Raw genomic sequence first — 287,190 nt, 5'->3', positions numbered from 1 at the left:
CTCTTGTTACAGGGCACACTCTTTATGCGTGAGGCTCCCCTATGAAGGGGACACCCCTGTGTGGCATGACACTCCTTGCGCACATTAGCACTGCATGTGGGCCAGCTCACCACACGGCTCGGGAGGTCCTGGGTTTGAACCCTGGACCTCCCACGTGGTAGGCGGACACTCTATACTTAGAGCCAAATCCGCTTCCCATCAATCAATCTTGAGTAAATTTTGAGTGGCAAGTTTGGGCAGAATTTCACACTCACTGATTTCCATGCCTGAATTGTAAGGCATTGTCAATAGACAGTCTTCTAAAGAAAATATTTTATACACAAAACCACAAATATATTAACTCACCCATTGTGATTCTGCTTTCTCCCTAGTTAGGGTTACCAAGTCTAACTCCATCCCTTGGGTGGTAATGGCCACTAACCCCCAAATTTTTTTTTACATAGAACATTAATAAAGACCACATTTATAAAAATGTTTTTTTTTTGTTTGGTCTGCTGTGTCTCTTATTGTCTCTCCTCTGTGTCTCTTTCTGTTGCAGCTTCTTGCTATGCCAGCTCTCTGCTGGGGCCAGTGTGCCACATGGGCCAGCCCTCCTGCAGTGGCCAGCACTCTGCTTGGACCAGCTTCCTGCATGGGCCAGCACTCCACACAGGCCAGCTCACACTCACCAGGAATTGAGCCCTGGTCCTCCCATATGGTAGACTGGAGCCCAATAGCTTGAGCCACATCCACTTCCCGATGTAAAATTTAAAGTAATTCTTGGCCTCAGAATGATCTTCATCCCCACTCCATGGCAGCAGCCTCTAGATATGGCCATATTCTTGGCTTGGCTATCCCAGGGAGCTGCTCCACCTGCAAGAACTTGACCTCTGTCATTCCTTGCACTTAAAAAATTGAAGCACTATTAAGTTGGATAGACTATGCTGTGGAATTAAATAAATCCGAAATTGGGGGAGGCTAACGCAACAAAGTTTATTTCTCACTCCATGTTATAGTCTGATACTGCCATGCAGCTCTCCTCCACTGGTGAGTTAAGAAAACATATATTCTATGTACATGAATGGTTTCAAGATTTTTCACATTCAGCTTTACATAAACAAGTCTGCTGTTTCCTGCAGGGAAAGAGAATAGCAGAAGGAAGGGGAAGAGAATGGAAGTTGGTGTTCCTGGGTACTTATTTGGAACCATGGGTGGCAATCTTTCAAGAAGTTGGGAATGGTTTTCTCCTAAGAAGGTCAACTTTCTGAAGCTCCTTTTAAAAAACCAAGCCTGAGGAATATGTTTCTATTTATTGTATTTATCTCCATTTTAGAGCTGTGCTAATAATGATATTCCATTAAACATGAAGTGAATGTGGACTGCACCTTGTTGGATAATAAATTAAATAGTAATAAATACTTTTACATTTCCAAAGCACTCTCATACTTCAAATTTGATCCTCACAGCAACACTATGAAGTGAGTAGTGGGCATTTTCTGTCTTTGTTTTACAGATGAGGAAACTGAAATTCGGAGAGGTTAAGTGAGTTCCATAAAGCCAGCAGCTGTGGAAACAGTTATAATTTTGGGATTCGTGTTTTGCTCATTTGCATCCACCCCCCCATCTTTCCACCTGCATTGATTTCACTTTACATAGATTTACTGCTGGGGTAGAGGTAGACCGTGGGAAATGAATATTCTCTTGTTATCACACAAAGGCCACAGGATGAAAGTTAAGGAATATATTTTGCAACTTTTTCATCAGATTGAGGCCTTCCAGGTCTGGAATGAGGCGAGCAGGCCATGCACACTGCCTTTGGTCTTTAGATTCTGCTAGATTTGGATTTCCTACTCCAGATGTCCCCAAATACTTGCAAAATCATGCCATTTCTCTCAAAAAAGACTGCATCTCTAAGGAGTAGTTTCGTGGAACTGCTTTGTGGAAGACTTGTTAGAAGTAATGTTTCTTTTGCTTTGATCTAATTTCCTGTGCATGAGGTGCATGAGGCACTGCTGTGTGATGACACCTTCCCAGTGTTGCTGATTGATCACTGTTTTCATTTCTGTAGCTTTATCGATTTTAGTATCTGGTATCGTCTTCTAGACCTGCTTTTCTCTCTCTCTCTTTCTTTCTTTCTTTCCCTCCAGTAATTTCATTAGATTCCCTCATTTGTTTTTTTTTAAAGATTTATTTTATTTATTTATTTTTCCCCACCCCCTTGTTGTTTGCACTTACTTTGTAGGTTGTCTTCTTTGGTTCTTTAGGAGGCACTGGGAACAGAACTTCAAATTTGGGAGGGAGGCGCCTAATTGCTTGAGCCACCACAGTTCCCTGCTTTTTGTGTCTCTGATTATGTTTTTCTTCTTGTGTCTCTTGTTGTGTCATCTGGTTGCATCAGCTTGCTGCACCTGCCCATCACGCCAGCTCGCTGTCTTCTTTAGGAGGCACCGGGAACTGAACCAGGGACCTCTCACATGTGGTAGGTGGGAGCTCAGTTGCCTGAGCCACATCTGCTTCCCTGTTTTTTGTTTTTTATATTAACTTTGGCACTCTTTTTTCTTGTTGCAAAAAAAAAGAAAAATATTTGGCCATTTTTAAAAGGTGGTTTCAAATATGTAAATAATGTAATAATTATCTTTTTTGTGATATAATCCTTCTACCCAAGCACATGATCTGCCTTTCTATTCTCAGTCATTGTGTGGGTGTACTGTATGTTTCAAGCTTTTCTTCACTAATGTCTTACACATTTCGTCTTTTATTTCCTAAGTATTTTAATTTTGTTTGTTATTTTAAATGGATCCATTTTCCCCCAGTATAGTTTCTAAATGGTTGTTGTTTGTATATGTGAAGACTATTGATTTCTGCATACTAAGTTGTGTATCTACTCAGCCCATTGCCTTCTCATTTTAAATAGATTTTTAGTTGATTTAATTGTGTTTTCTGGGCCTAGAATTGTTTAATAGGAAAATAATGATAATTATATACCTGCCTTTCAAATTTTTATAACTTTCATGTTTTCCTCTTGTTTAATTGCATTTAGTACTTCCAGTACCATGGTAAATAACAGAGGTTTCAAGGCACCCTTGCCTTTTTCCTGTTTTTAATGGAAGTACTTTTCATGTTTTCCTATTAAGGTTGATCTTGGCTTTTGGGTTGTGCTGTGCATAAAGTGTTGAGGAAGCACTGATTTAGTCACACTTATTTTCTACTTCATTTTAGTTATGGGTTTTGATCAGATGGTGTATGTCAAAACATGAATTCATCTGACCACTTTGACCAGAAATTTGGACCTTTCCTATGTAATGGAGTGCAGATTATAAAAATCTAGAGCTGTTATATTTAATATGGTAGCCATGTGTGGTTACTGAATACTTGAAATGTGGCTAGTACAAATTCAGATATGCTATGCGTATATTAATAAAATACACATTGGACTTTGATGATTTAGGATAAACAAAAAGAATGTGAAATATTCATTAATACTTTTTATATTGATTACATGTTGAAATGGTAATATAGTGAATATAAAATAGGCTAAATAAAATATATTATTAAAATTGATTTCACCTTTTCCTTTTAAAAGTATGGCTACTACAAGTTTTAAGATGACATTTACGGCTTCATTGTGGCCTGCGTTACATTTCTGTTGGCCAGTGCTGGTCTAGAGAATCTGCCAACTATTCTTTATATTTTCAGGAAGAAAAGGTCACTGTGGAGCAGAACTGTTTTGTCCTTGGAAGGGTCTCTGTATTGGCCCTTTTAGTTTTGTCATGAATCAGGTACTTTTAGATATACTTTCAATTACACTTTTTTTTAAGGAAGTGTTGGGGTTTGAACCCAGGACCTCATACATGGGAAGCAGGCATTTAATCACTGTCCCAATGAGAGTTGGTTTTCTGTTTGTTTGTTTTTAGGAGGTACTGGGGATCGAATCTGGGACCTCATACATGGGAAGCAGGTGCGCAACCACTTGAGCGCCATCTGCTTCCCATTTTTATTAACTTTTTATTTTGAAATAATTTCAAACTTACAGTTGCAAAAATTGTACAAAACCAATATAGAAGGCTCCCTGTAGAATTCCCCCTACCCAGATACCCAGATTTACCGTTAACATTTGGCCACATTTATCATTCTGTCTATGTTTATGTCTGTCTACCTCTACCTATTATCTATCTATCTACCTATCTAATCTATCATCTATCTATTTAATCTTGTCTTTGTTTCCTAGCTGCTAAAACAATGGGTTAACTTAAACTATGGAATTTATATGTTCACAATTTTGAGGCTAGAAATTCAAAATTGAATCATCAGGAAAGCGATGCTTTCTCCCCAAAGATGGTGGCATTCCGGTGCTGACTGCTTTTTTGGCTTTAGTCCTTGGCTTTTTTGTCACTTGGCAATGCATGTGGTGGCATCTTCTTTCTCTTCCAGGTTCTGTTGACTTCCAGCTTCAGTGCAAATAGCAGAGAGAGTCCTCAGTCTCTATTATCTGGGCACAGGGAATATGTTTTGGGAAATAATGCTGAATGTGGGAGTAACTATTAAAGATAAAAAAAGACGTCAGTACTCAGTGCAGGGCCCTGCTTAGCCTGGGCGGGTGCCTGGGCCAGTCCGGGCACTCAGAGGCAGTGGGTAAGTTTCATGCTGCCTGAGAAGTCCCTGCTTGGTCCCAAGCCCTCCTGAGCCTGTGTTTTATTAAAGTACCCTGTTACATACACACGGTCATGGAGACATTGAAAACAGGTGGAGCGGAGACTTCAGTATCACCGAGAAACGTTCCCAGGAAGATTCAGGGTCTGCCTTCCTGCAAGCGGAAGAAATATAATTGCAAAATTGCCAAAGCAACTTTCAGGAAAATGAGCCTTTCTGCTCCTAATCCATGGAGGCAGCAGCTGCAGCAGCCACCCTCAAGGTGTGCGCGACTCTGGGCTGTGTGAGGGGTGGAGGAGTGATTCATTGGCTCTCAAAAAGCAGCAGCAGCAGTTCCAACTCTGGATAAAATGATAAATTAGGCAAAATAATTTTTTGTTTTGTTTTTGGGCCCTCTCTCCTTCCCTCTTCTTAGCCCTGCAGTACCTTTCCCTGTTAACTATCATTGCCTTTCTTGTTTACTTCTTCCTAGAGAATTTGTTCATCCATTCACTGGTCCAACAAACATTTACTGAGTACCTCCTATTGTGCATTAGAGCAGATATATAGTCCTTGCTCTCCAGAATGGTCTAATGAAGTGAGAATATTATGAACACCAAACCAATACCAAACCAAAACAAAACAAAACAAAAAACACAAGAGAGAAATCTTTGCCAAAGGTGAGTTATTTATCTTTGAGTGGTTAGAGATCACCAATATTTTGGATACTAGCTGAAGGTGGTAATTAATTTCCCCACAGAGGCATCCAATTTGTCAAATGATAAGAGCCAAGGATATCACTCAACTCTGGAGTATTTGCATGAGGAGACTCTGCAAACTCTGTACTGAGTTCCTATTGTCTCACTAGTGTCACATACTTTACCCCATTTAACAGATGTGCAAAGAGTGGTTCATAAGGGAAATGGACTTGGCCCAGTGGTTAGGGCATCTGCCTACCACATGGGAGGTCCGTGGCTCAAACCCTGGGCCTTCTTGACCCATGTGGAGCTGGCCCATGTGCAGTGCTGATGTGCACAAGGAGTGCTGTGCCACGCAGGGATGTCCCTGTGTAGGGGAGCCCCACACACAAGGAGTGTGCCCTGTAAGGAGAGCCGCCCAAGGGGAAAGAAAGTGCAGCCTGCCCAGGAATGGCGCCGCACACACGGAGAGCTGACACAACAAGATGACGCAACAAAAAGAAACACAGATTCCTGTGCTGCTGACAACAAAAGAAGCGGACAAAGAAGAAGACGCAGCAAATAGACACAGAGAACAGACAATGGGGGGGGGCGGAGGGAGGGGAGAGAAATAAATAAATAAATCTTTAAAAAAAAAGAGTGGTCCATAAGAGGAAGGGACTTGATTCGGGTCTGTAGAAGCTGAGGAGTTGATATTTGAGTTCAGGTCGGCCTGCCCTCTAAGTGCCATCACTTACTGCATTATTACATTGCTGAAAGAGGGAGAATTCTCTAACTGTGGAACTCTATGCCTTGGAACAAGGCGGGGGGCCACCATTTTTAGAGAGAGAGCCCTCCCAACATCCACCTTGTCATACAAGGCAGGCAAATTCATGTAGGCTGGCCCCGAGTGGTGACAGCTGACCTACCATGCCCTTCTCAGCTAAGAAAACAAGTCAAAGGAGCAGAAGGACAGCCACCTTGGGCATGCCTTCTGGTAAACCTCGTCATTGTTTGGGGCTTGCTGAAACAAAGTAATTGAGTACCTTTCTTTATGGTTTCCTGCCTATGTCCTCCCATCTCAGTGCTCAGCCCAGTCCCACATTTTCCAAAAGGTCTTCCAGATGCTCTTTTAAGATACGGCCAAGTCTTGCATTTACTTTGCATCACCTTTAGTGTCTGACGTCACGGTATTCAGGTAACAGGTCTCCAAAAGACTAATAAATTGGGCTTTGTTTTGACAAAAGGTAGGCTGCATTGAATATCAACATTTAAAATTTCTTAAAAAATCTTCTGGCAAACCCTGGACACTCCTTCTTCCAAAATGTGTCTTGGTTGCATTAGCAAGTCAAAAGATTGGTATTTCCTGACTAAGACTCATTTTCTCACGACCAGGACCTGGCTTTTCACCTCTACCCCAAATGTGCTGTTGGATCTCTGGCAGGAAACCGTGTTATGATAACAAAGTAATAAATGGTTCATGGGAAAACCTGCCTTCTTTCCTTAGCTACACGTCCCTCCATAGCCATGTGCTTTGAGATGCTTGACCGTTAAGGGAGTTTCCAGTTTTGTTTTGACTCATCTTTCCTTGATCTCTCTCCTACCTTGGCTTGCCTCCCTGAAAATGTCACATTTTCCACATAAGTAAAAATCAAACCAAACCAAACTACAACAGGATGGCATATCAAGAAACCAGTAAGTCTTAACGAGTCCACAGTTATCATTTAAAAGTCAAACACACATGTACACACAACCTTCACAGTGTTCTATTCATATCCTTCAATCTTTTGAAGCTCAAGACTAGCAAAATAAATTCCAACCACTTTTTCAGGCAGGCAGACACTAAGCATATATTTTCCAGCCCTGATGTGTTTTTTTTTAAGGTAAGAAACAATATATTTCTTTTGTTTTCTCAGGTTTATTAGGGTTCTTCTTTCTGTTTCCTCCAGGGTCTGGTGCAGAATTTGACTCTACTCTGGTTCCGGCTGTCTGCCCGTCTTCTATCCCATGTCCCCACTGTGGCCTGGCAGGGGTCTTTGGCTACAACAACATCCACCCCCGTGTATGGGCTATGAAGGTAGCAGGTTACAGAATGCAACTCAAGTCCCTATTTCCCCAAATATTCATCTGCTCTTCCTTCCTATCGATTCCAAAAGCTAAGCCATTTGATTTCTTTCCTGGCTAGTTAGCAGGTGGGGACAGAGCCATGTTCATTAGCACACATCATTTTCTCAGGTTGGGTACAGGGTAAGAAAGCCATACCATGGGGCTAAAGAGATAATAGACCATAGAAGCAGCAAAAACAAAACTTCAGGTGACAGTAGGCACCTGAAACGTGATCAGAGAAAAAGATGGAGCCCCACAGATGTTGGGGTGAGAGCGGGAACCTTACAAATTTGCCTGGGAGTGGCCTCTCCTATTTGTGATGTAAAAGAGAGTTTCCGGTTCTGTAAATGGGGATGAGAAAAAGTAGAACCGGGAAATAAAAAACAAGAAGCTATCGAGCAGTGTCAAAAACAATTTGATTAAGAGAGTTGTGAGAAGACAGGACCATCTGTGTTGACTCAGAACAATTATCCGCAAATGGATAGAGGCTGGCAGAGGCGTGGCCTGCCCACAGGCACAGAGCTGGTAAAAGACAGAGCTGGATGCCATTAACCCACTGAATGGCCGGGGAGAGAGTGTAAACCACAACAAACTATATCCATGCAGTGCAGCAGTGCTCCAAAAGGTACTCATCAAATGCAAGGAATGTCCCACACTGATGAAAGAAGTTGTCGATGAGGAGGGGGAGAGGGGGAGTGGGGCATATGGGAACCCCCTATATTTTTTAATGTATCATTTTGTGTGATCTATGTATCTTTTTTCTTTATTATTATTTTTTTAATGTTACATTCAAAAAATATAAGAGGTTCCCATATACCCCCCCATCCCTGTCATCCACTCCTCCCACATCAACAATCTCTTTCATCATCGTGGCACATTCATTGCATTTGGTGAATATATTTTGGAGCACTGCTGCACCACATGGATAGTGGTTTACATTATAGTTTACACTCTCCTCCATCCACCCAGTGGGCCACGGCAGGACATACAGTGTCCAGCATTTGTTCCTGCAATACCACCCAGGACAACTCCAAGTCCTGAAAATGCCCCCATATCACATCTCTTCTTCCCTCTCCCTGCCCTCAGCAGCTACCGTGGCCACTTTCTCCATATCAATGCTATAATTTCTTCCATTACTAATCACAATAGTTCCATAGTAGAATATCAGTAAGTTCACTCAAATCCATCCTCTATTCCTCCATCCTGTGGACCCTGGGATGGTGATGGCCTCTCCGCCTCTATATCAAGAGGGGACTTAGATCCCATATGGATGATGGATGCAGTTCTCCTGCATGCAATTGTAGGCACTCTTGGCTCCCTGGTGTGGTGGTTGACCTTCTTCACCTCCCTGTGGTTGGCGCTGGGGTTGGTGATCTCTGTATCTTAAAAAAAAAAAAAAGATTAACGACAACAAAAAAGACAGAGCTGAGTGTTGAACCCTTAGGGCTTTTAGGAATAGCCTAGGGCAGGTCTTTTCTGTCATCTGCAGTGGTCAAAATATCACAGTTAGGAGGAAAATAAAACGTATCAGAATACGTTTGGGACACTAATCCCCTGTGAAATCTAGGTGGCTTTCCTTTTGGAATTCTCTGTGTCTGGCTAATTCCTCCATTTAAAGCAAGGCTAAGGAAAAATTCGAAGAGTGGCAGATGCTGCACATGTATCCAGCTCTCATCTGGAGATCAGATCAGATGATTCCAAGGCGGGGTCGAATAGGACAGCTTCCTCTCTTTTCTCTCCTAGAGTGCCAGCCAGGCACCTGAAACAAAGGATCCCCTTTGGAATTTCAAAGGACGAACCCCCCTTTCAAAACTACAGGAAACCTTAAGGCCAACTTTTCTCTTTGGGGAATTTACTAACAGAGAACTTCCTGTAAATTTTTATATTGAGGACGAATCTCTTGCGAAATACAGTAACTTATTAACTAGAATTGTGTGTACAGGGAGTTAGGGCGTGTTGGGTTTTGAATGGAATTGCAGGTATCCTTCCATGTACCACGTGGGGCAGACCAGAGCATGCTCTGGTGACAGCCCACCTCCAAATCTCCGTGGCATAAAACAACAGAGTTATGTCTCCTTTATGCTACGTGTGCCAGCAGGTTAGCAAGGGCGTTTGGCCCAAAGCTGCCATTCAAACACTCAGGCTGATGGAGAAGCCGGTCACTGTGCCAGAGGGAAAAGGGACAGCCCTAGATGATCTTGATAATCGCATATTCCACTGTAGCGTGACACCGCTCACCATCCACTGGCCAGATCCAGGCAGGTGCCCACTCTTACTGGGAACAGGACGTATAATCTCACCAGGTACCTGGGAGGCAAAGAACTGAAAATATCTGGTAAGTAGCACCAAGGCTGCTCACAATCCATATACGAATCAATGAGCCTCTGGTAAATAAAATCCTGAAAATCAAATCCTTTCTCCTAATGATGATGATGATATAGTAATCTAAAGAACAAAATAGTCTCAGGTGCCTGTTGAGAGCTAAAGTATGGTTCAAGGTAAAGAGAAAAACAGAATTTTAGCGTAGTCGTTATAAGTTTGGTCATGGGTGTTGGGGGAAGGAAGTTTTTTTTGACTGAAAGCGGTAAATCAAGGTATTTATTTACTTAGCGAAAGTTGCCACTATCTATTGGAAAGCTTCCAGAAGAGGGATGCAACTTGATTTTGCCACCTGTGAAAATTCCAAAGGATTGGTTATGGCTTTTTACAACAGTGGATTCGCAACTTCTTTGATTTCTCACTTCTATTCAGAAAGCATGCCATTTATTAATTTCACTCCATTTATACATGTATTTATAAATTAGATGCATTACTACTATGGTAATTTACTATATACATTAGAAAACATTTACAAAACATAGAAATGAAAATGAATGAGATAGTCTGATATTTTCTTCCTACCTCACAAAGGATTGTCTTGTCCCCCCAACTTTGGGGACGATGGTCTCTGAGCACTTGAGCTGGATTTTGAGTCCAGGTCCCACTCTGTGCTTAGAATAGCAACAAGAGCCGAGGGAAGAGAGAAGGGAAGCATTTGTTTCAGTGTTGGCTGTCTCTGAGTTCAGTTAGGGTTTTCTCTCAAGGGTTGGCTATTCGTCAGCTGTCCATCCTTCCTAATGCCAGAAGACTTCTGCCCCAGGTCTCCATCTTCACATCACGGCCCCTGACAACGTTTCCATTGATTATTTCCAATTGATTCTTCCTGAGCTGAACTACGTAGATACTTGGACAGAGGAATTGGCAATGCACCCAAAAAGTTCACAAGTGCAAGCAATTAGACCAGGGCCAGCCTGTTGGATCCAAAAACTATAGATAGCATTATGGTGGGATTTCATATGGTGTGTTTCTTTATTAAGAAGGGTGCCTGACATTCTTCATAGTGCGTGTACTTAGACTCTTCTAGAATATTCTCTTTCAAAACTAATACATTTAGGGATCATAGCTTTTTTTTTTTTAGGAGGTACTGGGGATTGAACTGAGGACCTCATACATGGGAAGCAGGTGCTCAACCATTGAGCTACATCCACTCCCCAGTGAGGGTTGTTTTTTTTCATTTGTTTGTTTGTTTTGATTTTAGGAGGTACTGGGGATCGAACTTGGAACCTCATACATGGAAAGCAGGTGCTGTCCACTTGAGCTATATCTGCTCGCTGAGGATCACAAATTTGATGGATGGGAATTACTAACTTTACCAAGGCTATGTGTGTTAGATTAGAAAAAAAAATACTTTGCATTATGTAATAGTTGGTACCTTCCAGGAAAGGACTAGAGAATAGTCTGTGCTCATGGCAGGAACTACCCTTGCTTTATCAATTTTTAGCATAGAAAATGACTTTAAAGCATTGGGTTTGTAGGAATCTTGAAAGGTTAAGGAGCTAAAGGACGGCCTTCTAGCTCCTTCTCAGTAATGACAACACTTTCTGCCTTTTTTATACTTCCTGAGCTTCACTAGGAGAACCAGGTAGTTCAGACACCTGAGATCATGAAATAGACCATAAAATATAAAATAAACATACCATCTTTCCCAGGTATTGATAATGCAATGGGAATGTTTATGTTATTATTTATTTGTTTTTGTGAAAGAAAGCTTTAATATACTATACACATATTATCAACAGACCCATCAAACCCTGCAGCAGTCTCCAGGGATAGAGTAATTATCAAGATTAGAAATTTTCAGAAAATCAGAGGAATAGAGCTCTGTGTGGCTGTGAGTGGCTCTGTCAGAGTTTAAAGTAGTTGAAGGAAATATAGGTAGTGATATTTAGAAGACATCTCTAAGTGCTTTTTACAATTTTAGTGAATCTCCTGCAAGTACCTGTTTTTATGTTTAGATGGTATAAAGAGTGACACAAATGTTAGATGGCATAACTGCATGGCTGGCCCAGCATTAGTCCTCTGCAGTGCTGTAACAGATTTTGATTTCATTGCACCATTGTTGTTCTTAAGAACATCCTATCTTTTACAAGAGCTTTTGGGAAAACTCTCCAAGGGCCAACCTCTGCTGTCTTGACTTGACAAGACAAGCGGCTTGACTGCAGTGATGCATTCTTTCACTCGATGAGGTGGTGGAAAATATTGAAGCTTATCATGAATTTTGGTTTGAGGAAGCCACAAATCTGGCAACCGAACTTGATACTCAAATGAAACTCCCTGGCAAATTCCGCAGGGCTCAGTGAGCTAACCTGGAATCTCTACTAACCTCTGAGAGCTACTAGAAAGAAACCCTGAATGTTCCAACAATGGAGCATATTATTCAGGGACTTAAAGATACTTTCTCAGAACAGCACCTCCGGGCTCTTAAATGCTTCACTCTGGTGCCCTCTGCCATGGGATGGGTCAGATTTAATATGTTGGGGGAAGCAGATCTGGCTCAACAGATAGCGCGTCCGCCTACCACATGGGAGGTCCAGGGTTCAAGCCCAGCGCCTCCTGGCCTGTGTGGTGAGCTGGACTGCGTGCAGTGCTGATGCGTGCAAGGAGTGCCAGGCCGTGCAGGGGTGTCCCTCATGTAGGGGAGCCCCACACACAAGGAGTGCACCCCTTGAGGAGAGCCGCCCCGTGTGAAAAAAGCACAGCCTGCCTAGGAGTGTGCTGCACACATGGAGAGCTGACGCAGCAAGATGACACAACGGAAAGAGACACAGATTCCCGGTGCCGCCGGCAAGAATGCAAGCAGACACAGAAGAACACACAGCGAATGGTACAGAGAGCAGACAACTGGGGGGGTGGGGGGTGGGGAAGGGGAGAGAAATAAATAAAAAATAAATCTTTAGGAAAACAAACGTAATATGTCGGAGGAACACCTTGCTGACGTGGACAGAAGTGACTTACCCAATCCTGACCCACTCAGCCGAGTTTCATTGTTGGAGAATCAAGTGGAAACACAGAGGGAAAGTCATAGAGCCTCCTTTCACCATTTATGAAGCCCTCTATCTGCCTGACATCAAGTTTTTTACAATGTTTATGCATTGTTGAAGGTCTTAAGTATTCTTCCTTTAATGAAGGTTGAGAATGAACACTGAAAATGGAAAAAGCATCTCAAAGCATGCCTGAGGAACACTTTGATGGATCAAAGTTCAAGTAATTTAATTTGACTTTGCTTAATATAAACTTTGATATAAAACATGATCGAGATTTAATGGTGGACACATATATCAAACTCTATACAACTAAGTCAGAGCTTCCTACAAGTAATTCAGAAACCATTGAAAATATTTAATACCTAAGAGACTTTTAAAACAGGTGTTCTCTTTGGAGGAAAAACTGTAAGATGTTTGGAGGCTGCTTAATCACTGAATATCTTTACCTAGAGGCCTCCTTGAATACATTAGTCATCAATAATCTATTTAAAGGGCCCTTGTTTGAACTCTAATGCTTCAGAGATGCTTCTCTTCTTCCAGAAGACAGCACTGAAGGGCCATGTTTCATTGCTGTGTGATCTCTGTTAGTGACACTCTGGAATTGTTTAAGTTATTGTAGACAAAACATTTATCATCACCGTGGATCCAAATGTAAGGTTATCCCTTCAGTTATCAGTACTTGGAAGAAATAAATTTTGAGAAGATATGGAAGGAAAGAAGGAAAGGAAAACTTTTTTTTTTTAGGTACCAGGGATTGAACCCTGAACCTCATATGTGGGAAGCCGATGCTCAACCACTGAGCCACATCCGCTCCCCTGAGTTGGTTTTTTCTTTTGTTTGCATGTTGTTTGTTTTTAGAACGCACCGGGAACCGAACCTGGGACCTCCCATGTGGGAAGCAGACACTCAACTGCTTAAGCCACATCCGCTCCTGGATACATTTTATAAAAGGGTTACAATGAGGCTCATGACTGATTTTTTTAACCAGTAAGCATTTTAAGTGTATTGTTAAAACTTTGACAGTTAAGGGAATTACCAGAGAGTGAAATAAACTGAGTTTGTCAAGTAAGGATTTCAGAGTAGATTTTGTCATTATCAAATGAACCTAAAGGAGCAAGTTACAGTTAAAGTTCAAATGCCTTTTTCTACATCTGGTTGTTGCTGTTTACAATCCTTTGTTGAGGCTACACCTTTGTAAGCGTTTTAGCAGGTATGTGTTGAATACTTCTGTTTCATGATTTCGTGATCAAGACAGAATCAAGAAGCCATGGATACTGACAACTGATTTGTCTCTTTTCTTGTGTCTATTTCCATGACTGTATCTACTGCCTCATGTTTTTTTTTTTTAAGATTTATTTTATTTATTTCTCTCCCCTTCCCTCCTGTTGTCTGCTCTCTGTGTCCATTCACTGTGTGTTCTTCTGCGTCTGCTTGCATTATCCATTAGCACCAGGAAACTGCATCTCATTTGTTGCATCATCTTGCTGCATCAGCTCTCCGTGTGTGCAGTGCCACTCCTGGGCAGGCTGTGCTTTTTTCAAGCAGGGCAGCTCTCCTTACAGGGTGCAGTACTTGCATGTGGGGCTCCCCTATACGGGGGCGCCACTGCGTGGCACAGCACTCCTTATGCACATCAGCACTGCATGTGGGCCAGCTCACCACACGGGTCAGGAGGCCCTGGGTTTGAACCCTGGACCTCCCATGTGACAGACAGATGCTCTATCAGTTGAACGACGACGTCTGCTTCCCCTCATCTTGATTTATAAACAATACCTGAAAAGCCTACAAAAATAAGTGTTTTGTAGTTTATTTAGGAAACGTACAAAAATGCTGCTATTATTTTTAGTGAAGAAAATCAATATTGTACAGTTTAAGTCAACCTAAATAAAATGTGAATTTTGTTTAAAAAAGGATCTGTAAGTTTGCAGACATTAAATAATTTGTAGATTTTTTTCTTGGGTGCATGTGTGTGTGTATTCCAACAGCTCAACCTATGCAAACAGATAATATCCATGCGAGATGTGATGCATAAACACAATTGAGACTGTGGTTTCTAATTCTAACATGATTTTTTATCAGGCTCTTCAGAAAGACAACTTTTTTTTCTCATATAACACAATTTCTTCACTGGTGATTGGTATCCCTTCTTTCCAATAGGTGGTGCTATCTTCCACGGCAAACCTTCCAGGTAAGTCCCTTTCCCCAATCAACCACTGAGGTTCAACTCACCTGTCCCATGAGTCAATTGAGTATAGGGGTATCTTTTAAAAGTCCCGAAAATACACTTCTAATAATACGTGTATTTAATTCCTCAACATTTTTTCTTAATTAGGCTCTTCTCTTTATTGCTTAGGTTTTTTACTCTTACATGCCAGGCTTTTAATGGATGCATAACCTCTTTGTGGCTCCTTAATATACTTTGTTTGACTTGGCGTCCGCAGATGAAAGAAAGGTACTGATTAACACAGACAGACTGTGCTGACCTAAAATACCAACAGGATTTGGAATAACTCCTCTATGTACAGCTCTAAATATTTAAAAGCAGAAGACAGCTTTTTCTCAGAGGCAGTGGCCATCTGGTGACATCTCCAGGTCTTATAAGCGCTGCAACTTCTGAATACTGTGATTTTTGTGTTGTATTGGTCTACCGAAGTTGTTGGATACAACGCAACATATGAAACCAGATCTAACTTGCACGCCATCATTTGCATCTCATTGGCCAATTTTTTGTCGAATACTGCCACATTTAATGCAATGGCTTGAAAATTAAATTTAGATATAACAACTACATTGAATAAGGAATTGTTATGGTGTGTACTAATAAAGCAATTTTAATTCCATCTCTCTTAACTTTTTTACTATGAAAAATTTAAAGCATACATTAAAAGTAGAAGGAATAGTTTAATGAAATGCCATTACCTGTCAACCATCTTCAGGAAATTACAATATATGGCCTAATCTAATTCATCTTTACCTTTGACCTCTTACTCTGTTATTCTTTTTTTAAAAAATTCTCAAAAAAATATTTTTGTGGTATTTTTCAACATCTTTATTGAAGTGTATTTTTATTTTTATTTTTAATTTATTTCTCCCTCCCTCCCACTCCCCCCATTGGCTGCTCTCTGTGTCCATCTGCTGTGTGTTCTTCTGTGTCTGCTTTCTCTTTAGTGGCTCTGGGAACCGAGCCTGGAAACTTCTGGAGTGGGAGAGAGGCGATTACTCTCTTACACCACCTCAGCTCCCTGTTTTGTTTTGCTACTTCTTATTTTCTCTTCTCTGTGTCTCTTGTTGTGTTTTCTTGCTGTGCCGGCTCCCCGTGTCGGCTGGCACTCCTGCTGGGGGCAGCTTTCCTGCGCAGGATGGCATTCCCACACAGAGCAGCGCTCCTGCGTGGGGAGGCATTCCCGCGTGGCCCGGCACTCCACGTGGGCCAGCTCGCCGCGTGGGCCAGCTCGCCCTCACCAGGAGGCCCTGGGCATTGAACCCTGGGCCTCCCATATGGTAGACGGGAGCCCAATTGGTTGAGCCACATCCGTTTCCCAAGGTATATTTTTTAGGTGCCATAAAATTCACCTATTGTAAGTGTACAGTTCAATGATTTTAAGTTAATTTATGCAATTGCGAAACCATCGCCGCAATCTAGTTTTAGAGCATTTCCATTCAGTTCTCTTGTACCTTGTTTTAGTCAGTCCCCACTTCCATACTGGTCCAGGTACCGTCTGATCCGCAGATCTACAGATTTCCCTTTCTCACTAATGCAACCATAGAATAAAGAGTCTTCTGCATCTGGCTCTTCTTTATTTCTTTTTTTTTTTTTAGGTGCTGGGGACGGGGATTGAACCTGGGACCTCGTATGTGGGAAGCCGGCGCCCGTGAGCTAAACCAGCTCCACCAAGTTGGGTTTTTTTTTTTTTTGCTTGTATTTAGGAGGTACTGGGGATACCTCCACTTCCTTAGCACAGTGATTTTGAGTTTTATCCATGCTGTAGCATGTGTCAGTAGTTCATTCCATTTTATTGCTGAATGGTAGTTCATGGTATAAATTATCAATGTGTTTTCACTGAAAATAGTATTCATTTTCATTATCCATTCACCAATTGATCAATGTTAGGTTTGGTTCCAGCTTTTGCCCATTTTGTTAGGTACAATTTTGCTATATATGTCAGTGTCTTTGTGTCAACATATATTTTCATTTCTCTAAATAGTTGTGGAATTTCTTGGTTAAATGTTAAGTTGATGTTTATCTGTTTAAAAAAGACTGCCACACTTTTTTTCCCAAATGCCATCTCTTTGTATTCCCACCAGAAATGTGTAGGGTTCCTGTTTCTCCACATTCTTGCCAACATTTGACATTGTTGGTCTTTTTTATGGTAGCCATTCAAATGGGCATGTAGTCATATCTCATTGTCTTTCTTTTTTTGTTGTTGTTTTTTTTTTTTAGATTTTATTATTTATTTCTCTCCCCTACTCCCTCCCACCCCCCACTCCACTGTCTGCTCTCTGTGTCCATTCACTGTGTGTTCTTCTTTGTCTACTTGCGTTCTTGTCAGCAGCACTGAGAATCTATGTCTCTTTTTGTTGTGTCATCTGCTGTGCCAGCTCTCCTTGTGTGCGGCGCCACTCCTGGGCAGGCTACACTTTTTTGTGTGGGGCGGTTTTCCTTGCAGGGTGCACTCTTTGCATGTGGGCTCCCCTACATGGAGGACACCCCTGCGTGGCACGGCACTCCTTGCGCACATCAGCACTGCGCATGGGCCAGCCCACCACTCAGGAGGCCCTGGGTTTGAACCCTGGACCTCCTAAGTGGTAGGCAGACACTCTTATCAGTTGAGCCAAATCCTCTTCCCTCTCATTATCTTTCAAAAATCTCTTTAAAAAGTGACTGATGGGGTTAATTCTTCACAGGCTCCTGATGACTTCTGATTTCTCATCGTTTATACGAAGAATCTCAATTTAGTAATTAAAATGTTCAGTCCTGTGTATTAACTAAAACTTCAGGTAGAGCCTGAGGCTGGAGGGAAACCTGTAGATAGATAAGGGGTATGTTTGGATTTTCTGTTTCCTCTACTTGCTGTTCTAACTTTCCCCCCCTTATTTTGTCAACACAGAGCAGGGATAAGGAAAAACAGGGGAGCAGGAAAGGCTTTTCCTTTTAGGTCCTGTCATGAGGTGGCACAGCATTCTCTGGCCTGGCAGTGGTCAAAGTTGACTCTTCCACTATTTCATTATTTTGGACTCTTTCAAATTTCATTATTCCCTACCCTTATCTCCTTTCACACTCAGAGAATAAATTTTTAGTCCAGCTGGTTGCTTATTCCCACAGTAGCTAGAAATCTGATGACTGTTTCAACATTTCTTTCCTGAAGTCTTTTTTTAAAATGTATTTTAAATTTATTTTAAAAAGATACTTAGATTACATAAAATGTTAAATAAAAAATATAGGGGGTTCCCACATGCCCCACACCCCACACCCCCCACCCTTCCCCACAACAACAACTTTCACTGGTGCGGTACATTCATTGCAATTGATGAACACATTTTGGAGCATTGCCACTACGCATGGGTTATAGTTTACATTGTAGTTTACACTCTCTCCCACTCAATTCTGTAGGTTATGGCAGGATATATAATGACCTATATCTGCCACTTCAAAGCTGCTCAGGAAATTCCGAGTCCTGAAATTGCTCCTGTATTACACCTCTTTGTCCCTCCCCTTGACTTCAGCACCTCCAGGGGCCACTGCCTCCACATCCATGAGGTAATTTCCTCCATTGCTAGAATCACAATAAGTCTACAGTAGAATACCAGTATGTCCACTCTAGTCCATATTTTATTCCCCAATCCTGAGGATTCTGGGATGGTGATACACACTCCACCTCCAATCAAGTCGGGCAGATTTTCCCGAGGTCTTTTTACCCCTCTAGTTTGCCTGTCTTATCAGACCCTAAATAACCTGATACCAGGCCCTTCTTCTGGCCCATCCATCCACAGCCAGCCATGCCTCCTCTCACTCCAGCTTTCTCAGCTGAGAATCTGAGAACTGTCCACTGCCACCGCTCAACTGAGAGCGCCCCCTGGAACCCTCGTAGAAGGTTTAATGAGAGGAGCAGGTGTCTCTGACAACTCCACTCGGGGTCCGGCTCAACGCACCAGAATCTAAAGTCCTTCAATCTGCTCTCCTCGCACCCATTTATATCTGCAATGAGGTGAGGGGTTCAGGAGTCAGAAGCCTGGTTTTCTGCTAACGCATTTGAAAATTTGCGTCATGTTTGAGTCTTCGCCCTGGGATATGGAGTATATCTTTGAGATATGTCTGGACCATATTTGGAATATATATACACACGCACACACATATGCACAAACACAGTTCAGCACACACTCACCCATGGGAGTTACGTTCTGTTAGTTCACTGCCAACGTTCACTTAGCAAATACTGAACAATTGCTCCCGGGGGGAGATACAGGTTAAGTTCCTGTGCAAGCCATTGGTCACAGCATTTTTGTCACCAGGTCAAGGTGTGTTTCTGATTAAGCACACCTTATTTAATATACATTGTTGAATCATTAGCATTGAACGCATGGCCAAGAGCTCTGTAGAAGTTTGATATTGTTTATGAATTCCAGAAACAGATACTGGATTATGTTTGTGAACTGGTCTTTTCCTCTGGGCATATTAGATTACATTGGATTCAGAGATTTCACCTTTAGTTGATTAATAATGAATAAGGCTTTGATTGGGCCATGTCAGTAGGACGTCGCATCCCTGCCCCTTTGGTGGGTGGGACTCACAGAGAAACCACCGAGAAGGGAGTTTTGAGTTTTGAGTTGGAACCTGGGAAGTAAACACACAGAGGAGCAGACCAGCTGAGCCCCAGGGAGAGACAGACCGGTCACCTGGTAGTCTACAGCTGGTCTTGTGGAGAGAGCAGGGCAGCTGAGCTGGGAGAGAAACGAGCCCTGGGAGAGAGGAACCCAGGAAGCCTGAACCCCCACAGACGTCGGCAGCCATCTTGTTCCAACACATGGCAACAGACTTTGGTGAGGAAAGTAACTTATGCTTTATAGCCTGGTATCTGTAAGCAACTACCCCAAATAAATACCCTTTATAAATGCCAACAGATTTCTGGTATTTTTCATCAGCACCCCTTTTGCTGACTAATACAAGCTCTATAACCCGTGCGGGAACGAAGGTTCTCCAACACCCGTCTTTTCTCCAAAAGGTATAACAGCCTTCCAGCACTTAGGAACATTAGACAGCACTTCAGCACTACAGTGGGGGCCGTTTGAAACAGCGGAAGCACAAAAAATGTGAAAAATGTGGCCCTCTATACACTGCATAAAGGATCCTAGTTTATAGTATGAAAGCTGAAACAAGAAGGCAGAGCCTTGCCCTGCTTGCCCTCCACTTGGAACAAGAACTTTGGGCAACACAAATTTTTTGCCTCTCTGCACATCTGTGGATAACCACAAAGGTGCCTTGAGTGTTGATTTGGGGGTTATAAATAAATTTTAGTGGGTAAGTGAATTTTCAAATATGGAACCCATGAATAACTGTATATCCACCTACCAGGTACAAAAGAAACATTTCAATTTAATAAAGGGTGTTTGAATGAAGCAGAATAATTGTGTTCATACAACACTAGGAAGGTAGCACAGGAAAGCAATCCTGCAGATTTAGGTTTGATATCACATTTATTAACCTCTCAGGGTCTATTCTATTATTTGTAAAACCGAGGCAATAATATATATCTTTTTGGCTATTGTGAGGCATAAAAGAAATAGTGTATAAAAACTACTTAACTCCGTGCCTGGAATGTGGTACATGCTTCAATAACCATGACTTATGAAATACAATGATTAAAAGGGAAGAAATAAATTCTATTCATGGATGAAGTGATTGTTTACACAGCAGATCAAAAGGTCCTATAGTTAAACTATTAAAATTAATAAATGGATTTAATGAAGATTAGTATGCAAAAATCATTTTTTTCAGTGAAACAGCAAAAACGTTTAGAAAATGGAAATGAATAAAATGATTTATACTAGCATGAACAAATACCAAATGCACAGTGCTAAATGAAATGAATGATGTATAAGACCCTCTCACTAAAAAAGAAAAACTAGAAAATATTAGAGAATTGAGAGACGTTAAAGAAGACCTAACTATACTATATTAATAGATTGGAAGACAATATCGTAGAGAAACCAATTCTTCCAAATAGATTTATAGAGCAAAGAAAGTAAAAAATAAGAATCTCTCTAGGTTTAATTTTGCAAAAACCGAGTTGATTAAAAAAATTTATATGAAAATCAAAGGATGAAAAATACCCAGAACAAACTTAAAGAAGAGCAAAGCTGGCCACCTTACACTGCCGGATAGCATGACTATAAAGTTAGGGTAATTAAGGCAGTAGTGCATTGATACTATGTTGGGGGCCCCCAAGACCAGCCCCCCCTCAGCAATTTGCTAGGAGGACTCAAGGGCTCAGCACGCAGTCACCCTCATTATAAGATTGGTCACAGAGAAAGGAAACCAAGCAAAATCAGTACAGGGAAGAGGTGTGTAGAGCAAGTCTGGAGGAAACACAGCACAAGCTCCCAAGAGTCCTCTCCCGTGGAGTCACACAGGATGCCCTTAATTCCTTCAGCAACTTGTTGAGGCAATACAGGTGAGATGTTGTCTACCTGGGAAGCTGGTGATAGACTCAGTGCCCAGGGTGAGTCACAGAGACTTCTTCTGCCTGTCACACATTCCTGAATTCCAGACTTCACGAAGAAAGCAGGTGTTCAGCCTAAACCATGTTGTTTGTACCAACGGTAGGCACGGTGAATCACCCTCATCAGGAAATGGTGAGAACCCTCCTAAAATATCAGTTACCAGATGCCAGCCAAGGGCCAACGGGATAGCAGTCTTTCAAGGGATAGCCTTCTTGCACCTGCTACGCTAACTCTTTTCTGCACAGGTGCAAAGATGAATCATTAGCGCAATGGGATAGGAAAGGTTCCAGGAAAGAGACATACACAGCGCAATCCCCGATACATGACAAAGGTGTCATTGTGATATAGTGAGGACAAGATGGCCCTTTTATTAAGTTGTTTTGGATCATTTGGATATCCATAATGGAAAAAAGTAAACCTTACACAGTGTACAGATATCAATTGTTGATGGGTCATCTACCTGAGTGTGAGTGGTAATGAAACTTGTAGAAGATCTCACGGAGGATATCTTCATGACCCTGTGTGCACAAAAAGCACTAGCCATAAAGGAAAGGATTGGTTTACATTGGACACCATTACAATTAAGAACTTCGTTTTATTAGAAAGTATCACTAAGAGAGGAGAGGGAAAAGCCATGGAGTGGGAGAATGCATTATAAATATCATTATCTACAAGGACTTGAATGCAAAAAGATGTAAGGAAGGCCCATAAGTCAAAGGTAGAAGAAAGACAATGTAATTAAAAAAAATAAACAGAAGACTTGCTCACGCAGGCACTTCATGAAAGAGGATATCCACAGGGCCAATAAAGCCACGAAAAGGTGACGGTATGAGTTTCCTGTTGCTGCTATAATGAATCACCACAAACTTAGTCATGTGAAACAACACACTTTTCTTCTGTCACTGTTCTGGAGGTCAGAAGTCTGAAATGCATTTCACAGGGGGCTAGAGTCAAGGAATCAGCAGGGCTGAGCCCTTCAGGAGGCTCTGAGAGGAGACTCCATATCTTTATTTTTTTCCTGCTTCTAGAGGCCGTGTATTCCTTTGCTTGTGGCTGCTTCCTCCATCTCCAAGTACATCGCTCCAGTCTGCTTCTGTCATCAGGTCGCTTTCTCCTCTCTGTAGTAAAATCGCCCTCTGCTTCTCGTTTAATAGGACCCTTGTGGCTATGTTGGGCTCACCCAGATAATCGAGGGAAATCTCCATCTCAAGATCCGTAATTATATCTGCTGAGTTCCTTTTGCCATTGTATTAATTGGCCAAAGGGGTGCTGATGCAAAATATCAGAAATTGGCTCGTTTTTATAAAGGGTATTTATTTGGGGTAGGAGCTTAGAGATACCAGGCCATAAAACATAAGTTACTCCCCTCACAAAAGTCTATTTTCATATGTTGGAGCAAGATGGCTGCCAACATCTGCGAGGGTTCAGGCTTCCTGAGTTCCTCTTGGCTCAGTGCCTCTGTTATTCCACAAGGTCAGCTGTATGAGGCTCTTTAGACTTTGCCTCTCTCCCCAAGGTCAGCTGTAGACTATCAGGTGAACGGCTCTGTCTCTCTCGCTGGGGTTTCTGCCGTGTCTAAGGAACCATCTCTATTCCTCTGTGATCTTCTCCTGGCTCAGGTCCTCTCTTCCTGGGGCTTGCTTCTCCTTCCTCTGTGTCTTAACTTCCTGGGGCTCTAGTTTAAGGCTTCAGTATCAAACTCCAGTATCAAAACTCCAACATCAAAACCCCTCAACTCTGTCCTTTGCCATGCCTTTTTTCTGTGAGTCCCCACCCCTCACGACATGGCCCAATCAAAATCCTAATCATATCTCAATCATGCCCAGCTGCAGACCAGATTACAAACATAATCCAATATCTATTTTTGGAATTCATAACCATATCAAACTGCTACAGCCATATAAATTAACAATCACAGGGGTTAGAGTGAGGACATGGATATCTTTGAGGGGAAATTATTTGGCTTACAACAGTGATTGACCTCTGTGATCAACAGGAAAATTCAGATTAAAACCACAACGTGATGCTATCCACTAAAACGGCCAAGTGAAAAAAATTAATACCGAGGTAAGGCGAGGATGCTCGTTAGTGTGTAAATTGGTACACCAATTTTGGAAAACTTTTTGGCAGTAGTTAATAAAGCTGAACCCACACATACTCTGCAATCCCCCCCTTGGAATAGAAATGTGTACAAATACTTACCAAGAGACATAGACCAGAATATCTAAAGCAATGCTATTCTTAATAACCCCAAACTGAAAACTATCCAAATGTTCATCAGCCTTAAAGAATGGATAAATAAATGGCGGGATTTTCACATAGGAATAATAAGCAGCAATGAAAATGAAGGAAGTGCTGCTATGACTACATGTAGGAACACGGATGATTCTCCCAGATATGATACAGAGCAAAAGGGTCCAGGCACATAAAAGTACATACCATATGTCCAGCATTATAAAACTCAAAAATAGGTGAAATTAGTGTGTGGGTTAGAAGTCAGAAGAGCAGTCCCTCTGGGGTTAGAAATGAATGAGGGGGAAGCAGATTTAGCTCAAATGATAGAGCGTCTGCCTACCACATGGGAAGTCTGTGGTTCAAAGCCTGGGCCTCCTTGACCCGTGTGGAGCTGGCCCACGCGCAGTGCTGATGCGTGCCGGGAGTGCCATGCCACGCAGGGGTGTTCCCCGCGTAGGGGAGCCCCACATGCAAGGAGTGCACCCCGTAAGAAGAGCCACCCCATGTGAAAAAAGCACAGCCTGCCCAGGAGTGGCGCCCCACACACGGAGAGCTGACGCAGCAAGATGATGCAACAAAAAGAGACACAGATTCCCGGTGCCGCTGCCAAGAATGTAAGTGGTCACAAAAGAACACACAGCGAATGGACACAGAGCAGACAATGGCAGAGGGGAAGGGGACAGAAATAAATAATAAAATAAAAAAATCTTAAAAAGAAATGAATGAGAAGGGCACCTGGAAATTTTGGAAATGCTCAGTCATCTTCCATACCTTGATCTAGGGCTGGTTACATAAGTGGCTAAAAAAAAAAAATCCTGGAGCTTCTCACTTGTTCACTCATCATATATACACTCCCCCCCATCCCAAGATGGCTTCCTCCTGTTTGCTCATTGTTTGAGCTCATTGTCTGCTCATTGTTGTTCCGCCCTCCTTGTTGTCTGTCTGTTTTTTCTTCTTTAGGAGGCACTGGAAACCGAACCCAGGGCCTTCCATGTGGGAGGCAGGTGCTCAACTGCCCGAGCCACTTTCACTCCCCACACTTCTTTTTTCATGAGAGTGCTGCATTTCAGTAAAAAGTTTACTTGTGAAATGAAAAATCGGTAACTCAACATGCATGAAGCCTGTCTGAGAAATCTTTGAAAGGGAAGCAAGTCATTATCAAGCAAACTTCTCCCCTTCCCAGCCCACCCTGAAGCTTTTCACTTGAGTGAAAAACGTGTTTCCTTTTCGGGAGCCTCACACTCTCCGTTTGAAGTCTCAGTGCAGTTTCGAGTTCGCAGAGTAGCAGGGAAGTTGAGGGCATCCTTTCAGGAAACGGGCCTGGAATGTGTTTCCCAGGTGACAAAAACAGGCTGGGTGGGAATTTCAGCTTCAGCCTTTGCTCCGCTGCCAACTGCACTTTAGGCAGAAACTCCAGCGGATCGTCATCTCTGGTCTGGACAATGAGATGAAGATGAGTTCGGTTGTTCAGACACAAAAGGGATCGGTTACTGGTAAACCAGTTTCTCTTGGGCTTTTCAATAATGCAGATATTCCCAGCAGGAGCGTGAGTGAAGAGGCTCTCTGATTTCACGTTTCGTTTTCATCTTATTGTGCTGGTTTGTGGATTTATTTATAAGTTTGTTTTAAGAAATCCTGTAGGGAATGATAGAAAAGAAAGACAAAGTTCCTTTCCTCTGGAGTCACGGGATCTGAACGTACTGAGACCTTCTGGATGATTCCATCACTCACCTACCCAGGGTGCTGCGAGTACTGGGTTTCTGAATGCCATGTCTCTATGACAGAGCACGTCCACGGAGTTCCTTGGGAGGAATTACATTAGGGACACCAGGAGGATTACCCCTGCCCTTTCCTCATTCTTCCCTTGATGACTTATCTGATGGCGAGACTGGAAGACAGCCCTGAGCTCTTGGTACTTGGTTTCCTCTCTCCCTTGAAGCAGTGGGTGCTGAGGTGGGAAGCCTTCTCCCTTCCTGGGAAGAGCTTCCCACGTAGGTGCTGTCCCTGAAAGTGAGGCGGACTCGTGAGTATATAAACCGAGCTCACGGGGGTAAGCCCTGGGAGCCTGATAGTGGCTGCAGATCCAAGCCGCCTTCTCCCATTTGCTTTTTAAAAAAGGCATTTGTCAAAATCCAGCACCCTTTTTTTTTTTTAAAGATGTATTTAGGGAAGCAGACTTGGCCCAGTGGTTAGGGCATCCGCCTACCACATGGGAGGTCTGCGGTTCAAACCCCGGGCCTCCTTGACCCGTGTGGAGCTGGCCCATGTGCAGTGCTGGTGCGCACAAGGAGTGCCCTGCCACGCAGGGGTGTCCCCGCGTAGGGGAGCCCCACACGCAAGGAGTGCGCCCCAAAAGGAGAGCCGCCCAGCATGAAAGAAAGTGCAGCCTGACCAAGAATGGTGCCGCACATGTGGAGAGCTGACACAGCAAGATGACGCAACAAAAAGAAACACAGATTCCCATGCTGCTGAGAACAACAGAAGTGGAAAAAGAAGATGCATCAAATAGACACAGAGAACAGACAACCAGGGTGGGAGGGGGAAGGGGAGAGAAATAAATAAATAAATCTTTAAAAAAAAAAAGGCATTTGTCAAAATCCAGCACCCTTTTTTTTTTAAAAGATGTATTTAGGGAAGCAGACTTGGCCCAATGGATAGGGCGTCTACCTACCACATGGGAGGTCCGCGGTTCAAACCCCGGGCCTCCTTGACCCGTGTGGAGCTGGCCCATGTGCAGTGTTGATACGACCAAGGAGTGCTGTGCCACGCAGGGGTGTCCCACACGCAAGGAGTGCACCCTGTAAGGAGAGCTGCCCAGCACGAAAGAAAGTGCAGCCTGCCCAGGAATGGTGCCGCACACATGGAGAGCTGATGCAACAAGATGATGCAACAAAAGAGACACAGATTCCCGGTGCTGCTAATAAGGATAGAAGCGGTCACAGAAGAACACGCAATGAATGGACACGGACAGCAGACAACCGGAGGGGGGAGGGGGGAGAGATAATAAATCTTTAAAAAAAAAAAAGATGTATTTATTTATTTAATCCACCCCCCCTTGTGGCTTGCTCCTTTCTTAGCTGTCCCTTCTCTGTGTCCATTCACTGTGCGTTTTTTCTGTATCTGCTTGTCTCCCTTTGTTGCATCACCTTGCTGTGCCAGCTCTCCATGGTGCATGGGCTATCAGCTCTCTGTGGCGCATGGGCCAGCCTGCCTTCACAAGGAGGTCCTGGGACGCGAATTCAGGGCCTCCCATGCGGTAGACGGGAACCCAACTGATTGAGCCACAGCCGCTTCCCTCCCATCTGCTTCTAGCTGCAATAAGTCTTATATTTCGATCTGCCTGCTCTCTGACTCTGAGTCTCCTTCTCAGTCGGGCTCACTCCCTCGTGGACTGCAGCTGGCCACACAACGTCCAGACCCCGCAGTCTGCTGCCCTTCCTTTGAAACTCAGCCAAGCATGGGCATCTTGCCCTGCACGGGTGAGACAGATCGAGTGGTTTAAAAGAAAACCTGGTCTGGGCAGCATGGCTCCTGCAAAGAAGGGTGGCGAGAAGGAGAAGGGGCGTTCTGCCTTCAACAAAGTGGTGACCAGGGAGTAAGGCGTCAGCATTCACCAGCGCATCCAGGGGGCGGCCTTCAAGAAGCACCCCCGGGACACTCGGGGATCCGGGAATTTGCCGTGGAGGCGATGGGAAGATCACGTGGGCCGTGACACCAGACTCACCCAAGCTGTCTGGGCCAAAGGAAGAAGGAGTGTCCCATCCCATATCCGTGCACAGGGACCCAGAACATTCAATGAGGATGAAGATTCATCAGTCAGCCTCTCCACACAGGTAACCTATGGACTGTCACCACTTTCAAAGCCCTACAGTCAGTGTGGATGAAAACAGCCGACTATCAAATAAAGTGGTGAGATAATGACCTTCAAAAAAAAGAGAGGAAAAAAATGTTGCTGAATACTTGGCAGAACAACGAAACAAACAATATATACCAAGAAAACCAAGAATAATAGAGGACTTATACCCTGAAAGGTAGGTAAATGCTGGAATCAGAGATTCGTATGCCTGATATCCCTTTTCCCGACAGTGGATCATTAGCTGTTGTGCATTTCAAAAACTCTGCAAAGAGAATGACTTTATTATTTACTGATTATATAGGCCATACTACTGTAGAAAACTCAAGCAATATGGAGAAGTATAAATAACAAAGTTAAAAATCACTTAAATTCCACCCAGAGGGTACCCACTAAATGTGTTGGAAAATATTCTTCACAGAGGGGCACAAAGAAGCCTTCCAAAGTCCTGGAAATGTTATAGATTTTGATCTGGTTGGGTGTATATAAAGTAAAAATTTATCAAGCAGTGAAAAACTCATACACTTAAAATTTGTGTACTTTATTGTATGTATTGTATATATGAGTTTAAAAATCTTCCAGATATCATTTGTTATATATCTTTCTCTCTCCAACGCAACAGAAACAAAATCATATTATCTATTCTGTTTTGATAAGTCCTTTCTTTCATGAAGCCATATGTTTAGAACTTTTTATCTATATATCTTTGCCTTAGGGCAGACTTGGTGGTGAGTTTTGGAATTTTACATAAATTAGTTTAAGAAAATAGAGGTTTTAGAGAAAGAAGATAATAGACATTTTCACAACAGCCTAGAGCAGTTGCTTTTCTTATTTTTCCACTTCTTGTTTATCTTTGAGCCAATCTTCTGAACCTTCTCCAATTTACCTCTATTAATTTGGGGAATTTCATCAACACCTCAGAAGGTACAACACGGTGTCCATTCCTCACTGAAAGGGCCATTTGATGAGGTCTGGATAAATCCATGGAACCCATTGTGTGTGTCGCTTATGCAGCAGAAGGTGGCTATAGCTGAGAGGGCCGAGCAGGAAATTAAATCTAAGGGAAGCTAACCTGCATCTTGCCAACAAAACAAAGCCGTTGGTTTAATATGTGGCAAGTGGCAGAAATACCTTTTGTTACTGTCCTAGAAGCTCATTCCGTGCACATTTCTTGCCTGAGCATCTCCAGTGAATAACACTGTGTTGAGAGCTGGGATGCAACAAGGAGTATGACATTTATGCCAGGCCTCAAGGAATAGAGTCCAGCGTAGAGTGGAATGCAAAGGACCCCCTTTGGAAACATGATCTCGAGATGGGTATTTCCTGATTCTCTGAATGCCCAAGGGTGAGGGCTGCGCTAGGGAGACCGTGTGGGAGCCAAAAATGCAGCAGGAGTGGAGAGTTAGAAAGAGCACAGAAGATAATGAAGTCCAGCTTCAAAGGCGGCAATTTGAGACCAGGCCACAAAAGCAAGCGAATCTGGAGTATCAGGCAATGGGGAATGGAAGTCATGAAAGAAAGTAAAGGACGGTAAAGAGGGGGCAGGGAACAAGCAAAAGGTAATTTTTGATATTAAGGGCGAGTAGGTTCAACAAATGGCCTGGGGAGTATGAGAGAGAACAGGCAAGGTGAAAAAAAAATGTATAGTAAACATGACTAAATCTCTGGAATCAACAAAAACCTGTGGCCAGGTCCAGCCTTATCTCCGCAGGAGACAAAGTTAAATTGGACTTGATTTTGTTTTAAGCACCGGATTTACTGCAAAGAAGGTGGAAGTTTTTATTGCCTGGGAATGGACACATAAGTTTAGCCATCTCTGTGAGAGGAACATATTATGCTCTGGTATTTTCCCAGGTTCCCAGCCCTGCCAACTCAAGTTACATATTGAACAGAAATAATAACATCAACAAACTTTTGCTTTCATGAATAGGATATTATAATCGCTATTGAAGATGGATTAAAAACACGGCAACGTAGAACACAACACAATAGCATCCAAACACTTAACGGCAGTTGGTGGGTTGTCTGGTTTGTCAATTATGGTAGAATAGGTCTCTTATGGTCCAGCTGGAAAAATGTGAAAACCAAACAAAAATTATGGCCCAGGATAGAACACTTTAGCGCTGATGGTCAAGAATGAGAAAGGGCATTTGAAGAAGTAAAACACGAGTTAATTACTTCTTGGTAAAGGTTCACGTATAAATATAATGGCTAATGGAATGTCCCTTCCTAACCTCTGACCCAGCTTCTGAGCCAAATGCTTCAGCATAAAAGAAATGCTAATCAGCTGGGCTGAGTTTGATCCCAGTGGAAATTTCGTTTCTATTGTTTCTTAGAATAAGTGGATTTATCTTGGCTTCCATTGTTTAAGGAAACGTTTTGATTCCTGTGTTGTTGTGTTTTTTTTTCCCTAGGAAAAAAAAAACCTCAGGGAAGATTTCCAGAGTAGGAAGCAAGCTGTGTGTGTGCGTGTGTCTGTGGCAGACTTGGACAGTGATTAGGAATTTTCAATTCAGAACTGATGTGGGAAGATGGAAGAAATCTTAGGCTGAAAGAAGCTTAATAAAACCCAGAAGTTAGAACCCCCAGCCTGCTGAACCAGGGTCAGTGACACTGAAGTTTTAACTTTGTCGCTTTCAGTTAAAATGAAATACACGCACTTTCATTAAATTTCTCTCTCACAATAGCTTAGCAGAGAGCAAAGGAGAAAGGCCTTAGTATGGAAGTCATTTTGATAGTATTAAGTATGGAAGCTTCCTAAAATTTGTTCTGCCCTCAGATTGCTACCACCACACATCGAGCAGCTGGCTCTATCTAGCTGTACACCCAAAAGGGTGGCATCTTGCCCATCGGATAGAGCTTGACAAAACCACAGGATAAATAAACCACATACCTCGTTCCCACCCCGGGAATGTGCTGGTGGCATCCTCAGAGGCCCCTGTCTGTTGTTGAGGTGTTTGAAAGTCCAGTGGTCATGGCTTACCTTGGGAAGAACTTAATCTGCAAATGCAATAAAATGATAAAAATTAAACAAGCAGAGTAAAATAAAATTAAATTAAAAAAAATAAAGAAATCAAGCCATAATTAACTCCCACAAATCAAATTCCTGGCACAGACCCTGTGTTCCACCAACTCTTGTCTTCAAAGCCAGCTCAGATGTCACTTTTCCCATGAGCCTCTCTGGTTTGCCTCTAGCTCCTCTGTTGCATTTACAGTGAGGGCCACCCAGTTCCATATGAAAAGGTTTTCTATTAACAACATATCATTTCTGCTAGCTCTCTCTCTCTAACTGGATTGCAGCTTCATAAAGGGCAGAAATCCTTCCTGTCTGCCTCTTACAGTGCTTGGCCAGAATATAGAAGCAGTAAGGTCTTATTGGAGCCACAGCTTTCAAAAAGTTACATTTGGTTTCGTTTTCCCCCAGCCACCCAGCTCCCCTTTTTAGGAACAACTAAAATTGCTAGGTGCTTGTGACTCCTTCCAGAGTATGCTCCGCCTTGTCAAGGGTTTACATATGGTTTCCCCATCTTGACTTAAAACCTATTCTGCATCTTACTATTACACACCTGAAAATATATTTTGATTTTTGTTGCATGTTAGAGCATAAGGAAGTCCTCATCTTAAAACACAAAACCAGCTATTTAGCCATCTGTTCCCGTGTACGAAGTGCCCTTGATTGACTTTTTATGTTACTCACGTTTTGCTGCTTCATGTGATACTGTAAGGAAGAGTCTTAAAATACAGCCTTTCACAGATGTGTAAGTATAGATGTCGGATGTGAGTGTGTGTGTATATAATTGCTAAAAAGGTACTCATATTTAAATTGAAGTAGTTATTACAAAGTTTTCTCCAAAGAGGCACAATTATACTCCAAACAGCACTACCAATTCACTGCATTATTAATATTTTATTTTACAAACATGACCCTTGGGAAAAAAAGGGTCTCAGTAAAGCTTGGATTAAAATTTCCTTTCCTTTAAGTGAGACTGAACACCTTTTAAAAAAATTTTTATCTTTGTGGGAACTTTTAATATTTCTCTCTCATTAATTAATGATTCAGGCAGGTAGCAAATATGAATTATTTGATCAATTCAATACCAGACTTGGTCTAATGATATTCTCTGTGTAGGACATTGTGCACAGCAATTGGAGGATACACAAGTTATATAAAATTTTGAAATTTTGGGGTTATTCTAGTTACCTGCTGTCAATTTCTAAATTAATTGCATTATGGTTAGAGAAAGAAATTAGTATGGTATGCAACTAATTCTTTGAAATTCACTCATATTTTCTTATGGTTTAATTTTTTTTGAATTAATTCTTTTTTATTTTTAAAGCTTTAGATTACTTAAAAATATAAGGGATTCCCATAGGCCTCACTCCCTCCCCCTCCCACACTTTCCCACATCAAAATCCCTCATTAGTGTTGTACATTTGTTACAATGGATGAACACATATTGCAGCATTGCACTAACTATGGACTACAGTTTACATTATAGTCTACATTCTGTCCTGCCCAATTTTGTAGGTTATATATATATATATAATGGACTATATCTGTCACTGCAATGTAATGCAGGATAAATCCAATGTCCCGAAAATGTCCCCATATTACACCAATTCTTCCCTCTCCCTCCCCTCAGAACCTCTGGTGGCCACTGCCTTTATATTAATGACAAGAGTTCTTCCATTGTTAGAATAAACAATGAACACCTTTTTATAGAAAAGAAACTGCTTGTATTTCCCTTTCTGTGATCTCTCTGTTAATGCCTTATACCTATTTTTCTACTAGTTTGTTCTTATTCCTATAGATTTCTAGGTTACCTTTATATAGTAGGGAAATTTGTCTGTAACATGTATTGCAAATATTTTCAAATCTGGTATTACTTATAATGCTTTTTACTGCTAAAGTTTTTAATTTTTATGTAGTCGAATTTAGCAGTTCATTCATTCTTGGGCTAGATTTTGAGTCACATTTAGAAAGACTTCTCCACCATGAAGTTTTTAAAAAATTCTCTAACATTTTAGGCTGTGATTTAGTTCCTGTGTCATTGTGCCTAGGTGACGGTATCCAGTTTGGTCAAGCAAGCATTGGCCTGATTGTGTCTAGGAGGCTATTTCATGGCTTTAAATCGTTGGTCAATTGATTGCATCTATGGCTTATTATATCTACAGTCAACAAGGAGCTTGCCTTCAGCAACAAGAGAAGCCTCATCCAATCCGTTGAAGGCCTTAAATGAAGAACTGATGACTCTCTCATTCAGAAAGAAGAATTTCTATCTCTACGTCAGTTAACCAGCTTCTCCTCGGGAATTCATTGAAATCTCCATTGGGGTTTCCAACTTGCAGCCTGCCCTATGGAATCTGGACCTCCCAGTCCCCAAGGTCGTCTGAACCAAATCCTGTAATAAATCTCATTATATTTACATTTACATGTAAATCTCCTGGAGGTTCTGTTTCCGTGGAAAACTGGCTGATACAGGGGCCTTCTTTCTTTTCCTTTCCTCCCTTCCTTCCTCCCTCCCTTCCTCCTTCCCGACATCCCTTCTTTCTTTCCTTTCTTCCTTTACTTGTAAATCTTTGATCTACATGGAATTTATTTTGGTGCAATATGTGAGAGCCTTCCATTTAAGTTTGTAACAGTATTAAACATTTGTTTTATCACTGACATGCCCACTGTCAGGAAATTACTATGTAAGTGATGTATACTGAAACAGCAATGGCTCTTAGAAAAAAAAAGAAACTTGAATCTAATAACAGAAATAATTTTGTGTGTCCCAGAAAGTGAAGAAACATTTAAAGCCCTACCAACAAGATTAACTTCATAAATGTTGTTTTACATAATACAGGGTCTCCTTTTTGTCGTCAAGACAAATCTTTATTCTACATAATCTGAAGCAGAACTTACTGGCACCTCTCAAAAGTAAACAATTTTTGCAAAAGGCTTGGTGTTGCGCATATTGGGTAAAGAAACTCTTACTGATGTATTCTAGCATGCTTTCCCATGTGAACGAGGTCATTTTATGAGTTCAGACCATACAGAACATTTTGTGACTTTTAACTCCACCAGCATGGGAAAATTGCAAAGATTCCACACAGGAAAGATAAGAAAGTTCAGGGCCTTAGATAGAAGGAAAACTGTTAGTTTTCTCTTTCACTTCGATAACTTTTGCTGAATTTCACTAAGGAATCCTAATGCAAGGAATCTGAAGTAAAAATAAATAATTCAACTGAACGGGACATTTTAGATTTATGTCCATTTAGAAGTGGCTTTGATATTTACTGTGTTCCTTAATAAACGCCTGAAGTGAAGGGCATATTGTGAATAAGCTTAAATTTTCTTAAAAAGGAGTTTCATTGAAAGTTCTGTTTAACTGTGGAAAGTTATCTTAGAGATCACCTCTATCGAATCTTCTCATTTTGTTATTTAAGAAATTAAGGATTGATAAGATCAGGTGACATGTTGACAGACTTAATATTATTAGCAGGTATGTTTTTCATTTCTCTCCGCCCCTCCCCCAGTTGTCTGCTATCTGTGTCCCTTTGCTGTGTCTTCTTCTGCATCTGCTTGCATTATTCGTTGGCACTGGGAAACCGTGTTCCTTTTTTGTTGCGTCATCTTGCTGTGTCAGCGCTACATGCGTGCAGCGCCACTCCTGGGAGGGCTGCGCTTTTTTCACACAGGGCAGCTCTCCTTACGGGGTGTACTCCTTGTGTGTGGGGCACCCCTGTGTAGGGCAGGGGGCACCCCTGCATGGCACGGCACTCCTTGCACGTGGCAGCACTGCGCGAGGGCCAGCTTACCACATGGGTCAGGAGGCCCTGGGGATCGAACCCTGGACCCTCCATATGGTAGACAGATGCTCTATGAATTGAACCATGTCTACTCCCTGCAGATATGTTTAAAAGAAAGTATTTATAAACACAGAAACACAGAAAGTAAGGAGAGAAAATGAAAATTATTTAACCCATTATTCTTCCTAATGGAAGTTAAATTTGTTATGTTAGAAAGAAAATATTTGAAATACATTTCAGAAAGAGATTTAGAGTTAACCTTGAAAAGTTTAACTAAGACAGTCTTTCAGAATGAGAGTGAAGTTAAGACATTCCCAGATAAACAAAAGCTGAGAGAGTTCATCATCACTAGCTGCCCTCTAAGCAAGGCTAAAGGGAGTTCTAAAGACTGAAAGGAAAAGATACCAGAGTGGGTTGAAATTGCATTAAGAAATAATATCTCTGATAAAGGTAACTATATGGGTGATTATAGATGCAGTGTTTTTATATTATAATTTTTTGTATTCTTCTTTTTACTGCTTACGGTTTCTAAAATGCAAATGAGTAGAAAGTAAGGATAAGTCTATAGCTTTGGACATACAAAATAAAGATATAATTTATAATAAGTACAACAAAATGTGGGAGGGATGGGGGGATAAGAGCAGTATTTCTGTATGCTATAGAAGTTAAATTGATATCAAATCACATGTAATTGTTAGAGATTTAGGATGTTAAATTTAAGCCCCATGATAACCATAAAAAAATCCAAAAATATATATATAGAAGGAAATGAGAAGGGACTCAAAATATTACATTTCAAAAAATCAAATAAACACAAAAGTAGACATTATCAGAAGAATTGAGGAATAAATAAGATATACAATTTACAAAAAAAAAAAAAAACAAACAGAAAAATGGCAGAAGAAAGCTGTGGCAGTTTGAGGCATTTGTGGACCCCAGAAAATCATGTCATTAGGGTTAGGGAACTTTTGATTAAATTACTTCAGTTAAAGGCCTTTGATTAGATTGTATGACCTAGGGTGGGTCTTAATCCTCTTACTGGGATCCTTTATAAACAGAGGAATAAAAAGTCCCAGATACAGAAAAAAACCTGCAGGCACAGAGGGGAATCCAGAAGCTGAGAGAGGTGGTCTCAGGAGCCAGAAGCTGAAAACAACAGAATACAGAAGCTGAGATGACCCATATTAGCCAGAAGCTGAAAGCAATCAGGCCCAGAAGAGAGGGAAGGGATGAGCAGATGCTGCCATGTGTCTGATACCCCACAGGTATAGCTCAGGAAGAAAGCATCTTCTGATGATGCCTTGATTTGGACACTCTCATGGGCTCAGAACTGTAAGCTTTTAATCTAATAAATCCCTATTATAAAAGCTAACCCATTTCTAGTATATTGCTTCCCGCATTTTTAGAAAACTAAAACAACAGTCCTGTGTTATTAGTAGTTACTTAAAATGTAAATGGAGTAAACTCTTCAGTAAGAAGGCAGAGATTAGCAGAATGGATTAAAAAAAAAAAAAAAAAAGCATGACCCACTATGGGCTGTTTATAAAAGACCTGAAATTCAAAGACATGGTAGGTTGAGAGAGAAAGAATGGAAAAATATTCCAGCAAATTCCATGTGGGAAAAATTCTGTAACCAAATGACAGTTGGGGTTACTATGCTAATATAAGATAAAACAGATGTGAGGTTAAAAACTATTATGAGGGACAAAGAAGGTCATTATATACTTAAGGAGGTCAATTCAACAAGAAGACACACATACATATACATATACATATACATACATATACACACACACATAAGAGCAGAGTCCCGAAATACAGGAAACAAATCAATATTGTCAGATACGAAGAGTGAAATAAAAGATTCTACATTAACAGTAGGAGACTTTACTATGCCACTTTCAATAGTGGATAGAAAATCTAGAGAAAAGGTCAAAAAGAAAATAGTAGTTAACGTTGGGGTTTAAGATATAGTTAGGGGATTTGAATCTCTGGACTGACAATGTGATAGCCAGGTCCTGAGCCTCAACAGACTCCAGCACCTACAATCTGATTTATTGGACTTACCACACTCAGCTAAGATGGAGTTGAAGAAGGACAATCACCACACCGTGGAGCCTAGAGCGATTACAACTGAAAATGGGAGGATGGCAGCCAGCATCCATGTGGAATCTGAGCCTCCTCTTGACATAGAGGTGCAATGGACACAACCAATCCAATGTCCACATAGAAGAGGTGGCATTGGATTGGGAAAAGTGGACATGGTGGACGATGGGTATGGGGAAGGGCAGGAAGAGATGAGAGGTGGGGGCGTATTTGGGACGTGGAGCTGCCCTGGATGGCGCCTCGGGGGTGATCACCGGACATCGTGGATCCTCACAGGGCCCACTGGATGGAATGGAGGAGAGTATGGGCCATGATGTGGACCATTGTCTATGAGGTGCAGAGGTGCCCAAAGATGTACTTACCAAATCCAATGGATGTGTCATGATGATGGGAACGAGTGTTGTTGGGGGGGGAGAGGGGGGGTGGGGGGGTGGGGTTGAATGGGACCTCACATATATATTTTTAATGTAATATTATTACAAAGTCAATAAAAAAAAAAAAAAAAAGAAAATAGTAAACTTGAGTGAAACTCTGAACCACCTCAATCTAACAGATAGAGTATTTCTCACAACAACAGCAGAATACATACTTTTCTCTGGTGCACATGGGTTATTCTCTAGTATAGATCATATGTTAGGTCACAAAACAGGCATCAACAAATTAAAAAATATTTAAATCATACACTGTTTCCTCTCTAATCGCAATGGAATGAACCTAGAAATATATAGCAGAGGGAGAAATGGAAAATACACAAATATGTGGAAATTAAACATCATACTCTTAAAAAACATGTTTTTAGTTTTGAATGTGTATATTAAAAAAGAATAAAGATCTCAAATCAGAGACGTAGCCTTATAATTGGAGGAGCTAGAAAAAGAAAGGTAAACTAAACCCACAATGAGCAGAAAGAAGGAATTAAAAATTAGAGCAGAGATAAGTGAAAGAGAGACTAATAAAACAATAGAGGGATTCAACAAAATCAAAAGTTGTTCCTTTGGAAAGACCAATAAAAATCAATAAATCTTTAGTTAGATTGACAAAGGAAAAAAAAAGAGGGATTCCAAATAATTAAATTGGAAACAAAAGGAGAACATAAGTACTGACTCCATAGAAATAAAAGGATTACAAGAGGATACTCTGAACACCTGTATGCCAACAAATTAGAAAACCTAGATGAAATGGACAAATTCCTAGACATACACAAATGACCTACACCAACTAAAGAAGATATGCAAGATCTCAATAATACAGTAACAAGTAAGGAGATTGAATCAGTACTCAAAAACCTCCTACCAAAGAAAAGGTCGGGCTTCACTGGTGAGTTTTAGCAAAAATTAGAAGGAGAATTAATTCCAGTTCTGTTCAAACTCTTCCAAAAAAAATTGGAGAGGAAACTTCCTAACTCATTCCATGAGGTCAGCATCATCCTAATGCCAACGCCAGATAAAGATATCATAAGAAAAGCAAAGCAAAATGACAAACCATACTTCTTATGAATATAGATACAAAAGTCCTCAACAAAATGTGAGCAAACCAAATCCAATAGCACATTAAAAGGATTATAGCATGTGATCAAGTGGGTTCATCCCAGGTTTGCAAATATGGTTCAGTAAAAGAAAATCAACTAACGTAACACACCATGAACAGAACCAAGGGAAAACAAACACTCACATGGTCTTCTCAATTGTTGGAGAAATGACCTTTGACAAAACCCAGCATCCCTTCTTGATGAAAAATCTCAGAAAACTAGGAATGAAAGGAAATTTCCCCAACACGATAAAGGGCATATGTGAAAAACCCACAGCTAATCGTCTACTCGATTCTACTTTTAGAGGAAAACTTTCCCTTTAAGACCAGGAACAAGCCAAGTGTCCCCACTGCTACCACTGTTATTCAACATTCTACTGGAAGTTCTAGCCAGAGAATTTAAGCAAATGAAAGAAATAAAAGCCATCCAATTTGCAAAGGAACAGATAAAACTCTTCCTATTTGTAGATGACATGATCTTATGTACAGAAAATCCTGGAAAGTCTATAACAAAGATAAATAAAGAATCCAGGAAAGTGGCAGGGTACAAGATCAACAAGCAAAAATCAGTTGTGTTTCTATACATTATTTATCAACACTCTGAAGAGGAAATAAGTCCATGTACAACAGCAACTTGAAAAATCAAATATTTGGTAGTAAATTTAATGAGGTATGTAAAGTCTTCTACATGGAAAACTTCAAAACCTTGCCAAAATAATTCCAAGGAGATAAATGGAAGGACATTCTGTGTTCATTTATTGGAGGGCTCAATATTGTTAAGATGTCGATTCTACCCAAAGTAATGTAAAGATTCAATGCACTCCCAATAAAAATTCCAACAACCGTTTTTGCAGAAATGGAAAAGCCACTCCTAAAATTTGTTAGGAAAGGCAACTGACCTTGCAAAGTCAAAACCATCACGAAAAAGAAACCTGAAGTTGGAGGACTCATTTCCCAAATTTAAAACTTGTTCCAATGCTACAATAATTTTAAAAAAGCATATTCAAACTTAATCCCTATTTCCATGGGTGTGAACTTGTCTGTAAATAGTACCTTTGATGATGGTAATGTGAGTTCCAATGCAGACTCATTTGTGAATAGGATCTTCAAAGAGTCTATTGAGGTCATCAACTCAGACCAGCAGAATATCTCAGTTTACATATAATGCCAGGAGTTAAAAATGCCTTTTGACCTGAATAAAAGGGGGAAATGGAAAGGACAAATGAGTTTATATGGCTATGAGTCTCCAAAAAGAGCCAGGAGGTTATCAGAGGGGTCGCCCTTATGCACACCTCAGCAGAGTCCCAGAGACAGATAAAGTAGATACAACCTCAGGTATTGGTTCTTCTGAGGGTTACAGAGACCCACAGGTTCTATGGTCATGGCAGATGGAGTTCAGAGTCACGTCAGTTGGCCCTGCTTTGGAGTTTGTGTCTCTGTGTGATGGAGCTGGATTCAGATGTGATCTTTGTTCACAAACCTCTCCTGTTACTTTTACTGGATCTATAGGTGGCGCTGGGGTTTAGTGTATACCCAGGGGACCTGAATCTCTGGACTGACCATGTGATAGCCAGGCCCTGAACCTCAACAGACTTGCAACTCCTACACTCTGGTCTATTGGACTTACCCCACTCAGCTAGCATGGAGGTGAAGAAGGTCAACCACCACACCAGGGAGCTGAGAGTGCCTACAACTGAAAGCAGGAGAATTGCATCCAGCATCCATATGGAATCTAAGCCCCCTCTTGATATAGATGTGGAGTGGACACAACCATTCCAAGGTCCACAGGATGGAGGAATAGAGTATGGATTAGAGTGGACTTACTGACATTCTATTCATGAACTACTGTGATTAGTAATAGAAGAAAATGTGGCATTGGTGTGGAGAAAGTAGCCATGGTGGCTGCTGAGGGTAGGGAGTGGGAGGAAGAGATGTGATGTGGGGGCGTTTTCAGGACTTGGAGTTGTCATGGGTGGTGCTGTGGGGACAGTTACCAGACATCATATGTCCTCCCATGGCCCACTGGGTGGACTGTGGGAGAGTGTGGGCTATGGTGTGGACCATTGACCATGAGGTGCAGCAGTGCTCAGAGATGTATTCACCAAGTGCAATGAATGTCTCATGATGATGGAGGAGGTTGTTGTTAAGGTGAGGAGGGTGGGGAGTATTTGGGGACCTCATATTTTTTTAATGTAACATTAAAAAAATAAATAAAGACAAAAGAAAAACGAAAAAAAAAGAGTCTATTGAGGTGTGGCCAGACCAAGTCAGAGTGGGCCTTACTCTATGTGATTAGAAGCCTTATAAAGAGGAAAGATTGTTGCTATTCTGGAGGTGCTGAAGGCAGGGAGAGGGAAAAGGGTCATTTTCGGGACTTGGAGTTGTCCTTAATGATAGAGCAGGGACAGATGCAGGACAGAATATATCCTGCCATAACGCACTGAGTGGACTGGGGGAGTGTAAACTACAACGTAAACTATAATCCGGGCTGTGCAGCAGTGCTCCAAAATGTGTTCATCAAGTGCAATGAATGTGCCACACTAAGGAAAGAAGTTGCTGATGTGGGAAAAGTGTGTGTGGGGGGCGGAGTGGGATATGTGGGGACCTCCTATATTTTTAAAAGTTAACATTTTGTGTGATCTACATATCTTTTAAAAATAAATAAAAAATATATTTAAAAGAAAAGGTATGAGCTATAGTTAGTGGTACTACATTTTTTCCAGGGATTTATGGACTTTTTAATCATTTTTTCCTTTGGCAGATGCATGTGTATTTTGGGGGATGGATACACACACAAATGTACATAATATATCTCTTCTCATTTTGTAAGTATATGTTTACTCTTCCTTAGTGGAGAGGGCAGTATGTAAATATACTTACGAACTGACACCATTTAAAAAAATTTATACAGTTATATTTACATAGTTGTATAAGGAATTATACATTGATTAGTTTATACGTTATTACTAGACAGAAGCATTCTCAATATATACATGTATATTTTAAATATTTTTGTGGTGTGTTGGTGAAGGGGTTTTGTATGGGAATTCCACACATTCATGATTGTTTTATAAATTCACAATTTATATAATAAAAATATATTAAAATAGTAGTAATATTTTAACAACGAACTTTCATAGTTTCTAACAAATGTTTCATAACAATGCAAGGTAATGGTGGTAGGAAAATGTATGGAAGCCTTGTATGATGATATGCATGTTTGTTTTATAAATTCATAATTTTTACTATATACTTATTGTCCATAAATGTTCATGTATGAATGATATGCTTCAATAAATATTTTTGAAGTTGAGAAAACTAAACAAAAACAACGTGGTGCTGGCATAAGGGCAGACATATTGACCAATGTAATCAAATTGAGATTTCAGAGATAAGCCCTCATATCTATGACCAAATGATTTTTAACAAAAGTGCCAAGTCCACTCAATGGAGAAAGAATAGTCTCTTCAACAAATGTTTCTGGGAAAACTGGATACCCATATGCAAAAGAATGAAGATGGACCCCTACTTTACATCATAAACAAAAATTAACTCAAAATAGATCAAAGACCTAAATATAAGAGACAGAACAAAAAACTCCTGGAAGAAAACATAGAGAAGTACCTTGCGTTAGGCAATGATTTCTTAGGCTTCACACCAAAAGCATGAGCCATAAGAGAAAAAATATTTAAATGAGACTTCATCAGAATAAAAACTCTCCTTTTTTCATCATGAACAAAGAATGATAACCTACAAAATGGAGGAATCGTTTGGAAACCACATATCCAACAAGAGTTTAATATTCAGAATATATAATGAAACCCTACAACTCAACAATGAACAGATAAACAATCCATTTAAATAATGGGCAAAAGATGTGAATAGACATGTCTTTAAAGAAGGTTACAAATGGTCAATAAACACATGAAAAGATATGCAACATCATTAGCCATTAGGGAAATGAAAATCAAAACCACAAATGAAATACCATTTCATACCCAGGGGAAGGCTACTATTAAAAAAAAATGGAAAAGAACAAATGCTGGAGAGGATGTGGAAAAACAGGAACACATTTGTTGGTGGCAAGGTAATTTGGTGCAGCTGTGTAAAAGAGTTTGGTGGCTCCTCAGGAAGTTAGGTATAGAATTACCGTATGACCCAGTGATCCCACTTCTAGGTATATACCCAAAATAATTGAAAACAGGGATTTGAACAGATATATACACTGTGTTCATAGTGGCATATTCTCAAAAGATGGAAGCATCCCTAGTATTCATCATCAGATGAATGTGGAAAACACATGCGATGGACTATTACTCAGCCAAAATACGAATGAAGTTACAATACATGTTACAACATTGATGACCTTGAAGACATCATGTTGAGTTAAATAAGTCAGACAAAAAAAGGATAATTATGGTATGACCTCACTGATATGAAACAATTAGAATAGAGTCAGAAACTAGAACACAGGTTACCACGGTCTGGGCTGGAGTAGGGCATGGGGATTTAATGCTTAACTGCTATTGTTTCTGTTTGGCATGATGGAAAAGTTTTGGTAATGGGTGGTGGTGATGGCAGCACAATATTGTGAATGTAATTAGTATCACTGAGTTACATTTTTGAATGTGATTAAAAGGGTAAATTTTAGTTTGGATATATGTTATTGGAATAAAAGTTAAAAACAAACAAACAAACATGGGCCTGTATAAAACAGTGAGCCCTAATGTAAACTATGGAATATAGTTAAAAGTATAATGATAATAATATGGTTTCATCATTTGTAAGCAAGGTACCACACTAATGCAAGTTGTTAATAATAGGGGATAACTGTGTGCCTGAGGTGGGGTATAGGGAACTCTCTATTTCCTGCATGCTTTTTCTGTAAACCTACAACTTCTCTAATAAAAGAATCAGAAAAAACACAAATGAAAATTATGTCACTGATTTCCTGTCTTGAGTTTTCTTAATCATTTGTTTATTAAATGGAGAGCCATGGCACTTTAGGAAATTGACACTTTAGTAGATTGTGTACGAAACATGACAAAGCGCTATTAGCGTAGAGTTCCTGTCTGGGTTGTTTTCCAAGCTTTGTTACTCTCTTTCCTAAAGTAGTTGAGCCAGCTCCTGAGGCATATGCCCGTTGGAACTCAGATTTGTGTTTAATCAAGCCAGAATATCTCCTAGTAAGGAAAATACTGGAAATTATTTTCTTTATCTTTATCAAGGGTAACATCAGAGTTTACTTCAAAATTTTGTTTTTATACTTTGAAGGCCATAATAATTGTTGCAGATATCCATTCTATAGGAGTTTTATGCCCCTCCCACACACTTGCATTCCTATTTCTGCTGTCAATATCAGTCACACAATTCCAAGAAGTAATTTGGGAATACAACAATTTCTCTTTTTTTGTATTTGTGAAAAACAATAAAAGAGAAAATCTAGAAATTATTTCTTGGTGTTGGTCAATGTGATTTTGGCGACTGGCTGTCTAGTCACCAGCTAGTGGTACTCTTGGAGTATTTAAATCAAAATAGCCTGTCGGTTCAGAGTAGAGAGCTAAGGGAAGGGACAAAGTGAGGGGTGTTCTGGTCACAACTAGATATCTATATTGTTTAGAAATAAAAGGTGGCCTCAGCTTGGATGGCATTTAATCTTTGAGAAGAAATGAAAAAGTGCCATTTATTCAGTCATTCATTCGACAAATATTTCTTAAGTACCTTTTATATATGCCAGAAAACCAAAGAGACAAAAAGCCCCAATCTCATGGAGCTTAAATTCCTGTAGGGTGGTGAAGAGAGACCATGCAATAAAATAAATGAGCAAGTCAGTTCTACAGCATGTTAGAAGGTGAGAGGCGCAGGAAGAAAAGTAAAGCGGATGGGGGATTGAGAGTTGGGGGTGAGAGGGGGGAGCCTCAATTTAAAATTGAGCAGTCAGGGAAAGCCAAGCCAGAGAAAGAACATTCTGGGCCAAAGGATGTAAGTGCATAACCCCTGAAATGGGAGCTACTAGCACTGTGCAGGAGCAGCAGGAAATGAGGGTGGCTGCCGCAGTGGGTGAGGGAGGAGAGAAGGAGAGGGAAAAAAGGTCCAGATGATGAGGGCTTCTTGGGAGACCAGAAGCCACCTTGAGGGTGTGGGCAGACGATCCCCCTGCTGTTGTGCTGAGAATAACCTGTAGGGGGCGAAGTGGAGAGACTAGTCTACAGACAGGGTGGCCAGACAAGGAGTTTCTGGTTAAAGGCTGATCATTTCTCATTCTTTTTTTTTTTTTTTAATATTTATTTATTTCTCTCTGTTGTCTGCTCTCTGTGTCCATTCACTGTGTGTTCCACTGTGTCTGCTTGGCTTCTCTTTAGGCAGCACCAGGAACCGATCCTGGGACCTTCTGGAGTAGGAGAGAGGAGCTCAAACTCTTGCGCCTCCTTAGCTCCTTGGTCTGCTGTGTCTCTTACTGTCCCTCTTCTGCATCTCTTTGTGTCTCTTACTGTCTCTCTTCTGCATTTCTTTGTTGAGGCATCTTCCTGCATAAGCTTTCTGCACGGGCCAGGGCTCGCCTTCAGCAGGAGGCCCCAAGAACCGAACCCTGGACCTCCTGTATGGTAGACGGAAGCCCAATCTCTTGAACCACATCTGCTTCCCTCTCATTCCGTTTTGAAGTGAGGTCACAATTTGTCTCACAGTGTGGAGGCTGGAGAGGGTGCAGTGCCCCTCGAGCCCTTTTTTTTTTGTTAAGATTTATTTTATTTATTTCTCTCCCCCCCACCCCAGTTGTCTACTCTCTGTGTCCATTTGCTGTGTGATCTTCTTTTTGTCTGCTTCTGTTCTTGTCAGTGGCACGGGAATCTGTGTTTCTTTTTGTTGCGTCATCTTGCTATGTCAGTTTTCTGTTAGTGCAGTGCCACTCCTGGGCAGACTGGAATTTCTTTCGTGCTGGGCAGCTCTCCTTCGGGGCACACTCCTTGTGCGTGGGGCTCCTCTATGCGGGGGACACCCCTGTATGGCAGGGCACTCCTTGCACACATCAGCACTGCACATGGGCCAGCTCCACACGGGTCAAGGAGGCCCAGGGTTTGAACCTTGGACCTCCCATGTGGTAGATGGATGCCCTAACCACTGGGCCAAGTCCGCTTCCCTTTTTTTTTTTTCTAGTGAGCATTTTTTATTGTGTTTTTTTTGCAGATACATAGATCACAAAAAATGTTACTCGAGCCCTTTCTTTATACCTGTACACTTTCTGTCCTATAGCATATGGTGAAAAATGTTTGCTGCATTTATTTGCCAAACGCCTTACAGCCTTGGTGTTAGCCTCTGGCTGTACAACAACTAAGAAACCAACATGGTCCCTGTTCTCAAATGCTCAGTTTATAGTAGAGGGCACAGATGAATAAAAGAGCCGGGTAGGAAATGGCAAGCCCAGAGTAGCCTGGAGAAGCCAGGTTCAGGAAGGTGTGATGTCTACTCTCTTCAGAGAGGCTGTCAACTCCTGGAAATCAAATACTTCTTATACTCTTTATGTTTTTTTTTTTAGTATTTGGACCAGTGCTAGGCACACAACAGATATGCAACAGGAGTTTCTAGGGTGGAAATTAAAAAAAAAATACTTGTCTGATATCCCTCGGGATATTATCTGTTAAAATACTATAAAGGAATAAAGTAAAGCAAAGTAAAGAAAATAACAGAATAATTGAAAAATTTTGGCCAGGACCAGTAAGTCAATGGACAGACAGAGTCATAATGTCTTAAGTCTGGAGGTTGCCTTAGAGCTTGCTTGTCCAAGATCCTCTTTTTATAGAGGATGGACTGGGCTCGGAAAATCTAAAAAACTTACAGTGCTAAAGTTAATTGGAAGCAGGAAGACGACAGAGAACTGTCCAGAGCCTTCTCCTCGAGCAAGTCTAGATAAAGAAATGTGGTTGGGACTGCCTTGAGTTTGTTTTTTTTTAAGATTGATTTTATTTATTTATCTTCCTACCACCCCCCCAACCTTTGTTTGTGCTTGCTGTCTGCTCTCTGTTTGTCTTTTTAGGAGGCTCTGGGAACTGAACTCAGGGCCTCCCATGTGGGAGAGAAGAACCCCATCACTTCAGCTGCCTCTGCTCCCTGCTTGCTGGGTCTCTCATTGTGTTTCCTCACCATATCTCTTCATTGTGTCACCTCACTGTGTCATCTTGTTGCATCAGCTTGTCTCCTTCAGTAGGTATGGGGAACCACACCCAGGACGATCCATGTGGTAGGCGGTGCCCAACTGCTTGAGCCACATCCACTTCTCCTGCCTTGAGCTCTTTTTTTAATTGTCTTTTTTTAAAAAGATAGGTAGATCACAAAAAGTGTTACACTAAAAAATATAAGAGATGGTGATGTCTACTCCACCTCTAAATCAAGATGGGGCATAGATCTCACCTGGCTGATGGATGTGATTCTCCTGCTTGCAGTTGTAGGCATTCTTAATTCCCTGGTGTGGTGGTTAACAATCTTCACCTCCCTGTTAGCTGACCTGGGTAAGTCCAACAAACTGGAGAGTAGGAGTTGCAGCTCTGCTGAGGCTCAGGGCACAACTGGCACATGGCCAGTCCAGAGATTCAAGTCTCCTGAGTATACACCACTCCCAGCACCAACCACAGGTTCAGTAAAAGTGACAGAAGAGGCATGTGTAGAAAGGTCATAGCTGAGTCCAATTCCATCACACTCAGGAGCACAAAATCCAAAGTAGGGCCCATTGACAAGGCACTGAACTCCAGAGCCATCTGCCATGACCATAGAACCTGTGTGTTTCCATATACAGTCATTTGATATTCAACAAGGCCACCAAGTCCGCTCAACTGGGAGAGAATGACTTCTTCAGCAAATGTTGCTTGGAGAACTGGATATCCATAGACAATGAAAGAGGATTACCATCTCATACCTTATACTACGAGTGTTGGAGAGATGTGGAGATGTGTATTTCTTCTTTGGAGAACTGTCTGTTCAAATCTCTTGCTCATTTAAAAAAATGGGTTGTTTGTCTTTTTATTTTCGAGATATAGGATTTCTTTACATAAGCAGGATATTAGTCTCCTATCAAATATATGGTTACCAAATATTTTCTCCCATTGGGTAGGCTATCTTTTCACTTTCTTGACAAGCTCCTTTGAGGTGCAAAAGGCTTTAATTTTGTGGAGGTCCCATTTATCTATTTGGTTTTTTCCTGCTCATGCTTTGAGTGTGAAGTTCATGAAGTCATTTCCTATTCCAAGGTCCTGTAGATGCTTTCCTACTTTGTTTTCCAAGGCCTTCATGGTCTTTGTTCTTATATTTAGGTTTTAATTCTTCTTGAGTTGGTTTTGTATAAGATATGAGATGGTAATCCTCTTTCATTCTTTTGTCTGTGGATATCCAGTTCTCCAAGCACCATTTGCTGAAGAAGTCATTCTCTCCCAGTTGAGCAGACTTGGTGGCCTTGTTGAATATCAAATGACTGTATATGTGGGGATCTATATCAGAACTCTCAATTTGGTCCATTGGTCAGTATGTCTATCCTTTTACCAATACAATGCCCTTTTGACCACTGTAGCTTTGTAGTATGTTTTAAAGTCAGGTAGTGTGATTCCTCCAATTTCATTTTTCTTTTTCAATATGTCTTTGGTTATTTGTGACCTCTTTTCTTTCCAAATAAATTTCATAGTTTTTCTAGTTCATTTAAAAATGCCGTGTTGATTTTTATTGGGATTGCCTTAAATCTGTAGATCAGTTTGCGTAGGATGAATATCTGAAAGATATTTAGTCTTTCTATCCATGAACAGGGAATATTCTTCCATTTATTTAAGTCTTCTTTAATTTCCTTTAACAGTGTAGTGTAGTTTTCTGTGTATAAGTCTTTTACATCTTTAGTTAAATTTATTCCTAGTTATTTGATTTTTTTATTAACTATTGTAAATGGTATTTGTTTCTTGATTTCCTCCTGAGCTTGCTCATTATTGGTGTACAGAAATGCTACTGATTTTTGCACATTGATCTTATAATCTGTGACTTTACTGAACTCATTTATGAGTTCTAGAATCTTTGTTGTAGATTTCTCAGGGCTTTCTATGGATAGGATCATGTCTGCAAAGAGGGAAATTTTGACTTCTTCCTTTCCAATTTGGATGACTTTTACATCTGGTTCTTGCCTCAGTGCTCAAGGAAGTACTTCTAAGACAATGTTCAATAGGAGGGGTGATAGTGGACATCCTTGTCATGTTCCTGATCTTGATGGGAAAGATTTTAGGATTTCACTATTGTAAATGATCTTACCTGTGGGTTTTTCATATATACTCTTTATCAAGTTCAGAAAGTATCCTTCTATTCCTATCTTTTGCAGCATTTTTATCAAGAAATGGTGCTCTATTTTATCAAATGCTTTTTCTGCATCTATAGATATGATCATGTGAATTTTTTCCTTTGACCTGTTTATGTGGTGTATTACATTGATTGATTTTTTTATGTTGAACCATCCTTGCATCCCAGGGATGAAACCCACTTGGTCGTGGTGTATAATTCATTTAATGTGTTGTTAAATACAATTAGCGAGTATTTTTTTGAGGATTTTCACATCAAGATTCATTAGAGAGATTGGTCTGTAATTTTCCTTTCTTGTGGTGTCTTTGTTTGGCTTTGGTAGTAGAGTAATGTTGGCATGATAGAATGAGTTAGGCAATGTTCCTTCTATTTTGATTTTTTGAAAGAGTTCAGGCAAGAATGGAGTTAGTTCTGTCTGGAATGTTTGGTAGATTTCACCTGTGAAGCCATGTGGCCCAGGGCTCTTCTTAGTTGGGAGATTTTTAATGACTGAATCTATCTCTTCTTGTGATTGGTTTGTTGAGATCGTCAATCTCTTCTTTTGTCAATATAAGCTGCTTATGTATTTCTAGAAATTTGTCCATTTCCTCCAAATTGTCCTTTTTGTTTGCATATAGTTTTTCAAAGTATCCTCTTATGATAGTCTTTATTTCTGTGGGGTCAGTGGTGATATCCCCTTTGTCATTTCTTATTTTGTGCATTTGCATCTTCTCTCTTTTTTTCTTTGTTAGTCTAGCTAAGGGTTTGTCAATTTTATTGATCTTCTTGAAGAACCAGCTCATTCTTTTATTTTTTTCTAGTGCTTTCTTATTTTTTATTTCATTTAGTTCTGCTCTGAGCTCCTTCCTTCCTTCCTTCCTTCCTTCCTTCCTTCCTTCCTTCCTTCCTTCCTTCCTTCCTTCCTTCCTTCCTTCCTTCCTTCCTTCCTTCCTTCCTTCCTTCCTTCCTTCCTTCCTTCCTTCCTTCCTTCCTTCCTTCCTTCCTTCCTTCCTTCCTTCTTCCTTTGGGGTTAGTTCATTGTTTTTTACTAGTCCTTCCAAGTGTGCAGTTAGGTCTGATTTTAGCTCTTTCTCCTTTTTTGATGTATGAATTATGGCTATGAATTTCCCTCTCAGTACAGCTTTTGCTGCACCCCATAAGTTTTGATATGTTGTGTTGTCATTTTCATTGGTTTCAAGGTAGTTTTTAAATTTCTTTTGCAATTTCCTCCTTGACCCGTTATTTGTCTTACAGTGTGTTGCTTAACTTCCATATCTTGGTGTCTAATCTGGGTCTGTGGCCCTTGCACATTTCCAACTTCATTCCACTGTGGTCAGAGAACTCATTTTGTATGATTTCAAACTATCTGAAATCATTGAGACTTTCTCTGTGGCCTAGCTTATGGTCTATCTTAGAGAATGACCCATGTGCACTTGAGAAGAATGTATATCCTGCTGTATTTGGATGTAGTGTTCTGTATATGTCTATTAGTTTCAGTTCCTCTAATATATTGTTCAGAGTCTTTGTTTCTTTATTGATTCTCTGTTGAGATGTTCTGTCCAATGATGATAGTGGGGTATTAAAAACCCCACTATAACTGTAGAGGCATCTATTCCTTCACTTAGTTTTTCCAGTGTTTGCCTCGCATATTTGGAGATGCCCTGGTTAGGAGCATAAATGTTTATGATTATTCTTTCTTCTTGAAAGATTACCCCTTTTACTAATATGTAGTGTCCATCTTTGTCTCTCACAACAGTTTTGCATTTAACGTCTATTTTGTCCAATATTAATATAGCTACTCCTGCCCTTTCTTCGTTATTGTATGCTTGTAAGATTGTTTTCCAGCCATTCACTTTCAGCCTTCTTGAGGTTAAGACAGCATATAGATAAGAGGTTGTAGACAGCATATAGATAGGTCATATTTTCTTATCTATTCTTCCAATCTGTCTCTTGACAGGTGCATTCAATCCATTGACATTCAGTGTTATTGCTTTCAAGGAATTACTTACATTAGCCATATTTTCTTTGGATTTGTGTATGTCATATGTTTTTTTTTCTCTTTTTGTCTTTTTAGTTGTTCTTCACTCTCCTCCAACTCTGTCTCTCCTGTTTTTTTCTTTCCTCCTGCAGAACTCCCTTTAGTATTTCTTGAAGGGAAGGTTTCTTGTTGGCATACTCTCTTAGTTTTTGTTTATCTGTGAATATTTTGAACTCTCCATCATATTTGAATGCCAGCTTTGCTGGATAGAGTATTCTTGGTTGGAAATTTTTTCCTTTTAGTATCTTGACTATGTCATACCACTGTCTTCTTGCCTCCATAGTTTCAGATGAGAAATCAGCACTGAATCTTATTGAGCTTCCTTTGTATGTGATGGTTCTCTTTTCTCTTGCTGCTTTCAGTATTTTCTCTTTGTCTTGAGCATTGGATAATTTGACAAGTATATGTCTTGGGGTAGACCTGTTGGGATTTATGCTGTTTGGAGTGTGTTGTGCTTCTTCCAGGACATGTACATCCATCTCCCTCAATAGGTTTGGGAAGTTTTCAGCCATTATTTCCTCCAACACCACTTCTGTCCCCTTTCCCTTCTCTTCTCCTTCTGTGATGCCTATAATGTGTATGTTTGTGCATTTCGTGTTGTCATTCAGGTCCCTAAATCCCTGCTGGATTTTTTTCTATCTTTTTATCAATCAATTCTACTATCTGTTTGATTTCAGATATACTGTCTTCCACATCACTAATTCTTTCCTCTGCCTCTTCAAATCTGCTGTTATTTGCTGAGAGTGTAGTTTTGATTTCTTGGATTTTGCCATTCATCACCATCATATCTGTTATTTTTCGTGTATGTTTACAATTTCTTCTGTATGCACTTCAAGTGTTTTATTAATATCCTTAATCTTTTTCTTCACTTCATTAAATTGGTCCAAGATATTTGTTTAGAGAGCTTTGATTAGTTGTTCAATGTTCTGCTCCTCTTCTTGGTTTTTAATTTGTTCATTGGATTTGGCCATGTTTTCCTGATTATTGGTATGGTTTGCAATTTTTTGTTGCTGTCTGGTCATCATTTTATCTTGATGGATTTGTTCAGTTGATTAGCTTCTCCATCTAGTAGCAGGGTTTATTTAGGTGCCATTTTCGTGTGTGTGTTAAGTCTTCTCTTTGATGCTTTGTTCTTCTAATTCTATATCCTAGTTATTTTCTAAGTTCCCTTGAAGGAAAATATTTGGGCCAGAGAAAGCAAAAGAGGTAAGAAAAGAGAAAGTATAATAGTAGTATTGATAGCAAATGTTAGCAGAAGAACCATATGAGACCTAAGAGAATGAATTTAAACTCATTTAAGCTGTGTAGAGTTTTGCAATAAAAAAGTGAAGTACCTACAGTGAGATGGGAAATTGAACATGGAGAAGAATATAGTATGAATTAAAAGGTCAGTGTGGTCAGGAGAGAGAGAAAGAGAAAAGAAAGGACAATAACATAAAGAGTGAATAGAAGAAAGAAAACAGAATAGAGGTGTTAGAAATAAAAGGTCAGAAAAATTGGGGGCTAAACAAAGAGAGGTGGAATATAAGAGCAACAACAGAAGATGGAAGATAGAAAGATATAAAGGAAAGAGGATAACATGGTAGCCAAAATCAGTACACACCAAAAAAGAGGAAATCGAGGCTGAGGAAACACAGGAAATGAGAAACAGTGTCTGCAGCACCTAATAGAAAAAAAGAGAGAGAGAAAAAAGGGTGGTGGGCAGATAAAGAGGAAGGAAAGACAAGAAAACCACCAAACAAAAAGACCAGACAAGGCCTCAAGTAAGGAATCTTCTTTGCAATTGGATAAATTGCTTAGGAATCTGTCCTTCCGCTTTCTCCTTTCCCCACTTCCCTCTCTCCCAGGGCAGCAGGAAGCCTGGTGTGAGAGCTCCCCTCTGAGATTCAAATGGGACCCTGGTGAACCAACTCACCACAGAAAATCATGACTCTTAGCCTCTTTGAGAGAGAGCACCCACACCTTGCCAGGAACCCTAAATATGCTATTGGAAGCCTGCAAGCATGTCCTACTGCCCCCCCGCCCTTAGATGTGTTGCACAGGACTAGTTAATTGCCTGACTCCACCTTCTCCCAAACCAATTTTCCCTATCCCAGGACTTTTAGGTACATTGGGCTTTCTCAGATTCACCTCTCCTCTCTTCCTAGCCTCTCCCCAAGCCAACTGGCATGCTCCTCCAAGCTCGAAAAAGGGGGTAGCAGACAACTGAACCCGCAATCCTCAGGTCCCTCTGCACCCCCCACCACAACCCTCCCACTCCTGGAATTTGTCCCAGACTGGAGGGCTAGGGGAATGCTGGGGTTTGGGGAGCTCAGGGAATGCGGGTTCAGGGAACATGGACTCAGGGAATGTGGGTTCGGGGAACGAGGGGTTCAGGAGTGCCGCCATGTGACCAGCAGTCTTCAGTGAATGCTGCAGCTGCGGGCCGTAGGGAAAGGGTTTAACCTTCCCACTGCTTCTGGCTTAAGTGCCAGAAACCTGCGATTTTACCTCGAGCAAGCACTCCTTTTGTCGCGCTCTCTCTAGATGGATATCCAGAAACCTCCTGCTTTGTGGGTTCCCAAAGCAGCTGCCTTGGGCTGGGTTCTGTCCCCACTCAGCCGGCTTTTTAGAGGAGAGATGACGAGGGTGCCCTCCCTCGGACACCATCGCCTCCCTTGAGTTCTGAAAGCTTGATTTGAGAGAAAGGCCCAGAACCTTCCATGGCTTCCCCACCCACACCATTGGTTCTGTGTCCCCAGGAGATGGCGAACCTTCCTTGGGAAGTCTGCATCCCTGTCCCAGGCCTTGCTTGCTCAGACTCTCAGGGTGATGAACACAGAACAAAGTTTTTCAAATATTTAAGCATGGACTTAATAAATGTCAAGCTATGCACTAAGAACATGTCCGTTGGATCTGTGATACTGCTTATAAAAACTTAGGTGGATCCCAAATAAGTTATCATCAAAATGATCAGGATTGAATCAGGCGGTGAGAAAACTCAAGCCTGGGAGCATGGGAAAGTGGATAGAATAATAAATACGTTGCTTGGGATTATTTTCACTGTAGTTCAAGTTCAGCACAGCTTTTGGAGTCGGATGGAACGGAGGATGATTCCTGGCTAGCTCATGAGTACTTTTGACCTCTACGAGCCTTTTCCTAGCTCATCTGTAGAAGAGGAATCAACATAGAAAGGGCTGGGCCAGTTCCCATGCTTGATTCTTTCCCAGACTCATTTGGAGCTTGGTTTTTTCAGGTGTGCTACTTGGTTTTAAGTTCTCTTTACTGCATAGTACACATCTTAGAGAATTCCAGAAGGAAAGTATGAAATTCAGTCAACACTGTCTGCGGTAGATTGAATTAGGTACCCCGATTTAGACGCGCTCTTCGTCTTAATCCACATTCTGTGCGTGTGAACCCTCTGTAAATAAGACATCTTCAAGGTGTCATGTTAGCCAACGTGTGGCCCAACTGTGGCCTTCGTCCAGATCACTGAAGGCCTTTAGAAACAGCAGAAATTCAGCTTTATTGAGGGACACTGCGGCAGGAACCCGACGCTGGAATAGTTTGTGACCATCAATTGTGCACCTGTCTATTTTACTTTGGTCTCATTTATATGAGCTTTTTCCAGATAAAAAGAGTTTTAGCTTCTCAACAACACAGACCCTACCTTGCCTTTTGTTTGTATCCAGTTCTCGAGCCTGGTACTGGGCCCAGGGCCACCACTGAGTCACCCTCTCCTGGCAGAGGTTGGCACGAAGGAGGCCAGGGAATATTAAATTCATGCTGAATGAATGAATGAACAAATGAAACAATAGATATAATGCAACCCAGAGCCCTGACATTTTGGAACTGTGCTATCAACCCTGTAACAGTCTACCTCAAAGCTTCTGGCAAAGTGAGATAGAAATGCTTGCTTTATTTGTTGTTTTTGATTGGATATTCTATAACTGTAGCCAATACATCCTGATATTAAGCTTAATTTTTTACCTAGACTCTACCCTTTGTTTCTTGTAATCTTTCAACTGACAAAGAATTACTTCTTGCCATTTTTTAAAAAGATTTATTTATTTAATTTCTCTCTCCTTCCCTGCCCCCTCCCCATTCCCCCTCCACTTTCTGTTTATATGAATTTGCTTATTCTAGATATTTTATGTAAATGCAATCATGTAATATTTGTCCTTTTGTGTCCATCTGTCACTTAGCATGTTAAGGTTCATCCATGTTGACACATATACCAGAACTTCCTTTTTACAGTTGAATAATATTCCATTGTACATATACAACACGTTTTGTTTATCCATTCGTCAGCTGAGGGACACTTAGGTTGCTACCACTTTTTGGCAGTTATGACTAATCTGCTATGAACACTAGTGTGCAAATAGCTGTCCAAGTACCTGCTTTCAGTTATTTGGGTGTATACCTAGAGGCAGAATTGCCTAGCCGTATGGTAATTCCATGCTTAGGGAACTTTTTATAGCTAAGAATTTTACAATAATCTGTCATTAAGGGATAATAGTAAAGTTATTTGGATTATACATGTTCAGAAGATGACAAATGAAAGAAATTTTTTTCTATTTAATTCTGAACTGCTTCAATGGCCTGTTTTTACAGAGGTATTTTATAAAACAGCTTGTGTCAACATAGAACAAGGAATTTGAAAGTGTACAAGAAATCCTTGGAAAGAGTTCTACCAGACAGCCTTTTCTGACCACCAACTCAAAATGCTGACCACAAGCCAGAGAATTTCTCCATGCTTTCCCTCTTCAAGGAGTGTTAAATTGCAATGCAGCTAGGATTAAAAAAAAGTCAGATTTTAGTAATATCCAGTCTTAGATGCCATCAGCAAGATGACATTTCCTGGAAAGAAATATGTTATTATACTATTATGATTTGCTTGATACGATCAACAAAGAAAAAAGTAAATTACCCAAATGGGACTTCTGGCCGGGAAATGAATTCTCATTAGAAGAAGTATTAGTGGGCTGAGCACATTTGAGTAAACATTGTAGATGAACTTGCCGTTAGAAAGGAGGTGCTCTTTATGAAGTCCACAAGAATGTGTAAGGCCAAGGAATTCTGGTTTCACCCACTTACAGGGAAGAAAAAACAAGATGACATTTGCCAAACCTCTTAGCAGCCTTAGCCAGGATTTATATTTAAGGATATTTTTTTCTTTTTCACAATATTTAAGGAAAATTTAAAAGTCAAAATAGCATAGTTTACATGATGTCATGTGCTTTATCACTCCCATCTGAGCGAAAAGCTAGCATTTCAGAAAAATACCAAGAAGGGTTTGGAGGAGACATTTTAAAATTCATTGCCAGGAGGTCACCAAGCTTTAGAGATAATCGATAATTTAGGACAGGCTTTGGATGTGCTATTGACTCTGATTTCAACAAAAATGCGATACAAAACCTTAAGCTATGACATGGATGGGTTAGTTATGAAAGAGGCCATGGATAGTTTAACAATGCATATTCATTTCTATATTTTGGAAAGTTGTCTCTTAAAAATACATAAAAATTTTTAAAAACTAGGAGAATTAGGTAAATGATGTTCTGATGCAGGCTCCTGAAAGATCACTGCTGATTCCTGAATTAATAAATGCCAATATTATTTTCTAAGAACCAGTGATCTAATTCAAGTTATATTTGATCCAAATCATAAATATAAGACATCAAGCAGTCAATTTAGAATGACATACTAGGGTCTGAGCAATATTATTCTTAAATAACTGTGAAAGTACTGACACATAACTGTTATCTTTTTCTAAAAAGAAGTAACTTTTTTTTTTTTTTTTGAGGTACTGGGGCTGGGGATTGAACCTGGCACCTCATATATGGGAAGCTGGTGCTCAACCACCGAGCCACATTGGCTCCCCTGAGTTGGCTTCCCCATCTGTTTTGCTCCTTGTTTGTTTTCAGGAGGCACTGGAAATTGAACCCAGGACCTCCATGTGGAAGGCGGGTGCTCAACCACTTGAGCCACATCTGCTCTTCACAAGCTATTTTTTAACGGATAGAAATAAGGCATCCTTTTTCTACCCTAGTTCTAAAAATAATGTTAAATTATCCTGAGGCTCCCCTTCCATGTTTTATGCTAAGACGGGAATCAGGCTTAAACCATGCTCCATTCATCAGCAAAAAAGCAATAGGTTCACTCAGGAGCTTGCTCGAAGGATTACACTATGAGCAAAAATGCCTCCAAATCCAAGCCAAGGACATGGCTCCAAGAGTCCCATTTTTATTTTTATTTTTTAAAAGATTTATTTATTTATTTATTTCTCTCCCCTTCCCCCCCACCCCTGCCCTGGTTGTCTCTTCTCTGTGTCTATTTGCTGCGTCTTCTTCTTTATCCGCTTCTGTTGTTGTCAGCGGCACGGGAATCTGTGTTTCTTTTTGTCGCATCATCTTGCTGTGTCAGCTCTCCGTGTGGGCGGCACCATTCCTGGGCAGGCTGCATTTTCTTTCGCGCTGGGCGGCTCTCCTTACGGGCGCACTCCTTGCGCGTGGGGCTCCCCTACGCGGGGGACACCCCTGCGTGACAGGGCACTCCTTGCACGCATCAGCACTGCGCATGGGCCAGCTCCACATGGGTCAAGGAGGCCAGGGGTTTGAACTGCAGAGAGTCCCATTTTTATAGAGAGAATATGCTCTGGAGGAAGGAGAATAGGTTGCCAGGAAACTTAAAGCCAACTTTTCCGTTGCTTTCAAATTTATTAGTGAGTTAAAACAGTGGTATTCCCAGAGGGCAGGATTCCCTACCCTTCAGTGTCAAGTTGTTTTTAGGGCAGTTGAAGACATTCTGGGTCTTAGTTTGTGAGGGCTGCCGTACCAAAGTACCCCAAGGTGGGTGGGTGGAAACAACTGAAACATGTCCTCCCCCGGCACTGGAGGTTAGGAGCGTGAAGTGAAGGACAATCCTTCCTTGCGTCTTCTAGAGTCTGGGTTTTGCCCACCGTCCTTGGCTCGTGCATCCGTCCTCACGTGGGCCTCTCCGTGGTGTCCCTCCATGTCTCCCCTCCCCTTCTTGTAAGGACACTCGCGTTGCCTGAAGGTCCATCTAGTCAAGTTTGTCCTCGTTCTAGCTAACCACACCTCCCAAGATCCTGCTCCCAAATGGAATCACGCTCAGGGACCGGGCTTAAGGCTGGAATTGATCTTTTTTGGAGGGGACACAATTCAGCACACGACACTTAGTAATTTGGAACATTCACAGACGTAAACCTCTCTCTCTTCTTTAAAAAGATATACTTTAAAAATTTATTTCTCCTCCTTCCCTTTCCCCCCATTGTCTGCTCTCTGTGTCCATTCGCTGTGTGTTCTTCTGTGTCCACTTGCACTCTTATCAGCGGCACCGGGAATCTGTGTCTCTTTTTGCTGCATCATCTTGCTGCGTCAGCTCTCTGTGGGTGCGGCGCCACTCCTGGGCAGGCCACGCTTTTTTCACATGGAGTGGCTCTCCTTGTGGGGCACTCTCTTTGCATGTGGTGCTCCCCTACGTGGGGGACACCCCTGCGTGGCATGGCACTCCTTGTGCACTTCAGCGCTACGCGTGGGCCAGCTCATCACATGGGTCAGGAGGCCCTGGATTTTAACCCTGGACCTCTCATATGGTAGGCGGATGCCCTATCCATTGAGCCAAATCCAATTCCCAGTTCATATTCTCTTCATCTCCCTGCACAGGAGGGTGTCTAGGTGGATGCTTGCCATGGGAATGAAAGACCCACACACCAAAATCCATATGCAGGGTGGGCTCCATCTGCTTTATGTCCCTTGCTTTTATTTTATGTAATTTTGGATTCGGCCAAGGGCATGGGTTAAAGTTACATTTCTCAAGGATGTTTTGTCTTGGAACAAGAAACCTGGCCCCTGAGCTCACATCCTACCTAGCAGCAGAAATACAAGAGGAAGCTGTTTTCAAACTTCAAGTGAAAAGAAGACAGTTTGTGCACAGATAAGCAAGGACAGAGCTAATTTTTTTTTAAAGTTATGTATCCCTCACATATTTTATTTATTTATTTATTCATTCCCCCCCCACCCTTGTGGCTTGTTCCATTCTTTGCTGTCTCTTCTCCGTGTCTATTCGCTGTGCGTTCTTCTGTGTCTGCTTGTCTCCCTTTGCTGCGTCATCTTGCTGCGTCATCTCTCCGCGGCGTGGGGGCCAGCCTGCCTTCACAAGGAGGCCCCGGGATGCAAACCCCTGACAGAGCTATTTTTGCTCTGAAGCAAGAACAGATGAACTTTTCTAAATCATTTACCCTTGCTCCTGCTGAGGTGGTGGAACTAATCCCCACAGATGCTAAATCTGAATCTCTCTCCCAGCCCTTTGGGGAAATAGTCTGTGCCTAGTCCAATTGTGGGGTTGGACTATACAAGCAATGGGTGGACTGGAATATACAAGCAAATACAAGAGGTCTTGGGGCCTCCTGACCCATCTGTGCTCGTTAATGCTACTTGCGGGCTGTCTTCTGGTGCTGGTCCTGTTAGGAGAAGACCACCTGGTTACAGTAACCACAGCTGTGGTCCCAACCTGAAGCTACCCAGGAGCCCACGAGTCAACGCGAAATGTGGCCTTTGGGAGGCTTCCCTTTGCATGGCTGTTTCATTTTTGACCCAAAGGGTGGACTCATTACACAGATGGAAAAACGAGCTCTGAACGTCAGAATTCACTTGACTATTTGTTTCAACACCTGCCTCGGGAAACATTTATGCTCACTCGAAATTTTCCACATTCTTCTCCATTTCTTTCACCTCAAATAACACACAGTCTTCCCCCGGGGACGATCCCCTTCTCACTGTGCTAAATTTGAAGCCCAGTTGTGACCTTTGCAATTGCATCTTGAGTAAGACTCCATTTTTTGGAGTTGAGCATCCAGAATTTAGAAAAATTCTCTGAGCCTGGGCAGCTAGCTATCTCTCATTAACTTAAAATATATTAGCTGTAGTTCATGATTTAACTTAGGGTTCATTATGTCGTGCGGTTCCATGGTTTTTTAAAATAAATTTTTATTCTAGTAACAAGGTAAATTTCTCCTTTTGACTTTTGTCACCGTAAGTCATTGATTCCAAGGCACGGTGTTTTTCATGCCAGCATCTCTGAAGTAGGAATACATGTCTCAAACCATGAGAGCTTATATTCCAGAAAACACAATACTTTGTGAGATCAGTGGTAACGCCACCTCTTTGGAGGCTCCTGAAATTAAATTGGGACCTGCAACTCTGGTTCTCTAAAGTGACTCTGAACAGCAATTTGTGGCTAATATAGCTGAGTGCCCTATGGACCAGGGCAGGTTTTTTGATTCTCTTCCAGTCACATAACTTGATTAGGACTGTGTTGGGTCTGAATCAAGAAAGGCTTGGGTGTGGGGTGCTTTGTTTTGAAAGCTAGTGTCTCCTTCCTTGTCCTATAAAATAATTACAGCTAGTACTTAGTTCTGACCATGCACCAGGCACTGTTGCAAGCACTTGATATAAACCTCTAAGCAATTGCCCAACTCCACGAGGAAGGTTCTATTATTACCTCCACTTAACAGATGATGAAATTGAGGCCCAGAGAGGTTAAGTTACTTGCCTTAAAATCAAGTGTTGGGGAAAGCAGATGTGGCTCAACGGATAGGGCGTCCGCCTACCACATGGGAGGTTCAGGGTTCAAACCCCAGGCCTCCTGACCCGTGTGGCGAGCTGGCCCATGCGCAGTGCTGATGTGTGCAAGGAGTGCCATGTAGGGGTGTCCCCCACACAGGGGAATACCACGTACAAGGAGAGCTCCCCACAAGGAGAGCCACCCTGCACAAAAAAAGCACAGCCTGCCCTGGAGTGGCGCCGCACACACGGAGAGCTGGCTCAGCAAGATGACGCAACAAAAAAGAGACACAGATTCCTGGTGACACTGACAAGAATCTAAGCAGACACAGAAGAACACACAGCGAATGGACACAGAGAGCAGACAACCGGGGCGAGGGGGGTGGGTAAGGGAAGAGAAAAAAAAAATCAAGTGTTGGAGCAGGGACTGGACCCCAAAGCAGTCTGGCTCCTGGGCTGGGGCTCACAGGCATCATTGCCCAGATCGAGGAGTGAAACTCTAGCTCACATCACGCAGAGAGAGACTACTGCTAACAGTATTATGTATTATTGTCATGTTACAGGACTCCATTTGTGTCCTGAGGTTGGCGCTTCGGGGCTGTAAGAAAAACTCGGCAGATTCCAGTGTCCAGCTGAGAAAAGTCCCCGGGGAGACACGCTGTTCTCAGCAATGGACACTCGGCCAGAAGGTGGCACGCCAGGGTTTGGGGCCACCTTGGTGTTAACTCCCTCCTGCTCCAGGGTTACTGTAAACTGTGACACTTTTGTAATCCCCTGAACCCTCCAACCCTGTTATTCAGTTTTCCTCGGGCTTGGCTGAAATAGATTTTGGCTGTGTTGAAAGGTCAAGTCCAACCTCAAAAGGGCGATGATTTTTTACCACTAGAATTTTTCAAGACTGGGCTGCAGTCGGCGAAGGTAATTCCAGAAGAAGCTCTCCTGAGTTGTTTAAACAATGGCAACCACATTGGAAAAAGTGAATCGCCTTCTGGCCTGACTGCTCTAAGTGTAGACTTGCTCTTCAGATGTTCAAGTCATGGGTATTTATTTTTAAATGTAACTCGTTTTATGGTTAGAGCTCCCAGAGTACTGAAAATAGGATTAACCCCTTGCTACCTTGCAGAAATGATTAAACGATGTTCCTAACATTTGCTTGACTTCATGGAAAGGGGTGGAATTTATCTTCCTTTGATTGTTAGCCTTATGCCTCTCAATCCACTGCCATTAAGGGAGTCACTTATTGGAAGGTCATCAGAGAGGTCACGCTTACACACGCCTCTGCAGTGACCCAGAGACAGCCAAAGTAGATACAAGCCCGGGTACTGGTTCTCCTGAGGGCTACAGAGACCCACAATTTCTATGGTCATGGCAGATGGCTCTGGAGTTCAGGGCCATGTCAGTTGGCTCTACTTTGGAGTTTATGTTCCTGAGTGAGATGGAGTTGGACTCAGATGTGACCTTTCTGCACATGCCTCTTCTGTTACTTTTACCAGACCTGTGGTTGGCGCTGGGGTTGGTGTATGCTCAGGAGACCTGAATCTCTGAACTGTCAATGTGACAGCCAGGCCCTGAGCCTCAGCAGGACTTGCAACTCCTACCCTCTGGTTTATGGGACTTATCCCGACCAGCTAACAGGGAGGTGAAGAAAGTCAACCACCACACCAGGGAGCCAAGAATGCCTACAACTGCAAGCAGAAGAATTGCATCCATCATCCATGTGGAATCTAAGCCCCCTCTTGATATAGAGGGGGAGTGGACATCACCATCCCAGGGTCCACAGGATGGAGGAATAGAGTATGGATTAGAGTGGACTTACTGGTGTTCTGCAGGGGAACTATTGTGATTAGTAATGGAAGAAACTGTAGCATTGATGTGGAGAAAGTGGCCACGGTAGCTGCTGAGGGTAGGGAGAGGGAAGAAGAGATGTGATGTGGGGGCATTTTCAGGACTTGGAGTTGTCCTGGGTGGTGCTGCAGGGACAGATGCTGGACATTGTATGTCCTGCCATGGCCCACGGGGTGGACTATGGGAAAGTGTAAACTACAAGGTAAACCCCTATCCATGTGGTGCATCAGTGCTTGAAAATGTATTCACCAAATGCAGTGAATGTGCCACGATGATGAAAGAAGTTGTTAAAGTGGGAGGAGTTGGGTGAGGGGGGTGGGGGGTATATGGGGCCCTCATATTTTTTGAATGTAACATTTTTAAAAAATAAAGAAGGAAAAAAAATCTACTTGTATGAATTATCCTCGATCAGAATCATGCTATAAAAGTGGATTTTTCTGAAGAAAGGAAAATTTCAACTTATCCTCTGAATCAAAAATAATTATATTCTATTTGAATAATTGAGCAAGCATGCCAATAATTTCCCTTTATTCCCGTTTCACTTTATTAATGAACTAGATTTCAAAAAGCACCAATAATTTTTGTCACCTTTTTGTATACTATTAATATTGCTCCAGACCACTGTTAATTCTGCCCTCCAGGCAACTTTGGAGATCCAATTTATTCTTTTAAGACTCAGGCAGGTTCCACCCTTTCCTTTGGGCTACAGGTCAAGGCGATGTGGGGATGGAGTCGTGTTGGAATTGGCAATGGTGAGTTGAAGACTGGAATGTGATCCAACTCCCCTTCAATGCCCCAAACCGGGACAGTTACCCCGACATGCTAAGTGGGAATTCTGGGATCCAGGAAATTACATAAGTCTAAAAACTTTTTTTTAAAAAAAAACATTCAGTTATCTGCCACTTCCATGTTTGAATTGGGCATTATTTCCCATCAAGCAAGATTTAGGAAAACTCTTTCTTCAGTCATTACATGTTAATTAAATGCCACCATGCATGCCAGGCAGAATAGCTGCAGTTTTAGCTTAATTTCTCTACTCCTGAGGGTTGGCTCTTGAAGGTGGTCTGAGCAACATTTTGCTTTTCAGGATATGGGGATGAGAAGTGGGGGTGGTGAGCTGGCTCTTTCTTTGTACCCATTTGGACGATTGCTCATAGAATTTAGGTTTTAATTGAATGCAAAGCGTTCCTAACTAGGGTTGCCAAAGGCATCAATTGTCTTGTGCCCGTGATTTATTAAGGGTATCTGTAGAGGAAGCCTGTCAGGAAGCGAGGACAAGGTAGAAGCTGAGCAGGAAGCGATTTGGTTGACACCAATGGGGAGCTCTGGGGGTGGACATCTCCCCTGGGCGCAGCAGAGGCATCTAACTCCCCGGGCCTCTCTCACAAGGTGGCTCTGTGGGCTGAGGACAGCTCTCCAAAGAAGGGGACAGCTGTGAGCCGTTGCAAGCAGCCCCCTTGGCAGCTGGGGGTGGGGTATCACCCCATAAAGGAGCTGGCAGGACTCCAGAGTGTCTTCTAAAGGTCCCAAAGAATCTAAATAGGGACCAGTAACAGTCACCTCAAAAAAAAAAATACACACACACTAAAAAAGAAAAAAGGGAAGCAAATGTGGCTTAAGCGATTGAGCTCATACTTTCCACATGGGAGGACCCAGGTTTGGTTCCCGGTGCCTCCTGCAGAAGAGGAGCAAGAGAGCAAGCTGGCAGGACGGGCTGGTGCAATGGGCTGGCACAACAAGATGACACAACAAGGAGACACAAAGCAGGGAGTAGAGGTGGTTCAAGCCATTGAGCACCTCTCTCCCACATGGGAGGTTCCAGGTTCAGTTCCCAGTGCCTCCTAATAGAGAAGAGAAGTAGACAGTGAGCACAAACAATAAGGGCGGGGAGAATAAGTTAAAAAAAAAAAAAAAAAGAATAAAAAACCCCAATAACCTCCAAGAAATGAGAAACTTCCATGTGGCTGCCCTTTGAAATTTGGAATCAGTTTTCCATTTACAGCATCATTAATTAAGTGACTATTGAACAGGGAAGGTAGTAATCTGCACCTAACCATTTTTATAAATCCAAAGAAAATGGGTGTTGATACAACATTGTGAATGTAATTCACATCACTGATTTGTACACTTAAAAATGATTAAAATAGCCAATTTTGTTACAAATGTGCTCCCATAATAAAAAGAAAAAGAAAAGGGAAAACAGAATAATGGCTTACTATCAGACTTTTGAAAACTTGAAGATTATTGCTAATTTTGTAAACCTGAGAGCAGATCGCTTACTCTTTTCTAAACTCCTTAAGGGGTAGTGGTGAGGAGGTTGGAGCTAAAAATAATAACAACAAAATTAACAATCAAGTTTTGTGTCCTTAAAAACCAGGAGTGCTGTTTTAAAAGGTAGACGTATGGAGTGAGTGGGTGTGGCTCAAGCATTGAGTGCCCACCTCCCACGTGAGAAGTCTCAGGTTTGGTTCCCAGAGCCTCCTAAAGAAGACAAACAAAGAACAAAAACAATGAGCATTTTGTGTGCTCTATTAACTTTAAAAAAAGATAATTGAAAAATAAAATAAAATAATTTTTAAATCCTTTATTATATGTATAATTGTTCTATAAACCTATAACTTCTCCAATAAAGAAAAAAACTAAGAAAAGAAATAAATATTAAAAAGTTATAAGGTGTATTTGTAAATATAAGCATATAAATATAAATAAAATTGTGCAATATAATGGTATTAGATAAAGTACACCTCTGTATTCAAGAGTTATGAAGGACAGTACAAAAAAAACAAGGACCTGTTTTTCAGAAAAGTATAAAATTCCTCAACAGAGCTTCCATACATGTAAAGATTGAGAGAATTAAAAAGAAGGAGAGAATTTAATAAATGTTATTGAATAAGTGTCAGGGATAAAATAATTTTATTGAAATATAGGGCAAATAAGTCATGTTTCCTTTCTGTTTCTTATACATCATCTTCTAAATTTTTTTTGCTATTATATTACAGATGTCTATTGCAATCCTAACAATAAAGATTAACCAAAAATTTACTCATTAAAAAAAAAATGAGTAGACCTCAAGCAAACACAATGAGCAAAAACAAAAACAATGAGCAGACAATAAGCAAAAACAAATGAGCAAGGAGCAGATGTGGCTCAAGCAGTTGAGTGCCTGCCTCCCGCATGGGAGGTCCCAGATTTGATTTGTGGTACCTCCTAAAGAAAAACGAAAAAGAACAATAACAAAAGAAGTAGATGTATGGCATACTCTCTCCCAGGACTCAGGGACAGCCTCTGCTGCTTAGCTCTGCTTTTCAATGATGATAAAAAGTTGAATACCATGCATAGGTCACAGAGGAAAGGGGAATAGGATATCGTATCCGGTCAATAGGAAACATGGCCCATGAGGTCAGGGAAAGGGGACAACGTAGCTACACTGTGAGGGGATGTGCATGACCTTGACCACAAGGTCAGGCCTCAGGGCTTCTTGATTACTGAAGATCCTGAGCAGACAGAGGGCTGAGGCTGTTTATTTTTTATTTTAATTTTGCCGACTGTGTCTTTGGAAAGGCATCTGCTGTTTTTCCTTCTGACTTTATGCAGCAGCAGCATAAACATTTCCCTTCCTAAAAATGAGCTGGCGTTTGGCTTGAGCAGACAATGCCCTGACTCACGGAGTCACCAAACTGTTCAGAACCGAGTGTGGACAGTGAGGACGGAGCGTCTGCCCCCTGTGCCGTCAAGGCGAGGGACTTGCCCTGGCCACACGGGTGGTTGTGGGATCTCCTGGTGGCTTGTCCAACTTCCTGATGTCCCACAGCCCCCACTCACATTTCATCCCACCTCACTGATAGGAAATTGGGGCTCAGAGGACCATGGAACACACTTGCAGACACCCGGTTAGAAGGTAGAAGAGCCTGCGTTTGAATCTGGGTTTGAATCTCCAGATGCCCTAGGTTTTCGACTGCACCACACTGATTTCCACAAGTCCCTTACCAGGACTTTACCAGCTGGTGGGAGTTACAAGCTGATTGCACCGGAAACCACCATGACCAGCTATGGGGACTGAGAGAAGGACGAAGTGAGTAAAGATGGAAGGGTTTGGGAAGCAGGTGTGACTCAACAGATAGAGCGTCCGCCTACGACATGGGAGTCCCACGGTTCAAACCCAGGACCTCCTTGACCCGTGTGGAGCTGGCCCACGTGCAGTGCTGATGCGCGCAAGGAGTGCTGTGCCACGCAGGGGTGTCCCACGCATAGGGGAGCCCCACACACAAGGAGTGCGCCCCATAAGGAGAGCCTGCCCAGGAGTGGCGCCGCACACACAGAGAGTTGATGCAACAAGATGATGCAACAAAAAGAGACACAGGTTCCCCGTGGCACCGGAGAAGAATGCAAGCGGACACAGAAGAACACACAGTGAATGGACACAGAGAGCAGACAACGTGGTGGGGAGGGGAAAGGGAGGGAAACAAATAAGGGAAAAAAAAAAGATGGAAAGGGTGTGTGGTGAGCAGGGAACAAGGTTACAAGTCAAGAGACTCCAATTCCAGGGCAGCCATGGGGGTCTGTACAAATCATCCAACCCAACTGGTCTCAGGCCCTCGTTGTTAATTCCGGATGTGAGCAGTAGGCTTCTAGGCCTGCTTTCCTGCTCACATTCTCTGATGCTGGTCAAGGAAGGCTTGAGGAGCAGCCGTGCGAGATTGGTTGAAGGAAAAAGTGAAGGCATGGAGGAAGGACAACCTACACGAGGGTCGTAACTTAAGAACAGACTCAGAGTTCAGGCAGCTGTATTCCTGGGGCAGTGACAGGGCTCATAATATTGGTTCACAACGCAAGGTCCTGTGGCGTGGACAGAGAGTAGAGATGGGCCAAAGCAGAAAGGATCTGGAGATGCACGCCAAGCCCCACTCAGGGCTTTGGACTTCATCTGTTTGCCTCCCCACTCAGGAGCTTCTTATTATCCTTTCTAAGAGAGGGAATTGGAAATGTAATAAGCCTTAAGATGCAATGGACTGTTAAGGAATAGGTGCTAAATGTTACAAGGAAGACTTTTCTTATTGACAAGGAGCGAGCACAAAGGGATTTGGGAAATTCCTGAACAATTGCAGAGTTAGGAGGCTTTACTCTTGTTGGGTGTTCCATTCCATTCAAGCTCCACCTATGAAGGGCTGATTGTGCACATGACATCATGGATCAAAGCACCCACCGTCTAATGAGTCACGAGGTCAACAACCATGAAAAGGCTAGAGAGGAGCTACGAGCGTGACGCTTTAAATCAGGCCAGAGGGGCTCGAGGAGGCTTTGCAGAGGATGGGAGCTTTGAACTGCACCATGGAAGATGGGGACAACGATGGGACGAGAAATGGTGCTGTCACGGTGGTGGCTCCTCAGAAAGTTAAATCCAGAATGACCTGATGACCTGGCAATTCCACTTCTGGGTATATCCCCAAAGAAAGTGAACACAGGATCACAATAGATACTTGTACACCAGTAGGCATAGCAGTGTAAATCCCAATAGCCAAAAGGTAGGAAGTGTCCATCTGCAGATGAACTAAGGAACAAAATGTAGTCACGACACCTGTAGTAGTCAGTCAAAGGAGTGCTGATGCCACAGGCCAGGAAGCAGTTGGTTTTTATAAAGAGTATTTATCTGGGGTAGAAGCTCAAGGTTGCCAGGCCATAAAGCATAAGTTACTTCCCTCGCCAAAGTCTGCTGCTACATGTTGGAGAGAGATGGCTCCTGACATCTCGGAGCGTTCAGCCTTCTTCTTCCTCTTAAGGCTCTGTGGTCCCAGCTTCTTCCAATCTCACCTGTAGGCTGGGATAAGTCTTGTCTCTCTCCCGAGGCTCGTTTCTCTCCAGGCTCAACTGCTCTGCTCTCTCCACAAGGCTAGCTGTAGACTATCAAGCGAACATCTCATCTCTCTTCCCAGGGCCTCTGCTGTTTCTAATGGCGCCTTCTCTCCTTCCTCACCTATCTGCTTTTCTGTGTATTTACTTACAGGACTCCAGGATCAAAACTCTAACTTTCTCTTCTGCCATGTCGTTCCTTGGTGGGCAGGAACTCAACCTCCTACTGACGTGGCCCAATCAAAGCTTTAATCATTATTTGATCAAGTAAAAGTGAAAGTGAACCTTCTAAATCCAGTATAATCTAATATGCCTAGAGGAACAGACCAGTTCACAAACATAATCCAATATCTGTTTTTGAAATTCGTAAACTATATCCAACTGCTACTACACACAACGCGATATTATTCGATTTTAAGAAAGAGTGGAGTCCTGAGACCTGTGGCAACAATGAAGGAACCTTTGAAAATATTATGCTCAGTGAAGTAAGCAAGACACATAAGGACTAATTGCGTTGCTACCACTTGTAAGAGATGCCTAGAAATAGCAACTCCAAAGACAGAAAGTAGATTGGAGGCTACCAGGGGGTGTGGAGAGAGGGTAAGGGGGTCTAAGACAAGTCACCCATGTATGTATGGTAGCTATGGGGTGCCCATAGATAAAATAAAATAATAAACAAATAAATAAGGAGGGCAGAGGAAGGAGGGAGACACAAACGACAGGAAGGCAAGGGCGAAGGAAAAGGTGCAGAAGCTCAGAGAGACCCAGGGAAGAGCAAGTGCCATCCGCCCTGGCAGGGCAGGTGCATGGAGAATTGGAAAGGGCCACAGCTGAGCAGGAACTAAGGCCTTCCAATTACTCTGTGTGTTCTGAGACAAAAAATTTAAAAGCGTGTTCATTTCTGTGTTGTGTCCTGAGACTTCCTGTGTAATTCTGAAAGTTATCTGGGCTTGTCAAACATTACAGTTAACAGGGAAAAAAATGGAACGAAGTGGCTGATTGAAATCAACTGGCAAACTTGGCATGTCGGTGGAGGTTAATGGTGAAAATCAGAAGAGGGTGGAACAGAGCCTGGGATGGGAGATGGAATATGGGTTCCATAAAGACTTTGGGAAAAAGTTCAGTTGTGAGAATGATTTCAGGTTCATCCAGATTTATCTGATGTTCAGTAGACCAGGAAATAAAACATTGACCATTATCGTATCATTCTCTTTGGAAACCTTGTTAACCAGTCTTTAATTTTAAACCAATGAAATGGACACATCCCGCTTGGAGAGAGGCACAGTTAAGGGGTGGCTGTTTCTTAAGGCAATTCAGTGCTATTGTTCTTGGACTGGCAGAGTCGAGAGCTGCCCCCTTATGAAAATCACTTCACTGCATTTTCCAAAGGGGATTCATTGTTTAGGAATGGTGTTTTGTACTTTTATGTTTTTCATCTAAGGACTCAGCATTCAACATTTACACTGAGTGCTTTGTGGGTAGGATGTGAGGAGAATGTCAGTAGGAAGACAAACAATTGAGGGGAGGTTGTAAAGGATTCCGTGAGCACATACACATTTTATTACCTTCAAACATAGACCCCCAAAATAAACATAGACCGGCAAAATAAAAATCTGGGAGTCCTTTCGAGCTTTCCCCCCTCATTTATCTGCTCCCAAACGACCCCACCCAACTTCACCACTAACTAAATCTGTCAGTAAGTCCCACTTAGTCAACCTCTCTGTGCTCTTTCCACCCTCATTATCTCTAACTTGTTGCTATTACCTAGAGCAGTGGTTCTCAAAGTGTGTTCCAGGGATCCCGGGGGGGGGTCCCCGAAACCTTTTTCTTGGGTGGGTGGAGGGAGCAAGGTCAAAAATATTTTCATAATAATAGGAATCATTATTTTCCTGTTTCACTCTCTTTCTGTAATGAGGAGAGAGTGGAGTTTTTCAGAAGCTACAGGCTGGGTGATGATCTCACCGTGATGGCTACGGACATCTATGTTTATGCATTCTTATGCTTTAAAATTTTCACAGTTTTAATTTATATCACAGTAAATGTGGATAGGTAAAACCCAAATAAACAAAAGCTGCTTGGGGTCCCCACTGATTTTTAAGAGATTTGTGTTCACCCTCTTGACTGTGAGCTACCGAAGGACAGGGACGTTGTCTTACTCAACTAGACAGTGCTATTCTTCTTGAATTTAATTACAAATGCTGTGTTGAGTAAACAAATGATTGAATCCTTGCAGCAACTCATTCTATTATCTACATAAGTAAGCATTTTGTAGTAGGTGCAGATTTAGCTATAAGGTATTTAGACTATGATGAATCTGTTTAATTTATGGGACATCTAAAATATTAATCTCCTTATTTGTAGGTGTTTCTGGATTTGTGTAAACAGCCTTGCTCAGCCTGATGAGCCCACTTCGTTCATCAAGCAAGGCACTAAATGGCTTTGATCTCCCTCCAAATATATAGCTATCTTCGAAGCATTAAGCTATGCCACCACCAAGCCTGTTAAAAAGAACATGCCGGAAAACTCGAGACTTCATTACAGTTCTATATTCGACGATTGAACTAGCAGCTCGGTAGGAAACTGCGGATATGGAGATGAAGGATACCAGTTCCTCCTTTGACAGGCACAGGGGCTAATCTGGGAAACAAAAGTTGAAAAATAAACAAAGCTCATCATGAAAAGGGCAATACAGGAACCAGGGCTAGGATCAGACAAATGACGAGGCTCGAGTGCTTGGCAGGGCCTACATCACGCAGGACTCCCATTCTACAGTTTTGGACTTGATCCTGTGCACGCAAAAACATTCCAAGCGAAGGACTGCTAAAATTAGTTGGAGTCATAACAGCAGGATTGAATTAGGCGTGAGCCTGCGAGGGTTCTACATTGGACAGAATGCACTCATCTGGGTGTATGAGTTTTGGTATATTTATTTTGAACAATCAATTACAGTATTTTAGATCTTATTTAATACACTATATATATTTTTAAAAGGCTACTTTCTTACCCAAGCCTTTAGTTTATTTCACAAATATTTATGGCTCACCTACTATGGAACGGTCTCTTCCACAAACTTCCTGAGAGTTCTGTTTACTGATAAGATGGGATGAGGAAGAAAGAGGCTGGCAAGCCAAGAAGTCGTGGGTGTATCAGAAAGCGTTTGCTTCGCTTCTCCTGACCCCTTCACCAGTCATTTTTAAAAAAGAATAGTCGTATTTACTCAGATTTAGCGAATTGAGAAGACAGTATGGAGAGTTCCCATACAATGCCCCCCCACTTTTCCTATTGTCCACGTCTTATGTTAGTATGGCCATCGATCGCAATTAATGATCCAATACTGATGCATTTTTACTAACCAAAGCTGACACTTTATTCAGATTTTCTTAGTTTTTACCTGCTGTTCCTTTTGTGTTCAGAGATCCCATCCAGGGTCCCACTTTACATTTACTTGCCATGGCTGTGACTGCTTCTCTGACTTTCCTTGTTTTTTTATGACTTAGCCAGTTCTGAGGAGCACTGTCAGGTATTTTGTCTAATGCCCTTCAGTTGGCATATGTCTAGTGTTTTTCTCAGGATGAGACTGGGGTTAGAACTTTGGGGAGAAAGGGCACAGAGGCAAAGTGTCCTTGTCACATCATATCAAGAGAACACACGACCCACGTGACTTACCACAGTTGAGGTCAACCTTGATCACTTAAATAGGGAGCGTTGGGTTTCTCCTCTCTACAGTTACTTCTTGTCCCTTTTTCCATCTGTCCTCTATATGTCTGTCCTGTGTCTATCTGTCCTTCCAAAGGAAGTTGCGAAAGGGACAGGGAGTTCTACTTCCTTGAGATGGAGTATCTACGTGAATTACTTGGAATTCTGCTTGGGAGATTTATCTCTTTGCCCCCATTTATTGATTTGTCACCAGTGATTTTTTTGCAAATATCGTGAACAACTTACTCAATAAACATATTTATTGAGGGCCTAAATGTGCAAGACATTCGTGACCCTTTTTTTTTAAAGATTTATTTTATTAATTTCTCTCCCCTTCTTCCTGTTGTCTGCTCTCTGTGTCCATTCGCTGTGTGTTCTTCTGTGTCCACTTGTATTGTCAGGCAGCACCAGGAAACTTTGTCTCTTTTTTGTTGTGTCATCTTGCCACATCAGCTCTCCGTGTGTGCGGTGCCACTCCTGGGCGGGCTGAGCTTTTTTTTTTTCGCGCTGGGCGGCTCTCCATATGGGGCACACTCCTTGCACGTGGGGCTTCCCTATGCGGGGACACCCCTGCGTGGCACGGCATACCTTGTGCGCGGTAGCACTGTGCCTGGCCAGCTCACCACCACGGGCCAGGAGACCCCGGGTATCGAGCCCTGGACCCTCCATATGGTAGACGGATGCTCTATCAGTTGAGCCACGTCCGCTTCCCTGGTGACCCATTTTTACTGAACAGTATCACGATTTTGTCAGCAACAACAAACGTGATAGTCGATCACGTTTCTTCTTAAAAATGAAGAAACGTGATTGACTATCCAGCCCTGTTCTGTGTAGAGCCAATAATTTAATAGCTAAGCCTCAGTTTCCTTTCCTGGAAAATGAGATGGTGGAAGAGTATTAATGCTAACATTTCTTCCAGGTTTAAAATTGTAGGGTTGTATTATAGATTCATAGAAATCAGCTTCAAATTGTCAACAGAAGGGAATTGTTCATATCTGGGGTGGGCTGGCTCATCGCAATGAAATCTGTGTTTAAAATCTTCCTTGCCATTTGCCTCAGGGAATGTATCTTTTGTCTGCTGTAGTATTTTCTTATGACTCAGAGTTAAATATATGTACCCAAGGAAAATATCAAGTGGATGAAGTTAACTTTGTTAGTAGCATAAGATATTTTATGAAAAGGAAAAAACATGCCAGACCATCTGCAAATGATGGCCTTGTGGATTTAATAGAAATCACTACCTATGGAAAAAGTAACGGGGAATACAAACAAGTTACAGGAACTTGGGATCTATTCTCCCATCTGGTTGAGGGGCTCAGTCACAGGGAGAATCATGTGGCCACTTCCTCATTGTTATCTCTGTTGGGAAAAAGAAGTACAAGACTAAAGAGAAGAAAGCTGGTGAAATCCGTGGATAACGACTTTCTCATAGAAAAACTTATATAAACCTTCACTGCTGGCATCGCATAATCCTCCTCTTTGGCCTGAAGGGAAGAGGCTTCTAGAAGGCCTCAGCGTGCGGTGCCAGTTGGCTCTTGGCTTCATTTTAGGGAAAAGGCAAAGTAAGTTTTTTCTCCTGCCCTTTGCAAACTTTAATCAGGTTTTCTGGGCAGCTGGAGCCTCTCCTTACCCTGATGAATGTCTTTTAATGCCTTGCTTGCAAATGCTATTATGGATGTTCTTTCCAGCACTTTCTGGAAAGATTTATTTCTGTCAGCTCAACGGTCATCATGGCCAATCACAGTTTATTTAATATAATTCAAAGAGCGGAACCCAGCCCCACTCCTGCCTCTAGTCTCCTCATCAGCCGCTGCCACGTCAGTTACTCTCCCTAAGTGCCTGGCTGTAAAATGAGGATAAACACCTTTCACCTGCCGATTTGCACAGGTGTGACACAGACGGCCTCTCAAGGGCTCTTCCCAGCCTGATTACCTGGGGTGGCAGATCCAAAGCAGTGGAAGGCTGGGCTGAGGTGGTCCTGGGCCAGCATCAAATTTTCACAGAGTGCCGTCAACACTCAAAGTGCTTTACCTGGGAAGTGGACTTGGCTCAATGGGTAGAGCATCTGCCTACCACATGGGAGGTCCAGGGTTCAAACCCCGGGCCTCCTGACCTGTGTGGAGCTGGCCCATGTGCAGTGCTGCTGCACGCAAGGAGTGCCGTGCCACGCAGGGGCATCCCACGCGTGGGGGAGCCTCACACGCAAGGAGTGCGCCCCGTAAGGAGAGCCGCCCCACGCGAAAAAGTGCAGCCTGCCCAGAAGTGGTGCTGCACGCTCAGAGAGCTGATGCAGCAAGATGATGCAAGAAAGAGAGACAGATTCCCTGTGTTGCCGAGAACGCAAGTGCATACAGAAGAACACGCAGCGAATGGACACAGAGAGCCAACAATGGGGGTGCGAGGGAAGGGAAGGGGAGAGAAATAAATTAAAAAATAAATCTTTAAAAAAAAACACAAAAAACAAAAACAAATGCTTTACCTAAGTGCATTATTGAGGAGAGGAAGGAGAATGGTTTGCAACTGAAAAGCAAGTAGAAATCAGAACAGCCCAAATCAAGACTACAATAGAAAGAGCAGTGCAAACTCCCCAGGCCGCCAGGGCAGGCCTTCTGGTCTACCCCGGGGAGGCTGGCAGGGGTTGGGGGAGGAGGAGGGCAGCAAGTGCATTGGAGTTGTGTTGGGTCAGGGGCTTCTGGGTCCTGAAGAGGAGGAGGAGCTCTGAGCACTGGGTATTTTTCCATCTGGGCCATGGTTGGGGGGCTCCAGAAAGATGACGCCAGCACCCTAACACATGGCTAGAAAGTGGCAGTTGGGTCTACATCAGTCTTGTTTTTCTGTCTCATGATCTCCAGGCTCAGGACCTGCAACGGCCCGAGGGAGGCCGCAGGTGAGGGGCCACCACGATCAAAGGCGGGAGAGTCCCTGGCATGCCCGGCTGCCCTCGGTGCCCGCAGGTGGGTGGCGCCCCAGGGCGTGGGCATGTGAAGAGAAGGCCTTCTGGGCTGGTGTGGAGCAAATCTGCCTGTGAGTATGTGGGGGTAGGGGGTAATGCAGTGGATGACTGCAAGAGAAGAGGGCGTCACTTCTGAGGGCTCCGAGACAGGGCTCAGGCTGTCCCCAGGGAGTGCAGGGGAGGGACATGGGGAGATGTGCGTAAAAGGGTGACGTACACAGATTAGCTAGCTTCTTTTTTTTTTAAAGACTTATTTATTTCTCTCCCATTCCCCCTAGTTGTCTGCTCTCTCTGTCCATTCTCTGTGTGTTCTTCTGTGTCTGCTTGCATTCTTGGTGGCTTTGGGAGGAATCTGTGTTTCTTTTTGTTGCATCATCTTGCTGTGTCAGCTCTCCGTGTGTGCGGTGCCACTCCTGGGCAGGCTGCGCTTTTCATGCGCGGCAGCTCAGTGCAGCTCAATGCAGGGTGAGCTCCTTGTGCGTGGGGCTCCCCTACACGGGGGGCACCCCTGCGTGTCATGGCACTCCTTGTGTGCATCAAGCACACAGGCCAGGAAACCCTGGGTTCAAACCCTGGACCTTCTACATGGCAGGCGGATGCTCTATCAGTTGAGCCACATCTGCCTCCCCAAATTAGCTAGCTTCTTAATGCTCACTAGATGGGTGATGATGTTTCCATTGTACTCATGGGGAAACTTCAGGTTCCAAGGACTCAAGTAATTGAGTCCTTAGGTCCCAGTGTTAACAGCAGGGCCAGGATTTAAAGCAAGAACTGTCAATTTCCATAGCCTAAATTCTGTTGCTTTCTATTGCCTTTTTACTAACTTGAAATAATTTCAAACACACAGGACAGTCACAAAAATTATACAAAAGCCATGCAGAGAACTCCAACATGCCGTTCACTCCCATATCCAGATCCACCGGTTTTAATATTTGGCCACATTTACCATAGCATTCCATTCCTCTACCTATCCATTCATCTGTCTGTCTCTCTGTACATCCATCTGGGCATCTGTTTATCTTCTAAACATATGAGAGTAGATTGTATATCCATCATGCTCCTTAAACACATAATACTTCCATGGACATTGAAGAACAAGGATATTCACTTATGTAACTACCTTACGTACAGTTATCAAGCTTAAGAACTTTTACATTGATGAAAGCTTACAGATCATATTCCAGTTTTTATATGTCCCAAGAGTGTCCTTTCGGACAGTTTACCTCCATTATTAGATCCAGTCTAATATCATGTATTGTATCTAATTGTAATAGTCTCTGCAGTCACTCTTTTTTTAAAAAAAATTATGGAAGCATATATGTCACCCAAACTTTCCCATCTCAACCACTCCTAAGCATACCATTCAGTGGGATTAATTAATTCACAATATTGTGCTGCTATCACTACCATCTCTACTAGAAATTTCCTATAGCTCCCCAAGAAAACTCAATACCCATTCTGCCTCAGACCTTCCCCCTCATTTGGGAAACTGTAATCTATCTTCTGTCTCTACGAAATTTCATATTCTGACTATTTTGTATAAGTGGACTCATACAGTATCTATCCCTGTGTGTCTGGCTTGTTTCATCCAATATAATTTTTCAAGGCTTATCCATGCTTATATCAGACCTTCCTTCAGCCTACGATGGCGGATGCCTGGCCATGTCCAGCCCAATGATGGATCCCGGTGGCAATGGCAGTGGTCTGGATGGCACGGGCTGGATCAGCAGTTGCATTCTTGTTGGGCTCATCAGAGAACAGGCCCTTACCATGGACATCTCCGTGAGGGACCCCAACAAGTCAGTCAACAACCATGACTTGTCTCTTTAACCTGACAATCTGCAGTCTTCCAAGGGGCAGACCAGACCTATGGTTAGGTCATTGGCAACAGCCCAAGAGTAATGATAATGCTGCACATGTCATCTGGGGAGCATCGGCCAGGGCCATGAGGCCATGAGGACTGCTAGAGCCCCACCCCCTGAACAGAATAGCTGTGTCCATCCTCGGTTCTGCCTCTGTGCACCGAGCTTGAGCTGCCACCACAGCTCAGTGGACACTGCTGGGTTTCCACTTTGCCCAACCATCTGCCCGGGTGTCTAGGAGAACCTGTGTCAAATGAGGGCTCCACTGAGCCAGCAGCTTTGCTTCAGGTGGTGGAGAGGGATACAAAGTTTTCTTTAAGGGGCAGTTGTCACTTTTTTTGGTAATTCTGAGATCACTGAGGCCAGGGTAGCTGTGTTCTTGAATAGACCATTTCCATTTTGTCAAGTGAGGCATGTGGGCTCTTCCCATATTGAGTCAACCCAGCCCACAGTGAGACTTTCAGGCTGGAGAGTCTCAAGAACTTCAGTTTCAACAGGAGCTTAGTAGCCGGTGGCTAGCTGCCATTTCATGTTTGAAAGGGATGTACTTGGTGGCTGCAGCAGGCAAGAGGTGATGCTGCACCAGGAACTGGCCTCGGAGGGCTCCATCTGCCATTTTGAATCTATAACGTGATGGGATTGGGTAATGGTTCTGGACCACCTGGGAAAGGACTGGAAGGCAGGTCATTGGGGCGGGGAGGCATTTGTCCCATCAGCACCTCTCCAAGGCCACAGCCTCTGGATGGGAGAATCTACCCTGGCACTTAAGGGATTGGGCAATTCGAGCATGTCGTATATCTGTCCCATTCCATGGTCAGACGTGGCGGCCACATAACAATGCTTTGATTCTCACCCACAACGTCACTTTAATTTCACTTCCCCACTGTGACCCAATTCCAACCCCATCAGATGAAAGCAGGCCCCGTTTCCTCTGCAGAAATATGGATGAAAGAGTCTAACACGTGTGCCAGGCAGGAGCTAGAGCTACTAGGAAATCCCTGTCTGGGAGGACCAGCAGGACAGAATGGACGTGCTGACACTCCTTTTTCTCCTAAGTACCTCCTGGCACCCCCGAGTGCCTGGGCCCACAGGGACACAGCAACACAGCCCTATGCTTTGCTCACCTTGCCCCAGTGCCCCAGCTCCTCACTGGCCACGTCGGGCTGCAGCAGGAGTCAGGCACAGAAGCATGGCTGGCTTTGTGCCCTTTGGCCGGGCTTTGGGCTCCCTTTTGTTTTTTGAGCCATCACTTATTTGTGGTAGAGCCGAAAAAGCCTCTTTTAAACAAAAAAAGTTTTTAGGAGGTCCTGGGAATTGAACCCAGGACCTTGTACCTGGGAAACAGGTGCTCAACCACTGAGCTACATCCAGCCCCAAGAACAGTGGGTGTTTTTGTTCATTTTGTTTTTAGGAGATACCAAGGATCAAACCCAGGACCTCGTGCATGGGAAGCAGGCACTCAACCACTTGAGCTACATCTGCTCCCCTGAACACACTTGCAATGTTTTCCATTCACCCAAAGCTTTGTCGTCAATAGCAGGGTCCTCGTTGCTGACACCGTCTTTTTAGCTTTGGGGTCTCCATGCCTCAGTAGCCACAACTACTGTGCCTTGAGAGTCAGTGTGCCATTGACATTATAACATCCTTTCCTCTAACTGTTCCTGCTGCAGATAGGGTTTGAGTAAGTGACTACCAAGGTGCCAGTTGGGCAGCTGGCTCCAGTCCTACTTCTCACCACTCAGTCACGTTAGGATAACGTGGGACCTTCACTCTCTCCTTTACTTGGGTGACCACCTTCACTGCTGATCCCAGAAAGTCTTCTCATAGCCCTAAACCCAACCTCCAGGGCCCTCGCCCTTTCTCTTCTAGAAAGTCATGTTTTTGCCAGCATCCCTTCCTTGTCACTGCCTAGCAGTGTCAGGGCCATGGGGCCATACAGGATACTGATGGGAAGAAAAGAGAAGAAAGCGACTATTGGCCCTACTTTGACCTGCACAAAGACATTGGGGTAAGAGGATAGAATTGAAGCACAAAAGAGAGAGGGGCACGTCCAGATTAGCCATACGTTATTGCCTAAGTTCAAATCACTTTCATTCTCCCTTGATCGAACTTGTCCTATTGCTGGAAGAGTCTGCCTTAAATAACTGTCCTGCTGGGTTCTTCCAACGTATTAAAAACAGAGAACGTAGTAATCACAGCAGGTGATGGAAGAGTCATTTGGGGGCAATTTATTGAATTGTTGATTTAACCAGGGTCCTACTTTGTATGGCATTATGGTAGACGCTGGGACTAAACATGGTGAACAGGAGTGGACCTGCCTCAAGGGGTGCTGGGTCCATTAGGAGAGAAGGCCAAGGAGCAGGCTAGCCCAGGCTAGCCCAGGCTAGCTCAGGCCAGCTCAGGCCTCACCCATGCCCCATCTTAACTCCTAGAAAATAGCTGGAGACGGACCAATCTCTGGAAGAGGATAAGGATGGAATTGGATTTTCAGGCAAATAATCATCTTCCTAATTGTGTCTTATTTCACTTTGGATATCTTACCCAGTGCTTACAATGAGCTTAAAGAAAATACAGTCCATTATAACGAGATACGTAGGAGTCATTATTATTTATCTTTTAAGTAAATAAATCCAGGAAGTTGAAGGAAGTGTTTACTGTTGAACTGGAAAAGTAGGAAGGTAGCTTCCGCCACAGAACAAACAAAGAGCGATTATATAAATTCTGTGCTTATGAAATGGAAGCATTCCACAGCTACATTGTTTCTGCTCCACGCCAAGAAATTAAGTTTGAAAACTGACGTTAAGTATTGGCAACGCTGCGTTGATGAGTCTGGATTCCTCACGGTGAGGTTAATGAATTAGGGATGATGATGAAACACCAACAGATCTAGGCTGACATCAGAGGGAGGGTGACAGAATCCCTTTGACTGGCAAGAGACACAAGTCTGCAAACTCAGATTGCTCATGGAGGAGAAGGTTGTATATTCAGTCCAGAATGACAACTTCCAGAAGAAATCAGGAAACATGGGAAAGCTGGTCTAATGCAGCCTTCTCTTTTAACGCTCTTATTTATTTATTTATTTAAACAATTTTATCCCCCCCCTTTGTAACTTTTTGCAAGCCGTCTGCTCTCTGTGTCCATTCGCTGTGCGTTCTTCTGTGTCTGTATTTATTTTATTTTATTTCCCCTTCCCCCTTGCAGCTTGCTTGCTGTCTGCTCTCCATGTCCGTTTGCTGTGCGCTCTTCTGTGTTCTCGCTTGTCTTCCTTCTTTTTGTTGCGTCACCTTGCTGAGATGGTTCTCCACAGCATCTGCGGGCCGGGCGGCACTCCACGGCATCTGCAGACAGCCTGCCTTCACAAGGAGGCCCCGGGACGACACGAACCCAGGGCCTCCCATATGGTAGATGGGAGCCCACCTGATGGAACCACAGCCGCTTCCCTCTACTGCTCTGTTTTGCTCAGCTGCACTGGTCTACTTGCAGCTCCTTAAATAGACAGTCCATCCCACTTCCCCAGGGTGTAGGCATCCTCCTCTTACTACACAGAGTGCCCTCTTACCCATGCACTCCTGCTTGCTCAGTGACTTTTAATCTCTCAACATCTGGTTCAAGTTTCATCATCCCAGTCGCTGGTATCCAGGTAGCAGATTTGTAAGTCCAACACAACTACATCAAAATCCTGGTTCTGCTTGTGTCATTGATATAAAGACAGTGGTCACCACAGGTTCTGAGGGGTGGGAGGGAAGAAGAGATGTAACTTGGGGACATTGGGGGACATCGGAATTGTTCTGCAGCACATTTGCCGTGATGGATACAGGCCGTTACACATTCTGTCAAAACCTATAAATATCGTGTGATGCAAAGTGTAAACCATAATGTCAACCATAGGCCGTGGCTAGTGGCAATGCTTCAATATGTGTTCATCCTTTCTAACAAACATACCACAACAATGAAAGAGTTAAAGGGGGAAAGTAGAGGAGGGGGAGGGGTGGGGTATATGGGAATCTCCTATTTTTTTTTTCATTTTTTAAAAAGATACATAGGTCACATAAAATGTTACATTAAAAGATAAGAGGTTCCCATATATCCCACTCCCCACACCCCCCACTCCTCCCACATCAACAACTTCTTTCATTAGGGTGGCGCATTTATTGCATTTCATGAGCACATCTTGGAGCACTGCTGCACAGCATGGGTTATAGTTACACTGTAGTTTACACTCTCTCACACTCCATTCAGTGGGTCTTGAGGATTCTGGGATGGTGATGCCCACTCTCTTTCTAATTGACAGGGGGCTTAGATCCCATGGGGCAGATGGATGGAACTGGCTTGCTTGTAGCTACAGACTCTCAGTTCCTTGGGATTGGCGTTGTCCTTAGGACCCTATTTTAAATCCTTTATCCTCCTGGGCATTGTCATCTCCTTGTAGGTTGTCCTGTGTGAGTCCAACGAACTGGAGAGGAGGTGTTGCAACTCTGCTGAAATTCAGGGCTTATCTGGCACATGGACGAACCAAAGTTTTAAGTCTCTAGGACATATATTTATCAAGTGTAGCGCTAATTATGGGTTCACGTAAAAGGGGCAGGAAAGCCATGTGTAGAGAATGTATATATGAGTCTAACTCTGTCACCCTGGGGAGCATAAATTCCAAAGTAAGGCCCACTGACAGGGTGCTGAAGTTGTGAGCTGTCTGCCTTGCTTATAGTTTCTGGATATCTCTAGAGCCCTTAAGAGTCCTGACCATACCAGCTTTTTTCTTTCTTTCTTCTTTCTTTTCTTTTATTTTTTTATTTATTTTTAAAAAAGATTTATTTATTTGTTTCTCTCCCCTCCTTCCCCACCCCCGTTGTCTGTTCTCTGTGTCTATTTTCTGCTTCTTCTTCTTTGTCCACTGTCACCATTCTTGGGCAGGCTGCACTTTCTTTTGTGCTGGGCAGCTCTCCTTATGGGGCGCACTCCTTGCGCATGGGGCTTCCCTACACGGGGGGCACCCCTGCATGGCAGGGCACTCGTTGCGCGCATCAGCACTGCACATGGGCCAGCTCCACACGAGTCAAGGAGGCCCGGGGTTTGAACCGCGGACCTCCCATGTGGTAGACGGACACCCTAACCACTGGGCCAAGTCCGCCGCCTCTTTATTTTCTTTTAAATGTTACATTCAAAAATATGAGGTCTCCGTATACCCCCCACCCCCTCACCCCACCCCTCCCACATCAACAACCTCTTTCATCATTGCGGCACATCCACTGCCCCTGGCGAAATCATTCTGGAGCACCGCTGCACCACATGGACAGTGGTCCACATTGTAGTCCACACTCTCCCCCAGTCCACCCAGTGGGCCACGGCAGGACATACAACGTCCAGCATCCATCCCTGCAGCACCACCTAGGACAACTCCAAATCCTGAAAATGCCCCCACACCATATCTCTTCTTCCCTCTCCCGACAATCAGCAGCCACTGTAGCCACTTTCTCCACATCACTACTACAATTTCTTCCCTTACTAATCACAATAGTTCCTAAGGAGAACACCGGTAAGTCCACTCTAATCCATACTTTAGTCCTCCATCTTGTGGACCTGGAATGGTTATGTCCAGTCCCCCTCTACATCAAGAGGGGTCTTAGATACCACATGGATGATGGATGGGGTTCTCCTGCTTGCAGTTGCGGGCCCTCTTGGCTCCCTGGTGTGGTGGTTGACCCTCTTCACCTCCCTGTCAGCTTGCCAGGGTAAGTCCAAGAAACCAGAGGGTAGGAGCTGCAAGTCCATAGCAGCTTTTGATGGTCTCTTTGCCCCCATTGAAAAGAAGGAGTTTATTTTATTTTTACTTTTGCATCTTCAGCACTGCCTAGAAAAAAAAACCTAGCAGGCGCAGGGACTCAATAAATGTTTAATGTGAAGAGCAACTAAGATAAACTAATTAATGAATAATTGAGATTCCCCTAAATCAGTAATTTTTAAGGTTTACCATCTTGGACGTCTTCAATTGCTGCTTCCAGGGATCCACAGGGAGGTGTGTGCTTGAGTGTGTGTGCACGTGTGAGTGTGCCTGGGGGCCTGTGCAAGTGTGTTTTAGAGGCTGAACATTTGGAAGCTGTGTCAAAGACCGTTGTCTATGTCAGAGGATATTGCACAGGTCTTTTCTTCCGGGGTTGCAGGTGGAAGGAGGGGGCATGTGATTTTAAGTCGTGCTCAGGGATCTTGGGAGAAGGGGGGTTATCGATCTGATTCTCACAGCATGAGCTGCTTTTGAGAGAGGTGTTGGGTTTGCACAAATGCTGGGGGTGAGCCGGGGCAGCGAACCCAGGCTTTCTATGACTACCATTGGGCTACTCTACTCTGTATATCAAGTGGCAATGCCTTAGGCTGTCAACGTCTGCCATGGTTTAGGCTTTTTATTTATTATTTATTTATTTATTTACTTTAAAAAGATGTATAGATCACACAGAAAGTTACTTTATTTTATTTATTTATTTTTTTAAGACTTATTATTTATTTATTTCTCTCCCCTTCTGCCCGACCCCCAGTGGTCTGCTCTCTGTGTCCATTCGCTGTGTGTTCTTCTGTGTCCACTTATATTTTTGTCAGTGGCACTGAGAAACTGTGTCTCTTTTTTGTCGTGTCATCTGGCTGCATCAGCGCTCCATGTGTGTGCGGCATCATTCCTGGGCAGGCTGTGCTTTTTTTGCACGGGACGGCTCTCCCTTGTGGGGTGCACTCCTTGAGCGTGGGGCTCCCCTATGCGGGGGACACCCTTGCATGGCAAGGCACTCCTTGCACACATCAGCACTGTGCGTGGGCCAGCTCACCACATGGGTCAGGAGGCCCTGGGTTTGAACCCTGGACCTCCCATGTGGTAGTCGGACGCTCTATCAGTTGAGCCAAATCTGCCTCCCCAGACAGTTACTTTAAAAAATATAGGAGTTTCCCATATGCCCCATTCCTCACACCCCCCATTGTCCCACATCAATAGCTTCTTTCATTAGTGTGGCACATTCACTGGGTTCGATTAACACATTTTGGAGCATTGTCACACAGCCTGGATTATAGCTTACTTTGTAGTTGGCCCTCTCTCCCAGTCCATTCAGTGGGGTGATGGCAGGATATATAATGTCCTGCATCTGTCCCTGCTGGCTTAGTTTTTATTTCATCGTTTTTAGCGCTAGATCTAGAGCATCCCAAGGCATCTGGTGTCAAATGACTCAAAGGTTGTTTTACATTCACCTCTATTTAATGACACACCCTGTCCCTTCCCTATACACTGCCTGTGGAGATGGATGATGAATAAAACATAGGACACTATTTTAAACCCTTTATCCTCTTACAGGGAAAGTATATGTCCCCAATAGCTAGAGAGGATTTGGTCCATTGGCAAATTCACCCCGTTCATTCTCCTTTACTTAACAGATATATCTTGAGTCTATTATGAGCCAGGCACTGTTTTAGGGATGAAGAGATAGCTGTGAACAAGGCAGCTAAGTTTAGATTTTAGAGGTAAATCTGCTGTCACTGAGCACATCCTAGGTTCTAAGCAGCGTGGCGCACTCTGGAGACATACCAAGAAAAGCTGAGGGTCCTCCTGCCCTTGAGAAGTTTACAGTCTAGTGGGTGGAGGCTGAAATATGACCAGGAAATTGTATTTAAAAAGAGTTGGTGCAGTGGTTAGAGGCATGCGCTGGGAATAAATGAACGGGGGAGCGTAACTTCAGGTAGAAGCGGGGTGGGTGCCTGCAGAGGAGGGTGTTTGGGCTCTGTGGGGTGAATGCCCAAGCATCTGGCATCAGCCCTGGGTGCTTACTTTGTGCCTCCACTCCTACCCTAAGCCATGCCGCAAGTACCTTCTAAAAGGGTTTCTGCAGAATTTTCCAGCTGATTATATATGTACACCAATGTTCATAGCAGCATTGTTCACTATCGCCAAATTTGGAATCAACCCAAATGCCCATCAACAGACGAGTGGATCAATAAAATGTGGTATATACACACAATGGAATACTACTCGGCTGTGAGAACAAATACACTACAAACACACGTGATAGCATGGATGAATCTTGAGAACCTTATGTTGAGTGAAGCAACCCAGGCATTGAAGGACAAATACTACATGACCTCAATGATATGAAATAAGCAAGCTGCCTCAGAGAGCTAGAGACTGGAAGATAGGCTTACAGGAAATCGGGGGGTGGAGGAAGGATGTGAGCCGACGTCTGCAGGGGTGGAATTTATGATGAGCTGGCGGTAAGTATGAGCACAAAGAAGAGATAAAATGGGGGCAAGGGGTTGTCTTTGGGTGGGGCTTCAAGGGTTTGAGGGGGGCTGGGGATGGGCGGATGGGTAATATTGTACAACCTTAATTTTGAAACAGCTGCCCTGACTGGCTCCTGTCTTCGGTTCTCCCAATTTCTGAATTAACCTTGAATCTTGAGATTTGTGCTCAGAGCAAGGGTTCCTCAGGCACAGTGCAAGTTCCCTTGCATTTACTCTTGCTCAGGCTGCTTTGGTTTAAGTCCTCCCCCCAGGGCAGCCCAGGATTGCACCCCAATACCCCAGCACCCAGCACCCAGCACCCAGCCTGTACACAAGGCCTGTCCCAAATCCAAGAGCGGGATTTGAACAAGCCCAATTTAGTTCAAATCTCAAAATCTTTCTAAAATGTATGCCTCCCATTCAGACTTATTATATGCAACATATGCGTCGAAACGTTCTTTAACAATTAAACCTCCTGTATTGCCTTGGTGTTCATCAGTTGAAACATTTGTCCTTACACATTACAATAAATCCACATAACAAGTCTGTTATATTTAGAAACCAGCCTACAACTCATGAAAACAGTCATTTCTTAGTAGGCTCAATCCATCCATCGAAAGGAATTTATTACCTGGTGATGAGGTGTAGGTCACATAACTAAGAGAGTTAGAGTTCGAAAGGGGTTACGTAGAGCGAGAAAGTTAACATCAGGTGGAAACCAGCAATTAATAACACGACACGTGATAGATACCAAATCAGTGACGTGGGCGGTATCACAGTCTGAATTCACCGCGGTGAGAAAGAGGACCATGAATGGGGTAGAATTTGAGCCGGGCCCTGAAGAGTTGGGATTTCAGTGGGAAGGGAGGGGGACGGGGCCACCAGGCAGGGCTGGTGACCTGGGCAAGGCACAGGGGTTGAGGAAGAGGCCAGCCTCCTGTGACATCAAAGAGTTTCGCTGTCATTGCTCTGGCAAAAGCCTCCGTCGCTTTCAGGTGGCCATTGTGTTCAGGTAAAGTTAGAATCGCCAGATAAGAAGGACTGGCAGCTTTCTGGGGACCTCAGTTGAAAAGCCCAAAACGAAATAAGGGGGCTGGGAGGCAGTCGTTCCATCATCTCAAGCTTTGAGCACTTCCTACGCTGCTCAGGAGAGAGATACCTTTTGTGAGTGAGTGGACTTCCAATGTTTAGCTTCTTTTTTTAACCAGGAAAAAAATCTCCAGAGGTCTTCTCTGGAGAATTACTCTTTGTGAGAATTTCCCTCACCAACAGCCAGATTACGACCTTCAGTGGCAGATAATGACCTTTTCCCAGGACTGTTGCGCCCGTGAGCTCCAGTGCGACAGCTTATACTTACAAGGTGACTTCGTGTAAATGGTGCGACTGATGGGATTTTTAAGTCTGGTGTGAAATGGGTTCCAGTACAGCTGTGACCTTGGGGTTTTGTCTCTCTAAATTTGCAGGGGTGGGTTCACGACAGGAGCCAGATGGCTTCCAGTTTTGTGCACGTGCGATTGTGAAGTCCGGCAGCTGTACCTGGTCCAGGTGGGGGAATCCTTTCCCTGCCGTGGAGGGATAAGGAAAGGGCAGCTTGAGATGGGGGTCTGGAAAGGGTGTTCAGAGGAGCATAACTGGCACGGACCCAGTTCCAGGCGTTAGGTCTGGCGGGTGGGCTGAGGTCACTTACATGAGTAATCTAAACCTGCGAAGTCAACTGTTAGACAAAGCAATTCCTGAAAAGGCCACACAACTCCACAAGAGAGGGCTTGGAGGGACTCTGAAGAGTCTTTGAGCTCAGTCCTCTCATGATACCAGGAAGGAGCTGATGCAAAATGACCTGTGGGGTCCCAACGTTAGTTAACGGAAGATTCTCTAGACATTCAGAACTGTGCTTTTCCTAATGTTTTCTGCCATTGCAAAGAAAAGGGATTTTTATCCCCCAGAATAAATCCAATTCAAACCAAAAATAAACTTTGAGTGGTTTTTCAAAGTTAAAGTTTCCAGTTAGTTTGTGGAATAAAAGGATGGAGAAGTTGCTCTAAAATCGACACCTCCATGGAAAAAGAAGGCATTGCCGGTGGAACACGGCTGGGAGGAACTTGCACCCTTTCAGCATCGACCTGCTCCTGGCACTCCCTTTTCCATAGGAAAGAACGCGTTTCATGGCTTTAAGCTGAAGCAGATACTTCTCTTCCTTACGCCTTGCTAAACCAGCCTAACATATTTTTTTTGCTCCCTTGGAATTTTCTTGCATTTAATTAATTGATTTTTTTAATGCCAAAAGTATGCCAGGCCACTAAGCAGACTGCTGCTTATGTTTCACATGGATTAGCAGGGCACGTTAGCACTTCAGAGCATTTAAATTAGGTAATTTCCAAAGTATTTGAAGAGAAAAGCTTTTTAAGTATTTTCATTGTAGGCCAAATGCAAGTTGGCTGTGGATGGGAGCCAGGGACTGGGGAGGGGTGGAAGGAAAGATGCCCGAGGGCCAGAGGAAACTTCTGAGAGGCTATGGGTATGGTTAGCATCTTGATTGTGGTGGTGCTTTCATGGAAGGAAACACAGCTCAAAGCTTATGAGAGGAGTCGCTTTCAGTACACGCAGCTTGTTGCAGGTCCCTTACGCCTGAGCGAAGGTGTTTCGAAAAAATAAAAGGAAGCGACAAGTCAGGCTGCTCTGCGGAAGACTGGGTTAGGGAAGGACCGAGAGCAGGGGACCTGAGCTTGGCTGAAAGCGCCTCTGAGAGTGGCCCGCGGAGGTGGGGACACCCTTCTGATACAAAACTGCCCATGACACTCCCAGCCCAAGAGCCCGGCATCGAGGACCTGCCCAGGGCAAACCCCTTTCCTGTGGGGAGGGTGTCCCCCGTGGCCGCCTCCCGCTTCCACGTCCACTAAATGCTTTCCCTGGGTGCCTGGAGTCCCACCATTAGCGTTAGGGTGGGAGATGGACCTCTATTCCCGTAGGATTTTCAAAGTTTTGAACTAATTTCAAACTTCTAGGACAGTCGCAAAACAACACAAGGCTCATTTAGAAAAGCCCAACATACACCCCCCTGAAGAGGGCCGGTTCCACCAAATTTAACATTCTGCCACATTTGTTGTATCATCTTATCCTAACCGTCCATCTATCTACCCATCCGTCAGTCCACCTGTGTGTCTGTCCACCTCTCTCTATTTATTTATTTTTAAACATTTGACAGTAGGTTGGATGCGTCCTGCTCCTTGAACACCGAATACTTCCATGAATATTTCCTAAGAACTAAGACATTTACTTATGTTACCACCTTACGCGCAGGTACCAAGTTCAAAAAAGTTCACGTTGACATGGAACTCACAATCTATATTCCAGTTTTTTTCATATGTTCCAATAATGCTCTTTTATATTCCCTTATGTTTTATTTAACTTGCCTATTTATTTTTCAGAGGTGTGCAAAAAGGATTTATGTTTATTTATTTATTTTGGGGGTTACTGGGGGCCGGGATTGAACCTGGGACCTCGTATGTGGGAAGCCGGCGCTCAACCACTGAGTCACATGGACTTGCTTGAGGTGGTTGTTTTGTTTGTTGGTTTTTTTTTTTTTTTTAGGGTACCAGGAACCGAACCCGAGACCTCTCCTATGGGAGGCAGGTGCTCAACCGCTTGAGCCACATCTGCTCCCGATTTATGTTTATTAAATGTAGTCCAATAACTGATCTTAAGGTTCCCGAAATACGGAAATTGTAGGTCAAGCTGTTAACCAGCATCTCTCCGGCACTGTTCAAATTCTTACGCTTCTCTGACATTCCATCATCTTGGCTATGGTAGGAAACAGACAGCAAGAAGCTTGGGCGCCTCAGATGACAGAGGTTGAACTCCTGCAGAAGCTCGTTAGAAATCAGGGGCGCTCTGCAGTTTACCATCCAGAGACCCCTTGGAGAGCGAAAGGGGTCACAACTGGTGTTTACATGGACGGGGAGACATAAATCGACCCTATGCCTGGCAACTCAGGACATGCCGTCACCCTGGTTGTAAGAACCTTTGACCTTGGTAAAAATAGCAAGTCGTGAGCCCCGCTGGCCCTTCTTTGGGTGTGCTGGGGAGCACAGGTGAAACCCTCATGGACAAAGGGGGTCTAATGTGCATTCGCCCATTGAACGTGGCCAGCGCGGAGCTGGAGGGAGGACGGGGGACGCCGAGGCACACAGGGTGACCCACCATGCAGTCCCTGCAAAAGGGCAACACATTCAGCCCCCCCAGTTTGAAGAAAACCTGGGCTAAGACAAAAGCAACTTTTCTTCCATTCGGGCCCCAAAAATCTCGTGAACTTTGCAGCCCAGAAAGAAACTTCCAAGCAGCCTTTTTAGATTTTCTGATGATTTTGTTTGTGAAAAAGTTGTCAGTGGTTTTCAAAGTTTGCTCTTCCTTTTCTGCACTCTTAGAGAACTGCCATTAGGTCTCAGGAGCTAGAATTTGAAAATGAAAGAGTAGATGGCAGCGTCACAGAGATGAGAACTGGTAAAAGGTTACAATAGGGAAATATCTTTAATATCCTGCCTGGGTATCAAAGGGTCGGGGCGTTTCTTGGCTAAGCCCTCGTGAGTCTAGAATAATTAACTTTCATTACATTGTACTGAATAGCTTTTCCTAAGACGGTGGCGGTCAACGCTCTCTCTGATTGTGCTCCTGCTTATCTCTCTAGCTATCGCTCTGTCCCCATTTGACTCACAGTTTATGGTCTAGCAATATTAAACTTCTTATAATTCCCCACTGTCCTGCCCCACATAGAAGATGGCTCTTAATCGCTGTGATTTTTTAATGCTAGATTCTCTACTGGGAATCTCCTCCTTCTACCTCACTCCTATTCTTTGCACACACAGTGGTCATTGCCTCCAGGAAGTCTTCCCTGATTCCTTCTCCTACTCTTTTTCGGGTTGGGTTAGGATTCCTTTCATTGGCCCCCTTAAAATATATGCAGCTCTCTGTTACCTTTTGCTATATTATTTTAAAATTATTAATTTATGTATTGATGCCTGACATGCATCGAACAAACATCTAGAGAAGAAAACCTGGTATATAATGTTCTCTTTCTCAATATATAACACCTGTATACATATATGTATGTATGTGTAAGTTGATGAGTGGACAGACCAATGGTTTTCACCACTGGATTAAAAAAATTAAATTCCTGGGAAGCAGAATTGACTCAATGGATAGAGCAACTGCCTACCACATGGGAGGTCCAAGGTTCAAACCCAGGGCCTCCTCACCCGTGTGGAGCTGGCCCACACTCAGTGCTGAGGTGTGCAAGGAGTGCCGTGCCACTCAGGAGTGTGCCCTGTAAGCAGAGCCACCCGGCGTGAAAAAAGTGCAGCCTGCCCAGGAGTGGCACCGCACACATGGAGAGCTGATGCAGCAAGATGATGCAACAAAAAGAAACACAGATTCCCAGTGCTGCTTACAAGAATACAAGCAGACACAGAACACACAGTGAAATGGCACAGAAAGCAGACAATTGGGGAAGCAGGGGGAAGGGGAGAGAAATAAATAAAAAATAAATCTAAAAAATTTTTTTAAAAAAATCAAATCCCTTAAAGTATGAATTTTATCCAAAGTTTATGCTTAGTTTCCATTACTAAATAATAAGTGACATGAAAAAAAATTAGAAAATTCTGGTATCTGTAGAAAGTCACCCACTAAAAACAGTATTCCTTTTCTAATGTCCCATTCTCTTTCTTACTCACTGCATTCTTTCAAGGCTTTGCTCCATGTTTGTGGTTTTCATTCAGCAGGCAAAGTAGAAGGTTGTTGACTGCTGTAACCCTAAAAATTAATTCAAGGCCTGATCTAAGTAAGCATGTGTAGATAAATGAAGTTTATTCCAGTTTTTCTGTATCTAGTCCCATTTTTCTAGTTCCTTCTTCTTCCCTTTCCTTTTAAACTTATTTATTTATTATTTATTTTTTAAAAATTTATTTCTTTTCCCTTCCTCCCCCCCACCCAGTTGTCTGCTCTCTGTTTTCATTTGCTGTGTGTTCTTCTGCGTCCGATTGTATTCTTGTTAGCAGCACCAGGAATCTGTGTTTCTTTTTGTTGCATCATCTTGTTGTGTCAGCTCTCCATGTGTGTGGTGCCATTCCTGGGCAGGCTGCACTTTCTTTGGCGCAGGGCGGCTCTCCTTATGGGGCGCACTCCTCGTGTTTGGGGCTCCCCTACGCGGGGGACACCCCTGCGTGGCACGGCACTCCTTGTGCACATCAGCACTGCGCATGGGACAGCTCATCACATGGGTCAGGAGGCCCTGGGTTTGAGACCAGAACCTCCCATGTGGTAGGCGGACGCCCTATCCATTGAGCCAAATCCGCTTCCCTTTAAACTTTTTTAAAAAATCGAGACTCAACTCTCTGGGGACGAGGGAGGATCTTTCAGAGAGTGCTGTCCCCCAGAGGACCGAAGTCAAGCTTTGGGAACCCAGCGGTGCTTTTCCAAGAGTCCCCGACTTCGTTTCCAGCACAGCCCCTCCTGGCCTCCTCACTCTGAAACCAACGAGGCGCCCCCAGACACGAAGCCTCCACGGCGAAGGTGTCTCCAGGGCCCGCTGAAACTGGACACGGACCTGAGAAAACAACCGGTTGAACTATTTCCAAGAAAGACAGGTGTGCAAATGATCCCCGAGAAGAGAAGGGCCCCAGCTGTTTACACTGCCGCCGGCCGCCCAGCTCAGCGTTCCCGTTTCCTCAGGGTAAATATGTGTACATATTAAACAGAAGCAGATGCACCGCGCCTATCATCACGTCTCAATAGACAGGCTTTGTTGACCCCACATTTGGTCCATTTTTAGCTTCCTTTTCAGTACCTGTCAGCTCTATTTTTCCTGGATCATAAGCAATACCACCTATTTTGATGGTTTATTATTTCTCAAGGGAAACAGTGATAATAAAATGAACAGGATGTGTCACTTCCAAACTACTATGAGTGGGTGCGAAAGGCCATATTTCCAGTGTTCTCCTAACTGAACACTTTTGGACAGCTTTTTTTTTCCCGAAGAAGCAAGTTGTCCCATTTAGTGGGAGTCTGGAAAGACTGAGGGAGAAAGTGATTAGAAAAGTGTGCATTTATTTTATTGTTCAACCCTCTGAAATCTTAGTGATTATTATATTTTTCAAATGACAATAATTATCATTATTTTGAAAGCTGATTCTGTTCTCAAAATTAATGTTCCTAGAAAATTAGGAAAAAGTAAGGTCGCCTACCCTTTGAAGGTCTGAATGCAGGAGAACGGTAAACTGTCCAGTAGCTGTATTAAGTGCACATGAGTAGGGAAGCGGACTTGGCCCAATGGATAGGGCGTCCATCTACCACATGGGAGGTCCATGGTTCAAACCCTGTGCCTCCTTGACCCGTGTGGAGCTGGCCCACACGCAGTGCTGATGCGTGCAAGGAGTACCGTGCCATGCAGGGGTGTCCCCTGTGTAGGGGAGCCCCACACGCAAGGAGTGCGCCCTGAAAGGAGAGCCGCCCAGCGCGAAAGAAAGTGCAGCCTGCTCAAGAATGGCATCGCACACACGAAGAGCTGACACAGCAAGATGATGCAAGAGAAAGAAACACAGATTCCCGGTGCCCCTGGTAAGGATAGACCCGGTCACAGAAGAACACACAGCGAGTGGACACAAGAGAGCAGACAACTAGGGGCGTGGAGCGGGGGAAGAGAAATTTTTAAAAAAGTGCACGAGTAAAATAGATTTTAACTTATACAGATAAACCAATAGAATTTCAGATGGCTAGTCTATTGAGGCCAGATCTAAGGTAAATTAGTCAAAATGCAAATAGGTAACTGGTCAAAGGAAGGTGGCTCTGGATATCCCACACAAAGAGCAACAGGACTGGGCTTTGCTGAAGCTTTCCTCTGAATCACTAGCTCAGTGTGCAATAAGGGGCAACCATGGGGCTTCTTAGCTGCGACCCTTGCACCTTCTGATTACGCCAGCTCCAGGCAGGTTACTGGCAGGGTCTGCTGCCACGTTCCTTTGAGAAGAAACCACCCTGGCCACAGCCCCTGCTTTGTGAGGCAGGGCCCACCCAGAAGCTGAGCAGGGGTGGCCTCTGAAGGACCAGTGTTGAACTCCCAACCCAAGGCCAGGCGGGAAGGCGCTTTACCCTATAGGAGGATGGTAATTAGCTGAGCCAACCAGACTAGTCCCCTCCAAAATGGTGTCTGGGGGGGGGTCAGAGCGGATTGGCAGAAAGGTGGAACAGACACGTAGAAGTGCTGGCACCATGCGGGAGAGACCACCTGGGCCATGAGTGAGGTAAAGAGGAGAACTGCCCCACAACCTCGAAGCCTTCAAATATCTTTACGATAGCTCCCCATTTTTCCTAAGGTGACTCGAGTCACTCTCTGTTCCTGATCATCAAGGGGTTAATGACCTTACCCGAGGGAGAAAAGAGAGCAGCATGAAACCCTATTGCAGTAGAGCAGTGTAGCTCAGTGGCTGAGCACCTGCTTCACATATACAAGGTCCCAGGTTCAATCCTTGGCACATACTAAAAACAAAAAAAAATACTAACTAAAAACACCCTATTGACACCAAAGAGAGTGACTTGCTAATCAAAGACTTGCAACAGAAAAAAAAGGAAAAAAGATACAACCTGGAAGTGCCAAGTCCTTTAAAGCTCTAAACAAATGCCAGGAACTCCTTCCTAAGAGTTTTGCTGCTGAGAGAATGGCCAGACTAAAAAAAAAGAAAAAGTTCAGATGTTAGTTGGATATTGTCATCATGGATAGAGGTACACATGACAACTGAGGGAGTGCTGAGTTCCCATCCTGGGAGCTCTGTCACATTCCCCAATGGAACAGCAAAAATCCCCCAAGTGCAAGGACAAAGACCAGTGAGGAAGGATGGTCCAATGATGGGCCCTTGATACTGACAACTATGCTTATGAATCTATGTCCTGAAATTTCAACTAGGCCTAGAGCTGCAAGATGCCTAAGAGTTACCTTCTGAGATTCTCCATGTTGCTCAAATGTGGCCTCTCTCTGAGCCAAACCAGCAAGTAAATGCATTACTTTGCCCCTGGCATAGGACATGACTCCTGGGGATGAACCTCCCTGGTGCCAAGGGATCACTATCACCAGCTGGTGATGCAACTAGAAAAAGACCTTGAATAAAAGGGGGAAATGGTAAAGATAAATGAGTTTATATGGCTAAGACACTGCAAAACGAGTTGGGAGCTCATCAGAGGGGTCACCCTTATGCATGTCTTAGCAGGATTCCACAGACAGCCAAAGTAGATACAACCACAAGTACTGGTGTTCCTGAGGGCTATGGAGACACCCAGGTCCTATGGTCATGGCAGATGGCTCTGGAGTTCAGTGCCTTGCCAGTGGGCCCTACTTTGGAATTTGTGCCCCTGATTGTGATGGAGTTGGACTCAGATGTGACCTTTCTACACGTGCCTCTTCTGTCACTTTTACTGACCCTGTGGTTGGCACTGGGGTTGGTTTATGCTCAGGAGACTTGAATCTCTGGACTGTCCATGTGCCAGCTGGGCCCTGAGCCTCAGCAGAGTTGCAATATCTACTCTCTGGTTTGTTGGACATACCCAGGTCAGCTGGCAGGGAGGTGAGAATGATCAACCACCACACCAGGGAACCGAGAGTGTGTACAGTTGCAAGCAGGAGAATCCCATCCATCAGCCATGTGGGATATAAGTCCCCTCTCGATTTAGGTATCATTGATATGGAGATGGTGGCCATGGGAGTTGCTGAGGACTGGGAGAGGGAGGAAGAGGTGTGATATGGGGCATTTTCAGGACTTGGAGTTGTCCTGAATGATATTGCAAGGACAGATGCAGAACATTGTTTATCCTGCCATAACCCACTTGATGGATGGGGAAGAGTGTGAACTACAATGTAAACTATGGTCCATGCAGTGTGGCAGTGCTCCAGGTGTATTCACCAAATGCAATGGATGTGCCTCACTGATGAAAGAGGATGTTTATATGGGAGGAGTGGGTGTGGGGTGGGGAGTGAAGTATATGGGAATCTCTCATGTTTTTTAACATAACATTTTGTGTGCTCTATTTAGCTTTAAAAAAAAAGACAATAAATTTTTTTTTAAAAAGATTAGCTTAAATCGTTGAAGAGGAATACAAGTGCTATAATGATTTGATTCTTTTACGTCATTCGGACATCAACTTCGGGCAGAAAATAGCAAATCTCTTCTCCATCAGATATATATATATAGGGCCAAAAGCACTTTTTTTTTTATTGATTGTGTAAAAATATTACATTAAAAAAATATGAGGTCCCATGCAACCCTACCATCCCCACACCACCACTCCTCCCCCAGCAACCCTCACTCCCATCATCATGACTCATCCATTGCACCTGGTAAGTACATCTCTGGGCATCTCTGCACCCCATGGTCAATGGTCTACATCATGGCCCATACTCTCCCACATTCCATCCAGTGGGCCCTGGGAGGATTTACAATGTCCAGTGATTGCCCCTGAAGCACCATCCAGGGCAACTCTAAGTCCCAAAGGCGCCTCCACCTCTCATCTCCTCCTGCCATTCCCCATACCCATCAGCCACCTTGTCCACTTTTCCCACTCCAATGCCACCTTTTCTCTGTGGACCTTGGATTGGTTGTGTCCGTTGCACCTCTATGTCAAGAGGAGGCTCAGATTCCACATGGATACTGGATGCAATCCTCTTGCTTTCAGTTGTAGGCACTCTAGACTCCATGGTGTGGTGGTTGTCCTTCTTCAACTCCATCTTAGCTGAGTGAGGTGAGTCCAATAAATCAGATTGTAGGAGCTGAAGTCTGTTGGGGTTCAGGGTTGGCTATCATATTGTCAGTCCAGAGATTCAAATCCCCTAAATATATCTTAAACCCCAACACCAACTACAATTCCAGTAAAGTAACATGAAAGTCTTGTGCAAAGAGATCCCATCTGAGTCCAGCTCCATCAAGCAGAAACACCGACTCCAAAGAAGGGCCATCTGCCATGGTAGTAAACCCCATCTGCCATGACCATAGAACCCGTGGGTCTTTAGCCCTCAAAGGAATCAATACCTGGGGTTCTATCTACTTTATCTGTCTCTTAGACTCTGCTCAGTTGTGCTTAAGGGCAATCCTTCTGAAAGTCTCCAGACTCTTTTTTAGAGACTCGTAGCCATATAAACTCATTTCTCCTTTCCATTTCCCCCTTACATTAGGTCAAACAGCAATTTAAAGTCATGTGCTGGTGTTTCTGCATGATGAAACTGGACTCAGATGGGATCTCTTTTCATAAGACTTTCATGGTACTTTACTGGAATTGTAGTTGGTGTTGGGGTTTAAGATATATTTAGGGGATTTGAATCTCTGGACTGACAATATGATAGCTAGGCCCTGAGCCTCAACAGACTCCAGCTCCTACAATCTGATTTATTGGACTCACCTCACTCAGCTAAGATGGAGTTGAAGAAGGACAACCACCACACCATGGAGCCTAGAGTGCCTACAACTGAAAGCAGGAGGATTGCATCCAGTATCCATGTGGAATCTGGGCCTCCTCTTGACATAGAGGTGCAACGGACACAACCAATCCAAGGTCCACAGAGAAAAGGTGGCATTGGAGTGGGAAAAGTGGACATGGTGGCTGATGGGTATGGGGAATGGCAGGAAGAGATGAGATGTGGAGGCGCCTTCGGGACTTGTAGTTGCCCTAGATCGTGCTTCAGGGGCAATCACCGGACATTGTAAATCCTCCCAGGGCCCACAGGATGGAATGGGGGAGAGTATGGGCCATGATGTGGACCATTGACCATGAGGTACAGAGATGCCCAGAGATGTACTTACCAAATGCAATGAATGTGTCATGGTGATGGGAGTGAATGTTGCTGGGGGTGGGGGGGAGTGGCGGGGTGGGGGTGGTGGGGTTGAATGGGACCTCATTTTTTTTTTAATGTAATATTTTTACAAAATCAATTAAAAAAAAATAAAAAAAATAAAGTCATGTTATTATATGTAGACAGTGATATTCTGCTGATCCGCATTGAACCTTCTATTCAAGGTCATTTTCCAGTTGCATCATCAGTTGGTACTTGGTAGTGATCCCTCGGTGCCAGGGAGGTTCATCCCCGGGTGTCATGTCCCACGCTGGGGGGAAGGCATTGCATTTACATACTGAGTTTGGCTTCGAGACTGGCCACATTTGAGTAACATGAAGGCTGTCAGGAGGAAATTCCCAGGCACAGTGCTGCTCTAGGCCTTGTTCTTATTTCAGGCATATAGGCTCACAAGCATAGTCATTAGTATCATGCTCTCACTGTTGGACCCTCATTCCTTCCTGGTCCTTACTTTTGCACCTGGGGGACTGCCTTTGCTCCCCTAGGGGCCACGTCAGAGCAACCCCGCCAGGAACCCAGTACTCCCCCAGCTTTAGTTTTTAATTGTTGCCACTATGAGTATATCCAAACATTACCATGCACCCTGGACATATGCCCTGTATAGCTCCCTGTCAGCCCTATATCACCTGTCAATAGTGTCCTATACCAGTATTCCTCCGCCGCCACTGCCAAACCACTCTGTGATCCAAAACCTCCTGAAAATTGAAGCCCAATATAATGTCAGGATCCCTTACTAGCAAAATGGGATAAGGCGATGGGTTTAAAGGTCAGGTACAGAATACGTGTTGACTTGGAAAAATTCTACATCCTATCTTTTTCTTTTTCTTTTTTTTCCTAATTATTGAACTTCTCTTCACAAGAGCCCTAGACCACAGCAATTCATATATACAATATACAGTACTCCCACACATCCACCATAGAACCTTTTCCCTTCCACAGTGATATACTTATAACTTATTCATATCATATTTACTTACAGTGATGTAGAGACTCTGTGACAATAGCTTTCAAACAAGGCGACATCCGCGCTTACATTGTGGTCCATACTTTAGGATATACAGTTTTCTAAATTTTTAGTTATCCTACGTTTTACATTATGGTTTACATTATTAGTCTGTCGTCCCCTATATGTTTATGGTGTAATATTACATGTTTTATATCCATCTCTGTGCACTCTCGCGAAACTCCTCTCTTACCCCACATTTACCTTGGTTCCACACATTTAACATCCATTTTCCCATCCCCTTGGTGCCCACAGTGACAGCCAACCTCCATTTCCCAAGGAGCCATGTCCAGAGACACTTGCAACAGTGTTCAGGGCCCAACTTGCTCAACTGCCCCAATGCCCTGGGAGCCACCCTTTCTCTCGAGAGATACAGTTCCCTCTATTTGATGGCATTAGTCCTCCCCAGGATGCGGGTCCACCCCTACTCTCACTACTTGGGTCTCTACCCAATGGTACCACCCACTCTGGCAAAATGAGCATTCAGACATTTCTCAGGAGCCCGTCCCACATCAGACCATCCTCTCCGAGCATCCTAAACAGGTAACCCTCTTAATTATATTTTGATACGATTTTCTCAGCATTTTACTCTCAACCAACACCTGACACTCTCCTATGTTCATATGCTACCCCTCCCTCCTCCCACTTTTTGGGCAATATTACCCATCTGCCCATCCCCAGCCCCCCTCAAACCCGCATAGCCCCACCCAAAGGCAACCCCTTGCCCCCATTTTATCTCTTCTTTGTGCTCATACTTACCACCAGCTCATCATAAATTCCACCCCTGCAGACGTCGGCTCACATCCTTCCTCCACCCCCCGATTTCCTGTAAGCCTATCGTTCAGTCTCTAGCTCTCTGAGGCAGCTTTCTTATTTCATATCATTGAGTTCATGTAGTATTTGTCCTTCAATGCCTGGGTGGCTTCACTCAACATAAGGTTCTCAAGATTCATCCATGTTATCACGTGTGTTTGTAGTGTATTTGTTCTCACAGCCGAGTAGTATTCCATTGTGTGTATATACCACATTTTATTGATCCACTCATCTGTTGATGGGCATTTGGGTTGATTCCAACTTTTGGCGATAGTGAACAATGCTGCTATGAACATTGGTGTACATATATCGGTTTGTGTCCTTGTTTTCAGTGCTGCTGGGTATATACCCAGCAGTGGTATTGCTGGGTCATATGGCAAATCTATGGTTAGTTTTTTGAGAAACCGCCAAACTGTCCTCCAGAATGGTTGAATCCTTCTGCATTCCCACCAGCAGTGGATGAGTGTTCCCCTTTCTTCACATCCTCTCCAGCATTTGTATTCTTCCGTTTTTCTCATAGCTGCCAATCTTATGGGAGTAAGATGGTATCTCATTGTAGTTTTGATTTGCATTTCCTTGATAGCTAGAGATTTGGAGCATTTTTTCATGTGCTTTTTAGTCATTTGTATTTCTTCTTTAGAGAAGTGTCTATTTAAATCTTTTTCCCATTTTTTAAATGGGTTGTTTATCTTTTTATTTTCAAGAAATAGGAGTTCTTTATATATGCAAGTTATAAGTTTCTTATCAGATATATGGTTGCCAAATATTCAAAAGCACTTTTGGTTTCCTGGAACTGCTTTTTAAAATTCCAGGGGTCTGGATATAAAGGAGAGGCACTAAAGAGTTCACTAATATTGACAAGTTCACACAGCTTATTAACATATATTCCATTTATTATTTTCTGGAGGACAGTAAACATACATTTGTGAAGTTTTTGCAAAAGATACAAAGAAATATTTAATCAGTGATTTGTGTGAGAGTGGTGGTAGTGGATAAGGATTGCAATGAGAATGCAGATAATTATGAAGAATAACATAATTTCCCTCGTTTAAGTACAGAACCAATTTGGCTTCCTTAACCAGAGCTATTGCCTAATCACTGAAAACAAAGGCCAGAATGGCAAGGGGATGGATATTTTATTAAGGGAGTTGGAGCAGGCACTAGTTTTTAAATGCCCTTAGTAATAGGCTTTTGCTTCTCATGTAACTTAGGAAAATACAGCATTATAAAAAAGATCAAAAAGATCACAAAAAAGTAATTGTGTACAGATTTGTAAATTATACAGTAAGGCCATGAACTTCAATTGCATTGGCAAAGTCAATTACATGTAATTGCATTTCTACCTCATGTTCTTGCATAATTTAAATTGTCCTAAAGCTTTACTGCATGAAACATGTTTCAGCACATGGAAATAATTTTAGAGTAAATCTCCAGTCTTATCATACAATGAAAAGTTTAAAATTGTTTTTACATTTTGATGACATTCCATCCACTTCTAAAGGGGAAACACTGTCAACTAGGCTTGTAATCCAAAAGTCTGGAAAACTTTTCCTAAAACGAACCAGTATTCATATTTAATCACCAATCAGTCATACATCAAAATGAAATATTACCATGTTTTTAAAAACTTTATTCCTAAAAACCTCTTAGCTAAGAAAAGAAAAGAAAAGAAAAAAGAAAAGAAAAGAAAAAGAAACCTTTTAGCACAGTACATTTTTATGGACTTCCTCCATATATGAATATGACAAAAACAGAAAAATGAACATAAATAGTCAGACTTGACATACAACCTCATTATCTTACATTTTCAATGTAAAAATTCTTACATTCTTGTACATAACATGGTGTTAATCAGGGTTCTTCAGAGAAACAGAAACAGCAGATTTATTATAAGGAATTGGCCCTTGACCATGGAGGCTGGCAAGTCTTCATTCCATAGGGCAGGCTGTAAGCTGGAAACTCTAACAGTGATACTAAAGTTGAGTCTAAATTTTATAGGTGAAGCTGGCTGGCTGAAGTAGAGGCAGAAAATCTTCTCCCTGACATTTGAAATTCTCGGTCTCCAGCCAACTGGACGTGGAGACTCACCACATTGCTGAGGGCAATCTCCTTTGTTGCTTGTAGATGCAGTCAGTTGTAGATGCAACCAACTGACTAATGAGGTCCATCCATCTGTGAAATACCCTTACAGTAACAATCAAGTAAGGGCTTGCTTTTTTCCATTATAAGTTAATAAGAAGACAGCTGACAAGAGAGTTTGGAGAATGTGATTTGCAGAGTGCCAGGCTCAGTGGTACAGAGGGGTAGGTGACAAGCTGAGAGATGACAGTCACTAATGAACTTCTCAGGTGCTCTCCTAGGAGTCCTCAGGTATGGGATCCATAGAGCTAAAAATACTGGAGCTTTTCAGTAAAACACTACTGACTGATTAAAAGCATAACTATGAACATGCTAAAGACATTTCAAACCCTGCCCAAAGTCATCGTCATCTAATTTACCACTGACCCAAAGATACAAGACAGGGGACAGCTGTCAGGAAGCTCGTTAGACTTATGTTCAAGTTATCTCAGTGGATTCAAACAAAGATTTACAAATCAACGAGATGAATTCTAACAGGAATCAATATATGCAAACTTTTTATTGTCCAAAAAAGTCTTTTCACCTGTTTCATACTTGGGAAACATATGGTCCCCAGGTGTGAAATGAAAAGTAACTACACTTAACAGCTGTAGACTGCATTAACAAGAAAAGAATTTCCATATCAGGGTAGTAGTGACTTCTTTGTAGTCTATTGTGTTCAGATCTCATAAATTCAAATTTATGGAGCTCCACCTCTGTATATCATTTCTGCAAGTGGGAAAGATTGAGATTTGTATGTATGAGGAACTCTGCTTCACTGCCAAGTTTTCTAGAAGGTGATTGTTAAAGACAAGTTGAGCACCACCACTTTCCCATTTTGCTCCTGATAAGAGGATTCCATATTGCAGAGACCCAATGCCCCATTGTTGTGTTGGTTTTTTTAAAAATTTATTTTATTTGTTTCTCTCCCCTTCCCTCCCACCATTGTCTGCTCTCTGTGTCCACTTGCTGGGTGTTCTTCTGTGTTGTCTTGCATTCTTGGTGGCACCAGAAATCTGTGTCTCTTTTTATTGTGTCATTTTGCTGCATCAGCTCTCTATGTGTGCGGCGCCACTCCTGGACGGACTGTGCTTTTTTTGCACTGGGTGGCTCAATGTGTGGCATGGCACTCCTTGTGTGTAGCAGCGCTGCACGTGGGCCAGCTCACCACATGGGCCAGGAGGTCCTGGGTTCGAACCGTGGACCTCTCATATGGTAGGCAGATTCTCTATCAGTTGAGCCACGTCTGCTTCCTCCAACACCCCTTTTTATAACTACTTTGTAATACTCATTTCTTTGTCATAAAATGAAATTTATCAGTAAGATAACTTATACCCAATAATTACACACTTAATTTTATACTATTCACCATGATGTCATATATAATATAAAAAAGCAATAAAAAACCTTTCAATGTAGAAATTCAAGATTTGGCTGTACAAGAAGACATAATAAAATAGATACTTGTTCCTTGTAATTATGAAGGAATTCAAATTTATGTTAAGAGAAATATTCATCTGAATGTTTTCCACACATTGTCTTTATATTTGACATTTTGAAATAAGGGCTAAATAACTATATTTGTTTTAAGGCCCAGTATATGGTTTATCTTTATGAATGTTCTTCTGTAGTCGGGTGGAATGTTCTGTACATGCCAGTTAGTCAACTTTCTTGATAGCATTGTTCAAATATTTGATTTTCTGTCTACTTGCCCAATCATTTACTTAGAGAAGACTGTTGAAAGCTCAAATTATTTTCCTCCTCCTTTTAGTTCTCTTGGTTTTCATGTATTCTGAAACTTTTTAATTGGGTTCATAAATATTTAATATTGTTATGTCTTCCTGATGAATTGACATCTTTATTAAGAAATATCCCTTTTTATCCTTACAATAGTCCTTACTCTGAAATCTACTTTGTCTGATATTAACTTAGCAATTCTGACTTTCTTTTTCTTTTCTTTTCTTTTTTAAGAGGCACTGGGAACCCAACTCAGGACCTCCCATGTGAGAAGCAGGTTTTCAACTTCTTGAGCCACATCTGCTTCCCCCAACTTTTTTTGATTAATATTTTCATGACATATCTTTTCCCAATCTGTTTTCTTTAATGTGTTTCTTTCTTTATATTTCAAGTGTTTTTCATAGATGGCATTCTTCTTAGGTCTTGCTTTTTAATCTGGAAATCTCTGCTCTTTAATTGAAATATTGAGATCATTTACATTTAATGTAAATATTTATGTGGTTGTGTTAAACCTACACTCTTGCTATTCTATTTTTCCAAATTGTTTTTGGTCCTCTTTTTGTTTCAGATTAATTGGGTATTTTTTTTTATTACAGGCATACCTCAGAGATATTGCAGGTTCAGTTTCAGGCCACTACAATAAAGAAAATATCACAATAAAGCAAGTCACGTGAATTCTTTTGTTTCCCAGTGCACATAAAAGTTATTTTTACACTATACTATAGTCTATTATGTGTGCACTATGTCTAAAAAACAAGGTATACTTCTTAAATTAAATAATATTTTAATGCCAAAAATGATAACCAATATCTGAGCCATCAGCAAATCACAATCTTTTTGCTGCTGGAGGGTCTTGCCTCAATGTTTATGGCTGCTGATTGATCAGCGTGGCTGCTGAAGGTTGGGGTGGCTGTGGCAGTTTCTTAAAATAAAACAAAATGAAGTTCGCTACATCAATTGACTCTTCCTGTCATGAAAGACTTCCCTGTAGCAACATTTTTCGATAGCATTTTACCCACAGTAGAACTTCTTTCAAAATAGGACTCAATGCTCTCACACCTTGCCACTTTTTATCAACTAAGCATTTTATACTAATATTCCAAATACTTTGTTGTCATTTCAATAATGTTCACATCTTCACCAGTAGATTCTATCTCAGGAAACCACTTTCTTTGCTCATCCATACAAAGCAACTCCTCATCCATTAACATTTTATCATGAGATTGCAACAATTCAGTCACATCTTCAGGCTTCATTTCTAATTCTAGTCTCTTGCTCTTTTCACCACATCTGCAGTTACTTCCTTTATTGAAGTCTTGAACCCCTTAAAGTTATCCATGATGGTTAGAATAAACTTTTTCCAAACTCCTGTTAATGTTGCTATTTTGATCTCCTCTCATGAATCACAAGTGTTCTCAATGACATCTAGTATGGTGAACCCTTTCCGGAAGGTTTTCAATGGTCTTTGCCCAGATCCACCAGAGGAATCACTATCTATGGCAGTGATAGGTTTGTTAAATTTATTTCTTAAATAATAAGTCTTAGAAGTCAAAATGGCTCCTTGATCCATGGGCTGCAAAATGAATGCTGTGCTAGCAGGCAGGAGAAGAACAATCATCTCACTGTGTCATTATTTTTGCATAATGACCAAAATGTAAACGTTTTGAAAAGAATCTTTTTTCTCTAAGTGTAGTTCTCAACAATGGACTTACAATATGCAGTTAACCATGCTATAAACAGATGTGCTCTCATCCAGGCTTTACTGTTCCACAGGCAGAGTAGATTTAGCATCATTCTTAAAGATCCCGGCATTTTTAGAAGGATAAATGGGCATTGCTTCCATATCAAGTTAACAGCTACATTAGCTCCTAACAAGAGAGTCAACCTGACCTTTGAATCTTTAGAAGCCAGGCATTGACTTTCCTTTGTAGCTAGGAAAGTTCTAGATGGCATCTTCTTCCAATATAAGGCTGTTTTGCATACATTGAAAATCTGTGGTTTAATGTAACCACCTTTATCAATTATCTTAGCTAAATCTTCTAGATCAGTTGCTGCAGCTTCTACATCATCACTTGCTTCACCTTGCACTTTTATGTTCTGGAGATGGATTTTTCTTTAAACCTAACCAGCCAATCTCTACTAGCTTCAAACACAGCTTCTTCATCTCTTTCAACCTTTCCGAGAATTAAGGAGAGGTAGGGCCTTTCTCTGGATTAGGCTTTGGCTTAAGGAAATGTTGTGGCTGGTTTGGTCTTCTATTCATACCACTAAAACTATCTCCGTATCAGCAATAAGGCTGTTTCATTTATCATTTGTGTGTTCACTGGAGCAGCACTTTTCATTTCCTTCAAGAACGTTTCCTTTGCACTCACAACTTGGCTAACTGTTTGGCATAAGAGGCTGAGCTTTCAGCCCATCTCAGCTTTCAATGCGCCTTCCTCACTAAGCTTCATCGCTTCTAGCTTTTGACTTCAAGTGAGAGACATGCGACTCTTCCTTTCATTTGAACACTTAGATGCCAGTGAAGGGTTACTCATTAGCCTCATTTCAATATTGTTGTGTCTCAGAAGAAAGGGAGGCCCAAGGAGAAGAACAGAAGTGAGGAAATGGCCAGTGAGTGGAGCAGGCAGAACACACACATGTATCCACTATGTGCCATCTTATAGGGTGCGGTTTTGTGGCACCCCAAAACCATGACACCAGTACCATCAAAGATCACTGGTCACAGGTCACTGTAACAGACATAATAACAATGAGAAAGCTGGAAATAGTGTGAGAATTACCAAAATGTGACACAGAGACACAAAGTGAGCTCATGCTGATGGGAAATTGGTCTTGACAGACTTTCTCGATACAGGGTTGCCACAAACCTTCAATTTGTAGAAAAATGCAATAACTGCAAAGCACAGTAAAGAGTAATGCAATAAAATGAGGCGTGCCTGTACTCTACGGTCTCCTCACTACTGCTTTATCAGCTACATAGACATCTTTGTTTTACATTTTTGGTGGTTGCTCTAAGGTTTAGAACATACAGAAACTTACCACTATTTACCGTCAAATAATATACCATTTCACATGTAGTGTAAGCAACTTAAAACAGTGTATTTCCATTTCTTTCCTCCTGCCCTTTGTGCAGTGGTTTCCTACATGTTCTTGCCATACATGGTGTTATTTTTGTCATTCATGTCTCACAATACATTGCTAATAGTGTAGCTTTAAACAATCAACAGGGGAAGCAGATTTGGCTCAATGGATAGAGCATTCTCCCACATGGGAGGTCCAGGGTTCAAACCCAGGGCCTTCTGACCCATGTGATGAGCTGGCCCAAGCGCAGTGCTGATGCACACAAGGAGTGCTGTGCCACACAAGGGTATCCCCCACGTAGGACAGCCCCATACGCAAGGAGTGTGCCCTGTAAGGAGAGCTGCCCAGCACAAAAAAAAGCACAGCCTGCCCAGGAGAGACACCACACACAGGGAGAGCTGACACAGCAAGATGACACAACAAAAAGAGACACAGCTTCCCAATGCCACTGACAAGAATAGAAGCAGACACAGAAGAACACACAGCAAATGGACACAGAGAGCAGACAAGCAGGGGTGGGGGGAAGGGGAGAGAAATAAATAAAAATATATCTTGGAAAAAACAAAACAAAACAAATCAATAGGTGTTTTTTCCTTGCCTTTCCCTCCCCCCCCCCCCCCCCCCGCTGTTTTTGCTGTCCATGTCCATTTGCTGTGTGATCTTCTGTGCTATTTTTATTTTTGTCTTCTCATTTTCTCTTCTAGGATTCATTGGGATTCAATCCGGGGACCTCTGATGCAGAGAGAGGTTCCCTGTCACTTGCGCCACCTCAGTTCCTGGTTTCTGTTAACTTTTCATCTTGACACTCCCCTTCGTCTCTCTTTTTGTTGTGTCATCATCTTGCTGCGTGGCTTGCTGTGCAGGCACTTGGCTTGCGGCATGGGCACTGGCTCGCTGTGCGGGCCAGGCTTGCCACGCAGGGGCACCTTTATCAGGAGGCCCCGGGGATTGAACCTGGGTCCTCCCATGTATGGTAGACGGAAGCCCAATCACTTGAGCCACATCCGCTTCCTTCAATTGGCTTTTAAAGGGATTAAAAACGAGAGTACATTCAATGGAAGCAAAAACCTCCATCCAAATCTTCTGGTCAAGACCCCAACATTAAAGACTTGACTCTGCAGAAACGAAGGCACAAAGTTGAAGACTAGACCTTCAGGCAGTATTTGCATCATTTGCTTCAACGTTATAAGTAGGTCCAGAGATCTTCAAATACTGCTGCTCAATGCACTCCTCCAGCTTTCCTTGACAGAGAGAATGAAGTCCGCTCTCTTTCTGAGCTCAGGTGCCTTGCTCACCTTGACTTTTTGAGACACTGCGACATTCAGGCCACACTGCCTTAGCTTCGGTGACTACTCACCACTTGGCTTGTTGAGATTGACTGTCTGGGCTACGTTTTCTCTGCTGTGGAGTTGCCTCATCCCAGAACAACAGGTAAAACGCACTTTGTCCCCTACCCACAGAGAGTTGCAATACCAGTGTGGGACTAAATGTGAAACTTGGGGATCTGTGACCCTACGAAATGTGTGGCCATGGAAATAAAACTTAGTGTCAGGACCAAGAGACCAAGGCTCAGATCTCTAATCTGAAATCTGATTCCAGCGGGTCCCCAAGTGAGACAATTTTTTTCTGAGGCTCAATGACCTCAGCTCTCAAAGGATAATTGCAGCCTTCTTCATGGGACTGCTATAAGGATCCAGTGTGTGTAGGAATGCCGTGTGAACCACACAGGGCTCTATGGGATTACCGCCGGTGCAGTGGGCAACCATGAGTAGGGTCAGTGGCCTTGGTGAAAGGACCCAAAGTCTGAAAAGTCTATAGAGGGAAGCGGATTTGGCTCAACTGATAGTGCGTCCGCCTACTACATGGGAGGTCCAGGGTTCAAACCCAGGGCCTCCTGACCCGTGTGGTGAGCTGGTCCACATACAGTGCTGATGCGCATAAGGAGTGCCATGCCACGCAGGGGTGTCCCCCGTGTAGGGGAGCCCCATGTACAAGGAGTGAGCCCTGTAAGGAGAGCTGCCCTGTGTGAAAAAAGCACAGCCTGCCCAGGAGTGATGACGTACACACGGAGAGCGGATGCAGCAAGATGACGCAACAAAAAGAGACACAGATTCCCTGTGCTGCTGACCAGAATGCAAGCAGACACAGAAGAACACAGAGCAGATGGACACAGAGAGCAGACAATGGGGGGTGAAGGGAAGAGGGAAAAAAATCTTAAAAAAAAAAAAGTGTCTAGAGACCCCTGGCCTGCACTTCTGAATAGAACGCATCAGACAGTAATTCCTGATTGGAGCAATGGAGCTCCACACTAGTTCCAATTTCCTCTTCTCCTGCAGACCTGGAAAAGGTCATTGCTTGCAGTCCAGTCTAAACAGGATCACGTTTGGTGCCCTAGAGTCAGTAGGCCACTGAAATGCTGCCCAGATTCTCTGCCTCGGTGTGGGAGCACCTACTGGAGCTGACCCCTTCTCTGTCTGGGTTGGGGGAGGTCCCTGTGTGAGTCTCCCAGACTGGCTGTCCCGAGCCGGACCCAGGCACACCTGTGAGCTACTTACCTGGCGGGGCTGATGTCGGTGCTGGGGCATGCCTGCTCCTGTGATCTCTAAGCCTCATAAAGGACGATTACGGCTCTGCCCGCCACGTGGGAGCCAATGATGCATCTAGAGCCTCCCTTGGCTGATGGTGGGCTGTGCTCCTGGGCTAATAAGAGTTTCTTCCTGGATCCTCATGATGCATTTCCCTTCTCGGGGATCAGATCTTAGAGAACCTTATTCCTAGGTTTAAGGCTTCAGCATCTGTGTGTGTCATCGTCAGTCTGACTTGTCTTCAAACAAGAGATTGGAAAGAAACTTCCGGGGAATCAGCCACAGGCAGGAGCCTTTTGTTCCCTGCTGCGCCCCTTGCTCAATGCCCCCAGCAGTTCCTCACGGATATTAAATATGTGTCTTGGGAAAAGTGGAATGTAACTGGCCTGTCAGCCCTATTTACAAGCTCCTTTCAGTGTATTTGTTTACTGAGCTTCAACCTTTGTTGTTTTTTTTGTCTTTATTTTTTTAATGCTACATTAAAAAAATATGAGGTCCCCATATACTCCCAACCCCCCTCCCCCCACTCCTCCACCCTTAACAACAATCTCCTCCATCATCATGAGACATTCATTGCATTTGGTGAATACATCTCTGAGCACCGCTGCACCTCATGGTCAATGGTCCACACCATAGCCCACACTCGCCCACAGTCCACCCAGTGGGCCATGGGAAGACATACAGTGTCCAGTAACTGTCCCTGCAGCACCACCCAGGACAACTCCAACCCCCGAAAATGCCCCCACATCTCATCTCTTCCTCCCACTCCCTACCCCCAGCAGCCACCATGGCCACTTTCTCTACACAAATGCCACATTTTCTTCGATTACTAATCACAATAGTTCATGAATAGAATATCAGTAAGTCCACACTAATCCATACTCTATTCCCCCATCCTGTGGACTTTAGAATGGTTGTGTCCATTCCGCATCTATATCAAGAGGGGCCTTAGATTCCACATGGATGCTGGATGCAATTCTCCTGCTTTCAGTTGTAGGCACTCTTGGCTCCCTGGTGTGGGGGTTGACCTTCTTCACCTCTATGTTAGCTGAGTGGGGTAAGTCCAATAAACCAGAGTGTAGGAGCTGAAGTCTGCTGAGGCTCAGGGCCTGGCTATCACATGGTCAGTCCAGAGATTCGGGTCCCCTGGGTATACATTAGACCCCAGCACCAACTATAGTTCGGCAAAAGTAACAGGAGAGGCTTGTGGACAAAGATCACATCTAAGTCCATGAGCTTCAACCTTTGTGCACACTATTTTTAATATTTTTGTGGAAAACATGCAAATCACAGTGTTCCCAGCATTTTATGATTATGATAATATGAACCAATTTTTCAGCCTCTGTTTAAAGTCAGATGCTTTATATACATTATCTGATTTAATCTTGTAGGCATTATTATCTCCCCGTCACATGTGAGACTTAGGGAGGTTAAATAAACGGTCTAAAGCCACTGAGTTAACAAGTATTAGAGCTGGAACTGGGCCATGGTTTAATTCCAACTCTATGTTCCTTGCGCCCTGGCTCTTGAATCTTTTGTTTCCCCATGCTTGGCATTAGAAATCAGCTGTATAGGTGACTTTAGGGTGGTACCCTTCAGCTTTTCCATGCAGAGTTGGAGAATAGGGTATAGGCAGTTCCCAGGTTTACAAACTAGTGTGTTTCTAGAAACCATGTCACAACACAGACTGCCACGAAGCACACTGAGCATTCGGCTGTGTGCAGCTTATTGGTAGTAAGAATTAGAGCAAGAAATAGTGGGCAATGTTAGTTGGTAGACTGGCAACAAGCTTGGGTCCCCTGCAGTACTTTTCTTTACAGCCTCCAGAGTCATCTTCTTAAAAAACTTTTTATTGTAGTATCATAAATTCCACTCAAAATTTCCCATTTTAACTTCTTTCAAGCTTAAGATTTGTCTGTATTAAATTACATTCACAATCTTGTGCCACTATCACCAATATCCATTACCCAACCATTTTTTTTTTAAGATTTATTTTTTTTTTATTTCTCTTCCCTTTCCTTCCTACCTCCCCCCCCCCGCCCCCCCCGGTTGTCTGCTCTCTGTGTTCATTCGCTGTGTGTTCTTCTGTAACCGCTTCTATCTTTATCAGCTGCACCAGGAATCTGTGTCTCTCTTTGTTGCGTCCTCTTGCTGTGTCAGCTCTCTGTGTGTGCAGCACCATTCCTGGGCAGGCTGCACTTTCTTTCTCTCTGGGCGGCTCTCCTTACAGAGCACACTCCTTGCACGTGGGGCTCCCCTACACGGGGGACACCCCTGCGTGGCACGACACTCCTTGCGCACATCAGCACTGTGCAGGGGCCAGCTCCACACCAGTCAAGGAGGCCCAGGGTTTGAACTGTGGACCTCCAAAGTGGTAGGCGGACGCCCTAACCACTGGGCCAAGTCTGCTTCCCAACCCAACCATTTTTATCACCTCAAACAGAAACTCTGTGCCTTTTAAGCAATCCTGCCCTCTTCCTTGCCCTTACCCCCCCAGGCCCTGGTAACCTACAGTCTACTATCTGTCTCTCTGAAATTTGCTTCTTCTAGGTTTCATATAAGCAAGATCATATAGTATTTGTCTTTTTGTGTCTGGCTTGTTTCATTCAACATGGTGCCTTCCAAGTTCATCTACATTGTGTCATGTGTCATTTCATTCCTCTTTACGGCAGAATAATATTCCACCATATGTATAAAGCACAGTTTACATAAGTATGTATTTCACTGAATGTATAAAGCACTGCGTGTATAATGCACAGTTTATCCACTCATCAGTTGAGGGACACTTGGGTTACTTCCCCTTTTTCCCTGTTGTGAGTAATTTCACAATAAACATTGGCATGTAAATATCAGTCTCAGTGCCTGTTTTCAGGTCTCTCATCCAGTGAGCAGTGGTCTATGTTTGGGAAGGTTGCTTTGGCTTTAGAACAGTAATCTTTGTAATTCTCCTTTTTTTCTGAAATCCTTGGTCTCCGTGAAATACCCTAGGACTTGAAGTCTGGAGGATTTCACTTGCTAGTCTAATAAGTGAAGGTCAGGGCTATGCTGACACAATGGAAAAGATTCTTGTTGCATGTCTCACTCAGGAGTTCCCTGAAAATGAGATGTCCACAGAGTGAAAGTCTAAATAATTCAAATTTCCCAAAGTGCCCATTCTGGAAAAGCCCTGAGTTCAATTTTTTTTTTTAAAGGTTTATTTATTTGTTTTATTTCTTTCGCCCCACCGCCCCAGTTTTCTGTACTCTGTGTCTATTTGCTGCGTCGTCATCTTTGTCTGCTTCTGTTGTTGTCAGCAGCATGGGATCTGTGTCTTTTTTTGTTGCGACATCTTGTTGCGTCAACTCTCCATGTATGCGGTGCGATTCTCGGGCAGGCTGTACTTTCTTTTGCGCTGGGCGGCTCTCCTTACGGGGCGCACTCCTTGTGCGTGGGGCTCCCCTACGCGGGGACACCCCTGCATGGCACGGCACTCCTTGCGTGCATCAGCACTGGGCGTGGGCCAGCTCCACACGGGTCAAGGAGGCCCGGGGTTTGAACCGCGGACCTCCCATGTGGTAGACGGACGCCTTAACCACTGGGCCAAGTCCGCTTCCCTGAGTTCAATTTTTAAAATAAGATTTATTTATTTATCCCCTCCCCTTGTTGTTTGCACTCATCTTCTTTTTACGAGACACCGGTAACCAAACCTGGGACCTCCCATATGGGAGGAAGGTACCCAATTGCTTGAGCCACATCCATTTCCTGCTTGTTGTGCCTCCTCATTGGTTTTTCTCATTGCATTATCTCGTAGTGTCAGCCCCTTGCATCAGCTTGCTGTCTTGCTTGTCTTCTTTAGGAGGCACCGGGATCTGAACCTGGGACCTCCCGTGTGGGAGGTAGTTGCCCGACTGCTTGAGCCTCACCTGCTCCTGGAGCTTGCTTTTAACCAGCTCTCCAACATCACTCAGCTGCTGGAGGCTGTGACCTAGCAACATGTGTGCCTCTGTCACTAACAGTCTCTTCCCTTGGAACACTGGGGAATGTTCACTGGCACCAGGCCTCCAATGCTCCCTGTTCACCAGCACGTGAGCAGTTTTGGGAGGCCCTGCCAGGATGTCACTGTGACTGTGTGGACCTGGGCAGTGCCCGGCAGGGAGTTATCTACGTGCACCCAGGCATGCCGTGCCCTGCGGTAAACTGCCTCACGGTGATGAAAACCCAAAGACAGATGTTTCCTTCCAAACAGGGCATGCCACAGAAAGTTCCACGAGAAGTGTAAATAAGCAGCTTTTGGAACAATGCACCGCGTATGAAAGGTTTCTCTAGAATAACAGTGGCCCGTTATTAGAGCCAGAACATGAAATTAGGGTAACCCTACTGCAAGTGTTCTGATTTATTAGACATTTTCCCCACAGATTGAGGATGAGAGACAGTCAAGGCAGCTATGAGAAAGACTACCCTAATATTGAGTCAGTGATGGAGAGGAGCCTCAGGAGAAGGCTGTAAATACTGGTCGTATTTATCAGGTCTCTAGAACTTTGCTCTTGTATTGCATTTGAAGATGAATAGGAAGCTGATTGTTTGAGCTACAAGAGCTCTCTTGATGAAGCTGAGGATTTTTTCTGCCTCTTTTAATAAAAAAAATTTTTTTTATATACCAGGGACCTCATACGTGGGAAGCCAACATTGAGCCGTTGAGCCACATGGACTCTCCTGAGTTGGCTTTTTCATTTGTTTCTTCTTTTGCTTGTTTTTAGGAGGCACCGGGAACTGAACCTGGGACCTCCCGTGTGGGAAGCGGGTACTTAGCTGTAATCATCCCCAACATGCTGCTTGACTTTCCCCTGAAAAAACAATGCCCAATTACGAAGCTCATTAGTAAATCCACAAACAATAATAATTCTTAACATGTCCTTGCCTTGAGCCCGTGCTGTGCTGAGAGCATACTCATGAGCTCATTCCAAGTTTACACACACCCCTAGGATGGATGCTGTTGTGTGCAGACTCCAGTTTATGGATGAGTCAACTGAAGTTTAGAGCAATGACGCCGGTTGCTCAAGATCATCCAGACAATCAGAGGACATGAAAAAGGCGGAATTTGAATCCATGCCATCTTTTCCTTAATGACTGCATAGAGTCTTCCTGAGAGGGTCTGAGTCCAGGAACCCTGAAAACTTAGCACCATGGGGGAGAGCTCTTGCCCTTATTCCTGACGTTTTTATCCCAATGAAATCTTGCTCAGATCTAAGGCAGCAGTCATGGGGGGATTGGAATTGCAGTTGAGTTGGGAAGAGTTCGAGTCAGTGTCCTTTGTTATTAATATTTCACACTTTTGATGGCATTACCTTCTTCTGATCTCCTCCCCACACCCCAAAGTTGAACTCTGACCCTGGCTTCTCGGCGTTCCCTGGATGACATGGGTCCATTGGCGCTCGCCCAACTGCCCATCTGTAGTTTGACTCACGTGTGCCTCCAGTCACAGAGTCAGAATATAATTTGCAATTGCTTTCTCTTCCTTCCTGAAGGATGTTACCAAGGGGTCTGTTGAATTGATTAAATAATTCCTCTGCTGTTAAAGGCATCAAGTTTTAGTCATCAAAAGACAAATGAGAATTAAACATAATTCTTGCTTGGCTATGATGATAATCAATATAGCCAATCTTGGCTGCGTTACTGTGAAATTTAAGATTGGTTCACCAGTGCCAAATTTGAGACTGGGTAGCCATGCCTCCTAGGCTTGGGCAAGCCATCACTTGGTCGCCTGCCCAATGGTTGACAAAAGCAACCTCTTCTCACATGGATGAAGTTCCTTAGCTCTCAGCTAATGGGAATCACCTCCGTTCCTCAGTGGCTCTCTACCAGGGTTATTGCATGGATACTGCCAGGCTGAGAAGGACCTGAGTCAATAAAATTAAATTTTGGGAAGCGAATTTGGCCCAACAGATGGGGCGTCAACCTACCACATGGGAGGTCCAGGGTTCAAACCCAGGGCATCCTGGCCCCTGTGATGGGCTGGCCCATGCGTAGTGCTGATGTGCGCAAGGAGTGCTGTGCCACTCAGGGATGTCCCTTGCATAGGGGAGCCCCAAGCACAGGGAGCGCGCCCTGTAGGGAGAGCCACTCAGCGCGAGGAAAGTGCAGCCTGCCCAGGAATGGCGCCACACATGCAGAGAGCTGACGCAGCAAGATGACTCAACAAAAAGAGACACAGATTCCGCGTGCCGCTGACAAGAATGCAAGCAGACACAGAAGAACACACAGCAAATGGACACAGAGCAGACACTGGGGTGGGGGCGGGGGTAGGGAGGGGAGAGATATAAATAAATAAATATATAAATAAAGTAAAACTTCATTTAAAAAATTAAATTAAATTTTATAGTGTTTTCTGTAAGTTGACTGCTGGTTGTGGTCATGACTGAAAGATCTCTAAAGATTAGCAAGTGCTTTTTTGTGGCCTAGGAAGCAATGTGCTTTGGGAACTGTTTTGGTGGGTGGGTAAGGAAAAGAGTGTCTTTAGATATTTCATATTGAGACCACGAAGCAAGAGATTATCCCTAGGAGATATTCTCCAGGTATCCTATCAATCTTAAAATGTTAGAATTAGAGGGGAAAATTTCCTTCCCTGAGCAGGTCCCCCTTATTTCTCCTTTGTTCCTCTTCTGGATATCTCTGCCCACTTTTAATATAATAATTTACACTGCTAATATTCTGGAGTTCACAAATCACATCCACCCACTATCTCATTGTTTCTTGCCTTAGCCCTGTGTAGCAGTTTGATATGGTTCTTGAATTCTAAAAATAGATACTGGATTGTGTTTGTAAACTTATATGTACCGGGGAGTGATTAAATTATGATTAGGGCTCTGATTGGGCCATGTCAGTAGGGCGTTGAGTCCCTGCCCCTTGGTGGGTGGGGACTCACAGATAAAAGACATGGCAAAAGACAGAGCTGGAGGTTTTTGATGCTGGAGTTTTGAACTAGAGCCCAGGAAGTGATCACAGAGGAATAGAGACGGCTCCTTAGCCATGGAAAAAGCCCCGGGGAGAGAGACAGAGCTGTTCACCTGATAGGCTACAGCTGACCTTGTGGAGAGAGGCAAAGTCTAGAGAGTCTCGTAGTTGACCTTGTGGAGAAAACAGAGGACCTAAGCTGGAGAGAAGCAAGCCCCAGGGGAGAAAGGAACCCAGGAAGTCTGAACTCTCACAGACGTCGGCAGCCATCTTGCCCCAAGACGTGGCAACGGACTTTGGTGAGGGAAGTGACTTATACTTTATGGCCTGGTAACCGTAAACTTCTACCCCAAATAAATACCCTTTATAAAAACCAACCAATTTCTGATATTTTGCATTAGCACCCCTTGGCTGATGAATAAACTGTGTAAGCCAGGCGAGGCTCACCTGATTATACGCATTTACTAAATGGGAAACTGGAGGTGGGAGATCTCATGGGTGGGTCAAGTTCACACAAGCAGCAAATGTGCCACCACGGCTGGAAGCCAGGGCCTGGGAGAGAGGGGCTACCTTAGTCCCCTTTCCACTAGATGGGCCAGCTGGCTGCCTATCGCCTGATGTGGAGGTGGGGGGACGGCTGGTTTTTGTTTCTTGAGGGCTGAGGCTTTGGCTCACAAAGTCAGTACATAGTATCACCCAGTCACAAAGACACAAACCAAAAAACAAGGCTTCCTTTCCAGGAGGTTGGAGAGCCAACGTTCCATGCCAAGCACAATCCCACTCCTTCCTTCTTGAGTTGGCTCTTAAGCTGAGACATATTTTTGAACGATGCTCTCATCCCTCTTGTGACATGACCGCTGACCAGAGCTGGAGGACTGGACATTTGGGCAACTCCAGATGTTGTCCTCGGAGGTCACAGCCCCTCATTAGAGCCACGGGTGGTGACTGAAACACCAGGCAGTCCCTTTAGAGTTCAAGGACGCGCTTCTGTTTCCTGGCAGCAATTTAATTGATGCAGAAATGTGAACTGAACGTGCCTTCTGGTTTGGACATGTCTCCAGATTCCAAGATGCTTTTCCCTGAAACCTAACAGCCAGTGTGTACAGAGATTGGAAAGGATTCGTTCAATGAAGTTTATTTGAAAAAGTATCCACCACCACAAAACGCTGTTTTGATGGCTGTTTAATACACAAGCAGCTAAAGTGAACTTAATCCAGCACCTTCGATTTTATATTCTTAAGTTCATGGACTGTATAAAATCGCTTCACCTGATTCGATTTGTTGGTTATGGGTTCACATTTTCAAACAAAAACCTTAGTCCTCTATTATATCACAACCCCCTATCAAAATACTTAATTGTGCTTTTCTGGAGGAGTATGACAGAGTTTAGATTTTGAATTATATTATTTCTTTTCTCCCAGGTTCATCAGTCTTCACACCCATCCGTATTTGGACTTGGTGTCCACAGCTTCTGTCTTTGGCATTGTTAGAGACTTCAGCTTCAGGACAATCTTTTTCTTTTTTATAAGTATCAGATTTATTCAGACACAATTTAGACACCATACAAGTCACCCATTTAAAGTGTACAATACAGGAAGTGGATGTGGCTCAACGGATAGAGCGTCTGTCTACCACATGGGAGGTCCAAGGTTCAAACCCAGGGCCTCCTGACCCATGTGGTGAGCTGGCCCATGAGCAGTGCTGATGCGCGCAAGGAGTGTTGTGCCACGCAGGGGTGTCCCCCAGGTAGGGGAGCCCCATGCACAAGGAGTGCGCCCCGCAAGGAGAGCTGCCCCAAGCGAAAAAAGTACAGCCTGCCCAGGGGTGGCGCCACACACATGGAGAGCTGACGCAGCAAGACGACGCAATGAAAAGAGACACAGATTCCTGGTGCTACTGACAAGAATGCAAGCGGACAGTGAAGAAGACACAGTGAATGGACACAGAGAGCAGACAACGGGGTAGGAAGGGCAGGGAAGGGGAGAGAAATAAAAAAAAATAATAGTACACGTAAACATTTAAAAAATTAATAATAAAGTGTACAATACAATGGTTGTTAGTGTGTTCAAAGAGTCTGTGCAACCACAACCACAATCAATTTTAGGACATCACACCCCCAAAGAAGCCCCATGCCCATTAGCAGGCCACGAGCAGTCTTTTGTGTATTAAGACGACCCCGCAAATTCTGCTGGAAGGCGGCAGATTAACGGGAATGTTTTTCTCTGCTCCTTTCCAAAGCCCCAACAAAAGAGCAGCAAAGGAGTGAACAGTAAAATCAAAACCAAAAAACTCCCACAAAAACCAACCATAAAACCCCAAGGAGAAGAAGAACAAGGAAGAGAGGAGCTAATGGCAAGGGACCCTAATAAAATTTTGGAAACCGGACAGTGAGTGAAGAAGTTGGACGTGACTTGGACTAGAGAGCACTGAGTGCTAAGAGCCTACCTGGGTGGCAGGTGTTGGGAGGCAACCAACCCGATACAAGCCCATTTGCACTGCAGAGCCCCGGGAAGATGCAGAAATGGGAGGCAACCCCCTACCTGCACAGGAGGAGCCGAATGCGACTGCAGGGTGGAATGTGCTTATCGGAGAACTGGCCGACAGCTTTCAAAGGAGGAGGTAATTCCTCAGGCAACAGCCCCGTCCCCTACATAAGATGCGAGGTTTATTTCTTGGGCTGGCTGGAGATGCCAGGCACAGCTCGGGGAAGAGTGAGTAGGGCATCGTACCGAAACTGTGGGGATCAAATGCAGGTAATCCTGCAGAAAGGTGAAATCTCGGTTTCTTCCCCCATCTCCGAGTGCCAGGTAGGAGACTGGAGGAGCCCTCTGTTGGGAAATGGACCCTTCGAGACAAAAAACCTACAGTACTGACATCTGGGGATTTCCTGTGTCTCCTCTCAGTCACCCTATTTTTTTTTCTCTCCTATCCCCCAGATGTCTCCCTTGTCTGTTTGCATGCATTGTCTGCTTGTTGTTTGTTTGTTTCACTCATTGTCTGCTCATTTCTTTTTCTTTAGAAGGCACTGGGAACCGAACCCGGGACCTCCCATGTGGGAGGTGGGAGCTCAACTGCTTGAGCCACATCTCTTCCCTGCTTGTTTTTTTTTAAGATTTATTTTTTAAAATTTATTTCTCTCCCCTTCCCCTGCCCCCATTGTCTGCTCTCTGTGTCCATCCGCTGTGTGTTCTTCTGTGTCCGTTTTTATTCTTATCAGCAGCACTGGGAATCTGTGTTGCTTTTTGTTGTGTCATCTTGCTGCATCAGCTCTCCGTGTGTGCGGCACCACTCCTGGGCAGGCTGCACTTTTTTTTTCCCCACACAGGACGGCTCTCCTTGTGGGTCGCACTCCTTGCATGTGGGGGCTCCCCAATGTGGGGAACACCCCTGCATGGCATGGCACTCCTTTTGCACATCAGCACTGTGTGTGGACCAGCTCACCACATGGGTCAGGAGGGCCTGGGGTTTGAACCCTGGACCTCCCATGTGGTAGGCGGACACTCTGTCAGTTGAGCCAAATCTGTTTCCCCCTGCTCGTTTGTTTTTGCTCATTGTCTGCTAGTTATTTGCTCATTGTTTTTGCTTGTTGTCTGCTCATTGTCTTCTCGTTTGTATTCTTTAGGAGGCATGGGAACTGAACCCAGGACTTCCCGTGTGAGAGGCAGGCACTCAACTGCTCAAGCCACATCTGCTTCCCCACCCTATCTTGAAGTTCCCTTGCACTTTGTGCTTATAAACAAGATTTTGGTGTTTCACTCCAAAAAATGAATAGAAAGTCAGGGATGGCCAGGCATCTGAGGAAAACCTATAAGATAAAAGAGCTCGAATAAAAGCAACTTGAGGAAGCAGACTTGGCCCAATGGATAGGGTGTCCGCCTAACACATGAGAGGTCCGCGGTTCAGACCCCGGGCCTCCTTGACCAGTGTGGGGCTGGCCCATGCGCAGTGCTGATGCGCGCAAGGAGTGCCCTGCCACGCAGGGGTGTCCCCCGCGTAGGGGAGCCCCATGCGCAAGGAGTACGCCCTGTAAGGAGAGCTGCCCAGCACAAAAGAAAGTGCAGCCTACCCAGGAGTGGCACCACACACACAGAGAGTTTACGCAGCAAGATGACACAACAAAAAGAGACAGATTCCCGGTGCCACTGATAAGGATAGAAGTGGTCACAGAAGAACACAGAGCGAGTGGACACAGAAGAGCAGACAACTGGAGTGGGTGGAAGGGGAGAGAGATAAATTTTAAGAAAAGAAAAGAAATAAATAAAAAGCAACTTGGAGGAAACAGAAAATGTACAGGACAGAAGAAAACGTCAATAAAGTAAATAAATAACCCACTCACTATTAGCTAATAATAAGAAGAGAAGAGATGAAATTGTGTAGAAGAATGAAAGTGCTAAAAAAAAAAAAGCAAATTCCCGAAGGGAAGAACTGCTCTTCCTAAATGCTCCCCTGGCACTTGGCAGGAGTTTGGTTGTGGTGATTATGTGAACTGAACTGGACTTTTAAAAAAAAGTTATTTCTTCATTGTTTTTTTTTTTCTTCCCTTCCCCTCCCTCCCCTGCCCAGCTGTGTTTGCTGTCTGTGTCCATTCGCTGTGTGATCTTCTGCATCTATTTCTCTTTTTGTCTTCTCTTCCCATCTTTCCCCTCTAGGAATCACCAGGATTTGATCCTGTGGACCTCTGATGTGGAGAGAGGTTCCTTGCCACCTGTGCCACCTCAGTTCCTGGTTTCTGCTGCGCTTCACCTTGACTCTCCTCTTGTCTCTCTTTTGTTGTGTCATCATCTTGCTACGTGACTCGCTTGTGTGGGCACTGGCTCACCACACAGGCACTCACGTGGGCACTCGGCTTGCCACATGGGCACTCAGCTCTACACACGGGCACTTGTGTGGGCACTCGGCTCACCACGTATGCACTGGCTCACCGCACAGGCACTCATGTGGGCGCTCGGCTCACCGCGTGGGCACTCAGCTCACCACGTGGGCACTGGCTCGCCGCACAGGCATGCTTTCTCGTCTTCTTTTTCACCAGGAGACCCCAGGGATCGAACCCGGGTCCTCCCATATGGTAGGCGGAGGCCTTATCACTTGAGCCACATCTGCTTCCCTGAACTAGATTTTGGCTTCAAACATGTCCCACTATTTCAAAATGCCTTTTCTTGGCAGCTGACTATTTGGGACCTCGGAAGAGTTTCACAACGACTGCTCGCTCAGCTAGCCCCTGAGAGCAGGGGGATGGAGAGAGCTTGGGTGAATTGATGGAGAATCCTGCCCTTACCACGAAAAGGCTGGATGGCGGAGCTTTCCTGGAAAGCCTGATGGATCAAGAGCATGATGGGGAAAGCTCAGGAAACACAGGCAGCCTTTGGGCCGCTCTCTGCATTGACAACCACGACCTGCCCATTGCTAAGTCCCCCTGCTCACATCCCCACCCATTTTCTTCTTTGCAACAAGCCCCAGGGACTGAGCCTGCCCATCTCCTCTCTCTGCAGTCAGGAAAACACCTTTGGAGGAGCGCCAGCCTGAAGGATGGAATGGATTTCCCAGGATGCTCGGGCTGTAGCTGAAGAATGCTTACTATTCAGGAGTGTTAGAGGCTCGCGGTTATCAAAACACGAACTCCTCACCCAAATTTGTTCAGTTAGGTGAATGCTCACGTTTTGGAATTTCCCCTGACCCCAGAGAATTCTCTCCCCCACAGTAACAAAGCAGAGCTCATGCTTGGCTTGGGTGTCACTGTTGCTAGAGATTACACATTAATCCATACAGTGTAATTACCTTGCAACAGCTCAGTTCATAATTGTGCTAGGGTATGCAAAGAATCTGACAGAGCTGGTGGTAAGGTTGGCATTTGTTTCCACCACTACACACTTAGGCTGAAGTGAGCCTAAGCTTAATGCGTGAGAAATGTCATGGATCAAATATGAAATCATATCACTGAGCCAATCTGAACCTATGTACAAAGATAAGACTTTTTATAATGAGTGAAAGGAATCTTCCCTCTGGGCTAAGGCAAGAAATGAGGTCATCCTGACTTGGCTTCAGCATTTAGACTGTGTGAGTACTGTACCTTATAGCCTTAGTGATGGGGAGAGTTATCGCATGGCTCTCGCCATGAGGTGGAAAAGACAGCAGGCTTAAATTGAATCCAGGGCAAATACTTTTCAAAGTCTTAAACCCAGGACTCATGGAATTGGGCTCAGAGAAGCAATAGCCTGGATCTGAAGGTGTCCACATTTTCTCCGTTCTTTGGTTCTAGATGATACCCTTGACACCACTAAATTTATGAGTTCTGTGACAAAAGGGGTGTTGAGGTCTAGAATCCAGGACGCTGCAGAAATAGACAGTGTGGCAACAAATGGGAGCTGGGAGGACTCTACAGGTGCACAGGTGGCAGTAAGGTTAGAACATTGACCCTCCAGGGGCCTCTAACAAAACACAGTCTCATTGTTTCCTAGATACACTTTGCTCAACAAGTTCAGGGCGCGGCGAACGGAAAGAAACTTTAGGGTTGGGACCGACCCTGGTTCTAATCCTGGTCATGTTAACTGGCTTTGGGCATGAGATGGAATTATGTTGGAAGTTGTAAGACACATGCAGATTTGCAACTTCCTACAGAAATTGTAAAGTAGGATTTTTTAGGTAGGCATAGGTTAATGGGGAAGCAACTGGGGCATCGGAGAGTTCGGGATCTGAAGCTTGGCTCTGTGGCTGAATCTCTGAATTGCCCAGGCAAGTTACTCGTTTCTTAGGGTTCCAATTCCTCACTCTGAAATAACAACTACCTCAGAGCTACTTGTGAATTAATGAGATGAAATATGTAGAGCTGCGGCGGCTTGCTCGGTCGGTAGAGGTGGGGTCTGGCTGCGGACGAGGGGTCGGTCCAGCTCTGGACGAGGGGTCAGTCCCGCTTGGGACGAGGGGTCGGTCCCGCTTGGGACGAGTGGTCGGTCCGGCAGCAGACGAGGGGTCGGTCTCACAGGGGTTGCGCGGTTCGACTGACGGGGTCGCCCGGAGAAGCAGGCGACGAACTGGGGACAAGGGAGGCCAGGCCCTTGTCGGGGGCTCTCAGGACTGGAGGGCGCACGGCAGAAGAACTACCGTGGAGACAAGGTAAACACGCAAGTCCCCTTTATTGAGGGAGAGGCAACAGTTTTATAGGGGCTGGGGAAGGCTGATTGGTCGAAGCCACGCCCTGTTCTGATTGGTTGCCGGCGAAAGGTCAGTGGGCGGTACTGGACGGGGGAGGGGTGGTAGTTAGGGATTGGCTGTCGCTGTTGCTGGGGGAAGGGGCAGGGTTTAGGGATTGGTGGCTGCTGTTGCTGGGGTGGAGGGCAGACTTGAGTTTCCCGCCCACGCCTGGCTGTTGCTGCTGTCGGGGGAAGGGAAAAGGGCGGGCTGGATTTTTCCGCCCACACCTGACTGTTGCTGCTGTCGGGGGAGGGGAAAAGGGCAGACTGGAATTTTCCGCCCTGCGCCTGCGCAGGGAGAAAGAAGAAGGGTGCCGCCCCACAAGGCATTGTGTGGCGCCATCAGGGAGGAGGGGCGGCCGCGGAAGCATGGCTGCTGAGAAGGGGAGACCCGAGGGCACTCTGCGCCCATGCCGAGCTCCCTTCAGGGGTGGCGGTGAGTCCGACCAGCCACCCTATTATGGGGGCAGCGGCTTGGCCTGCCGCGGCTGCTCCCCCGCCAGGCCAGCAAACCACACTTCAGCCCGAGGGGTGACCGCATAGAGCAACTCTATCCTTGCCTAACGCCTCAGTGGTGGTACTTAGTTAACAGTGAGAAATATTACTATCTGTTAAGTGGGCAGGTGGGTGGCCAGGATCTCTGGGGTCTTTTCCAACTTAGACAAAATTCTAAGTAATGTTCCTAGTAGCCCTTTTGCCCGCCTAGTATTATCTTCCTTATTTTAGACTTTACAAGAATGTTACCTACTCCCTACCTCCCACCTTCCTTGGAAACCCCTTCTCATCTCAGTGGATTGACACCACCTTTTATGCAGCTGTCTAATCACTCACAAAATCCTTCCACATAATTGATCGCTCTAGATCTATTTGTTTCTCTCCATATCTAATGCCAAGAAGAACGAATGTTTAGACAATGATCATATCTTGCATAAATGCATGCAATTGCCTTTTTTTTTAAAGATTTATTTATTTTTATTTATTTCTCCCTCCTCCCTCTATTATCTGCTCTCTGTGTCCATTCACTGTGTGTTCTTCCGTGCCTGCTTGTTTTCTCATTAGGTGGCTCCAGGAATAGATCCTGAGACCTTCTGGAATAGGAAAGAGGTGATTATTCTCTTGCACCACCTCAGCTCCGTGGTCTGCTGTGTCTCTCATTGTCTCTCCTCTGTGTCTCTTTTTGTTGTGTCATCTTGCTGTGTCAACTCTCCAAGTGGACCAACACTCCTGCACGGGGCAGCACTCCTACGTGGGGTAGCACTCTGCATGGACCAGCTTGCCACACGGGCCAGCTTGCTTCTCCTGGAGGCCCTGGGCATCGAACCCTGGACCTCCTATATGGTAGATGGGAGCCCAATTGCTTGAGCCACATCTACTTTCCTGCAATTGCCTTTTGACTAATTCCCTGCCTCCCAGTCTGGCACTTCCTACTTTATCAATGGGTCAACCATGAATGGACCAGAGGTATGCCAATCCCCTCAGCCCTCATGGTGTCTGGGCAGGACATGGAGCCACCTCCTTCTGTTCCCCCATCGTGCCACCGTCCATGAGGGTCGTGGGTACGAAAGCTTGGGAAGCACTTGTTGTCTAATCCACTGTCTACAGTGCTCCCAAAGTGAGCTCTGAGAGTACAAATACAATAATATTTATAGCATTTAATGGCTCCTCATCTTGCCTTGAGGGTCAATCAAAATTCCTTAGCCTGCCAGACAAAGTTCACCACACAGCCTTAATTTATATAAGACTTGCCAGGCTATCTTGAGAAAATATTTTCCAAATTCCTTTAATTCCTTTTTTTAGCATTTCAACAAGTTATCTTGGAGATGTGAGTTTATAGACAACTTGTGCAGGAAAGAGCTACAGATGGAGTCAGGAAGTAGGAAGGGACATGGGGGAAGTAAAGGAAAAGAGCCCCATTTTCTGGCCCTGGAGCTTGTGGGGAAGAGAAGGGAAGAAGGTGTATGTGCAAAGGAAGGGAGAGTGAGGAGAACCAAACAGCCAGTCTTGAGTCTCAGAGTGGAGGCAAGTTCAGTAAGTGGGTAACCCAAAGGCAAAGAGGGGTGCTACCGCCACAGCTGCTCTGGGGTACATCTTCAGGAGCATATGGCAGTGCAGATCCTCTCTGGGGTTCTGCCTCAGTTCTATGTGGGTAGATGCTAAGTCTGGGATGACAGGGCAAGGTGACCTCACCAGGCCAGGGGACTCAGGGGGAAACAGCAGGAGCTGAATTGAGGTGGAGTTGGCCAAGGAGCCTTCTGGGGCCTGACCAAGCTGGAAGAAGCAGATTACAGGTTCCACCATCAACAGATGCTTTGTGCGCCCAAGAACCAGCTTCTCCTCCTAAGACTGTGGGGTTGCAGAAACTCCAGCTTCTCCCTAAATGACAAAGACATGTCTACCTCATACCTCCCTTGAAAATATTTCAAAAAAAAAAAGGAGATGAAGGAAAGGTTTCAAAAAGACCCTGAGTATTTTTTTTTCCAAGAGAGACTTGGCAATTCCTAAATGGTCTATTTAAATGATTGGACTATACTAAGCTTTTAAGAGAAATGAACATTAGCTTAATTTGTTTTCCCATCAACCAGCAGCTGGGGACTTAGAAAAAGATCCAAAACAAATCATATCTTCTCTGCACATGTCTGTTGAAGTGTGTGATACATTTTTCAAACCTGCTATATTTGTAAAGTGGAAATAAGAGTGATGATTAAGGTCAGACACTCAACTCTGTGTCCCCTCCCCCGCCTTCTTCTGGCTCTGCTGTTTTAGAGTCTTTGGAGAATGGAAGGCCATATTCTGAGGCTCCAAATCTGGGCAGTTGATTGAACGCTGCTGCTGCTAACACACAGGCCGTTGAATGGAATGGTTTGGGAACTGGGAACCTGATTATGAGCTACATTTTGGACAACTTTAACTTGATGCAATGATGCGTTTTCAATATCAAGATACTGGAAGTTAGGAATATTTACCTGGAACTTAAGCAAGGTATTGGGACAGTAGATATGTAGATTGGAGGCTCTTCAGTATATAGTTGATAATTGAAGCTATTGGGATTGTTGCTATTCTCCAAAGAAAAGCAAGAAGAATATGTTGTTGGAGGAAGAAAGGGCCAATGAAGGAGACTGAGAAAGAAAGACCATTGTACTAATAAGTCAAGGAGGAGGCCAGTTAGGAAAAAACAAGACAATGCTATAGAAACTAAGGGAAGAGAGATTTTCAAGAAAGAGTCAAGTTAATTACTAACTCATTAAAAACATATTAGGGAAACTGATGTGGCTCAAGCAATTGGGCTCCCATCTACCATATAGGAAGTACAAGGTTTGATACCCAGGGTCTCCTAGTGAAGGCAAGCTGGCCTGTATGGTGAGCTGGCCCATGAGGAATGTTGTCCAGTGTGAGGAGTGCTGCCCTGTGCAGGAGTGCTGACCCATGTGGAGAGCTGATACAGCAAGATGACACAACAAAAAGAGACACAGAGGAGAGATAATAAAAGACACAGAAGAACAAGGAGCTGAGGTGCTACAAGAGAATGGTTGCCTCTGTCCCACTCCAGAAGGTCCCAGGATCGGTTCCCAGAGCTGCCTGATGAGAATACAAGCAGACACAGAAGAACACACAGTGAAGGGACACAGAGAGCAGACAATGGAGGGAGGGAGGAGAAATAAGTAAGTAAATCTTTTTGAAAAACCCAACACATTAAGGAACTCTCATGGGCTTGACATGGGTATTAGGATCAGGGCATAGGAAGATGAAAAGTAGAAAAGCTGCAAAGTGGTTGGGTAGGGTGAGAACTAGGGAGTGGTCATTGGATGTTGCCACTAGGAGGACACAATGTGGGTTTGTTTGTTTGTTTTCGGAGGTTCCAAGGACTAAACCCAGGAAGCAGGTGCTCAGTCACTGAGCTCCACCCACTCCCCATACTGTGGTTTTAATAAAGGGTGCCTTAGAGGTAAAATTGCAGTAGCCGAGGTGGGACCAAAAGGGAGGAACTGAGAACAGACTCCTCTTTCAAGAAAACCCAGGGTAGCATGCAGGCAAGCAATGGGGCTCCGTAGGAACTCACACCAGAAAGAAGACGTGTTCTAGGAGTCACATGGGCATGCGTGCAAATGCCGATGAATATGCCAATGAATTAAATACACTCAGGAAATATTTATTAAATAACTATTCTGTGCCAGACGCTCTTACTAGGGGGAGGGGCAGGTGATGAGGAGTGAATAAGACCCTCCCCCAGGGGGCTGGCATTCCAGAGGGGAGAGACAGACATAAACGAAGCTGAGACCCTACCCACAGAGGCTTCTAAGTTGGCAAATGCTATCAACACCGTAAATAAGGCAGCTGTGGGGAGGCCCTACTTTATCTAGGGGCCAGGACCTCTCTGTGGTGGACATCTGAGCTGAGGCTTTCGTGACCAGGCAGGGGACAGCAGCACAAGCGCCCTGGATGATTCCTCTCTGCGGCAGGAGGAGCAGTGAAGAGACGGGAAGGAGTGAGCTTGGCGTGTTGGAGGGAGAGCGAGGCCAGGAGGAGATGCTTGAAGAGTTGACAGGGGTCTCTCTGACCAGGGCAAACGATTTGACTCTTTAATTTTTGTGTGAACTTTTTACTGTAGGAGCCCATACACAACTCAGAATTTCCCATTTGGACCATTTTCAAGTGTGTAATTCATTATATTGATTACATTCGCAAATGGTGCTACCACCGATATCTATTACTCCAACTTTTTCATCATCCCTGTATTAGATAGCCAAAGGGGTGCTGATACAAAATACCAGAAGTCTGTTGGCCTTTTTAAAGGGTATTTGTTTGGGGTAGAAACTTACAATTACCAGGCTATAAAGAGTAAGTTACTTCCCTCACCACAGTCTGTTGCCACGGGTTGGAGCAAGATGGCTGCCAATGTCTGTAGGGTTCAGGCTTCCTCTTCCTCTTAAGGCTCCACAGTCCCTGCTTCTTCCAATATCAGCTGTCGCTGGGATAAGGCTCGTCTCTCTCCCAGGGATCATTTCTCCCTGGGCTCAGCAACTCTGTTCTCTCTATAAGGTCAGCTGTAGACTATCAGGTGAGCAGCTCGTCTCTCTTCCCAGGGCCTCTGCCATGTCTAATGAAGCCTTCTCTCCCTCCTCATGAATCTGCTTTGTTTACTCCAGGATCAAACTGTCATCTCCCTTCTCTGTGAGTTCCCTGCCCACTAAGGGGACGTGGATGCAATGTCCTACTGACATGGCCCAATCAAAGCCTTAATCATTATTTGATCAAGTAAAAGAGTTAATGTTGAATCCTGTGTAATCTAATATGCCCAGAGGAACAAACCAGTTTACAAACATAATCCATTGGAATTCATAAACAATAGTAAACTGCTACATCCCCTCAAACAGAAACCTTGAGTCAAGCTATAATTCCCTCTTCTCTCTTCTACTCCCTGCAATCCCTGGGATCATATAAGCTCTCTTCTCTATGAAATTTGCTTTGTATGAGTCAAATGTTTTAGTTTCTTGGCTGCTGACAAATACCATACAATAGGTTGGCGTGACATCAGGAATTTATTGACTCACAGTTTCAGAGGTTAGAAGGCTTGCTTCTTCCCAAGATTGGTATCTTCCTGCTAGCTGGTAATCTTGGGAGTTCCTTGGCTTTGCTATCATGTGGCAATGCATATGGCGGCATCTCTTCCTTTCTCTTCCATGTTCCTTTGACTCCTAGCTCTGGCTGTTCCCCATGGCTTCTTTCTCTGTGATCTTCTCTATAAAGCAATAGAATTAAGACCCATCCCAATTCAGTTGGGTCACCCCTTCATTGAAGTCACCTCATCTAAAGGTTCTACCTACTTTGGGCCACAGCACAGGAAAAGGTTAAGCTTAAGAGCATATTTTTCTGGGGTCCATAACTCCAAGCCACTACATCATAGAAGCAAAATCATACAATATTTGTCATTGTGTGGCTGGTTTATTTCACTCAACATGATGTCCTCAAGGTTCATCCATGTTGTAGCTCAAATCAGAACATTGTTCCTTTTTCCTGCTGAACAGTACTGCACTGTGCATATATGCCACATTGTTTATCTATTCAGCTGTCAATGGACTCTTGGGCTGCTTCCACCTTTCTGGCTATTGTGAACAATGCTGCTTTAATTCTTGGTGTTCACATGTCTGTTTGAGTCCCTGCTTTCCATTCTTTCAGGTTTATGTGTTAGGTCTGGCCTTATATTTTAATTGCAGTGGGAAACAGCTGGAAGTTTAAACAGGATTGATTAGGTTTGATTTTTTCTTGGAGGCGCATTGGCTACTGTTAGAGCGCAGCTTACTGGGGTCAGGAGGAGCTGCAGGGTCACTGGCCAGAGGCTGTGGAAGGGGATGAGGCAAGGTTTCTGAACAGTGGTAGAATTCAGAACATTTTTTCAATGTAAAACCATCAGGACCTAAAGATCGGTTGGGATGTGGAGTTAAAGGAAAGCCTGGATGAGAATAAGAGGAAGTCACAGGAGACTGGCATAATCCATAGAGCAAGACCCCAGTAAAGGAAAGAGAATGGAAGAAAACTCAGAGAAGGGGAGGGAATAAGCTTTGATGATTCTTATTTGATATTTCTTCTTAGACATAGAGCAGGAGGAATATAAATGAAGAAACGTTTTGTGACTTTGGCAAATTCCCGAACTCCTCTGAGTCTTCTCTGTACAACCGAGAATGTGACCCTCTTAGCGTTGTTGGGATTAAATCTGCTCATGTGTACTGAGGACCAGCTAATGCCTGAGCCCGTGGCAGGGAGGGAATCAGCAGATTGTACTTGTGGGGAGAGAGAGAGAGAAGGAGAAAGCTGAAGGATTCCCTCTCTACGGCTGAAAGTCCTCGGTAAAGCTGGAGAAGAAATGATCTGAGAGCCAGGGTCTGGGGTAAGAGTGGGCTCAGGGACGGGAGGAAAGTGAGAACATGTAAAAAGGGGCCACTGAGCTTCTGAGGCCTTGCTAACTCTGAGATCTTTTTCCTCTCTTGATGGATTTATTTTAAGCCATCGGGGTCCTCCACAACTGAAGGCTCTCTGTTCGGAGTCCAGGAACAATAGAAGTTCTTCCAACAAAACAAAAGCCATTTTGCAATTATAAGGTCCTGACAGTGCCAAGGGATGTTCCCCTGGATCTGCTGGGGCAGGGGCTTTCTTTAATGACGTTCTCCTTCCCCTCCCACCCCAAAGACTGACCTGAGTCTGGCCTAACCCAAGGACTCTGGTTGACCTTACCTTGGAAAGGGACAGGGCGTCCCTATGTCAGTTTACTTCCAGGTCCAATCTAAGGGCCATGAGTTTGGTTATGTCCAATAAGAGAGGGAGAGGACTAAGGCATGATGTACAATGTTTTGACACATAATTTAATGACACAGGTTCTCAATTAGGGCATATTTTGATGGCTTTAAATACCTAAGTCATTCTCTTCTAAAAAATAGCAATAGCATACATAATGCATACAGCACTCCTGTTCTAAACAACTGTTTTCAAATTCTGCTATTTTCCTTCTAGCCAGTTTTCTTTGCTCAACTAATATATATATAATACTGCCATTAAAGTATTTTTTTCCTCAAGATCCACTATCTCAGGATAAATTCTTTAAGGGAATTAAATTTCCTTAGTACTTTTCATTTTCTTTACGTCAGAATATATAAAATGCACAAGTATTTTCAAGCAGGTATTAACACAAGGAGATAATTAATTCTTTGTGATACTGATTTCACAGTTTTTCTTTTCTTTAAATTGGTGGAGCTTATTTTAACAAACAACTTGTGAAATTTCCTGAAGGACTGTTTTTTCCCCTTCCCTTCCTTTTTCTCACATACTTTCAAAATTGAATTTAGAAGCTTATTTCTATATGTGACTGTTATGGTTCATATCCTTCTAAAAAGTTTTCTTATACACAAATTAAAAATCCAGAATAAATTTATGACTTGACCCTTGCTGCATTTTAAGTTAGGAAACAACGTGTATGGCAGATGGGAAGAAAAGAAGATCTCCAATAGTGAAGCATCTCTTGGGCCTTTTTTTTCCCAAAGATTTATTTTATTTATTTCTCTTCCCCGCTCCCCCATTGTCTGCTCTCTGTGTCCATTCACTGTGTGTTCTTCTGTGTCCACTTGCATTCTTGTCATACAGCACCAGGAAACTGTGTCACTTTTTTTGTTGTTGTTGTTGTTGTGTCATCTTGCTGCATCAGCTCTCCATGTGTGCGGCACCACTCCTAGGCAGCCTGTGCTTTTCTCATGCGGAGCAGCTCTCCTTGAGGGGTGCACTCCTTGCACATGGGGCACCCCTACGCAGGGGACACCCCTGTGTGGCACGGCTCTCCTTGTGTGTAGCAGCACTGTATATGGGCCAGCTCACCACATGGGCCAGGAGGCCCTGGGTATTGAACCCTGGACCCTCCATAGGGTAGGTGGATACTCTATCAGTTGAGCCACAACTGCTTCCCTATTGGGTCTTTCTTAAATAGCCCTTGTTAGCAGAGTTAGGAGAAGAGCTGGCAAATCACTACAGCGGAGAGTACTGATTTCGCCTTCTCCCTGATATAAGGCCCAAGACGTATACCAGGACTCCAGGTCTGATGTCCCTTACAGAGCCTTGGCTTGAAAATAGAATCTGGGAGCAATGCCCCTGCAGTCCAAGGAATATAGAACCACTGGCTGTTGGTAGGCTCCCCTTTGGGCAATCTTTGTGGTTCCATTTCCCATATTAGTCCTCTCTGCTTTACGTGAAGGTGTGAGATGTTTTGTGTAGCTGTAGAATGGCCCCATATCTACACACAAACCAGAAAAGCAGCTGACTTAGCTGACTGCCCAAGTTTTAGCCTATATCCTCACACTAGATGCCGTTTGTTTGAAGTATTTCATAAAATTTTCTCACACTTTTTGGATGACAGTCAAAGCCATGGTGTAAATTATAGGAATATTCATTTGGAATGAACCACCGTGGGTATTAAATTTCTATTCCTGGCAAAGTTAAAATAACCAGGTTTTTTTAGCCAATCTTTTTCTCCTGGTTAGTTTTATGATATGATCAGTTATTTAAATCCTCTTTTTAATGATCACAATCAAATCATTGTTTGAAATTTTTAAAAATGGCAGATGCTAGAGGTTGTAAAGAGTGTAGGTTTTGGGTAGAGGAAAACGTGAAATAAGAGACTTGGGGATTCAGAGTTTCTGATCACCAGAAATTGGATTTATTTCATCTGGCACAGACAAGGAGAACATGTTCTGTTAGTGAGAAAATTTGTGTAGATGGCAGGCTCAGGGAATCATGAAACTTCTGAGCTATAGAGAGAGTTAAATTCTTCTAAGATGAGTCCCTCATTTCTATAGATGAGGAAAACAGCCGAGAAGGTTGGTGCTTTGTCTGAGGGCACTTAGCCAGCTAGCAGTAGAGATGGGAGTGGGACTTCTCTGTCTGGCCTCCAAAGTCAATTCTCTTTTTAACTAGACAACAAATCATGGAGGCTGAGTTAGGAAGACTATCTTAGTTTGCCAGGCTCCTAGAATAAAAACAGTATATTGGTTGGCTTGAACAACAGGAATTCATTGGCTCACAGTTTTGGGGGCTGGAAGTCCAAAATCAAGCTGTCAGCAAGGCCGTGCTTCCTCCGAAGGCTAGAGGGATTTCTGGAACTCTCCGTCAAATGGCCATGTGTCCCCCTCTTCTTCCTGTGGCCTCTATTTCCGCCGTGTCCACTTCTTTTGCTGGTAAGGACAGTCCTATTGGATTGAGGTCTACCCTGAATCAGTTTGGCCTTAAAATCTTCAAAGATCCTATTGACAATTGAATTCACACCACGGCATCCCCGGAAGTGGGCACTTGAGCACGTCTTTGCGGGGGCCTGATTCGGTCTAGCACAAGGCCTAAAAGAGCTCGGGTCGGGACTTTGAAAACAACCGTCACCAAGTTCTCTTTGCTGATTTGAGCCTTGCTGGGAACCTGGAACTCAGAACTGGGAAGCCAGCTTAGCAGGGTCAAGTGGGGAAGGAAGCTGAGACATGCTTCACAGCTTTCAAGTCTGCAGACTGGAACAAAATGACGTTGAGGCATTGGAGTCTAAACCCAGTATTGACATGACTGATTCCTGAGATTTTAGGCAAATGCCAACCTTGTCCGTGGCTTAGATTCTTCAATTGTAAAATACGTGAGTTGGCCTAAATCAGTGGTTCCCAAACTGCAGGTGCACTGGAATCACCTGGAAGACATCCTAAACCATTGTTTGCTTGGTCCGACCCCTGAGTTTCTGATTGGATAGGTCCGGGCCTGAGAATTTGCATTTTTAATATGTTTCCAGGTTGTCTGAGGGCCACAGTTTGAGAACTCATGGCTTAGAAATCATCTGAAAGGTCTTTTCCTGCCTGAAAACTTCTTAACCTTCTTACTTTACCCTTCTCAGCAAACAAAAATTAATATTTTATACTTTCACTGTGGGAGGGGCAGGCAGGTCTATCATGATGCCAAGTCTTGTGTCATCTTGAGATGAAAGAGGCAAGCTATTTTATTATTTTAATATATTATTATATTGAAAATCACATTTTTCTGGAAAAGGAATGTGAAGTATTCTACGTGGCTGGCAAAGAGAAAATGCGGAAGAATTATTCTGAGCGCTTTGTAGGTTTTTCATTAGTGCCTTCAAAACAAATTGTATTTATTTAAACTGGGAGTCAGTCAGAGTTCCCAATGAGAAAAAAAGCCATAGTAAGATCAAAGCACTAAGTGAAAAAACATGAAACAAGACTTTTATGTAACTACTACCTAAAGAATTGTGCATGGAAGATTTTTTTTCAGCCTCATTTTATTGATGGTCTTTCATAGTTAAAATGGCAGGAAGCCATGGTTTTAATACCATATTACTCCTTTCTTGACCATAAATTAAAAAAAAGATTCTTGGCTGTTTTGTTGAATTAAAGGCAATACTTTAGTCATAACAAACAAAAATGGGGAATTCCAAATGTATAGTCCGTTCCTTGCTCCTAATACAGATCCACAGCTCTGCGTGCAGCAATCTTTCTTCAGGAATGTATCCTGACTGCAGTTTCTACGCTGGATGTTTTAAATACTACAGTTATTTTATGCATTATATGTATCCCAATTGCTAGATGGATGCACCACTTATTTTTGACACGCTGTTTATTTATTTTAGATCAGGTTTTAAAATAAATATTCCTCAAGAGTTGGAATATGTCTTTTAAAAAGTAAAAATTCTATTTAAAATGTAAAAATACCGCCCCCTCCCCCGGGCAAAATAGAATCACTTCTTATTTTGGTGATCTTTAATTTAAAACTGACCCCACATCTGATAGAAGCCACTTAAATAGAGGTGGCTCTTGTCTCCTGGTAAAGCTTGAATGCACTGGTCACTCGCTTTCATCTGAATGAGATTTGACCCCGGTGACATGCAAATTTACAGAAAAGAAAGAAGCCTTGCTGTTTAACTAGTTAGCGTTTGTACCTTGTGTTTTACTGACACAGCAGGGAGGAAGACATGGGAGGAAGAGTGCTCACTGATTGATCATTTAAAGGCCATCTGAGAAACTTGTCTCCAAATAGCTGGGGTGTCCCAGACAACGAGCGCCTGGACAGGGCCCCGCTTTTGTCCCTTGGGAGACACTGAGAGGCGCTCAGCTGTGCCGTGTTGGGGCAAATCAGCGTTTTGTCTTAGAAGTACTCATACCTAAAATAAAAAATGAGGCTAATCATGGCTATAATAAAACGTAATTTAAAAAAAGACATAATAACAAATATCGGCGAGGATGTAGAGAAATTGGAACCCTCTTGGGTTGCTGGTGGGAATGTACAATGGTGCAGCTGCTGTGGAAAGCCACATGGCAGTTGTATATGGCAATACAGAATTACCATATGACGCAGCAATTCCATTCCTACCTACATACCCAAGAGAAATGAAACACACATTCAACAAAATCTGGTCCATGCATATTCATTTTATTTATAATAGCTCCCGAAATGAAAACAACCCAATTGTCCATCAACCAACAAACAGATATACAAAATGTGGAATGTCCATGCAATTGAATATCATTCAGAATAAAAAGGAATGTAGTTCTGATACCTGCTGCAACATGCAGGAACCCTGAAAACTCCATGCCAAGCCAAAGAAGCCAGTCACAAAAAACCATATACTGGGTGATTCCATTTACATGAAATGTCCAGAGTGGGTAAACCTGTAGAGACAAAAAGTAAATTAGTGGATATGGGAGGGTTGGGGAAGTGATGACTAAGGAAGCATGGATTCTTTTGGGGTCATGAAAATGCTCTAAAATTGATTATGGCGATGGTTGCACAATTCTTGTGACTATACTAAAAAACCAACGAATGGTACATTTTACGTGGGTGAACTGTATGGTATGTGACTTTTATCTCAAAAAAGCTATTAAAAAATATGGATAATCTCTTTGCCTTCTATTTGTAATTTCCTTTCCCAAAGGGAGAAGGAAACAATTTTTTTTAAAAAAAGGATCATTTTGGAATTTAACATGTGAAACAGAACATACAAAACTAGAGCAAAGCTATTTTTTAAAAATTGCTGTCATGCTAACACTATCCATGAGAAAAATGTAAAGTTTTCAGCAGAGTACCTGACACAGTGTTTACTTTTATTGTTGCTTACATGATGGTTTTTTTTAAATAAGTCAATTTTATCATTACATATTAATAAAGCATAAATCCATCCAAAGTGTAAAATCAATGGTGTTTGGTGTAATCACGTTTTGTGCATTCATCACCCCAATTACAATCAGAGCACTTCCATTATTCCAATAATAATAATAAACAAAAAGCAAACACATAAAACTCATGACCTCTCAATCTCTCTATGCCTCACCTGCCATATGTAACTGCTATTCTTTTTTCTTCTCTCTAGTATATTTGTATCTAGATTTTGTAAAAAACAGTCTTATACATGCAATATCACCCATATTCGTGTTTTACATGAGGTTTTACTATCTTACACAGTTCCATGTTACAGGTTTTAGCTTTCCTTCTAGGAATATACATGACCTTGGACTTTCCCTTTCAACCACTGTCACACCCATACAATAGCATGGCTAGCTACAAAGACCACGATATGCTTTAACCATTTCTATCTGTTTCCAAAAATTTTCAAACAATCTTTTTACCAATTCTGCATAGATTAAGCCTTAGCTTTCCATTCTCTACCCTCCTTCTCTTTTCTGGTGACCTATATTCCAATTATTAACTCCATGAGTTTGCACAATATATTTAGTTCATAATAGCACAATCATATAGTATTTGTCCTTCTGTGTCTGGCTTGCTTCACTCAACATAATGTCCTCCGGGTTCATCCATTTTATCATGTTTTATGACATCATTTCTTCTTATAGCTGCAAATTATTCCATTGTGTGTATTCACCGCAATTTGTTTATCCAGTCATCAGGGTTTTTTTTAAGGTTTTATTTATTTAAGGTTTTATTTTTTTAATTTATTTCTCTCCCCTTCCCCGCCCTCCCCACAGTGTCTGCTCTCTGTGTCCATTTGCTGTGTGTTCTTCTGTGTCAACTTGTATTCTTGTCAGCGGCACTGGGAATCTGTGTTTCTTTCTGTTGCGTCATCTTGCTGCGTCAGCTCTCCATGTGTGTGGTGCCACTCCTGGGCAGGCTGCACTTTTTTCGTGCGGGACGATTCTCCTTATGGGGCGCACTCCTTGCGTGTGGGGCTCCCCTATGTGGATGACACCCCTGTGTGGCACGGCACTCCTTGCGCGCATCAGCACTGCACGTGGGTCAGTTCATCACACAGGCCAGGAGGCCCTGGGTTTGAACCCTGTACCTCCCGCATGGTAGGAGGACGCTCTACCCATTGAGCCAAATCTACTTTCCCCCATTCATCAGTTGATGGACACTTGGGTTGTTTCCATCTTCTGGCAATCATGAATATCTCCACCATGAACATCAGTGTGCAGATGTCTGCTCATGTCTCTTCTCATTACCTAGTACTGGTATTGCCAGGTCACATGGCAAGTCTATGTTCAACTTCCTTAGGAACTGCCAAGCAGTCCTCCACAGTGGCTGTACCATTCTGCATTCCCACCAACGGGGAATAAGCATTCCTATATCTCCACATCCTCTCCAACATTTATAGTTTTCTGACTCTTTAATAGTGGCCAGTCTAACAGGTGTGAAGTGAAATTTCATTGTAGTTTTGATTTGTATTTCTCTGATCACTAGTGATGTTGAACATTTTTTCATGTGTTTCTTCTTTGGACAGTTGTCTTTTCAAGTCTTTTGCCCATTTTTTATTCTGGTAGTTTGTATTTTTATTGTTGAGTTAAATGATCTCTTTGTATATCACGGATATTAAACCCTTATCGGATATGCGATTGCCAAATATTTTCTCCCATTGAGTTGGCTGCCTTTTCACCCTTTTCACAAAGTCCTGTGAGGTGCAAAAGTGTTGAATTCTGAGGAGGTCCCATTTATTTATTTTTTCTTGTGTTGCTGTTGCTTTGGATGTAAGATTGAAGAAACTACCACCTACTACAAGACCTTAAAGAAGCTGTTTTCCTACATTTTCTTCTAGGAATTTTATGGTTACTGCTTTTAGATTGAGGTCTTTGATCCATTTTGAGTTAATTTTTATATAAGGTGTAAGATATCTTCCTTCTTCCTTGTGGTTATGGATATCCAGTTTTCCCACCACTATTTGTTGAGTAGACTGTTCTGGCCCCGCTGGGAGAGCTTGACAGCCTTGTACATGACAGGTTTTTAGCTTTGCTTTTAAAGTTTAAGATTACATAAAAGTTACAAAAAATATATAGGAGGTTCCCATATGCCCCACCCCCTCCTCCTCTCACATGTTTCCCTATTATTAATAACATCTTACATTAGCGTGGTATATTTGTTACAATTGATGGACACATATTCAAACATTGCTACCAACCATGGTCTGGAGTCTGCATTATGGTTTACACTTTGCATCGCACAATTTTATAGCCTTTGACAAAACGTATAAGGGCCTGCATCCATCATTGCAATGTCCCGCAATTCCATCGCCCTAGAAACGCCCCGTGTCCCACCCATCCTTCCCTCTCCCTCTATGTGAGAGTTTGTCACTGTGTTGGTCGATGTGCCCAGACCTCCAGAGTCCACGCCTGCCTCCCCACAACGCTGCAGGTGTCCTTCTAAAAGCATAAAGCAGATCGTGTCACCCCCATGCCCAAGGCCCTCCAAAGGCTTTCATCACGTTTGGGCAAAAGCTCCGGCTCAGCCCGGCCCACAGGTGCCCACCCAATGGCCAGCTTCGGCTCCCCCAGCTTCTGTGCTCCAGGCAACACCGGCCCTTTCACCCTTACCCCAAAATGCCCGTTCCGTCCTTGAATTCGGACCCAAGGGACAGCTGTGTCTGTCGTCAGATGCTCAGGTGCCAGATCCCGTGGTGACCCTTTATTGCCCTCCTGGCCACAGCGTAAATGCCACCTCTATGGAGAGGGTGTCCCCACCCGGAGACAGGGGTCAGGATGCACTGACCCTGCGATCCCACTCTTTAAGCCTCCATTTCCTCAGTTCCTCATTGCTTAGAGTGATAACACTTTTAAGACGTTTTTAGAAAAAGATTTATTTCTCCCCCCTTGTTGTTTGTGCTCACTGTCTGCTCTCTGTGTCTGTTCATTGGTGCTTGTCTTCTTTTTAGGAGGCACTGGGAACTGAACCCATGACCTTCCATGTGGGAGGGCAGTGCCCAATTGCTTGAGCCACCTCCACCCCCTGCCTGTTGTGTCTCTAGTGTTTCCTTGTTGTGTCTTTTCATTGTGTCATCTTGTTGCATCTGCTCTCTGCGCCAGCCCATTGTGTCAGCTCACTGTTTTGCTCATCTTCTTTGGGAGGCATTGGGAACTGAACCTGGGACCTCCCATGTGGTAGGTGGGCACCCAACTGCTTGAGCCACATTTGCTTCCCCACCTCTAAGACTTTTGAGCGGCAAGCCCTCAAAATGAAGATTCTCAGAAATAAAGGAAATTCGTCTAAGATTTCACTAAAAATACACTGCACAACACTTAATACCAATTAATATGGAGCATCATCTGTATAGATGAATACAGTGTAGTATGCTGCCTGCAGACACATGAGGAGTTTTCATCCTAGTGGAGAAGAGGTTTGCAAAATCCAAGGAAAGGGGCCTTATAATGAATACAGCAAGGCAAAGGTGCCACATAAGAATGGGAACTGCAATTTAATCCCACTTGGGACGTTTCCAATGATCTGCATGGAGGAAACAACTTTTAAATGAATCTCTTTCTCTAAAATATTGAGCTATATGTGAGAATACTGATTCCTATATATTTCACATGAACAAATTGTGGTCATCATGAAAAGTTTGTATTTTATACCTGGTAAATTCACTTCATTTAAAGACAATGACATTAGAATATTGGACATCAGTCTTTGAATATATGAAAAATACCACTTTATTTTTGTCTTTCACACCTCTCTTAAATGTATTTGGGGAGTATTTTCCCCTGCCCTGGATCATAACTTAGGCACATCCCATGATTATGAGGCTGACTTTTAGAAAATTCTAGTGCTATTAGGTGGAGAACACCATAGCTCGACTTAGTTGTGCTTCTCTTTATTTAAGCTTCTCTGGGACTTAAGTTCCTGAAAACGCTGCAGCAAGAGAATTCATAGTTCAGAAACTTCAGGTCTTATGAGAAAACAAAACATAGGTGGGAGACTGGGACCATGATCGAATATTTATTTATTTATTTATTTATTTATTTATTAACACCAACTAATGGAAATCAAAGTTGAAAGATACATAAGCACAAAACACCCCAACTGCAGGAGTTGTAAGTTCTTTGTATTTGTATAACTATAGTCAGGACGTTTTGCAAAGTTTCCCAGAAGATAAGGATGCCATTTAAAATTTTCTGAATGTGGCGGAAATGGAAACACTGCAAGATCTGCTAGTTTGGGTGATGCTGAAGTTACTATTAAACCCCAGAAGAAGTTGTGTCACTGAAATTCTTAAAAGAAAGGAGATTCCCAGGGGAGGAAAAGGTGGAGGCAAGATACATAGCATATTCCAGTTATTAGAAGTCGTAAGCTGGGAAGTGTAGTGAGGAAAACATGGCTGTGATTTTCACCAACAGCCTTGTAAAAGCCCATTGTAAGAATTGCTAAAGTGAAAGTTGGCTGATGTTAAGAAAATCATTATAACCATAGAGTGTCTAAATAATGTGATTGCCACCATCATATCTAAAGAATATCATATAGGCATGCACACACAAGTACCATATGTGTATATATTATATGCACATAATTGCATACACATACTATGTACACATGTAGAATCAGAGAGAGAGAGACACTATTCTGATAAAACTGAAATTTCATGCTTGCCATCTTCTATAAGAGAGGCTCAGTAGTGCCTCTTTTGTACAAAACAGAAAGGTCAACAAGGAGCAATATTTGTGTGGTCAATTTATCATCGACAAAGTCCCTTGTGCATATTTTTACATTTAATAAATGAGCACACTAAATGAAAGTGTTTTCTTGATGTTTTATATATGTTAAACAAATAACAATTGTTAATGAGGCTCTCCTTGTCATATATCATCCTTACCCTTCTCCTTCACAAAGACCTTAAATAACTTCATTGTACTTTGTAGCAAAATAGGTGCTCAGAATCACTGGTTCCCATTCTGGTCCTCCAGTAGCAAGTTTGTGCCTCTGACTGTATGGCCCAGAGCTGAAAATGCCTGCCCCTTGGGTTCTGGCAGCATCCCAAGAGATGAAGTCTTGAAAGTCTGAGATGGAAGAAGGTCAGAGAAACCTATATTTAAACTACTTGATATATGCTGAAATTGAATCATGTCCCCCACAAAAGACATGTTCAAGTCTTATTCCCTGATCCTTCAGGTATGGACCCATTGGTAAGCAGGACCTTTGAAGATGTTCTGGTTAGTTTTGGTCAGTTGAAGCCAAACTGAATCAGGGTGAGTCTTAGCCCAAGTTGACTAAAGTCCTTGTAAGAAAGAAAATTGGATACAGAAGTAGAAACCGGAAGTCAGAGAAAGCCACAGGAAAAGACAGATGGTCACTTGTCAGAGATGCCAGCTGAGAGACCCCAAGGATTGAGGCAAGCCCCAGCCTCCAGGAGAAAGGCAGTCATGCCAAGACCTTGGTGTTGGACGTCCAGCCTCCAAAACTCCCGTTCTTGAAGCCACCCAGTGGTGGCTTCAACGGTGTTGGCCATGGCAGTCTTGGAAAACTAAGACTCTCTAGCTGAGCTTTCCTCAGTTACCCCAACCCTTACCCTCAGCTGCTTCTGGGGCACAAGGTGGCACAGCCTCTGTACCACCCTTGTCACTTCATGCCAGGTGCTCGGGTCCTGCTCAACCTGCCCCATCTCTCTTCTCCTAACATGCAAGGGGACGGTTCTAGGTCTTGGCTCTGCTTTCCCAGGTTCTGTCTCATTGCTTTCAAGATCTGTGTGGGGCTTTATTACAAAACTTCAGGTTCAGCCTTAGCTGTAATTTTTTCTATTCCTAAATCACAGCACCCGGTTTTTGAATGGTTCCCCATAAAATATTTCACCATTCATGTGAACGGCACCAAATTTTTATCATTGCCAAAATATCATAGAGAAGCAAATCCACTTTTACCAGAATGTGGCATAAGACAACTTTTGGTTGGAGGAGGAATTTAGTAATTAAAAGCAAAAAGCAAGCAAGCAGACAAAACAAAAACAACTCATTTCACTGATGAGCGACTCCATATAGGATTTGCTACTTTAAAAAATAAACCTTGCTGATGATTGCTAAATCTGCTCAATAGATTTTAATAACATATTGTGATATAAGCATTCTTTGTTCTTCCCTTATTTTTTTAAACTAACACTTTAATGAAAATATACAGCTTTTGTTCTGCAATTTCTTAGTGCATTGTTAAATGAACAAAGTCCATTGTAATCTCCTTATATCACAGTTATTGTTTACTGTTGCCTGACTCATGTACTATGTTGTAGTTCCTTTGGAATTGGGGCTCAATTTTATTTATTTTTGTATTTCCCCTGACTCTTAAGTTGCCACATGAATTATTAGGGAAAAATCTTTCTCATCACTTGTTTTTTCTGGAAGGTGAATTCCCAAAAGTATAGGTAGGTCATTGTCAACATATACTTTCCAGAAAGAAATAAAATTTAATTTATGCTATTAGTCATTTATTTAAATAACATGAACGACTGGAAAAAATTGGTAGTGTAAAATCAGGACAGTCTTTCTAGATTCCTTTACAGCTACAATATACGCAAGGACCTCTTTGACTGTTTTAGTTTGCTGTGCCGTTAAAATAACTCTGAAATCACTACTCCAGATGCTGTAATTGTGGGCAAGTATTCAAGACCGCCAGACCTTCGCTCTTTAAACTCAAGCAATTAAGTAGAAGGGAGAGATGGAAGATAGAGGAGATGCTGCACACCCAGACCACACACACACAAAATACACACAAACCAAGCCACACTCACCTCACACAGCCAATCACCAGACACACCACACGCATACCACATACACACACCACACACACACACCACATATACACACCACACACAGCCATTCACCAGACACACCACACATACACCACATACACCACACACACACACCACATATACACACCACACAGCCATTCACCACACACACCACACATACACCACATACACCACACACACACACCACATATACATACCACACACAGCCATTCACCACACACACCACACATACACCACATACACCACACACACACACCACATATACACACCACACATAGCCATTCACCACACACACCACACACACACCACATATACACACCACACACAGCCATTCACCAGACACACCACACACACACCACATATACACACCACACACAGCCATTCACCAGACACACCACACGCACACCACACACACCACACGTCACACACACACTCCGTTGACATGGGTCTCCACCTCCGCGGCTGCTTTGTGAGCACAGCTGTGTTTCGTGGCTGTTAGTCATGCTCACGACAGGGGGCTGATGCCCACAGGTAACGTGTGAACACGCAGGGGCAGCTTTTGCGCTTGTTGTCAAAGAAAACAATCAAGGTGATCTCACACATACCTAGCCAGAAATCATCACAGAGCTGCATGATAATTAAACATACTTGTTTACCATTTTGTATACATGACTGTCATTATTATGATCTTTTCACATAATAATCCCACAGTTTTAAAACTTTCTTTCTCTGGTGTCTCTGTAATCAGTCCAGAATGTTCCCTGAATCACCTACCGTTCCTTTTCGCCATCATCGCCATCTCTTCCCTCACCTCACACTGAATCTAAGCGGATCTACTCCCAGAACATTTGGCGCTCCCTTGCCTCCGTGCCATCCTCCCTACACCCAAGGCCAAAGCTCTCTTTGTTCTGCCTTGGTGTTGCTACAGAACCCGTCTCCTCTGTCCTCCACCCACTCACCCTGAGGTACTCCCAGCCCCTGGACCCAGGGGAGGGAGCAGGGGGTCGGCAGGTGGGTGGCTGTGGATGTTTGGGATTTGGGCTTCGGATACTGTATTAGTCAGCCAAAAGGGCGCTGATGCAAAGTGCCAGAACTCTGTCGGCTTTTATAGAGGGGATTTATTTGGGGTAGGAGCTAACAGTCACCAGGCCAAAGCCTGTCGCCACATGTTGGAGCAAAATGGCTGCCAGTCTCTGCGAGGGGTCAGCCTTCCTCTCTCCTCTTTAGGCTCTGGGGTCCCAGCTTCTTCTGGTCTCAGCCATAGGCTGGCATAAGGCTTGTCTCTCTCCCTGGGGCTCATCTCTTTCCTGGCCCATCGGCTCTGCTCTTTCCACAAGACCAGCTGTAGACTATCAGGTGAACGGCTTGGCTCTCTCCCCAGGGCTCCAGCATCAAAAAACTAAACTCTCTGTGTTCTCCTTCTCCATGTATTTATTTCCCTGTCTTTGACTGGACATCTGTTCATATAGCCCACAAAGGGGGAGGCAAGACTCAAACTGAGTCGCCCTAATGACGTGGTTAAATAAAAGCCCTAATCTTGATTAAATAAGGTGAAAGTGAAACCTCTGAATCCAATACAATCTAATACGCCCAGAGGAACAGACCAGTTTACAAACACAATCCAAAACCTATTTTTGGAATTCATAAACAATACCAAACTGCCACAGATGCCAACAGTGGCCAGGAAGAGGATAACGGTGTGATGTTGGGAAAGGAAGGAGGACAAAGTCCAGGGTGGCCATACAGGATTGAGAGGATCCATTGAGATGAAGAGCTGGTCCCCTGAATCCTTGAGTTGGGATTAGTTGAGATGAAAGCGAGGAGTTAAGGAGACAGGAGAAGGTTCATCGCAAGCACTTTACTAACCTGCTGGCCCAGCCTTTCTACTCCCTCACCCAAAGCCACTAGACCCCTAAACTGGCTCACCTTCAAGACACCCTGAGTATGAATATTCTACAAGGATGTGAAGTTTAGGGGATTAATAATGACATGCCACTTCTGTTTGCAGTTTTGTATTTGCAAAGAGCTGTCTCATTTGATCCTAATAACCCTGTATGGTAGGTATTATTATCACCCCCATCTTATAAATGAGTTAATTGAAGCTCAGAGAGGAAAGGTGAATGACTTAGTTACTAGTGGTCGAGCCAAAACCAGTCAGGTTAAGAAAGTGGAGACTGCTGGGAGATGCTGAAGCAGTGAATGCTGCTGTGGATACAGGAAGAAGATAAGGAGGAGATGCTGCTGAAGGTGAAAGAAAAGGGAAGATGAGAGACCCAAAAGACAAATTTGTGTCCCCACCATTGTGATGGGCTGGGCCCAGTTTAGCTTCCTCTCTGTGCTGTCAGTCAAGAAATTTGCACAAAGGTGAATTGAGCCCTTGGTAAGTCCCACTTTATGCATCTCAGTATGAATTATTAGCTATAATTAATGCAATTTTGGAAACTTGAAAAATATCTATTCTATTTTTTGAAATCTAATCCTACAGTTTTCATTCTAGTTATAACAAGACTTGTTTATAGTGAATTGGAAGGGACTGTAAACATTCCTCAACTGTACTGGCATCTGGCATTAAAATGTGGCCATGAAAAGCTTGAGAAGCTCTCTTTCTCTTGCCACCAAAAAATATTCTACCATACATTATTAAATATTCAACTGCTTCTCGGCTAATCCCCCTCTCTTTTCTAATTTTAAAAGGAGAAAGATGTTCCTTTTATTTTTAAATGGTTTTTAAAATCTGTTGTTTTTGGATGGAAAAATATTCTTAACTCATTCTTAGCAATTAGAGAAGGATAGCTCTTCTTCTTATAGACTTTTCTTTCTTATTTTTGTGAATTCCATCACCAGTTTACTTTCCTAGAAGTAGAGCCAAGATGATGCTGTTTATGATACAGTAAGTAGGTCTCTAAATAATTAAATCAGTGGTTCTCAAACTTTTTGGTCTTAAGGTCTCTTCATACCCTTAAACTTTATCAAGCCAAACTCAGCATATAAATGCATTGCCTTCCCCCCATTGTAGGATATGACTCTCAGGGATGATCCTCCCTGGCACTGAGGGATTACTACCAAGCACCAACTAGCAGTGCAACTGGAAAAAAACCTCATATAAAAGGGGGAAAGGGTAAAAAACAATTGAGTTTACATGGCTAAGAGACTTCAAAGTGAGTCAGGAGGTCATCCCAGAGGTAATGCTTATGCAGATCTCAGCAAGATCTCATAGACTGCTAAAGTAGATACTACCCCAATATTGGGGCTCCTAAGGGCTCTGGTGACACTTATGATCAGGGCAGATAGCTCCAGAGTTTGGTGCCCTGCCAGTGGGCCCTACTTTGGAGTTTGTGTTCCTGAGAGTGACAGATTTGGACTCAGTTATAGCTTTCCTACACATGATCATCTGTCTCTTCTATTTGAACCTATAGTGGGTGCTCACGTTGGTAGGTATACATCCAAGAGACTTAAATCTTTGGGCTGTCCATGTGCCAGCTGGGCCCTGAGTCTCAGCGGAGTTGCAACACCTACTCTCCAGTTCACTGGACTCATCCAGGACAACTAACAAGGAGGTGAGGATGGACAACCACCATACCAAGGAAACAAGAGAGCCTACAACTGCAAGCAAGAGAGTCCCATCTATTGGCTGTATGGGATCTAAGCCTCCTCTCAATTAGAGGTGGAGTGGACATCTCCATCCCAGAATCCTCAGGATTGGTGAGTGAACTATGGACTAGAGTGGACTTACTAGTATTCTACTGTAGACTTACTGTGATTCTAGCAATGGAAGAAATTACAACATTGATGTGGAGGCAGCAGCCACTGAAAGCTCTGAGGGCAAGGAGAGGGAAAAACAAGTTATGGGGCCATCTTTAGGACTTGGGAATCATCCTGAATGACATTGCAATGACAGATATAGGCCATTATGTATCTTCCCAAAACCTGCAGAACTGTGTGGGAGAGTGGAAACTATAATGTAAACTATAATCCATGCTCAGTGGCAATGCCCCAAAATGTGTTCATCAATTGCAATGAATATACCACACTAATGAAAGATGTTGTTTGTGTGGGAAAATGTGGGAGGTATGGGGAGTGGAGTATATAGGAGTATCTATACTTTTTATATAACATTTATATAATCTGGGTATCTTTTAAAAAATTAAAAATATGTATATATATTGCCTAAGAGTTACCCCCTGAAAGCCTCCTTGTTGCTCTAAAGTGGCCTCTCTAAAAGCCAAACTCAGCATATAAACTCACTACCTTCCCCCTGGCATGGGACATGACTCCTGGGGATGACCCTCCCTGGCACCAAGGGATTATTACCAAGTGCCAATTGGCAATGCATTTGGAAAAATACCTTGATCAAAAGGGTAAAATATTACATACAAATGAGTTTTTATGGCTAAGAGATTTCAAAGTGAGTTGAGAGATCATTCCAGAGATTATGCTTATGCACATCTCTGGAGGTTCTCACTGTCTGCCACAGTAAACAGTGCCTCAAGCAGAGAGGCTCCTGAGGATTCTAGAGCCACCTAGACACTAGAGGCAAGGCAGACAAGCTCAGGAATTCAGCATCCTGTTAGTGCGCCTTATCTTGTAATATATGACAGCCTATCTCCCCAATGTATCAGAGTTAAATTCGGTTATAATTTTCCTACACATGGTTCTTCTGCTCCTTTTATTTGAACCTATAATTAGCATTATACCGATTAATATTTTTCCTAAGACTTAAATCTTCTGGCTATTCACATGCCAGTTGGGCCCTGAATCTCAGCAGAGTTGTAGCCAACACCTACTCTCCAGTTATTGTACCTGATAAAAGGATGATGATGGACAATGACCATCTGAAAAAACAGAGAGTATCTACAACTGCAAGCAAGACAGTTCCATCCAACTGTCTCATGGTATCTAAGCCCCCTCTCAATCAAAAGCAGAGTGGGCATCACGATCCCCAAATCCTCAAGACTGAGGAAAGTACAAACATAAAAATAAGGAGTGAATGCAACTATGGACTAAAGTAGACTTATTATTAATATTATTCAAATAATGGAAGAACTTGTGACACTGATAAAAAGACAGGTCACCAGAAGTTCTGAGGGGAGGAAGAGGGAAGAAGAGGTATAATACGGGGCATTTGGGGGACATTGGAATTATCCTGCATAACATTGCAATGATGGATACAAACCATTATACATTTTGTCAAAACCTATAAAATTGTGTGGTACAAAATGTAAACTGTAATGTAAACTACAGACCATGGTTTGTAGCAATGCTTCAGTATGTGTTCATCAACTGCAACAAGTATACCACACTAACAAAAGATGTTGTTAATGGAGGAAAGTGGGGGAGAGGGAGGGGTGGGGTATATGGAATTTCCATATATTTTTTATGTAACATTTATGTAATCTAAAGCATCTTTAAAAATAGACAAAGAAAAAAAAATTATGTGGCTTTATTTGGGTTTTATTGGTCAATATTTGCAATAACAAAAAAGATCACGTTTTGAAATATTTATCATATTTATAATATATTTGTAATAACAATTATAATTATATAATTATAATAATAGAGTTTTATTTATGGTAACATTGATATTATTTAAATATTCATTAAACTAGCAATAATAATAATGTTAACTAATATTTTTAATAAAAAGACCAAATACAAAGAAGAGTGGCATTGCTTTATGTTTCTGCATATGTCGTTAATGTCTGGCTCAGTAGAAGTTAGCTGGAATCTCTTATCTATTTCTGCGTTCCATCTGTTGTGATGTCAAGCACCAGGTAACCTCTGGAAAACCCCACTATGCACCTGTGAGATAATGAGAGTGACAAAGACAAATAACATCTTCGTATTATTATGAAAAGAATTTTGACCTTGTAGACCCTCCCAGTTCTCAGGAAACAAGAGGGGTTCTCACCCACACTTGAGTGCTATATAAAATCATCATGATAAGTCTTATTGCTTGGTCTTTGCTTGTAGGCAAGGTCACACTTAAACCGCTCCAAAATGGTGGTTATCTACAGTTGTGCTTACAGTTTGCCTTTCCGTGAATATGCCACTGAGCACTTACGTATGATTTCTTTGTTTTGCAAATTCAAAAAGTTGAATGATGAAATTAATGTATCATCAAAAGAGCTAAACTTTTGGAGGGAAGCAATAGAGGGTAGTGGTTAAGAAAAGTTACAAAATATTTTGGGCTGTACACTACCATTTGTGTCAAAAAAGGAAAAGAATGAATAAGAGATGTTTTGTAGACTTCCTGAGAGATTATATAAAAAACTGGTAGTTGTGGTTACTTTGGGAGCCAGGGCTGGGAAATAGAAGCTCTGGAGGAGGAAGGAGCGGGCATCACCTATTTAGAGTGTGTGGTTTATTTTTTAACTAGACGCATGAATTGCTTTCTCAATGGAAACATGTAGTTAATAAAAATAAGAAAAAAGTGCAAAACTTTAGAATCAGAAAGTCTATTGTGAGAAATGTAGTCTGCCACTTTATTTGCAATGCAACATGTGCCTAATTATTTAACATCGTGAATTCCAATTTTCTCACTGTCAACTATGAAATCAATGCTAGTACCTACTTTATAAAATTAGTGCAGGGATTAAAGAAGTAAGTAAAATAATAAAAACATATACATAGAAGTGTATGTTTTACTAATTATTTTTTCTGTTAATCATAATTCTCACCATGTTCCTAAATCAAGGGTTATTTTGAAAATCAATAATCATTCTTTCATTTTTTCTTTTATGGAGTGATTCTGAGTTTTCATTAGATGAATATGGTAATGCAAGTACAATCATGGTCTGCTCATTGGGAGTGATTAAAAAGTCTAGATTATTCTACGCAGTTTTGACTGAGTCTTTTTAACTTTCTGCCTACTATCGTTTGTGCTAGGAGTTCATAATCTCACCTCTGCCTCACATCTGTCCTTCAGTCAACCTTCACCAGGGCCTGTTGCCCTTCACACATGTTGCCTTTGGTGGGCAAAATCACCACCTGTTGAGAACCGTTAGTCTAATCTTCATAAAATTTTAACAGAGTAGTTTAACTTTTGATTTGTTAGAGAAATGGGTGCAAGAATATTGGGCTTAATTTCCTTTTTTAACTTTTTTATTTTTCTGAGAATATTTTATTATTGCAACTTTTCCTTTTCATTCTTTTACTTTCTTCATCCCGTTTATCACAATATAAAATTATCTTACTTGCTCATTATTTTTCTGTGATTGTTTGATTTTTCTATTCTTTTTAAATATTATCTGTTTTTCTCTGTAGATTATAAATCCCAGGAGATAAAAAATTTTAAAAAAAAGCTTTGTCTTCTTGGCCAATGTATCTCCTTGTGGATGTCAATACCTGCCAACTGGTAGATGCTTAATAAATATCTATGGTCTCAGTGAATGAATGAGTTCTTATGCTTGAATTGAGAGGCAGTACATTGTTGTTCAAAAAGCACCATAATAAATGTCAGAAAGTCTGAAATCTAGGATTGGCTTCACTGTGGCCCTTTGGCAAATCTTTTTACTTCCTTGGCTCTCAGTTTCTCACTAGATAAAATGATGACCTGTGGAAGGTTCCATTCAGGCTTTTGACTATTATGGTTTCCTGCCTTTCCCCCTTGCTCTTAAATTATAGATCACAATCAATATTGAGAACAGAATTATAATTTGAATCCAGTTTAGTATTTAGGATCCTTTGAAAGAAATGGCTCAAAGACAACACTTCCAGAGGCATCTCTGGGGTTTGGCTTTTAAAAAAACTATTCCCACCCTAGAGTGCCTAGCATACCATAAGGCATTGCCCCTTGACTTGGCCAATGCCAATCCACGGGCATCAACAAAATTTCCTCTGACCACGACACTGACCAGTGGCAAAGTCTGCAACAAGTTCACTTGAAAAGGGATTACATAGAAAGAATTCTTATCTCTACTTCAGTCAGCCAGCTTTTCCGGGGGAATTCAGTGTCACCTTCACTGAGTTTCTCGTCTTGTAGCCTCTCCTACAGAATTAAGATTTTCCAAATCCCCCTAGTTACAAAAAACTGCAAGAGAGATTTCAGCCTAAAGTGATAGTGTTCTGACTCTATCAAAATGTATATTTCTGAATCTGCCCCAATCAAGGTGGTAAAGTGAGACACTTCAAGACTACCCCCACAGAAGATTTGAGCAACCAGCAAGAAATGGCAGAAATTTCTTTTGAAGAGCTCCAGGAAAACAGTAACAGGACTCCAGTAACAGGACAAGCACCAAATCTGAGGATCTTGTGGCACCCACATACTAGCTAGCCCCTCCCATACTACTCACCAACTCAGCACATCTGATCTGTGCTTCCAGTGCCTGGATCCCTGGTCCCAAGGGAGCAGAGTAACCTTGTGCCTGTACTGGAAGCATGTATGTCTGGTGGTGGCCTGAGGGACATGCTGTCCCAGAACTTGGCCTGCATGTGGAAGACAGCTCACAGAGCTCTCCTGCAGAATGCTGTGGGAGGGCAGTCAAGTTATGCTGCCTGGGGAAGGGATTGCTGGTTGTGGGACATACAGTGCAGTGCCTAAAACTGTGAGGAAACTGTTTCCTAAGGAAGAGGAGACATTCAGAATCATGGAAATGGGGGAAATCCTAGAACCACACACACATGACCAAGACAAGATGCATGTATAGGAAGGATCAGAAATGCCCCATGTTTTGACCATGAGGAAGATAACATGTAAATAAAGAGGAGAAATAGTGTAAAAAGGAGCATAATGGAACTTATGGGAAGAAAAGAATAATAATGAAGAACAAAAATATAACAGAGTTTGAAACATAGAAGAAAGAATCAGAGAACTAGACTAGACAATTAAAATCATAAATTGGGACAGCAGATAGAGAAAAGAGTGGGAAAAAGTGAGCAGAGCCTAAGGGACCTGTGGGAAAACATGGAGCATACCAACATATGCATTACCAGTGTCCCAGAAGGGAAGGAGAAGGAAAAAGGAACAGAAAGAATATTTCAAGAAATAATGGCTGAAAATAGCCCAAATTATTTGAAAGACATAAACACACATGGCCTCTTGTATGTTTACAAACTCCAAATAGAATAAACCCTTGTAGACATACTCTAAGACATACTAATCAAAATAACAAATACGAAAGCTAAAGAGAGAATTTTGAAAGCAGCAATATAAAAGTGATTCATCATATACAAGGGATCCTCAACAAGATAGTGCTGATTGCTTATGAGAAATCATGGAGGCAAGAAGGCAGTAATATGACATACTTAAGGTACTGAATGAGAAAAGCCGCGAGCAAAAATTCTTCATCTGGCAAAACCGTTCTTCAAAAATAGGGAATGCTTAAGACATTCACAACTAAACAAATCAGAGAGCTCATCACCAAGAGACCTGCCCTACAAAAAATGTTAAGGGGAGTTATTCAGATTGAAAGGAAAAGACAGGAGATAGTAGCTTAGAGTAGTATGAGGAAATGAAGTTCACTAGTAAAGATAACCACATGGGTGAATACAAAATGAGTCTGAATAGTCTTGTTGTGCCACAATGAAAGAAAGTACTCAAAAATGATGAAAGCCTAACTTAAAGGACACAGGATTCATCTTGAATAGGTTTTTACCAACCAAATCTTGCATCATTTGAGTAACTAATAACAATAGTAACAGATTATAATTCATAGAATTAAAATAAAAATCTATGAGTCCATACTGATAAATTAATGAATTCATGAATAAATGCATTTGAAGGGACAGCTCTTCCTTATAGCAAAGTTCCAACCCATAAACACCAAAAGAATGATAGAATTATAAGATCATCATGAGAATAAACACAACAATAATTGTCTATGCAAGAATCATGAATGCGGAAGCAGATGTGGCTCAAGTGATAGGGTTTCTGCCTACCATATGGGAGGACCCGGGTTTGACCCTGGAGCCTCCTTGTGAAAAAGAAGAGAAAGCGTGACTGTGTGGTGAGCCAGTGCCTGCACAAGTGAGTCACAAAGCAAGATAATGACTCAACAAAAGAGAGATGAAGGGCAGAGCCAAGGTGAAGTGCAGCAGAGACCAGGAACTGAGGTGGTGCAATTGACAGGGAACTTCTCTCTACATCAGAGGTCCCTAGGATTGAATCCTGGTGAATCCTAGAGGAGAAAGATGAGAAAAGAAGACAAAAAGAGAAATAGATACAGAAGATCACACAGTGAACGGACACAGACAACAAAAATAGTGCGGGGAAATGGGAGAGGGAGGGAGGAGGGGAGGGGGAGGCGGAGTTGAAGGGGAAAATAAATAAATCTTTTAAAGAAAGAATCATGAATGGATGCTAAATTGGTGGGCTAAACTTTAGCCAATAAAGTATGAGAAATAGGATGTATGCATAGCCTTAAGTATTTCCTCAAAACGGACTTATTACAAAGGGAAAAATAATAGTTTTAGGGTGGAAGAACATGAAAGACATCACTTTAACCAAGTAATCAATGTTAAAATCATCAGTAATAACAGGAAGCAGATGTGGCTCAAATGATAGAGCTTCCGCCTACAATATGGGAGGACCTGGGGTTGATCCCTGGGGCCTTCTGGTGAAAAAGAAGAGAGAAAGAGTGCCCAAACAGCAAGCCAGTGCCTGCGTGAGTGCCCACATGGTTAGCCAGTGCCCTGCACAAGTGAGTCACACAGCAAGATGACAAGGCATCAAAAGAGAGACAAGGGGAGAATCAAGGTGATGTGCAGCAGAAACTAGGAACTGAGGTGGCACAATTGACAGGGAACCTCTCTCCCCATCAGAGGTCTTCAGGATCTAATCCCGGTGAATCCTAGAGGAGAGAAAATGAGAAGAGAAGACAACACAGACAGCAAAAACAGCAGGGTGGGAGGAGAGGAAGTGGGGGAAATAAATAAAATAAATAAATCTTAAAAAAAATCATCAGTAATGGGGCGAGTCAGTATTGTGTGCCTCCTGATATGATGCACTGTGGAGAGCACAATATCATTTCTGTGGTGTTCTTACTAATGATGCCTGGACTAAATCTAATAATGAGAAAACATCAGAGAAACTCAAACTGAGCAACATTCTACAAAATGGCCTCTACGCTTCAAAAGTTATGAAAGGAATAGAGAGATGAGGAACTATTCCAGTGAAGGAGACTAAGAAGACTAACTGCCAGGTCCTGTGATTAAGGATTAGATCCCATGAGGTAAGTGACATTATTGGGGCAATTGGAAAAATTTGAATAAGATACACAGCTTAGATAACAGTATTATATCAATGATAATTTCCTGATTTTGGTTATTGTACTGAGGGTAAGAGTTGGTCCTTGTTTGTAGGAAATATACACTAACGTATTTAGTGTTTTTTAAAAATGGGAGAAGAATAGAGATGTTTAGTAAATAAAAACTAAACTACAATGTAAACTATAATCCATGCTGTGTAGCAGGGCTCCAAAATGTATTCATCAAATGCAATGAATGTGCAACACTGATAAAAGAATTTGGTGATGTGGGAGGAGTGGGGTGGGGTGGGGAGTGGGGGTATATGGGATCCTCTTATATTTTTTAATGTAACATTTTGTATGATCTATATGTATCTTTAAAAAAATAAATTTAAAAAATCTATAAAAATAAAAGAAAGATTTAAAAACCCTAAATAGTAGATTTAGAACATCATTATTTTGCAATCCCTGGTGAATGAGTAGATCCAAGCATTGAGCATCAATAACTGCTAACATAAAAAAAGAGTGAAAACCAGGTATTATGTTCCTCCTAATGAAAAAAAAGAACACAAGTCCACAGAAGGATCAGACCTGAGTTTAGTTAAATTTTTACAAGTTTTTATTTATGTATTTATTTTTTCACATCCTTTTTTTGAGCATTTATTTTTTTATTGTAGTTTTTTGAAGATATATGGATCACAGAAAATGTTACATTAAAAAATACAAGAGGTTCCCACAAACCCCCACCTCCACCCCACTCCTCCCACATCAACCACCTCTTTCCTCATTGTGACACATTCACTGCATTTGGTACCGCATGCCGCACCGCATGGATTATAGTTTACCTTGTAGTTGACAGTCTACTGAATCTAGTCATGTTTATGGATCCACTTGCCAATTTGCAGGAAACATGGTGGACAGAGGACTATGTTGGACTGTACCATGAATAGGCAACTACCCATGCCGAGAGAGTGGGAAACGGCATGACGAATGACCTGGAATGTGGAACAGATAAATTGTAAGGGAAAGGAAAAGCATGGAGGGCGAAACCAGATTGGAGGTTAAAGGAGACTTAAAAGACTTGGCAGGTTAAAAAAAAAAAAAAAGGATAAGGCCAAACTATTGTGCCTAGCGATGAATGCTTGGATGGCAAAACCATCCAGAAATGAAGGAAGGGATTGGCGGACAAGTCAAGACAAATATTAGCTTTGGAGAGAGGGGCTGGTGACTGGGGTAGTACACAAAGAAGGAGCTTTTGGGGCAGCTGGCCAAGTTCTATTTCTAGCCTGGGGTGGTTTCAAGGCTATTTGCCTTATTATAATTCACAAAGCTTCTCATTTGTTTTGAGTGGTTTCCTGTAGCTGTTTTATTTAAAAACAGAAGGTTAAAAATTTCTCTGACATTGACACATCATTCTGACAACCCGGGAGACGGGCTTTGAAGGGCGACTTCCTGTCCTCAGAATTCCACGCTGGTACTCCTTTCGCCCCTGACTCCATCCTACACTTGAAGGACGTTCATGCAAGACGTGGATCCCCGAGCCCACCCATCCAAGTCCATCGCCACTCACTGTGACCAAGTGCAGCCCCTTAGGAGGCGGGTCAGGCTGAGAAGCAGGCTAGGGGCGGTTGGGGTAGAATTCAAGGATGGCAGCTGCACAGAGCACGGTCTAGAAGGGGGAGCATGGGTTCTGGGTGGGTGTGTGTCCTTAGTTCCAAAGACAGGGGCCCCAACAGTAGGATGCCTGTGAGCAATGCACTCTCACTATAGCATATATAATTATAAACTGTAGTAAACCTGCCCAGCCCTTTCTCTAGGTCCTTTTCAGAGCCAGCTGGCCCCGGGACCAATTGCCAACATCTACACCCCTTTGCCTGCAGGTTTTCTCTGGCACTAAGAGCTTGCTCTGTGCCAGGGAATTAACAACCCCCTGGAAGCAACAGTGACCCATGGCTGAGGGGAGCTGGTACATGGATGCCCCATGCCCCTGGCCCCTTGGGAGGGAGAATTCTCAGGGTGCGTATGTGAGTAGATACAAGCGACTTCCGTGCCATTTAAAAATGTCTTGAAAAAATCTTTGTTTAAAGTGAAAAAATTAACATCGAATTGTAATATTTATTTCTTAAGTATTTTTTTTTAAGATTTATTTTTTATTTATTTCTCTCCCCTCCCAGTCCCCCCCCCCCCCAGTTGTCTGCTGTCTGTGTCCATTCACTGTGTGTTCGTCTGTGTCCACTTGTATTCTTGTCAGCGGCACTGGGAATCTGTGTCTCTTTTTGTTACATCATCTTGCTGTGTCAGCTCTCCCTGTGTGCGGCCCCACTCCTGGGCAGGCTGCACTTTTTTCGCATGGGGCGGCTCTTCTCACGGGGTACACTCCTTGTGCATGGGGTTCCCCTACGCGGGGGACACTCCTGCATGACACAGCACTCCTTGTGCGCATCAGCACTGTGTGTGGGCCAGCTCACCACATGGGTCAGGAGGCCCTGGGTTTGAACTCTGGACCTCCCATGTGGTAGGCGGACGCTCTATCCATTGAGCCAAATCTGCTTCCCTTAAGTATTTTATTTAGGATCCGTCTCTTCCACATTCAATGGTAAGCTCCCAGAAGGCAGGGATCTGTTTTCTTCCCTGCTCTTTCCACACCCACACAGGGCCTAGTTCATGGGTGGGTGGACAATGCCCGTGGGCTGATGGTCGGAGGAGAGACTGGGGGAGTGGGTAGACGGCAAAGCCCAGAGAGCCACGACGCTGTGCTTTTTCACCTTATTTTGCTTTTACCATGATTTTTCTTAGCAGCTCCCCCCCTGAATATTATGATTTGATATTACAGTTATCTGCACTGAAATTTCCAAAATAATTGACTGGCTCTGCCCATCACGGTAACCACTCTGGCCACTTACTCCCCTCCCCCACCCACCTCCCTATCATCATCTCTTACAAATCGAAGATCATCAAACAATTCTAGTTCTTTATTGCCCCAGCGCCAATAAATCATAACGAATTCTATTGCCGTGTTTCTGTTAAAGGTGACACCTCAGTATGAAGTCGGTTGTGACGTCCCAGATTTATTTCTGCACTCTCATCTTTCTCTGCTCATTCTTTTTCTCCTTTTATTGTATAGGATTATTCTCTTAAGGACCTGCAAGTTGATTGGGTTTGAGCTCAAATAACCCATTCAAGACCTGACACGAGCTTTTCTCCCTCTGAAATGTTTAGCTAGTTCTGATTTCACTGGACCTCAGGAATTTCCACCTCTGATCCAATTCAGCCGTGGAGGTAAATAATACACAATTCCCCCAGTTGTCAACTGTAAGGCTAATGTGATGATGTTGTTTACTATCATGAATCTGGGGGGGAGGGGTTGTTGGTTTATATTTTCTTTTAGAAAGGATTGTTTTTTTAAAAAAAATTTTCATTTACATCACCCAGAATATCACCAGGAGCTGGCGGTAGCCACTTAACGACTTGTTGACTTGATGTGACTATCATAGGTTGATAAAACCTGTCTTAAACCTGACAATAAAATACAGCGTAGCCTTTTACTAAATATTTCTTTAAGGTCCAGTGAGTGCAAACAAAGTCAGTAACTGCCATGGAGGAATGCAGAGGAAATTATATAACTTGAATAAAGACTCAAGGCGGTAGAGAAGTACTCCACTGGCCATGGGTGGAAAGTAATTATAGTGCTTACATGGGTCTTTAGATGCAAATGGGAAGGCTGCTGAAACAAAAACCTACTGGCCTTTCTGGCTCAGAAGCACACACACGAAAGCAACAGCTTTGTCAGTGTTGAAAATGAATGCTGTACTATTTGTTTTGGCTCTACGGAGACTTGCCACATTGTACTCATGTTACAATCCATCAGCATTTTCAAGTTATCAATAGAGTTAATTAGATGCTTTAGAAAACTTCTGTTTGTTGTGGGTTTCATTTCTGCTATTTATGCCTTTGTTTGTTTTTTCTGTAGAACTCTCTCTCCTCCTACTCTTGTGTTGATTTACACTCCATGGAGAGTTTATACAATTTTATTCCCAATTGAGTCTTTCCTTTCATCAACAAATAGATTTCACAAGTACTGTCGCTAGATAGTGAATGACTATAACATTAGAAAAGTTATTCCACCTTTATCATAAATATTATCATCAAGCCTCTTTTGAAATTTATTTAGTTTACTATTGATGAAACATTAGCCCCCAATTTTTTTTATTCTCTACTTCCTTATCTGATAGAGATGATGGCAAATTCATCAAATGATTCATACATTCAAGAAATATTTATTGAGTACCCGCTCTGTGCCATGCACTATTCTCATCGTAAATGCACAGCACTAAGAGAGAAAGAAAGAAAGAGGGAGGGGGAGAGAGAGAGAGAGAAAGAGAAACTTCGCACTTACATTCCAAAGTGATGGGAGTGACAATGGATAAATTCAAGTAAAATGTTTGAAGCAGTGATGTATTATATATTTATGTGATAGAAATCTTAATGTGGAAATGGGTGAAATATTCCATATTATTTACCTATTGCTGCATAATTCCAAAAGTTAGTGGTTTAGAACAGCAAACCTTATTGTCTCGCACAGTTTCTGTGAGTCGGGGATCCAGATGCAGCTGAGTCGGGTGGTTCTAGCTCAGGGTCTCCCCTGAGGTGGCAGCCAGGGCCGCAGTCACCTGAAGGCATGACTGGGGGTAAGCTCTGCTTCCAAGCTGGCTTACTCACATGGCTGGCAAGTTATTGCCGAGAGGGCGTCTCCACACGGCAGCTTGAGTGTCCTCACAACATGGCAGCCGGCTTCCCACACAAGAAGCATTGCAAGAGAAAGATGGGCAGAAGCCAGGGTCATTTATGGCAATGCCTCAGAAGTGACACACACTTTTCCATCTGAGTCACACATTCAAGGGAAGGGAAACCCGGCTCTACCTCTTTAAAGGGACAGTATCAAAGAATTTGCAGACCAATCTAAAAACCACCATTATTACTCTGATACATTTAAAAACAAGTTAAATGGTAAGCTTCAGAGATATTTTTAAATTAGTTATGCTTTGCTTTACACATTTTGCTTTTAGTATATGTTTTGCTATGCTTTGTTTTGTATTTATTATTATTTTTGGGCAAAGAATTATTGGAAATTTAAGTTTCTTGTGTTTTACCCTTTGATTATTTCTTTGGTTGCTTTACTACCAAGATGTCAACTCTGTAGCATTTCCCTGGTGAAAACATGAGAATTTCTTTTCCCATTTGTTATTAGTTGATGAATCTAAGATTGCTTATGGGTACTTTACATTTGTTTGGTTTTTTTTTAAAGATTTATTTATTTTATTTTATCTCCCCCCCCCCCAGGTGTCTGTTCTGTCTATTTGCTGCGTTTTCTTTTTTGTCCACTTCTGTTGTTGTCAGCAGCACGGGAATCTGTGTTTCTTTTTCGTTGCATCATCTTGCTGTGTCAGCTCTCCGTGTGTGCGGCGCCACTCCTGGGCAGGCTGCACTTTCTTTCGTGCTGGGCGGCTCTCCTTACGGGGCGCACTCCCTGTGCATGGGGCTCCTCTACGCGGGGGGACACCCCTGCATGGCACGGCACTCCTTGCGCACATCAGCACTGCGCATGGGCCAGCTCCACACGGGTCAAGGAGGCCCGGGGTTTGAACTGCGGACCTCCCATGTGGTAGACAGATGCCCTAACCACTGGGCCAAGTCTGCTTCCCTGGTACTTCACATTTGTAATGAACACGATTTCCCTACATGGCTGGGATACTGGAACTACATGGCCCAAGAGTAAAATAAAATCCCGTCTGGTTCTTGAATCAGTTCCTCTTGGCAGTGTAGATAATCTACAGAAGCCTAGGTCCTGTGTGGGCCCCATGCAGGACTATTTGTCCTATAAATGCCATAAGAGGGGTGAAGAGAGTTTTACACCTTACCCAGGAAGTCTGGTAGGAGGCTGTGCATGGTGGTTCAGAGGCCGTAAATAACATCTGAAGAAAACTGGGCTAAGTTGTAATTCTTTGTCTACATGGCGATCGTATTTTCACAGCTGACTAATACACGAGCTATGCCTCTCTGGGGCTGGGGTGTGAGGACAGTTAGGGGTTATCCCTTCCTGCTAAAATAGTAAATTTGGAGTTCACCAATCACTACTTTTTTCTGTGACTGGACTTCACCTCTGGGCAGTCTCCCTGGGAAGGCTTTAGGGAGGCTCTACCGGAGATTGACAACGATTTGTCCTCTGAACCTAAGAAGACAAAGGCTCCTTGTCAAGCTACCGAAGGCTCCCTTTTCCCAGGGGAATTCTTTTGTTTCTTAGTGGTTTAATTAGTAACTGAAGATAGTACCATTCCTTGAATTGTTCCCACTTTACAACAAACTAGAAACTAGTGCTTTCAGAAGAAAAAATTAGAAAAGATCTTGTAAAAGATCAAGTCAAGGGAGTGAATGTAGCTCAAGTGGTTGACTGCCCACCCCCAGGTCCTAGGTCCTGGGTCCAGTCCCCCGGACCTCCTAAAAACAAACAAACGAAAAAAAGAACTCCGAAAGCAGACTTGGCCCAATGGATAGGGCGTCCGCCTACCACATGGGAGGTCCGCGGTTCAAACCCGGGCCTCCTTGACCCGTGTGGAGCTGGCCCATGCGCAGTGCTGATGCGCGCAAGGAGTGCTGTGCCACGCAGGGGTGTCCCCCGCATAGGGGAGCCCCACGTGCAAGGAGTGCGCCCCACAAGGAGAGCTCCCCGAAAGTGCAGCCTGCCCAGGAATGGCACCGCACACAAGGAGAGCTGACAACAAGATGATGCAACAAAAAGAAACACAGATTCCCAGTGCTGCTGATAAGCATAGAAGCAGTCACAGAAGAGCACACGGCGAATGAACACAGAAAGCAGACAACGGGGGGGTGGGGCGGAGAAAAAGAAAAAATAAATCTTAAAAAAAAAAGAACTCTCACTGGGGAGCAGATATAGCTTTGTCGTTGAGCATCTGCTTCTGGTCCTGGGTTCGATCCCTGGTACCTATAAAAAAAAAATGTCAAATTTCAGACCTTGTGCACTCTATGGAGAAGACTTCTTCTCTATTCCTAGGTCCTGTCCTAAAGAGAAGACGTTGATGGAACCAGAAGTTAAAGAGAAAAGGAGGCATAAGAGAGGCACTTTTTCTCTTCCGGTGGTGCGGAATTGAGCATCTTGAATATCTGAGATGGAGCTGGTTGTACAACGACTCAGGCTCAGAAGGACAAAAACTCAGTCCCAGAAAGACACGTTATTTTATACATGAGTGTGAAATGTGAAAAAAATAAAAATAAAAAATAGAGTGCTGAGTAAAGTCACACTTGGACTGAAGAATTCTTTTGGATAGTAGGAGGCAAATCTCAGAGGTATTTTTGGAGATTTTTGAACAGTGTTACACAGTATCACACTGGCTAAATTTATGACAACGACATAGAGCTAGGAGAGACTTTACAAATGATCTGGTTCTGACCCCAGAGAGATGAAGGGATTTGTCAAAACCAGAACCTTCCAGCATATTCTGGAAAATCACCACCACAGATTTTGGATTTTCACTCTTTGTGAAATAATCATTTGTTTAGAGTTGTTTTACGGCTGTTTTTTAATCTTAAGAAAGGAAAAAGGAACAAGAGCTACAGAACTAAATGGAAAATAAAATTGTATGAAAAAAATCCTGTGAAAATAAAACAGTGCTTGTCCGTGAGACCACATGGGCTGGGGTAGAAGGGGCTGGAAGCAAGAAAGCAGTTCGGGCTCTAAGTGAAATTGCACCTGCTCACTTCACAGCGAACATTCTTTCCCGGGGAGCTTAAGGAAATAGTAATAGGAATAAGTACTGCTTAAAAATCTTAAAAATCTTTAGTTTTTAATTTAAAATCTTAAAAAAATAAGCTTAAAAATATTTTTATTTCTTTTATTTTACTACAGACAGAAGTGCAATTCCACAACCCAAGTACTGACAGCTTCTGCTGGATTGCCTATGTTAATCTTACGCTAAAATTTACAAACAATGAACTCAACCCTGAAACTTCCCCTATCTTCCCCCATATCACTATGCCATTTCTTATCACTTCTGTTTTCAAATTAATGTCTCCCTAACCCGTTCATCGAATGAATTTATACAACCCTACCGCTGTCAATGTAGACTTACTGGATGGAGGAATCGGTCAAGGCCATCTTGCAAAAAAGTCCTCCCGGTCCTCTGCCTTCAACAATGGACACCTCACTATTAGCAAAGATAAGTTTCCAGCTTGGATTCTTCTCATTCCTTGGGACCCAAACCCTCTCTCTATAGTGGTGTAGACGAAGGTCCAGGAGGTTGACTTGCTCAAGGTGACATGGCTAGCTACAGACCAGTAAGAGATGGGATGTTTCCTTTGAAAACCCAGATTCTCCTGGGTAGGACCGTCTTAGGCCAGCCCCTTGGTGGAGATGGAGCTTTCTAACACCGTGATGTGGACGCAGAGGCCCAGGCAAGGCAGGGACCTTAGGAGAGAAGGCAAAGTGGCCTCCTCCGTGGAATTACCTGGGAGTGCGCAGGTGAGGCCAGTGCTGGCCTTGCCCCCTCCTGCCTGCACTTCCTGGGCCACTTGGCTGGCTGCTGGGTGGCACCGCAGGGGACCTGCCTTGGAGCACAGAGGAGAGGCTGGCTGGCTTACCTTCTTGGTTCCAGTCCCAAGCAGAGGCTTCTGGGGACCCAGGTACCGCGAGGTTTAACCACCAAAGGGCTCTCTGTCCACCTCTAAACTGAGCGATGCTACCAGCTCGAGACCCCGTGGCTTTTCTGGAACTAAGCCCAGGAGAAGGGGGAGAAAGTCGAAAAGGGAGGGATATAACCCCATTGCTCTGCAACTTACATGGAACTGAAATGGAGAAAACCACTGGCTCAGGAGGCCCCCTCCCCGGCAAGGTAATGCATACTGTGAAACAATTACTGCTGCCACTGAGGGAAAGCTGTTGTGAGCTGGCTGTGTGTTTTAACAACCGTTTTGCTCACCTTTTGGCAGCAAGTGTGAGTCTAATGCTTGTTCAATTAGACCTTTGGGATTGCCCTCAAAATCCTATGGAATCATCTGACTCCCTCCAGGAAAGCACTGGTGGGTATTACTTTTCATCCTTTCCCTTTTGATGATTAAGTAGACTGAAACACTTCCTGCTTTTCTGGTAGGCTTGTTTTTCCCTTTCCACTTCTCCCCCATCCCGCATGATTATAGCATTTCCCATGCAAGGGGCTAGATGTCAAAACTTCAATCTTGTCACAGGCACAAATATGTCAGGATCCCAAATGGGAGGCATAAATATGCTTTTTGTGAAAATCTAGGTTGATTAATAGTGGCTGCAGAATTTAAATATTCTTGGTAGGTTGAAATAAAAGAATGTTCCTTCTCGCTACGCCATTGCTGCTAAATGATGGCGCAAACAATGTTCAGACTGAACTCAAAAAAAGCTGCCTATTTATAATCTGGGGCAGTTGGATATATATTTCTATTTGATTTAAAATGGCACTATGGGAATATTTCTGCTAAAATTTTACCTTCATGTGTTTATGATACTTGGGCCTGTACTTTATTTGTAATGATAAAAACTTACTAGGAGTAATTTAATGAGAGTTTTATTTTTAGGTTTAAATTGACTTTCATTACTTTTTTTAATTGTTGTTGATCCTGAGCCTTTGTCATTATCGACATGGAATTTATCTTTGAAACAAAATATTTTTTTCATTTATCTTTGAAACAAAAAAAAATTATTAAGTCTGAAACTCTTGGTCTTATATTTACTTGCTCAGAGATTATGAATCCCACAAAGTTAAATTGAAACTGTAAGAACAACTGGTGCAAAAGGCATTCTGTTCTTTTTGGATACACTGCAACTTGATAGCTGGAACGTAAAGTAGCATAAATCTTGGGGGAAATGCAGAAGTGATTTAATTCCCTCTTTGTCTACAACGTGTTCCTTTGTTAACTGCTGGAGCCTTGAGGAAGCTCAACTCTTTTGTGGGATTGCATCATTCCAAAACCCAGCTGTAAACCCTTGAAGAAAACAGCATCAGTGCTTTTTATTTTAATTAGAAAAGTTTAATTTAGCAACTTCTCCAAGGTGAGTTAAGTTAGGTGAGGTGTTTTGAATATTCACCCAGATGATACTGGTCTTTGAGTTACAGATAGGGCTCAGGAAAAGAAAGTGGACTATCAGCTTTCCTACTGTGGGGTGACAATGAACATAAGTAGATGATCAAAAGAATTTGAATAAGTAGGGCAGCACCTGGGAGATTCAACAACAACAAAAACAACCCTTTCAGAATTTACTCCCTGAATGATGTGATAGAGAGGCTGGTGGAGTTAGGGAGAAAATGACGTGAAAAATGAAGACCAAAGGGCATTGAATGAAAGTCAAGCTCATCAGTGGTGTGATAACTTAGTTAACCAATTACTTTGCAGTGAGGTAACGACTCAGCTCTAACTACAGGATATTTCCCAGGCAGCAATTTGCAGAATCATTTGGGATATCTCAAGATAAAAGATAATATGAGACAGACATGAGGCAATTATATGTGAAGAAAACATTAAATGGGACTGTTCTGAAAATAGTAAAAAAATTCTTAAAAAGTAATGTGATGGGAGGAAACGGATAATCAAAGGTAAAGATGGTGAGATAAAGTGGAATCCTTGGAGCTGCTTGCTCTATTTACTTATTTATTTTTCCTTTCGTCCTGGAAAACATTGTTTTCAACCGGGGAAGGAGTCTTTAGAGATTAATAGCTTATTGTTTAAAAATTTGCTTATTTTGCTTCTCTTATAGCTATAAGAGAAATTATAGAAACACTCACAAATCCAAAATATGTCCCATCCCAAAGGCTGAAAATTTTTAGGAAAATATGGGCTGGTCCAAAATCGTATTGACCCTTTTTTGGGTCTACCAAGGTACTTCCTTCTGATGAAAGCCGACAGAAGAAACTTCTCCCTCAGGGAAATCACATGATGTCTTTGATCTATAAAGGCCTGGTTTACCGCCTACAACTACCTGATAAGAATTTCTTTGGTTGAATAAATGATGTAAACTGTGCAAGGAAATCCAATGTCATAAAAATGGAGGAACCAGAATGAGAAGTCTAGGATACTTCTATCCGCAACTGTTCTTCTACAATTCAGCTCAACCAATCCTCATTCAGCTCTTTGTTAGATGCGAGGACTTGTGGTAGATAGCGAGGCTGAAAGGAAGAGTGTCTGCCGCTGAAGGCGGTGGCAAAGCTGGAGTTTGGTATCATGCATGCATATACAATGCAAATATTTTACCTAGCAGACAGGAAAATAAGCAAATTTATAACCGTCTGTCTGTCCCCACTTCAGTTTCCGAAGCTATTTACCTAAGATTCGGCCTTTGTGAGACGCCACTGGTGACTGGATTTCAAGTTTGCATTTCAGACGGGTCTCCCTTCACTTTCACCAGTTAGCAGCTGTAATTAAGGACGAAGGCCTTATTTGAATAGTAATTAGCTTGCAGGTCCTGAAGTGTAAACAGAACGCTAATTCACTTAGTTAATTGGTCTTGCAGGGTGGAGGGCTTGGGAAGGCTTTCCTTTAGCTCTTCTGTCTTAGGTACTGAGGATAGAGCATTGGACTCTGGGGGAGGAAATTTTGCAAACTCTTGCTTGCCTCCCAGGAGTCTAGCTTTTAACTTTCCACTAATGACTCATGCAAAACAATGTGAAAACACCCAGGAAAGTTCTGTGGGGCAAATACCATTCACCCTCGGCTGCTCCTCATAATTATGGGGACCCTATGGCCGGATTGCGACACAATTACTGGATAGTGCCTCCCCACCCCCTTTCAACTCCCAAGCGTCTTGGTTTGGAGAGAAATGCTGTGGTCACCCTAATCGTCGCCAGAGAGGGCACAGCATCCAGCGATGGCTGCTAACTAAAGGTGTGGATAAGATTGGTTACATTTACCTAGTGCATGTCAGGTCCTTCTCTTTACTCACTACTTAATGGTTAATGACGGATGACAGTAAATTTAAAGGGTCATCTTATTTTACTTTATGATTAATATTCTAAGTCTAACTACTCTACCAGGACTTTTGCCCTTTCACTGAGTTTCCTGGCCTGCTGGAAAAGAATCCCTGTATTTGATGCTGTGCCTCTCTGTGCCCTCAGTGCTGCGGGTAAATGGCAAGGCATGGGTCTGATGTCCTTTCACTTTCTTTGATGTTTTTTTTTTCCCTTGGTCACTTCAGCCTATCACACTACACAAGAGACAGGCTGCAGCTAGCGATTTCCCCACCTTGTGCATCGGAACAGATCTGTATAAAAAGCACATGCCACCTATTAATTCAACAACTGTTCAACGAGCGCCACGGCTGCCACCGAGCAGGCATTCAGGGGTGTCCAGGGGTCCACCTGTGGCCCTGCGCCAGCTGCTAAGAGGTGGGTGGTGGGGAGAGGGAGAGGAGAGAGCGCTCCCCCTACAGAGGTGCCCTCTGCCCTTAAGGGGTTAACAGTCTCCTAGGGAAAGATGTAAATAAATAACCACAGCCTGAAACAGAGAGTAGGCAGTGCCCAAAGAACTTCTGAGCATTTGGAAGAAGCGAGCTCGCTCGGCTGGGGAGGGGATAGCTTGAAGGAGGGGTGGGGGGAGGTGGGCTTAGGGTTTTCCCAGCTCAGAGTCCACTCGGGCCCCAACCTGAGTCCCATGAATGTGGCGTGCTCCCCCCACCCCCCGGACCGTCGGCTGAAATACACACTTTTAAAATTGATTTTTCGGGCCAGCTAGGAACTTTCTCCTCGCACTTACTGCCTAATGCAAACGAGTACAAGGCCGCTTTACAAATAGGCATATCTTAACGCTGAAAGTTACCAAATCACGACCTCATTTCACGTTCGTTGCAGGAGTGGAACAACGAACAGCGTGGAACAAGAAGCTCGTTAAGTCAGCACCGTTTCGGTCACGATGCAAATAAAACACAAATATTTCCTTTAAGGGATTTACACCCAGGGCTTACGCAAAGAGCAAGATTGTGCAGCCAAACATTTGAAGCGAGCAGAACGTGCAGACGCTGCCTTGGATTTTTTTTTAATTTTTAGTTTTCGGGGAGTCACTGCGCTCGCCCAGGCACCCCGAGCGGCCCCTGATCTCCCCGCGCCTGGGAAAGGAAAGGGCGGCCGGGAGCCTGCGGGGCGGGCGCGGGGCGCCGGGAGGGCACGTGGGCGGCCCCGCCTCCCGCGCGTCTCCCCGCGCCCTGGGCGCGTCCCGCCCCGCCGCGCGGGGGCCGGCCGCGGTGTAACCCGAGCGCGCGCTCCTCCCCCGGGCGCCCGGGGCGGCGCGGGGGGTGGGACGGGGCGGGCCGCGGCCCGGGAGCCGGCGCGGGCCGGGCGGGCGTCCCAGAGGAGGAGCCGCGCGCGGGGAAGCGAGCGCGCCCGCACGGCCCGGGGACGAGCGCCAGGCCGCGGGGACCCCGAGCGGCCGGCACCGCGCGCGGGGGGCCGGCACCGCGCGCAGCCGAGGCCCGGGCCCGGGATCCCGGCGGCCGCTGGAGCCCGGGCTGCGGGAGCGCGCGGCCATGCAGCCTTGAGCGCGGGCGCTGGTGCGGGGCGCGGGCACCGCGATCGCCCCGCCGGGGCGCAGCCGCTCGCCATGGAGCCCGTGACCAAGTGGAGCCCCAAGCAAGTGGTGGACTGGACGCGAGGTGAGCGGCGCGGGGCGCCGGGGAAGGGGTGCTCGGCCCCCCGCGCCACCCGGGCTCGGGGACCGTGCCAACTTGTGCAGCCTGGCCCGTGCGCCCCTGCCCCGCGCAATGCCCCTCCGCTGTGCGGTGCTCCCCCCGCGCCTTAAACCGGGGCGCAGGGGGCGTCCACAGCGGGGACGGCGAAGGTTGGGGGTGCGGATCTCGCGGGCTCGGGGCGTCCCCCCCCCGGCCCGTTCCGGCTGCGGTGCCCGGCGGCCCGCGTCCGCGAGCGCAGAGGCACAAGGCGCCTTTGTGTGGGGGACGCTGCGGACCTCGCCGGGGCCGGGAGCCCGGCGCAGGCAGGTCGGGACGGTTGGACAGGTAGGGGGACGCCCCCGGCGCGCCTCTGGGTTTACTTGGAGAGGCCGAGAGGGCGGCGCGGGGGGCCGGCGCGGTGACTTCTGCGCGGGTGTGTGTGTGGGGTAAGCCCTGAGCCAGGACCCCCGGGGCCCGAACCCTTGGTGGAGCTGCCTTTTGGGGCCACGTGGAAGACTTGGGAAGGAGAAACTGAACTCTTTCGGAGCGCTAGCGTGGGTGTTGGGGGGTGGCCGTAGGCTGGTGCTTGCTTTTACTATCTCCTAGGATTGCCAGGGAACGGCGACAGGGGCCACCCAAGCCACTTTGTACTCTCTAGGAGAGAGTTCAGAAACAGCCGAAAAAATGATCATCGTCGTCTTTTCCACCCAGTTGAACAGCCCTCGGCTCCAAGTTGCTAGTTTCTTCTTTCCCAGGAGTGGTGTCCTTTCTTAATATAGTAGAGTATAGGTGGCCGAGGGCTCTCTCCTGTCGTTCTCACCGCAAGCCGGTGAGGTGGTCGTGCAGGGGAGATTAGGTCAGCTTTCATCCTGTCTCCCCTGGCTATGCTGTCACAAGCACCACCCTGCCTGTCATCTCGCTGCGGGTGTCCTGCCCACTGCCCCACCAAATGGAGAGTCCTCCCCAATTACACCCTTTCTCTACAAATGGTTTGTCAAGTGACCCCCATTTCCTGGGCTCTTGAAGTGAACAAAAACCAACAAATGCTTGCAAATTGGTGAAGAAGTTTGACTGGGTAAAGAGTAAAGGGCACTGTCCAGGCTTGGAATAATAACCCATGAACTTGTAAGTTGTAAATACTCTGGTTAGGAATGGGGTGTGTCTTCCCATCCTCCAGACACACCAAATTCCCCACCTAGCAACTTGCCATTCCCGGGAGACTAGCAGATTGCTCTCTTTCACCTGTAGCTCCATCCTGGAGACAACAACACAAGATGCTGATAAGTGCCGCAGGTTGTGCTCTGCTCTGTCCGATCAGGTAGATGCCACTCGGTGACTCCTGTCTTGCAGTGTGGCTGGCGAGAACTGAGATTGTGTTGTTGAGTGTGAAAACAGTGGTGAGAAAAAAAGAATGTCAAATAGTAGTCACTTTTTTGTTTTTACATTTACCACATGTTGAAATTTTGGATAGATTGGGGGTAAATAAAAATACAATGGCTGAAGAATTAACTTCACCGTTTGTTTGAGCCTTTTCAAACCTGGCTACTGGAAAATTTAAAATTACACTGCTCCAAGAGTAAAGAAAGGGTTACGTTGTGTCACTCCTTGGCTTTCCTGAGCCCGCCTACTTGATCGTGTACAACTTGAAAAATGCAAACAGGCACATAGATTATGGAGTGAGATCTTCACACCCTTAAGATTTGTGCCTCCCCCCTCCTCCTTTGGGAATGGGAGAGGAGAAGTGTAAATTCACATCCTGTTATGTTTGCTCAGCTCTAAAAAGGAAGAGCACATTAAAATGTGTTTTTGGCACCCAGTTGTCTTGATGTTTTGTGACTTTGCTTTCATCTAGGGAAAGTTTCCTACTGACCACACAGAGCAGTTGCGGGTGGAAAGCACTGAACTTGATTAGGTTGCATTCCTGTGTCTAGCACTTGACAACTTTATTCAGAATGTTTTTGCCCTTTTGGTCTCTCAAAGAAAGACCTGGCTACTTTCTGTGTTAGAATCTAAAAAAAGATAGAATGAGCAACTGTGTGACTGACTCTAGGATGATCAGAGGCTACATGTCCCCAAATTGCATGACCCACTTCTTAAATATTTTCTCCTGGTACTGCTGTAAAAGGATCGGCTTTCCAAAAGAACTATTGATGTATGCAAACTTGTTTGCTTATAGGACTATTTTTAGCTGCCTTTGCTAACCGGCTACCCACCCCCATTTTATAAATACATTTTTTCTGATAAGCAGCTCCTCAAATGGACTTTGCAACTCCTGATAGTACAGGAGGCAAGAATGAGCCCTGCAGAGAGCCTTAAATTTCCAACACTCTCAGCCTGGCCACAGTCTAAGCTTGCTTTCATGACTGTGCTATTAAATGCATGCATTTGGAGAGAAATGCATGCAGAGAAATGCATGCATTTGGAGAGGACTGGATGTCTGTAAAATGACTGAATTCCTCTGGTTTATATTATGACTGAAGCTGCATTGTCTGTCACCAGTTTTATCAGGATAGAAGTAGATGCCCAGTAATTGATGGCAGTGTGTCAGGCACAGGTCTCAGGGGGACACAAGTGGTAACTTGTGTAATACGTACAACCACCTTTTGAGGTGGTGCCTTAATTTGCTAACTGCTGCCCAAGCCATATGCCAGCAATGGGTTGACTTTTATAAGGGGAACTTATTTGGTGAAACACTGATGGTTCTGAGGTTGTGCAAGTGTCCACATCAAGGCGCCATCGGGAGATGCTGTTTCCTAGGAGGTTGCCTGCAGGGGATCCTAGATTCCTCCCACGTGGCAAGACTCAGTGGTGCTCGTGTGCGCCCTGCTCCAGGCTGGCTCTCTCCCCAGCTCAGCTGGGGGCGATCAGGCACGTGGCTCATCTCTCTCCTCCCTGCTGGGCCTCCTCTCTGAGCCTCTCCGGGTTTCCCTGTCTCTGCTGACTTTCTGTGTCCTTACTTTCGGTCCTCCCTTTACAAAGAACTCCAACAAGAGGGGCACACCTCGCTGAAGCACTCCCATCAGAGGCCCCCAGCCGAATCCAGTGCAGCCAAAGGGTCCCACATCCCCAGGAATGGAGTAGCTTCAAGAACATGATCCTTACTGGGATCCACAGAAAGCCCCAAACTGCCACAGATAGGAGCTGTTATTTCCACTTGGCCGTTGAGGAAACTGAGGCACAGAGCGCTCGAGTGCCTTGACCGGCGGAGCTTCATTCCACTGCATCGTCCCAGCAGGTGCTTTCCAGGGCCAATTGTTGAAGTACACTCAGAATCGCCTCCACATTTCTGAATTGATCTTCACTGTTGTGGTATGTTGGTGGAGGAGAGTCATGCAGTGTAAGTGGCCTGATCATGCACAGTCGGCGTGTGTCAGCAAAAGTATTCGTAAATCACATTAATTTGGACTCATGGCACCTTGCCCGCCAAATAATTCAGCCAAGGCTTTTGCAAAGAAAATGATCTTTCACGGCATATGTAAGAATAGATTCAGCTGCACACGACAGGAAACGCGGCTTTATTTTCTCTTGTAAAAAGTCTGGAGCCAGGCAATCCAAGATGATCAGGGGCTCCTGCCCTTGTCCCGCTCAGCCTTCTCAGCACCTGGTTTCCTCGTCTTTCGCCTGCAGGTCCCATTCCTGTCCCACCCAGGCAGGAGAAAGGAGACCTACAGAAGCCAAGAGAACTTCCCCTTTGAAGAAACTCCATGCAGCGACTTCGCTTGCATCTCAGTGGGTCTTGGGGCTCCTTCAGACTGCGAAGAAAACTTGGGGTTTGGCCAGTAAGGAGGAAGGGCTGCAGACAGAGCAGCCCACAGCCCTGTCACGTGGTGGCTTACGTGGACCCCTCTCCCTAGATCCCTTCTCCAAGTGGGATGCATGGCGGTTTCCCGTCTACACCCAGCATGTGGGGCCACTCTGCTTTCCAGGGCCTGTTCTGGTTAAGTTTCCCTGGCTGAAACCGTAACTGCCACGAGGTCTTTGACTCAAAGCTCAAGTCGTTGAAGTTTCTCTGGAAGACTCAGCCACAGCTGATGGTGTATCTGCTTTCCGGCTCTTGGACGAGGAGGGAGGGGGTTGGTTTGTCCCAGCAGCCCTTGGCCATCGGTCCGCGTGGAGCAGGCAGGTGGACTGCCCTGGACCGCCCAGCTCCTGCAGCCCCTCAGAGCCTTGTCCACTCAGGGGCCAGTTCTTCCTCTTAAATCGCCCGCCACTTTAGGCCACGGGTTTTCTTTCAGCCACCTTGGTCACTGGCTCACGGGGACCCTCTTCTTTCCACCATTTGGCCACGGGTCAGAAATCTTCTCCTTATCCCACCCCCTCCCCAGCTCCATTCTCTTTTCTGGACTCCATCCGCAGTTTTCTTAATCATCACGATAACAAAACGTTTACTGAAGCATTTATGGGGTGGATATTTTTTTGAAGTGCTTGGTTTGTACTACCTCATTTAACTCCCCCCTAAACAAAACAAGACTGAAAGAGAGGGACATGCGGCATTTTGCTCAGGGGTGCCTAGTTCTATGTGGGGGTGACCTTAAAACCCCACTCTGGGGAAGCAGATGTGGCTCAACTGATAGAGCGTTCACCTACCACATGGGAGGTCCAGGGTTCAAACCCAGGGCCTCCTGACCCGTGTGGTGAGCTGGCCCACGCACAGTGCAGATGTGCGCAAGGAGTGCCGTGCCATGCAGGGGTGTCCCCCGCGTAGGGGAGCCCCACGCGCAAGGAGTGCGCCCTGCAAGGAGAGCCGCCCCGCGCGAAAAAAATGCAGCCCGCCCAGGAGTGGCTCTGCACACACGGAGAGCTGACACAGCAAACGTGACGCAACAAAAAGAGAAGCAGTTTCCCAGTGCTGCTGGATAATGCAAGCGGATGCAGAAGAACACACAGGGAATGGACACAGAGAGCAGACAACAGGGCGGAAGGGGAGGGAAAGAAATAAAATAAAATAAATACATCTTTTAAAAAACAAAACCAAAAACCGCTCCTCTGCTGTCTTGGTCACTTCTGGCCATGAAGCTCAGTGGATGGAGCGTGGGCTCTGGACTCAGCTCCTGGGCTCGGTTCGCTGGTTCCATCCCTGACCGTGTGATCTTAAAAAAAGTGCTCAATAAATTACCACCGGTGGTTTTTATTGCTTCCTCTCCTCTTTCATCCTATGGCTCCAGGACATAAATTACCTGCTTGGAGCCATCAGGCCTTTCATAACTTGGGCTCCACCGTGGAGGGGCACCAGTTGACGCTGAGGACGTGCCTTTGCCGTTTGCCCAGCAGTCTGGGGGCCCAGGGCAGGCCTTGCCGCCGAGCAGGAACGACCTTGGTTAGCTGAGTGGCCCATGCCTCTTTCTTGCCAATGTCATGGACCTTCTTGGGGTAAATAAATTGGGAATATATTTTGTCTACGTCTTGCAGGTTGTCACAGGACTTCTAGAATGCTACTTGAGACTGGCTCTTGCTGTGGGTTTCTGATCCCCGTCTAGTTCCCTGGCTCGTGTTGGCGGCATTGGCGTCCCTTTGGGAGCGTGGGAGAAATGCAGATTCTCAGGTGTCCCTGAATTTGAACCTGCCTTTTAAAGACAAGATCTCCAGGGGCCGAAGTATGTGCTCATTTCCATTTCATATCCAGCTGGACACGTTCTCAGGCTTCCCAGCCACTGCCCTCGTGGGCTGTCTTACCTGACATGTGCTCTGTGCACTTTTCTTAAGTTCTACAGTGATGACCGGTTGAGGACGCTTGATGTACAGCAGAAAAGTGCTTGTAGGGCGTGTGCTTGTATTTATAGGTACCACCTAGCAACAGCTCAGGCAATCCTTGGCAATCGGAATGAGACATTTCCCCCGAGACTTCTCACGTATTCCTTGGGACTTGAAGACTTCTCTCAACAAAGATGTTTTTTGTTTTTTTTTTAACAAGACAAGGGGTAAGAAGGGTGGGGGTGCCCCTGGAACCCTGTGGGTGAAGTTTGTTCTCAGGATCTCATTTGGACGTCGCAGGAAGTGACGGGCACGCCATCCTGTAGTCCGATGGGACGGGGCTCACCGCACGTAGCTGATGTGGGGGGAAGAGTTCACTGTTGATGGGAAATGGCCCTGAATGCGATTTCAGGAATAAATAACCAGAGCGGGTCTCAAAATTTGCAAGGCCAGAGTGTTTCATCTCTGTCTCCATGGAAATTAGGAGGTGATGTCTTCCCGGTAGGACCTTTTTTTTCCCCTTGAGTTGCTCTCATTGCAGAGAACTGTGAGGGCCTCTGGGTTTTGGTCTCTCCGCTTCTGTTTGCCACTGCCTCCCTTTGACGGTTCCTCCCTGTCCTGGTTCTGGAACATTCCACGTCTCACCATGGGAACCAGGGAGCATTGCTTTCCCGTTCTTTCCCTCATTTCATGCTCTTGGGAGTTTTCATCCCGGGTTTAGCCATTATCTAAACTGTTAATAAATCAAGTTTTATTTACAGGAGCGCTGCAGAGCGCTTTTCCATTTGTTCCCAGCCAGCCTGTGAGATGCACGGGGAGGGCGAATTTCCTTTGCAGATGAGGAAATGGAGGCTTATGGATCAGGGTTGCCTAGGGTCAAAGGTTGGGGACCAGGCCTCAGGCATGACTTGGGTCCTGTCCAGCCCCTGCTGGGTTCCTCCGCTGGCCAAAGGGCCCCATGTAGTCCTCTGCCCAGCAAGTCTGGAAAGGGGAGCTTCAAGGAACCTCAGGATTTACACTCAGGGGCTCTTTCCTTTCTCTGTTATTTTTTTTTGTTTTTCAGGGCACAGTTTTTGTGTCTGTAAAATGGGGATGATTATAACCAAAGAGTTTTAGTTGGAGTTAAAAGACGTAGGGGAAGAGTACGTCACATAATGCATGGCAAATAAGTGTTCGCATACTTCCTATTAATGATGAATTCATAGTAGTTCCAAGTTCACATGTATTATAATTGAACTCTTGTTTAAATATTTGACACTGGGGAAGCGGACTTGGCCCAGTGGTTAAGGCGTCTGTCTACCACATGGGAGGTCCGTGGTTCAAACCCCCGGGCCTCCTTGAACTGTGTGGAGGTGGCCCATGCATAGTGCTGATGCGCACAAGGAGAGCCATGCCATGCAGGGGTGTCCCCTGCGTAGGGGAGCCCCATGCACAAGGAGTGCACCCCATAAGGAGAGCCGCCCAGCATGAAAGAAAGTGCAGCCTGCCCAGGAATGGCGCTGCCCACACAGAGAGCTGACACAACAAGATGACGCAACAAAAAGAAACACAGATTCCCATGCCGCTGACAAAAACAGAAGCGGACAAAGAAGACGACGCAGCAAATAGACACAGAGAACAGATAACCAGGGCGGGGGGCAGGGGGGAAGGGAGAGAAATAAATAAATAAATCTTTAAAATATATATATATATTTGACACTGGTGTGCTGTTACTTGTTTAAGCCCAGGATACCGTTCTCATTCTAGTATTTTAAGACAATTCCAGATGAGTTAAGTCAACTCCATTTTCTGTCTTCTCATTGTTTCCTTGGACACATTTCCCTCATTTCCTATGAAGATCTTGTAGATCTTAGAGGAAGAACGAGCTTGGAAAGGCTAATTGTGCTTTCGGAAAGGGCCTAGGAGAAGCGCTTACCTTGATGGCAAATTCCACCCTGCAGTAAAAAGACTTAGAGTTTCATTCATTCACCAAATACCTGTTGAGCACCTATGAAGTCCCAGGTATTGTTTTAGGAGCTGAAATCCAGCTGGGTCCCTACTTTCATGTAGTAGATCTGGGGGGTGACAAGCAACAACAAAACAGACGAATGAAAAGAGACAGCTCCTGCAGAGAAGGAACTGGAACCAGTTGTGAGGATACTGTGGGGGGAGGACCGCTTGGATGGAGCCCACAGGGAAGCACCTCTGAGAAGGTGACATTTAGATATGAATGTCAGGAAGGAACCAGCCACTGGAAAATTAGGAGGGATGGGCACTGTATGCAGGCAGAGGGGATGGCTGGTGCCAAGGTCCTGGGGTGGGAATGATCCTGGTGGGTTTGTGAAGAGGAACTGCGGTGGAGTCATGAAGAGCAAAGGCTTTGTGATGGGCAGTGGGGTAGAATGATACACCAAGACCGGGTCAAGTAGGGTCTTTTTTTTTTAAAGGCTGTTTTCTTTTTCTTTCTTTTTTTAAAATTCATTTTTTAAAAATTTATCTTCTTCCTGCCCCCGTTGTCTGCTCTCTGTGTCCATTCGCTGTGTGTTCTTCTGTGTCCACTTGCATTCTGGTCAGCGGCACCGGGAATCTGTGTCTCTTTTTGTTACGTCATCTTGCTGTGTGTGGTGCCATTCCTGGGCAGCTGCACTTTTATTTTTTGCACTGGGCGGCTCTCCTTATGGGGCGCACTCCTTGCGCGTGGGGCTCCCCTACGCGGGGGACACCCCTGTGTGGCAGGGCTCTCCTTGCGCACATCAGCACTGCACATGGGCCAGCTCCACACGGGTCAGGAGGCCCGGGGTTTGAACCGTGGACCCTTCATATGGTAGGCAGATGCTGTCTGTTGAGCCACGTCCACTTCCCGTAGGGTCTCTGAAGCATGGTCAGGAGATTGCTGTTTTTCTAGCTGTGATGGAAAGCAGAGAGGCACCTGTTCGAAACAGCTCTCTGGATCCTTGGGACAGAAGTGAACTCAAGGAGTCTGGCGGGAGGTCTTGCAGTACTCCCAAGATGACAGTGTCTTGAGTTAATGTATTGGCTGTGCCAGCATTTGTGAAGCCACATTCTAGGTTGGCTCACTGGTATTTTTCAATCCTGGTAATTTAAAAATTTCACTGGCGATGGGGAAGTATATACGTTATTTTCCCCCTCTTGGGGTTAGGAGTGCTCTCTGTCCCATCCCCCCTTACTTACCACCTCTCAATGGCCATTTAAAATAGAGAAGGGACCTGTCTTTTTGCATCCGCGTTCGGTTCAGTTATAGTTCTTTGCTGGCACATTTTCCTGGGAGCTACAGTTTCTGAAGCTGTTTACGTATCTCTGAATAGGGTTTTTGTGAAAGTGGACTTAACTGAGTTTGTTTTCTTTGATATCAGATGGCTGATTGAACACTTTTTAACCCGTGATCAGAAGGACAAATGTAGTCGTGTTTCTGAGAGCAAAGCAGTACCTTAGAATGCAGATCAGCAGCTGGTAAAAATTAGCAAACTTTCTAAACATTTCAGTCCAAAAAATTGGTAGATAGAACTGATTTAAAATATTTTGCCCCACTGACATTGTCCTATTTTTAAAAAATAACTTTATTTCAAATTCAAATTGAAAAAAATAACAGAAAAAGGCAGCTCAACAAGTTATGGAAGCACTAATAAAATAATCTGTCTAGGCACTTTTATCTCATCCAGTTCCACCTACTAACTCAATTATTCCTCCAGAATTCAGAAAGATACACAGATGAACACAGATTAACTAAATGACCTAATCAAGTTCTCCTTAGTAGTGAAAAAAAATGAAGAGGAAAAAATGTTTAATCATATTCCTGTTTCACAATTTGTGTGTGTGTGACTTGTGGCATTAATCGCTTAGTAGCAACTCTGCTTTTATATGGTTGTTAACTAAGTCTATAAATTTCATTAGTTCCATTTTTCCCATGTATCATCACCACCTTCTTAACATCTTGTATGTCCTATTTTTTTTTTTTTGCTTTAGTAAATAGAGCCACCATACTTTTGGTTGAATAGATGGTATTTTAGAGAATTTTTTTAAGAGGTAAGGTTTGAACACATTTTTAGTTCCTAGTGCAGCTTTTCAACAGTAGAGGAGCACGGGGGAGAGGGATTGAAAGAGGGTAGGCTTGTCCTGGAATAACTTGGAGCTGATCTCCCTCTTCACACCTGTTAATACTTTGTATAATACCTCCCTGCCTCACCTCCACTGAAGGAGACTGTCAGCCCTGGTAGAGGAAACCCTTATGGAGAGGGTGGTGATCACGATCATCTGAATCATGTTTTCCTGAGAAAAACCTTCTACTGAAAGGAAACATCCCATTTCCTTATTTTTAGAGATTTGCAGCAGAGGGGAAATTCAGTGCTTTTTTTTTTTTTTTGGAAACGAATGGTGTGTTTCTGTGTTTCCAATCTTACCTAAATATTCACTATTTTAAATCTTTCATGTTCCTAGACTCATATCACCGTGTCTTTAAAAGAATCAAGTCAAAATCCTCGCTGGAGTTTGATCTTTGAAATAGAGTAAAACCAGCTTAAAGTGTCGGGAGGACCAAGTCAGATAGCACCTGTTAAAATGATCAGCACCCCCTTTGCACTGATTCTACTCGTCTTAAACGAATGTGAGCAGGTGATACTTCTGTGGAGAGCATTTATGAAAATGACTCTGTCTATGGCAAAGCCTAGAATTGTTTGTAATAAGTGTTTAAACAATACAAATAATACTTACTAGTAAGATGTGGTGTGAAGCGGTTTGGCTATCAGCACCCTTAGGCTAAGATGAAATATCTTATATGAAGCTGTTGGGTGAGAAATTCTTCATTATTCTCTGAGCAGAGGAGGGGTCTCGGATCAAAACAGATTGCCAGTCACCGTGTAATGGGGACATTTAATGCGCGCTTAAAATATGTGAATATTATATCTGGCTCCCGAGATTGGTAAACTGATCACATCTTTAAGAGGACTCTTTCCCAGCCACATATATTTGGTACCTCCCAACAGCTTGTCATCATTGTTCTGGAACTTTCTTTCTCAGCCTCAGCATTCCTTGAAACTTAGACATGTCAGTTCTCGGGCTGCACCCAAGACTCCTTGAATCCCAAACTCTGGGGGTGGGGCCAGGAGCCCGGGTTTTACCGAGTCCTGTGGGTGACTGTGATGCTCTAGTTTGAGAACCACTGACTTATACCCACTCATGTGGAACATCCTAAAATGAGTGATTTCTGCCTCCAGTTGATGTTCAGGTGATTGATGAGCGATTGATTAAGAAGGTGAACTTTTCTGGTGGGGACAGTTGCCACACGCTGCTGTGGAAGGTGAATGCCCCTAGTTTTGCGAGCAATGTCTCCAAAGCGTGGGCAGGGAAGAGTGCGAGCTGCTACCGCTGTGGTGGGTAGCACTAGCCCCGCTAAGGGGGTCCTTCTGTTGTGTACCTTAGCAGGAGGAGAACGTCCCACAGATCTGAAGGGACCTTCTGGGCGGAATTTCTAGCCCTAAGTCCAACAGAGGAGCAGAATGTAACACCCCTCTTCCCAGCTCTCTTCTCCTCTCCTTCTTGAGAAGAGAGCAAGTAGTTTTCTATCACTTAGTAGTACTCAGGCTTTGGCTTTGGGCAAAACATGGAGATGCAAAGAGAACTGAGGGCAAGAACAAGTTAGCAGAAAAGAGAAATACCTGGAGCAGTAAACTCGTCGCAGGTCAAGGTGAAAAGCCATTCTGTCTTAATCCGTGGATGCTGAATCAGTGCAGATGGAGTTGGGAGCCTCCGCAGTTGGCAGGACCCAAGGGAGCCTGGAACAAAACGTTACCGCAGAAGTGAATCCTGAAGAAACCAGGAATGTCACATGACTTGCGACAGGAGCTGCAAACTCGGAAGGGAAGTTTGTGGGTAAAGTCAGACATTGGAAGGGGAGGTGTCTGAGGCATTAGGGAGTGATGGAGACTGTGGCAAACTAAAAGGCACGTTTATTGCTTGGTTTCTGCTGACTGTGGGTCTGAAGTTGGCAGATCTTCTGACTCCGGTTGCTGTTTTCAAATGATGCTGGAAATCTGGATTTCCATGTGAGATTTCCCAGTTTTTAGAAAACTGCCTACAGTTTTTTTTGGTGCAGACCAAACCAGACATCTTTATGGGCCTGTTTGTGATTCCCTCTGTGGACTGTCATGGTTGGGTGTTGTTTGCCCGGGTGAGAAGCATCAATCTGGGGGATGTGAATACAATTAGACATAGAGTAATTCATCAACTGCTTGGTAAATCTGTTTGCTGCCTATAATTTCATGGTGCTATTTAACGGATTCCAATATTTCTAAAATTGCAAAGTGGAATTTCATGCAGGTGTCATGAAGCTAGAAATACTGATGGACCCACAGGACCACTGTAAAAACTGTAAAAAGATGAATTTGGCTTTTCTTAATGGTGTTTACTTTGCCTTTGGCCGTATAGAATTGGCTTCTGATGAGAAGGGTTTCTGCATGTACAGAAAGGTTTCATGTATAAGTAAAAATGGGGTGTACTTTCCAAATTTCTGTGCTGGTTGTAGGGTCCTGTTTGAACTAGTAAGCTACCTGTTTACTCAAGATTCTTTGTATCTTCATGGAGCTCTGAATTGGGGAACAACAACAAAACAAAAATACCCAAGAAAAACATTTGGTGATTCAGCCTTTAAATGGGAGTGCTGCTTACTCCAAAGTAGTTTGGAAAAATTCTCAACAAAAATGATGGGATGTTCGAACCTTTCTGTAGATCAGCTTTTTAAATAGACCATATTTCTCTTCCTCTCCCTTCCTCTCCCTCTTTCTCTCTCTCCACACTCACATATACACACATTTTTCATTTCAGACGATCGTTTGTCAAACCTTCACTAGGTATTTATTTCAAACGTTCATTCCTTTTTAAAATATTAAAATAAAAATATTTTACTTTTTTATTTCCTCTTTTGTACCAGTTTTTTTTTAAAAAAGATTTATTTATTTATTTATCTCCCCCCCCCCCACCCCAGCTGTCTGTTCTCTGTGTCTATTTGCTGTGTCTTCTTTGTCCACTTCTGTTGTTGTCAGCAGCACGGGAATCTGTGTTTCTTTTTGTTGCGTCATCTTGCTGTGTCAGCTCTCCATGTGTGTGGCACCATTCCTGGGCAGGCTGCACTTTCTTTCGTGCTGGGCAGCTCTCCTTATGGGGTGCACTCCTTGTGCGTGGGGCTCCCCTATACGGGGGACACCCCTGCGTGGCAGGGCACTCCTTGCGCGCATCAGCACTGTGCATGGGCCAGCTCCACATGGGTCAAGGAGGCCCGGGGTTTGAACCGTGGACCTCCCATGTGGTAGATGGACGCCCTGACCACTGGGCCAAGTCCGCTGCCTCTTTTGGACCAATTGATCTGCTTCGTGCTAGGGATAGAAAGAAGAGTTATCTATAAATAAAGCATATAAATGCTGTTGGCTTAGTAGGGAGGCCACAGTGTACAGCTGGCATTTATGATATTCTCTGTGTGCCAGGCCCTGGCTTGGGCTTTTCGTGAATTATCTCATTTAATCGTCAGAGTTGTTATGGGATTATGGGACACCAGCACTTTGATCGACTTTGTTTTCCAGTCAAGCAAGTTGAGCCCTGAGTGTTACTTAGTGCATGTGAGCTCACACAGCTGGGAAGTGGGGCTGGAATTGAGAAACATTTGGTCCCAGAACTGACCTCACACCTGCTGCTGCTCTTGGAAGGCAGTGACATGAGTGTGGTCTGGTAATGCATTCCGAGGACAAGGGAAAATATCTATAGTATTAACAGTATGACTTGAATTAATGTTCTCATTTAACCTCTCTTACTGTACAATAAAAAAAAAAACCTAGGGAATACCTCATCTATTTTCTTTTTCAAATATTTGATTGGGATATTGCAAATGGGAAAGAAGGGTTTAAAATATATTTAATTGAGATTGTGTAGTCTTTGAATGATCTCTTAATATTTCTGGGTTCTGGTGTTGTCATAAGTTAAGATTCTGAGATAGAGTGTGTATATCCTAAAAAAGACAAGAAGGAAGTAAGTTACCACGCCAACATTGTTATCTACAGATGATCAAATTAGAGGTGGGTTTTATTTTCTCGTTTGTCCCTGCCAAGATAGTCAGCTGATTTTCATTTGTTCAGCTGGCGCCTCATCTCAGGCTGCTTGGGAATCAAAAGAGCTACAGACACATGGTGGGGAGAACGTTGGACTTATTTCAGCGTTTCCCTCCAGGTCTTGACTCCTTGAGTCATGGCTGCCTCAGCTGGTCTCTGATACTTTCAGCTTGCCTTTTTTTTTTTTTTTAGTTTTATCTGAGTTGATTTGATACATATAAATCCGGCTTAGCGAGGTATGTCTAGCCCTGTTGTTTGAACGTAATATGTAGGGTGTTGCTTCTCTGGCTTTAGTGGACAGAAGAGCCACTAGTAAGGATCCAACAGTTCCTCGTCTTTATTCCTGTGAGGCTGATGGAGCACGTCTGTGGGGATACCCAGGGGTCTGCATTTTTTTTTTTTTTAATTTTAAATTTTCTTTTAATTATATTTCAATTACATAAATGTTACATAAAATATATAGGGGAGCCTGGGCAATGGATATGGCTCAACCAATTGGGCTCCCGTCTACCATATAGAAGGTTCAGGGTTCTATGCCCAGGGCTTCCTGGAGAGGGCGAGCTGGCCCACGTGGAGTGCTGGCCCACGCGGGAATGCCACCCTGCATGGGAAGGCCGTCCTGCGCAGGAGTGCCGCTGACACGGAGAGCTGGCGTAGCAAGATGGCGCAATAGGAGACACAGAGGAGAGAGAATAAGAAGACATAACAAGGCAGGGGAGCTAAGGTGGCACAAGAGAGTATTTGCCTCTCTCCCACTCCGGAAGGTCCCAGAATTGGTTCCTGGAGCCTCCTAATGAGAAGACAAGCAGACACAGAAAAACACACAGTGAATGGACACAGAGAGCAGACAATGGCGGGGAACGGTATGGGGGGTAGGGTGGGGAAAAATAAATAAATCTTAAAAAAAAATTACAGGGGATCCCCATATGACCTGCTCCCCACACCGTACCAGTTTGCCCCCATTAACAACATCCCTCATTAGTGGGGCACATTCATTGCGACTGATGAACACATTTGGAGTACTGTCACACAGCATGGATGATAGCTTACACTAGTTTACATTCTCTCCCACACAATTGTGTAGGTGATGGCAGGATATATAATGGCCTGCATCTGTCATTGCAGTGTTATCCAGGACAATTCCAAGTCCTGAAAATGTCCCCGTATTACACCTGTTTCCCCCTCTCCCTGCCCTCAGAACCTCCGGTGACCACTGCTTCCACATCAGTGATACCTAGAATCACAACAGTTCTGTAGTAGAATACCAGTAATTCTCATTTAGTTCATTGTTCATTCCACAGTCTTGAGGGTTCTGGGATGGTGATGCCTGCTCCTCCTCTAAGCGAGAGGGGGCTTCAGTCCCATACGGCCGACGCATGGGACAGACATCTACATTTTTAACAGGTGACCAGGTAAGTCTTTCGTGGTGGTCCGTGAACCACGGTCCGAGAACCCTGAGTTCTAGGAAGTTTGTTCTTCACTCGCTGGAGGCTGGGGAAGTAATACAGGGAAAGGAGGCAGTTTGGGGTGGAGAGGCCTTAGAGGAGAGGAACAATTGCAGGCTGGGGGAGCAGCGAGGGGGCTTTGGGTGTTCTTGTGCTGAGAGAGCAGAGGCCTTGGTGGGGGCGGGCAGAGGACGTGTTGAGTCACCGCCTGGGAGCAGCCTGGAAGACGTGGCAGGTGCCTGCATGTGGGAATAAGAGAAGGCGACTTGGGTGCCAAGGCTTTGGGCTTCCGTGATTTGGGGTGGCAGTGCCCTTAAAATGTCCCATGCTCGGGGGGAGCTGCCCTGTGGCTGTGAGAGTGAGCAGACCTTAATGATGCCAGCCTCAGCAGCCGTTCTAGCTCATAGGGATACGCGGTACCGACATCTTGCATGATGCCAACACTGGAGAAAACAGCGGTGCCCTCAGCTCCTGCAGCGCTATAAATGTCTCATGTTTTAAGGAGGTGCGGATGTCATGCAGCTCGGCACATGCGATGTGTTAAAGGAGGACGGTGTTAGCCTGAGTGTGAAATGATGCAATATACATGAACACGACACCCGGAATGTTTTCTAGACAGTTCCTCCTAAGCCTTAGAATGTGGAAATAAAACACAGGCTTGAGTCCTGTGGGATGGCATAAGAATGGAGGTAGAAAATCAGGGCTGCTGTGTGTACGGCACATCTTGGAGTGATCTGGAAGTCCTGTTCAATGAGGCGTGAGGTAAGCCCTCCTGGCTTACCCCCATGGTGCTGTTGCTATGTGGGTGACCAGGTCCCTGAGAGCGATGGCTTGTATTGGGTTCCAAAACCAGCAGGAAAAACCAGAAGAGAGCTAAGGGGGCCGGGCTCCTCCAGGGTTTGGCATTACAGAGGGGACGGTGGGATGCCCCCTGCCCCAGCCGGCATGACGTGGCCCAGCCCATCCTTAGAGGCAGGTGGGATTTCCTCTCTGACTTCTGTCTTAGTTTGCCTGAGCTGCTATGACAAACGCCGCTCAGTGGGTTGGCTCAAACACCAAGCGATCAGTGGTTCATGGTTTCAGAGGCCATCAGTACATCATAAAGAAGGCCAAGGCTGGCTTTGCTCTGAGGAACGTGGTGTCCTGGCCGTGGCCTTGGGGTCCCTTAGCTCTGCTGCATCCTGGGGCATGTCCTCTCCTTTCTCTTCTCATCCCTGCTGACTTCCGCTTCTGGCTCTATTCTGTGGCTCTGTCTTCATAAGGCCTCCAGCCATCCGAATTAAGACCCACGAATGGGCCTTCATTAAAAATAACACCTTCCAGAGATCCTAGTGACAACAGGTTCCCACCCAGAGAGACGCAGGTGGAGGCGAAGGACGCGTCTAAATTTAGGTCTACCACGGCTTCTGCGGTGAAGCTGACACACACTTTATTCAGTAGCAGCATATATGAAACGATAGCTCGTGTGTCTTGACCCTTATCTTCACCAGTGCTCTGCACAACTGACATTTCTACTAAACCTTGCTAATTTTCTCAATTGTGACTTTTAAACCCCAGATTAAAAAAAAAAAATTGAACACTAACCCATTTACCTGACCAGATTCTCAAATGATGCCGTTTGTCCTTCTGACTAATTCTACCTCTGGAAGAGAAGTTAATTTGTTCTTTTTCTTTTTTAGGAGGTACCGGGGATTGAACCTGGGACCTCGCTCATGGGATGCAGGTGCTTAACCTCTGAGCTCCACCCTCTCCACTGAAAATGAAGTTTTCTATGAAGCGCTTTGTCAGTGGAGCACTCAGGAAACATGTAACTCTAACTCTTTGCACCTAGAACGCCCTTTTAACTGGAATGCCCTGTTAGTTAACCAGGACACCCTGTTAGTTAATTAGAACACCCTGCTAGTTAACTGGAACGCCCTGTTAGTTAGCTAGAGCGACCTGTGCACTGGTGCTTCCGCCCAGCCTGGTGCTGCTCGATGGTCACTGGGCGTTCTTTCAACGAGTACATGTCAGTGCTTACTCTGTGCCAGGCGCTGCTCCAGGAGCTGTGGCTTCTTCTGTGGAGCCAGTAGGCAACGGCTCCTATCTCCTAGAGCTGCACACAGTAAGGAAAACCAGCGCCCCTGGGTCTGGTCAGGGCAGCGGGGTGGAGGCAGGGAGGGCGTGGGGTGGGGCTTTCACCAGGTGGCCGGGGAAAGAATTCAAAGAGCAGCGCGGCCGTCGGTGGGAGAAGAGCAGGTGCCAGTGTCCTGGGGCAGGCGAGTGTGCCGTGTTCAAGGAGCAGGGGGGCGGTGGGCGGCAGCAGAGCGAGCGCGCGCAAGGGCAGCAGGGGAGGGCGGAGAGGAATGGGGGGCCGGGCAGAGCGTGGAGACCATTACCATCCTTGGCTTTGGGCAGCCATGGAGGGTTTTCAGTTAAGGAGCGATTTGCACTTGAAGATGACAGTGGCCACTGTGTTGAGAAGACCGAGGGGTGGAGGGTAAGAGTCGGAAAACCAGTTCAGAAGCTTCGGCAGTAGTCCACGTGAGAGCTCTCGTTGGCTAGGTGCGGGGTCAGCGGTGGCGGCCGTTGTGTTTGGGCATTCCAGCGGGGCAGCAGGATTTGCTGGGGCTCGGATGTGGGTACATGAAGACACCCCTAAAGTTCTCGGTCTGAGGGGTCGGAAGGAGAGAGCCGCCCTCCCTGAGACGTGGAATTACATGGGAGCAGCAGCTCCAGGAAGGCGCAGGCGTTTGAATTTGAAACACCCATTCGCTTGCCAGGTGAAGATGTGGAGTGGGCAGCTGGATACTTGTGCCTGCGTTCACAGGGGAGGTTGAAACTGGGGAGAAGTTTGGTGGCCATCAAGGATGGATTTTTTTTTTTTTTTAAGATTTATTTATTTATTTCTCTCCCCTTCCTCCCCCCCCACCCCGGTTGTCTGTTCTCTGTGTCTATTTGCTGCGTCTTCTTTGTCTGCTTCTGTTGTTGTCAGCGGCACGGGAATGTGTATTTCTTTTTGTTTTATCACCCTGTTGTGTCAGCTCTCCGTGTGTGCAGCGCCATTCCTGGGCAGGCTGCACATCCTTTCGTGCTGGGCGGCTCTCCTTACAGGGCACACTCCTTGCACGTGGGGCTCTCCTACACAGGGGACACCCCTGCGTGGCACGGCACTCCTTGTGCGCATCAGCACTGCGCATGGGCCAGCTCCACACAGGTCAAGGAGGCCCGGGGTTTGAACCGCGGACCTCCTATGTGGTAGGCGGACGCCCTGACCACTGGGCCAAGTCCGCTTCCCAAGGATGGATCTTTATAAATCCTTGAGACTGCATGACGTCACAAGGGGAGTGTCAGGGGAGAAGTTTCCAAGTTCTGCAAAAACTTCTGCGACTTCACCAACTTGTGACACCAGCTGTGGGACTCAATTCGGTTCCGTTCTGACTCCAGGTACCGGGAGTTGGGCCACATCGAGGGTCTCCTCCCCAAGATTGTCCTTTAGACACCAAGGCAGGGGCCCAGTCGACCAAGTGGCTGCTAATCCGGGGGTTCCCACCATACCCCCTGGGTTCCGTAATTCGCTAAAGCGACTCACACAGTTCTCTGAAAGTGCTATAGTTGGGATTAGTTTTATTATAATAAAAGGATAGAAATAAGACAAAAGAGATGCACGGGGCGGCGGGGGGAGTCGGGGAGGGTGTCGGGCGCGAGCTTCCGTGTCCTCTCCACGTGGAGCCGGAATGCACTTGATGATGTCATCATCAAGCAGGGAAGGTCACTGGAGTGTCCAGTCCCTTGTTTCTATGGGGGTCCCTTACCCCGAATCGTCGGCACGACGGGTGGAACTGGTGCCCACGTGGTTGAATTCGATCTCAGCACACACACACCCCTGAACCCTACCAGAGCTCGGGGACTTGTGACTTGGCCCAAAGCCCTACCCTCCTAATTGCATGGGTGGCCTTTCTGGGGCCAGCCCCCCTAAGGCTGCAAGTGTGACTGTCCCACCTGTTGCCTCACTAGCATAAAAACTCAGGTGTGGTCCTGGTGGGTCTACTAAGGACACTCCTGTCATGGGAAATCACATGGGTTCCCTCACCAGACCCAGGTCTTTTAGGAAGAGAAGAGAAGACATCTGGGCCATTCCAGAGGTTAGAAATCTGGGCGCTGGGCGACCCGCAAAGCTTGCGGAGAAGGGGCAGCTGCTAAAGTTGGAGGGAACTTGACAGGGTGGAGTCCTGGAGGCAGGTAAGACCAGGACTGAGGACTGTGGCGGTGGCGGTGTACAGGTAGTTTTGGTGGGTTGGTGCAGCAGAAGGGATGAGAGCAGATTCAGGGTAAATGGGAGAAGAGGAAGTGATGGCTCTGAGAAAACTCCCACTCTTAAATCGCCTTCCCGGGCACTTTATTGTCAGTGTGACCTCAGGACTACTCAATTCATTTTATTTTAATTCTTCAAAAATCCGTGATCAACTTTTGCAACAGGTAACTGTTAGATAACAGTATTTACCAGAAGTGGTTGTGTCTCAACTGATAGGGCGTCCGCCTACCACATGGGAGGTCCAGGGTTCAAACCCAGGGCCTCCTGACCCATGTGGTGAGCTGGCCCACGCGCAGTGCTGATGCGCACAAGGAGTGCCCTGCCACACAGGGGCATCCCTTAACGTAGGGGAGCCCCATGCGCAGGGGGTGCGCCCCCCACAAGGAGAGCCGCCCCGCGCGAAAAAAGTGCAGCCCACCTAGGAGTGGCACCGCACACAGAGAGCTGATGCAGCAAGATGATGCAACAAAACAAACAACACAGTTTCCCAGTGCTGCATGACAAGAATGCAAGTGGACACAGAAGAACACACAGCGAATGGACACAGAGAGCAGATAATGTGGGAAGGGGAGAGAAATAAAAATAAATCTTAAAAAAAAATAGTATTTACTCTCTCCCTGAACTGGGTAACTAACTGTACATGGTAGATTATATACACCTTATTTTAATAGTAGCAGAGACATTTAGCGAATGAAATGTACTGGTAGCTTCTCCAGGGAAGAATTATTCAGAAATTCTCTCTATTCTACCTTTCCCCCCATATTTTGGAAATGAGAGTAAATAGCTTTCTACCTGAGTCTATGCTATTCTAAAGCTTAATCATTCTGGGCAGATCCAAATCCCTGGAAGAATTCTGTAGTCTTCATGCCTTACCTTCATATATTGTAGAGTTAATCCAAAATATTAAGAATACCATGAAATCATCAATGAATAATGTCTATTAGAGCCCATAGGTGGGTGCCTTTGTCAGCAGAAAAACTGGTACAACCAGAGACAAACCTATCCGCCGTAAACAGAATTCTTCAGGTATTTATCGCGCACCTGCCATTCCTAACGCTCTCCTCCAGGAGCAGTGGGCAAGACAGGCAGGGTTCCTGCATCTCTGGCACCTTCGAGGCATGAGGCATCCTAACGGCAAAGGGGGATCTCACGCAGATTTGTGAGGGGCCTTGCAAGGAGAGGCTTCCTGGAGGAAGTGGCATCCACGAGACCTGCAGGTGGAGCAGGAGTTAATCCTAGGGGAGGAGATGTACTTGGCAGGAAGCTGGGAGGCATTTGCTGGCAAGGGAAAGAGCTCCACTGTGCTAGATCTCCTGTGGGGTGGAGAGGGAGGAGAGCTGGGGCTGGAAAAACTGGTCTGGGGATTGGGTTCCCAGGGACCCGTGTGTGTCTTGAAGCAGGCAGGATCCACTGAAGAGGCGATAAATCTGAATGTAAAGGGAAACATAACACACACATGTATACATGCACCTGCAAAGAAAATCTGGGTCCTTGAAGGCTCCTACGTGCTTTCACTTAGAATCCTATCAGGGAGACACCTGCCTAACTTCTAAGGCCCCTGGCACTCCCTTTGGACCTGGAAGTGAGCTGGAAAGTTGAATTTTAGGGAGTGGGGAAATCAGCTTGATTTAGTGGCTATTTATTTCCTTTCATCTGTGAAATGGTAAAACTGATCTGACTTCAAACCTAAGGAGCCATAAAGAATCCTTCATTAAGTTCAAAAAGGAGCTCCTGGAACCCTGGCTGGAGTCGGGTAAGGATGAGCTGGGCGTTCGGGCGGCAGGTGGGGAGAGAGAAGAGGGAGGAGGGCGAGGGACTGGAATGGGTGGGGGCGGGCATGGGAACAGACCAGGTGGGCGTTTGCTGGAGGTCACACCTTGAGCTGTGGGTGTTCTGTGGCTTATCACCTGCAATCTGCTGCCTGTTGCTGAGTCATGATTAATTGTTTCTGGCTGGGTGGCTCATGTCATCTTTATGTGTTCAGAATCGGCCCTGTAGTGGGTCAGCCAAAAGCCAAGTGTTTGCAGGAATGTGTTCTCTAGAAGTGGCCAGAAATCCCCAAGCCTTAGAAGGGCTCTTCCTCCCGGAGAGGGTGTGTGTGTGTGTGTGTGTAAGATAACATAGTCCAGGACCCAGCACTGCCCCTGGCCGCCCACCTCCCACAATTCCCCTTTCAGCTGGGTGCGCTCTAAACGTCAATCCGGAAAATACACGCTGAACTTTTCCCACCCAGGCGCGCAGGAATCAAAAACCAGCTCTTCCGGATCCAGAGGCAGCCACGTGGGTTTTCGTTTTTGAGGTTGTGACCTCTGGGAAGACAGGCAGGGCACGCTGAAAACGAATGGGGCTTGATTACGGCGGATTAAAACCAAACCAGAACCCAGAAGAAGCCCTCTCCAAAGGCGAGCCTGCTCCTTCTCCTGCTTTGAGTTGTTTCCCAGCTTGTCCTGGGGGGTTGACACCGTCCGGTCATTCCCAGGGTTAAACGTGTGCTCCGTTCTGGAAAAGCTTCCATTGTCAACATCGCAGAATTAGAATTCGGCAAAAAGTGATTTTAAAGAGAATTTAACAAGGTAAAATTTTAGTATTTAATCGTTTTTAAAAAAAAAATAGCCAATTTTTATCCTCCGATCACCTCCCCCACCATGATTTCCGAACATATGATCCCTTCGTGGACATTTATAGTTGTCACCTTCAGCAAGTTAACATCCTTTCTTCCTTGTGTATTTTAGCAATCTGAAGATCAGTTTTTTTGTTTTTGCATCAGTGGCTTGTTTCTCCTTTTTTAAAAACTCTAGAATGGATATTACAAACCGTTTTTTAAGGTAGCCTGCATATTGCTGCTTTTTGTTTTTCTTTCATATTTTCTCATCTCAAGATTAAGTTTGGCTTGAGATAACATGCAATGTCCCGGCCCTGCTGTCGAAACTTCTAAAATTATGGTTGAATGCCTTCTAAACCATACATATGGTTGTATGGCCTTCTAAAATTATGGTTGAATGCATCAAGAATAACCAACAACAAAGAAAAACCACATAAACACTTATAAACAGCCTTAGGAATTCAAGGAGGGGATGGAAGAAAATGCTCTGTGATTAACTCTAATTGTGGCAGACTTCCTGGAAGTGAAAAAGAAGGTGACATCAAGTTTTGGTTCCTTCTTAAAAGCAGGGGACAATCTTTTATAATGGTGTCATTGTCCCCAAAAGTTCTCAAGACATTGTGGTGGCTCATTCTCGTCCTTGGCGTCTAGAAGCCTCATAAGACTGTCTTATTTTTTTATTTTAGTATTTATTTTTATTATTTATTTCTCTCCCCTTTCCCCCTGGCCTCCCCCCCCAGTTGTCTGCTCTCTTGTGTCCATTCGCTGTGTGTTCTCTGTATCCGCTTGCAGTCTTGTCAGGTAGCACAAGTATCTGTGTCTCTTTTTGTTGCGTCGTCTTGCTGCGTCAGCTCTCTGTGTGTGCACCGCCACTCCTGGGTGGGCTGTGCTTTTTGTGTGGGGTGGGGCGCACTCCTTGCACGTGGGGCTCCCCTACATGGGGACACCCCTGCGTGACACGGCCCTCCTTGCGCGCATCAGCACTGTGTGTGGACCAGCTCACCACATGGGTCAGGAGGCCCTGGGTTTGAACCCTGGACCTCCCATGTGGAAGGCAGACGCTCTATCAGTTGAGCCAAATCCGCTTCCTTGTCTTGTTCTTGTGAAGGCAGAGTCCATGCTGTGGGCCTTGTGGCAATTGGATCTGTTTGCTCCTTGCAGGTTCAGTGTTAGAGTCAAAGCCACTGCATGGTTCCAGTTAGATGGAAGGAGTACAGTTCTGTTTCTTTCGTAGAATTTTGTTTTGTTTTTGGTTCACATCATTTATCTTCATTCTTATCTTTTAAAATGCATTGTTTTTTTATCCCAAAGCCCAACGAGAGTATTGACATTTGCACTTCAGGGGGCAGGGATGGGGTGTGTCTCCTCAAATGAGGACCTTGTAGGGAATATCTTTGGTAGGAAGGAAGGCAAAACCTGAAACGTCTCTCTAACAAGGTTGGAATCCGCTGTTAAAATCGTGGTTCTCTCTGGAATGGGCCTGCTTCGAGGGAAGGGAAGAGCCCCTGACTCTAGTGAATTGTCTGCCATCGATGAGTAGTGGTTTTTCTCTTAAAGACTTTGCCTCGAGAGAAAATGGATTCATGTATTCAGTTTATAGTCTCCCTCCCACCCTTCCCTCCCCCTCTCTCCCACCCTCTCTTCCTCCCTCTTTCCTTCTTTTTCTGTTATGTCGTATAAGTTTGCGTGTTTCTGTGTGGGTCGTGCTTCATTCTAAAACATCAATGAAGAGCCCGGTGCTGTGGCGACTGCTTAAATTTGGCCCCTTTCCTGTCACTCACTAGATGTGGGAGTCGACCACACTATATAGTATTGTTTAGTCGCTAAATTGTCTTCAAATTTGGGATCGTGATAGTCCTAAACTTGGTTCGTGTGGAGCGTTAAATGAAGTAATGCAGTGAAAGGATTAACCACGATATTTGGTATGTCGTAAGCAAGTAATAAAATGTTAGCTGCTAACTTTGTTGTATAGAGTGCAGTTCTATCCTGGGGAAAAATGATCATTTCCAACAGAATTGTTGAACTTCAGATTAAACAGAGATGCTCTGCCTCTTCCCACCGGCAGATTAGGAATGAGGGAGAAGGACGGTAAAGAGAAAAAAGGATTACACATCCTTTGGGGGAGGTATGTTGATAAAAAGCAACATGGAAACAAGGAGATGCCAGTTATCCCCCTGACCCTTCAAGGCGCGGGGGCGCTAATACCAAAATGGCCCATGGGTTTTGAATTTCTCTCCCCGGTTGTTCTACTGGCGAAGCGTTTGGAGATTTGAGAGCTGTCAACAGTGCCTTGTAGACTAAGCCGTGCGCAGGCAGGCAGGAAGCTGTCCCCAGAGGCCCTTCTGCAAGTTCCCATTTCTTGCTTTATCACAGTTAATATCCAAGACTCTTGCACCCCTGCCAGCTTCCCTTGGCTTTTGATAATGGTGGGTGTGGCAGGAACCCGTAGGCGTGGCCTGGGCTCTTCTGACTCATGGCCCTGGCCACCATCTGGGACAGACAGCAGCTCCTCGTGGAAGGCCACCGTCTGGCCAAGCCCAATTAAGGCGGCCGGCCCAGTTTCTTCGTGGGAGCCAAGAGGTCTTTTCCAAGAGCTGCTCCTGGAGGTCTGTGGGAATAGCTCTCAGAGCCGACGGCCCTTCTCCGCTCCTTAGCGACCCGAGTGACTCTCCTCTGGTTCAGAGTCCCAGAGAGCCACCCACCTCTCCAGGGACCCTTGGTCTCCCTGAGCACTGGGAGGAGGCAGGCTTCCTGGCACTTGTCAGCAGGGCAGCCTGGCAGGGGGCACGAGCTGGGTTGCTCGGGCTGGAGCAGGGCTTGGGATGAGCAGGCCTCATTCCCTGTGTTAGTTTTGGGAGGCGTGGGGTGGTGGGTGATATCTTACCGGATATGCCAGTGGGCAGGTGAGGCAGACTTTCGAAAAGGCATCTTTGAGCCTCTATGTTTCAGTCCGCATGTGTCAGCTTCTGGAAGAGGATTTCCGCAGCGGCCATTGTAGAAAGGTGGTTTGACAACTGGAAAATCTGGGTTCACCCTTTCCCTCTCAAGAAACTGGCATATCATTTCTTCGAGATCAGTTTCCAACTTAATGTATTTGCCTAATTGTGTGTGAGCATAAGTGATGATGTAAGAATATATACATTTGCAATACACCTATGCCGGTTCCCTTCTCAACAGATTGTCAGGGGACGTGATCTATCATTCAAGGAGGAGTGCCCAGCATTTTTTTTTTAAAGATTTATTTTATTTATTTCTCTCCCCACCCCTCCCCCATTGTCTGCTCTCTGTGTCCATTCGCTGTGTGTTCTTCTGTGTCCGCTTGTATTCTTGTCAGCCATTCGCTGTGTGTTCTTCTGTGTCCGCTTGTATTCTTGTCAGCAGCACCAGGAATCTGCATCTCTTTTTGTTGGGTCATCTTGCTGCGTCAGGTCTCCGTGTGTGCGGCGTCACTCCAGGGGCGGCTTTCCTTGAGGGGCACACTCCTTGCGCATGGGGCTCCCCTACGTGGGGAACACCCCTGCAGGGCATGGCACTCCTTGCACGTGGCAGCACAGCGCATGGGCCGGCTCACCACACGGGTCAGGAGGCCCTGGGAATTGAACCCTGGACCCTCCGTATGGTAGATGGACGCTGTATCAGTTGAGCCACGTCTGCTTCCCTGCCCAGCATTTTTTGATCCTATTAATTTTCAAACCTCTATATTGAATTTAAAAGTTGAAAAAATCCACGGAAAATTCCATAAAGAGAGAGTTAAAATCTGAGCTCATTGGTCGCACTGCCATCCATGGAATTGGCACTCTTGATCTCTAAGGACGCAGGGGACTGTGAACTGAGCTAAAAAGTCCCCTCCTCGAATGACAGGAGCAGCCACTGGGCTGTAGGGCTGATTTCTGGCCTGTTTAGGGTTGGCTGCCAGTGTCCTGGGCTGGCTAGATTTCCAACAGAAGCCCCTGCCTCAATTAAAATAATAGCATTTTATTTTTATTTTCAAATTTTCTTCCACTTTATTAATTGGGGGGAGGAGGATATTTAGATTGGAGATGAAGGAGTCCAGGAGGAGCCTTATAGTAAGAAGTAGTAGGAGACAGGCCATACTGAGACATTGCTTCTATTTAGGATCTGGAACGAGAAGATGGGCTGTGTTTGAGGGAAATTGAGGTGCATTTTGACTTCTACTGGCAATATAACAAGAGGGCAGTTTGTTTTTCTTTCTTTCTGGAACTGTGGCTCCAGCACTAAGACTTGCATTTTTTCCCCCATCACGTGGCTCTCATTTTGAGAGTTGCTCATGACCTAGATCATCAAGAGCAAGTACATGTTCTTCTGAGAGAATATGTGTCATTTTGTGGCTCAGGAACCTGTGGGTCAGGGCGTCCCACGGAGAAGAGGTGGAGGCAGGACCCAGTCTAGAACTGAATGCCCCAGATTCGGGACGTGTCTGATGGTTCTGTGACGTAATCGTTCTCCTGATCGTCGCCCACTCCCTCCCACTCCCCCACCCCCGCTGGAAATAGCTCATCAGGTTTTGGGTCACGTCCTTACTGTCGCAGGAATTTTGAGCACCACGGCTGTAATGTGGTTAGATCAGTGAGCCCGTACTCTAAGACCCCGGGATGTGCCAGCCTTGGGGTCTGGGTTGGAGGCTCCAGAGATGGCGCTTCAGTCAAGTAGGGGCTTATTTACAGCTCTCGGAGCACATCAGAGGAGCCCATGATGGCGTGCATGTTGTGTAGGAAACAGGTGCCCGGAGATGGTTTCAGAGGATAAATGGGAGGTGGCCAGTCAGTGGAGGCCCAGGGCTGGGGAGCCGGCTTCTGTGTAGAAGAGAGAAAACTAAAAAACGGGGAAGCAGATGTGGCTCAGCTGAGAGAACGTCTGCCTACCATACGGAGGGTCCAGGGTTCAAACCCAGGGCCTCCTGACCCGTGTGGTGAGCTGGCCCATGTGCAGTGCTGCTGCGCGCAAGGAGTGCTGTGCCACGCAGGGGTGTCCCCGCGTAGGGGAGCCCCATGTGCAAGGAGTGTGCCCCGAGTGGCGCTGCACACATGGAGAGCTGACACAGCAAGATGACACAACAAAAAAGAGACCCAGAATCCCAGTGTCGCCGAGATTACACATGGACACAGAAGAACACGCAGCGAGTGGACACAAGAGAGCAGACACGGGGAGGGGGGCAGGGAAGGGGAGAGAAATAAAATAAATCTTTAAAAACAACAACAAAACTTGGTCCTTTGGAAGTGCCGGAGCGTCACATTGGCAGCGACGAATGGCAGAAATCAGTGCCATCACCGTCCTCCTTGGGTCCTCTCTTCCAACTTTATGCAGAATGGAGTGAGCTGTTGAACATTCATCTGTGATGCCATTTTTGAGCGAACGTTGCATGTGTTTTGACCGTGGTGGCCAGTGCCACTGCCACTGCGTTAGGTCGTCCGTGGCGTGGCCTGTCCGGTGCCTGGAAGCTGTACCACTTAGTGGGCCAGGAAGAAGGTTCAGAAATCATGCTTTGCCCTAGGCTCAGAGCACATAAAGGTGGCCTCCCCTTGGCGCCCCACGCACTTGGGTGGAGGTGTGGATGCAGGCTTACATGTCTGGCTTCCTGACCCACACAGAAGTCCCTTTCAGTTTTCCCGGCCGTGGAGGAAACGGAGTAATGAATGATCGGAAACAGCTGCTTCGAACGCAGCAGGCAGCCCCGCGGCCTCGTGGGGTAACGTGGTGATCACAAGACGATTAATGGGAAATCCTCTCTGATTAAACATTGGGGAGCTGTGGAATGCGATTTGTTTTCATAATAGTTAACCGCTTCCCCCATTGTCTTTCTGTTGCCTGCAGATTTTATTTCAAAAAATTACTCAAGGAATACAGAAATGCTTGCTTATAAAAAAATGGTAAACAGTACAACTCCAGATTGATTAGGAAAGACAACCTTCCTTCCTGCCAAACTTTTCTCCTCCTTTTAGTTAGGTATGGACACCTTCCAGGGATCCTTTTAGTTAGGTATGGGCACTTTCCAGAAATTTCCCTGTGTGTTTGCAGACATGTTTATATCTATTCACATCTTGTTTTCCCTTTATATAAATGGTTTCATGCCTAGTTTTACTGATCTGTAACTTCTTTTTAAATAATCTCTTAAAGAACTTTCCATGTCACTCTCCTTAGAGAAACCTGAAACATTTTGGAAGCGAAATTTTTATGCAATAAAACCTAGTGAACCTCATGAGTAATTTAGGAATGGCTGTTTGAAAATCTGGGTGCCTCTTAGCAACGGAGGGTGTGAAGGCCCCCCCACGGTGGGGCTGGAGAATGGATTCAGGGTGTTTTACGGCAGGTCGGCTGGCACCTGGCAAAATGCCTTGGGGTCAGCCTGAAAAGGGAGAACTGATCTCTTGCTCTGAGCGTTAATAACTGCGGCAACAGTTCTGTTTAAAACAAAATTTAGTCTTTTTTTCCTTCTTTCTTTTTTAACGGCAGGACCATATTAGAGTGAGGGGTAGCTTGAGAGCTTTGAGGCTTTGAGATCTCCAAGACAGAAAGACTGTGGGATTTGTATTTTTCTCCAAACCCCAATTCATTGTTTTTGCAAAGCCTCTTTCAGAGAGATTGGTCAGTTTTGCATTTGTTTGCATTTTATTGCTGAGAAATGGGACTCAAAATTAGGAGGGGAGAAACCTTTGGAAGGGGACATGGGGCAGGTCATTGTTTTGATACCTTCAGTGGCTGATGACGTCATGGAAAGCATTTGATGACAAATGGCTACATTTGTGTGGTACCTTTGAGCTTGCCAAACCCCAGCAGACCATCGGGCTGGCCTGGGCCTGTGTGGCTACTCCCCGCTGAGCGGTGGCAATTGTCCAGGAGCAGCAGTTGCTGCTGGAATGCTGTCCCGGTGACCTCACCCGTGCTGTGTGGAAGGGGAAGGCGCCTTGCTCGCCTGAAAATTTGCAGCCACCTGCTGTCATTCTTTTCCCTCTGAGCCCGAAGGTGACGGGACCCTGGAAGTCAGGTCTCCTTTGAAAAATAACAGAAGGCAGACAGGCACAGGCCATAGAATAGAGAACTAGACGTTTACGGAGACAAGGCCATCCGCCTTTGGATGCCTAACCTACCCTTTTGAAGGCATCAGGTTTCTTATGTTGGACTTTGCCAGTTGCTACCTTAAAAAGGGATTTATTTTTAACAACTCAACTTATTGATGCATATTAATAAAGCATAAATCCATTCAAAGTATACAATCAATGGTATTCGGTGTAACCCCATATATGTACATTCATCACTTCAGTCATTCTTAGACCACTTTTGTTATTCTTGTAATAAAAATAAACCACAAACAAAACTTACATCACCTCTCAATCCCTGCCATACATAGCTGTTATTCTTTTTCCTTATCGCTAGTATATCTGTATTTATATTTCGTAAAAACAGTCATATATTTGCAATATCACGAAGAGGGATATTTTTGAGAGATTGGCTTCTGTGGCCTGTCCATTAAATCTTTTATTGGAGCCATTATCAAAAAGTATTAAAGGAGCCCCCACATTTCTTCATGATAGAGGAACATGCCACGGTTTTGGACACAGAGCATAATCCCTAGATTTAATGAGGTTTGTGGGGTATAGTTAAAGAGACTGAGGACAAGGTGAGTCCTCTCTTGTATGTGAAAGCGCTGTTTACAGGACAGTAGTGTCTCCTCTTTGGCAGTGGCCAACAAGGGGCAGGCTCGTGTGTGGTGTTTATTATGGGTTCTTTGGACTCGTAGATTTAAGTTCTGCGCACATCATTTCTTAAGCATCAACCAGATAACTGAACGCAGTGAGAAGAAGCCGGGGAGGTAGCTTTGTTTGCCCATTCTCCATTCTGCTCCAGGATCCCTCCCGCATGCAGAAGCTTGGCTTGCCCTAGGGAGAAGGCAGACCTGCCCTGGGGAGAGTAGAAGGTTCTGCATAGGCTACAACCCTCAACATTTGCTGGTGGTATAATAATCTCAGTCCCTGAGCCCCTCAGTGCTTGCTTCCCCATCTACACATGGGGATAATGATCCATCGGATGGTTCTCATGAGCTCGAAATGAGACATTGGAGGTGGGTGCCTGGCTCAAGTAATGGCCTCTTCAGAAGGGCTCAGTAAATGGTACTTGTGATTCTTTTTAAAGAATGTCTTCTCTGATACTCCCTCGCCATGAAATGAGGTGGCCCCAGAGCCAGACTTTGCGTCGCTCCGTCCTCATCGTGGTTTGCCGTGGACAGTCTTTGGTTGCTGACAGTCAACAAAGAGAAAGTTTACTTCTCCAAAAACGACCCTTCTGGAATTGCAGTGTTCCTGCGATTTAGCTTCCTCTCTTCCTCCCCTGCTGTGCCCCCTGCAGTCCGGGACCCCCCAGAGTCCGTTCAGGGGCAGAACTAATCCCAACCAGAGCGTGCAAGGGGCTGGGGGTTGGGGGCACCCACACTCTACGGTTACAGTAAGTTGCAAGTGTAAAATCTCACATTACGCTGGCACATGTTTTTAATTTGAGTGTCGCTTCCAGGTGCTTCCCCTTGAACAAAAAAAAAAAGTCAAAATCCCATCTGAAAGAAGACTTTATTTTTCACGAAGCCATTTGGAAATAAGTAAACGCAAACATGTCCCAATAAGGGCCAGGGTTCCAGTTGTGTGTTGCATTCTTGTGACTCATTTTTAGCTGGGGGGCCGTCTGTTTGTGTGGTATCCTCATCAGCCCTTTGTTTGACTCATGCATTCCTAAGTGTAGCAGTAAGATCTGTGTTTACATGAAATATGGCAGCCGTTCCCCCATCCCCCTCTTGCTTTTGTGCCTGAGTGGGGCCTGAGCAGCTGAGCTCTTTGCCTTTGTTATTTTTAAGGGGTCTTTGGTTTCGGAGCCCTAGTTTGGGCTTGAGTAGGGACAGCTGACAGGGTGCTTTACTCCAGCCTTTTCGAGGTCTGGCTAGCATAGCTGCAGTCACAGCTTGACTCATTGAATCCAGCACGAAACCAGAGCCTCCCACTTCCAAAATGCTTACTTGCCCCATGTTGAAGCAAAATGGAAGCCAAAATAACAGTACTTAGGAATCTGGGCTGCAGAGAGACTTTCCTACCCTAGATTAGTCCCCTTTATCAGGAGCCAACCAGCCATATGTCTGGTTATCCATCCGTGATTTTTTTCTTCTTACATCAACTTGCTCCCCTTGAGTGTCATAAGTAGGCCGAATTGTTGGCGGTCCAGGATTTAGCTGCATAGAAAGAAAAGGCAAAACAGTGTGTGCGTTCCTCTCCCGCCTTTCAAACAATTTATCCTCCTAACAAAGAAAGTTTTAGTATGTAGGATTCGGGAAAGAGGGTTGGCGAGAATGGTCACGGGCCGGAAAAGAGAACACGGGCTGCTCTCTTGGAGTCCAGTGCTCCACTCGCGTTCTAGTTTTAGCCTTCCCTTAGTGTCTTGGCAGGTAGAGTTCTAACTTCACAGCGTGGTGCTTCTTCAACTGCAGAGGCAGGCTTGCTGCAGGGGCCGTGCTACATCCTGGAGGGGGACACAGAGGACTTTTAAAACACAGAAGTGCCATTTTTACAGAGGGGGTTGTAAATGGTCATTCTGCTTTCTTTGTGTCCAGATCCTTCCAGAGGCAGCATTAGAAGGAGGCGTCTGAGCCATCCATTCATTGCCTGAGTTCCTGGACCCCAGAGCTGGGCATTGGGGGAAGGCACATATGTGAAAAACAGCGGGACAGGCAGGAGGGATGGGCGATTCCCCTGGGTGGGGGAGCGGGGTGGGTGCCATCAGGTGACCTCTTTGAGAAGGAGATGCTGGAAGGGAGTCTCGAAATGTAAGGAAGCCGTTTGCCATATCGGGAGGCGCGGAGCGGCCACAGGCTGATCCATGAGGCCGCCAGGTATGTCAGGGGAGCTGAGCCTACCTGAGCACGGCTGGGTGAGGATTCAGGTCCCCCCGGAGAAGAGCTTGGCTTCCCTCCCTGGCGTCCTCCTCTTTTCCCTTGCCTGCTTCTGCGTTCTTCCCAGCACTTCCCACCTTTCCCGTTGGGGTTTCCTTGTTGGTTGCCTGGACGCCAGTGAGCGCAGGGACTTTCTCAGGTGTGCTGTACCCCCGGGGGCCCTGGAGCACACCTGGCGTTGAGGGATGTTAGGGAGTTTGGAGTCATGCCCTGAGTGACGGGAAACCATCAAAGGGTTTAACTGGGGGAGCAGCGTGAGAATGTTTGGACATTAGGGGGAGAGAGGTGATGACGAATCTTTTGGAAGGAAGTGTTTTTTTTTTAAAGATTTATTTTTTGTTTATTTCTGCCCCCACTTTCCCCTGTTGTCTGCTCTCTGTGTCCATTTGCTGTGTGTTCTTCTGTGTCTGCTTGTCTTCTCATTAGGCGGCTCTGGGAACTGATCCTGGGACCTTCCAGAGTGGGAGAGAGGTGATTACACTCTTGCACCCCCTCAGTTCCCCTGTTCTGCTGCTACGTCTTCTTATTTTCTCTCCTCTGTGTCTCTTGTTGCATCTTCTTGCTGTGCCAGCTCTCTGCATTGGCTGGCACTCCTGCATGGGGCGGCTTTCTCGCGCATGGTGGCACTCCCATGCAGGGTGGCACTCCTGAATGGGGCGACATTCCCGTGTGGGCCGGCACTCCGTGTGGGCCAACTCGCCCTCACCAGGAGGCCCTGGGCATTGAACCCCGCACCTCCTATATGGTAGACAGGAGCCCAATTGGTTGAGCCACATCTGTTTCCCAGAAGTGCTTCTTGAAGAAAGCACTTGGATGGGCTGAAACTGCTAACCTGGTTAATAACCAACACCTAGTAGCTATCTCTAATAGAAGAAGCGATTTGAAACTGTACCAAAAAACTCTAGAGAAGAGCTGAGAATTTTTTTTACCCATTCCACAAAACCAATAGCTGCTCAGTTATTCCATGAGAAATAAGGACGTTATAATCATTTTCTACAGATATTGGTAGTTCAGCAATAGACAGTTTTGTAAAATCTTGAAGGTATGTGCTTCTTTGAAGTGCATTGAGTGGCTTTATTAGGCTCTTAAATTGGCTTCAGTGGAGACAGCTGACGTCATAGCCTCTCACGGGTTGTTGGAGTTAGAAAAGATAAGAACTTCAAAGGGGCATTCTGCAATTCTGAGAGAAACGATAGGATGTCTCATCTGTTTTCTGGGCCGCTGAGGGAATGGGCAGTTTTGCATTAAGGAAATTTGCTGATATATGAATCTCATCCCTGTGGGACTTGGATATTTTTTATTTTTTCCTCTGATTTTGGATGGGAATTCTTTACTTTCTTGTGCTATTCAGCAGAGTGCATTCAGTATGTGTTCTATTGAAGTGTGGGGTTGCCGTATTGATAGGAGCTAGGGATCGTGGCTGGAGAGCCTGGGAATGCCATGTTTTTCAAGTTTCAGCTCCTGGATTCCAGTTAACTGATGCGCCGTGCAGCATAACCACCTACAGCTGTGTTAAACTTACTCACTTTGGCTCTCTTGAAGGCGTAGAGACAAAATAACGTATTTGCTTTCTAAAGTGAGAGGAAGGAAGCTGTGGGTGAAGGTCTGTGTGAGAAATGTGTCAAGTGGATGTCCTTTATCCGTAAGTCATATCTTATCTTTAATATTTCAAAGAAAGAGGACTCTTTCTTTTCTAGTCTTCCTAACATCTAGCCATCCTTATCTGGAAAAAAAAAAAAAAAGATGATAAATGCTGTTCCTTCCTCCAACAGTGCTCCTGGGTTTGCAGCGTGAAAACAGATTCTGTCCGTCCCAACTGTGTGGGTGGAGCCCCTAGGGGTCCTGTCCTGAAGGCTTCACATCATCTCTGACAACAAGGGTTCCTGATTGGGCAGCTACCATAGGCTCAGTGAGCAACCAGGAAATAACTTCTTCCTGGAAACTTAAAGGATCCTCTGGAAGAGGAAGTTGGGGTGGGGGTGGCGAACAACTGTAGTTCGTGGAATTTTCCAGAAGGCGCAGCATCAGAGCAGCTCGGGCCCCAGGGATGCGTGTTGGTGGTGCAAGAGTCCTCTGTCCAGAAGGCTACCCTTTGGCTGAGGGTGCAGCTTCCAAGGTGTGACTGAGCTGGAGCTGAGAGCAGGAGCAGCTCTGTCCCTTGAATGGCCCAGTGTGGTCACATCCCCAGACCTATGCCAGAGCTCGACTGCACAGGCCAGGCGGTAGAGGCTGAAGGAAGGTGTGTGTGTGTGGGGGGAGCGCCGGTTCCACTTGGGGAGAGGCGCAGTGTGTGAAAGCTGCTCAGAGGAGGTAGGGTTGTGGTGGTATCTCAACTAATGAGGACAGTTGCTGGGCTGGAGAAGATGAGGGAGGCCCTGCCAAGAAGACAGCATTGGCCAGGCGTGGGAGATGGAAGAGTGCCGGGTGTGTGGGAGCACCTCTATGCTTGCTTCTCAGACAGAGCTTGCTCATTCCCCTTCTCCTGGACCTCCCAGTGGGAAGACAATGGGTTCTGGGGGCGGATGGACCTGGGTCTTAAGGCTTGATCGCCCACTCTCTGGTTGTGTCATCTTCGGTACTTTTCTTACTCCCTCCACATCATGCGTGAAGGGGAGTTAAGGAGACTCACCTTGCGGACTCTTCAGAAGCATAAATTTCATTGAATATCATCCTACATACCATAGAGACATAGCGTATGCAGAGTGAACTGTCATTCCATGGCCCCCGGCTGCCCTGAGGCTCTGCCCCACCCCCCTTGACTCGCTTGCTGCTGTCAGCTCAGCGGGAAACTTGTGACCTCACCTTCCTCCCACACCTCTCCTCACCCTTTTCAAGTCCATTCGCCTTTCATGTCCTCGCTTTCTATTGGGTGTAGAGTTGGCATTCGTATGGCCAACTTGGCTCCAACCCTTGGCATCATCTTTGCTTAACTCTTGCCTTTCGTGGGAGGTGTTTAGTCTATGACTTCACCCTGTCCATGTCCTCCTCTTGCAGTGCCAGACTCCACACCTCACCTGCCCTGGGCTCACACCAGTGGACATGTGGGTTGCTTCACAGCCTCTCTGAGGGCATCTCTGATGTGAGCCAGCCTCCCCCATCATGACCTTCTTCAGATATTCTCGAACTCATCTCTCTTTGAGTTGGTCTTAACTTTCCTATGTAACCTTGGGTTTTCGTTTCCCAGCTGCTGAAACAATGCCCCTACAATGGATGGGCTTAGCAACAGGAATGCATTGGCTCGTGGTTTCAGGGGCTAGAAGGTTGGCTTCCTCCCGGGGTGGGTGTCTTCTGGCCAGCCAGCAATTCGTGGGGTTGCTTGGTTTTTCCTTCTCTCGGCAATGCACATGGCGGCATCTTCTGTGTTCTCTTCTGGGTCCTCTTGGCTTCCTTCTCTGGCCTTTTCCATAAGGTCTCCGGTCGTGGGATGAAGACCCATCCTGATTGAGGTGGACCACACCTTAACTAAAAATAACATCTCCAAAAGGTGTCCTGTTTACAGTGGGTTCATACTCAACAGGAATGGATTAGGATTAAGAGCCTGTTTTTTTCAGGGGTCCATACCTCCAGGCGGCCACACCTTATTTCCCATTAGTTCTGAGCATTACAGCAGCTACTGTTTCTTTATACTTAGTGTGTGCCAGGTATGTCTAAGGACTTTGTGTTAATTCATGTTCTTTATAACAACCCTGCTAGGTAGGCACTATCATTATTACTGCCATCTTGAAGTGGAGGAAACTGAGGCACAGACAAGTGAAGTGGCTGCCCATGGGCACACAGCTAGGCGGTGTTTAAACCCCGACATCCTCGCTGCACAGCTGCACCCCTGCTCTGTCTTCACGGCCTTCCATCCACTGAAGCTCCTAGCGAGCAGGGACCGGCCCTTCCTCCCTGCTTTTCATACTCTGGGTCTAGACTTGGTATGCAGTAGGTGCTCCTTAAGTGCATGAATGCGTAGCTGCCTTCTTCATTCTCTCCTCTGTACCCTTGGCCCTCCCATCCCTTGCAGCAGCAGATCCAGAGGTGGAGGAAGGGTCAAGTGCTTGGGATCTGATCTCATACACCTGACAGCTACCTGCCCTTGGCAAGGTCCCCTCCTGGAGAGCCATAGTTTTATCCTATAAAATGGGGTTACCAAAAAAAAAAAAAAATGGGACTACCAGTGCCACCCACCTCGTGGCATTGGGATGAAGAATCAGTGAAACAATGGATGTTGAAAGCTTTCGTCCTGGGCCAGGCACGGAGAACACGGTCTTACTCAACTTTGGCCCTTGCGAAGGCGGGATGTTCTGATGCCTTCCCTTGGCTCGTTCGCCCCACTTCTGTTCGTTCTTTCAGGCCTGTTTCTGTGTGCTTTGTACCACTGTCTGACTTGTTCCAACCACAGAAACTGAATTCTTGTTCCTGTTGGACCATTTACTTGCTGTGTGACTTTGAGCAAGTTACCAAATTTTCCAGTTTGTCTCAGTTGGAACATGGAGATAACAAAGGGCTCTTTGTGGACTAAATAGGGAGTATCTGACATCTTAGAAGCACTCAGTGGACTTTAGTTTTCTTGCCATCTTTCTATCCTCATCACCAACTCCTCCCCCACTGACCAGCTAGCTTTCCATAAAGCTTTTTGATAGACTCATATACTTAACTTTTTGTTGTTGTTGTGGTGGTTTTATATATATATATATATATATATATACACACACATATAAAAAAACAAAGATTTCCCATTTTAACCACTTTTAAAAGTACTGTTCCCTGGCATTAACCACAATGTTCTATCTTCACCACCATCTACTACTGAAACTTTTTCATCCCTTCAATTGGGAACCCTGTACCCAGGAAGCAATACTCTCCATTCTCCCCCTTCTTAGACACCAGCAGCCTCTAATTTGTTTTCTGTTTTTGTGAATTTGCTTATTTTAGATATTTCCTCTATCTGGATTCACACATTCCTTTTGTGTGTGGCTTATTCGACTTAGCATAGTATTTTAAAGGCTCACCCCTGTTGTAGCATGTATCAGAACGTCTTTCCTTTGTGTGGCTGAATAATATTCTGTTGTATTGTTGTGCCAGAAGTCTGTTTATCCACTCATCTGTTGATGGACACGTGGGTGGTTTCCACCTTGTGGCTAATGTGAATAATGCTCCTGGAGTCCCTGCTGTCAATTCCTGGGTATATATCTAGAGGCAGAATTGCTATTGGCTTATATGGCAGTCTTCTAACTTTTTGAGAACTACCAATCTGGTACCTAATTTAATTGTTTGGAAGTTACAGAAGAAGAAAGGAATTCTCCTATTTTATGGGGTAGACTGGATTGCAATCTTAGAAGTTGTGGATTGCAATCTAGGGAGTTGTGGCCCCGCTTCGCCTTTGCGCAGTGCTCAGTGGTAGTTCTAAACATGGCAGGCCTTGTGCCACACAACAAAATGCTGACACCCCCTGAACTCATGCCTTCCATTGAATACTGATTCCCAAGCACCTCTTCTGTGCCAAGAACTGTCCTAGCTGTTGGGGGTTCGATGGCGAGGAAAGCAGACTTTGTCCCCACCTTCGGGGAGCTCTGTCATGGGGCGAGGTGGACAGCAGCCATGCAAATATTGCACCCCAAAGCGAGATATGCGTGGAGGAAGAGGAAAGGGTGCCAAGAGATAAGCAAGGAGGGGCATCTAGTGTTGAGGGTCAGGGAGATTTTCCCCGTGAAAGGGGTGTTGGGGCTGAGATGTGACGGCTGAGAGGAGAAGCCAGGTGAAGAGGCAAAGGGTTACCTTCAAAGCCAGCACGTGTGCTTTTCCTTTTACTCTAGAATGCTTTGTAGCATTTTATTAAGCTTGGGTAGTGACAGACAATAAGTAGTCTTAAAATCCGGAGGTGCTCAAATCTGCTGGCCTTTGCTGTTTTTACCCCGTTGTGTACATAAATTGCCTGCGTGTTGGGTGGGTGAGGGATGCCAAACTGTATTTCGGCACAACCCGAGCGTTGTGTTATTTTTATTACACTCAGGGCCAGTTCTGTCAGGAAGGCCCATCTAGGACCTTGTCCCATCACGGATGGAGCTGTCTGGGCTTGCCTACCCAGGGCAGCTGCCCTTCCTTTTAATTTGTGTTACGTATTATTTGCTTGGAAGGTTGTTTTTGTTGAAACTTGAAGAGCCAGGTGCTTGCAGACGGGGTATGGGTAGGCTTATTGGAAATTTGCTGACCGTGATTTGTTAGCACGCTGAAGGGACGCGTTTCCGCCAAGTGTAATGGATCACCCGACGACCAGAACGGTTCAGGCATTTGCCCTTCGAGAATCCCACTGTAATTATGACTGCGGGAACGCATTTTCTAACCTTCTCTTTCCTGAAACGCTATGGCAGGGTCTCCTAGAATGAAGGGAGTGAGGTGGTGTGAGAGCTGATTTGAAACGGTTCCTGTGGCCATGACATTGAATAACAGCCCCCCTTTATTGTTTCCTCTGTTCCGTCCGTCTGACTCGGTTGAGGAAAGAGTGTGTTTGTAGCTAGTATTTCTTCAGCATCAGTCACCTGCAAACTTCCCTATTAACCTGTAGGAGCAGACTCTGGGAGGCAGCGATATTTAGCTAACTCTGTATTGTTTTCATTTTATTTATGTTTAGGATGCTTTCTTTTTATGACAAGCGGTGCTCAGATTTGTAGTAGTAGTTTTAAAGATTCTTTCAAAAATGAATTTAATGACATTAAAAGATGAATTGATTTTTAGAAGTTAATTAAATAATAACAGAAATGATGCTCATATTTGACGACGATGAAGTACTTGAGTGACCAAAGTTTGAGAAGGAAACTTTGATGTAGTCTGGATTTTTTCCCACTCACTGGCATTTGGTTTCTGAGGATCTATTTAAAATTTGGATGTTAAAATCTGATAGTACAATGAGCTATCACTCAAGTTATAGTTTTGCCCGTAATAAAAGAAAGATGAGGATGTGGAGAAGCTGGAATATACATTGCTGGTAAAATGGTACAACTACTTTGGAAAACAGTCTGGTGGTTTCTTTAAAAGAAAACAAACATGGGCTTACCACTTTGGAAAACAGTTTGGCAGTTCCTTAAAAAAATAAACATGAATCCAGCAGTTCCACTTCTTAGTTTATGGCCAAGACAAATGAAAACATATGTACACATAAATGCTGGCATATAAATGTTCATAGTTGCATTATGCATAATAGCTAAAAAGTAGAACTAACCTGAATGTCCATCAACTGTGGGATAACCATTCAATGGGCTGTTACCATAGAAAGGATACATGCGGGAAATGAATGTGGCTCAACCAATTGGGCTCCCATCTACCATATAGGAGGTCCAGGGTTCAGTGCCCAGGCCTCCTGGCGAGGGCAGGCAGGCCCACATGGCGAGCTGGCCCATGTGGAATATGGCCCCACGCAGGAGTGCCGCCTGACACAGAGAGCTGGTGCAGCAAGATGATGCAGCAAGACACACAGAGGAGAGAAAATAAGAAGATGTAGCAAAACAGGGAGCTGAGGTGGCGCAAGAAGAGTAATCACCTCTCTCCCACTCCGGAAGGTCCCAGGATCGTTTCCCAGAGCTGTCTAATGAGAATACAAGCAGACACAGAAGAACACACAGCGAATGGACACAGAGAGCAGACAACGGGGGGGAATGGGCGGGGGGGGGGCAGTTTAAATAAAATAACTCTTAAAAAAAGAGGATACATGCTATAACATGAATGAATCTTGAAACCATTATGCAAAGTAGAAAAAGCAAAGTACAAAAGGCCGTGCAATGTATGATTCTGTTTTATATGAAATGTGCAGAGTAGGCAAATCCATAGAGACATAAAGCAGATGAGTGGTTGCCGGGGGGGGGGGGGGGGGGGGGGGGCGGGAGAGGAGAGGTGGGGGAGTACAGAATGACTGCTAATGGGTACAGTGTTTCTTTTTGAGGTGGTGGGAATTAGATCGGTGAAATAAGATAGTGGTGATGCTTGCACAGCTTGTGACTATACTAGACAACACTGAAATGTATACTTGGAAAGCATGAGTTTTATGGCATGTGAATTATACCTTAATTTAAAAAATTCCCATAGCATAAAAGTATGTCCTGGAAGGCTTTACGTGGAGGTGGTGTTTACTGCCATTGATGGAATGAGACTTGTGCCATCGCCTGTTATTTGGGTGAGAGTTTTTGCCCAGTGGGGCCCATGTGACTCTTGGAGCCAAAATACAAACGTAGACATGGGTAAGGTCTAAACTGTCAGGCAAAGCATAGCCTTGCATTTTTATCTTCACAGAAGTATTCTGCCATGGGTGGAGTGAACACTTGCTCATATATTATGGGAAGAGTGGGGTGAGAAGACTTAGAAAAGATGAATGGTGGAGTGGGACTTGAACGAGGGTCTTTATCCTGTACTCTCTACTACAACTTGTCAACAAATAGTCGAGATTTGAGAGGCTGGAGTTGCAGAATGGGGTTGGAGATGAGAAAGCTCATTCTTGCCAGATGAACCCAGTTAAGGATTTAATTGGACCTCTTCACTGATACCACTGTAATCATGGACTCAGGATGTTTTAATTAATACTTCAAACCTGGTACCTCATGTTATTTTAGTTTAAAGCTAAAGGAATTGAGATCCTGTGGTTACATAACTGTTCCTAGACATATAGGAACCTGGGCAGTTGAGCTGGACCTTAATCCTAGGTTGTCTGGCGCCATGTCTACTGTATATTCATTTTTCTATAATGCTTTCCTGTTTGGTATGTGCGGATCCATTCATCCTTCCTTCATTCAATAGTTACTTCCTGAGTGTCTCCTCTGAGCAAGAATCCGTTGTAGAAGCTAGAGATCTGAAGACAGACAAGGTCTCTGATTTTTTTTTTTTTAAGATTTATTTTTTATTTATTTCTTTCCCCATCCCCACCCTCCCCCCTGCCAGTTGTCTGCTCTCTGTGTCCATTCGCTTTATGTTCTTCTGTGTCTGCTTATATTCCTGTCAGCGGCACCGGGAATTTGTGTTTCTTTTTGTTGAGTCATCTTGCTGCGTCAGCTCTCCATGTGTGTGGTGCCACTCCTGGGAAGCCTGCGCTTTTTTTGTGCTGGGTGGCTCTCCTTATGGGGCACACTCCTTGAGCGTGGGGCATCCCTATACAGGGGACACCCCTGCGTGGCACAGCACTCCTTGTGTGCATCAGCACTAAATGTGGGCCAGCTCACCACATGGGTCAGGAGGCCCTGTGTTTGAACCCTGGACCTCCCATGTGGTAAGCGGAGGCTCTATCAGTTGAGCCAACTCCGCTTCCCAGGTCCCTGACTCTTGATACAAATGATGTAGAGAGAGGAGATAGACAGAAACACATTAGGAGACAGACAGGAAGCCATTCTAATAGACAAGGTCATTTCAAATTGTGGTGCCTTAAGAAGAAAATAAAAGACACTACGGTAGAGGTGGCTGTGACCCCGAGATGGGCTTTTTCAGATGGGTGTTCAAGGCGTGCCTCTCTGAGCAGTGATCAGCCATGCGAAGACATAGTGGGGAAGACCCTTAGGTGGGCACACTTGCAGCATTTCCTCTCTTCCTCATGGGATCAAATTCTGAGACCTGAGTTCAAACCACTGTTTGGGTCTTCTTCTGTATACCCATTTGTCGTTTTCTACTTTTGGTCATGTCTAAATCCCAAAATAAATAATTCTCAATAGAAAACTCTCTAGTGTCTTGCTTTTTTCTATCAAGGTCTAAGGCTCATGCATCATCACTTTGATGGGTTGCCTCTTAAGAATCTGAGCTGTGGTTGGTGCTTGGGTGTCTCAAGAGTTATGAGGATCAGAAGACTAGGATGGCACTGCCAATTCCTGGTCCCTTTTGGGACCACCTTTTCACCATAAACTTTGTGAGAATCCCTAATTTTACCTCTAAGCCAGCCTCAGGAGAACACTTTCCAGCCACATTTAGTCAATGCATCTTTTCTGGCTAAATGAACATATCTAAGTTGGCTCAGATGGAATTAACTCTTTGATTTGGGGAACAGGTCATTCTTTTAGACCCCCCAAGGTAGAAAGCACTGTTCTCTACAGGCAAATGGTAGGTTAGATGTGAGTCAAGTCAATTATCTGGGCATTCTGGGGTGTTTGGGAAGGATGGGTAGAAAGTTCAGTGAAAAAGTTTTAGTAGTTTGAGTCTTGATCAAGTTCGTCCAGGTCATTTTGGGTCTGAAGGCGCAGAGTGGCCATCTCATCCGCATTTCCTCTGACCAGCAGTATCTTTGCTGTCTGCCCAGCTCCCTGTGTCCCTATTCCCATCTGTTCTCTCTTCTTCATGGAGCAGCCTGCCCACCTTTTCTTCCCTTCTCTAAAAAACCACCAGTGGAGGAGGAACGCTCAGCACTGCCCTTCTTCTCCCTTCCCCTGCAAATGTTTAATTTCAGGGAGCGCTGGCTTCTTTCCCTGGAGGCCATGCCCGGGCCCCGGAGTGGGGGGTTGATGAACCCTCAGACCTGACAGTGTTTCCCTGTTTTCCCAGCAGGTTCTTCTGTGTCCGCATGCTGCTCTTCTTCCAGGGTTCCGTTTGTGTGCTAAGACACAAGTCAGGACTCGAGCCAAGGGGACCCAGCCACTCTCCCCTTTGCCATCCCCTTGCGGACAGGGATTTCCTTTCTGTAGTCCTTAGGCTGTGAGCTGCCACCCTACTTACTATTTTCTCGGTTTTGTGTCATTCGTCCTTCCTTGCCTTTGTCTTTTTCTGCATCCTAAGAGCTCTCAGGAAACTTAACATGTACAGTGTAACATTCCATGTATAATTTTTTGGTTCCAGAAGTAACCATTTTACTAAACCTTTTTACTTTTTTCTAATGTAAAGTTTTTGGAAGATAGGTCTGGGGAAAATAGAGAGTTTAGTGAATGGCACAAGCCTTTCATCCTTTCAAGGAAGCCAGTTTTGCCTGGTATGTGACCGTCCTCTTACTGTCCCTGGCCCTAAAGGGCCACTTCTAGAGCCACATTCTACAGTGAAAGTGCCAGAGAGGAATTCTGCCCACATTTCCTGGAAACTGTTCAGAGAGACCATCTCACCTGTATTTTAGGGTGTTACCAAGAAACTTGGGAGACTGACTTCTCCCAAACTGGTTTTTTGATAAATGTCTTTCAGTTGCAAGTATTTTTTAGCTTGGCCCATCCTGGTGGGAGAGCCATTTGTATTTCCATGGCCATTCCAGTTTCCCATGGCGATCCTGGACAGTAGATCAAGCCAGGTCGAGTAACTTACATCATTTCCTGTTGCATTAAGTGTACTTTCCTTGGATCCGTTGAAGGCACCCCTGTGAACATACCTTTTTGGAGGATGGAGAGTGGGTTGCATGAAGAGTCAGGGAGGACTAGGGTGTCTGTTGGGTGAATCATGTCCTGCCCCCCACCCATTGCCTGGGAGCTTCTTGGGGCTGTTAGGAAGAGTAAGGGTTTATATATAGTACGTCTTGGAAACATGCGTGCCACCTGGTGACACTTGCCTATTGGCTATTATGTGTGTAATTTAGCCATTCTTTTCCCCAAATCTATGGAATTTTATGTCACAGAAAACTTGATTTCTTTTTAACAACAGCATTTGGTCCAATAGTTGGTCCAATATCAACCCTTAGTGTGCATTAAAGGTTTGAGAAATTTTTTTAAAAAATTGACTTAAGGCACCAATTTTGCAGATCTGAAGACTGAAACTCTCGTGTTAGTTCCCCCAAAACAGGCCTCCTGGAGTTTTCTCACCTACACCCCCTCCCACATGGGGTAACACTCCAGAGAGCATGCTGGTGGCTTGGGCTCTATGGCTCGTTTAGGCCTTTGCCATTCCTTAGTGTCTTTTTTTTTTTTTTTTTTTTTTTGAGTTCCAACAATAATACATTTTAGAACACTGTGATATAAAAATGAACAGAGAAAAAAAATTCCATTATTATCTCTTCGGTATTGTCCAATGCAAATTTTATCAGTTCTTTTCTAAGGCAAAACACAAACCTCTCACCTGGTAAATGTGATGAAGTAACCGTAAAGATACACTGGAGTCCAATGACAAAATGAAAGAGATCGTATTCTTAGAGTCCTTTATAAATCACGATGTGGAAGTGCTTCTTTTGAGTTGCTCAGAAAGCTCTTTTTTTTCCCAATGGTTTGACTTAAGGCTTATTAACTAGTCTTTTAAAAAAAAACTTTTTTAATAATAAATTCTTTTTTTAAAAAGATACATAAATCACAAAAAATGTTACATTTAAAAATATTAGAGGTTCCCGCGTACCCCACTTCCCACCCCCCACTCCTCCTACATCAACAACCTCTTTCATCATTGTCACTGTCTCATGGGCTCCCTGCCTGTCTACAAGAAGGACAGTGGTGCGGCATCCTTCAACTTGTACAACGAGGAAACCAGTCATATGGAGGCAGGATCCTGCATCTCCCGAACAGGCAGGCCACCCCCTAAACCCAACACCAGACTTGGCTCTGTCCGTGGAACGCAGTATACACATAACTGTATTTTGTTAGGCACGACACAAAAACGAGGTGAGCCATCGTGCTTTACAATTCCACCCTAATCCCGGGCCTTTTTGATCTCACAATGCGTGAACCTCAAAAGTGTTCCTTCTTCACAGGCCAGTTATTATATTCAGGTAATGCCGATTACCTGCCCAGTTGGCGGGAGCTGGCTTTGAGGTGAGGGGATTTGACTTCTCAGTTCATGGGTGTTGGGGGTGAGGGTGATGTTTTATTAATTTGGAGATGGGAAGAAGAAGGTAAGGACCCTAGAAAGCATAGAAATGTAGTGCTTACTGGACCCAGGGGGTCAATTTGTCCAGCCCCTGCCTTTCTGCTCAGGATCACACGGTGTTAGGGATTGAATTATGTCCCCCAGGCAGATATGTGCAAGTCCTAATCCCCGGGACCCGTGAATGTGATCCTATTTGGAAATGGGATCGTTGAAGATGGGATTGGTAAGAGGAAGCCAAATGAAGCAGGGTGGACCTTAATCCACTTTGACAGGTGTACTTTTAAAAAGGGGAAGGGGACACAGACAGATGCCAAGAATGGCTGTGTGGAGACCAAGGAAGAGAATGTCAGGGCTTGCTGGTAAACCACCACCAGAAGTGAGAGGGCACAGCAGATTCTTCCCTATGGACCCCGATTGAAGGATGGCCCTGCTGGTGCCTTGGATTTGGACTTCAAGCCTCTTGAACTTGATACACGGCACAGTTTTCGAGTGCCTCCAGTTTGTCATGCAGCTCTAGGAAACTAAGACACATTAGAGCTGCCGACTGGTGTGCTTCCTCCAGCTCAATAATGTCCACAGTGATTCTGTAAGATCAGAGGACCTAGGAGAAGGATGCCACTCATGTAGATGAGAACATAGGGTGTTTTGCATTGGCAAAATGTTATAAAAACTGAGTTTTCTGGAGAACAAGGAGAAGCTTTGCTTCAGTTATTCTGTTGACAACGGTTGACTTTCCATTGAGCCATGGCTATGAAAAAGGTGTGCGAATTTTGTGTTGGAAGAGTCTGGAAGATTCTGCCCATGCTACACCCAGCCGTGGGGACCGGCACCTTCTCCTTTTAGATCACCATGGTGAATATCTACCGCGTTTGTCACAGGGACGTTGGTGAATGAGTGAAAGAAAGGGGATGTCTTAGTTAGCTGGGGCTGCTATAACAAATACCACAGGCTAGTTGACTTGAACAACAGGGTTTGATTGGCCCACAGTTTGGAGGCTGGAAGTATAAAATCAAGGTATTGGTAGGAACACGCTGCCTCTGAAGTCTGTAGCATTCCGGTGTGCCTTGCCTCCATGTCATGGCCCCTTGAGTCCTGTCCTCTTTCTACTTCTCCTCTGCTTATAAGGACCCCAGTCACATCAGATTAAGGCCCACCTTCATTCAGTGTGGGATCATCTTAATAGGGTCTTCAGAGATCCTGTTTACCCAGAGTACCCAGGTTAGGGCTTGAACGTGTCTTATGGGGACACGATTCGCTCCATAACAGCAAGAAGGTGAGAGCCAAGAAGAACATCTGCGGTTGGGGATGCGCGGGAAGCATACAGCCTCATCGACTCTCAGCTGTCTACAGTGTGGCCTTCAACCTCCGCCAGGCTTTTCCTTCTCTTTCGCCTCTCATCCACCATTATTTGATGCCTACTTTGTGCCGGGCAATGGTGAGGCATGCTGGTGCATATGTGCAGAGCGGAAAAGAAGTTGGCCGGAACTTCACAGGCGTGATCCCCTGGGGATCCCTGGGGGTTCCCTGCAGGTGCAGGATTTGAGCTGAGATGGACGAGGAGTCAAGAACATTCTAGATAGGGAGCTTGGGCTGTTGGGAGAACGAGGTAGGAGCACTGTCCAGCAGAGCGGTTTGGGGAGTTATGGCTTGAGATGAAGTGGAGAGGTTGGCCGGGTAGATCGTTCCGGACTTCTTTGTGGGTCACTTTATCCCAAGTGCAGCGGGACACCACCGGCTCTTGGACAAGGGAGCGGTTTTTAAATTGCATGTTAAGAAGGCTTTAGTGAGCCCTGGAAAAGGACGCCAAGAAGCCAGACACAAAAGGCCACAGGGTCTATGATGGCACTTCGTGAGAGGTCCAGAATGGGCAAATCCGTAAATTCAGAAAGTAGCTTAGTGGGTGCCTAGGAGTGGGGGAGGAGGGAAGGGAGGGTGGCTGCTTAAAAGGTACAGAGTGTTTTTTGGGGGGGGGGGGTTGTTGGAAATTGCAGTAATGGTTATACAACTCTGTGCCTACACTAAATCCCATCGAGGTGTATGCGTCGGGTGAATTGTGCCTATGGGGATTGTATATTTAACGCTGCCTGATGCACCTGCCCATTGTCCCGGTTTAACAGCTGCTTCCGCCTCTGTGCACCTGAGCATCCCCCTCTGTCTCCAGCTCCTGGTTCAGCTGCTGATCATGTCAACTTCTTGAATCTCCTGAGCCCGCCCCGGGTTGTGCACTCTCCTTCCAGAACGGCCTGGCTCTAAATCCTGCCTCTGCCTCCCACTGGTTGCATGACAGCACACCGGTTCCTCCACCTCCTTGTGCCCAAGTTCATTTTTGAAAAAAAAACCCCCACAAACAACACTTGTCTTTTTACAAACAAGTAAATGACACTGTGTATTGACATTAATATTAGCAGGTGCTTTAAGATACTAAGTCCTTCACAAATTTGAATCATCCCCCTAATCCCATGAGGTAGGTACTGTTGTCCTTCCCATTTTGCAGATGAAGAAGCTGGGGCCCAGAGAGGTTAAGTAACTGGCATCTGGTCCCACAACTGCTAAACGGCACTGCTCAGCTTAGAGCATGGCACGTGGTAAGTACTCGAATTGGAAGGTCTGTCAATTGATGCATTTAACAAAGCCACTTTTCCATTACTCCTTCTCTTGTCCCTTGACCAAGTCTGGCCCCACAGGATTTGGGTGACCTGTTGAGCTCCACATTCTGCATTGGCTTTGCCTTCTTTCTGGCACCGTGTCCTGCGGAAGCCGCTCTCCGAGCTGTGGCGTCCTCATCGGCCAGTTGGTGATAATGGCACCCCTGCCAGCCCTCCTGGACCATTGGGGAGATCAGAGACTTGGCGTACGAGCAGGTGCTCTCTCAACCGTGCAGTCCCGTTAGACACAGTGGTCCTCGGCTACGCAGCCGGCTCTTTGGACCACGTACCTGGAAATGGTGATGCCAGTGGTAGAGGGTGGGGCACATGACAATTTATCCCTCGAAATGGGGCCCAGGTAGAGCAGAGGTGGCGGACGAGGGGCTGTGGAACCCCCTCCCCGGCAGTGCTGGTATCAAAGCAGCTGTCAGCTGAGCCCGCGGGTCAGGCTCGGTGCCACCTTGGGCAACTCCTGCTGGTGCTATAAACTTGTGTGTGGGAACCAGATCAGTTCTGCCCTCAGTTTAGCTGCAGCACACCAGTCAAGACAGGAGGAGCCCATGGTTAGTGTTGAGACCGAGTCTACTTTATAGAGTTTTGGCAAAAAGAGCTGTGCCGGAGGGGGGAAAAGTACAATTATCAGGGGAGACACCTTCTTTTCTTAGTTTGCTGGACTCCGCCCCTCCCCCCTTGGCCCAAGTCCTGCGAAGTTACAGTAGACTTGGCCCAGTGTTTAGGGCGTCTGTCTACCACATGGGAGGTCTGCAGTTCAAACCCCGGGCCTCCTTGACCCATGTGGAGCTGGCCCATGCACAGTGCTGATGCGAGCAAGGAGTGCTGTGCCATGCAGGGGTGCCGCCTGCGTAGGGGAGCCCCATACACAAGGAGTGCGCCCCCCTAAGGAGAGCCACCCAGCGCGAAAGAAAGTGCAGCCTGCCCAGGAATGGTGCTGCACACACGGAGAGCTGACACAAGATGATGCAACAAAAAGAAACAGATTCCCGTGCTGCTGACAACAACAGAAGTGGACAAGGAAGATGCAGCAAATGGACACAGAGAACAGACAACCGGGGTGGGGGGGGAAAGGGGAGAGAAATAAATAAATAAATCTTTAAAAAAAAGTTAGATACAGTCATTTGGTTACTGAATTATTAAAAAAAACAACCTTGGAAAGTACAATATTTCTTTTACCGGAGTATGGTGACGCCCTTTGTGTTCTTTTCCGCAATTTTGTTTTTGTTTTTAGACTCTGAAATCTCGCCTTGCGCTTTTTAGCTTTGCACACTTGGATGGAGGTGTATGATATGTACTTGGAGACGCACATGCACCCTCAGACATAGACGTCTGTCCATGTTGAATTTCTTCCCTGCCTTGAGTATTATCTTTGGTTGAGGACACTTTCTTGGGGTGCAGGAGGTGGTGGGTGGGTAAGGGAAAGAGGTATCACAGCTGAAAGTGCAGGTGGTCATTCCATTCTGTCACTGTATTGGTCAGCCAAGGGGGTGCTGATGCAAAGTACCAGAACTCTGTTGGCTTTTGTCAAGGGGGTTTACTTGGGGTAGAAACTTACACTCACAAGTCCCCACAGAGTCCAACTCATAGTACTTAAGAGGTACTTTCTCACCCAAAGTCATTTGCCACGTGTTGACGCAAGATGGCAGGCAGGGTCTACAAGGATTGAGTCTTCCTTCTTCCTTTTAAGGCTCCATGGTCCCAGCTTCTGCTGATCTCAGCTGTAGGCTGGCAGAAGGCTCATCTCTCTTCCCAGAGCTCATTTCTTTCTGGGCTCAGCTGCTCTGCTCTCTCCACCAGGTCAGCTATAGACTGTCAGGCTCATCTCTTTTACTGGGGCCTCTGCCGTGCCTAATGAGCTGTCTCTTCCTCTGTGTTCTTCTTCTCTGTGCTCCTACTCTGTGAGAGTCTGTTTAATCAGCCCCAGGGGCCTGGGACTCAATGCTGAGTCGCACTTTAATAAGGTGTTGAATCAAAGCCCTAATCTTAATTTAATCAGATGTCTCTGCTGAATCTAGTACAGTCAAGGGTATCACACCCAGAGAAACAGACCAGTTTACAAGCATAACCCCTATCTCTTTTTGGAATTCATAAATAATAGCAAATTGCCACACTGACCATCTCTTTAGACCATCAGTCCTTTGGTTGGTTTTCATCTGCATACTAGTTATTAAGTTATTTTTAATGTGGTTGAGCAGCGTAAGAAGCATTTGAACTAAAGAGATTAATTCAGGTAACCCAACTTCTGTCCTTTCCCCAGTTTCCCACCACCTGGGTCCCTCTCTTCTTCAGGGTTCTGGGAAGAGGGAGGGCTGCACTCTTTCTCGGTGGTTCGAATTTCCATGGATCTGTTGGGGGTGGTGGCGTGGGCTGGTAGGATTGGAGGCCACAGCCCGGGGAGCCCGCATTTCTGGGGTGAAGTACCCAGCTGGAAAGCATTACCTAACATCAGAAACCTCAAATGAGGACGATCCCTCTGACTTGTTTTCTGGGTAATTTGAATCCTTGAACCAAGGTTCCTACTATTTTTGCTTCCTTAAATTACCCCGGCATGGGTATGTTTGTTCTTCCCAAGTTTCCTCCCGCAATATATCTTTTCCTTATGCAGCGAAAGGGTGGTTGTGTCTTGTTTACAACTGTCTGAAGAGTTCCCTAAGTCTTGGAAGACATTGGTTCCTAGCAAGGAAGTGAGTTTACTTTAGAAATACAATACTCGTGGCCCTTCTCCTTCCCCGTCCTTGCTTCCTGTAAGGCATTCAAGCTGCCCTTTTGTTGCTACGTTTTTTTAAAAAAATGGGTGCTTTTATTGTATGTAAATTAAACTACAATGAAGTTGATTTTTAAAATTGCCTTGTGATTATAGTCCCTGAGCTCTGCTTATCTACATGATTGGTTGTGCAAGGGTGGTTCACTAGTAGAAATAGTGTAATACACTTCATTTATCATTACATTAGAGGAAGAGGAAACATCTTAATCGTTGAGGCAAAGTGTTTGGTGACACTCAATGTCCTGCAGTCGTTAGGAGGGGACAGGCTATCCTGTGGTAATGAAGAAGCTCTGAAATCTCGGTGACTTATTCCTTCTCAGCTTATTCCTCCATGTGCAAAAACTGCTGCTGCTTGTCCTGCCACTCTCCGGGCTAGTTTCCATCCAGGAGGTGATCTGGGGACCCGGGCTCGGCATCCTCTTAGGACCCTGCTGTGTCAGCTCAGTGCCTTCTTGGTCTCCACAGCAAGGGGAGAAGAGGATCTTTCAAATTCCTTGAACATATTTGGTAGCTCCTCAGTGGTGCCTGGGCAAGCTTTTCCCAACTGGTTAAGCAGAAGAAGTTTTGATTTGTCTCCGGCCGTCCTGTCCTTTTAGCTTGGTGGCCTAAAAAATGGCCATTGGCACGTCCCCCTTCTCCTCCTCCGATGTCCCACTTCTGACGGTCTGCAGTCGGGCTTCCAGGGCTCCGTCACCTGCCTCTGTAGGGTGCGCTTGGGTGGAGAGGGCAGCAGCTCCAGCGGGGGGCATCCCAGGTCACAGTTCTAGTCCGGGGACGGAACCCGCCATGCCATTTTTCTCAAGACCGAGTTTCTGTGTCCGCTTTCGGCTCCAAGGGTGTTTGGATTTAAGCTCGGGGCAGTTGATTTCCTCTTTCACTCTCTGCTGCTGTAGCTGAGAGTGACCGATCTCAGCTCAGGCAGATTGTAGCAGCACAGCCTGTTAGACCTGGAGGAACCCATCTCCCCAGCCCATTTTCAGACGTTGCTTCTCAGGCATGGCACCCTTTCTTCAAATGACATTTAACCGGAAGCTCAGGAGCACGACTGAGGGAGTCAGAGATGAATTCTGTGGTGGGTGTGGGCACAGGTTTTAATCCAAGCCTGCTAAGCCACCGAAGAGGAGCCTGATGAATTCCGTGGTGTGTGTGGGTGCAGATTCTAATCCGAGCCTGCCAAGCCACTGAAGAGGAGCCCAGGAATTGGGACTCAGGGACTTTGCTGCACCCCAGTAGTGCACGGAGCAAGAGCGAGTGAGCAGTCAGCTTCCTATGGCAGAGAGAAGTGACAGCCGAGGGGCAGGAAGGAACTTTTAAGGGGGATTCGCATGTTTATATGGTGGTTGTGTGGTTCCACGGCTATATGTATTTGTCAGAGCTCATTGAGTGGTTCACTGAAAATTGGTGAATTTTATTGTGTGTAAAGTGTACCTTGAAAAAGCTGGCAAGGAAGGAAGGGAAGAGGGAGGTATAAAGAAGAAGGAAGGGGGAAACAGATGTGGCTCAAGCAGTTGGGTTCCCGCCTACCATATAGGAAGTCCAGAGTTCGATGCCCAGGGCCTCCTGGTGAGGGCAAGCTGGCCCATGAGGAGTGCCAGCCCACGCTGGAATGCTGCCCCACGCAGGAGTGCCCCACTGTGTGCAAATGCCACCCAGCATGGGAAAGCCACCTTGTGCAGGAGTGCCGGCCGACGTGGAGAGCTGGTGCAGCAAGATGATGCAACAAGAGACAAAGAGGAGAGAAAATAAGAAGACGGAGCAGAATAGGGAGCTGAGGTGGCACAAGAGAATGATCGCCTCTCTCCCATACCGGAAGGTCATAGGATCGGTTCCTGGAGCCACCTAATGAGAATACAAGCAGACACAGAAGAACATACAGTGAATGGACACAGAGGGCAGAAAGGGAGAGGATTGGGGGAGGGCGGGAGAAATTTAAAAAAAAAAAACGTGGGGATTTAAAAAACAAAAAAAAGGAGAAGGAAGGGAGGGCCTGGTGGGAAGGAAGGAGGAAGGAAGGAAGAAAAAACTTTGCTAGAGGTCTCCCAAAACATGCCCAGGTCTGGTTTTTGTTTGGTGTGTGTGAACGTCTTTTTTTTGCTTTTACATTCAGTTTAATTTTATAAAAATATTATTTAAAAAATATAAAAAGCAAAGAAAAAAGCACGTTCCCTCACTTCTGGTCTTGTCTGTTTTTCCAGTTAGCAGATTTATTCTCATTTTGCACTGTCCCTGTCATTAATTAGAGCAGAGGCCAGCCAGCGTTTTCTGTAAAGGGCCAGAAAGTAAGTATCTTAGGCCCTCAGGCTGTGCGGTTCCTCAGCTTTGCCCTTGTAACACGAAAGCAGCCCTGGGCTACCTAAATGAAAGAGTATGGCTGGGTTCTGACGAAAGATGATTTACAGAAAACAGATAGCGGGCCGCATTTGGCCCGTTGAGTTCCAGGTTGCCATCGTCTGAGTTGACAGGTGATACTTTTGGAGAAACTCGGCGAAGTGGGGCTCTTCCAGTAGGATGAGGGCTACGGAAAGGTGGGATGTAGAGAAGTTGGGAGAGGAAGTCACACTAAGCCGCTGGCCTTGCGTCTGTAAAGGACGGAGTGGCTTTGCTCAGGAGCAGCGGTGGAGGACAAATCAATTGTTCAACAAGGGTCTGAGCATGGTGACCCATTTCTAGACCATTCTGGAAACCCAGGCAAGAAGGACAAGTCCAGGTGTTGACAGTGAAGACAGGGAGGGGAGTATCGGCAGAGGGATCCTTGGCAGGTGAAAACAAAGAACCCGAAGTCTTGGCCGTTGGGGACGAGGAATGTGGATGAGGAGATGGTGATCGCAGGTTTGGGCTTGGCCAACTCCATAAACTCCAGGGTCTTTAACAAGGTAAGAAAAACCAGAGAGGAGCAGGCTTGATGACGAAGACACAAGTTGCAGGCTTGGATGTGCTGACTTGTGATTCAGAGAGCAAAATTTAGTAGGCTGTGTTGTATAGTTCTGTTGACTCCAGTTTTTCGATAGTGCATTCCCCTAAGTAAATAATTTGGGGACACACATTCACAATAAATCTGTAACTCTTATACATTCTGTTATACTAGCATGCATATTATAAAACATAACAAAAATAAGACATTTTCAAAAGGTAAAGATTAAAAATATTTTAAAATCCTCAAGGTAAAGCCGTATTCTGGGTTTTGTTCATCATTAACCTTCGGGGACATGATCCCATGGTTCCAGCAGTTCTCGTTAGATCTGATCATCATTGATTAGGAACATCATCAATTCTGCTGTTTCTGATAGTTCTCTTCTGCTTGTATTATCTTCAACGTGCAGTTCATATTGCAAGACTCTCTTTAGGACTTTGCTCTGGCATGAGAGTTAGCTCAGTTAAAAGTAGATAATAAGGGAAGCAAATTTGGCCCAACAGATAGGGTGTCCACCTACCACATGGGAGGTCCAGGGTTCAAACCCAGGGCCACCTGACCCGTGTGGTGAGCTGGCCCTTGTGCAGTGCTGATGCACACAAGGAATGCCGTGCCACGCAGGGGTGTCCCCTGCACAGGGGAGCCCCACATGCAGGGAGTGCACCCTGTAAGGAGAACTGCCCAACACGAAAAAAGTGCAGCCTGCCCAGGAGTGGCGGCGCACACACGGAGAGCTGACGCAGCAAGATGACGCAACAATAAACAGACACAGATTCCGGGTGCCTCTGACAAGAATACAAATGGACACAGAGAGCAGACAACTGGGGGGAGTGGGAAGGGGAGAGAAAAAAATAGGTAATTAGCCACCTTACAGTATAATGGGCTGAAAGCCTGAGTTGTAGCCCACCCACTCTTCCCCAGTATACCAGTGTCCTTGGGCACCCTGCAGGACTCAGTGAGGCACTAGGGTCAGTTTAGAAAATATTAATATTTTTAGATAGAATAATATAAGTAAAATTCTAATATTGTCTTGCCACGCCTCATGGGAAACCTCATGCCCATGCCCCATCTCTAGACCTTGGGTGAGGGTGCTGATTAAAAGCCTGCTAGTTGATGAGATATTTTTCAGAGGTGACGTGAGAAGACAGGAGAGCCAAGGATGAAATCCGGCTATTCCAAAATTGGAAGGACATTTGTGGGGAGGGGAGTCATTGAAGGACTGAGAAGAAACTGTCAGGTGTGGTCAGAGGGCCAGGAGAGGGTGACATAGGGGGCAGGTCAAAGAGGAGATGGTTTCTAGAATGTGGGAGTTGGTAAGGGCATTAAAACACCACAAAGGACAGGAGGGACTGCAGTTTATCCATTGGATGTAACAAGTAGTGGGTCCCTAAAAACTAGTCCAGAGCTTTTTCCATGGAGTGGCTGGGACAGAGGCTCTGCAGGGGCAGGGGCCAGAGCACGGCGGGCTTAGCTAACAGGAAGTGAGGGATGGAGTCTTGATACTGAGTGCTAACTGATTGCTCTTGGGAAGTCTAGTGTTGAAGAGATGAGGTGGGAGATAGATGAATATTCCTAATTTCATTTTTAGCTGAAAAGGGAGAAGGAGTTGAGGAAATGGCAAGGGTCAGTGAGGATAAATTTAAGTCCTTGAGAAAGGGGGAGGGAATAGGATTGCAAATCCTTGCAGCTGAAGTATGTAGAATAGTTCTTGCAGCAGAGAACCCAATATGTCTTTTTTTTTTTAAGGTTTTTAAAATATTTATTCCCCTCCCCCCCATTGTCTGCTCTCTCTGTCCATCACTGTGTGTTCTTCTGCGTCTGCTGCATTCTTGTCAGCGGCACTGGGAATCTGTGTCTCTCCTTGTTGCGTCATCTTGCTGCGTCAGCTCTCCATGTGTGTGGCACCACTCCTGGGTAGGCTGCACTTTTTTCGCGCTGGGCAGCTCTCCTTGAGGGATGCACTCCTTGAGCGTGGGGCTCCCCTACGTGGGGGACACCCCTGCGTGGCAGGGCACTCCTTGCGTGCATCAGCACTGTGCATGGGCCAGCTCCACACGGCTCAGGAGGCCCTGGGTTTGAACCCTGGACCCTTCATGTGGTAGGCGGATGCCCTATCAGTTGAGCCAAATCCGTTTCCCTCCGTGTCTTATAGCAAGACCATTTATTGGAAGTCTTATAGTGAAATACGGGATGGGTGAACAGGGGACTTGAGGAATGTGCCAAAAGTTTGAAATAGTCACTGTAGGAAATAGGGCAGAAGATCAACTAGAGACAGGTTTCAAGTGGTATTTTATGCCTGAGATTGGAAAGCATCATTTACGGTGGCATCAGTTCGCCCAGCTTGCTATGAATTACTCTTTTGGGGCTATGAAATAATCATAGCATAAGAACTGCCATGAGGTTTGTTGGTCAGATTAAGGAATACATTTTTAGTTCCGTAGGTTCTTTTCTCCTTAAAGGAGTGGCTGCCCACTCAAAAACTTTCAGGTTGAAACAAATGTTAAAGGAGCTTCAGTGCTACTCCTTGTCTTCCCAAGATCCAGGGTGGGGGAACAAATAGGATTCTTAACAAAGAAGGGAGGGGAGTGGGTGTAGCTCAGTGGCTGAGCACCTGCTTTGATGTTTGAGGTCCTGGGTTCAATCCCTGGTTCCTCCTAACAAAACAAACAAACAACAATAACAACCAAAAAACAAAGAAGGGAATTCCTGGCTACAGTGGTTCCAGAGTGGATATAGGATGCTCTGATATTGCAGAAAGACGATGGGGTTTTTCCATAGCCTGTAGGCTCTTGAGGAAATTGGGGGCCTCCGTGGCCAGAGGGGTGGAGCTCTGCTTGCAGCAGGTGCACTGGGCATGCGTCCCCCGTTTCTTTCTTTGTTTTTAGGAGACACTGGAGACCAAAACCAGGACCTCCCATGTGGGAAGCAGGCGCTCCACCACATCTGCTCTCTGGGCACGTGCCCTTTTGTCTTCGGCTGCCTTTCCTTGGAGTACCTGAGTGTAGTTTTGACCGATTGGGAGAGGTCAGTTCTTTGGGAGTCTGTCCAGCCAGACAGAAGGAATCTTTCCATCCTTTAAGAATATATATAGCTGAAAATCAGTATAACCCTTCAGTTCAAACATGGTATCATCCCCTCAACTCAGATTGCTCTACTTAAATCCATTTTCTCAACTAGCTTTAAAATTAAGGTCTACAGATGTCAACAAAACCCGGGTGATGTGTCCTACAAGTGATGTAATTGGACGGCTCGCCTCCTAAAAGGGCCTTCTGAATTTTGGCTTGCTCTGAGATCAGCTTCATTTGCTCAGTGAATCATCTTGTGTCTGCCTAGAAGCCAAAACCTATTTATCTTCAGTTAGGAACCTGATCTTTTATTCTTAGCAAAGAATATGTTTGGGAGAAATTATAATATGTGGGAGCAGGGACATTGGCCAGTTGGATAGACTGACGAAGTTTGATCTCTGATCTCTACTGTTGAATGTTTTTAAACGTGTTATGATTTCCAAGAATATTGTAATTCGGTATGAACATCCCACCCAAAGCTCTGTTTCCTTTTTTCTGGTTCAGCCAACAAAGAATTGATTTGTCTTTTTTGGGGAAGGAGGGCTGTCCCCAGCACAGTTCCTTGCATGTGTTAGGTGCTCCATAAATATATATGTATATTTGAATTAAATTGAACTCTTGTGGGTATGTACTTGAGACTGCAAATAAAAAACAGTATACTCAGGTCCTGTTGGAGCAAATCTTTTGCGTCCTTTGTCACGTGTGGCCCTTGCAAGTCCTGAGTAAGAAGTGAATCTCTGTGCTTGAGCCACAGGGATCTCCAAATCAAAACAGTCCTTAAATAAACAAAAAAAAAGAAAAGAAAAATTTTGGTTAGGAGATGCTTTTGGTGTCAAGGTGCTTGATGGGAAGCCCTGAAGTACGACCCAGGCCACCGTGTAGCTGCTGCTAACTTGAGTGTGATGGCATTGGTGTGTGACCGCTGACCCAAGTTGAGTCTTGTACAAAAGAAGAAGAAGATAATAGCCCTAGATTTTTTGCATGGGGGGCCCTGTCCCTTAACGTCTTAATTTTCTACAATCCTTTCTGTATTTGGGGGGGTAACCTGGTTTATTAATAAAAATTATTTCTTAGTACAGGGAATATCTCTTTAAAAGGCTTGAAGTTTTTAAGTTGATGATCATTCGGTCAGTGTAGAAATGACCTCCTTTAATCTTGAAAGATTGGGACTTGTAGGAAACTCCTGCAACTGCTATCACAATCGATAGTTTATTTATCTTTAGTTATCTTTAGTTACTTGCTTGCCTGGGGAATTAAAATCGGTGGCTTTTGTGCATTGGTGTGGCATTTATATTTAGGGGAAGTCCTTTCTCCGGGCATTCATTGATTCATTTCCCAAATATTTATTGAGCCTAGCAGTGTTTCTAACTGCCGGGGAGTAAGTAAGCGGTGGACACAATGGAATCCCCTGTGTTCGAGTTGATAATTCTCTGATATAAATCATTAAATATTTCTAGGAGGATTCAATGCTATAGAGGCTCCCAAATTTGGGAATACTTTCCGGGCTGCTGCGGTTTTGTTTTATTTCCAATTTACTCTGTTCCAGAGGGACCCCCTAGATGTTTGGGGATTTCTGTGTCTCTCCAGCAACTTTTCCTCTTAACACTTAGAAAACTGAGGGCTAGTGACTAAACCACCTTTTTTCATTTAGCAAAAATATATTTTTATTTAACAAAAGTATTTAGCAAAATGACTATGTGCTTGACACTATTCTGAGCTCTTTGTAAATACTAACTTGCTTTTCATTTCAGTCCTGTGGAGTAGGGGGCAGTATTAGTCCCATTTTATAAATAAGGCAACTGAGGCACTTGCCCTCGGTTACTCTATCAGTCAGCCAAAAGTGGTGCTGATGCAAAGTACCAGAAATTGGTTGGTTTTTATAAAGGGTATTTGTTTGGGGCAGGAGCTTACAGATACCAGGCCATAAAGCATAAGTTACTTCCCTCACCAAAGTCTATTTGGAGCGAGATGGCTGCCGACGTCTGCGAGGTTTCAGGCTTCCTGGGTTCCTATGTTCCTGGGGCTTGCTTTTCTCTGGGTTCAGGGTTCCTTCCTTCCTGGGGCTGGCTTCTCTTTCCTCTGCATGCTACTTCCCAGGGCTCCAGCTTAAGGCTTCAGCATCAAACTCCAACATCAAAATTCCGACATCAGAAAACCCTCAACTCTTTTCTTGGCCATGCCTTTTATCTGTTGAGTCCCCACCCACCAAGGGGCGGGGACTCAACACCCTAAGCTTAACTCAATCATGCCCAGATACAGATCAGATTACAAGCATAATCCAATATCAATTTTTGGAATTCATAACCATATCAAACTGCTATAGTTACCCAGTTAAGAAGCGGGGCTGGGATTTGAATCCTGGCAGCCTGCCTTCAGGAAACTTACTCTACTCGCTCCACCAGTAGGTGCTCTACATCCCGGCCATGAGATTTTTTTTTTTTTGTTTTTGGCCTTCCAGATTTCCTGGTTAGTTTAGGATTATTTATAGCCAGCTTTCGTGGTCATAGAGGCAGTCTGGGTCCTTTCTTCTGAAGCTTCCATTCTGTGAGCGCTCCTCCACATCCTTCCTTTGTCTTTTCATGTTTAACTGCGTATTTAATTTGATTTGTGCGAATGAAATGCCCATCTTTTAATTGAATTATGGGCTTCTCTCAGACCTGCTGGACATTCTTTTAGCTCTTTGCAATAAGGACCTGGCAAGTAGAAAGTGCTGGTGAATTTGACAAATAAGTAAAGGAGTGTGGCTTACTGGAAATTCTAAAATTTTTAGCCCAATTTGCTGGAAACTGAGGATTTTTCCCTCTTCATGGGACTGGGTGATAGTTTAATTTAGCCACTTATAAATGTTTAATTGTATTTTAAACAATAAGATAATTGAACAATAGGCCGTTACATTTTGGAATACTGAAACTCTGAGGTCAATACTATTTAAAACTTAGCCTATTCTTCACACCAGGGGGCCAAGAGTGCCTACAACTGCACGCAGGAGAATCGCATCCATCAGCCATGTGGAATCTAAGCCCCCTCCCAATATAGAGGGGGAGTGGACATCACCATCCCAGGGTCCACAGGCTGGAGGAATAGAGTGTGGATTAGAGTGGACTTACTGATATTCTACTATGGAACTATTGTGATTAGTAATGGAAGAAATTGTAGCATTGATGTGGAGAAAGTGGCCACAGTAGCTGCTGAGGGTAGGGAGAGGGAAGAAGAGATAAGATGTGGGGGCATTTTCAGGACTTGGAGTTGTCCTGGGTGGTGCTGCAGGGACAGATGCTGGACATTGTGTGTCCTGCCATGGCCCACTGGGTGAACTGGGGGAGAGAGTAAACTACAATGTAAACCACTATCCGTGTGGTGCAGCAGTGTTCCAAAATGTATTCACCAAATGCAATGAATGTCCCATGATGATGAAAGAGTTTGTTGATGTGAGAAGAGTGGGGTAAGGGGGTGGGGGGTATATGCGGACCTCATATTTTTTTAATGTAACACTAAAAAAAAATAAAGAAGGAAAAAACCATGAAAACAAAACAAAACAACAAACAGCCTATTCAGTAGGTATGTACTTGGAAGGGAAAGTCTTTAAGCTGATGTAGATTCTCTTTGTAAATAGGTAGCAATATGATGTTTCTGCTTGATCATTTTCCTGCATCTCAGTTAACTTTTGATTATTTGAATTTCAATCATTTATATTCTGCTGGAATGTTCAAGAAGATTGTGGCCCATTTCTCGGGGAAATGTTCTTCTGTATTCTTCATTCTTAGTATGTGATCATTTGCAAATGTTTTAGGCTTTCACCACACTTCCCATTTCAAACTCCTCTCTCCCCTAAATATTGCTTTTATGCTCTACAGCTCCTTTTGAAGCCCTACTTCTTCAGTGAAACTTTGCATAATTAATTAGATGAGACATCTGGTGTCATCTTTCTCTCTCCTTGTCATTCTGGGTGAAGGTCGATGAACATCCATCGAACATGAGTTCGTCACTTTCATTTTCATGGACTAATCCATTCTTCACATGAAAGTTACACCGAGTCTCATGGTTTTTATTTTGTGCTTTTATTTTGAGCAGTGAACTGCTTGGCACAGTAGATATGAATTTCAATTCAACTGGTCATTGGACCTTGCTTATTTTGCTTTAACAAAGACTTGAGCACATGTGGCTGAGTATGGAATAAAATGTTCTTAGGTCTACACATGTAACAGAATTCTCCTAGCCTTTCATGAGAAATCAAAACCAAAATTCTTAAGAAAGCTAAAAGGAAGCAATGAAAGAAAACATTCTACCCGAGAGGAGAGGCCAGGGTCTCATTTATATTGATCTGGCTCAGAACTGGCTGAGTGATTTAAGGTAAAATTTACAGTAATTAAGTTTGCCTATAGTTTTATGCCTCTCCCCCCCCTTTTTTTGACTCCATAAGGTCTAAAGTCCCTTCTAAGTACCTCTAAAATTCTATGATTCTGTTTTAATAACTGTTTTGTAATTCAAACTCACAGCTTAATTAGGAAGATGGCTGGAGAGGAATTTTTTCACCCCATGTTTGCCAGGTAGAGGGTAAGCGATCAAGCAAGGCTTGTGTCAACCAGAACAAACTCCTTTCTTCTGTGACAAGTTGAATAAAATGGCTATAAAAATCCTTCTCTTGGCATCTTATAGTGATGTGTCCCAATTTCTTCATCTCTGACATGAAGGGAGAGTTGTTAGGAGGCTGTCCTCGGCTTCCCTGCATCACACTTGACTCTGGGGGGGCCAGGTGCCAAGGCATATCCTCTGCAACTTCTCAGTACCTATCTACTCACTGGGCCTCCACCAAAGCCACTGGCCCATATCACTGTCCTCAGCCTTGCCTGCTGTGTGACTGAGTCCCTCTGCAAGGCAGGTGTCTCTTCATGGAGAATGGGTTAGCTCCAAGTGGCTATCGTGAAATCCCTTTTTCTTACCCCCTCTTCCTACATTTGGGAACCCCAAACGGCTCTCAGAAAACCAGCCTGTCTTAGCTTGCTGGGCTGCTGTCACAAGTGCCATCCAGTAGCTTGGCTCGAATAACAAACATTTGTTGGCTGATGGTTTTGAAGCTAGAAGTCCAAAATCAGGCTAGTGGTGAGATTTGCTTTCAAATGAAAATCTGCAGCAATCTGCCGCTGATAGCCTTCAACCCATGGGCTTCCATGTGGCAGATGTCTCTGCCTAATAGGCAGAGTGATGTCCTCTCCTTCTGTGATTTTCGGGTTCTCTTCTAAGACCTTCAGTAATCTGATTAAGGGCCCTCGTGTTTCAGCTGGCCATACCTTAACTAAAAATAACGTCTTCAAGTGGTCTGATTTGCAATGGGTTCACATGCACAGGATCGCGTTTTTAGGGATATGCGCATGTGTCTGTTGGGGTATATATTTCAACCCACCAAAAGCCTTTCATTACTCCTTTTCCTATATCTTACTGGGAGCTGAAGGGTGGACGTTTGTGGGGCAGAGATATAGCGACACCCTAGCACATCCAGTTTTAAGACCCGTGGACTTGTAGCATTGTCAAAGCAAGGGCTGGACCTTGTGTCTTTGTTTTGTAGCCCAGAGAAATACCCCTGTAACACAGCTTTTGTGAGGGCTAAACAAAATTGTGTGTATGTTGTAGGAGCATGCCTTTAGACATACTTTGTTCTAGATACATTGAGTTTTCATCCTTTGTGTTGGGATTGAATTTGTATGAACCTAGTCTTTTAAAATGCTGAGGTGGTTTTAATTGTTTTGCTTGAATAGCTCACTTGATTCTGGGTCAAACTTTTTCCAGTAAAACTATGAAAGCATGTTGCCTGGAGAGTTCTCTGCGGGAATAAGATTCCCAAGTTCCATTTGGCTATACCTATTTTAATCACTATTTGATAAGAACATTAGAAGATAACCTTGTTTTTGGTAGGATTTGATCTGGAAAACATCCCATAAACTGACCTATTCAACATTGCCTTTTTCTTTGAACACTGCTGGTCCCTTTGGTTTGTGTATTCATCAGAATTTTTTCAGTTTCAAAGGATGGAAATTCAACATAGACAAGCTCAAGCTAAAAAGGGCATGTATTTCAATTCAAGTGACAAATTCTAGGCATAGAGTTATATTTAAGCAGGATTAGGTTCAAGGGTATATCATATTATTGGGGCATTTTTTCTCTCTCTCATATACCTCCTGCTTCCAAATGGTTGCTGGCCTTGTTCTCAGACGGTTGATCAGAGAAATGACTGTCAGCATTCCCAAGGTAGGATTCTTATGGCTTCCAGCTGAAAATGAATGAAGAACCTCTGTTTTCTTGTGTACATGTATCAGATATCAAGGAGGATTCTGATTGGTCCTACCTGAGTCTTCCAGCCATTCTTGAACCCATCGCTGCCTGGTGGATCGAGTGCTAAGAGCTGTGGCAGAGCATCTTGATTGGCTAACCCACTGGGACCATGTGGGGTAGGAGACAGGGGTGGTATCCCAAAGGAGGGTTGCTTAGCAAACAAGCAGCGTATGTCTAATAGAGATAACATTTCAAATCAGCAGGGGATTGGTATTTATTCCTTTAGTTGAAAGGGAATGGAAAGGTAACTATTATAAAATTGTTCTGCATCCATCTGAGAACTTTGAGCTGCCCACTGAAAACCTGTTTGAGATAAGAAGTCACTTAAAAGGTGTCCATTATATAGACAATAAATTGCAGCAGTGTGATTTTGGATTGCCGAGATCGATTTAAATGTGGACCAGTTTTTGAGTAAAGGAACAGAATGATGATAACTTTTTATTTTATTTTTGGGTAGGATTAGATGATTGCCTCCAGCAGTACGTCCACAAGTTTGAGCGGGAGAAGATCAATGGAGAACAGCTGCTGCAGATTTCCCATCAGGATCTCGAAGAGCTGGGCGTCACACGAATAGGACATCAGGAGCTCGTGTTGGAGGCGGTTGACCTCCTCTGTGCACTGGTTAGTTCAGAAGAAGGCGATCTGTATTGCCATCACCTTCTTTAAAGCTTTATTCTCTTAAATCCTTTTTTTCTTTTGTTTTTATAGTCTTAGCATATTATCGTTAAAAAAAAATCCATTGCCGTGAAACATGAGCCAAAGCTCACATAAGGGAAGAATTGAAAATCGTTCTCTAGATTCAGGGTTTGGCAAACTCTGGCCTGTGAGTTGATGTGGCCCACCATCTGGTTTTATAAATAAAGTTTTATCGGAACACAGGTATGCCCTGTCAACTATGTGTTACGTATGGCTGCATTTGTGCTACAACAGCCAGGGCGAGTAGTTGCCGTGGAAACCGTGTGTTCTCCTAAAACATTGGCTGTCTCTTGCCCTCTACAGAATAAGTTTGCCTTTTTACAGGAAAAGGTTGTATTGGTCCTGTTTTCTAATCTTTTTCATAAGGAACCAGGAGGTGGGGATAGCCCTGAATGAAAGTTATTTTTCTAAATAGAAATGAGAAATGGGTTCTGACCGTCACGTCTGTTTTTGTTGCTGTAGGAAGCATTGGCGTTGAACAGATGTTTGTGATATTTCAATACTGAAACTTAGGCTTGAGGTCATCTATGAATGGTGGCGAGTTACATTTTGCAGGTAGCTTTAACCTGAGCCAGTTAAATCCTGACGCTGTGATGCCTGCATCACACCTTGGATCCCTCAGGTGCAAGCTGAGAACACGGGGAAGGGCATTTTGCTTGTAAGCCGCTTGGCATAAGATGGGATTCCAGGCCTGCTCGCCCTGGTGTCGTGGCAAGGACGCCGTTGACCGAAACGTCGGGATTGGGGCCAGCCCAGTGGCTTTCGAGCTGGCTTAGCCGAGCTGTGAGCCGAGCCAAGGATATCTACGGTTACGTCACTGAGCACGGTGGGAAAGAATGCGCACCCGGTGAAGCTGCCCTGCCGGCTGTCCCCCCGATTATCTAACGCTTGCTGCATTGTGTGTATTCTTCTTAAAATGGACAGAGCCTTATCTCCGGCTCTGGGGTGCACCGTTCCTGTTTAGGAAAGTAACGGGGAATTTATTTGTAGTAAATGAATGAGCTCTGCCCCGTGGGAGCCGCTCCGGCCAAGTGGCCCCAGCCTTCTCCTGGGAGGCAGGGTTTTTGAATTCTAATCCTGCCTCTGCTATGTTCTGCTCACTCTGTGACCCCAGGGAAACGGGGGCGCCTGTTTCCTCCATCTGCCCAGTAACCATCGCTCATCCCAGACAGTGCAGCAGTCATGGGCGGGGGTCTCTCCGTGCCGGGAGGGTCGCTAAACGTCCTGGTTATTATTAAGACTGAATGTTTCTGGGACAGTAAAACATTTTTTTTTTTTTTGAATTGACTTTTATGGCACTCTTTGGGAACAAGGCTTTTCAGTCTTTTCTGCTAGATCTTCTGCCAGTTTGCCTGGTCTGTCATTTTGCAGACATGCTCTGAGGACAGGGAAATTCCGTTGGCATCCATGGTGGCAGAGGGGAGGTGGGGGCTGCGGGAGGCAGGCCGAGTGCATTTGGGGGCATGGTGGAAGTGTGGGCCGCTGCCCCCAGCGTTCTCTTCGCTCTGTCCCCTTCCCCACTTCTTAAAATATTAGCCTAAAATGAACAAAGCTGGACAAATGCCAAAACCTGAAGCTGTGTTTTATCTCCTACAATTTCCTTCTAATTTCCTTTGTAGGCAAAATTTTGACCTCACATGCTTTGTGTGATGGAGAGCCAGCGAGGGGGGCTCAAGGGAAAGAGATCTTTTGGGGTGGGGGAGTGTGTTTTAGTAGAGTTTTACTAAAATCTCTTCAGTCGCCACATAATCTCCTTTTCTAAGTTTCTTACTGAATTAATTTCTGCCAGATAGCTCTTTTGATACATAAATTGGTGATATTTTTTTTTTTTTTGCCTCAAACAGTACATCCCCTGAGCAGTTAATGTGTATTTGCAGTTGGTCCCCTGGTGTTATAAAAGAGATTTTATGGGACATTTATGTAGACTTGGTTTAGTGGATTTGATTTTATGATGGACAGGAAATGAATAGAATTAGAAGTAAGGAAGGGGGGAAGGAGAAAACAATAAAACGCCGGCAAGTTTTGGAGGAACGAGAAGAGCAGATGGAATGGATAAGGACATAAATTAGGGAACAGCTATTGATTAAGATTCCAATATGGGTGAGTTGAAAGATCTTTACAATTAATTAGCTGGTCATGGGGAGAGAGCAAAGACAGAAGGTGCCTTTTGAGAACCAAAGGCGACTCTGGGGGCGCAGGCGGGTGCCTGTCTTGTAAGGCAGAACCAGTGGCCTCTGCTTCTGGATCGAATTCAGAATCCGATTCTCATTTTACCCTCTCTGTCTGGGGCAGAGAGTAACCGGGCCAGATCCTAGAGCGGTCTTTCCCTGTAGGATAGCTACGAACCACATGTGGCTACTTAAATTTCCAATTAATTAGAATCAAATACAATTTAGTTCCTTGGCCACATTTCAAGAGCTCAGTAGCCATGCTGGCTAGTGGCGACCATATGGAATAGCACAGAGGACATTTCATCTTTGCAGAAAGTTCTGCTTTTCAACACTGGTCTAGAAGGGAATAACTGAGAGTAACGAAGGATGGTTATAACCTGTTCTATTAGTCAGCCAAAAGGGGTGCTAATGCAAAGCACCGGAAATCTGTTGGTTTTTATAAAGGAGGGTATTTATTTGGGGTAAAAGCTTACTCACAATGCCCTAAAGAGTCCAACTCAAGGTTGGTTTCTCACCTGCAGTTATTTGCCACGTGTTGAAGCAAGATGGTGGGCAATGTCTGCGAGGGTTCAGCCTTCCTCTTTCCTCTTAAGGCTGCATGGTCCCAGCTCCTTCCCATCTCAGCTCTAGGCTGGAGGGCTCATTTCTTTCTGAATCTCTGGATTCTGATCTCTGGATCTGCAGAGTATTACACAAATGGATCGGCTGTGTCTAGGACCTCAAGACCAAGTTTCTCTCCTCTGCCGTGTCTGTGGAGCTCTCTCTCTCTCCCATGTATCTTCTCCTGTCTTCCTGATTGTCTGCTTATATGAAACTCAACCCTGACCATGCCCTAATGATGTGGTTGAATCAAAGCCCTAGTCTTAACACAATCAAATAAACTGTCCAACCTCTGAATTTAACATAGTCAAAGAGTATCATGCCCAGAGAAAGAGACCAGTTTACAAACACAATCTATATCTCTTTTTGGAATTCATAAGCTATATCAAACTGCCACACCTGTTTTTCTTTGCCAAATCCAGTTTCCCAAAGACTTAGGCAGGGCCATTTATGTTTTCAAGGTTGAAGTAGGTTGGGACAGCAAACAGGGTTGAATCAGTACATGTGTTGAGTGACGCTAGCAGATTGAGTTGAATACCTGTAATTTACCTACCTGTCCAGAGTACTTAGGTTCTCTCCTGTGCCTCCGAGATGGTTCATCATCTAGCTATAGAAATCATTTAAAAAATATTGCCCTTTCTATGGGGAAGAGTTTTGAAGGAACAGGAGTCTTTGTTAGCAGTTTGTATTTGACTTGCTCTTCCTATGAACTTGTTAACTACCTTCAAGAAAACTGTAATGGTTGCAACTTAATTGGCCCAAATCAATAAGAAAGTTTTCATTGTGTGTCTCTGACACCCTTGAATCACTTACGTATGTTTGATTATGAATAGAATTAATAGGAAATGGGAAAGAAAGTAGAGGAGAAGTTGTGTAAGGTTTATCTTTCGTTGAAATGGGTGTAATTTTAAGGCACCCAAAGAATGAGAATCTGCTCCTTTCTTTTTTCTTGTTTAGTGTATCTTTTCTCTAGCCAAGCCAGGAAATGACCATGACCCCTGGTGGTGAAACTCAAATGAGTATCGATGCTTAGAGGCTTAATTCATTTGTTGTGTCATTTATATCTTCTTGGTTCCTTATCTTAAAACAAATTTTTTAAGGAGACAGGTCTTAGGAAAAAGACTATTGAAAAGAATCAAATCCAATCTGAGAAATTCTTTGTTTTTTGTCTTTCATTGGGGAGCACATAAGTCAATAACCCTTTCCTGACTACGTTTGTAGAGTAGGGGTTCTTTTTTTTTAAGCTGTTCCTGCTTTTTTAAAAAATTCTCTCTTTTTTTTAAAGGTATATAGATCACAAAAAAGTGTTGCATTAAAAAATATAAGAGGTTCCCATATACCCCACACCCCAAACCCCCCACTCCTCCCACATCATCAACTTCTTTCTTCATTGTGGCACATTCATTGCATTTGGTGAATACATTTTGGAGCACTGCTGCACCGCATGGAAAGTGGTTTACATTGTAGTTTACACTCTCCCCCAGGTAATCCAGTGGGTTATGGCAGGATATATAATGTCCAGCATCTGTCCCTGCAATATCATTTAGGACAATTGTGTTCTTACAACCAGTTTCTTATTCTCTCCTTATTGTGGAATGGGGTTGAAAGGGAGGGAATTTTCCTTCCTTCCCTTCTTTTGAAAATTATAATGTTATAGCTACGTCTATCCATCCTTCTAAATGCATGGTTTCTTTGGGGGAATAAAAGAATAAGGGCAAATTGGGTAGAAAATGGAGAGAACCAGTTACTTAGAAACTACCCTCCCATTTTATTTTATTAAAATTTTTTCTTAAAATGTAGCATCTGATAGCTAAAAATAATATTTGGCTCAGTTTCCTCATGGACCAGGTAGCTCTTCTCCCTAACAGCTGCTGGTAATTATTGGCCAGGGCAGTATCTGAGTATATTATGTCTAAATGACATGTAATGTTACCACCTGGTGATTAACTATAAAGTGACTTTCCCTGCAAATGTTATAAGGGAGTAAGTTAAAATACCCTTGATGTTCCTCCCAATGCTTTTTTTTTTTTTTAATTGAGTTCAAATTAAAGTCTTTTCTCTGTAATGACTAGAAAACACCCCAGGTGGGCATCTGCACCTGCTGGACTGAGTTCTATGAAGGAGGGAGTATCTATAGGCACATCTGTATTTGTTGACTGAATGAATGAGCCTTGTTCTTTTTTGTTCTTCTCTGAAACAGCTCTGAAAGGTGGTAGCTTCCTACCTATGTGAAATAATCTTAAGCAAATGTGTCTCCTAAGCTTAGCCTCGGTGATCGTGCAGCTTCCCGAGGAAAATTGATGTGACGGATGATTTCATTACATAGCCTCTCTCAACTCCTTCGTTAATTATATTGAGGAGCTAAGATACTTCTCGTGCAGTGCTGCATGATCTAAGGGAAACAGAATTTACAGTCTCCAGCCTGGAGCCCTAACAGGAAGATAAAATATGCATAAACCAGACAATAACGTAAAATCCCGATAAAATTAAGCAGACAGTTGAGAGTGGTACAGACGATTGGTAGTATGGGAAGACTGGAGAAGAGATGACAATGGGAAGTGGTGGTCAAAGAAGGCTTCAGGACATTATATATCCTGCCCTAACCCACTGAATGGACTGGAGAAGAGTGTAAACTATAGTGTAAACTGTAATCCATGTGGTGCAGCAGTGCTCCAAAATGTATTCACCAAATGCAATGAATGTACCACACTAATGAAAGAAGTTGTTGATGTGGGAAAAGGGGGGGGTTGTGGGGAGTGGGTTGTATGGGAACCTCCTGTATTTTAAAAGTAACATTTTTTTGTGATCTGTGTATCTTTTAAAATTAAATTTTAAAAAATACTAAAAAAAAATAGGCCTCAGGAATGTACTAGATTTTTCTGTGTCTCCCAGGACTCTACTCCTTCCTTTATAAGGGTTTAAAAAAGCCCCTTCCTCGCCCTATTTTGGCCGGTTGATGTGCTCTCCCCTTTTATTTTAACATGAAAAGTGGCAGGTCGATAGCAGAGTAAGGTTTAAAATTTCTTGCAGTAATAAAGTAGATTTAATCCTCTTTGAGTTTAGACGCAAATGTGTATAGTAATAAAAGTTGCAAGAATTTACTGTGGTAGTGACTATAGAAAGCTGACTTCCCAGCTCTTAGCTCAGAACAAAACACTTGGCAGGCCGAGTATTTGGCTAAAAGAGGGGACATTTCCCTTTAATCATAGACACAAGTCCTCAGAAACAAGTTGAGTCATGTGAGCTCTTTAGTCATTGAATTGTGAGTCTTTGATTCTCTGAATTGAAAAAGCCATGATGAGAATCCATCTTTTTATTTTTGTCTTCTCTGCTCAAGAACAATATCATATTTTAATCTTCAGAAAATGACTGTAAGAAAGAAAGTGAAACGGATATAAGATTTGGATAGAAAATTACTCTTAATACAGAACACTCATTTGTATTACAGTTTTGCAGTTTTGTAAAAAAGCTTGGGCTTCCGTTGGTGGATCTGAGAAGTTCTTTTTTTTCTTCCTTAATATATTTGTACTGAACTCCTTTCCCATTTGTTACCTAAATCTTTTTGAAATGAGTTTTTATTTCACTCGGAAGCAATATAAATGTAAAACGTGAACAAAACCTATTCGAAGTTAGAAATGTTTTCATTAAGATTTTGGTTATTTTCAACTAGTGGGTCCAAGAATTTTGTTTGTATTATTAACTAACCCTTGTTCATCTTGCCCCCAACAGTTCTAGCAAACCCCTACTATATTATGCTTCGTATATTGTGGATTTTGAGGCATGGCTCGCCTCTCCCTGGGGGGTGGGGGTGGGGGCTGTAGGAGAGAAGAGGCTGAAGGGCACGGGCCAGATGGCATAGGAAGAGAGGGCTTGCCTGTCAGAGGAGGGAGGTCGGGGTGTCTGACAGGGCGGAGGGGATGGGAGAGGCCAGGATAGAATGTTTGGAAGGTAACTGGCTTTTCCAGGGTTCCATAGCTTGCTAGTTTGTGCTAGATCCAGGACCACTGGCCAGTTTTCCTTATTCCGGTCCAGGGTCCTTCCTGTTTCTCCTTTATCCCTCTGCCCATTCCTGGGCAGGTGGGTGGAAGGCAGAGGATTGGCCAGAGTGACCAAAAGTCTGTGCTCTGGGTGTGGATGGCCTTGAGCAGGATCCTCCCCTCCCGTTTCTTAGATGCACAGCCATGGAGAATTTATTCCATGCTTCCTTGCCTCCATCTCCTCACCTGTAAGGTAGGGATAATATTTCCACCTTAGTGGGAGGTTTGCCTGGGAGAATGCTTGTCAAGCACCTAGCCCAGTTCCTGGCCTAGGGTAAATGTCCAATAATGCTAGCCATTGCATTTTTCCCATTTTAAAAAAAGGTGCCCAATTCTTGCCTTGGGGCACCATTGAGACCATGAAATATATCCTAGAAATAAATATCTCCATTCTTCATTAAAAAAAAAAAGAGCCTACTCGGGGCACGTACATGAAGTTGAATATAGAAATTTCATCCCCACTCCCTTGCCTCCCAGGTCACCCTGGATTTATGTGCTGTTTCCTGGGATTTGTTCTTTTTTTTTTTCCCAAGATTTATTTTTTATTTATTTCTCTCCCCTTCCCCCCCTCCCCCCCAGTTGTCTGTTCTCTGTGTCCATTCGCTGTGTGTTCTTCTGTGACCGCTTCTATCCTTATCAGCAGCACTGGGAATCTGTATCTCTTTTTGTTGCGTCATCTTCTCAGTCTTGGGAAATAAAGCCCATGACAATTGATTTTTTTAAGCACCCCAGTAAGTTTGGCTTTGTTCGAAAAGTATGCAGGCTGGAACGGCAAGGGATGGAAACTGCATTTCAGATGGGTTACCATTTAATCAGTGCTGCGTATGTTTGTAAGCTCTTGTCTGATGGGAGGCCACCCATTCATAGCTATATTATTTTCTCCTGTGCTGGGAATAGAATAGCAAGCAACACGGATGAGCTCCCTGTGCTCCCAGAGCTTACCTTCCAGTGGATGGAGACACCCAGCAAACCAGGTGGTTCAGGCAGCTCCTAAGAGCTAGAGATGGCTTGATGGGTGGTTGGTTGAGATCATTGGTTCTCAACGACGTTTTTGGCTGTCGCATCAGGAGGGTTGTTGCTCCTGGCACCTGATGGGTAGAGGAAGGGGTGCTGCTACACAACCTGCAGTGTACAGAGCAGCTCCCCATCAGAGGAAGTCCTAGTGCCAGGGTGAGAAACCTGCTCTACGTGAAGTGGTCAGGACAGCCTCGTACAGGTGGAGACGTTGGTCCTGGGTGTGACTCTGAAGAGCTTCCCATGCCAAGCTTTGTGGGAAGAGAAGTTTGGGAAGAAGACGTCCTCGAGGCAGGAGCAGACTAGGGGAGGAGTGGCGAGAAGGCGGTGTGGCCGGGTGGGGTGATCTCAGGGCCAGGGGTGAGTCCACCCATGGTGGATGTTGCCGCCATCTTGGGAGTTATTCAGGGAACCAGTGGGATGTGTGAGGTGGGACGTTGTGGATGGTTTGGGATGTGTCCTTTTGCTTTGCTTTTCCACAGAACTACGGCCTCGAAACAGATAACATGAAGAACTTGGTTATGAAGCTGCGTGCTTCTTCCCACAACTTGCAGAACTACATAAGCAGCCGACGGAAGAGTCCAGCGTATGATGGGAGCACGTCACACAAGCCCCCCAATGAGTTCCTGACGTCTGTGGTGGAGCTCATCGGGGCTGCGAAGTCCTTGTTGGCTTGGCTGGACAGGTAAGTCGCGCGTGAGCCTCTCGCACCCCTATTAAAGCAGGGGTGGAGGCCTGGAAGTGTATGTCCCTCTCGTGTCTCTCGCCCTGGAACTCTTCAGGAGTTCTGGACCCAGTGGTGGATTTTCAGGTCCCTTTGGACATGCCTTGGAAGGTTAACAGCAGGAACAAATTTACCTCATCTTAGAGAAGAGTGAAACTGTTTTGAAGGCTGTGTTTTACAGTGGTTAAACACAAATGACCATTTGGATGGTATGAAGCCTGTTAGTTGACTTCTGACAGGATGTTTGTTGTCTCGCCTCATTTTTGGGGTGTGTTTTTATCTGGGCTCTGTCTCTTCTTGATTCAGATTTCTATTTCATGGGTTACTTGAGAGGAAACATTTATGTGACAGATCATTTAAATTGGCCTGTTGTATCGCCACGCTTGTCAACCCACAGTGTGGGATCCCAGTGGATTCCCTTTTGTCTTCTTTAAGAGAATTGTCATTACCTTCTAGGACTCCATTTACAGGGATCACGGATTTCTCAGTAACAAAGAACAAAATCATTCAGCTCTGCTTGGATTTGACCACTACAGTCCAGAAGGTCAGTATATCCTTGTTGCTTTCTAAATTTTTTTTCTTTCTTTTTCCTTTTTCCTCTTCTTCAAAGGAATGGACTGCCATTCTGTTTTATTCCACCAGACTTGGGTAGAGGTGACAGGCTTGTAATGGACGTATTGTAGAGGTGGTTTCTGTGAAAAATAACCAGAGACCTTGGAATCAAAGATGGTCTTCTTTTACTTTAAAATAGTTGACCAAATAGTCTTGTACTTCCTCTAAAATGTTAGCTTACTTAATTTTTTTAAACTAGAAATTCTGGAGCAATTAAATGTCATTATAATCTTTGTTCTGATTACCTTACTGCATATGCTTCTTGATTTTCTTTTCATTTTGAGCTCTGGTTATTGGGTATATCAGTCAGGACGGGCTAGGTTATGATGCAGTAACAAACAATTCCAAAACCTCTGCAGTTTATTTCTGGATCATCTACATCCAGGCAGTTCAGCTGGGGGATTTGCTCCATTTCTCCTGACTTCAGGACCTAGTATCTCATGTTTCCTGTCTCCATGGGAGGTGAACAAAGAGCTTGAATGATTTCATACTGACCAGTAGTTTTTTTGGAAGTAACACATGTCAGTTCCACTCAAAGCTCCTTAGCCAGACCTAGGCATCTTAGTAAAGGCCCAGGAAGTTTATATCAGTCCATCTGCAACCAAGCTAGCTTCACTGACCTTAGTTTTTTTTTTTTCAATATTAGTTTCCTATTAGGCCATCAGCTTTTAAGTTCTCCTGTCATAATGCCTGACATGTAGTACATACTCATTAAATATTTTTGAGTTAAATTAAGGCTCTAAGGAGTAGCTGGTTCTTTGTTCCTTTTCCATCTGGATCTAAAGTGAGTCAGTGTTTGTTTCCACTAATGATTTGGCAGAAAGTAAAGAATGTCCTTTCCCCAGTGATGACAGTGCCATAAAATAGATGTGATTTGGAAAAGCCGTGTGCTTTCTGTTTGTTTCTGGAATGCAAAGAGTGAAGTTTGGCTTCGCACGAGGCGGTCGTTCAGAGCCAATCCGAGCAGCCCTTGAGCGTAAGGCACACGCGACTTCGTCATCTGCATCGGAGGCCAAGTGCTTAGAAAGGAGAGCAGAGAACGAAAGGGCTCTGAGTCTTTGCTCTCTGTGAAGTGACAGAAAGAGTGTAATGCCAATTGTGATGTGTTAATTCTAGGGTCACGGGGTCCTGGCATATGTGGTGGAAGGCACTTTCTTGCTACTTTGCTCTTTTTCTCTCTGCTTCCCTCTCCCCAGTATTCTGCCTCCTGTTTTGATTTTCGACAGTTCATTTGCCATCACGTAAGTGAAAGCATAAGACCTTAAGCATCCTGATAAGCCACTGGGTCAGTTTTGGCCGTAGATGGACCTGCATTTTGTTGTGAAGGGTCGTGGACTAGGTGACTTGTACTGGCAGCCCCTGCTGTGGTGGTGGAGGAGAGAGTGAAAAGTGGAAGGGAGGAGGCGTCCTTCTCACGAGCCGAATCTGCTTTGCCTGGGCAGGTGGATATCGTTGGCGTTGTACGTATTTTGACTATTCCTTGAATACATCTTTGTTTGGCACTGACTGTGTCTGCTGCTGTTCTCCAGATAAAGAAATCCCTGACCTCATGGAGCCTACTGTCTGTGGGGCAAAGAGAAAATAAAAAGATAAATAAGCAAAGCATATGAAGTTAGAGACGTGCAAAGGTGGGAAGGAGTGCAGGAGGTACTGAGAGTGGAGCCCAGTTTTAGGCAGAGAAAGCCTCATGGAGAAGGTTACATTTGATGATCCAACCAGTCTAACCCTGTGCTTGTCTGGGCGTGTGGGTTTGTGGCGTCGCCTCAAGTGGCATTTTGCCTCGTAGTATTTTTGTTTGTTTTTGAGGTACCAGGAGCTGGGGATTGAACCCGGGACCTTGTATGTGGGAAGCCGGCACTCAACCACTGAGCCACTCGGCTCCCCTGAGTTGTTTATTTTCTGTTTGTTGTCTGTTTTTGTTTCTTCAGGAGGCACCGGGAACTGAACCCGGGATCTCCCATATGGGAGGCGGGCTCTCAACTTCATGAGCCACATCCGCTTCTATCCTGGTGGTTTGAGAGGTATTGGTTGTTGTGAACTGATGTTAGGACAGTCTACCCATGGGAGGTACAGGTCCTCACCTGGTCACATCAGAAAGGGGCCTGCTGCGCATCTGGTGCTGAACTGATGGTGATTCCCATCCACCCCCCAACCCCCGCGATGGCTCCCTCGTCTGTTTGTTCGCTGCTTTTGCCTGTAGTTTTTTTTGTGTGTTGTTTGTGCTCATTTTCTGCTCATTGCCTTTTATCTTTTTTTTCCTTCTTTAGGATGCACAGGAACTGAACCCGGGACCTCCCATGTGGGGGGGCCAGGTGCTTAATTGCTTGAGCCATATCTGTTCCATGCTCATTTGTGTTTTTGCTTGTTGTCTGCTCGTTGTTTTCTCATTATCTTGCTCATTGTCTGCTTGTTATCTTTTTTTTTATTCCTTTCTTTCTTTAGGAGGAACCAAAACCCAGGACCTCCCAAACTGCTTGAGCCTCATCTGTTCCCTGCTCATCTGTATTTTTGGCTTGTTGTCTGCTCATTGTTTTTATTTATTTTCTCATTGTCTGCTCGTTGTTTTTCCTCGTCTGCTCGTTGTCTGCCTTAGGAGGCACCTTGAACTGAACCTGGGACCTCCTATGTGGGAGGCAGGCACCCAACTGCTTGGGCAACATCTGCTTCCTTGATGGTGATTTTTAAATGTGTGTTTACATGAATGAGTTAATGGTTTTGACAGATAAGCTGATGAGAATGTCTCACGTTGTGAGAAGTTAACCCAAATTTAAGGGAAACGAGATACTATGTTTGTGCCGTGCATTCGGTTTTGGTCTTTTGCTTTAACTTTTGTTCTCATTGCTGGACCTTGGTCTCTTGGTTAAGAGCAGATACTTTGGAGGGAGACAGCCATAGGTTCAAATTCCACCTCTACCCTTTAGCATCCTGTACCCTTAGGCAAGTCACTTATAATTTATGAGCTTTTATTTTCTTATCTGTAAGATGGGAGTACTAATAATTTCCTAATCAGATGATTTGGTTGGATTTCCACAAGTTACGGTTGGGTAAAAAATGTCAAAGAAAATGTAGATTTAATATGAAAAATGCCAAAAACAAATAAAAATATATGTATATATGAATATTTAATACACACACATGCACTCAAACCTATATACACCGGAATATACAAATGCACTGGGAATGTGGAAGAAAAGTTGGGTTACTTTGGCAGTTCACTTAAAAAATTAGGTATAGAGAAGTGGTATAAAATATTTTTAAAAATAGCAACTATCTCAAAGATCGTTGTGATGTTTAAGCGATATACTATATATAAAGCACAGTGCCCACTTATAAGAAATAGAAGTCCATATTGGAAAAGAAAAAAAGCGTGCTTGCCCTTGTTTTCTGGAACCAAACTTAATGGTTTAAGGAGACGCAAACAAATATGTTGTTCTTGTAATCTGGTATGGTTTGTCTATTTTAAATTTGAGCAGATTTTAAAGGATGAAGGCTGGCAATATATAAATATACACGGAAGTTTCATTTTTGAAGTTGAATTGAAAAAGATGCTTAACTCCTAGTGAACATGAGTTTCCTGTCGTGATTGGGACTAGAAAATGCAGGTGCTTTGGCAAGTGGTGCTACCGTTGCCACCATCTAGTACCAAGCTTTCCCCGTCACCCCAAATGGAAACTCTGTATGTATTTAACAATAACTCCCTGTACCCCTTCCCTCCAGCGTCTGGTAACTTCCAATCTGCTTTCTGTCTCTTTGAATTATTTATCATAGATATTTTATATAAATGGAACCAGGCAATATTTGTTCTTTGGTGTTCAGCTGCTTTCACTTGGCCTATTTTGAAGGCTCATCCACATTGCCACGTGTATCAGAACCTCCTTTTTACGATGGAATAATACTCCATTGTATGGGTGTACCACGTTTTGGACACTCGGGTTGCTTCCACCGTTTGGCTGTTGTGAATAACGGTGTGCACGTAACCGTTTGAGTCCCTGCATTCAGTTCTTTCGAATGCATACCTAGAGGTAGGATTGCCTCTCTTCATGGTAATTCTTCGCTCAGCTTTCTGAGGCCCAGTTCTGTTTTCCCTTTCAATTTTTAAGGCTGTGCTTTTAGATGGCGAAGGGTGGAAGGAGATTAGGACCTGTATTTTCTGTCTCTCCTGCTGAGGCCATGAGGACACAAAAATTGATGAAGCAGCAGTGGCAGGTAGGTGCTAAGTTCCAGTGTGGAAAGAAATGGGGGAATAACCCGTTGAAAGCCCAAGAGAGCTGGAGAGTAAGAAAGACGGAAGCAGCAGAGGGCCATCCGGGTGGCTCTTCATTGAGTGTGTTCGGTGCCTGCTTTACATCTTAGCCCGCTTCACCCTCCACGGAGCTCAGGGGCCGGCCTGGGTCTCCGCCAGCTGGGCTTGACCTGCATCTGCTGTCGGGGGGGCCCCAGACAATGAGGAATCTCACTCTCTATCCGCCCATCTGACTCATGAGGGGGTGGCTTTTTCCAGTGCCTCTTTTTCCCATTCCACTGACTTCACGCCAAGCCGTATGAAGCCAGACCTGCAGCTGCTTCCTCTGGGCAGGAATGGGTGTGGGGACTCAGGCTAGGGTGGAGGGAGGTAGAGCGAGCCGCTTCACACGCCGGCGTGACCCAGCGGGCAGGCAGAGGGGCAGCTCTCGCCCATGGGTCCTGCTCGGCACAACAGGCAACACTTTCCTGGGGATCCTCTTGGATCCATTAACAAATCTTGCATCAGGAACCATGTGGTCCAATGGCCTCCTACCACAGCTTGCCATCTTGGGCCCTGGTGCCATGTTCTGCCCATTTGGGGCATCTCACGGCGGGGGGGGGTGGGGTGGGTAGCAACACTTAAGTAATTTTGGGGCCTTGTGGTGAAAGACTGTTCACACGCATCGTTGGTTTTATTTCGGGCACAAAATTTCATGAGCGTACGGTTTTCGTAGAGTTGATATTTATTTAATCAACCTGTCCGTCAGAAGGTAGTAATGGATGGGTCATCCTGGTCACAGATGCTGTGCCCAAGAGGGAGGTGGGAAAGCACCTTTTGAGCTGGAATTACTCATATTTTATGGCGGTTGCACCTGTAGCTTGAATTTACATCAAATTCAGATTTGTAAAAAAATATATTTCCCAATCATAGAGCAGTTCAGAATATACTCCCCCGGCAAATTTTTTTTCTTAATGCATCCATTTATTTGTTTCAACCCCTTCTATTCTCAACCTACCATAACCCCCTATTTAAAACAGAAAAGGAAGTAACTTTCCTTCTTTTTTAAGTGTTTTCCCAGTAGACTTCTCTTTTCCCAAGAGTCCATTTAAATTTGGGGAGCAGTAGAATAGCTATTGTTTCCCACAATTTTATGTAGGAGAGAAAATCAACCTTTTTTTTTTTTTTGTTAAAAAAAAGATGACAATAAAACCATGTACAATAACATAGAGTAGAAATTGGTAGCCATTTCTTCTTACTGCACCCTTCTTAGGTAGTAGTAAAAAATGACCGAAAAATGACTTTTGATATAAGTGAACATCTTAATGAAGAATTGTAACAGAATTGGTTAATATTCTTCACGTGCAGGAGATGTTTAGCCTTTTTCTTCGTATTCCTAGTGTCAGATTTTACTTAATGGAGCTGAATAAATTCCAAGGAATCTCGTTAGCCTCGCTGTACTTCTGCATGCACCCTACAGGGTAGGATGAAATCCCCTGCTGTCGAAAAGTCTAGAAAGTTCCCTGTGAGAGTTTCACCTCGACAGGTTCACTTTGGCTGCTTTTATGGAGGAGAGCGGTAGCTGAGTCCTGTAACCAGCCCCCCTGATTCATGCTTTAGCTCTTGAGTAAATAATGCTTTGCATTCCAGCCCTTTTTTCCATGTCATCAATAGCATAATACCTCATGACCGCTTTTTTTGGCAGCGTGTTAATGAACGTTTTTGTTGAGCCCTTTTCATCTCTTAAGGGCTGCAATATCCGATTTAATCTCAGGGGTGCTTAAAATAAACTTTTGTGGCTCAGTTGACCCACGGCCTTGTTTGAAAGCTATTCTTACAGGCGGGCACGAAGCTCAAGGCTCCTGGCATCTTGGCCCGCCGCTGGCTGGGCGGGGGCTCCCCTGGGGGGCCATTGTCCCGTTTCTCGTCCTTTGACTCTGACTTTCTCCCCCTCTGGATGGTTTGCACAGAAGGTGGATTGCAGTTCCGTGATTTTTCTGGGTTTGCAAGCTAAATAATCTGTCCAAGGGGTTCCTTGGAGAATAAGCTCCTTGGGTCAGGGGAGAGCAGAGCCTTAGGAGGGGACAGATATCAGCAGGTGTCCACCTCTGTCCCCTCCCATCCTGCTCATGCTGCAGGGTGGGGAGTGGGAAAAGGGATACAGGTGGGGATGGGCTCCTCAGGGACCATCTCCAGCCCCAAGAATGGCTCTTCCATGCAGTCCGGTCTGGCATCTTCTTTGGGTAACTAACTAGTGGTACTGCTTGCTGACTTTGGTGACCAGTCCTTGTGGATAACTAAACCATGAGCTCCCTAGGATTTCTTTTTTTTAAAAAAAGATTTCTTTGTTTCTTTCTTTCTCTCCCCTACCCCCCCCCCCCCACCCCTGGTTGTCTGTTCTCTGTGTCTGTTTGCTGCGTCTTCTTCTTTGTCCGCTTCTATCCTTATCAGCGGCACGGGAATCCGTGTTTCTTTTTGTTGCGTCATCTTGCTGTGTCAGCTCTCCGTGTGTGAGGCACCATTCCTGGGCAGGCTGCACTTTCTTTCGCACTAGGCGGCTCTCCTTATGGGGCGCACTCCTTGCGCGTGGGGCTCCCCTACGCGGGGGACACCCCTGCATGGCAGGGCACTCCTTGCGTGCATCAGCACTGTGCATGGGCCAGCTCCACATGGGTCAGGGAGGCCCGGGGTTTGAACCGTGGACCTCCCATATGGTAGACGGACATCCCAACCACTGGGCCAAGTCCGCCGCCCCTCCTGGGATTTCTGAGTCCTTGATGGGGAGAAGGGAAACTGGCATCCTAGTCCTAACACCTACCCGCCCCCCCGTTTTTATTTTCGTAATTTTTTCTCCATCAATTCATAGGGGAAAACAAGGTAACTCTTTAAAACAAAGGTTGGGAATGTCTCACAGGATTTCAAATGGTTGTGGTAAGAATAAGAAACCTTTTCAGAGTAAGAGGAGTATCTAGAGAGCCAAGCCAACTGCTTTTGAAAGATTTTAGCTCTCATACTTAGTTTTTATTTTCTTCTTCCCCTTCTTTAGGATTGCCTTGTAGCAGAAATGGAGGATAAAGTTTTAACCGTAGTAAGTACACATTCTGAAAGTTATTCAGAAAATTCCTTTTTCCAAAGGCAGTGGAAGTCTCATTAATTTAAGTACAGGCGCTGTGGCTAATTACTTCGGGATATACTTGGAAATATTGGCTTTTGGGATATGGTTCTATTAATTTAGGTGGAAAGGGAAGAATAAAAATTATTTAACAAACTGACCAACTACTATGAGATTTCCCATATTTATATAAAGTATATTTGTCTATTCTATTTTTTCTTCTAAAACATTTCATCAGCATTCAGTTATACTTAAGTTTGCTGACTGGCTTGTTAATCAGAATTAACCTGATCTGCCAGTTTCACTTTGGGACTATTTTGGTTTAAAAAAAAAGTAATCTTGGCAAAAACCTTAGGATGGAGGTGGGATTATACTGTGGCTGTTTAAAGAGCATTTTGTAACTATTCATCACCACTTCCTCCTTTTGATATAAACCAGGCTGAGCTCTTTTGATAAGACCTTCCTGCTGATGAGGAATTTAGCAATGAAATTGCTATAAATATATTTTCCATAAATAGGGAGGTTAAACAAATTGGAGAAACATTATAAAGTGTCACTTCTTGGATTCTCCCCCTTGGATAGAAAAATCACTCATTGGAATTTCCTGATGGGTCCGGTTGGTTAATTTTGAAAGGTTAGGTGAGATAACAACACATCACCACTTGTGATTTCTACTTGGAAACCACGTGTGGGGATCCTCATTTTTGTCTCTTAGGAATTTTTACCTCCTCAGTGTTTGGTATTTGGAGACTGTGAGCCTTGATGAAAAAACCATTCGATGGTTCAGAATAGATGGTTCTCCTTAACTCGACTGTGCTCTTCAGTAGTTGTAAATGAGTTTAAATGAAAGTTGCACTTCTTAAACAAAGCTGAGATAGTGGCATGTTGCCACAGATTTCAGATATGGGGACTAAATACTCTGCATTTGTTGAGCAGTGTTTTCAAAATGATAGCTGTATTAGTCAGGGTTCTCTAGGGAAACAGAACTGAAGGAAGGTATCTGTAAATAGTATGAGGTTTTATAAAACTGTCTTACATGGCCATGGGGATGCACGAGTCCAAATTCTGCAGGGCAGGCTGCAAGCCAGGGGCCCAGATAAAGCTCCCAAGAGGTGCTGGCTTTCTGAGATGGGAATTCTCTCTCTCTGAATGCTGAAATCACTTCTCCTTTTAAGGCATTCAACTGATTGGATGAGACTCATTGCTGACGACAATCTCCTCAGTTGATTATAGATATAACCAATCATCTATACAATCAGCACACTGATGATTAAAGTCCATGGAATGCCCTGAATTACAGTTAGCCCAGTGCTTGCTTGACCAGACAACTGGGCACGTTTACCTGGCCGAGTTGACACATGCGCCCAACCTTCTCCAATTGCCAACCCCAAACAGAGATGACCAGTGACATGTGTCTCTTTAAAAGTCAGCTTTAGATAAACCTGGTTAATGATTGCACCTTTGCTATTTTCCTCCTTGATTCTAGGTCAAGGTTTTAAATGGAATCTGTGACAAAACAATCAGAACGACGACAGATCCGCTCATGAGCCAGTGCACCTGTCTGGAGGAGGTTCACCTGCCCAGCATTAAGCCTGGGGAAGGCCTGGTAAGAACTCCACCCCTGGTTTTCTCTTGCAGATGATAACACGCACTGTCGTTTATTGAAGTTGTCTTTTTAAAATAATTCTGCGTCGTTTTCACTGTGATTTTTGAATCGTTGAATTAAATCAGACTGTCTTCCATTATGGAGTTAGGAATTGGCTGTCTTGAACTCTGTTGATGTGTTTCAAAGCATAAAAATAAATACAGGTTTTAAACCGTGCACTCACACGGAGAAGGAATTATTTCAACACTTTTATTTTTAGGACTTAGCAGTACAAGGAGATGGAAGACATTTACACAAAGGAAAGATGATGTCTGGGTAAAAAAACAAAATCTGCTCTGAAAGTCTCTGTTAGCACTTAGGATGAATGCGAGAGGAACCTGGTGGAAGGAAATGATCCTTAGAAAATGTTGAGAAATGCTTCCAAAGTATTGGATGAGCTACCAGGCCCTGAGCGTAAAACTGGGTGATCTCCCAGTACCTAGGTGGGCACACGTGCTCCCTGATTAATTTGCTGACATGTAAGTGAAGAATCTCTGAGGCTGGTTGATTCCATGAGGGACATCAGAGAGAACCAGGTGCAAATCCCAGTCTCAAGTCCTTAGCCTCTTTAGCCATCAGTTTTCTCATCTTGTCAAAAGAGAATAATAATAATGGCCTTATGGGGCTGTTGAGAGTATAAAACGGGAGGATGAAAGTTGAGCACCAGATGCTGAGAGCACACTGAGTGCCCAGAAATTGGTGGCACAGCTACTGCTCGGCTGTTGTGGGGAGGAGGGTAAAGTGCCTCTTGCATGGACAGCCGTGGGGAGCTAGGAAGGTGCCTCTGCTCTCAGAGGGTGTCTTAGTTTGCCAGAGCTGCTGTGACAAATACCACACAGTGGACTGACTTAACGACAGGAATTTATCGGTTCACGGTTTCCAAAGCTCAAAGTCCAAAACCAAATCATCCCCAAGGCTGTGCTTTCTCCCGACAATCTGTCACATCCTGGGACCACGTTCCTGGAATCCTTGGGCTCCTGTCACGAGGCGATGTCTCTCTCTCCCCTTTTGTGTCCCCCCTTCTGGTTTCTGACTTCCAGTGCCTGGCTCCTCCTGGCGCCCTCTCCTGACTCTGGCTTCCAGTGTCTTCTCTTTGTAAGGTCTCTAGTGATGGGGCCAATGTTTTTGGTTGGCCACGCTTTAACTGAAAATAACATCTTTAGAATGTGTTGGGGACCTCCTATTTTTTGAATGTAACATTTAAAAAAAATAGAGAAAAAATAAATGACACAATTAAAAAATGGAAACACAAAAAAACAAAATGTCTTATTTACAGTGGATTCACACCCACAGGGACGTGGAGTAAGATCGAGAGCGTGTGTTTGTCAACCAACTCCACCTGCCACAGATGGAAAAACAAAAAAAATAAACTCAGCGTGGACAAGCAGTGTCTTAGGAGGCGGGATTATACATGCCGATACTCCTGCTCTCAGAGTCAGTGATGGACTGTAATAGCTTAGGTTTAAACAGGAGGTGGGTTTAGGGTCCATTTCTGAAGAAGGCCTCCGGGCAGAAATGGGGCTGCCATTTCCGATGGGAAGGTTCCACAGCCAGTGCCCGGGAAGGCGAGACGTGTGTCAGGAGAGCCTGCTGTACTTGCTCTGCAAAGAGCCTCGAAGGATAGGGCAAGTTCAGGGTCAGATCCAAATTATTACAATATAGCTAACAGGGCAAACGACTAGTTCTCACCATGTCCACTTTTGCCCTCCCTTCATCTTCTAGCAGTTTAAAGTTTCTGCACCTCGCCTGTCAATCTGCAGGAGTCTTTCCCACACGATGCGGCATTCCCCTCCAAGCTTGCCTGCCAGAGCTCTTAAGAAGGCGCATATTCATTTTCTAATGTGCCACCCAGGTCATATTATCTAACAGTCTTCTCCCCTCAACGTGTGCGGCTGGGGCGGCTTGCACCCCGACGCTGACGGTGGGGTTTGGAGGGGTCAGCTGGCCGCAAAGGCGTCTGAGGCTGCGGCAGACAGCCTCAGAGGGGCTCTCAGGAGTGGAGGACGCACGGCGAGGGGAGAAAGAATGCCGCGGAGACCAGGTCTGGTACGCAAGTCCGCTTTATTAAGGAAGTGCAGTGGGTTATATAGAGAATGAGGAGGGCGGGGTAGAGCAGGAGGAGTGAGGGCTACGGGGCGGCTGGGGATTGGCAGAAACTTGTGGGCGGACTTGTGGTTTTGTGCTGTTAGCTGTTGCTAGTGAAGTGGGCAGATTTCAGGTTATGATGCAACATTTGCCCCTTTTTCTCTTTTTTATTAGGGGGGGTATAGGTGAGAGGTTTGCTTGGGTGTGTACTTATGGACGTGTGCTGGCTATGTTGGCCGCTAACAGGGGGCGAGTGGCAGGTCCAAAGAGTGGCAGGCAAGCAGAACAGACCAGCTGTGCTACACGTGAGTGGTGGGCTGCGCACTTCCCCCACTAGGTGCGGCTACGCTTGCCATTTAGACTCGGGCCTGCCCCGCCCCCTGCTCCCTATTGATTGTTAAGCAGTTCTAGGGTGGCGGCAGCTGGGGAGGGGAGTGAAGTTGGCTGTTAAGGTGGGGAACATGCGGGCTGGGGGAGCAATGGGATGCGTTGCGGGGTTTTTAGGTGTTGGGTTGTTCTTGATTTCTTCTTGGGGCGGGCTGAGCAGGGCTCGTTGGGGGGGCTGTCTTCAGTGGCGAGCTGATGGTACTGGATGCGCACGAAGGACGTGAGGATTGCGTTGGTTTGGTCCTTGGCGAGCTGGATGATCTTCTTGACAGCCCAGGGCCCTATGGTAAGAGCTAGGAGAATTATGCCCGGCTAGCTCAGTCGGTAGAGCATGGGACTCTTAATCCCAGGGTCGTGGGTTCGAGCCCCACGTTGGGTGCCAGTTGCGGCTGGGGCGGCTTGCACCCCGACGCTGACGGGGGGGTTTGGAGGGGTCAGCTGGCCGCAAAGGCGTCTGAGGCTGCAGCAGACAGCCTCAGAGGGGCTCTCAGGCGTGGAGGACGCGCGGCGAGGGGAGAAAGAATGCCGCGGAGACCAGGTCTGGTACGCAAGTCCGCTTTATTAAGGAAGTGCAGTGGGTTATATAGAGAATGAGGAGGGCGGGGTAGAGCAGGAGGAGTGAGGGCTACGGGGCGGCTGGGGATTGGCAGAAACTTGTGGGCGGACTTGTGGTTTTGTGCTGTTAGCTGTTGCTAGTGAAGTGGGCAGATTTCAGGTTATGATGCAACAAACGTGCCGCTCACACATCGTGGACTAAGTCACCCTGCGATTACTGTTGATGGCAGATTTAACTGAATGCGTTATGCCCCTGGACACAGAGAGATGGGCAGGACAGAGCAGTCCTGGTGTGAAATGCACCTGAAGAGTTTGCTGCTGCTCATTCAGCGGGCAGAAGACTTCTAGGTCCCCAAACTGTGAGCCTCGTCCACGACTTCTGCTGTCAAAGAAATCTCAGCAGAGCTGGTATAGCTCCGTGGTTGAGCACCTGCTTCATGTGCATGAGGTCCCGGGTTCCATTCTTGGTTCCTCCTAAAAAAAGAGAATGATGTAATTTAGAAAAAGATTTTAAAAAGAGGTAAATCAGATGTAAATACAGGCCCTTGATTTTTCCTCCTCTTAAAGTAAGAAAATATATATATATTTTTAGACAGTTTGTGGGATTATCCCTTAAGAAATTTATTTGGTGCCAAATATAAGACATGATATATAAGCTTGCTTGATTATGTTGTGTTAAAAATGAAACAGATTTATACAGGGAGTGCAGAGCTAGTTACTGAGCTAAAGTTGTATTAATACAAAAAAGAATTCAACTCTCTGCTCAAAAGTTTGAGTTGTGGGAGCAGCTTACATGGCTGTCCAAGAAAAAGGGACGGTGTGGGGGGAATGGGGAGAGGTAAGGGGGACACAATTTATTCTTACTATGTGCTGTCCATGCTGTCCATGCTTTCTGTCCATTACAAGGCTGTGGGGCTCTTTGAACAGGGTGTCCTTGGGGCCGCGTGATAATCAGCCAGCAGGATACTGAAGTAAGGTCGAGGCTCTCTGGTGAAGATCAGCAGGCCTTGCTGGTGTCAGGTCAACTGTTACATTTCTTCTCATGCTGGGGCTGGGGGTTTTGTCAGCACTGAAAGGATTATTGGTTAATCTCTGTTTCTTCTTTTTTTTTTTTTCCAAATTCTACTCAATTTATTCATTTTTTAAAAAATATTACATTAAAAACAATATGAGGTCCCCATTCACCCCCACCGCCCCCACCCCTCCACTCTCCCCCATCATCATGACACATCCATTGCATCTGGTGAGTACATCTCCGGGCATCGCTTCAACCCATGTCTCGTGTTCCACACCATAGCCCACACTCTCCCACGTTCCATCCAGTGGGCCATGGGAGGACATACAACATCCGGCAATTGTCCCTGGGGCACCACCCAGGACAACTCCAAGTCCTGAGAATGCCTCCACATCTCTTCTCTTCCTCCCATTCCCCGCACCCAGCAGCCACCATGGCCACTTTTTCCACATCAAGGCCACATTTTCTCGATTATTAACCACAATAGTTCATGAATAGAATATCATTAATTCCACTCTGATCCTTACTGTATTCCTCCTTCCTGTGGACCTTGGCTTGGTTGAGTCCATTCCACATCTATGTCAAGAGGGGGTTTAGATTCCACATGGATATTGAATGCAATCCTCCTGCTTTCAGTTGTAGGCACTCTAGGCTCCATGGTGTGGTGGTTGACATTCTTCAACTCTATGTTAGCTGAGTGGAGTAAGTCCAATAAATCAGAGTGTAGGAGCTGAAGTCTGTTGAGGTTCAGGGCCTGGCTATCATATTGTCAGTCCAGAGATTCAAATCCCCTAGATATATCTTAAGCCCCAGCACCAACTACAATTCCAGTAAAGTAGCATGAAAGTCTTGTGAAAAGAGATCCCATCTGAGTCCAGCTCCATCACGCAGAAACACCAGCACCAAAGAAGGGCCATCTGACATGGCAGTGAACCCCATCTGCCATGACCATAGAACCCGTGGGTCTCTTTAGCCCTCAAAAGGACCAATATCTGGGGTTGTATCTACTTTATCTGTCTCTGAGACTCTGCTCAGGTGTGCATGAGGGCAATCCTTCTGACAACCTCCAGACTCTTTTTTTAGAAACTCATAGCCATAGAAAATCTTATTTATGAAGGCAGTTCACTTTTACCCTGACTTAAAAGAAGAAAGATTAAATATTACATTTTTTCCTTTTAGGAACTGTCTTTTGGCTCAGTCGTTAACCCCATTTTGTTTGTCCTTATTCCTGCGGAAGCTGTTTACTTGCTCCCCTAAGTTTTTTCCTTGACTGCTTATTAGGACTTTTTAAAAAACACTAAAGTAATTTGGATGTAAGTTTCTCAAATAAAGCAGTGTTTCTACTCTTTTGCAAAAAAAAAAAAAATAGAAAAATGTAATTTTAAAAAACGATGTCATTTTAAAAAGATGTAAAATCGAAGTAAAGAATGATGCCATTCTTGAAGTTTCCCTCGAGGCTCTATTTCTAAAGGTTTGGAGCACTGAGTTAATATTTTTTGTGACTCCCTCCAGGGCATGTACATCAAATCAACCTACGATGGATTGCACGTGATTACCGGAACCACAGAAAACGTAAGTGTGTATCCATTAAAGTGAAAAGCTGTTCTGCATTTAAACATGCGTTCTCTGCCCTTTTCATTTAAGGGTGTGCCTGCTGTTTTATTATCTGTAGTGAAAGCATTGGGTGCCTGCTCTGTTTATTTCTGTTGATCGAGTGCTTACTGGCTTGTCACCAGCTGTTGTCAATTTATTATTTATATTGTACCCTGTTGCTCTTGTTCACAGACGCTGCCCAGTTCTTACCTCCACCCTTGTGTTAATTATTCCTTTTGAACCCTGGAAGTACTAAACCATAAGTACAACAGTGGTTGCTTTGTTGTTGGGAATCACTCTTGTAAAAATTGGGACTGGTGACCATATGTGCACAGTAAATTTTTTTTTTAATTTAATGGAATCTGTGTGTGTCAACAAGCTAGCTATTTTGGGATTTTTGCGTGACACAGATTCTTTTTATAGAGTTGTATTTTGTAATGTTTGGCAGGAAACTGAAATTAAGATTTTTTTCCCCCTCCCAACCCTTTGGATAGAAAAAGCAGGGCCAGTTGTACTATGAGAGACTCTTGTACACTGTTAACTGCCTTCTAGAAATTCTGCTACATGTAAGGTTTTTCTTCAGTCCCTCAAACATTTTCAATTTGTGAGTAGAGCTGTTTGAACATTTTCATCTTGCAACCTACAATATGGCCAACTTTTGAATGACATTGATATGAAGCCAAGAATGATTGAATAGCTTCTCTGGGTTTGTGTACAAAGAAGCATATATCTGTCTAATTATCTACTCTCTGGTCAACTAAGATAGCAAGAAATAATTCTGAAAAATAGAGGAAATTTTGGTAACTACTTTGATCATCTTTTTGGGGGAAGTACGTTTCTGATTTTGAAAGCTTTATCTGCAAGGTCTTTTGATAACACGAAATGGCGTGCCTAGTGTTTGGGACAAACTCTTGATTTTTGAAGCAAGAAGTTGACATGGCTTAAGGCAGTCGGTGAATTATAAGTACGTTGAGTAGACGGCTGTGGTACTTCTAACTTCTAAGTATTCTCAGTTGAGCTATAGGGAGAATACACAGAGAACCACTAGACTTTTTATACCGCGGCATCTGATAGACAAAACAGCAGAGAAGTCTGACTTAGCCTGGGGAGGATGCTAAAGAAAAAGAAGCATTCTTTATTCATTCTTTACCCCGTCAGGGACATGGGCATGTTTCAACTGGACCATGATAAGAACATACTCGTGTTCCGCTGAGTACATCGTTCTGGAGTTGAATGGATTCCGCCTTCTGATGATAAATATCCTCCTTGGAGGAATATCATCTTTGATTTTAAGGAGGAAGTCTTGCACCTAGCAATTTGGTGATTGCATTGTTTTGCCTTAAACAGACCCACGCAACTCCAGGCTCTTATCAGTCTTCTTGAAGCAATTTCAATTTTGGATAAGCATGTGGAATGCCATAATATTATTACCAGAAGGCATGCAGATTTCTTCCCTCCTGCCTTTAAAAAAAGATGTTTTAGGAGGATGAGAGTTGAGTGAGAGGCTAAAACAAAGCTACGTTTGAATCATGAAATGTCAAGCGCAATGCCGTATTTCCCGGAATTCCTACCAGAAACATAAGGGCGGATAAGAAATTCAGGGTCCGCCTGGCTGTAGGTTCTCCCAGTACCTCCATACAGGACTGTGCCAAAGCCATCCTGGAGACAGGTGGAAAACCGTCGACAGTGTCACCCTCTCCTCCAGACCTTGCATTCGACTTCTTGAGTCCGTTTCATGTGTTTGGCACTGGGCTAAGACGTCAAGAAGCTTTGACACTGTCATTTCTTCCTTTGGTCCTTGAACTTGCGTTATTGGGTCCATTTAACGTGTTTGCTCAGACTTGAGGATGAGGGTGGGATGTTTCTCAAGGGCCTAAGATGCCCCGTGCCCAGGAGACAGTGCCAGCCCCAGGGCTGTTTTCTGGCCTCTGTGACTGCAGAGTCAGAATGTTCTCCTGGAAGCCTGGCACGAGGGGTGGAGGGCAGACAGGAACCACCCCATTGCATTTCGGGGCGCACCATTTCCGTCTTCCCCGTCTCGGACTCTCAAGCCCCTGGGATGTGCCCGTCTTTGGAGGTCACCTCCCTTCCAGGGTCACACTGGCAGGACCTGGTGATTCTCCGTCGGACTTCCTCTTTGATGTTACTCAAGACCTTAACAGGACTCTTGGCGCAACCCCATCCGCGCTCCTGTACCCCATCCCGAGGTCAGGCGGGAAGTCAACGGGCCGCTGAAGAATGGGTGCATTCTTCTCCAGGTCAGCACCCTGCTGCGGCAGACTGGACCAAGCATCAGTTTTCAGTGGTCCGGCTCCTGGTAGAGATAGGCAGGAGCTCTGCCCTAGGGGGAATTTTGGTATCAAGCTCACTCTTTACCGGTGTCTGCCAAGTGCAACTCTTAATCACCTGCTAGGACATCTGAGAAGTGAATGCGAGAGGAACCTTAGGAAGGGAAGTCGATTCAGGACATCGGGGCATATCCAAAATCGGGTATAAAGGGAAGCTTATCGCAAATGGATTTTCGTGTTTTAGCCCTGGAAAATTACTGGGACAGTACCGATTAGGATTCGTCTCAGCTAAGTAGGTCTTTTAAGTCGGGGCTAAGCATGGGATACACTGGGACAAAGGGACATAAATTCACTGTCTTTCAAGTGCCCCGGGAGAAAGGGATGCAAGACAAGCCCTGTGGCATGTATGATGTCACTCTGTCAGGTGAGGCCCTGCTCGTTGTTACAGCAGTAGTTTAAATGCTTCTAAAAATAGCTGTTGCAGTCACCTGTGCCTTGCGTTGACCTGGGGTCAGTGGAGGGAAATGTTTGTACAATTCCGTGATGCTTGCTCACTTCGTGTTGAGACTGTCACAGCAGCTGAGTGAGAGAATGTAGCAAAGATGTCCTGAATCTTACTTGTTACCCCCTCCCTGTGTTCCAAGGTGCTGTATTATTTGGATAGTTGTAAATTGCTTGAAGGTTCAGGCAGTTACATATGTAACAAAATAAAATACTCTGGTTTGACTATAATTTTAGATCAAAGGTGAGATGAGATATCCTAAATCTTAAGAGTTCTATGTTGTTTGTATGAATGAGAATACTTACTGGCAAAATATTTGAAAGATAGATGATATTCCTTTATATGTATACATATATGTATTTTTTTCTTTTGCAAATTGTTATTTTAGCAAAGTATTACTTTGGGGAAACAAAGTATGGACTTTGCACTGAAACTCATTCATTTTGAATTCAACATGAAAATGAAAAAACTTTAAATTCATTTTCTCTAAAGAAAAAATTTCCTATTGCCACTATCTAACCTATACTAACAGCGTTAGAATGGCTGTTATTGAATGTTTGAATAGCATTGCGTTCACATGAAAAACAAGATTCAATTGAAAAAAAACACTTTAAAAATAATTGTTTAAAAGGAAATGGGGAAACAGTTGGCAGTTCTTAAAAAAATTTGACATAGAAATTACCTGGCAATTCTACTCCCGGGTATTATACCCCAAAACATTGAAAGCAGGAACTCAAGCAGATAACTAAATACCAACATTCATAGCATTGTTCACAGTAGCCAAAAGATGGAAATAGTCCAAGTGTCTATTGACAGATGGATGGCTAAACAAAATGTGGCAGGTCCATCCAATGGAATATTATTCAGCCATAAAAAAGGATAAATTCCGATATATAGGTGGATGAATCTTGAAGACATTATGTTGAGTGAAAGAAGCCAGGTACAAAAGGACAAAGCATGTGTGGTTCCACTTATATGAAATATCTAGAATAGGCAAATTCATAGAGACAGTAGATTGGAGATAACCAGGGAGTGGGCAGGTGTGATAGTGAGTAATTGCTTAATGGGGGCAAGGCTTTTGTTTTCAAAGATGAAAAAATTTGGTGATAGATGGTGAGGATATTGCAACAGTGTAAATGCAATTGATGGCCACTAATTAAAATGACACATTACGTGTTTTATAAATATAAAAATATATGTATCTCCAAAATAAAAAATTTGAAAGATAAGAAAATAGGATGTCACAGTTACAAAGGCGATCTTTTCACATTCAAACACATGATTCGCTTTTATGAGATTACTTTTAATAGTGATGTAAGTAAAGTAGTTTTTAGATGAACCAGTGGCTTTTATCAGCTTATCATTCTCGGCAGTATGTTTAGACTCCCCTCTAGGTTAGATGCACCCCACTGTTCTCACCGACAGATTATCAATTATAGCTGACCACTAGTCAGTGCAAGGATTCCAATGCCAAGTTCTGTAGACCGTGTAGTCTTGGGTTCTCAAGTGCACTGTTTCATTTTTCCTGAGAAAATTTTATTTTCCGTTACTGGTTGTCTGCAAAAGAATAAAGGAAGAGGAAGCAGAAACAAAAAGAAATAGAAAGCTTAAATAAATTAAGGTAGGTGTCTTTGTTTATGTCTCCAAATATAGTCTCCTGCAGACAAATCTCAGAAGATTCATGCTGGCGATGAAGTTATTCAAGTTAATCGGCAAACCGTGGTGAGTTGGTTTCTTGAGACTCAGGTCTCCCTCTAGTCGTTTTACTTAAATCCAAAGCCATTTTGTTTGCATCTTTAAAATTTGCAATTTATATCCAGCTTTCCACTATCTTGAGTAGTGCTCCAGTGAACCGATTTATCCACCTGATCGTTTACAGCCCTGATTTCCTTGAAGTAAATTCATAGACTTCTGATTTTTAATTATTCCTGAGTACGTCGTCCTGCCTCATTTTATTTTTCCTTTAAAGGTGGGATGGCAGTTAAAAAATCTGGTGAGAAAATTGAGAGAGAATCCCATGGGAGTTGTGCTGCTGCTGAAGAAGCGCCCCACGGGCTCTTTCAACTTTACTCCTGCTCCTCTGAAAAACCTCCGGTGGAAGCCGCCACTTGTGCAGGTATCTGTTCTTAGTGCTCAGCTTTCCTCCGGCATAGCACACAGACGATGTCCAACATCTGATTTGTCTCTACAAAGAAAGATGAAAGATTTTTTTTCCAGTTTCCTTTTTTTTTCATTGTGATCTTTTATTGTTATTATTTTTACAGCAGCTTTAGATTACATAAATCGAAAATGTAGGGGACTCCCATTTACCCAATGCCCTCCCCCTCTCCCATTCTCCCTATTAATAACATTCTACATGTGGATGGTGTCTGTGTTACAGTGGATGAACACGGATTGAAGCATTGCTACTAACCGTGGCCTATAGTTTACATTATGGTTTACACTTTGCTCTGCACAATTTTATGGGTTTTGACAAAATGTATAATTGCCCGTATTGGCCGTTGCAATGCCATGCCAGACAATTCCAGTGTCCCCAAAATGCCCCATGTTGCACCTTTTCTTCCCCTATCCCTCCCCTCAGAACCTCTAGTGGCCAGTGCCTTTGTATCAACGATACAAGTGAAAGATTGAAATTTGAAGGTGATTCGTATCAGGCGTTTATTGTTTATGTGGGTATAAGTATCCTATAACCCTGTGTATACAGAAATATAAATTCTTGGTCTATACTGAATAACGTGGTAGCCACTAGACACATGTGACTATTTAAATTTAAATTAAATTAAATGAAAAATTCAGTACCCCAGTCCCTGCAGCCGCATTTCAGGTGCTCAGTAGCCATGTGTGGCCAGCGGCCGCCATATTGGAGAGCACAGAGCCAGACATTTCCATCCTTGCACAAAGTTCACGCTCGTCCTTTCCCTCTCCTGCAAATGTGTATGGTTTGGACGCTCATCTTCGAGAGTCCACATGGAACCAGGCCCTTAGCGGTGGTTTCCCAGGGCAGGGGTTGGGTGGGGGACCCTATGCACCCAGTGGAAAGAAGTGTTTTTTTCCTGACACTGTTTAGATTTGCCAGCGTATGGTGAAAATGCAAAGCCAACCTACGCCGATGGGTTTTATTATTTAAAACCTGTACTAACAATACATCCCTTCTTGCCTTCACCTGGGTAGCCCATCCCTACCAACCCCCTCACCTGCCTTTATAGGCCATTGCTGCTTAGCATGTATTTCCTAACCCTGAAAGAAAACTAAGACATTTTAATACCCTTTTAAAACATTGAGATGAAACTGTACTTGTAACTGAAGCTGATTTTGTTGTGCATCTTCAACCAGAGAGAGCAGTAGTCTGTAGCCATCGACGTGGACAAGCACAGGGCCCTGGAAGTGGTCTGCATGTGCCTGTTATGGAAGGGGTTTGAAAATAAGTAATCAGAGAGGCTGGAGCAAGGAGGGACACATAGAGACAGTCACTTCTTACGTAACAGCTGAGCAGATTGATCCCACCCCAGCTGCTGCTGTTTGCATCCCCTGGTCCATGGTGCAGCAGCGTTAATTATTTTTTGGACTTCGAAGTACACGCTAACCTAATAGCGGTGCTTAATTCATCATAGCTAGTTTCTGGAGGGCCTATGCTATGCCAGCTCTACCTGGTAACTGGTGCACAAGAGGAATGTTGTGTTCCCCAAAGGGAGAGGCAGGTGTGGCCTGAGCAGGTGAACAGACCTCTGCTAGGATGGGGGAGCACCTTGGAGCCCAGAGGGGCAGGTGGGTTTGTGTGTGTGTGATTTTTTTATTATTAGAGAAGTGAAGCGCTTACAGAACAATTGCACACAATGTGCAGAATTCCAGGGGGAGGTTTAACAGGCAGACGGGAGATGCCCAACATGGAGGAGGTGAATGGCCCTCTTTAAACACCCTCGTCCCCAGACCGAGGACGGAATGGCCTCAAGGAAGCCAGGGTCTTGGATCAGGCTTCCCGGAAGCCGACCCCGAGGAAGAGATTGTCCTGGAAGGGATGTCTGGAAAGCATGTGCAGCAGGTACAACTTGTCACAAAGGGAGAGAGGCAGCAAGCGTGGGCCTCTCTGGTCAAGTCAAGCTGTGGCCTTTTACACATGTGAGGGCTCCAGGCATAACCAGGTTGGGAGACCAGCCTCCAACCCGTGTAGCAAGGCTCTGGGCCCTGGGTGGTTGGAATCAGAAGAGGCAGTTCTGTCGACCGAGGACTTGTTGAGGCTGTGAGCTTTACCAGCTTTATCAGGCAGGCATTGGGGTCCAGCTTCAGGGAATGAGCCTTTCAGAGTGCCCGGAGGATGGGGTGAGAGGATCAGGTCAGACTGGCAGGCCGAGAGGGCACACGGCAGGCCTGGCATGCGAAGCTAAGGAGCATGGGCTAATCCTACAGGTAACTGGGGACTGTGTTTTTACATAATTATCTAAACACAAGGAAAACACCTAGGGAAGCAGACGTGGCTCAACTGATAGAGCGTCCATCTACCATATGGAGTGTCTGGGGTTCGATCCCCAGGGCCTCTTGGCCCATGTGGTGAGCTGGCCCAGGCGCAGTGCTGCAACACACAAGGAGTGCCGTGCCACGCAGGGGTGCCCCACACGCAAGGAGTGCACCCTGGAAGGAGAGCCGCCCCGCATGAAAAAAGCACAACCTGCCCAGGAGTGGCGACGCACACACGGAGAGCTGATGCAGCAAGATGATGCAACAAAAAGAGATGCAGTTTCCCAGTGCTGCCGGATAAGAACACACAGCGAATGGACACAGACAGCAGACAATGGGGCAGGGGGGAGGAAGGGGAGAGAAATAAATCTTAAAAAAAAAAAAAAAAAAAAGGAAAGCACCGAGTCTAGATGTGGGGTGATGTAGTTCTGGGCAAAACGGGTGACAGAAGCAATTAAAAGTAAGACAAATGCAAGAGGCCATTTTGAAGAAACTCAGAAGAGGATCCTGGAGCAGCCCAGCATTGTGGCCAGGGGGTTGATGGGGAGCTGAACCCCTCGAGTTCAAAGCTCAGCTCTGCACCGATGAGCTGGGAGGCCTCAGCATGTTTTCTTTCTCTCAGCCTCCATTTCCTAATGATGAGTGTGACTAATTAGAAAAGGATGTGGGGTAAGGGGCAATTAAGACGAGCAATGCAAGGCAAGGGAGATGTCCACTGTGACAGAGAGCCTCGATGGGGAGATCAGGGACAGATGTTGCCAAATCAGGAAAGAGCCATTTGGCAGGCGAGATGATGGCTATTTTGTGCATCACTGCTTGAGACGATAGAGGACTGGTGAAAAGTTCTAAGTCTCTCGACTTCCGGAAATTCGCTTAAGAAGGGAGTTTTTCCCACTTGTCATCCTGCCAGGTTCCACCACCTGTGTGGTTTGAGGAAGAGGCGATGGTGGAGGATGGAGATGCTGGGAGCTTGCAGAGGCCCTTTCCCAGCTCAGCTACCCAGCCTTCTCCCCTGTGTCCCAGATATTTTGAGAATGTGCCACCTGGGCCACAGGGTCCCTCCTCGGCTTGGTGCATCAGTATTCTTTGTAGAAATCTTTGTAGACTTTCTCCTCTCTGTTTTTCTTCTCTCTGTTTTCTCGAGTGTTCTTTTTTTTTCAAAGATTTTTTATTATTATTTTTTTATTCCGTGCTCCCCCTCTCCCCCTGTTGTCTGCTCTCTGTGTCCATTCACAGTGTGTTCTTCTGTGTCCGCTTGCATTCTTATCATATGGCATTGGGAATCTGTGTCTCTTTTTGTTGCATCATCTTGCTGTGTCAGCTGTCCACGTTTGCAGTCCCACTCCTGGGCAGACTGCGCTTTTTTGGTGCGGGGCAGCCCTCCTTATGGGGCGCACTCCTTGTGCGTGGAGCCCCCCTGGCGGGGGGGAGGACACCCCTGCGTGGCAGGGCACTCCTTGCGCACATCAGCACTGCACATGGGCCAGCTCCACACGGGTCAAGGAGGCCCGGGGTTTGAACCCTGGACCTCCAATGTGGTAGGCGGACGCTCTATCAGTTGAACCACATCTGCTTCCTCTCGAGTTTTTATTCCTGGGCACCCCGTCTCCTGAGCATGAGCTGCCTTAATTCCTTTCAACACAGTGAACGTGTCCTGCCCCTGAACCCAGTAGCCGTCCCCACATTTTTGGACCACAGTCCCAAGAAGTGAGCTTTATTGATCCGGAACTGACTGTTACTTGGGGTGTTCAGGGAGTGGCTCCTCCGTGGAAATTCCCCAGTTTACTTTTGCTTCTAAGGTTCTGAGGGCTTGGCTCCAGGCCCTGTGTTTTCAGACACAATCCGAGATTGTGACGCCGAGGTGCAGATCGGTTACCTGTTAAGCGGAAGGGCAGGTTAGGAGTGAGCGGCTCAAGTCCAAGGTCCGGGGCTCACACGTGGGGAGACAGAAGGCAATGTGCCTGTTCTGCCTCGGTGCCTTCCATGCACCTCCCGGCGGCCCCTTCCAGCACCCTCCTTTTCCAGTCTGTCCAAATCTTAGAATCCAGCTCAGGCTCGGTTTTCTGGAACAACCCTGGCTAGAGAGGAATTTAAAAGTACCTTTTTTAATTTTAATTTTTATTTAAATTTATTTTCAATTCCGGTAGCTTGTGCTATGTTTATTTTTTAAATATTTTAATTTATTTATTTAAACGCCCCCCTCGCTGTCGGCTCTTCTTTTTTTTAAGGAGGCACCAGAAACCAAACCCGGGGCCTCCCACATGGAGCCTAATCGCTTGAGCCACCTCTGTTCCCTAAAGGCACCTTATTATATCCAGCCAGGCCCTAGCATGATTTTCGGGCCGTACCTTATTTGAGTGCCTTCTCTTGCTGTTCCTTTAACAACCAGAAAAACTTAAAAAAAAAAATGCTAAGTTTTTTTTTTTTTTTGAAGAGACCCCTTGGGACCAATTCCATAATTAAAATTAGGCTGCATGGATTTAAAATTCTTTAAATTGACTTGTTTGTGTCTGTCTATGAGGTCGACTGAATGGTAGGGGGTTGTGGACTTACCAAATATCAGGCATTTCCTTCGTCCTTTACCTCTTATTTGCTTCCTGCTGCTTCCCTGTGTTGGGACAATTCTTAGCTTTATTTATTCCCCTTTTACCGATGAGTCTCAGAGGAAATGAGTAATTTGCCCTGGGGTACACAGCTACTAAAAGCCACCATCAGGGAAGTGGACTTGGCCCAGTGGATAGGGCATCCACCTATCGCATGGGAGGTCCACGGTTCAAACCCCGGGCCTCCTTGACCCGTGTGGAGCTGGCCCATGCGCAGTGCTGATGCACGCAAGGAGTGCTGAGCCACGCAGGGATGTCCCCCCAGGGGAGCTCCACGCACAAGGAGTGTGCCCTATAGGGAGAGCTGCCCAGCGCAAAAGAAAGTGCAGCCTGCCCAGGAATGGCGCCGCACACACGGAGAGCTGACACAACAAGATGATGCAACAAAAAGAAACACAGATTCCGGGTGCCGCTGATAAGGATAGAAGCGGTCACAGAAGAACACACAGTGAATGGACACAGAGAGCAGACAACTGGAGTGAGGGGGGACGGGGGAATAAAAAATAAATCTTAGAAAAGAAAAAAAGTTTCCAGAATCTTTAAAAAAAAAAAGCCACCATCAGACAAGTCAGATTTCTGAGGCACACCCCTACTTAGGAGTCACTTTGTTTGGGAGTTCGAAATCATTTCATCCTCAGTGCAACCATAAGAGATGGGGACGGTTAATGCGACTGTCGTGCAGGGAAGGAAACTGAGGCCCAGGCGTGTATGTAATCTGCCCAGAGCTAGGACGCTAGCCAGGCTATATTCTGGGGCCCAAGACTCTGCTTTTCATCACTGCACACCCGAACTTTCAAAAACTCAGCGCATTCCCAGTGTCTCAAAGCGGCTTGCCTGTCCAGTGTTGCCAATAGCCCTGAGCCCACAGGTGACCTTGGCCCCTCTTTCCACAGGCTGGGGTTGGGTTGGGGAAGGGCGCGATGGGCCCCGTAGAACTGCCGGGTCGTCTTCACTGCCCTAATGCGGTTTGCACGGCTGCAATGCTCTTTTTTCAGACCTCTCCCCCACCCACGACGACCCAGTCCCCCGAGAGCACGATGGACGCCTCGCTGAAGAAGGAGAAGCCCGCCATCCTGGACCTGTACATCCCACCCCCCCCAGCCGTCCCCTACTCCCCGCGGTAGGTGAACCCCCACCCTGGGGGTCCGTCTCCGTGCCCGGAGGGTCTACTGAACTGCAGAGCAGGGGGGCTGGAGCTGACACTTGCTGTTAAGAGAAAGGATCAGCGTGGATTATAGTTTATGTTGTAGTTTATACTCTTTCCCACTCATTCTGTAGGTTATGGCGGGATATATAATGTCCTGTATCTGTCCCTGCATTCTCTTTCAGGACGATTCCAAGTCCCGAAAATGCCCCCGTATTACACCTTTTTCCCTCTCCCTGCCTCCAGCAACTCCCATGGCCACTGTCTCCATATCAAGGATATAATCTCTTCCATTGCTAGAAACACACTAAGTCTATAGTAGATTACCAGTAAATCCACTCTAGTCCTTATTTTATTCCCCAGTCCTGAGGATTCTGTGATGGTGATGCCCACTCCCCCCTCTAATTGAGAGGGGGCTTTGATTCCATACCGCTGATGGATGGGACTCTCCTGCTTGCACTTCTAGACTCTCTCCATTCCTTGGTGTGGTGGTGGTCCATCTTTACTTTGTTACTTGTCCTTGGCGTTCTGGGGCTGCTGTTGGCGACCCCAGGGTCCTTGGCTTTTCCCGCATGTGGCAATACATATGGTGGTATTTTCTCCTTTCTCTCTGGGATCCCTTGACTTCCAGCTGCTCCTGCAGTGGCTTTCTCTTCATAAAGCCTCTAGTAATAAGATTAAAGCCAGCCTCTGCTGCACCTTAATTAAAAATAACTTCCAGAGGTCCTCTACAATGGGTGCACACCCACAGGGATGATCAGGAACATGTTTTTTCTTGGGAATGTCATTCAGCTCACCACATGTGCTTATATACTAGCATGCACACTCACATTCAGGCTCACTCACATGCACACACACATGCACACTCACATGCACTCTTACACATATGCATGCTCACACAGTGCACCCTTACACGCAACACATGCTCACATGCATGCCCACACATGCACACTCACACACGTGCTTACGTGCATGCATGCCCACCCACACGCATGCACCCTTGCACACATGCATGCTCACACACATGCACCCTTACATGCGCACACACACGCTCACCCACATGCACACTTACACATATGCAACACATGCTTACATGCAGGCTCACATGCATGCACACTCACATACATGCACGCTCACATAAAATTCACCCTTACACTCGCATGCTTACACGCATGTACACTCACATGCTCACCCACATGCACACTCACACATGCACACACATGCTCACATGCTTGCATGCTTACCCACATGCACACACACACATGCTTGCTCACCCACATGCACTCACACATGCACACTTCCATGCACACACATGCTTGCATGCACACTCACACATGCACGCTCACCCACCACTAAGGAAGCTATTTTCTGAGGAAGAAGAAGTGCAAGTGGGTTACAGAGAAAAAAGTGGTGAGTCATGGAAGCTTCCAGAATGGGGAAGTTCTACACCAGGTTTAAAGATGGAGAAGGAGATAGGCCCATGAGTGGGGGACTGAGCGTGCAGTAGGCTACCCGTGGAAGCCACACAGAGGCAAGGCTGATTTCTAAAAGAAACCTCTAGATTTCTTTTGCCTCGGCTCTTTTCACTGTTTTGCCTGGTAGTGTTTGCAGTGATCACCGAATGGAATTGTCTAAACTCAAAAAACATTTAACCAGCTGGTAACTTGAACTCAACCTCAAGTTAATTTCAAGTTTTATTATAAGCTGACATTTAGGTAGAATTAGGTTGGATTTGGTGATCCAACTTGTGCCAGTTTCTTGAATTCATTCAGAAAATAGACACTCCCCATTGGTCACTGTGAAGTCTGCCTTATATTTTTTGGACGTAATTTTCAAATTGAATGACTCTCTTACACATCAGAAGTCGTCTTCGCTGTATCTCGGGAAAGATCCTTCTTTTGGCCTGAGGAAAATGGCTCGATAGATCATGCCATAACTTGTGATTCTTTTAGTAAATAGGAGATTCAATCCTAGGACTAAGCCCAGGGAAGTTAGCAACACCTTTTCAAAAGTATGTTTTTCCACTTACTATTATTCAATGGGATCTTGACATGGACTCCTATTTACTGTGATCTGTATGCATTGGAGGGGCAACTGGGGTTGAAAAAGTCATGCTCCTCTCCTCCAGTGGAAATAGGTTGAAACTACATGTGCCAGAGATGGCATGCCCCTGGTTATACTTGCTACCACTTAATTATTGCACCTTATCTTCCAGGGATGAGAATGGGAGTTTTGTTTATGGAGGATTCAGTAAAAATAAACAGCCGCTGCCTGGCCCGAAGGGATCGGAGTCCCCGAATTCCTTCTTGGACCAGGAGAGCCGAAGGCGAAGATTCACCATCACCGACTCGGATCAGTTACCCGGGTACTCGGTGGAAACCAATGTCCTGCCCGCAAAAATGAGGGAGAAAACCCCATCTTATGGTAAGCTCCCGAGTGTGGATTTTGGGTTCTGCCATTTTGGCTTCTCTTTCCTCACCCCCTTCCTTATTTGAGCCGCCGGATGGATTTGGCAGACGGTAAGGGGAGCCTGAGGAAAACACCAACCTCAGTGAAATTCTGGGTATGTGGCCTTCATTCATTGCACTCGAGCCAAGCCTTGTTGAGTCAACTCTCGGCCTCGCCTCCGAGTCCGGCTGGTGAGCTCATGCTTCTATTTTAGCCGTCGGGGCCTGGACTTGAACTTGGAGCCGCTCGGCTCTTAGACACACAGGCCCGAGGTTAGCATGCCTCCGTCCCAGCGGGAATAGGACGCTGCAAAAGCGCGTCCTTATTTTAAAATAAATTAACTCGTCGGTGCCAGGGCTGTGATGTGGGATCTAAGGTGTATAGAGGGGAGGGTTCTCGAGCACCCTTGACCTTGCCAACCGCCAACCTTGTCGCTTCCCCCTCGACGTGCGCAGGCCGGCCGCGTCCGTTGTCCATGCCCGCCGACGGGAGCTGGATGGGCATCGTGGACCCGTTCGCCAGACCCCGGGGCCATGGGACGAAAGGTGAGTTTGACGGAAGCCAACCCCAGGCACCAAGTAGACCAACCCAAGACCCACCGCTGGTCTCAGCCCCACTCCCGAACGCGCCGCCACCGCCAGATAGAAAACTTAGCTGCTCCGAGGCCCTGACTTGTGATTTCTAGAGTGGCAGAATGTATCATCCCAGTGATTGTAAATCTCATTCATTATCTCATTCCGGGTTTAATGGCTATGGTTATTAGTCTATTTCATTTTTTATTTTTTAAGATTTATTTTATTTACTTCTCTCCCCTTCTCCCCGCCCCCCGTTGTCTGCTCTCTGTGTCCATTCACTGTGTGTTCTTCTGTGTCCGCTTGCATTCTCAGCGGCACTGGGAATCTGTGTCTCTCTTTGTTGCGCCAGCTTGCTGCATCAGCTCTCCATGTGTGCAGCGCTACTTCTCAGTGGGCTGTGCTTTTTTTTTTTTGCTCAGGGCAGCTCAATGCAGGGTGCACTCCTTGCGCCTAGGGCTCCCCTATGCGAGGGACACCCCTGCGTGGCACAGCACTCCTTGGGCACTATGTGTGGGCCAGCTCACCACACGGGCCAGGAGGCCCTGGGTTCGAACCCTGGACCTCCCATGTGATAGGCGGATACTCTTATCAGTTGAGCCACATCTGCTTCCCAGTCTATTTGACTTTTGATGAAAAATCACAGTATTTTTTTTTTCCAGATCCTTCTCATGATAGAGAATAATTTCTCTTTGAGAAGAAATTTGTGTTTACTTTGTTCTGTAACCAAAGTTACTGGTTATTTTTTACACGAGTCTCAAGGGAAATGTTTTAAAATAGTCTTATGTTTACACTATCACATTTGATTATCAATTCTGGCAGGGTGTGAGAACAATTTTTTTGCAGTGTTGAAGCAAAGAGCAGGTGAGAAGTTAAAGTACACTAGGCCTTAGATAGGAAAAGGAGAAAGAAAAAAGGGTGACATTTGCACCTTGGTATAGGTATCACCTGGATTGATGACGCTATGGGTTATGGGGGGTGTGATAAAACCAGGAGAGGCCCGCAGCTGTAGGTGTCCTCAGCTGGTTTCGGGAAGTCTGTGGAGCAGACAGCAGGTGGCAGGACTGTCCTTTGTTGAGACTTAGAAATGTTAACAACTTCGTCGCCATCCCTTAGCCCTGATTGACCATTTTTATTTCCTTTACTGTTGAGAGATGGGGCTGGGGAGTGTGAAATTAGGAAATGGAAAAACGCCTGACCCTCCTTCCCTCCCCCTTTCCACATTTTTCTTGTATGATTGTTTCAGAATGAAAGATATCTGCACAATGGGCATCTTTTTTTAAAAGAAAAAGGTATAGCTGCTGCATTGAGATCAAATTCACCTGCTGTAAGTTTTGGCCTTTTCAAGCGCACAGCTTGGTGGGTTTTAGTACATTCACAGATTTGTGCAGCCATCACCCACTGTTGAATTCCAGACATTTCATCACCCCCAAAAGAAAGTCCACGCTCATTGCCAGTCACTGCCCGTACATCCGTTCCTTCACGCCCTGACAACCACGAATCTACTTTCTGTCTCTTTGGATTTACCTGTTCTGAACATTTCACAGAAAGGGAATCACGCAATGTGGCCTAGTGACAGTTGGCAATTTTATTTTATTTTTTTTAAAAATTTCTCTCCCCTTCACTCCCTCGCCCTGTTGTCTGCTCTCTGTGTCCATTCACTGTGTGTTCTTCTTTGTCCGCCTGCTTTGTCAGCAGCGCTGTGAGTCTGTGTCTCTTTTTATTGCATCATCTTGCTGCATCAGCTGTCCGTGTCGGCGCCACTCCTGGGCGGGCTGTGCTTGCTTTATTGCACGGGGCAGCTCTCCTTGTGGGGTGCACTCCTTGCACATGGGGCCCCCCTACATGGCGGACACCCCTACGTGGCACGGCACTCCTTGCGTGCATCAGCACTGCGCGTGGGCCAGCTCCACACCGGTCAAGGAGGCCCGGGGTTTGAACCCTGGACCTCCCATATGGTAGGCAGACACTTTATCCGTTGAGCCAAATCCGCTTCCCACAATTGGCAATTTTTAAAAGTACCTTCCTCCTTTGATGACAAAAACAAAACTAGTACATTGTCAAACATCTAGAAGGTGCAAGAAAATACAGTTCACCTGTGATCTGCTTCCCCAATGAGGACGTAATCACTGTGAAATGATTTTGTGTATCTACCCATCATTCATATGTTTACTTAGGCAGCTGTATAAAATGGAGGTAGTGGATGCTCAGTCACACTGTGTGCAGTAAACATTATTTAATGATATGCCACATTTTTCTGCAATATTTAAAAAATATTAGCGTTTCATCTATGGCTAGAGCTCCTGTTTATTCAGTCTGCTACTTTTGGACATTCAAGTTATTTCTATGTTTCCTGAGTTCTAAATAATGCTTCAGGAAGCATCTGTGGACATGGATCTCTGCATGGAGTTCTAGTTTTTTAGGCATGGAGTTTCTTGGTCAAAAGAATGCAACAGTACAAAACAGGGGGACCCTAAGGTAAACCACGGACTCTAGCTAGTAGTGCAATTACAAAAATGTGCTTTCATCAGTGATAACAAATGTACTTCTCTAATGAAAGCTCTTAATAATAGAGTGGGATATGGGAATGATAATTCTGTAAACCTACAACTTCCTTAATAACAAAACATTTACTAAAATAAGAATGCTACATTCTGTGGGTAAGTTTTGATTCATTCTCTTAAACACCCACCCTCAGAACAGGGTTCTGTGGCATTTAGGGTAGGGTAAGTCGTCCTTATTCAGAAGTGTCCCAAGCTTCGGGACACTAAGATCCTTGAACCCCATCAGTTAAGGGTGCATCGTGCCTGCCTTTCATTCAGTGTGATAATCAGATATTACACCCTCCCCCCCCACAATTCTAAAATGTTCTTAGAGTGGGAGGTGCAATTATAGGGCCTTCTCCCTTTGCTTTTTTTTTTTAAGATTTATTTATTTATTTCCCCTTCCTTCCCCCCCCCCCCCCCCCCAATCCCCATCCCGTTGTCTGCTGTCAGTGTCCGTTTGCTGTGTGTTCTTATCTGGCTGCACTGGGAAACTGCGTCTCTTTTTTTGTTGCGTCATCTTGCTGCGTCAGCTCTCCGTGTATGTGGTGCCACTCCTGGGCAGGCTGTGCTTTTTTCATATGGGGCGGCTCTCCTTGCAGGGTGCACTCCTTGCACGTGGGGCTCCCCTATGCGGGGGACACCCCTGCGTGGCACGGCACTCCTTGCACATGGCAGCACTGTGCAGGCCCTGGGTTTGAACCCTAGACCTCCCATGTGGTAGGTGGACGCTCTTATCAGTTGAGCCATGTCTACTTCCCCTCTCTTTACTTTTATGATTGCAAGTGAAATAATGAAAATATACTAGTAGAGAAGTGTGGGCTCTGGGTCTCTTTTTCTCCCCGGGTACCCTCTAAAGCAGCCTCAAGCAAGGTGGGCCTCTTCCGTTTCTGATTTCTAATCCCTCGGGCGTGGGATGGCCATGTGTGGGTCTCGTAGGGTGGCCGGGAGAGGGGAGCAGGGCCTGGTACCCGCTCTCCAAGCAGGCAGAGGGCAGAGCCTTCTCAACAGCACCGTGCGACAGAGGTTATATTAGCCCAAGGGGTGCTGGTGCAAACACCAGAACTCTGTTGGCTTTTCTAAAGGGTATTTATTTGGGGTAGAAGCTTACACTCACAAGGCCCTAAAGAGTCCAACTCAAGGTCCCATAAGAGGTACTTCCTCACCCAAAGTCTGTTGCCACATGTTGACGCAAGATGGTGGGCGATGTCTGCGAGGGTTCAGCCTTCCTCTTCCCTCTTAAGGCTCCGTGCTCCAAGCTTCTTCTGATCTCAGCTATAGGCTGGGACAAACCTTGTCTCTCTCCTGGGCTTGTTTCTCTCTGGGCTCAGCTGCTCTGCTTGCTCTACAAGGCCAGCTGTAGACTCTCAGGCAGACGGCTCATGTCTTCTCCCAGGGCCTCTGCCATGTTCTCTCTTTCCTCACATATCTGCTTCTCTGCGCTTGCTTCCCGGGCTCTAGGACCAAAACTCTAGCTGTCTCCTCTGCCTTGTCATTTTCTCTTTGAGTCCCTGCCCACCAAGGGGCCGGGGACTCGACCTCCTCCTTGAGGCGTCCCAATCAAAGCTCTAATCATAAATTTTTTAAAAAGATTTATTTTATTTATTTCTCTCCCCTTCCCCACCACCCCAGTTGTCTGTTCTCTGTGTCCATTTGCTGCATGTTCTTTTTCTGCTTCTGTTGTTGTCAGTGGCACGGGAATCTGTTTCTTTTTGTTGTGTCACCTTGCTGCGTCAACTCTCTGTGTGTGTGGCCCCAATTTCTTTCACGCTGGACGGCTCTCCTTACGGGGCGCATTCCTTGCGCACATCAGCACTGCACATGGGCCAGCTGCACACCGGTCAAGGAGGCCCGGGTTTGAACCGGGGACCTCCCATGTGGTAGATGGACGCCCTAACCACTGGGCCAAGTCCGCTTCCCTCTAAGCATACTTAAATCAAGGAAGAGTCAATACCATCTAAGGGTGCCTCTCGCCCAGAGGAACAGACCGGTTTAGAAACCTAACTGGTATTTCTTTTTGGAACTCATCAATGATATCAAACCGCCACAAGCGTTATTTAACCAAGTCCTTGGTTTTGTCTGAAAACAGGTGAGGACGCCCTGTGCCGGTATTTCAGCAACGAGAGGATCCCTCCCATCGTGGAAGAGAGCTCCTCTCCCGCCTACCGCCTCTCCAGGCCGGCGGCCGAGCGGCACCTGGTCCGGGGGGCAGACTACATCCGGGGGAGCAGGGGCTACCTCAATTCCGATCTGCACAGCAGTGCCACCATTCCGTTCCAGGAGGAAGGGACGAGAAAGAAGCCTGCCTCTTCCTCCGCCGCCAAGCCCTCCTCCACCGAGCCGTCGCTCCTGGTCAGCTGGCTCACGCGGCTCAAACTGTTGACGCACTGAAGGCGCCCACGGCCTGCTCTCCCCCTGACCCCCGCTCCCAAGTGCCTTGGCTCCTCAGGCGACGACCTCTTCTGACGTTCATACACAGTATTATGTAGCGACCTTCTGTAATTTCAGTTTGAAGGCATCGGGTGGGACCCGGTCCGAGAATCACAGGTGGCGGCGGAAGGAGGATAGCATGGAGAGCCTGCTCCTTTTGCTTCACCAGTGTGGGAGGCAGTGTCCCTCTGTGAGCGAGGCCCTTTGGGTGGCAGTCGTGGGCCACCGTGAGCTGGAGTGTGCGGTTCTCACGAGGAGCGGGTGGCACAGTTGGCTTTTGGCGGGGGGGACTGAAAATGGCTGCCCGTTCTGTTGACATGAAGATGCGTTGGTTCGTGGTCCAGTGTCTTCACCTGGAAAAAGCCGGTGGAGAAGATGTTTTGATTTCTGAAGCTATGTCCCCTATTTGTAAGTGTAGCAGCTTTGACTTTGAAATCATCAGTGGGAAGCGTCTAATGCTCTTTCACAGCGGAGGTGTAAGTGTAGGTCTGTTTCTACATTTGGTTTATCCCCTTTTCATAAAAAAAGAATCTCCGTACTGTATAGGTCAATGAATACCGAATCACAGTTAGATACAGATTATCACACGCAGAGAAGTTTGTTGTTATTTGCGAGGGGTGTTGTCGTCGTCGTTATATATTATTATCTTTAAGGGGAAAAAAAGCTATAAAATTTGCTGTTAGCCAAAGTATCTTTCAGAAAAATAAAACAACAATATTCAGATTTATGAGCGATACGTCAGTTCACATTTGGACCTGCTCAATGTCTGCCTTCCAGAAAAGAACATACAGTTCTTCAAAATTGTTACATGTCTTGCTAATTAGATATATCTTGGAAAGCCTCTTGGTCACTAATTTTCAACTAGCATCAGGTATTTTGGAAACGTGTCTGGATATTAACTCTTGTTTAAACTGAATGTATGATACTTTGTTAGAATGGAAAAGTACTACTTGTTAATTTAAGTGTTTTAAATATAGTTGTATATTTTTCTTATTCTTAAGTCACATGAAATTGGAATGCTTTTGTTTTGCGTCCTATGTGAAGCTAATGAAGGGAGTGCTTAAGGTGTTTTCAAATTTACAAGTGACAGCCATGGCCAGAGCCACCATGGGAGCTATTGTTAAAAAAAAAAAATAAGCCGTCGAGGCATTTTGGGATTTTATGGATTAGTAATGGAGGCGCTGGAGAAGCCTGCGGAAAATAAAATTACATCAGTGGGATATTTTTAGACAGAGCAGGTATCCCTTACCCCAAAATACCTTCTCTCACACTGCTGGAATTGTTTACTTTGCTGCACTGCCTGAAATTCAGCCAACTGGAGATTTACTGGCATTCGGAAATGTCTTCCCTTTAAAATATCTCTGGCGAGGTTAAAGGAACTAGCAGCCACTCACATATTAGTATAATTGAACTCGGACCAGCTGCTTTTCTATCAACCCCTAAATGAATGACAAGAAGGATGTGGGTGTCCAAACTGAGGGACAGGAGAGGCTTGGAGTGAGTGACTTGTTGGGTATTTAGTAAAGGGTAAGAGCAGAGTGTAGGGGAGGGGGGCTTGGGATTAGCTGCATCATGAAATGGAGAGCTTTGGAGGCATCAGTTGGCAGGTAGTCCCTTTCCTGTGGGGAAAATGCCACTTGTGAATGAAATGACCAACTTGAAATGACTTTTCTGAAGTCAATCTTAACTCTAAGCAGTGCCCACTTAAATTCTTCACCCAGATGGGTATTTTTTGGACCCTGTCCTGAAGCCTTAGGGGAAGGCCAGAGAGTTTTCTGGGGCCCTGACTTTAGCTAAGCTCAGCAGCTTATTTTATTTTATTTTTTTAAAGATTTGTTTTTATTTCTCTCCCCTTCCCCCCTGTTGTCTGCTCTCTGTGTCCATTTGCTGTGTGTTCTTCTGCGTCTGCTCGCATTATCAGGTGGCACTGGGAAACTGCATCTTTTTTGTTGCGTCATCTTGCTGCGTCAGCTCTCCGTGTGTGCGGTACCATTCCTGGGTGGGCTGTGCTTTTTTTCACGCAGGGCAGCTCTCCTTGGGGGGCGCATTCCCTGCGCTTGGGGCTCCCCTACACAGAGGTGTCCTTGTGTGGCAGGGCACTCCTTGCATGCAGCAGCACTGTGCATGGGCCAGCTCACCACATGGGTCAGGAGGCCCTGGGGAACGAACTCTGGACGCTCCATATGGTAGATGGACGCTCTATCAGTTGAGCCACGTCTACTTCCCACCTCTGCAGCTTATTTTTATTTGGGTTCTTCTCTTAAGTTATGTTTGAAAAATATATTGCTGCCAAAAATAAGTGTGTAAACCTCAACTAGTGATATGAAGAATAGCATAATATTATTGAGTGGAAACCTAATTTCACGGTAAACATGTGTTAACATACAAAGATGCAGAATGATACTTTTTGATGTGGTGCTTTAAAAAAGTAGTTTCTCCAAGCCTTCTAGCCACAACTCAACACATACTGCTTTTTATAAATATTTTATAACATCACTTTACAATCCTCAGGTGCAAATCATGGGTAATATTACAAAACCTACCTTCACACATAAATTACCTCCTTTTCTCTTCTGAAAGGAAATGGATAGGTTAGAGCCGACCTAGACACACACCCATCAACATAATGTGCTGACTGTACTAGAAACAAAGGTAAAATATATAAATATCCCATCATGAAATACTAATTTTAGTATGGGCATGCTCTAGCATGATTATATTAGAAGATATGATGAACCAGCAAAACAAGGCACTTGGCCATACCTATGTATAAAATTACTAGGAATGTAGCAGCTCCAGGTGCAGGCTGCGATGTTGACAGCTCCACGCAGGAACAGGATTGATGCCTGGGAGATCATTTTCCAAAATGTGTCCAGTTCTGGGGAATTTTATGATCACTACACTCGTGGGGTGCTTCCTGGAGCCTTGTTCAAAATACTCTACATAACAACGTTGGGAGGTGGGTGCCATTTATCCCCTGCATTAGGGCTCTCCAGAGAAACACCCTCAGGATGGGTGGATATGTATCTATCGATATTACATTATGTAAATATCATGAGAGTTACGATAGGAATTAGCTCGCTTGACCATGGTTATTGGCAAGTCTGAACTCCGTAGGCAAGCTGCAAGTTGGGAACAACAATGAAGGTTTTGATGAATTGCCCAGGAGAAGCTGGCTGGCTGCAGTAGAGGTGGACATTCCTTTTTGTGACTACTGAAATATCAGTTCTCCCTTTAAGGCCTTCAGCTGATTGGATGAGTCTTCTCATTGCTGAAGACAATCTCCTTTGTTTGTTGTATTAATAGAAATAATCAACCATAGATGCAATCAACTGACTGATGATTTAATTCCATGGTATAGCCTCACAGTAACAATTAGGCCACTGCTTGCTTGACCAAACAACTGGACCCCATAATGCAGCCAAGTTGACACATGAACTTAAACATCATCACAGTCTATGCTTTTGCAACTTGGCATCCTTACACAGCTCCTTAAGCCATACTTAATCTCTAAAAACAGTAACCGTCATACTTTGCCTTCCATAACTCAACTGGCCTGTGCACAAACGTAAATGCTCTACACCCATCCTCAGAAGAGGATGCAGGGAAGCGGACTTGGCCCAGTGGTTAGGGCATCCGCCTACCACATGGGAGGTCCGCGGTTCAAACCCCGGGCCTCCTTGACCCGTGTGGAGCTGGCCCACGTGCAGTGCTGATGTGTACAAGGAGTGCCTTGGCACACAGGGGTGTCCCCCGCATAGGGGAGCCCCACGCACAAGGAGCGCGCCCCGTAAGGAGAGCCGCCCAGCGCAAAAGGAAGTGCAGCCTGCCCAGGAATGGTGCCACATACACGGAGAGCTGACACAAGATGACACAGCAACAACAAAAAAGAAACACATTCCTGTGCTACTGACAACAACAGAAGCGGTCAAAGAAGAAGATGCAGCAAACAGACACAGAGAACAGACAACGGGGGGGGGGGGGGGGGGGAGGGTGAAGGGGAAGGGGAGAGAAATAAATATTAAAAAAAAAAGGATGCAAGTCCTTGGGTAATCTTCACTCTTAAACTTGATACCTGTAATTTAAATACTGGGACATAAAGTTAATGCAACTTATGTTACATATAAGGAGATAAGATAGGGAAGATAACAGGTATTTGCTTTATGTATATATACAAACATTCCTAACAAAACAAGGAAGAAATATTGATAACTGTTAGTCATAGTTTCTACAACTGATCACATGAACATTCCTCATATTTATAACCACCTTTGTTCACTATCTATTCCATATTCCATTTACTCTCAGCAAGAACTCCAGCTGGTCTTGAGTCTGTGCTTGGTGGAGTACCCATATCTTCATTCCTGAAGAGTCCGGACCATAGGTAGTCCTGCCTGAATTGGGTGGTTACAGCTTTTATTGAGTTTAATCATAGGGCATGGTAGTACTAAATGATACCCTATGGCAGGGGTTCTTAACAAGGGGTCTGTGAGCTTCACTGGAAACTCAAGAAAACATTATTCTTGTGGGGGCATGTTGGTGCGGGTGTGACCTATTTATTAAATAGCACACAGTATAGTGTGAACTTAGTAATGGGAATGTGGTTTTCACCTGACTGGCAGAGGGGTCTGTGGAACAAAAAAGGTTAAGGACCCCTGTCTTAAGGGGATCCCCTGTATTCCACACAAATTGCTCTTTACCCCCATTGTGTAGCAGCAGCCCCATTTCCCATTGATAATCAAAATCAGTCACCCCAGCCAGGACAATGCCCTCCTTTGCCTTTTGAGTCAAAGGCAAGGGGAGCCCAAAGTGGCCAGGTGGCAGTCTTAACTTCCAGTTCAATGGAATCACTGTTGTGTCTTCTGGTGGAAGTGTCCTCCTTTTGGAACCAAGACCTGTAGGTCAGTAGAGCATAAGGTCAAAAGAATAGGAAACAAAAATTGTCCTAGTGTATCACTAGGGATAGCAGTGAGCGATGGCCACTCCCATTTCTACCCCTTGATTCCTGGACCCTAGAATCTTGGCTATGGGAGAAACAGCCATAAAAAACAGTATTAGGGTTCTCTAGGGAAACAGGACTGATATATGGTAAATATTATATGACTTCTTATAATTATTATAATATGGGGATGGGCAAGTCAGAATTCTGTAGGGCAGACCCCTACAGCTGGGAACTTTGATGAAAGTTTTCCACAAATGCCGCAGGAGAAGCTGCTGGCTGTTGGATGTAGAGAATTGTTCCACCTGACTGCTGAAATCATCACTCCTTTTAAAGTCTTTAGCTGATTGAACGAGGCATCTCTCATTGTTGAAGGCAATCTCTTCAATTGATTGTAGATGTAACCAGTCAGAAGCAATCAATTTTTGGATGATTTAAGTCCATGAAATATCCTCACAGTAACCATCAGACCAGTGCTTACTTGACCAAACAACTGGACACCATAACTTAGCCAAGTTGACACATGAACTTAAACATCACAAGCATCATAGAGTGGATGCTAATTTAGAACACAGCCTCTTGGAGGACGTTGCCCAAGCCTGCAAGGAATTGCCACCTAATTGGCACTGAAATTGAGTCTTCAAAAGGCCGTTCCACTGCTCTGTCAATCCAGCTGCTTCAGGATGGTGAGGAACATAGTAAGACTAGTGAATTTCATGAGCATGTGCCCATTCCTGCACTTCTTTCACTGTGAAGTGGGCTCCTTGATCAGAAGCAATGTTGTGTGGAATACTGTGATGGTAGATAAGACACTCTTTAAGTTTTGGCAGAGGCATTGCATGCAGGGAAGGCAAACCCATATCTGGGGTATGTGCCTATTTTATAAGATCAAAATGCTGCCTCTTCTATGATGGAAATGGTCCAATGTAATCAACCTGCCACCAGGTAGCAGGCTGAGCACTTCATGGAATGGTGCCATATCAGGGACTGAGTGTGGGTCTCTGCTGTTGGCTGATTGGGCACTCCACGGTGGCTGTAACCAGGTTGGTCTTGGTGAGGAAGTCCACGTATACATGTGTGAGCCCATGTGTAATGTCCATCTTTACTACCATGGCCATCTGTTCATGAGCCCATGGGGCAATGACAGGAGTAGCTGGGGAAAGAGGCCAGCTGATATCCATAGAATGGGTCATGCTATCCACTTGATTATTAGAACCCTCCTCTGCTGAAGTCACCCTCTGGTGATCATTCACATTGGACACAAATATCTTCATGTTTTTCTTCCATCCAGAAAGGTCTATCCACATACATCTTCCCCAGATGGCTTTGTCACCAATTTACCAATAATGTTCCTTCCAAGTCCCTGACCATCCAACCAAACCATTGGCCACAGCCCATGAATCAGTGTACAAACACACCTCCAGCCGTTTCTCCTTCCAAGTGATAAGAACAACCAGGTGCACTGCTCAAATAGCTGCCCCGTGGGAGGATTTCTTCACTGTTCTTCAGGGATGTTCCTGAAATGGGCTGTAGTGCTGTATTTGTCCACCCCCTAGGTGATACCTGTATGTCATGCAGAACCATCTATACACCAGGCCTGAATTTTCTTCAGACAGTTGGTCATAGGGAACTCCCCAAGTGGCCATAGTTGTAGGCTGTGAAAGAGAAGGTAATGTGACAGCAGGGGGATCTAAGGGCACTTGAGCCACTTTTTCATGTAACTTACTTGTGTCTTCACAAGTCATAAATAACACTTCCATTTGATCATGGAGGTCTGTTGTGTATGTCCAACTTTATAGCTTATTGGGTAAAACAAAACACAGTTCATGTTGGGCAACTCAGGTCTCATGATAACTTGGTGGTCCATGGTTAAGCATTCAGTGTCTATGAAGACCTGGTAGCAGGCCAAGAGCTGGCTTCAAAATGAGAGTGGTTATCTCCAGAGGATGGCAGAACTCTGCTCCAAAACCCTAAGGGTCTGTTCAGTGATTGTCCTGTATGGGACTACCAGAGGCTACAAATAGCCTCTCTTTGCCACTGAAACTTCCAGCATTGGATCTGCTGGATCATAAAGTCCAAGTGGCAGAGGAGCTTCCATGGCTGCCTGACCTGTTGGCGAGCCTTATCTTATTCCAGTCCCCACTCAAAACTAGCAGCTTTTTGGGTCACGTGGTAAATGGACCTGAGGAGCACACCCAAATGAGGAATATATTCCTCCAAACTCCAAAGAGGCCAACTAGGCATTGTGCCTTTTCTTGGTTGTAAGAAGGGCCAGATGAAACAGCTTATCCTTCACCTTAAGAAGGGATGTCTTGAAATGCCCCACACCACTGGACCCTAGAAATTTCACTGAGGTGAAAGAACTCTGAATTTTTAGTGGATTTATGTTGCACCCTCTTACACACAAATGCTCTGGCATTAAGTCTAGAGTAGTTACTACTTCTTGCTCACTAAATCCAATCAGCATAATGTCATCAATACAATGGACCAGTGTAATGTCTTATGGAAGAAGGTGATCAAGTGCTGCCACTTGGCTCCTGCCAACCTGGGATCCAATACTTCCCGTTGTGTTTAAGGATCCAGCTTCAGTGACGACGGCGTAGTATTAATAATATCTGACCTTTAGAGAAGAGTGACCCTAGATCTCTTCAGGGAGGAGAGCAACTCTCATAAGTTGCGTCCTCACAATCTTGGTGAAAGGTATGTCCTCTGGATATTCCTGAGGTGGTGAGCAGGTCTTACATGATAAATCCAAGCTAACATTCCAGTCTCTCTAAGCATTATTCCTGGGCAATTCTTGCTTTCCATCTTCAGGTAATGTAGACCACTTTTAGCCCATGCTTCAGTTAACCACCCGAACAAACTGTTAGAGCCGTTTTCAACACCTCAAGCTACAGCATTGACTCCAGAGTCTCTGCTTAGTGGGCTCATATCAATAAATTCAGCCTGATAACTTTGTGTTCCTTCAGGCAGCTCTTGAGCTGGGAACTTGAAACCTTGAGTTCATCCATTTCTTAAACAACTGTATCCAGTAGTATATTTAGGAACAACCAGCCAGAATCATTATACTTTCTAACTCCAGTAAAACCTGTTTAGGTATCAAACAACCAGAACCTTACCTCTCATAAGTATTTGAGTATGAGTATCCAATGGTGATATTTTGTATATCTCTATTGCCAGTTCATGCCACAGACGATCAGTGCCATCCTGATCATAAGAAATAGTCGTTAATGGCTTTTAATCAGATTAGAGAACCAATTCCAAAAACCCCAGTACCAACTCAGAAATCTCCTTAAGATTGTTTCAGGGAGCAGATGTGGCTCAAGCAGTTGAGCACCTGCCTCCCACACAGGAGGTCCTGGGTTTGGTTTCCCGTACCTTCTAAGAGAAGAAACAATGAGTAGACAACAAGGAAAAAAAAACAAACAACCAAAAACCCCACAAACCCTAAAGCAGCAACAACGAGCACACAACAAGCCAGAAAAAAGAGCAAAAACAATGCTCAGACAGATGAGGGACCCATCTTGGGGGTGGGGGAGATTCTGTTTCTCAAGGATTGCTGTCAGTACCAAAATGTGTACTGTGCAGGATTCTCCAGAGAAATAGAACCAACCAGACGAAAGCAAATATAAAATGTGTTTTAGGAATTGGCTCGCGTTGTCACGGGGATTGGCAAATCCTAATTCTGTAGGGCAGGTCCCAAGTTAGGAATCTCCAATGCAGCTTTCAATGAATTCCCCAGGAGAAGCTGGCTGACTGAAATAGAGATAGAAATTCTTCTTTCTAACTGATGAAATAAACTCCTGTTCAGGCCTTCAACTAATTGGATAATAATTCTCTCGTTGCTGAAGGCCATCTCCCTTGTGGATTGTGGATGTAATCAGCCATAGATGACAACTGACTGATGATCTAACGCCATGAAATACCCTCATAATAATAATTAGGCCATTGTTTGGTTGGCCAAACAACAGGACACCGTAGCCTAGCCAAGTTCTCCGTGAACTTAACCATCCCACCCACTTATGCCTGAGAAAGTGATCCAAGGATACTCAGCTAGGAATGGCAGAGCTGGGCTTAAACCAACTGCTTCTTCTTTGGAGGCCTTACTCTGAATCACTTTGCCGTATGCCTTTCCTTTGATGTATTCAATTCCTGAAAAATTCAGAGCATATTAAAACCAGGCTAAATATTCTTTTCGTGCTTGTGTATAAAATGCAATCAGATTCTCCACTCAGATGGTTCTAAACTGGGTTTTCTTCTACGTGGGTATTTGGTAAGATGTTTGAAAGGCATGCTGACTTTGGAGTGAGGGATCTAACTCAAGGGTTTGTGAAGCATCCATGTCCCCCCCCCATTAAATGCCAAGGATGGTCTCCCCTATTACCACAAAAACGTTGGCATTTCCAAAACTCCCCTAGCAAGAGGCACCCTCCCTTCAAACAGCTGCTGTGTCATCAGGGAGTAGTATTTCAGTCTTCATGTTATGTATTTGTCCATTTTTTTGTCTCTGCTTCTCAGTCTACACAATTCTCCCCAACCCCCAAGCTTGAGGTATGAAAATCTGGTTTTGTGAGGATTTTTGTTTTTGTTCCTTCATCCCCACCCATGAACCCCAAAACACCAAGCAGTTGTTTCCACCTGTGGCCAATATACCAGGAATATTTCTGAGTTTGTTAAGACCTCAGAAAACTCTGAGGTATTTATGCACACGTTTTCACCTCCCAAAGAGGTAGAATAAGTAAATCTCTTAGTTTAACGTTTGAGTATTGCCAGCAAAGAATTCGCATCATGTTGCCACTACAGGCAAAAAAAGGGGTATAAATGTAGGCCTGATTAGGATATTTCTCACCCATAGCACATGTGGTTAGTCTTTACAGGCAAGCACATCACAGTTTTACTTCCACCTTTGTTAATAAAATCTAGCATTATTTCCTTTGGGATGAGACCATGGCAAGCTACAAGCTACTTCCTCAGAAATTCTATGGACCGCAGACTTCTTAAAAGGAAGTAAACCACTTCTGGTGTGGCCAATATTTGGCTTGGCCAATGATGTTTAATTTTATTCATTTTTGGAGTTACTATGCTTGTGGATTTGTTATGTTATCATGCTAATCAGATGGAAAATGAGTGTTAAACAATATATTGATTTTAAAAACTGGCTTAAAGAGTCCATCAGAAGATGGCCTGTCTGATGTTTCTTCAGATACATGCAAGGCCTTGTATGAGGCATGATCTTAGAATGTATTTGGTGATACTTGAAGTTATTTAAAGGGATAGTTTATAATCTGGAAGATCTGGGATCAGAAACGTAAAAAAAAAATCTTACTGTTAAATTTTACCTTTTATCCCCATTTGACATGCTGATAGATCTGGGATGAAATGGAGAGAGAAATTAGGAGAGAGACAAAGGGAACTGGAAGATGGTTGTTAAGTCTCTGCTTGTATTTGGTTCACTGACTTGCACACGTACAGTGAGTGTGCCGGCCAGACAATGAGCCTGCAGAACATCTGGTAGCTCAGCTGATACAGGCACAATCCTGATCCTTCTGGAAGGACTCTCTTGAGTAGAGACCACTTCAGATGGTCTATAAGTTGCAATTTATCTGTGCCATTGAGCTGGGGTGGGTTTGGGGCTACTTATGGTGAATATCCCAGCCTCTTCTCTGCTTGAACTCTTGGGTTTGTTTCCCCCATTTGTTAGGGTAGAATGTATGAATATGTGGATATTTGGCCATTTTTTACCTACATATTGGCAGTTCCTATGATTCAATCTAATTGATTACAAATGTCCCAAGGACAGAGATTATACTTTTTCTGCCTTTCTCTTTCTACCAAACCCATGTTGTTCTGTGTCCTGTGTAACAATTATCAGCCTTCATGAAAGACCTAAGACTGAATCCTCAATCTGCTCTTACTCATCTACTTGTTCCTAAGACCTAACGCTGGTAAATTCCTAGGAAAGAAAGGAAGAGGCGGCAGACTTGGCCCAGTGGTTAGGGCGTCTGCCTACCACATGGGAGGTCCACGGCTCAAACCCCGGGTCTCCTTGACCCGTGTGGAGCTGGCCCATGCGCAGTGCTGATGCATGCAAGGAGTGCCGTGCCACGCAGGGGTGTCCCCCGTGTAGGGGAACCCCATGCACAAGGAGTATGCCCCGTAAGGAGAGCCGCCCAGCGCGAAAGAACGTGCAGCCTGCACAGGAATGTTGCCGCACACACGGAGAGCTGACACAAGATGACGCAACAAAAAGAAACACAGATTCCCGTGCCACTGACAACAACAGAAGCGGACAAAGAAGACACAGCAAATAGACACAGAGAACAGACAACCGGGGTGGGGGGAGAAGGGAGAGAAATAAATAAATAAGAAATAAATCGTTAAAAAAAAAAAGAAAGAAAGGAAGACTATAATGGTGGATTAATTAAATTTGCCTTTTATGTTATTTGTACTCATGACAATGCCAAGTGTAAACAAAGTTTGGCCCTTGGCATTTAGGTCAGATGAGAATTTTGTTTTTAAACTACAGCCCTACTTTTGCAGAAGAAAAGAATTAAACCAAGACCTCTCAAGGTTTTGCTTCTGCTTTTGATCTTAGGGCATTTAACTAAATGGAAGAGTATTTAGGCTAAGCTTATTTAGAGTATTATGTTGAACTTGGAAGTGCTACTACCTTTTCAAGACTTCTCATCAATGAAGCAATGTCAGTGGAGCCGCCATTAGAGGGCATTTAATGGTTATAATTGAGTTACACTCTTTAGATAACATAACACACAAATGCCAGGCTGTAAGGTTTGCTTTGTGTGTTAGCTTTAATGAACAGCAAATTAATTTTAACTGATCCTTTAAAAAAAAAACTTGTCTAGCAAAAAGTTCTGTATTCTCATCCTGAAGATGGACTCACGTTCTGAGGTCCAGCCAAAGAGGTGGCCCCCAAGGTCATCTCACCAAGGCTCTTGTTGATCCTTCTCTAGACACAATGAACTGCTCTCATCCTGTTAGATGTTTGGCTCTCCTTCTTGGATTGTGAGCTTTTCTAAAGCAGGATCTGTATAACTCACAGCGTAGGAAGAGTACATTTTATTAAAGCATCTAGATGTAAAAATTAATAAGCATGCAGTCAGAAAAAAAAATTAGCAGAAATTATCATAGTCTTCTATGAAGAAATGTTCTAATTTTATATGAGGGTTTTTTGCAGACGATTATGTGTAGCATTTTGTTACAAAGGCTCTCCCACTAAAGGAAAACATTATATGAGGTGTCAGAACTCAATAATATTTATAGGGAGAATAAACTTGAAGGTCAAAACGGCTACTTTGGTTACAGGATTACAGAAACTGCTGAGAATGTGGGCACTTTCAGAAGTCTACAAAGGGCTCATTTCAGACTCCTAAGGTGGTGTCAAATTAGCCATAGAAAAATGAATGGGGGTGGGTAGGAGCTAAGGAATGTTCCCAATAATTTAAGCAACATGCAGGACTATTCCAGTTGTATGATGTTTGACTGCAAGAGAGTATTCTGACCTAAGAAAATCAAGTGTATGAATATGGCCAGGTATTACAAAGCACCAAAGTCCTGAGGGGTTGAGTGATGGAACCACCAAAGAAAACGATAGCTGCTGTTGGAGACAACCAACTATGCTGCTGAAATAGCCTGAGTCATGAAAGTCTAGTCTTAAAATGTTGCGGTCCTTTGCCCAATACATTGGGCTCCTCCGATGCCGTGGTATTCCACTCTGTTGATGTATGAGAACAAAGTATTCCACTTTGTTGATGTATGAGAACAAACCAGAAATCTGCTTCCATACCTTAAACACCAAAAAGATGGCAAGTAGCAGGGGCCTTCAACCTCAATGTAGTTCAACATAGAAAAATAAAGAGAAGGAAAGAGGCATCAAAGAAACATCAAATGAGTAAATCGAGAGACCCCGTTGGGAATAGCAAATTGATGATGATGATTGTCACAAGGCTCCTCATGGTGATTTCCCCCTGAATAGCATGCCTGGGGACTTCCATCAAAAGCACTCTGTAGAATTAACTGAAAATTTAAACTATTCTCACATTAATTGGGAAATGGGATTGAGTTCTATTCTTGGAAACTGAAAATACCTGGAGCACACAAATGAGAAAGCCTGCTTTTGTCTTCTTTCCTTCTGTGAGGAGCACTCACCTTCAGCTCCCTGGGAAGCAAGCACCCCTGCACCAGGTGCTTTCGCTGCCCTTTACTCCCTGACCTTTGGCCTCTTGCTCTGCTCCTTGTTAATCGTTGTGCTTTACTGGTGCAGCTCGAACCACAGTTGCCACTCTTTCCTGGATTTGCCCTCTTCATTCAGACCATCTCCCACACTTTTGGTTTCTGTGCTGGAAGAAAATATACCAAATTTATCTGGTAATTGGAGGAATACGCAACAAAGAATTCAACCCACAGGACCCCGTGGAGGCAGGCTCTCCGTGTGCTCTCCCTTTGAGCAGTGCAGGGAGTTGGAGATACTTGGCCATGGGCCTGAGAACAGCATGGGAAGGTTATCTGATGGTCTTCCTAAGGCTCAGCAGTGAACAGCTGTCCCTGTGTGAGCCTTTCTGCTGTTTCTTTGTTTTCCATGCCATTGATTTCTGCTCTTTAGTTCCCATTTCCTTTGGGTTTATTCTCATTCTGTTTTAATGTCTTGTATTAAGCTCATGCTGTAGCTGAAACCCAGCATCTCAATGACTTAGCGCAGTAAGAGTTCACATTTTCCTCACGCAGAGCCCTCCCTCGATGTTCCGGGTGGGACCCACAGTATGGTGGTTCTTCTCCAACTAGTGACTTGGTGACTAGAGCCCCTCCTACGTTACGGCTTCTCCAACTTGGGGTCCAAGGTAACCTTGGCATTATCCGTCTGGTAGACTGGGGAGCAGGGAGTGGGGAGTTGTAGAATATGGAAACAGGACACTTACCCAGCTTGGCCTAGAAGAGGCAATAAGGGCCACCACAGCTGCAAGGAATGTTGGGAGATGGACATGGGTGAGGACCAATATGTCTTTAGTTGGATACTTTGCTCATTAATATACAGCTTTTCTTTTCTAATATTAACATTTAAGACTATCAATTATCCTCAAAGCATTTCTTTTGTCACATCTCACAGAGTCTGAGAGGTTTTGTTTTCATTTCCAGTTAATTCCAACTAAATTTAATTTCCTTTATGGTTTCTTCTCTGACCCATGTATTATTTTTGAAGTTCAAATATTTTTCTGACCTTGAGATAGGGAAGGCTTTCTTATGCAAGGCACAGAAAGGACTGACTATAAAAGAAATGATGGACTAATTCAACTACATTAAAGTTAAGAACTTCTCTTCATCAAAAGACACTTTAAGAAAACAAAAAGAAAAAAGTAGAAATGGGAAAAGGATAAATCCTAAAGATTAGCATCCAGGATATCTAAATATTTTTTTTTTTTACAGATTGCCGAGAAAAAGACAAATCAATACAAAATGAGCAAAATGCATTTCACAAAAAGGAAATGCAAATTCCCCACATGCACAAGGGAAGATGCTCACTGGTGCTCAGGGAAATCGAAATCAAAACCACAAGGAAATACTCTTCCATACTTCACTGATTGGCAAAAATGAAATAATACGACCAACCTCGGGGTGTGGCTCAGTGGGATTGTTCACGCATTGCTAGTGGAAGGTTAAATCGGCTCTGAAGGTCCCCATGCTCCATGCCCCAGCAACTTCATTCCTAAGAAGATATCCTGGAGAATAAAACTACCTGAGAAGGAAATGCTTACATGTCAAAGACTGCTCCCCTTCGAGCTGGATTCCCAGAAAAGGAGTTCAGCTCCCTTTCTCTGTGGAAACTGGCCATGGCGCCATTATTTAGAGCAACCAAATTTGATCCAAACGCAAGGCTTAGACTCCACTTTCAGGGTGCTGCCAGGCAAGGGAGGGGCTGGTTCTACCCCAGACATGGATGGTACTAAAGCAAATCCTGCTGCCAGCTGGCAGTGTCAATCAGCCGCGAACACAAGCCCTCACTATGCCAGGAAAGAGGCAGGTACTTCCTTAGAAACAAGGTTTATAGCCTTCTCCTCCTGGAGTTTGTTAGACCTCCATCTACTGCCCCAGGGTGAAACTGACACCTGAGGACCTGCGCTCCATCTACTGCTTCTTTCTCTGAGTTTCCCCACCAAAATGTTCTCCAGAAGGCCCACGTCTGCTGCTTGGCCCCCTTGCCTTTGTTTGTAC

The 287,190-nt window shown here is 44.6% G+C and overlaps 1 protein-coding gene, 1 long non-coding RNA gene and 1 other non-coding gene across 3 annotated transcripts; all 3 read left to right on the top strand.

The window, feature by feature from the left end:
* Positions 1-9,382: 9,382 nt before the first annotated feature.
* LOC131276423 (uncharacterized) lies at positions 9,383-16,650 on the top strand. The gene is made up of 3 exons (XR_009183899.2): positions 9,383-9,726; positions 14,912-14,942; positions 16,574-16,650. It is a non-coding gene; the product is annotated as an uncharacterized lncRNA (long non-coding RNA).
* Positions 16,651-165,799: 149,149 nt separating this feature from the next.
* On the top strand, positions 165,800-273,027 carry CNKSR3 (CNKSR family member 3). The gene is made up of 13 exons (XM_004477803.5): positions 165,800-166,059; positions 229,035-229,198; positions 237,578-237,780; positions 238,276-238,363; positions 245,700-245,741; positions 247,252-247,371; positions 252,965-253,024; positions 257,489-257,557; positions 257,805-257,951; positions 263,886-264,010; positions 266,250-266,458; positions 266,938-267,027; positions 271,687-273,027. Exons 1-13 carry the CDS (start codon positions 166,008-166,010, stop codon positions 271,986-271,988), a joined length of 1,671 nt encoding a protein of 556 aa, XP_004477860.2. The 5' UTR covers positions 165,800-166,007; the 3' UTR covers positions 271,989-273,027.
* Positions 250,189-250,261, top strand: TRNAK-CUU (transfer RNA lysine (anticodon CUU)). The gene has a single exon. It is a non-coding gene; the product is annotated as a tRNA-Lys (tRNA).
* Positions 273,028-287,190: the final 14,163 nt, after the last annotated feature.

This window comes from Dasypus novemcinctus, chromosome 28 (genome assembly GCF_030445035.2).
Source record: "Dasypus novemcinctus isolate mDasNov1 chromosome 28, mDasNov1.1.hap2, whole genome shotgun sequence".
Classification (NCBI taxonomy): domain Eukaryota; kingdom Metazoa; phylum Chordata; class Mammalia; order Cingulata; family Dasypodidae; genus Dasypus; species Dasypus novemcinctus.
Note: the sequence above shows the minus strand (reverse complement) of the source record. Positions and strands in the feature narration are given on the sequence as shown.

Coding starts and splice junctions, on each gene's coding strand:
- CNKSR3 (XM_004477803.5), top strand. CDS start 166,008: ATGGAGCCCGTGACCAAGTGGAGCCCCAAGCAAGTGGTGGACTGGACG. Junction 253,025..257,488: donor TTACCGGAACCACAGAAAAC/GTAAGTGTGTAT, acceptor CTCCAAATATAG/TCTCCTGCAGACAAATCTCA. Junction 257,952..263,885: donor GGAAGCCGCCACTTGTGCAG/GTATCTGTTCTT, acceptor CTCTTTTTTCAG/ACCTCTCCCCCACCCACGAC.